The sequence below is a fragment of the Schistocerca gregaria genome, chromosome 3, assembly GCF_023897955.1.
Source record: "Schistocerca gregaria isolate iqSchGreg1 chromosome 3, iqSchGreg1.2, whole genome shotgun sequence".
NCBI classification, from domain to species: domain Eukaryota; kingdom Metazoa; phylum Arthropoda; class Insecta; order Orthoptera; family Acrididae; genus Schistocerca; species Schistocerca gregaria.
The window spans coordinates 78,530,787-78,819,144 of record NC_064922.1 but is presented as its reverse complement, the minus strand read 5'-3'; the positions used below and the strand labels follow the sequence as shown (position 1 = coordinate 78,819,144).

Below are 288,358 nucleotides of genomic sequence, written 5' to 3'. Positions count from 1 at the left end.
GGACGACGTAACACTGAGACGCTGTTCTCTTAAGGAGGGAGCAATGTTGCAGAAAAATCTGAGTACCACAGTCGCTGTAGTGTAGTGGTTATGATACTAGACTGTTGCATGGAGGGTTGTGAGTTCGAAACTCACCAGAACTGTAGAATTTTAATTTGTATGCTTTGTTAGGCACATTTTAGAAGTATCCACAAATGGCAACAACCATTGTATTGGAATGTTCTGTATCTGTATATAGGGTGTCCCAGCTATCTTGTCCACCCAAAATATCTCTGGAACAATAACAACTATTGGAAAACGACTTTCAGCGGTATCAATGTAGGGCTGGGCCCCATGAATGTACATATTTGGAAACATTCTAAAACGAAAGCATATGTGTTTTTTAAAACAAACTTTTTTATGTGGACCTCCTATATTTTTTCTTCAGCAATCCATAGCTAACAAAGCACATACACAATGGTGTTGATTGCATCGCAGTATTCCCATTACATCCCGAGATATTAAGACGCGGAGTTGACGCTTGAAACACCCGACATGCGCTGCTAGCGCACGTCCTGGGACTCAGGCATCAACCCCATGCTGTCCGTAATCGCGATGTGATTGACATGCGTAATCACACCTCCATACTTATCAAGAGGTCCGAAACGAATAATACGGTCTGCTGCCATCCCGCATTAACGTCGTATATTCCAGCAGGTATGTATCCCATAGGCTAGGGCTGATGCTGTTCTGTAACATATCTGTGTACCGCAACATTAGTCACAAAGTTAACTTCGCTTATCGTTAATCCAATACTAAAAAGGTAATGCCGTTCAACGTTAAAACTTTACTGTAGATATAGCGAATTGACTCGTAATAGTAAAATTCATGTTGATGGTTTTAGTGAAACGAGCAAGTGGCCTTAAAGTTTTACCGTTGTTTAGGTAAAAATGTTTTGATTTGGGAAGTTCAAGTAGGACATAGAAGATGAATGTAAACATGTTTAACCAATCAGTTTTATTATCACATATTTATCAATGTTATGTTTATCTAATGCGTTGAATGACAAATTGTTCCAAACAAATGTTTCTTAACATCACTGGGTAAAATGACCCTTTGTACAAACTTCCACTGTGATACCAGCACTACATACTAAACATAGCGTTCACATCTCATACTCAAAGTGATGCCCATTGGCTTGCATACATAGGGTCACTCTGCTGATGAAGGATGCCCTACTTCGTGCTGTTGTTTTGTCTTTGATGGCTGTACAAGAATCAATAATGTGTTGCTTCATGTACTCTGGTGGTGTTGGTTCATGTTGGTAAACAGCATCCTTCATTGCTCCCCAAAGAAAATAATCCAGCGATGTAAGGTCCAGGGATCAGGCACGCCACCTAACTGGGCCACCTCGTCCAATCCACCTTCCAGGGAACTTACGGTTCAGAAGTCATCGTGCTAGTAAGGCGTTATGTGCAGGGCATCTGTCATGCTGATACCACATGACCATTCTCCGATTCAGAGGTACAGTGTCCAAGAGAACAGGGAGATTGTGTCGTATAATTCTGGATTATTGTCCGCCATTTCGGATGCCATTTATAAAGAAAGGTCCGATAATGGTATCTCCAATTATCCCACACCAAACATTAACTTTCCACGGACGTTGATTTCCTCATATTGATAATTCCTTTGTTGGAGAATGATGCCTCGTCAGTACAGAGAACATCTGAAAAAAAAAACTTGGATTAGTCAGAAGTTTTTGCTGAGCCCACCGATAAAATGTTACCTATTTAGAAGTCATTTCCATGATGATCCTGGTGTAAATGAACATAGTGTGGATGAAATTTATGACGTTTAGGAATACGCTGTGTACTTGATTTCGACACACCAACTTCACGTTCAATTTGAAGTGTGCTGATTTGAGGATTCACAGCTATGGTAGCGAGCACGTTCATCTGTGCGTGTTCTAGATCGATGTTGAGGTCTTGGATTTAAGCTTCCCGTTTCACATAGACGAGATGTGAGACGACCAAACATCCGGCGCGAAGGCGATGGCTTGTTAGGGAATCGTCTTCTGTACAGTCGTTCAGCCTGAAGAGCATTCCGTCCACCTACAACAGGGTACAGTACAGGTATGTGGAGTAGGATAGAAAACAGACATACTAACTTAATAATCATAATGTTCACTAACAGTACTATCAACAAACAAGCAATCTCTTAACGTATTTCCCATCAACATACATTCTCCATAGATTAGCAGCATTTCTACCATATTTTCATGTGTGTACATTATACTGTACAGTATAAGTTCCACAACACAACGTTTATTCACAACGTGTACTACCTCCGTGCCATCACTAGATTACTCTGATGCATGACTACACTGGCAACCGGTGTGCTGCACGCCAAAGCAACACAAATGGGATGCTCGGAGGGTGGTGGAGTACAGGAGTTTGCATGGATCGCAAATCATAAGCAAGGCGAAGTGCTAATGTGACAATAGTGGGAACAACGTTGGACACTTGACTAGGTAGAGCCAGGCCCTGCATGAGAGGCACAATGGGTCATATAACGCATTAGATAAACCTTATTTTGGGTGTGCAGGATAAACAAGACAACCTATTGGGTATACACCGATCGGTACTGGTTCATTTGTGTACGTAGATACGTAAAACGTGCAAGAGGGAAACCATTATGTGCTTATGAGAGTTGATGGCAGCAGACCGTATTATTCGATTTGGACCTCTTGATAAGTATGGAGGTGTGATTACACATGTCAATCACATCGCGATTACGGGCTGCATGGGGTTGATGCCTGAGCCTCAGGACGTGCGCTAGCGGTGCATGTCGGGTGTTTCAAGCGTCAACTTTGCGTCTTAATATGTTGGGATGTAATGGGAATATTGCGATGCAGTCAACACCATTGTGTATGTGCTTTGCCGTGCTATGGATTGCTGAAGAAAAAATATAGGAGGTCCATATAAAAAAAAGTTTGTGTTAAAAAACACATATGCTTTCGTTTTAGAATGTTTCCAAATATGTACATTCATGGGGCCCAGCCCTACATTGATACCAGTGAAAGTCATTTTCCAATAGTTGTTATTGTTCCAGAGATATTTTGGGTGGACAAGAAAGCTGGGACACCCTGTATATACGATAAGTGTTTTGGCCAGAGCAGTTTGCTCTGCACTCTTGTATGTGCAAATGCTGAATAAACGATCGTTATGTAAAATTAGTGTTCAACATTCATCTAATTACACCTTCCTCTACATGACAATAATTAATAATTTTTTATTTTTAAATTTCAATTTTTTTCTTATAAATGGAAAGTGAAAACAAAATGATTTGTCCACTGCACAGTGAAGAAAGTGGACTTACAAAGAAATTAAAAGAACAAGATGTAATTGGCCTTCACAATCAGGTTTCAAAAATTGTTAAAGGAAGAGACAAGAAAAATTTCTTCCTAATTTATTTCTGAAAAATTTGGAAAGAAACTGGAAATTCTACTGAATATATTCATAGCTGTCATCATTCGAAAGGTGCGAAAATAGCTTTAAACATCAAAAATATAATGAAAGTGATTATTGAATAAAATTTCAATGTTTTGTGTAAAGTTTGTTTCTAAATTTTATTTAGCAAGTCATCAAAAAATACCATGTCATGAGGAAACATTAAAAACTGATTAATTTTTCTATTTTTTGTATTTTATTTAATATTCTACACAAATGTAAAATTCTTTTAATAAATCATTTTTATCATCTGTATAACTGTGTAATTCTCGTAAGAAAACATTATTATCTTCTGTCCATTTGTTTAATACTCTTAAGATATCATTTTCATCGTCTTTTATTTTATTTGAATTTAATTTATGATGTAAAAATTCCATCTTGTAATATAACATGATTATTGTCATCAGCACTTAAAACAATTTTATTACATTCAACTGTATATAATTCATGTTTAAATGATCTGCTCAAATTAATTGTTCTGTAATATTTTATTTTGCCATCTAAACAATTTTTATAATCATTGATAGTAATTTCATTTTTTACAACTGATTTTATAACTCCTTTACATTTTCTGTATTCTTTAACTTCTACTTTATAAGCAGGCATTTTCGCTCTTAAACTAACGTGTTCTAACATAATTGTTCCACAATTTTCATCTTTAATTTTTCGTAAAACTTTCTTTTTACTTGCAGAAGTCTATAAACATTATCTTTAGGATAGTCACTTGTTGCAAATTCATTAATTTTGCATCTTTATAGAAATCTGTCGTTCTTATGTCGTGAATTAAAGGATCAGTATCCATATAACATGAATCAACATTTTCACCATACTTTGGCTTCATGATATTATAATGAAAATCGTGCATTTTTTACATATTTACATACTCGTCCCAATGTAAATTCGTTTATTGAGTAATATTTTAATTTTCTTCATATGAACTGCTGGTTGATTTTCTGAAAACACAGTAGTATGTTCATAATTGTGTTTCGAAAGGTAATGTGTATATTGTCTTTGATCTGTAATAATTTTAATATTTTGTCTGTTTCAAATATTTTCGATTGTTTTTCAAAGTACTGAAAAATTCATTAACTTATACACATCTTCTTCAAATTCATTAGTTGCTTTTTTCTCATTTCTGTATTAAATTCAATACATGGCTGCAACCAATCTGATTGTTCAAATGATAAGACTCTATGAATTTTCTTTAATTTTAATCCAAGACTTAAAGACTGTTTAAGATTTCTATAATGTAAAACATATTTTACTTTATTATTTAATGTTTTACCTCCTCCTTCAGGTGATATAGATAAATCATTATGTAAATCAAGTAATTTTGTTGGATATTCCAAATTAATTTCGAAAATATAACCATATTTATAATCATCTGAAATATTAAATATTTTTTTCTGTATTAAAATATTTTGCATCCATCCACTCGAAATTTCTATATGGTAAATGCTGAGTCAGGACATTCATATAAATTATTTACATAAAAATATTCTACACTCATGAACATAAGAATAACTGCAGAATGTGGCACTACACAAAACTGGTGCTAATAGCATAGGCACATAGGGACCACATATGACACAGATCTGTAAGTCCACAGTATTGGTGATAAGTTGAGAAAACCGTCCCTAAACCCATGTGCTACAAAATTCCACTCTTTCCTGTGCATGTACCCCAATATCAATGTGGGATATGATCACCTTGCACATGTACAGAGGCCGCACCAAAGGTTGGCATACTTTGGATCAGGTGGTCGAGCAGCAGCTCCCATTCTTGCACGAGTGCCTGTCGGAGCTCCTGAAGTTTCCTAGGTGTTTGAAGATGTGCAGTGATAGGTCGACCGAGAGCATCCCAGATGTGCTCGATGGGGTTTAGGTCTGGAGAACAGGCAGGCCACTTCATTCGCCTGATATCTTCTGTTTCAAGGTACTCCTCCACGATGTCAGTTCGGTGGAGCCCTTTGTTATCATCCATCAGTAGGAAGGTGGGTTCCCACTGCACCCCTGAAAAAGCGGACATACTGGTGCAAAATGACATCCCGATACACCTGACCTGTTTTTCTCTGTCAAAGACATGCAGGGGTGTACGTGCTCCAATCATAATCCCACCCCACACCATTAAACCATGGCCTCCATACAGTTCCGTTTCAAGGACATTAAGGGGTTGGTATCTGATTCCTGGTCACACCAGATGAAAACCCAGAGAGAATCACTGCTCAGACTATATCTGTACTCGTCTGTGAATATAACCTGGGACCACTCTTCCAGTGACCATATACTGCGTTCTTGATACCAAGCTTTAGGGGCTTTCCTGTGACCAGACGTCAGTGGAATGCACCTTGCAGGTCTCTGAGAGAATAAACCATGTCTGTTCAGTCATCTGTCAACTGTCTGGAGACAACTGTTCCAGTGGCTGTGGTAAGATCCCGAGCAACCAACCTGCAGTACTCTGTAGCCATCTGGGGGCACTGATGGTGAGATATCGGTCTTCTTGTCATGTTGTACACTGTGGACGTCCTGTACTGTAGCGCTTAGACACCTTTCCTGTCTGCTGGAATTGTTGCCATAATCTTGATGTCACACTTTGTGGCACACAGAGGGCCCATGCTACGACGTGCTGTGTTTGGCCAACCTCCAGTCGTCCTAATATTCTACCCATCATAACGTCATCAATATGTGTCCTTTGAGCCATTATCAACACACACATCTGAAAACGTAAGCACACTTACTCACTGCACCGTATTCTGACATGCACCAACACACCTCTGTGTATGTGGACTGCAGCCAGCGCCACCGTGCGACGACCACAGGTCAAATGCACTGCAAGGTCATACCCTGAGGTGATTTAAACCCACAAACCGCCCACCAGAGCATTGTTTCACCATGTCTCAGCATTATCTTAAATTTATGAGCATGGGTGTAGATAATTTGATTGTTTCTTTTATCAAAATTTTTCATGTATTTGTTATTTGTTTTTAATACTTTGATGACTTCCAAATCGCATTCCTTTTTCAAGAAATAACATTATATCATAATCATGTAATAACTCTAATTAAACTTTTGTCATTTTTAACATAGAATTCCAAGCTGATGCTGGAAGATTTAATACATGTATTTCTAAAATTTTCTAAAATATCTTCTAAAATTAAAACATCAGGTTTATTATATAATTTAAAATAATAGGTTTGTTGCCGCCAAACTGGTCATTTAGTGTGTGACGTACAGGAATTATTCTCTATTCACTATTATTATTTTCAGTCACTACAGAATTTCACCAGCAATTCTGTTCTCATCCTATAGATTAACACATGGTATCTCTCGCACTGGTCACCACACCTCACACATATACAGTTCATGCTGGGCTCGTGAAATCCATGCACGGAGAGTCTTGTTACTATGTGGTGGAGTTTGTATCCTCCGTGCGTCCATTCACAGTTTTTCATGGCGTCTGTAACATAGAAATGCTTCCATATCTTGCCTTTCTTCTCATGTAGTTCCGTCAATAAGTCCTATTAGGCTGTCATCACTGTAAGTGCTCTTCTATGAAGAAGGGCTCTCTGGCCAATTCATACACAACCCGCAATAGTGTGTATTTAGAGAGACATAGCACCCTTTTTAAGTAAGTAGCCTTCGGCTTCTGTATTTTTTCAAGATGTCTCCTTCAGATGAATCCATATGTTTGACAATCAGTAAATTGCAACAGGTTCAACTTAAACTTCAAACAGTCATAGAGCTCTTTCCAGGGAGAGTTTGCCTATCGAATTTACTTCATTTATGGCTCTCGTTGCGGCGCTGGCTCTATTGTTTATACGACGTGTGAATACTGTTCCCTGTGACTGAAGGGTAACTCCTAGGTACATAAAACTAGTGACTGACTTTAGTGGTGTCTGTGCAACGTAGAAAGTGCTGGGTCGTCCTCCTAATCTGAAGATCATGGAGACTGTCTTCTCTTCATTCAAGAATAGGTCGTTTTTTCGTGCGCAGTACACTAACTGTTTGAAGGTTTTCTGCAGATCATCCTCAGGAACTGAGGTTCATGCCATGTCGTCTGCATACATGAGTGGATTTACATTGCCAGATTTTATTGTCTCAATGATATCTGCCGCAGCTAAGATGAAGAGGGGCTCAATGGGTCAGCTTGCAACACTCCAACTGTTTGCTCTGTCAGGCTGGACTTATCTATACCATCATGTCTTTCACCCAGTTGTTAGTGAGGAGATCTCCAATGACTGGCAACAGGTAATGTCTTGAATGTAAGGTTGTTTCCTGTTTCTTCATTAGAATGGATCTATTGAATGTGTTGAACGCCGTGTAGTCTTCGAAAATTGCATGAAGCTTTCCCCTTTGGTTCGCTAAGGCCATTTCTATATCGGTTTGGAGACAGTCTACAGCTTCTGTCGTTGATCTCCAGCATCTGAAACCGATCTGTGAATTGGGGAGTTTCCTATCGATGGTATCTCTTAGACGCTTGCACAGTAGTATAGTTAAGATCTTGAATATGGTGTTCTCTAGTGCAAAGCTCCTGTACGCACTTGGGTCAGCCGTGATTCCTTTTCCCTTGTACAACATTATCGCCTTTGAATGTTTCCACTGATCCAGCACAATTCCTCGTTTCAGGCACTCATTGAGGAGCACTGTGATTGGAATCACTAGTACATGGAGTGTAGTTTTCAGGTGCTCATTATAGATGTTGTCTGGGCCACATGCTTTATTGCTCTTAGTGCTCATAATTGTGTGGATTATTTCTTTTTCAGTGAAGGATTGAGCTTAAATGTCTTTCCACACTTCCATTGGAATATTCCCTGGGAATTTTGGTTGCTTCAGCTCAAGAGCCTTGCACAGTCTCTGTCTCGCTGATTCTAATAGACGTTTTTTCCTCTTCCTCCCAGAATACACAATCTGCTTCCTTAATCTTGGTTCTATAGTCTCTCCTCATCTTACCATAGCAGTTCAAGTAATCCCATGTTTGAGTTCTTCTGGCTATATGCATGGCTTTGATGGCTTTTTGTCTGACTTCATAACATTCCTTGTTGAACCATGGTTTAGCTTTCCTTTTAGCAATGTCTACTGCTTGAGTTGTCTTTAGGATGACTCCTTCTATCCATGATGCTGCTCCATTAAGATTCTCTCCTTGTAGCAATGTTGTTATTGTACTGGTGTTGACACTGCCTAGTGCTGATATGTCTGCCTTCCTGTTTAGCTTAACTGGATTTTTCAGTCTCTTTTATACTGCGTTTCCTAGTTGTAGCGATGTTTCCACTGGTAGGTGTTTCCTTTCCACTTCCAGGATGATGCATTGTTCTAGTGGTTTAAGTTTGGAGTTCACAAATATGAAGTCAATTGTGCTTCCACCGTTATGACAGAAGTAAGAGTGGGTTGCTTTGTTATTGAAAAGTGCAAAGCCTTCCTCTTCCAAATAGTTCATTACATCTGTCGTTTTCCGTTAAGGGGTGTCCACACGGAAATTCAGGACTCATGCAAATATGACTGGGTCGTCCTGAGTGGTAGTATCTAAGTACAAACTGATTTACTCTATAATATTTACTGCTGTGAGCTCAAGCTGAAATTACACATACATAAGAACACAGATGGCGGTCCTTACTTTCCACTATAACACTGATCGCGTAATGTGTGTTTACAGTCTTTTGCAAGGAACGTTTCTGTCAAGAACACTATATCATAAGGTCTAAAGAAATTATCTTTGACGCTCGCTATTGCTGTGCTAAGGCCTACAATATTCCAGTTCAATGTTTTTAATCTGAGTTTGTTGTGAATGGCGTTACAACCTGGCGGCTTCAGGTCTCTTACTCCGAAAAAGGTACTGTCTCACCAGCACTCCTGTTGGCCACAGTTATGGCTGTATGGATAGTTCGCGGCAGCCAAAAGGCACCCCACTTTCGAAGGCTATTAGACAGCCCTTTGTTTCCAGCTCATCGCATTCGATTTCTCCTGCTACTCCCAGACCATTGAGGTATGTGATGATTTCCTCCTTTGTGGTGTCTTGTTGGAGCCAAGCAGTTCACTCTCCTGCCTGAAGCACCGATCCTGCTGTGTGCATCGTCCCTAACACGAAGGGACATTCATCGTTTCCTCTCCCCTCTTGATCACGTTCGCTGCATCTTCTCCTTTCGATAAAGGGTAGCTTTCATTTTCTTCTTCTTTCTCTCCCTCGCCCTCAGCCAGTGGCAGAGTGGCAACCTACTTGAACATCCCTCTCTACGACGTGCGGCTTTGGCTGGTAAGGCGTGGCAGTCCTCATTGTATTCCTCTCTCTACAACTGGCAGGTGACAGTTATGGTGTTGCCAGCCTCTGGTGGCATTTCGATCCCTCAGACGCTAAATTTTTGACATCCTCTACAATCGTTTCTTTTATAATGGCAGTGAGGGAAGGCATCAGAGTTTGTATGTGACTGGAGATTCCGCCCGCTATTCTTCCTTCACCAATAGATGGCGTTAGCAGCTGAGGGGTGCTGTGTAGCGTTGGCATCAGATGGTTCTCCGTTTCTCCGCTATGTGCTCTCAGTCTGCGGCTTTTTGACTGTGGTTTGTGGTGACAGATGGCGTTGTGCTGTTGTCTTCCGTCGACATAGGCTGTGTTACTTCATAGTTTACGACTGTAGATGGCACCACTTGTCTTCCTGTATTGCCATCGTTTGCCTCCTGATTGACCTCTTTCAAAACATCCTTAACCTCTCCAGTAATTTTCATGTTTGCATAGATTATCTCTTCACAGTTAAGTTGCAATATTGCAAGAAACACTTTCTGATGGTACTCACCACATCCTGAATCTCCTCCTTTACTTCCTTTTTGAGGTAGCCTCCTATTTGTGCGATGTTTGATAAGGTTTTCTGAGTATTCTCCTCTTGCGTTTCCACATCATCCACCATCTTTTTAGCCCCCTGCATTATATACTTTCTATTTTCATCTAAATTTTTAATTTTACATTTTTTCCAAACTAGTTTTGCATGTAGATAATCTTCATTAGAAACGTTACCTTTATTAAGTCTAAAATAAAACCATTCTCTTTCATGAAATTTTCTCTCGTTATTTTTCTTCAAAATTCATATATTTGTGTGGGTAAACTATTTTAATTATTAAATCTCATTGTTCACTTTCAAAATGTTTTGCTGTTTCTCTAAATTGTTTTTTTGGAAGATTGGAAGAAAATTTATCAATACTTGAAGCCATAAATTTAAATGTCTAAAAATTTTCAACATGTTTAATAAAACAAAAATATTTTTGTTCTTTAGTTAGAATTACATCAATTGCTAATCCTTTAATAAAGAGAAGAGTATCGAAATTTGTTAAATTTAGATATAAACTCGTATAAATTTAAGATTTTTTAATTAAGATTGCAATCTTCATGTGTAGCTCCTCAATATTTCGTATCAAATGACAATGATCTCTTACTTTCTTTTCTCCAAATTCAAATTCTTTTTCATAAATATGATAAATTTCTGAATTTTCATAATTAATTGCATCTTCTGTAGTTGGTTTCATTGGAACATAGCAATTTCTCTTGATTCTTTTTTCAATATTTTAACAATTTTTTGTACTGCGTCTTTACCTGTATAAGTAACTGGACTTTTGTAATCGCCATTACAATATTTAACATAATGACTGAATGAAATCGGTAAATGATTTTTTATATTCGTTCATATAAGTTTTTTTGGGATTTGGTTGGTAATTTTGAATTTTTTTAATAAACTTTCGAAATCTGCATTAATTACAAAAGGTAACCCTAAAGAATCATTAACTTATTCAAATTCAATTTTTGACCTTTAAAACGCATATCTATTTTTACTTCTTTGTGTTCTTTGTAATCGATTTCTTGAATGTTTAATTTTTCTTTTGAATAAAAAGTCTTAAACATCGATCACAATGATAAAATTACTGTCCCTTGCGGGTTCTTTGTTTACTAATTAATCTAGATAAATATGTTATTCAAAAATATGTGAATTATTTTCATTTCGAATTAAAGAAGATTAACATGTCTTCCTGTTTATTTTGTGTACAGTAAAGAGGATAAATAATTTCATCCTCTTCACTGCCTTCATCTCTGTGAACATTAATTGAAATATTTGATTTCTTTTCAAATTTTGATATATCTGTTGACTCAACTGGAAAATTAATTTTCTCTTTTTCAAAAATGTCATTCTTATTCTAATCCAATATTTTTATAATTATTAACTCTTTCTGAATTTTTATCTACAGGATGTAATGCAGATTTTATTACCCAAAGAAAACATTTTTGATCTTTGTTTTTTACATTTATTATAGCTTTTTTATATTTAAATACTTTTGGTAAATCTACATAAGCAGAACCAAAAATTAGATTGTGTCTATTAACATTTAATTCTAAATTAGTTATATAAAATAAAGAACAACCATATGTTTCCTCTGCATTTCTTCCATTTCACTTAGTCGTTTATTTGTTGATTTTCATAATAATCCTCTATATCTGTTGTTCTTAATAAAACTTGATTAGATGTTTTAAAATTAAATTCTTGTATTTAATTTTGTCTTTTAAGGATACAATAACATTTCATATTAACTTTATTTGCTGTTCTTTGAATTAAAATATTGTCTAATTTATTGATAATTTCCTGTTTAATATTATTAATTCCATAAGTTATTATTCTTGATGTGAAAGCAGAAGCTTTTCTATTAATACATTTAGCTCATTTTAAAAAATCTACATCTAGAAACCTGAAACCTGATCAGTTTGTCTGATAACTTTTTCGTTTAATTTCTTGTTCCCCAAAGCACTGTATGCAGCAGAGACCACATTAATCATTGGGCACACACGTATCAGACAACTACAAAAAGTAGAACAGAAAATACTTAGGAGAATTTTTGGAAGAACTACCAACAGTGGAATATGGATCAAGAAACCTACAGAGAAACTATACGAACATATGGAGACAATCATAGAAAAGATTAGAAAACGCAGACTACAATTCTATGGACACCTATACAGCATGCAATCACACAGACAGACCAAACAGATCTTCGCCTGGGTAACCACAAGAAACAACAAACGGGTAGCAGAAGTAAAAAATGAGCTGAACCAATTCAACATCAAACCAGACACAATAAATAAAAAAACAAAATTCAGAAACATCATTAATAAATGTAAAGTACATCAGATACACAGTGACAAACGAACAGGCATAAAATGGACCAAAGAATGCAACCAAGATGAAGCCAAAGACACGAAGCCAACAAGAAGCATGGACAGAGGATAGGAAACAGAAACACAGCGAGTGAATGAGGGAAGTTTGGGCAGCAAGGAAGGCACCAAAAGGAATTGGCCATGTAGTTTAGTCTAACTGCGCTCTATAAGGGCAAAACAGCAATAATACGTGTGTGTGTGTGTGTGTGTGTGTGTGTGTGTGTGTGTGTGTGTGTGTGTGTGTGTGTGTGTGTGTGTGTGTGTGTGTGTGTGTTTCTCTTCTTTATTTCTTTAATATTAAAGTAATTAATAAATTGAAACACATCTTTTCTAGTCATATTTGAGTAACTAGTTTCTTTACAATAATCTTCTAAAGCTTTTAAAGTCAATTCATATTTTCCTTTACAATGATCATCTAAACACATAAAGAGCTGAGCTTTCTTTGTCTTTTTTGTCTGTCTATTTATAGGGAAATACACTTGATTTATTTTTATTTTACTGTTTTCAGTTACACGTATCTTTTGAGATTTTAAGTTTGGAGGTTCTTATTTATAAAGAATAAAACTTATTATGTTCTAAATTGCTACTGAGAATGCACAGAAAGGTTAACGTGATAAAACAGAATTGATGAAGGTAGAGGAAAAGATAGTGACGTCGCTGAGTTAGGAAAAGAGGAAGAGGTGGTAATGAAAGAGGATAGGAGCATTTGCTGCACTGTTCGACAGATGAAAAGCAGACCAAATGCATTACGTTTCGGAGACCTTATGAGGATGACAGAAAGATGTGCTTTGGCTTCGTCTTAAAAGCAGCACGGCACACACTGCAGGGCAGCTTGTTCCACATGCAGAAGGCAGTAACAAAGTAGCTTCCCGTAGTCTTTGCCGCGTTCGAACGTCGTATTCGCCTTGAAACGTTTCTGAACAGCACCTCTGTTGTTAACCACTTGACGTCGTCGGCCAAAGAACATGAATCTTGCTAACACAGTCTGTACATTGAGAAGCATTTTCATCGTCGGGAGCTGAGCTATGACGTGAGTCGAAGGAGGTCTGGTTAGATAATTACCATCTTTAAGTCAAGAACAGTTGTCAGTAAAGCCTACACTGACGATCCAAATCAATGGCGTCACTTTCCTCGTAACATTTCGATCCACTGCTGGAACTCAATACAGCCGTGGTTCTACGTTGGTAGAGTCCGTAGAGATGTGGCACTAGCTGTTGCAGCATATTTCTAAAATGGGTGTGAGAGAGCATCTGCCGCCTCCTCTTTCAAAAGTTATTGGTTAAATGTCGAAATGAATAGGCCAATTAAAGACATTAATTGTGAATAGCCAGTGTAGTTAAGTACCTCACCAAAGTCTCCCCTATTTCTGGTACTGACACATATAGTGAGACATCGACAGTATATGTACTGGTACAAACTGTAATGTGTCAATAAGGGCGAAACAGCAGCGCTGGAAGCCTGCGGCCGGTAGAACGGACACCAATTGCTGCCGTTATGCAGAGAGATACACTACAATCCTGACATCCACTGCCAGAGTCCTGAACGTTTCTCCTCCACTCCTCGGCACCATGACCATGTTCTGCCAACTGTAGATGACACCTAGTAGGGAAGAGTACAGGACTGTTCTTGCAAGTCATATCCACTAGTGTTGGCACTGGAGCCAAGTAGTGGGAGCCTCCCTCAACAGAAAACCGCCAGCATAACACTGCTCTCTCCCAGTTTGTCTAAGTTCTTCACAGAGCGTACTGCAGTTATGAGACAGTCCACAGTGCATCCCCTCCAGTGGTGGGCAAATATGCAACCTGTTTCTGGGAGGCGAGCCTTTGTGTCCTTATTCTATATTGCGTTACAAACAGTGGTTTAGGATCTTTACGAAGTGATGAGTAGGGTTAGTATGCAGGTAAAAACAGTAAACACGGTTCTGGTGGTCAGAAGCTGCACTGTTATCTGAACTGTGTAATAAACTTCAGGCAATTGTTTCTGAATGAGAACTTCATCTCAACTTCGTCTTAGCATTGTGTTCAGTAATGGCGTCAGCATTACTTTTCAGCATGTCCCCATAATTACAAGTTACGAATCCATTCTGCAAATAGGCTAACAAATGCGCATTGCCAGTGCATAGGATCAAAGATTTAATCGTATTAGTTGCTTCTGGATTAATTTCGGTTGCAGAACATCTTTTCCAACCAAATTCGTTCCTCCTTCCATGTCCGACATACTGGAATACCTATGCGCAGATTGTACAATTCCTGTAAATTATGGGTTAATGGCTTGTGGGCTGCCAATAACATCATAGATGTGTTCCATCAGATTCAGATGAGGCGAACTTGGAGGCCAAGACATGAACGGGTGTTCACTCTCGTAGTCTTTAAAACACTGCAACACGATTCTGCCTTGTAACATGGACAGTTATGTGGCAGGGAAATGGTATCGCCGTCATAGAAGACATCAACCGTGAAGAGATGCAGGTTGGCTGCACTAGTGTCCTTATAGTCCAAAGCCGTCATGGTACCTACGACTACTACCACTGGTACCACAGGAAGCTAGGTGAATGTTCGTTATACTGTCCAGCACCTCCTCATCCACGCACGCTTTCACAGACCTTCAATCACTTTCCATAGATGCCCACGACTGTGCCTTACACACGAAACGCCATCTGAAGCCACAAGTGAACTGCTCGCTACTGTTAACAAGCCCTAAGCAGTATTTCACTCCACAGAAATGTGAAATTCTGGTATACGACCATATGATATAATGCATTTTGCTGGCAACTGATTTTCATGCATCCTTTGCTTGAATGGCGTGATGAAATGTCTTGCAACTCTGCCTTTCAATGTCTTGATAGAAAGAAGTACTATGACTCCTAAACAGGCAACTATTACAGTAAGTTTTCCAATTTCACCATGTGTTGTCAGTTTTACATAACATTTAACTATTCTTATCATTTTCAATTGCATTTGAAGATGATGTTTGTGGAGAAATAGTTCATTAAATTCACTGCCGTCTACTGACAGAGTGAAGATAATGCCGGGAAAAAAACTTGGCAAAAATTAAAATAACTGGACAGGTGAGAGTATTATTTGCTCATTACGTGTGATAGAGGACGTTTCGCAGAAAATTTATCTGGGGCTGTTTGTATTATCCAGAGCATACCAGACGGTTTTCTCTCTGAGGACAAAAACAGGAGCTCTGGGGAAAAGCTTCGTAGCAGAGCCTTCTCGCAATGTATCGTAGTAGATAAAAAAAAAATTGTGAACAGAGAAATAAAGGAAAGTGCTGGCCAAGTCTTTAGTCTTGCTACTAGTGTTGTTATACAGTGAGCACAGGAAGGAATTCTGCCAGGTCAGCATAAGACAGTGAATACATCGAAGTAAATTCATTTAGCTAATAAGATGACAGACACAAATCCAGTCACTTGTTAAAGAAAACTTCTGAAAGGTGTAAGTATAACCAAGATATTGACGATTCAGTTGCGATATTCTCCGAAACGTGTAACATAATGTGTTATATGCAGGTATATCTATGAAATCTATGAAACATGCTCTGAATGCTATAGGACCAAGATGTAGGCGAATCGCCTATCGAAGTAGCACAAATGTGGTTCCTATGGACAGTTAAGAGATGCCCCAGATGACAACTAGACATCTGTTCTGTAGCAGCGAAAATAAATGAATACAGAAATGTGTAGCGCCTCTGGTGCAGAGCGCCCTATCTTTGGTACTTTCCTTCTTTGAATTTGTTGCTCTTATGAGAATTTTCGGCGCACAGATGTGTAACAGCCATTCTCTGTTATATGTAAGAGCGACTGATAAATGTTTATTCAATATTAAGTGTGTTATCTCTGAACTAATCTTCTGTGATAATCACAGTGGTGACATCTGCACGAAAGGGAGATCGTTCAGGATCTGTTGGCTTTGGGCATCCTCCACCCCTCCAACAGCAACTATTCACCTTGTTTCCAGAAAGAACGGTAGCTTACGCATGAATGGGGACTATAGATCCCTTAATGCCCGCACCATTATCGATAATAACCCCATTCCACATATCCAAGGTTTCACGCAGTTGCTTCAAGGTTCTATCCTTTTCTCCGTATTAGATTGTTCCAAAGCATATCACCAGATTCCTTGCATCCACCAGATATTACGAAAACAGCCATCATCACACCCTTTGGCCTATCTCAATACTGTTACATGCTTTATGGATTGAAAAATGCTGCACAGACATGGCAGTGGTTCATTGATTCCATTTCATATCCCTCTGCCTTTTGCCTATGCTTACTTATACCATATCCTTATCTTCTCTTCCTTCAGTGAGGAGTGTCAAGCTCACCTTGATGCAGTCCGTTCGGCATGTGCTGCCAACGGCGTGGTGATCAACCATGATAAATCTCAACTGTGTTCCACATCCGTTACCTTACTCGGACATTGCGTCTCTGCTGATGGCTTCTGACCGACGAGTTCCCGTGCCGAAATCATAATTAAACGTCCTCTCCCCGAGGATTACGCTTAGCTCCGTCGGTTTCTGGGTATGGAAAATTTTACTGCGGCCAATTTCCTCAAGCCACCTCAGTCCAAATGGCCCTCACCGACGATCTCTGGCAAAAGCACCACTGGAAAACGGAAGTTCGAGTGGACCCAACCAATGGTTCACACTTTTGGTAACCTGAAAACTGCTCTCGCCAAAGCCGTCACCCTTGACCACCCTGACTCTGAGGTCTGCGTCTCGATCACGACTCTTGCCAGTGACTCAGCTGTGGGCGCCGTTTTACAGCAGCTCACTGCCAACTCCACCCAACCTCTCCACTACTTTTCCAAGAAACTGACTAAGAGCCAGTGCAAAGTGGTCGGCATTTGACCGTGAGCTACTCGATGTGTATGAGGCAAATAAACATTTTCGTAGTGACCCCGAGGGGCGACCCTTCACAATCTATACTGATCACAAGCCACTCATGGATGCTATACGTAATTTGCTTAAGGACCTTCAGCACAGGTGTTTGCGCCATAAGGAGTACATCTATCAGCACTCTTCCAATGCATGCAGTATTCACAGTGCAGAGAACATAGTGACAGACTACCTTTCCTGCATCTGCATGCTAACCACATCGCTGGATCTGGAGGAACTCGCATGACTACAAGCCAATGAAGATGATATACAGTGAATAAAATCGGACAACAGACCATCGCTCTCAGTCCTGCCCCCATATACTACCTGGTTCAGCGATCCCTGTCCTTTGTGACACATCTACATGCACACTTCTTCCCCTGGTACCCGCTGCCATTCACCATAGGGTCTTTACCGCCTTGTATGGCTAAGCGCACCCTGGGACATGTGCCACAACACAGCTGGTTACAGAGTGCTTTGTCTGGTCTGGTGTGAAGCACAACTGTGGCACTTGGAGCCACACATGCATTCCGTGCCAGCACAGCAAGGTCGGAAGGCATGCTCAACCTCCCAAAGGGGCGTTTCCAGCACATCCATATCGAAGTCGTTGGTCCCCTTCCCCCGTCCAAGGGCTACAGATATATCTTATCAATAATCAGTCGTGTGACCCACTGGATCGAGGCGGTCCCACTAATTAACATCACAGCCGAGACTGTCACCCATTCCTTTGCCTCAGCGTGAGTTGCTCGCTTAGGCTGTCCTCTGCCTCTGACGACCGACCAGGGACGTCAATTTGAGTCTGCACTCTTCCCACCACTCTGCAAGCTCCGCGACGTTGCCAGGTTTCATACCACAGCATACCACCTTCAGTCGAATGGCCTCGTCGAGCGGTGGCACCACACACTCAAGACCACCCCAATTTGCCACAGAGGACTCTGGTTGGACGCCCTCCCATGGGTCCTGCTGGAAATTTACTCACCTCATAAAGAAGATCTTAATGCCTCGCTCACTGAGGTTCTGTATGGCGAGCCTCTCCTTCTCCTTGCCAAATTCGTTGAGGACTCACCTTCTGCCACATCTGAGGTTCTCCCCGCCCTGGTCGAGCATGTCCGCATGCACGTTGTGCACCCCCTGCACCGCCACCAAACACGCCCCCCCCCCCCCCCCGCCGTATTTGTCCACAAGGATATGTGACATTGTTATGCTGCAGGACGACACTGTGTGGGCAGCCCTTCAGCCACCCTATTCAGACTCTTGCTGTGTGCTACATCGCGGTACTAACATTTTCGTCATCCACCTCCACATATGGCCACAGACAGTCTCAGTTGATAGACTTAAGTTGGTGTGGTCCCTCAACGACGACTTTCTTCCTGATGCAGCCGTCCTGCCTTCAGTCCTTCAGTCGATTCGTCTCTGCCTATCATCACCTCTCACGTGCAGCCATTGGAACCACCATGCTGCAACACGCCGACACTGCCGCCCCACTTCCCGCACCAGACGCCGCCTACAGACGCCATGTTGGCACCAAGATTACGAATTCATCTCCTGAAGCTTCACTCCACCATGCCCCGCACTACTGGGGGAAAGGGGGGGGGGGGTCTCTGGCGTCTATGCCGCAGAGTGACCTATCTTTGGCACCTTCCTTCTTTGAACTAGTTGATCTTGTGAGAACTTTCCACGAGCACATGTCTAACAGACATTCTTTTTTATATGTACGAGAGATCAATAAATGTGTATTCAATATTAAGTGTGTTATGTCTCAACTACTTTTCTGTGATAACCTGAATAAATCGTACACATGTGCTAAGAATAGGTCGAAAGTGCATACTAAAATTGATGGCCTTGGCTGCAAACAGGAGTACTGGATTACAGGTGAGAAACAGAGTTATTGCTTATAAAACATGTTTCATGAAGTGGTTTATTAATATAATTATTAGTTGATAGTTCCATAATGAAACGAAAAATGCCAGCTCTGTCTCAGATTTTCACTAATTGGCACAGGATGTGTGCATTTAAACAATGGTAAGCCAACACTTATACCACAAAAGTAGGGGGACAAACTATGTTCTGGGAAGATTCGTTACTGCAGGTTACCTATATCGGGGGAGGCATGCATTCAGGGGCAAATCTGATTGATTTATGAGCTCAATCTATACTTCTGTGAAGTGGCTTATGACACCCTGGGGGTTGATTTATGACCTCATGGGCATAATCTGTCCTCCCCAGAAACCCCTCATCCTTCCCCTTCCCTTCCCCTTCCTCATCCCCTCCACTCTAGGAAATCCCCCTTGCCAATACAAGGACACTTTTGATAGCAAATTAATTTATCGCTCCCCTCCACCATCAGTAAATTGGCGGAAGAAAGACAGTCTGTGCTGGAGAGTAAGGATCTCATGAGACGAAATTGGAATCAATGTTAATTACATGGCACAGAATATATTGTTTATTTCTAAAATTCGATTCACAAGGGTTGGATGTCTCTTTTATTGGATGGAAAAAGCAAATCATTCACTGTTGTTTCAGAAGATGCAGGTCATGTAAATTAGATTGAACAGAAGTGATTAAATAGACCTAATCAAAAAAGGAATACCATCATGAAACACTCACCAATGTGATAACACTGTCACAGATGGCGCTAAACATATCTGGCGAAAAAAACTGCTGATCACGTCGCTGACTACCAAATCAATTGCACAGCACTGCAGATCCCACCAGTCAGGGGCCGCCACAGCTGCAGGACCACGCCAGTCCTCCGCAAACAAAGCATGAAGTAGCGGAATTCCTTTGAAACTTGATACCAGACTCACTTCCTGCTTAAAACACAAAGACCAAGATATCCCCCCGCCCCATGCTTCCAACCCCCTTCTCTGCCCCCTCACCATTCATACAGACCTGGCGCTAGTAGTCGGTACATCCCTTTGTTCTCACACTTCCAATGCTATGGAAACCTGTAGCGGATGGAACAAAGACATTTAAGAAGAAGTAGGAAGCGTCTGTCATGTGCCACACTAACCTCCTTGCATAATTTGCGGGAGGGGCTGGACAGATGCGTGCTCTCAATATCACTATCAGAAACAATAAATTGATCAATCGGGAATCTGACAGTGAGACTGGGTTTTTAAAGCACTATATAATTCCTAAGCTGGGGATCTCCGCTAGATTTGGAAGGAGTAGGAAGGGTCTACTGCACGATACGATAGAGCAACAACAAATACGCTAAGACAGAGTCCACTGTGATGTATTGAGAAGCACTAAACACGACACACTTAAAACACGGTCCATTCCATATAGTGGTTGTCATGGCTAGATGTTGGAGAGCGTTGAAACTCTCGCACATCCCGTCCACTCATGTCCTTTACATCCCAACACATACTTTATAAGTCTGCTGACCGCAACGATTCTGTCACACATCCCCTACTAAGTATACTACTCTGCCAGTAACTGACACCAAACAATATGGAGCGAAAATCCACAATCAATGGACAGACTCTATCTTTTTTTCTTGTTAGTTGTACCAGTGTATCTTAGGAAGAGAGACGCAATCGTCTTAAGAAATGTGCAAAATCGTATTACCAATATACTTGCTTTTCACATCTATACTGTTACGCTTTCTAGTAAAAATTCTGTCTCTCAATTCAACCACGCGCTAGCTTTGCGTCCTATGGAGATTTCTTTTAATGACTGTCGCCACTGGTGAAGCATATTCGTGGTACTATCACATCTCGAAATGAGTCATCGTTTTGGAGCCTATCTGCTAAGGAGCCCATACAGCAAAAGTCCAGCGTGGTATTATGTAGTCTCTCTGCATTTTGTAACTATTCTGCAGTCTCTGTCCTACCCTTCCTGCAGCATTGTCCATTTGATCATTTAAATTTAAGTTGGAACTGAGAGGAAGTCAGAGAGTACTATATGTACCAAATTCTACGCTCCATAATGATATACGGTGAGCTGAGTTAATGCAATAGGACCCTGTTTTGACCACTTGGTGGAAATGTGAAAATTGTGTCATAGCTGCGCCAACCGTGTACAGCGTGTAAGGCTAGCGCCAAACGAAACTTTCTCCTGCAATATGATAGACAGTACGAGCAGTTACACTTGTGTTCTTATCAAGGAAATTTGGAAGACTACACATCATAAAGAATCTGGTAGGAGGACGAGGAATTTGCTACAGCGAGGAGTGATGTCATGATTGCATGGGCAGAGGTGACATAAAATCGATAAATTGCCGAAAATCGAAAGAAAATACGTTAAATTGAGGGGAAATACGGCAAAATATGGAGACACTGAGGGGGAATGAAGGGGCACTTGCATGTGCCCTGCTTGGTGCAAGAAAATTCTTGTACTTGGGAATGAATAGGTGACAGAACGAGGAATACGAGAAAAAGTTGACACGGAAGCACTGGGAACCAGAAAAACAGTCATTTTTCGTGGTCAGCGATAAAATGGCTGAAATATATTATTTAACGTAGATGACCACCAAATGTAGAGCAATACGGTTATATACATCCGACCACAAGCCCAGGTGTGACCCCAAACTTATAGCCAATCATCTTATATTTGATGTAAAGTGTCCATACCTAAGAGACAAGGTCTGCAATATACATCCACAGAATGGATCGCTTGTTTGATCTTGTGGAAGACTGTTTAGGTGTTTTAAACCCTAGCGAACAGTCTTCTCTGTACTTTATACGAATCACTACCATGCAGTATCAGCTAACATGTACGTTACAAAACAGTAGTTGCATGGTTTTTATCAACTTTCTGCTGTATCCATACTGAGGTAATAGGGATACATGCAAGTTGTCTGCTGTCTTTGATGCCTTCCTGGAAAAAGAGAATCAACTGCCTCTAAATTTATATGGATATGCGTTAAAGGATTCCAGAAAGTAGACGGAGTGATCAGTTGAGAGGGGTTGTAGCAATGGTGTAGCTTGCCTTAGATGAGCCCTATGTCAAAATTTGTTGTGTGGACCTTTTACCCGACTGTGGCAAAATTCAAATGGAGGGTAAAGATTTTTCACAAAAGAGAGAAAAACTTTTACAATTAATTCTCCTAGGATCCAAGTCAGTCAAACACTTTAAACATATACTTTATTAAATCATCGACAGCTGAAACCAATTTTAGTTTTTCCAGTGTTCTGCCGCTACAGACAGCACTGATAACTCTGAAAGTTGTTCTTGGCTCATAGAAGTCCTAAGATAGTTTTTAACCAGTTTCAATTCCGAAAACTGTAATCAGATGTTGCAGTTGTTACAAGAAGGGTCAAAAATAGGAAACATTCTGTTATTAACTCCAGAAAACTGGATGCAAGGCTATTGAAATTAATCAGTAATAACTCTGCAAGTTCCTAAATGAAAGATTTTCTGAATTTCAGTTTTGAAGCACATTTTCAAATAAATTAGTTGCTCACAAAAATCAAATGACATGTCTTTGCTGTATGTAATTGCCAGTTCTCCCACGTCTTTTTTATTATTTCACTTGAAAATGATTTCTAAAGTGGTAATACTTCAAATGTATTATTAAGCTTTGAAATATTTGTTTAGAGTGAGAAATTAATATATCAAGACAGCAGTAGTACACACTTAAGTTGAAGCACGATTCTTGTTCTGGAATTCTTTCATCTTCTTACAATTCATTCAAATATCACATTGTCATCTTCCGTCGTTTATTTCTGGGAACAGTTGTTACCTTCCACTCTTTTTCTAGGTCTCTGGACTAGTTTAGCAAACCATGGAATGAATTTTGACTTCTTATTTCAGTCAGTCCATTCAAAACATTACTTAAAATACTATCTTTCTGTAAGTTATTATTTTCATGCTGTAGAGCCTTAGAAACTGGATTGATGATTTCAAATAGTGAATTTAAAAAGGTGACAAGCACTATAAAATCGAAGTCATCTAAGATATTAAATACACTTTTACATTCGCCATGCTCATCTTTTTTTAGTGGAAATTAAATTTACTTGGTGCAGAGTTTACATTATTATTATTATTTCTTTCCTTTGTCAGACATTATGTCAGGTCAAAAATGTAAAGTGACGTGGACCTTGATCAAGCGTGACTTCCTTTTAACTATACAGTATATATTAGCATTTAGGAACTTTTGGGTAATTGAACATGTATCAATAATTACAGATTTCTGTAGTTGTATATATAAGTTTGGATGTAGCAGTATTGCGTTGATGTACTGGTGGATATTGTATGGTATGACTCCTGTAGTTGATAGTATAATGTCAAGTTTAACCTGATGCCACATGTCCTTGACTTTCACAGCCAGTTGCATTTTTCAATTTTTTCTCCTGTTTTCTTCTGTATATTTGTTGTATTGGGTATGGATATTTCGGTTAGTTGTGTTAATTTCTTCTTTTTATTGGTGAGTATGATGTCAGGTTTGTTATGTGGTGGTGTTTTATCAGTTATAATGGTTCTCTTCCAGTATAATTTGTATTCATTCTCCAGTACATTCTGTGGTGCATACTTGTATGTGGGAACGTGTCGTTTTATTAGTTTATGTTGTATGGCAAGTTGTTGATGTATTATTTTTGCTACATTGTCATGTCTTCTGGGGTATTCTGTATTTGCTAGTATTGTACATCCGTTTGTGATGTGATCTACTGTTTCTATTTGTTGTTTTGCAAAGTCACCATTTTTCGGTTGTGGTATTGGGATCTTTAACAATATGCTTGCTGTAATATCTGGTGTTTATTGTTTCATCCTGTATTGCAATCATAAATCCTTCCGTCTCACTGTATATATTGCCTTTTCTTAGCCATGTGTTGGATGCGTCTTGATTAATGTGTGGCTGTGTTATATGATACGGGTGCTTGCCACGTAGTGTTTTCTTTTTCCAATTTACTTTCTTCGTATCTCTTGACGTTATGTGATTGAAAGGGTGGTAGAAGTGGTTAGAAATTGCAGTATTTCTTTGTGTATTTTGCTAGTTTCTGCTATTTCTAGAAAGAATATTCTTAAATTGTCTACCTGTCCATAACGTAGGTTTTTTATGTCGATAAATCCCCTTCCACCTTCCTTTCTGCTTAATGTGAATCTTTTGGTTGTTCAATGTATGTAATGTATTCTAAATTTGTGGCATTGTGATCGTGAAAGTGTATTGAGTGCTTCTAGGTCTGTGTTACTCCATTTCACTACTCCAAATGAGTAGGTCAATACTGGTATAGCATAAGTATTTATAGCTTTTGTCTTGTTTCTTTCTGTCAATTCTGTTTTCAGTATTTTTTTGTCTTTGTCTATATTTTTCTTTTAGTTCTTCTTTAATATTTGTATTATCTATTCCTATTTTTTATCTATATCCTAGATATTTATAGGCATCTGTTTTTTCCATCGCTGCTATGCAGTCGCTCTGGTTATCTAATATGTAATCTTCTTGTTTAGTGTGTTTTCCCTTGACTATGCTATTTTTCTGTTCCAAAAGCCATATTTATATCATTGCTGAATACTTCTGTTATCTTTAGTAATTGGTTGAGTTGTTGATTTGTTGCTGCCAGTAGTTTTAGATCATCCATGTATAGCAAATGTGTGATTTTGTGTGGGTATGTTCCAGTAATACTGTATCCATAATTTGTATTATTTAGCATGTTGGATAGTGGGTTCAGTGTAAGGCAGAACCAGAAAGGACTTAATGGGTCTCCTTGGTATATTCCACACTTAATCTGTATTGGCTATCATGTGATACTATTTGAATTTGTTTGGATATTAAGTTTGGTTTTCCAATTTTTCCATTACCATGTTTAGAAACTGTATCAATTTAGGATCTACTTTGTATATTTCCATTGTTTGTAGTAACCATGAGTGGGGTACACTATCAAAAGCTTTTTGTTAATCAATGTATGAGTAGTGCAGCGACATTTGTTTAGTTTTAGCTTGACATGTCACCTCTGCATCGATTATCAGTTGCTCTTTACATCCTCATACTCATGCTCTTTTGCAACAGACTTTTTGTTCTTCATTTATAATTTTGTTCTGTGTTGTATGTGTCATTAATTTCTGTGTAATGACTGAAGTTAATATTTTGTATATTGTTGGTAGGCATGTTATGGGGCGATATGTAGCTGGGTTTGTTGTGTCTGCTTGATCTTTAGGTTTCAGATAGTTATTCCATGTGTAAGTGTATCAGGGACTGTGTATGGGTCTGCAATGTAACTGTTAAATTATTTAGTTAGATGTGAATGTGTTGAGGTGAACTTCTTTAGCCAGAAATTTGATATTTTATCTTTTCGAGGGGCTTTCCAATTGTGAGTAGAATTAATTGCTTGGGTGTCTTCATGTTGCAAAATTATCACTTCAGGCATTTGTGGTATCATCTTGTATGTGTCTGTTTCTGCCTGTATCCACCGTGCATGCCTGCTATGTTGTACCGGGTTTGACCATATGTTGCTCCAGAAGTGTTCCATGTCTGTTATGTCTGGTGGATTGTCTATTTTAATGTGTGTGTTATCTATTGTCTGGTAAAATTTCTTTTGGTTTGTGTTGAATGTTTGGTTTTGTTTCCTTCTATTTCCAATTTTTTTTGTATCTTCTAAGTCGTTTGGCCAATGCTTGTAATTTCTGCTTCTTTTCATCTAATTGCTCTATCGCTTCTTGTTGTGAGATTTTACCTAACCTTTTTCGTTTTGTCTGATACTTCATTTCTTATAATTGTGTTAGCTGTCCAATGTCTTTTCTCAGTTTTTCTATTCTGATCTGTGGCCTGTGCTGCCATGCTAGGTTTGTGCATTTCTTCTGTGTGTTGGTTGGTTCTGATCTCTGCCTAGTGTGTATATTTAGTGTAGTGAGTGCTCCTATATAGACCAGTAGTTGTAACTCTTCCATAGTTGTGTTTTCATTTATTTTGTTGTGTATGATTGTGTTGAGTTTTTATTGTTGTTTCGACTTGTGGGTTATTTGGCGGTCTATGCAAGAATGGTCTGCCTGTATTTGTGTCTTTGTATTCTATATATGTTAGCTGAAATTTTTCTTCTATATGTAACATGTGTGTCACTTCGTGTTCTATTCGTGCTTGTTCTGGTGGCTGCCTTAAGATTTCGTTTTCCTCTGATTGTTTAATTGATGAGTGTTGTTCTTTGTTTGTTTGCTTTATTTGGGCTGTTTGATTCCATTACTGTATTTTCTTCTTCTTCTGATTCCACATTATTTTGTTCCAGTATTTGTTGTACTTGTTTGATGTTTTCTAATTCTGACTGGGGTATCCTGTTATTTTTTATTATTACACGGATCTGATCAGCTAGTCGTTGTTCTGCTAAAAAATTTTAATTCTGGGTATCTGGTAATAAATGTTGTGTATACTTGTGATCTGTATACAGTTTTGTTGGTTCCTAGGTTTGTTGCTTGGTAATAACAGAACATGAGGTATCGATTAACTTTATCTGACCATCTCATCCTCTGTCTTTGTTTTCCTTCTAGGGTGGTTGCAGGAAGCATATCCTGCAAAACACGTCTATTTGGATGTAAATTATTTTCCAGTTGGCAAGCAGTGTCGTTACCACTGTGGGCGGGCATAGGGTTCAAGCGTCGTCCCTGACCATGACGGCGCTTGTCTGAGGATTCTTTAGTTCTGTCCTGAACCAACTAATCACACTAAAAGGGGGGGGGGGGTTAGCCCTATTAGTGGTTTGTTCTTTTCATCACCTTTTACGACTGGCAGAACATACCGGAGGCCTATTCTTTTCCCGGGCCTCCATGTGGTATTATTATTATTATTATTATTATTATTATTATTATTATTATTATTATTATTATTATTATTATTATTAAAGAATATCTCCATTGGACAACAACAAGCAAGTGATTTTCGATCCTTCTTAGGGTGGTTCTTATTTTCCCAATGTTTCTTCACTTTTTCCCCGAAGGGCTTCTTTGTTTCTTCAGTCCACTTTGGTCAGTATGGTTTTGGTTCTATCACTGGAATAAACTTCCACTTATCAATTTTGTTTCTGATGTGTTTGTTACATCAATTTTTGCTTTTGTCAAATCTTTCTTGACTTCAGTTACCCAAGGTATTGATGGTCTAAGGGAAGCCACATAGTCCAATAGGTGTTTAGTTTATCTGTTTCCAGGTAATCTGTCTAGACGTCCATAGAACTTCATTCATATAATGTCAGTTTCGAAGTTTGATACTTTTTCTTGTTGTCCTGGTGGTTTCATTTTCTGCACTCCGTTTTTTGTGTTATTTTTTCAAGTTCAATTTGTTCAATAACATCACTGAGATACTTAAAGTTTTTGACTCTGTTGCGCTCACCACAATTTGTTTTAAGTTTCGGAATATCTAACTCAAAACACGTGAATTCAGTCATCTCAAAGGAGATTTGCAAGTGAACCTTTTCTGCACACTCTTCACTGTCGGTTAGAATCGCCAAGTCATCTGTAACGCTAAGTATGGAGTGTCCAATTTTCCTTGACCTCTTCCTAATTCGATTTGCTTCCAAAAGTTCTGTTTTCTTAGTTCCATTTCCCATTCTTTCATTACTTTGTCTAAAACTATGTTGAATAGTAGTGCCAAGCTCCCATCTCCTTGTCTACTCCTGTTTTAACTAAGACTGGTTCTGAAATTTCATCTATGAATTTAATTTTTGATTTGGTTTCTGACAGTGCTGTTCGATCACTTTTCGAGTTTTGGTGTCTTCTAGAATGTTGCATACATATTGTCTTATCTACAGAATCGCATGCTTTTTTTTTAATCGACAAAAGTCCAGACTATTGGTTTCACCCTGATTGCTTTCATTTTTAAAATATTTGTAATATTAAAGATCTGTCCCGATCTACTAGGGCAAAAGCTTGCTTGGTAATCTAAAGTTGTATGTTCTAGCTGCTGTTGTGCTCTCTTTAACAGCCACCTGGATAAAATTTTTTTCCTTATTAATTAATAATTTTTCTTTATAGCTGATAAAGCATTATGTTTTGAAGAGTATCTAGTTGAGCATACCTTCTTAAGGGTAATTTTTTATTTTAAATATTTATTGTTACTCAGCATTGAGCAGTGCTTTATACTATTGCCAAAGAGAGGTATGTATTTTTCCAAATTATCAGAAAAAGTTGACACTTCAGGAACACATTTCACAGTATCATTTTAACTTAATGTGTGTGCCGCAGAATGAATAAAATCGGTATTTGGTGCATGTTCTTCTATAAGGGCTTGTAATCTTCCACACACAGCCGACATAACATTCGCTCCCTCTAAACCTGCCCTCTACATTTGGACAGATCAATACCATATTTTTTATAGTACGGAAAAATTCATTTATGCCTTTCTACACTACAATCAGGTATAGATTTAAATCTAAAAAAAAGACTCAGATTTTTATTTCTGGGGCACACGACCATTATTTTTTGCTATCGAGACATATCGAAAAACAGAGAAAGTAGGTCAATTTTTGACTGGTCTTGAGTTGCACCCAAAACAATCTCCAGAAATAGAGCTTCCTTTAATTCCTAAATAATATTTTCTTTAGCTGCAGTATCAAGTAAATTAACAATTTTATTTTGAATCGTGGGGCTTAAGTAATTTATTTCACCTTTTGACTTTAAAGGAAGTTTTTTTTAAGATAGGATCGTAATATGATAGTAAATGTAAAATTACCATGAAATTTCCCGATACCGAATTGTGGCTTCTTGAAGGTAAATTGCATGAAGATAAAGTAATTATGGCATTAATAACACAATTCAGTACATCTCGCTAGAAAGTAATTTTATTATTGATTGCACTTTGCAGTAAAGTTTCGATGGTAACCAATTACTAAAAGATAGAGCCGCATTAATATGCCACTGCGAGTTTCCATTGTCAAATATACATTGTGTAAAATTTCTTCTAACTGATACAATGTTAGCCGATACAGAGGAGTATGATTTGCTTTGACCGTTTGCAGACATCCAATAGAAGTGACAATATTGTTTGCTTAAAATATTAGAATAACACAGCTATGGCTTTGAAATTTTTATACCTAGTCTTACTGAAATATGAGTACTGATAGGTTGAAAAACATCACTTTGTTTCTGGATCCTTTGGAAACGGTTCTTGTGGTTTAAATGGGCCCAATTTAAAAATTATTTTTCGTTCTCTGACAAAGATATGAAATCCCTCAGACTTATTAAGATCTTTGTATGGGGTCATTCCATGTCAAGTGTACCAGTTTAGATGATGTCCTCAGCTCCACCATCTTCAATTTTGATGAAATTTGTGCAGGATGTACCTGAGGGCCCTATATGAACTTATGCGAAGTTTCAGGCTCACCTGGAACTTGGTTGAGGTGCTAGAGCCATTTTCGTGAAGACCACTTTTACAGAGATCGAAAAGTCGGGAAGAAATCGTCAAGTTTGGCATTCCACTGTCCTAATGTAAAAGAGCTAGACTCTTGCTTCTGTGTATAGTGGTGCAACTTTGTGTACTCTACGTATAAATGTTGCAAGTAGAGTTCAGAAAGCAATGTATTTGGCACAATCTCAGTTCAAAGTGGGCAACAAATCGTATCGCGAGAAATTTGCCCCATAGTTTAATGAAGCATAAGTACTGAAGAAAGTGCGCTATGGGCCTGGTCTTTTGCCAAACTACTGTCTGTCTGGGCGTTTAGTGTATTACAAATTTTGGACTGGCTTGTGTGTATAATTACTGTGCTACCATCCTGTAAATTCGCTAAAAAAACACAAATGTATCAAAATATACCCATGATCAAAGTGATGTATCTCACAATGGACACCTACCACATTACATTCATTAACACGATTCAACAGAGCACATTTCATTCTATCAGAAAAACGTATTTTCATTTTAGTGTCTCTTTGGGTAAGGTGCACAAAATACGCCTAAACTATTGACATTTTTAGTAATTCGGAAAATCCTTGCGTTGGTCTATGGTCCAATCTCAAGACTGGTAAACACATCACCAAGGGCCAACACCCAATAGCCATTCAAGATCAGCCATGGGTGAGTTTCTTTTATGGAGGTTCCCAAGCCTGAAACTGGGTGTCTAGCATGTTCCCAAGGCGGAATGCGAATATCTAGCAGGTTCCCAAGTCGTAATACAAAATCCTTCAATTGTTAAATGTTTTAAATTTTTCGATGATGTCCAAAACTATTGCTTCCGGCAAACTGTATTGCCGCCTCATCATTGAAGTAGCTGGGACTGGTAGGACAGCAATTATCTGTTGTTCTGAGATCCAGCGTATGTCTCTTCCAGTAGGTCAATGAAATGATTGAGCAGCTCCATGAGGATGCATGAAATTAATCAAGGCATCTTTTTCTTCGCATGAAACTTCACAGATATTTCCTATCCACCATTTTCCATCATAAATGCAAACAACATACTGGCGAGGCTCTAGTTCATTAATGACAACATGTTTAGTAGCAACTTTAGCATGTTAGTTAACATTTGCTATAAAGGACAATGTATCATTTGATACTCTGTGAATCTTAACTCGCTTTTCATCAGTTGGCACAAAATGGTGAGGGTCTCTTGTACCAGACACTGTACATCCATCCTCAAAACGATCAATTATTGCGACTTCAATAATTTATTTTTTAATATAAATAAATTCAATGCCATGAACATTTTTTTGCAATATTCAAACAGATCAGTTGGTGTAAAGATCTGGTTGTAAATTGGGCGTTTAAGGCTAGCTCTTGCTGCTAAAAGCTTAACTGTGCCCCCAATTCCATCACATGGCGATTTCCCATGGCTTGTTCTGAAAAAAATCCCTTCTGCAGTAATGCCAACATCTTTTTAATGATGGCAAAGCTTTAGGAAGCTCAAAATTTTTGTACTGTCCTGCAGAACCGTCGCTAAAATAATGAATATGCTTAATTTCTTTAAAAATGCACTTAAGGGATTTGATCAAGTACGTTAAAAACACACGCACTGCAACTGTGTCATGTTGGAGGCAATCACTGATTATGCAGCAGCTGACACTCTTTAGGTCTTCATTACCTTTGTAGTAAATGACAAATGGATGTATTGTAGCTTAACTATTTTCCCAATGGAATCCCTGCACCGCATCTTGGACAATAAAGGAGTAATTTCCTGCAAAATCCATTACTATAATCAATTCTCCTGGTTTGAGACCTTCTTTAGTGAAGTGTAAATGCTTACTGATGCTTTGCAATGTAGTGGTGAGTAGATAGGGCCAATAGTTTTGTAACTAATCGTTCAATGAATTCTTCAACTGTCATTCCTCTGGTTGCAAGTGTGTGTCTATCAGTGTGAGTGCATTGTTTGAACTGAATTGTATCCTCAGGATCAATATCTGCAAAAGCGCTTCCCAATAATTCATTTACAGCTCTGTCCCTGGATGTACTTCGCAGTTATGAAGCATGCAATCGTTTGTTTACAAATTACGGAAAATTTTGTTCAGTAAAATTCTGTAATCTTCTTTTATTGGGTTATGTGCCAACGTTAGTTTTACATTTTGATGTATTGTGCAGAGACAAACTGAATGTGAACCAGCTGGGCCTACAGTCACACACCACTTTGGGCTTAATTCACAAAATTTGGAAAATCCAATTTACAGTCCATTTTTATTGTGGTACGCAAAAAACATTTCTTTTAAGTTGCCCAGTAATAAGTATTTCTGGTTTTTAACCTTTTCTCCATCCATCCGAACAGTGATAGTCTTTTTTTCCTGGACAGATCCGACTACACTCTTCATCATAAAAATATTCTATGACTCTTGCCTTCAAATCCTCAGACAGGTTTTCCCACATTTTTCTTTGGGCTGTACCAATATTCCCTGTTCAGTTTTTAACTTTCTAGCATTCCTTACCATTCTTTCTGAAACACAACATTCTTCCCTGTGATGATAAAATGTATGAAAGGATACCGCAGGATATTCTTTTACCTGTTTGATGTTCTTCATTTAACACATACATTTTGTATTACAAAATCATTGCGGCAAACGACAGAGCTACGCAGAATATTGGATTCACATTGCAGAATCTTTGTTGAAAACTACACCTTTACCGGAATATAATCGGAAAGGACAATTAGCAACCGGCGATATACCACGAAGACTGCATGCGCAACATTGGGAATATTTTCCCAAACATATTGATCCAACACCATCAAAAGTAAATCCTGTAAGAGCTTGTGCAGTGAGCAGAAAGCATGAACGACACAGTGAAACAACGTGGGAATGCAAAAAGTGCAGGGTTGCATTACATAAGCCAGATTCTTTTGAACAATATCATACACTCTAAGATAATTAAATTCGTGTACACGTCACTGAAGACGTTGCGTTTGAAAATATATTTGCCAACGTACTAACGTAAACGGTCCCAGAATGCTTTGAACGAAATATTATACAGTCTAAGATCATTACACTGTTGTGGTTGTGAATATTATTATTAAGATGTATTTCATCGATGTATGTTTGCTTATAAACGGAAATGAAACGTATGTGAATATATCGTTGCGTTTGAGGCAGTGAATGTTTCGTTTCCAATGGGCAGCTAATCGTCATTATTTATGATACCTGTAGAAATGTCACGTCACTGGTATATCACACACGTACTCACAAATCCCGAGGGCGCCTGCACGACTTGGGACGCCAGCAGGCGTAGTGCACCGCAGCCTTAGCGTGTGTAAGCTCCGGGAATCGTAAGGCGCATCCGTACCTTGCAGCCACTTACGGCTCACGCCAACGGAACTTAAATCGTATGGAAAAGGGTTAAACAGCGTAGAACGCTACATAACATGACCTAAATTATAAAAAAGAATTTTTTTCCATGAAGATAGATAAGATTTTAGTACTTACGATTGCAAAGTAAACCAGTCACAGAATCTGATTGCTGAAAAAATGAGATTTTGGGCAGTTTCTTTGTAACCTCCTCCTTTTTTTGTTTAGTTTTCCTTTTCAAAGCCCCTTCGGGGTTGTCTGTCTTTCTTTCAAAATCAAACTTATTAACGAACAAATAATCACTAGATTTACAATTTTTTAAGGTCATGAACCGCGTGTGCACACACTGAAATAAACGCGTATAGATTGTTCTCACTGACCTGAAAACTGTAATCATTGTCTGCTGAGACGCGCTGCAAGAAATCTTAAGACATTAAGTGTTGCCAATATTTAGCCGCCCGATTGATTACGCGTTTTGGGTACGGCCTAAGACTTAATCGTTCACCTTGAGTGAGATTGTGAACAACATTTTACGAATTTTGCTAACATATGTATCATCAATACGGCGGTAGCTACGCCCCTGGATTGTAGCGAGGTACGATTTACTGTTAGACTGATTATGCATTCTAAATAGAGGTAGATGTTGCGGCATTTGATGTATCACGCCCTTTTTTTTCCATGTGGTATAACTTGCGTTCGACTCTTATACAATTGTGTGTAATGCATGTGACTTATAGCGCTATCTACCTGCAATCGTTAAAAGCAAACCTGTACCGTCAACAGAGGACTTCCAGCGCGTGCGTGATGAACCACGTCCACAAAGCTACTGGAAAACCTATTTCAACACCCTCCTCGAGATGAATGAAGATGTATGGAAAGTGTTCCTTTCTCTGTCTCATCTTTGACATAAATCGAGTCTTTAGTTTCATAGCTGAAGTGATTCAAAGTTAGTGACATGGGTTTGTGAGGTACTGCAATCCATGTGTTTATATTTGCTAGAGTGCATGGAAGAGAGAGTGTTCTCTGCTCATGGAGTTAGTGCATCATGGCGTGTAATTTCACATATCGAACACCGCTGCTATGCATTGCAGCCCATCCACTCCAAATATGCTGTTCTTACAGTGTTGAAAAAGATATAGAATTATCTGGAATTCAACTTACTAAACTCAATTTACCCTTAATAACTGTTTACATATCATCCTGAGGTAACATAGGCTCAAGTCTTTATAAACTAAACATCCCTTCTTGAAATTCTAAGAAAGAGAAGTATTCCAAATGTCTTAATCCGTAGCGACTTTAATATTGACTTTTTGAATGACGGCAGTACTCAACTCACACAGCCTTCATAAATTTCAACCTTCATACACTACTGGCCATTAGAATTGCCACATCACGAAGATGGCGTGCTACAGACGCGAAATTTAACCGACAGGAAGAAGATGCTGTGATATGCAATGATCAGCTCTTCAGAGCACTCACATAAGGTTGGCGCCGGTGGCGACACCTACAACGTACTGACATTAGGAAAGTTTCCAACCGATTTCTCATACACAAAGAGCAGTTGGCCCGCGTTGCCTGGTGAAACGAGGTATCACGCTTACGACCCCCCCCCCCCCACCCCCATGAACCATAGACCTTGTCATTGGTAGGGAGGCTTGCGTGCCTCAGCGATACAGATAGCCATACCATAGGTACAACCACAACGGAGGGGTATCTGCTGAGAGGCCAGACAAACGTGTGGTTCCTGAAGAGGGGCAGCAGCCTTTTCAGTAGTTGCAAGGGCAACAGTCTGGATGATTGACTGATCTGGCCTTGTAACAATAACCAAAACGGCCTTGCTGTGCTGGTACTGCGAACGGCTGAAAGCAAGGGGAAACTACAGCCGTAATTTTTTCCGAGGGCATGCAGCTTTACTGTATGATTAAATGATGATGGCGTCCTCTTGGGTAAAATATTCCGGACGTAAAATAGTCCCCCATTCGGATCTCCGGGCGGGGACTACTCAAGAGGATGCCGTTATCAGGAGAAAGAAAATTGGCGTTCTACGGATCGGAGCGTGGAATGTCAGATCCCTTAATCGAGAAGGTAGATTAGAAAATTTAAAAAGAGAAATGGATAGGTTAAAGTTAGATATAGTGGGAATAAGTGAAGTTCGGTGGCAGGAGAAACAAAGACTTCTGGTCAGGTGACTACAGGGTTATAAACACAAAATCAAATAGGGGTAATGCAGGAATAGGTTTAATAATGAATGGGAAAATAGGAATGCGGGTAAGCTACTACAAATAGCAGAGTGAACGCATTATTGTGGCCAAGATAGATACGAAGCCCACACCTACTACAGTAGTACAAGTTTATATGCCAACTAGCTCTGCAGATGACGAAGAAATTGAAGAAATGTATGATGAAATAAAAGAAATTATTCAGATAGTGAAGGGAGACAAAAATTTAATAGTCATGGGTGACCGGAATTCGAGTGTAGGAAAAGGGAGAGAAGGAAACGTAGTAGGTGAATATGGATTGGGGCTGAGAAATGAAAGAGGAAGCCGCCTGCTAGAATTTTGCACAGAGCACAACTTAATCATAGCTAACACTTGGTTTCAGAATCATGAAAGGAGGTTGTATACATGGAAGAAGCATGGAGATACTTACAGATTTCAGATAGATTACGTAATGGCAAGACAGAGATTTAGGAACAAGGCTTTAAATTTTAAGACATTTCCAGGGGCAGATGTGGACTCTGACCACAATCTATTGGTTATGAACTGTAGATTCAAACTGAAGAAACTGCAAAAATGTGGGAATTTAAGGAGATGGGACCTGGATAAACTGAAAGAACCAGAGGTTGTACAGAGTTTCAGGGAGAGCATAAGGGAACAATTGACAGGAATGGGGGAAAGAAATACAGTAGAAGAAGAATGGGTAGCTTTGAGGGATGAAGTAGTGAAGGCAGCAGAGGATCAAGTAGGTAAAAAGACGAGGGCTAGTAGAAATCCTTGGGTAACACAAGAGATATTGAATTTAATTGATGAAAGGAGAAAATATAAAAATGCAGTAAATGAAGCAGGCAAAAAGGAATACAAACGCCTCAAAAATCAGATCGACAGGAAGTGCAAAATGGCTAAGCAGGGATGGCTAGAGGACAAATGTAAGGATGTAGAGGCTTATCTCACTAGGGGTAAGATAGATACTGCCTACAGGAAAATTAAAGAGACCTTTGGAGAAAAGAGAACCACTTGTATGCATATCAAGAGCTCAGATGGAAAAACAGTTCTAAGCAAAGAAGAGAAAGCATAAAGGTGGAAGGAGTATATAGAGGGTCTATACAAGGGCGATGCACTTGAGGACAATATTATGGAAATGGAAGAGGATGTAGATGATGATGATGAAATGGGAGATACAATACTGCGTGAAGAGTTTGACAGAGCACTGAAAGACCTGAGTCAAAACAAGTACCCCGAAGTAGACAACATTTCATTGGAACTACTGACGGCCTTGGGAGAGCCAGTCCTGACAAAACTCTACCATCTGGTGAGCTAGATGTATGAAACATGCGAAATACCCTCAGACTTCATGAAGAATATAATAATTCCAATCCCAAAGAAAGCAGGTGCTGACAGATGTGAAAATTACCGAACAATCAGTTTAATAATCCACAGCTGCAAAATACTAACTCGAATTCTTTACAGACGAATGGAAAAACTAGTAGAAACCGACCTCGGGGAAGATCAGTTTGGATTCCGTAAAAATACTGGAACATGTGAGGCAATACTGACCTTACGACTTATCTTAGAAGAAAGATTAAGGAAAGGCAAATCTACATTTCTAGCATTTGTAGACTTGGAGAAAGCTTTTGACAATGTTGACTGGAATACTCTCTTTCAAATTCTAAAGGTGGCAGGGGTAAAATACAGAGAGCGAAAGGCTATTTACAATTTTTACAGAAACCAGATGGCATTATAAGAGTCGAGGGACATGAAAGGGAAGCAGTGGTTGAGAAGGGAGTGAGACAGGGTTGCAGCCTCTCCCTGATGTTATTCAATCTGTATATTGAGCAAGCAATAAAGGAAACAAAAGAAAATTTCGGAGTAGGTATTAAAGTCCATAAAGAAGAAATAAAAACTTTGAGGTTCGCCGATGACATCGTAATTCTGTCAGAGACAGCAAAGGACTTGGAAGAGCAGTTGAACGGAATGGACAGTGTCTTGAAAGGAGGGTATAAGATGAACATCAACAAAAGCAAAACGAGAATAATGTAATGTAGCCGAATGAAGTCGGGCGATGCTGAGGGAATTAGATTAGGAAATGAGACACTTAAAGTAGTAAAGGAGTTTTGCTATTTGGGGAACAAAATAACTGATGATGGTCGAAGTAGAGAGGATATAAAATTTAGACTGGCAATGGCAAGGAAAGCGTTTCTGAAGAAGAGAAATTTGTTAACATCGAGTATAGATTTTAAGCGTCAAGAAGTCATTTCTGAAAGTATTTATATGGAGTGCAGCCATGTATGGAAGTGAAACATGGACGATAAATAGTTTGGACAAGGAGAGAATAGAAGCTTACGAAATGTGGTGCTACAGAAGAATGCTGAAGATTAGATGGGTAGATCACATAACTAATGAGGAAGTATTGAATAGGATTGGGGAGAAGAGAATTTTGTGGCACAACCTGGCCAGAAGAAGGGATCGGTTGGTAGGACATGTTTTGAGGCATCAAGGGATCACCAATTAATACTGGAGGGCAGCGTGGAGGGTAAAAATCGTAGTGAGACACCAAGAGATTAATACACTAAGCAGATTCAGAAGGATGTAGGTTGCAGTAGTTACTGGGAGATGAAGAAGCTTGCACAGGATAGAGTAGCATGGAGAGCTTCATCAAACCAGTCTCACGACTGAAGACAACAACAACAACACGTTTCCGACTTTGATAAAGGTCGGATTGCAGCCTATCGCGATTGCAGTTCATCGTATCGCGACATTGCTGCTCGCGCTGGTCGAGATCCAATGACTGTTAGCAGAATATGGAATTAGTGGGTTCGACTAGCAGTCGAGATGACAGGCATCTTATCCGCATGGCTGTAACGGATCGTGCAGACACGTCTCGATCCCTGTGTCAATAGATGGGGAGGTTTGCAAGAGAACAACCATCTGCTCGTACAGTTCGACGACGTTTGCAGCAACATGGACTATCAGCTCGGAGACCATGGCTGCAGTTACCCTTGACGCTGCATCACAGACAGGAGCACCTGCGATAGTGTACTCAACGACGCCCCCTGGGTGCACGAATGGCAAAACGTCATTTTTCGGATGAATTCAGGTTCTGTTTAAAGCATCATGATGGTCGCACCTGTGTTTGGCGACATTGCGGTGAACGTACATTGGAAGCGTGTATTCGGTATCGCCATACTGACGTATCACCTGGCGTGATGGTATGGGGTGCCATTGCTTACGTGTCTCTGTCACCTCTTGTTAGCATTGACGGCACTATGAACAGTAGACATTACATTTCAGATGTGTTACGACCTGTGGCTCTACCCTTCATTTGATCCCCGCGAAACCATACATTTCAGCAGGATAATGCACGACCGCAAGTTGCAGGTCCTGTACGGGCCTTTCTGGATACAGAAAATGTTCGACTGCTGCCCTGGCCAGCACATTCTCCAGATCTCTCACCAACTGAATACATCTGGTCAATGGTGGTCGAGCAACTGACTCGTAACAATACGCCAATCACTACTCTCGATGAACTGTGGTATCGTCTTGAAGCTGCATGGGCAGCTGTACGTGAACACGCCATCAAAGCTCTGTTTGAATAAATGCCCAGGCGTATCAAGGTCGTTATTACAGCAAGAGGTGGTTGTTCTGTGTACTGATTTCTCAGGATCTATGCATCCAAATTGCGTAAAAATGTAATCACATGTTAGTTCTAGTATAATATATTTGTCCCATGAGTACCCGTTTATCATCTGCATTTCTTCTTGGTGAAGCAATTTTAATGGCCACTAGTGTATCTGCAATTAGAATTACATCCGATAGTAGTAGCTGTATTGACCAAGTTGCCACTAACATAGAATGTGTTGCAAATTCTGTACACCTAGGATTCTCAGGCCACAATGCCGTAATTATAAATGTAGAGTTACCACATAGGGATGCCTTCGTAAAAAGAAAGCATAAACTTTCCATAAAACAATATTCTTAAGTATCTATCCCACATGAGAAAAGAAAACTGGCAGACCGTCTTCCAATCACAAACACTACTTCCTAAACATTTTCTCCTATTACTTCAATTACTATTTTCCTTTAAAACTAAGAACAGTTGTTCCTGGTTATTCCAGAACTTGGTTCAGTTTAGCCATTATAACTTCCTCCTGAAGAAAGAGGGAGCTTTGGCAGTTTAAAAATACTTCACTGCTTGTTGTTGTTGTTGTTGTTGTTGTTGTTGTCTTCAGTCCTGAGACTGGTTTGATGCAGCTCTCCATGCTACTCTATCCTGTGCAAGCTTCTTCATCTCCCAGTACTTACTGCAACCTACATCCTTCTGAATCTGCTTGGTGTATTCATCTCTTGGTCTCCCTCTACAATTTTTACCCTCCAATGCTAAATTTGTGATCCCTTGATGCCTCAAAACATGTCCTACCAACCGGTCCCTTCTTTTTGTCAAGTTGTGCCACAAACTCCTCTTATCACCAATTCTATTCAATACCTCCTTATTAGTTATGTGATCTACCCATCTAATCTTCAGCATCTTCACTGCTTATAAAAAGATATTCAGAAATGTTGTCAAGACAGCCAAAAAACATCATTATGACATACTTCTCAAAAATTCAACTGATGAAAGTAAATGTATGTGGCAGATGTTTAACACAAATACAGGTGGGACTAAAAACGTACAAATAGAAGTAACCTAAAAATAAATGGAAGACTGATCACTAACAAAAAGAAATGTCCCCTCCGCAAATTCTTTTGAAACCCGTACTAGTCACTTGAAGGATACCCTATGTCGGACCCTCTTATGAGCAACCCTACTGCTTCAACAACCTCAGAAGCAGAAATCGAAAATACAATCGACCAAAAATTAAAAAAGGTTTCTTCTGCTGGACAAGATGAAATCCCTTGGTTCGTTGTTCACAGATGTTCAAGTAAAATAAGTAAGATCGCATATCATTAATTCTTCATTTTTGGAAGGCATATTCCCTAAATTACTTACCATAGCAAAAATTATACCGATACACCAAAAAAACTAAACAAGATCCCAATAATTATCGGCCAATAGCAGTCCTCTCTGAATTTTATAAAGTATTTTAATATGTTGTGGCTGACAGGCTAAAATCATTTCTGAGTAAGTATAGTATCCTTTCTCCAGCTCTGTATGGATTCAGGAGGGCAAAATAACAGTAGACGCTGTTTATAAATTTCTAGATACAAATCTCAGTCTCGTAGATAGGAAACAGCCATCTGTTGATCTTACAAAGGCCTTCGATACTGCAAGTCACAGAATACTATTACAACTATGGTATATGGGGTACTGTCATGTTTGGCTTGCAAGCTACCTACTTAACAGAAAACAGTATGTACAGTTATGTGAGGTCACCCATTCAGGAAAATCCACAATTTGGTATTATGATATGCGAACTGTAAAACATGGTATCCCTGAAGGATCACTTTTAGGCCCAATCCTATTTCCCCTGTTCATTAATGATCTTCCTATTCATCTAGCGACTTGCTATATCTTCCTTTTTGCCGATCACACCAATATTCTGATATCTGACTCAGATGATTGCATTGAAGCTGCAGTCAATCAATGTACAGCTCTACTGGATGCATGGCTTACAGTTAATAGGCTACTTCTCAATGCACAAAAGACTGTAGGCCTAACATTTCATACAGTCCACGACAGAAATCCCACTGTCCCAACTATACAAATAGGTGGAAATAGTATTAAACTAGAACATGTAGCTAAATTCCTTGGAATATCTATCTCTGACGCTCTACACTGGAAAAGGCATACTGACATCTTAGCTAACAATCTAACTAAAGTATGTTTTATGCTTCTGTCAGTCAGGGATGTGACGAGAATAAAAATCCTAACATCAGTGTAACATCCTTTTTCACTCCATCCAAACACATGGCCTCATTTCTAGGGCCACAGTTCGGAGTCCAATAAAATATTTAAGCTCCAAAGAAAGCTGTCAGGATAATGTTATTTAAAAAGCAGGGAGACTCGTGTGAACAACTATTCTGAAAACTAAATATTCTTCCACTTCCATGCCAGGACATTTTAACATGGCTAAAGATTGGCAGCCTGAAGCAGAATATGTATTATCACCAGCACAACACTAGAGGGAAATACACTAGAGGGAAACACTAGAGGGAAATACTTGCTGACACTGTTTCCCCCTTTGAGCAAATTAAAATTATATACTGATAGTGTAAAATGCACAAGGATTATACTTTATAATCATTACCACCAAATATATAAAACATCAACAATCCAGCACATTTTAAAATCAGGCTTGATTCGACATTATTAAAGTACTCTTTTTATAACTTACATGAATATTTGGAATGTGATTTTTCTATGAAATGTATTTTCACAAATATCTTTCTGTACTATAATTTATCTTCAAAATATAAATTTCATGAAGGCCTAACAGACTGTAAAAAACTGATATACTTGTATGTACTCATATTTATCTAATACATCTTTAACTATTGTATTAATTATGTAATGCTTGTCTGTACTTAATTTGATTTGCAATGTTTCCCCAAATTTTAATTTTAATTAGGTCTAGTTAACCTTAATTTTGAACAACTATACTAATATTATATTTTGTAATCTATAACTATCATACAATTATGTACATCTATGTGTATTTAATTTGGTGTTATGTATTTTTAAATGTTTAACCACTATAATGGCTTGTCCCATATCATGCAGTATTCTCTGTACACAAAATGATTCAGTGGATCAATAAAGAATGAAGGAATGAATGTGTTTATGTTCTATGGATCATTTCTTTCTTCCTAGCTCCTTCCTGGTATGGAATCCAGACACCACAACGATTCTACATAATTATAGCACAAGTGATTTATGTAAAATGTTTTAAACTACTTTTGTATGGAGCTTCATCATGCTGAACTCAAACATTTTTGGTCTTCCTCTTCTTCTTATTAACCACCTGTTATATCACCACAACACACTTAAATTTATCAGGCACCTAAGTACTATACACCAGTAAGGAATGCTAAACTCCTCAGCATGCAAGCATGTAGAGAGATCACATGTAATTGGATGCGTGACATAACATTGGTATGGAACAGTCTTGACAGAATGGCAGTTAGAGCACAGGAACGAGAAGCTAGTCTATATCATTAGCGCCAGTCATTGCAAGTTTGGAACAGGTGTTACACGATTTGCAAAAGCAAGATAGTACTTCTCCCACGTGATGAAGGCTATGTAACAGGGTTCCCTGTATGTCAACATGAATATGAACCTCGCGAAGTAATGGAGAGGGTGATTTAGCAGTGGTACAGAAATTGAGAATCATGCTGCAGCGTTAAATGCAGCTTCACAAAACATCGAATGCAGTGGGTACAGTACACTCATACTTCTGGTTAATTTCAAATTAAATCACAGACAGTGTTGCAGGGAGAGTTGGTTGAAGACAAAGGAAGAGTTATGACACACACACACACACACACACACACACACACACACACACACACACACACACACACAGACAGACAGACAGACAGACAGAGAGAGAGAGAGAGAGAGAGAGAGAGAGAGAGAGAGAGAGAGCATTTACAGTTATCCTCGGCGCCCTTGGCCTGTAGACTCAACAAAGGGATAGCTTGTTTCGAAATAAAGGGCCGAGTGCTAGAGCTCTGAATCTCCGAATTATCCCAAGAATGCAAGAATACTTCGGATTTCATCAACATAAGGGAAGATTGCAAATCGTAATAAAATCTTATCGAATTAGTAAAGTGCTTCAGACAAGGAACGTAGTTTTTCTACCTCTTCTCTGCTGATGTCTATTTCCCACAAAAAAACCAGTACTTCTCCCACGTGATGAAGGCTATGTAACAGGGTTCCCTGTATGTCAACATGAATATGAACCTCGCGAAGTAATGGAGAGGGTGATTTAGCAGTGGTACAGAAATTGAGAATCATGCAGCAGGGTCATTGGCTGACAGCATCACGAGATCTACGTGATGAGAGGTTTTGTTGACATGACAACTCGTCATGAGTAGTGGTTTGGACATCGAGTAATTGAGTGAAACGCATTGAAATTACGTATAACCCAGTAAAATTACAAAAATTGATGGAAAATGCATAAAATTTATGAAAATACAACGTATAAATGTGAAGGGATGAGGGTATTTACGTGCTGGCCTGGATGTATGACAATTACTCCATTCCTCACCCGTGGGATTGACAACTGATGCTGCATACTATCCGTGCTCTAAGGGTTTTAGTCCCGCAAAATACTCCCTTGTTCAACATGTTGTTATGCGCTGTAAGCCACAAAAATGAAAGAGACAATGTCGAAAGATGCGAAGATAAGGATGACTACCAAATAGAATATCGAAACTGCGATCATATACATGGGTGCAATATGCACCACCAATATGATGAATCAATGCTCAGGGTCTCTTCGAAAAATGGAGAAATCTGCCACCCTGTCTCTGTGGAAGATGAGACCAAATGCAGACATCAACACGTCTATGCAAGCGAGTTTGATCACTGGCCACCTGATCCAATGGACCAATGCCTGTGTATTTGATAGAATCGGCATGTGTGCTCAAATGTTAGCACACAGGTGGTATGTGTTTTCAATATATTGGAAAAGAGCGACGCAGTAATATCTTACCGACTTCTCTACTGAGTGACGTTAGCGAAGTTTTTATAGTTTCAGGTTTTTCTGTGTTGGATGGTACAAAATAACGAGAAGGGAGAGAATGTTTGTGTGACAGACACGAATGCACCCTGAGAGACGCACATCTCCTTCAGACTGCAGTTCTTGTATGTTGTTACGAAAATGCAGAAGAAAATCCTCGTCCACCTTCCAGTTCCCTTATGATGTGAGGTCTCCTTAATTTTTCCTATAAGAAACACCACCATAACTGCTCGTATTGTCTTTTACACTACTTCGTGTTGCAGGAAAAAGCTTCATTTGGCAATGGCCTTACACATTGTACATGGTTTGCGGAGCTACAACACCAAGTTCCCATTTACACTGAGTGGTCAAAACATGGTCCTGTCACAATAACTCAGCTCACCCCGTTTGTCTGCGGTATGCAGAAGCTGGTAGATGTAGCGCTCTCCGGATTCCACTCAGTAACGACTTAAATTGAAAGGTCACATGGAACAAACTGGAGAGAGGATGGGGCAGAGAGTACAGTTACAAGATGCGGAGAGACTGTCTAAAACCACAATGGAGTTTTGCTGTGTGAGGTCTCTAACAGACAGGCTCGACAGAGGCAACACGTTTCAAGATATGAGAAAGCCATGAATATTATTAGAAGACACCTCCATAGGATCCAACGCAAATGTGTGGTTGAATGGAACGACGTAATTCCAAATTGCAGACGCAATTTCTACCAGAAAGCGGAACAGTGTAGATCGGAAAAGCCATTGATGCGATTTTGCACATTTCTTATGATTTCAATCTAGCATTGCATTTCCTAAGTTATTCCTCATAAAGCGTACCATCTACTGTATGTGATGATTCTCAGTCAACCACCATCTTCCCTTACCTATAACCTTATGGATATATCGCAGAATTCCTGTTACTCTCTCCACACGGCATCTACATAGAATGCGATACAAAGTTTGTCAGCACGAGAAATATCTTGCAGCGGCATAAAGGAGTTGCAAACATCATCTTAATCCCGCTTCCTAAATTTGATGAGAAGAATGATTTAATTACCACCTTACACCTCTGACGGTGTACAACTGCACTTTCGTACTGTTAATAGGTATCCCAGTGATCACTGACTATATTCAGTGTCACAGTGTTGTGTGCAACCACTTCATTCAGAAGGAATGCCACGCCTCAATTTATAAAGCATGTATAGCTTTTTAACATTGATATCGTTTCCGACTTTTGTGTGTCTGTACAACCAAGGTCCCTTTTTATGCAGAGTGACGGTAATGTATTTGTTGCGATCGTGTTTTAATAAATGGTCGCTAGTAAAACGATTACGCCTCTCTTCCTAAGACACACTGGTACAACTCACAAGAAAAACAAATGGAGCCCGCCCATCGATTGCGGATTTTTCGCTCAGTATTGTTTGGTGTCAGCAGCATGCAGTTACTGGCGAAGTATTACTAAGGGATGCGTGATAGATTCGCTGTAATCAGCAAGCTTATACAGTATGTGTTGGGATGTAAAGCTACTGTGGTCAGTGTCCCAACATGTGCAAAGAACATGACGACTAGCGGTTGTAAGGGAGCTATAGATTTGATGTGGAAAATTGCGATTTCTATGCATCAGTAGTCATAAGAGGAATGAATGAATTTACTTGGAAATTTATGTCCAGTCATTAGAATGGTATGGATACTGATATTTCCAGAACCACAGTTTTCAGGAGGAGGCATTTCCGATGCTTCGCTCATTGTCGGATGTCACCAGGTTGGCGCTAGAATCGTAATATTTAATTGTAATTACACTGATAAATATGTGGTGGTTTCCTAGGACGATTCTGCCTGGCGTGTGGGTGTGTGACGGAAGTAGCCAGTAACTGGAACGAATTGACATTCCAGCTTAAGGCGGGAGCCATCACCGAGCCTCCAAACAAGTTAGGCGGGAAATGGGGATGCAGTTTACTAACCCATGTCGTCCTCTGTCGAGTGAATAGCGCACTAGGGCACCGGTTGTGAGTAATGTTTGTAAACTATCGTTATAGTAAGGAATTTCTAAGACATTGTTATGAATCAGAAAAATTGTCTGTATTTTCTGTTTGCATGAATCACGACAGGGAGCAAGTAGTGCAGAAAGGCAAAATTGAGGAAAAATTTTGGAAAGGAATAAGAATTGGACTTAGGTTTCGTAAAAATTTTCAGTAGTAAGCTGTTTCGTTCGGTACAGCAAAGGTAGAACTGGTATGCAAGTTGCTTGCATGGTCACACTTGGTAGCGCCTCTTTTGAAGTAAATAGAAATCTTCTCCTCATTATTCCCTTCCCTGAATTTTATTTGCGAAAAATTTAGAAATTGTTTAGTGTGATACGCACTGTCAGTAAAACATAAAGAATTGTGCCACAATAGTTTGCACATCATAATTGACGTAAAACAGGCTTTGACATCACATAAATTATAATTGTCAAGTATAATAACTACCATATGAAATTTTATCATTTTTGTTAAATTTCTGTTTTGCATATTCATATAAATAACATGGCCGAAAATTATATGCCCATTGTTGATAGCGACAGCGAAAACGCAATCAACCAAGATCGCGTAGAACAATTGAAGTTCAGGCGGCATGCATGACTACTGCACAAAGTTCAAGTACATCAGAGATGAGTGTCGCAGAAGTGACAAATGATATCAGCGCAGCAGAACAACCCTGACTACACAATGTTTACAACTGACGAGACAATGTCACATCTCCCACAGCGACATACCCCTCATGAACGAAACATCGGAGAATGAATTTTGACAAGACATTACAATCACTACTTGGTCACGACACAAACTAACCTGGAAAGTATAGCTGACAACAACCACAGTAGTACATCCGAAGAACAGTTATGGCAGTTACTATCTAACATAAATGCGAAATTTGATGACATGAAACAATATGAAACCAATGTCAATAATTTGACACAAGATTTGAACATGATAAAACAGCAACAAAACACTGTTACACAAGTTATTAACACAGTAAAACAGCAACAAAACACCGTTACGCAAGATCTAAATGCAATGAAGCAAGAATAAAATCAAGTATTCAAGGATTTGCAAGACACGGTCCCACAGAAATTCGATGACTCGGCCAAAAATTTCGTACTGAAATCGACGAAAAATTGAATTATGTGACAACACAGGTAAACCATGAAGTACTTTCTGAAGTTAACAAAAACATTACGGAATTAAAACAAAAGGTAGATTCTTTTAATGACAATCACTACCGAGCAGAGCAACAGATAAAGAAAATCACAGACGCAAACACAAACATTGAAGCAACACAAAACCAAGTGTCGACAGTAAAACTGGTAACCACTGTCGTTAACAAACTAAATAAAGGCTATGAAAGTGTACCTCCAGGTGTAGAAGAGATTACTTTAAGAATCTACATCTACATCCATACTCCGCAAGCCACCTGACGATGTGTGGCGGAGGGTACCCTGAGTACCTCTATCGGTTCTCCCTTCTATTCCAGTCTCGTATTGTACGTGGAAAGAAGGATTGTCGGTATGCTTCTGTGTGATCTCTAATTTTATCCTCATGGTCTCTTAGCGCGATATACGTAGGAGGGAGCAATATACTGCTTGACTCTTCGGTGCAGGTATGTTCTCGGAGCTTTAACAAAAGCCCGTACCGAGCTACTGAGCGTCTCTCCTGCAGAGTCTTCCACTGGAGTTTATCTATCATCTCCGTAACGCTTTCGCGATTACTAAATGATCCTGTAACGAAGCGCGCTGCTCTCCGTTGGATTCTCTCTCTCTCTTCTATCAACCCTATCTGGTGCGGATCCCACACTGCTGAGCAGTATTCAAGCAGTGGGCGAACAAGCGTACTGTAACCTACTTCCTTTGTTGTCGGATTGCATTTACTTAGGATTCTTCCAATGAATCTCAGTCTGGCATCTGCTTTACCGACGATCAACTTTATATGATCATTCCATTTTAAATCACTCCTAATGCTTACTCCCAGGTAATTTATGGAATTAACTGCTTCCAGTTGCTGACCTGCTATTTTGTAGCTAAATGATAAGGGACCTATCTCTCTATGTATTCGCATCACATTACACTTGTCTACATTGAGATTCAATTGCCATTCCGTGCACCATGCGTCAATTCGCTGCAGATCCTTCTGCATTTCAGTACAATTTTCCATTGTTGCAACCTCTCGATACACCACAGCATCATCTGCAAAAAGCCTCAGTGAACTTCCGATGTCATCCACCAGGTCATTTATGTATATTGTGAATAGCAACGGTCCTATGACACTCCCCTGCGGCACACCTGAAATCACTCTTACTTCAGAAGACTTCTCTCCATTGAGAATAACATGCTGCGTTCTGTTATCTAGGAACTCCTCAATCCAATCACACAATTGATCTGATAGTCCGTATGCTCTTACTTTGTTCATTAAACGACTGTGGGGAACTGTGTGAAACGCCTTGCGGAAGTCAAGAAACACGGCATCTACCTGTGAACCCGTGTCTAAGGCCCTCTGAGTCTCGTGTACGAATAGCGCGAGCTGGGTTTCACACGACCGTCTTTTTCGAAACCCATGCTGATTCCTACAGAGTAGATTTCTAGTCTCCAGAAAAGACATTATACTCAAACATAATACGTGTTCCAAAATTCTACAACTGATCGACGTTAGAGGTATATGTCTATAGTTCTGCACATCTGTTCGACGTCCTTCTTGAAAACGGGGATGACGTGTGCCCTTTTCCAATCCTTTGGAACGCTTCGCTCTTCTAGAGACCTACGGTACACCGCTGCAAGAAGGGGGGCAAGTTCCTTCGCGTACTCTGCGAACTGGTATCCCATCAGGACCAGCTGCCTTTCCTCTTTTGAGCGATTTTAATTGTTTCTCTATCCCTCTGTCGTCTATTTCGATATCTACCATTTTGTCAACTGTGCGACAATCTAGAGAAGGAAGCACAGTGCAGTCTTCCTCTGTGAAACAGCTTTGGAAGAAGACATTTGGTATTTCGGCCTTTAGTCTGTCATCCTCTGTTTCAGTACCATTTTGGTCACAGTGTCTGGACATTTTGTTTTGATCCACCTACCGCTTTCACATAGGACCAAAATTTCTTAGGATTTTCTGCCAAGTCAGTACATAGAACTTTACTTTCGAATTCATTGAAAGCCTCTCGCATAGCCCTCCTCACACTACATTTCGCTTCGCGTAATTTTTGTTTGTGTGCAAGGCTTTGGCTATGTTTATGTTTGGTGTAAAGTTCCCATTGCTTTCGCAGCAGTTTTCTAACTCGGTTGTTGTACCACGGTGGCTCTCTTCCATCTCTTACTATCTTGCTTGGCACATACTCATCTAACGCATATTGTACGACGGTTTTGAACTTTGTCCACTGATCCTCAACACTATCTGTACTTGAGACAAAACTTTTGTGTTGAGCCATCAAGTACTCTGAAATCTGCTTTTTGTCACTTTTGCTAAACAGAAAAATCTTCCTACCTTTTTTAATATTTCTATTTACGGCTGAAATCATCGATGCAGTAACCGCTTTATGATCACTGATTCCCTGTTCTGCATTAACTGATTCAAATAGTTCGGGTCTGTTTGTCACTAGAAGGTCTAATATGTTATCGCCACGAGTCGGTTCTCTGTTTAACTGCTCAAGGTAGTTTTCAGATAAAACACTTAAAAATATTTCACTGGATTCTTTGTCCCTGCCACCCGTTATGAACGTTTGAGTCTCCCAGTCTATATCCGGCAAATTAAAATCTCCACCCAGAACTATAACATGGTGGGGAAATCTACTCGAAATATTTTCCAAATTATTCCTCAGGTGCTGAGCCACAGCAACTGCTGAGCCCGTGGGCCTATAGAAACATCCAATTACCATGTCTGAACCTGCTTTAACCGTGACCTTCACCCAAATCATTTCACAATTCGAATCTCCGTCAATTTCCTTCGATACTATTGCACTTCTTATCGCTATAAACACGCCTCCCCCTTCACTGTCCAGCCTGTCCAGCGGTATACATAGCAACATTACAAGTTGACTCAGCATGTGCTAAGAAGGAGAGAGACAGGATAAATGAAAACTTGAGTGATATCATCAGTCAAGCTGAAGCAGGTACGTTATATAGGGGTAATACCACTGCAGAGAAGTTAGTAACCGATTTTAAGTTACACACAGATGTAGTAGAAAAGGCTGATCGGAAAAAAGAAAAGAAAATCGAGAACAAGGTAAACATTAACCTACAAGCTGAGGAAGATAGGATCCGCAATGTTTTAGAAGAAAATATTACCGCATCTCGAAATAGGCATGTAAATGATACACAGGCCACAGTGAACAAACCACAACCTGTCGGTGTTTATCCACAAATTGTCACCAGTCCCACAGCAGGTACCAGTGACAGTTGTAGAGTGCAAAATGTAAACATACCCACAACTGCAATACCTGAACAATTACCAGCCAGAATTACAGGTAACTACAGTAACATAGATACGATCGAAAATGCCACATGTCAATCAACTATTTTTGCAGACGGAGGTTTTCTAGTACATCGACGGTTTCTACATTTATTACCGAAGGTAAAAGAATGAATCCCGTAGCACTTATCAGTGCTTTTCGTCATGAATTTCCAAGCAACCGGACAGAAGCACAGAATATCGGATTTGTCGTAGGATATATGCAAGGTGATGTGCTTTTATGAGTAACTGAAGTGGCCAAACGTTGCAGCACTTATATCCAATTTGAACGAGCTTTCCTCGACAAATACTTGTCTGAGGCAGTGCAAAAAAGACTCAGACGCCAGGTTTTCAACCCTGTACCATTCAATGGCAAATACGGTAGTCTACGTGGCTACTTTGAAAAACACCTGAACAAGACACGTTACTGGACGAACCCAATATCACAGGTAGACGTGTTAAAATTTTTAAAAGTCGTTTACCATCGCACATTAGAGAAAAATTAGTCACAACGCCAGAGCACGACACTGAATATTTTCTGACAGTGTTCGATTCTATCGACTTAATTTATGAGGAGAGAGATGTACCCCATAGAGCAACAGAAAATCAGGCACAACAACAATAGTGTTACATAAATCAGTCAGTAAAACGTGATCTAAACACATAGCAAGGATGGTACACACAACAGCTAAGTTACATACCCAGAAGTAACGAGTACGGTAACTGGAACCGAAAAACACTATTTAAAAGAAATTTTCAAAACAACTGGAGTAATTTCAACGCACGAGCGAATTACAGTTCACCTCACATGGCCATATGCCGAACATGGATAGAAACAGCCGCAGCAGTGGCCGACGCGCGGCCTTACTTGTACCGCAGCCGACCTTTCTACAGCAGAATAACTGCACAGCAAGTAACAACACAAATTGACGAAGTACACCCACAGTGCAACGCGCTGAAATTACTCCAAGTAATGATCTAAGTCACACTACGCCGTCGGAAAACACCAACCGGTCGTAGTTAAGCCCCAGGGTATTGACCTCTCAGAGAGTGGGGGTAACGCAAAACTACAAACTTGTTTCATAAGGTTTGACAAACAAGGTGACATCAGGTATGATTTGTATCAGCATGAGTCAGATGCAATAGGTAATATCCCGGAAGAACAGGTACAAGCATTCATTAAGATGGACGTATTTAACATTGACACACAGTTAATTTTAGACACAGGTTCAACTACCAAAATAATGTCAAATGCATTTTTTGTGAATTGAAGACAAATTCCCACATTTCCTGTTCAAAATTGCAAGGTGCAAACTGGTACGGGCAGTAAGACGAAATTGGTTACGCATCAGGCACTTATTCCATTACAAATTGAACATTTTATAGTGAGGTGCAACTTTCTTATAACTGACAAACATATAGTTGTCATATTGGCATGAATACGTTTAGAACACACAAAACAAAGATTGACATAGGTAACGGTAAATGCCACTTTTTTGTAATGGATAAAATATTTCTGACTGATTTTGTCAAAACACCTGATGAAAGTAATATAAACAAACCAGAGTCAAATGTAGTAGTACAACATTCCTTTCCAGCTGTATATTTCACAAATTTAATACTGAACAAGAAGTAAACACTGAAGTTAGTTACGAAATGATATAGCAGAAACTAGGAGATTCAAAGGTACTAAATGAGATGCAACGACAAGAACTTTCTAGCTTGTTATTTAAGTTTGCCAATGTTTTCACTAAGGAGCCAGGAGTAATCAAAGACTATGAATAGAAATTTGAAGTCTACCCACATTTAACACTTTGTGTAACGTCATATCCTATTCCAAGGGCAAAACGAGAGGCAGTAAGGGAAGAGATCAAATTCAAATGTGCGTGAAATCTTATGGGACTTAACTGCTAAGGTCATCAGTCCCTGAGCGTACTTCTACAGTTATACTCCGCAAGCCACCCAGCCGTGTGTGGCTGAGGACACTTTAGGTGCCACTGTCATTACCTCCTTCAGTCTGGAACCGCGCGACCGCTACTATCGCAGGTTCGATTCCTGCCTCGGGCATGGATGTGTGTGATATCCTTAGGTTAGTTAGGTTTAAGTAGTTCTAAGTTCTAGGGGACTGATGACCTCAGATGTTAAGTTCCATAATGCTCAGAGCCATTTGAACCATTTGTCATGACCTCCCTTTCCTGTTCCAGTTGCGTATGGTTCGCGGGAAGAATGACTGCCGGAAAGCCTCTGTGAGCGCTCGAATCTCTCTAATTTTACATTCGTGATCTCCTCAGGAGGTATAAGTAGGGGGAAGCAATATATTCTATACCTCATCCAGAAACGCACCCTCTCGAAACCTGGACAGCAAGCTACACCGCGATGCAGAGAGCCTCTCTTGCATAGTATGCCACTTGAGTTTGCTAAAAATCTCCGTAACGCTTTCACACTTACCAAATAACCCTGTGACGAAACGCGCCGTTCTTCTTTCGATCTTCTCTATCTCCTCTGTCAATCCGATCTGATACGGATCCCACACTGATGAGCAATACTCAGGTATAGGTCGAACGAGTGTTTTGTAAGCCACCTCCTTTGTTGATGGACTACATTTTCTAAGGACTCTCCCAATGAATCTCAACCTGAACCCGCCTTACCAACAATTAATTTTATATGATCATTCCACTTCAAATCGTTCCGCATGCATATTCCCAGATATTTTACACGAGTAACTGCTACCAGTGTTTGTTCCGCTATCATATAATCATACAATAAAGGACCCTTCTTTCTATGTAATCGCAATACATTTCATTTGTCTATGTTAAGGGTCAGTTACCACTCCCTGCACCAAGTGCCTATCCGCTACAGATCTTCCTGCATTTCGCTACAATTCTCTAATGCTGCAACTTCTCTGTATACATGTTCATCCACGAAAAGCCGCATGGAACCTCCGACACTATCTACTAGGTCGTATATATATATATATATTGTGAAAAGCAATGGTCCCATAACACTCCCCTGTGGCACGCCAGAGGTTACTGTAACGTCTGCAGACGTCTCTCCATTGATAACAACATGCTGTGTTCTGTTTGCTAAAAACTCTTCAATCCAGCCACACAGCTGGTCTGATATTCCGTAGGTTCTTACTTTGTTTATCAGGCGAGAGTGCGAAACTGTATCGAACGCCTTCCGGAAGTCAAGGAAAATAGCTTCTACCTGGGAGCCTGTATCTAAAATTTACCTAATATCATGAACAAATAAAGCGAGTTGGGTCTCACACGATCGCTGTTTCCGGAATCCGTGTTGATTCCTACAGAGTAGATTCTGGGTTCCCAGAAACGACATGATACGCGAACAAAAAACATGTTCTATAATTCTACAGCCAATCGACGTCAGAGATAAAGGTCTATAGTTTTGCGCATCTGCTCGACGACCCTTCTTGAAGACTGGGACTACGTGTGCTCCTTTACAATCATTTGGAACCTTCGGTTCCTCTAGGGACTTGCGGTACATGGCTGTTAGAATGGCGGCAAGTTCTTTCGCGTACTCTGTGTAGAATCGAATTGGTATCCCGTCAAATCCAGTGGACTTTCCTCTGTTGAGTGATTCCAGTTGCTCTTCTATTCCTTGGACACTTATTTCGATATCAGCAATTTTTTCGTTTGTGCGTGGATTTAGAGAAGGAACTGTAGTGCGGTCTTTCTCAGTGAAACGGCTTTGGAAAAAGGTGTTTAGTATTTCAGCTTCACGGGTGTCATCCTCTGTTTCAATGCCATCATCATCCCGGAGTGTCTGGATATGCTGTTTCGAGCCACTTACTGATTTAACGTAAGCCCAGAACTTCCTAGGATTTTCTGTCAAGTCGGTACATAGAATTTTACTTTCGAATTCACTGAACGCTTCACGCGTAGCCCTCCTTATGCTAACTTTGACATCGTCTAGCTTCTGTTCGTCTGAGAGGTTTTGGCTGCGTTTAAACTTGTAGTGAAGCTCTCTATGCTTTCGCAGTAGTTTCCTAACTTTGTTGTTGAACCACGGTGGGTTTTTCCCGTCCCCCACAGTTTTACTCGAGACGTACCTGTCTAAAACGCATTTTACGATTGTCTCGAACTTTTTCCATAAACTCACAAAAAAATGGTTCAAATGGCTCTGAGCACTATGGGACTTAACATCTATGGTCATCAGTCCCCTAGAACTTAGAACTACTTAAACCTGATTAACCTAAGGACATCACACAACGCCCAGCCAACACGAGGCAGAGAAAATCCCTGACCCCGCCGGAAATCGAACCCGGGATTGGGAAGCGAGAACGCTACCGCACGACCACGAGATGCGGGCATATAAACTCTCAACATTGTCAGTGTCGGAACAGAAATGTTCTGTTTTGATCTGTTAGGCAGTCTGAAATCTGTCTTCTATTACTCTTGCTAAACAGATAAACCTTCCTCCCTCTTTTTATATTCCTATTTACTTCCATATTCAGGGATGCTGTTCTGCGCTTACAGAGTCGAAAAGCTCGGGTCTGTTTGTTATCAGTAGGTCCAAGATGTTATCTCCACGAGTCGGTTCTCTGTTTAATTGCTCGAGGTAATTTTCGGATAGTGCACTCAGTATAATGTCACTCGATGCTCTGTCCCTACCACCCATCCTAAACACCTGAGTGTCCCAGTCTGTATCTGGTAAATTGAAATCTCCACCTACGACTATAACATGCTGAGAAAATTCATGTGAAATGTATTCCAGATTTTCTCTCAGTTGTTCTGCCACTAATGCTGCTGAGTCGGGAGGTCGGTAAAAGGAGCCAATTATTAACCTAGCTCGGTTGTTGAGTATAACCTCCACCCATAATAATTCACAGGAACTATCCACTTCTACTTCACTACAGGATAAACTACTACTAACAGCGACAAACGCGCCACCACCGGTTGCATGCAATCTATCCTTTCTAAACACAGTCTGTGCCTTTGTAAAAATTTCGGCAGAATTTATATCTGGCTTCAGCCAGCTTTCCGCATCTATAACGATTTCAGCTTCGGTGCTTTCTATCAGCGCTTGAAGTTCCGGTACTTTACCATGGTACACACTACTTAACCTAAATTATCCTAAGGACAAACACACACACCCGTGCCCTAGGAAGGACTCGAACCTCCGCCGGGGCCAGCCGCACTGTCCGTGACTGCAGCGCCCGAGACGACTCGGCTAATCCGCGCGGCGGAAGAGATCAATCATATGATTAAATGGGGAATTATAACCTTTATTTTCACCCTATTGGAGTCCAATGTTACTAGTAAGCAAACCAGAAATTTTCTGAAACATTAGTTCTCGACGTTAGAGGTATCAATAAGATACGCATAAGACCAGACAACTTGGACGAAGAGCTTCTAAATGTTTACAGTACAAAATATTTCGGTATACTCGATCTGAAGATATCCTACTGACAAATAATGCTCCAAAAATATATAGCATATATTTGTGGTGGCAGAAGGTACGAATTCCGTGTTCTACCTTTTGGACTGAACTAGCGCAGGAATGTTTATTTCTGCATTGGACAAGGTTTTAGGACCAGAATTGCTTAGAACAGTCGCTGTTTACGTAGACGACATGCTAATAGCTACACCCACTTGGTTACAACAAATCAGACTCGTTGAAAGGTGCTTCAACGATTTGCAGATCACAGAGTAACAGCAAATTTTTTTTAAAAAAAGAATCCAGTTTTGGTATGGACTTCCTGTGTCGAAAAAACTTGATGCCATACGCAGTTGTCCAGCTCTAAGGAATAAAAAACAACTAAAAGCCTTTTTAGGACTAGCTTCGTTTTTTCGTAAGTTCGTACCACAACTGATGAACAGTGATGCACTGCTCAACTAGTTACGAAAAAATAGGCTTTGGTTATGGGATGACAAGTGTCAGGAGGACTTTAATAACATTAAGAAGCATTAGTCAATGCAAACATTCTTAGCCACCCTGATATGTCCAATGATTTTTGTCTATGCACAGATGCCTCCTCAAGGGCTGGTGGCATGTTCGTTTCAGACGCGAGAGGAAGAAGGTAAACAAGTACCCAAGGTCATCAGTTTTGCTAGTTGCACATTATCAGAAGCAGAAAGATCTTACTCTTTGTCAGAATTGGAAAGTTTAGCTGTTATATGGGCATTTATAAAGTTTGAATATTTTCTGTGGAGTAATAACACCAAAGTTTATTGTGACCATCAGTCATTTCTTTTAACATGCAAACCATTGCACCGTAGATTAGCTACATGGTGTCTATATTTACATGAATTCAGTTTCGGGATCACTTATATTAAAAGAAATCAGAATGTTATTGCAGATGCTTTGTCTACGTTACCTCAAGGTTTAGAGGAATTTGGTGAATTAACAGAGCAGGATGCAGAACTCAGAAAGCTATTAACGCAAGGTACAGCACAACTGTCTGATCATCATAAATCTGGAATGCAAATAAAAATTATACAACAGCAAGATCGCAGATGGAGTAAAGTAATGCAAATACCTTAAACAAGATGAAGGTGGAAAGGTAATTGAATGGTATCAGTAGTACAACAGCGTTTTGTTTCATAGGAAACATGAAAAATCTGATCCATGGTGTGTGTGGATTTCAGAATACTACATCAACGAATTTGTAAGACACACATGAAGTATGGGGACATTTTGGAGTAGGCAAATGTATTGAACAAATTGCAACACTTCGTTATTTTGCAAATTTGAGAAGGCGTGTCCCACAAGTATTAAAAAGGTGAGCAACGTCAAAAATCAAAACAGTCCCATATGTCAAAATATACTGAGCTACCCCCAATACTCACAAAAAACCCTCTAGATATAGAATACCTGTACATAATTGGTCCATATCCAAGAAGGAGGAGTAAGATACATAGTAACACTATACGATATTTTTTCGAAACTTATCAAAATGTATGCCATTAAAAATGCAATACCCACAAATATCAGAAAAAGAATTGAGGGAGACTATTTGAGAAGAGAAGGTAAACCAAAGGTACTTCTAACTGATAGAGCTTCAAATTTCTTTGGGCAAAAGTGGAAACAATTTATGACCTCACAGGGCATAAAGCACATTTAGTAAGCCTTTATCACCCAGAAACAAGCCCAGTAGAAAGAGTCTCTAAAGAATTTAACCGGTTTATTAGGACATACATCCCTAGAAAACACACCCGATGGGTAAAGTATGTAACTCTCTTCACGCAGGTTGTCAATAACCTTCCACATTCTTCTACAGGTTTCACACCTAATGAACTGATGTTCCGGACAAAAGAAACGAATGAATGGGAGTCGCCCATATGAAAGGTAACCATTACAGAAACAGCGCTACAAGAGAAAATCAAACAAGCCATGGTTACACTAGAAAACAGGACCAAGTATAGAAAGAAAATTTATAACGAGAAACTGAAACATGTTACACAGTTCTACGAAGGGCAACGAGGCCTCTGGCGGAGGCACCCTAAATCGACAAAATTTGGCAAACTGAATAAGAAGTGGCAATTACTCTATTCAGACCGTAGGCCTATATGATTTCCAAAATACCATACCCTGGGATGTACAGATTAGCCTGTGAGAAAACAGGGAGCGACAAGGGTCTGCACTCTCAGAAAGATATAAAAGCCTTTATAGAATGACGACGCATGGTAACTTTTTTTGTATCACAAGATAATTTTACTTAGTGTACATAATTCTAAGTGTCATTTTTCTTCTGGAGTGTATTTTATGATGAAGTACACATAGGCATAAAACTAACAGTAATGAGAAGCAATACACTGCTTCATGCGAAGCGAAAGTATGAACAAAATTAGCTTATGCCTAGCTGTCGCGCGCTCAACGATACGCGCTGACGTCAGCAGCAGGAGAAGAAGCATTGATCTGAACACAAGCGCGACAGAATGACAGAAGGTGCAACCAAAATAGGAATGTAATATGTACTTAACCTAATTACAAAGTAAACGGAAATACTACGCAAATATATCTACTGCCTAAGAACCAAGGAACGAACTGATGTATGTACACAGAGATTTAATTAAATACTAAGCTATATACAGCAAATTTACAACCAAAAGGAAGCATTATGAAAAACTATACGAGACGTGTAAGCCAAGGACTAGCAACAAAATACCGGAAAGACGTCAAATAATTTTCTTTGCAGAGTAAATGATCATAATGGGTAACAGAATAAACAAATGTCTATGAATTTAAACAAAGTATGAAAATATCGGCGGACGTATGCAATGACCAAATTTATTCTTAGTTTTAAGTTTTCTCTTTGAGCGACCATGCAAAGTCATGGCGCAGAAGAGAATTACGTCGAGAGTAGCAGGTACCAAATAATGAAACGGGCCGCACCTCCAGTAAACAATTTAGTTATAAGGATATTTATACAAAGGTCGTAAGGCAAATGAAAAATGAAATATGCATCGTCGCAGTGTGTCTCCGTGACAATTATCAGTACCTATTCACTCCACAGTGCGCATAAACATTAACCATGAGATTATACAAACACCAGTTAATTTTTACCATGTCGTGTGAAAGCCTGAATAATGACATTTTCAGGTATTTGAGAAATATAAGTCTACGATGGTTAAAACATATTTCACACGAAGCTGCACGTGAATTGAAGTAAAAATCGCGCATTGCTGGCCTAACTACGTTTGGCTCCGACTCATTGTTTGGGAGGGAAGAAAGGAAATATTCATCTACTGGTTCAAGGATTTATGAGGAAATGTTACTCTTACAATGATGAACTAGTTGCCAAGGAGCTTTTGCTTCATTGAAATAACGTGTACCGACTAATCACCCATGTAGTATCATGTTTCACACAGAGAAACAACATGATACTACATGGGTGATTAGTTGGTACACATTATTTCAATGAAGCAAAATAATAGGTACCAACTAATCACCCACGTAGTATCATGTTTCACACGAAAGAAGAAAATGACACTACATGGGTGATTACTCAGTACACATTATTTCAATGAAGTAAAAGTTCTTTGACAACTAGTCCATCTTTGTACGAGTAACATTTCCTCATAAATCCTTGAACCACTAGATGAGTATTTCCTTTCTTCCTTCCCAAACAAGGAGGCAGAGCCAAGCGTAGTTATGCCAACAATGCGCAATTTTATAGTCATATTTCCAATGTTTTTTCATCCTCTACCCAAGGAAGAAATTAGCTCTCATAAGTGATAAACCTACCCCCCCCCCCCCCCTCCCCAATGAACCACAGACGTTCTTGCTGTTGGTGGGGAGACTTGCGTGCCTCAGCAATACAGATAGCCATACCGTAGGTGCAACCACAACGGAGGGGTATCTGTTGAGAAGCCAGACAAACATGTGGTTCCTGAAGAGGGGGCAGCAGCCTTTTCAGTACTTTCAGAGGCAACAGTCTGGATGATTGGCTGATCTGGCCTTGTAACACTAACCAAAATGACCTTGCTATGCTGGTACTGCGAACAGCTGAAAGCAAGGGGGAAACCACAGCCGTAATTTTTCCCGAGGGCATGCAGCTTTACTGTATGATTAAATGATGATGGCATCCTGTTGGGTAAAATATTCCAGAGGTAAAATAATCCCCCATTCGGATCTCCGGGCAGGGACTACTTATGAGGATGTTGTTATCAGGAGAAAGAAAGCTGATGTTCTACAGATACGAGCGTGGAACGTCAGATCCCTTAATTGGGCATGTAGGTTAGAAAATTTAAAAGGGGAAATGGATAGGTAAAGTTAGATATAGTGGGAATTAGTGAAGTCCGGTGGCAGGAGGAACAAGACTTTTGGTCAGGTGAATACAGGGTTATAAATACAAAAAAAATAGGGGTAATGCAGGATAGGTTTAATAATGAATAAAAAAAATATATGAGTGCGGGTAAGCTACTACAAACAGCACAATGAACGCATTATTGTGGCCAAGACAGACACAAAGCCCATGCCTACAACAGTTAATATGCCAACTAGTTCTGCAGATGACAAAGAAATGTTTGATGAGATAAAAGAAATTATTCAGATAGTGAAGAGAGACGAAAACTTAATAGTCATGGGTGACTGGAATTCGATAGTAGGAAAAGGAAGAGAAGGAAACGTAGCAGGTGAATATGGATTGGGGGTAAGAAATGAAGAAGGAAGCCGCCTGGTAGAATTTTGCACAGAGCTTAACTTAATCATAGCTAACACTTGGTTCAAGAATCATGAAAGAAGGTTGTATACATGGAAGATCCCTGGAGATACTAAAAGGTATCAGATAGTTTATATAATGGTAAGACAGAGATTTAGGAACAAGGTTTTAAATTTTAAGACATTTCCAGGGGCAGATGTGAACTCTGACCACAATCTATTGGTTATGAACTGTAGATTAAAACTGAAGAAACTGCAAAAAGGTGGGAATTTAAGGAGATGGGACCTGGATAAACTAAAAGAACAACATGATGTACTGAGTTTCAGGGAGAGTAAAGGGAATAATTGATAAGAATGGGGGAAAGAAATGCAGTAGAAGAAGAATGGGTAGCCTCGAGGGATGAAGTAGCGAAGGCAGCAGAGGATCAAGTAGGTAAAACAACGAGGGCTAGTAGAAATCCTTGAGTGACAGAAGAAATATTGAATGTAATTGAAGAAAGGAGAAAATATTAAAATGCAGTAAATGAAGCAGGCAAAAAGGAGTACAAACATCTCAAAAATGAAATGGACAGGAAGTGCAAAATGGCTAAGCAGGGATGGCTAGAGGACAAATGTAAGGATGTAGAGGCTTATCTCATGAGGGGTAAGATAGATACTGCCTACAGGAAAATTAAAGAGACCTTTGGCGAAAAGAGAACCACTTGTATCAAGAGCTCGGATGGAAAAACAGTTCTAAGCAAAGAAAGGGAAAGCGAAAAGGTGGAATGAGTATATAGAGGGTCTAAACAAGGGCAATATTCTTTAGGACAATATTATAGAAATGGAAGAGAATGTAGATGAAGATGAAATGGGAGATATGATACTGCATGAAGAGTTTGACAGAGCACTGAAAGACCTAAGTTGAAACAAGGCCCCAGGAATAGACGACGTTCTATTAGAAATACTGACAGCGTTGGGAAAGCCAATCCTGACAAAACTCTACCATCTAGTGAGCAAGGTGTATGAGACAGGCGAAATACCCTCAGACTTCAAGAAGAATATAATAATTCAAATCCCAAAGAAAGTTAGTGTTGACAGATGTGAAAATTACCGAAGCATCAGTTTAATAAGCCACAGCTGCAAAACACTAACAAGAATTCTTTACAGACAAATGGAAAAACTGGCAGAATCTGACCTCGGGAAAGGTCAGTTTGGATTCTGTAGAAATGTTGGAACACGTGCGGCAATACTGACCCTACGACTTATATTAGAAAATAGATTACGAAAAGGCAAACCTACATTTCCAGCATTTCTAGAGTTAGAGAAAACTCTTTCAAATTCTGAAGGTGGCAGGGGTAAAATACATGGAACGAAAAACTATTTACAATTTGTACAGAAACCAGGTGGCAGTTATAAGAGTAGAGGGGCATGAAAGGGAAGCAGTGGCTGGGAAGGGAGTGAAACAGGGTTGCAGCCTTTCCCCGATGTTATTCAATCTGTATATTGAGCAATCAATAAAGGAAACAGAAGAAAAATTCTGAGTAGGTATTAAAATTCATGGAGAAGAAACAAAAACTTTTAAGGTTTGCAGATGACATTGTAATTCTGTCAGAGACAGCAAAGGACTTGGAAGAGCATTTGAACGGAATGGACAGTGTCTTGAAGGAAGACATAAGATGAACATCAACAAAAGGAATGTAGTTGAGTCAACTCGGGTGATGCTGAGGGAATTAGCTTGGGAAATGAGACACTTAAAGTAGTAAAAGAGTTTTGCTATTTGGGGAGCAAAATAACTAGTGATGGTCGATGTAGAGAGGATAGAAAATGTAGACTGGCAATGCCGAGGAAAGCATTTCTGAAGAAGAGAAATTTTTTAGTAGCAAGGATAGATTAAGTGTCAGGAAGTTGTTTCAGAAAGTATTTGTATGGAGTGTAGTAGCCATGCATGGAAGTGAAACGTAGACGATAAATAGTTTAGACAAGAAGAGAATATAAGATTTCGAAATGTAGTGCTACAGAAGAATGCTGAAGATTAGATGGCTAGATCACATAACTAATGAGGAGGTATTGAATAGGATTGGGGAGGAGTTTGTGGCACAACTTGACTAGAAGAAGGGATCACTTGGTAGGACATGTTCTGAGGCATCAAGGGATCACCAATTTAGTGGTGGAGGGTAAAAATCATAGAGGGAGACCAAGAGATGAATACACTATGCAGATTCAGAAGGATGTAGGCTGCATAACATACTGGGAGATGAAGCAGCATGCACAGGATAGAGTAGCATGGAGAGCTGCATCAAACCAGTCCGAGGACTGAAGACGACAACGACGATGTGATAAAAGCCTATCTACAAAATGAAACATGAATGTATCATATGCTTGTATTGTATCATGATATTGTGCATGTAATTATCTTGTACATGTGATGTGAAAGAAGAGGAGTTGAAACTAACGAAGAAACTGTAGTAACAGACTCCAGTTGATGAAAAATTTTTAAAACTTAAGAAGTTTATATTTGTAGTATAAGCAATGGATGGAACATCAGCCTTAGGTGTAAGCTAGAATGTTGTGTGTATTGTTGTAACTCAATACTTTTATGAATTTGCGTTGGAAAACAAACTCTTTATGAAGAAATGAACTTAAGGACAAGCAATTTATGCAATGTTTTGGACGGCTATATGTGTCTTTCAACAAGTGGACGGTCAAGTGTGGTGACATGAAGATGCGTGTGCAACGAAATAATTTCTGAGTATCACGGCTCACAACGCTTGACACTTTAACATGTGAACTATAGCTGTTCGAGCAGGTACTTACTTCATCGATGGATGCTGTTGGTCAGGGTTCTCTCCACTGAAAAACGTGAGTACGACAAGTAGATTTTCTGCCACAGTGTGGGATTTTGAACAATAAGCGCATACCCACTGCACTCAGAATGAAGACTAACGCCACAGCAATTCTTCGATATATGACACTCGGGTGAAAGTGTCACTCAATGTGAAATCAACACTAAGAAAGCGAGTGCACGCATGTGCAACGGTAGCATTTAGCATTTCTTGTAGAACATGGGATAAGCTGACATATTATCATCATCTTGAAGAGTTTCCAGCCTCTGACCGGTTCTGTATGGGACACACATCGTCTGCTGTCTTGCCTCCGCCTCTCTGTCTTCACTTTGGTCCAGTCTTTTCCTTTCTTCTGGACACACTCCTCTGCTCCTTTCACCCATCTGTCCGTTGGTTTCTTTCTTGCCAGTTTCATCTCGTGTATCATCCTCTTCTTCTTCCCCTCCATTCTCTAAATGTATCCATACCATCTCTGCCTTGATTTCTCTATCTCCTCTAATGGTTCTATCTTTATTAAATCTCGTCCTCTCATTGCTTAACCTGTCTGTCTTTGTAACTCCAATACTGTTTCTCAAGAATTTAACCTCAATAGCTTGTACTTTGCTTTTCTCTCTTCCTTTCATAATCCAGGTTTCTGATGCATATGTGAGGATTGGGCAAGAGTACAACCGGTATATAACCTTTTTACTGATTTGGGTTACATCCTTGCTCCATATCAGGCTTCGAAAATGCTTCTCCTTTTCTCCCCCTCTTGTTTATTTCTCTCTCTTTTTCCATCTTCCTGTATCAGGCTTCATCTGCAAACACCACAGCTTTCATCTTCCTCACACCAATTACTTGTGTTACTGTACTCATTATATCATCCATCACTACAATGAAGAGTAATGGTGAAAGTGCACTTCCCTGCCTCGAACCACTCTTCTGTTCAATCCAAGCTGATTTCTCTCCTCCCACTTTCACACAGCTCACACTTAAATGGTACACATCCCTTATCCTCAAAATAATCTGCTTTGCTACTCCTCTGTTCTCCAGGGCTTTCCACTCTTTGCTTCCACACACAGTATCGTACTCTTTTTCAATGTCCAGGAAAGTCATTAGTAGGTGTATTCCATATTCATAGTGCTGTTCCTGCAGTTGTCTAACAGCAAAAATTAGATCCACTGTGGACCTTCCTGTTCTGGAGCCATTCATCCTTCTAATTTTGCCCAAATTCTTGCTTCCAAAATTTTCTCAAAAATCTTTGCACAATGACTCATCAATGTTAACCCCTGATAGTTCTTGCACTCTTTTCTATTTCCCTTCTTAATGATTGGGACAATTACTCCCTTCTTCCAGTCTTCTGGGATCATCTTTTGTCTCCACACAATTTTCATTACTTGATATAGTCATTGTCTACCCACCTCTCCTGCTGCTCTCGACATCTCTACACTTAGCTCATCCAGACCTTGTGACTTCACTCCCATCACCTTGCCCAGGGCCTCTTCCACTTCTCCCCATGTAAGTTCTTTTCGTATTTGCTGTTCCTCATCAGCTTGTTCCTTCTCACCCAGGTCTCCATTTGGGTTCAGGAGTTCTTCAAAACACTCCTTCCACATATTCTTCAGTTCCTTCTTATTCTCTACATCTTGTCCACTTTTGTTCACCATTCGAGCATAATCTGTCACACTGTTCTTCCTCTTACTTTTAATCATCCCATATAACACTTGACTTTAACCTTCACTATCCTTCTCCATCATTCTGGTCCACTGTTCCATCCACTTTCTCCTCTCCTCTGCCACCACTGTTTTTGCTTCTTTCTTTCTTGCCTGATACTCCTCTCTTGTCTCTACTGTTCTTTTCTGGAACCATACCCTAAAGGCTGTATTCTTCTTCTGTACTATATCTTTTGTTTCTGTCCATCTCTTTTTGTTGCTTGTCCTCCCACATATTGCTTCTGCCGCACTTACTAATGTTCCCTTGAATCTATTCCATTCCTCTTCTACCGTTTTTGGTTCATCCTTTGGGATGCTTTCCTTTACTACTTGTAGGTACAGTAGCCTGCTTTCTGCCTCCTCCAACTTCCATACCCTTATACGTCTTTCCTTGTTTTCTGTCCCTTTATTATCCTTAGTCCCTCTCAGATTCATTACCAGCAAACAGTGGCCGCTATCCAAGGCCTCTGATGGTATTATCTTATTCAGTGATGTTCCTATTCATCTCACAGGAAGTAAACTATCGACTTTCTCTTCGTGACTCCATTTGTTGAGAGAATTTTCCTATTATAGGTGGAAATTTGAGAAGATTCAATACGGCAAGAAGCATTAGCACTGGATATATTGATAACATCCGAATTCCGACAATTCCAGGCATCATGGATACCCTCCACATCCTGGTGGTCGTCTCTGGTAGGCCGAGTCCAGCTGCAGACCGGGCGTGAACATTGATACGCTTGTCCAAGATGTCAAGTAGCAGTGCTTGATATCTGATCTGGACCACTGTGTGTGGACATCGGGACATGAGCGCATGAGATGTACGAGTGTTTCAGCGATCCCTGATGTCTAGTTATTACAACCACTACTACACACTGGACCATGTTTTAAGTGTGTCACGTTTAGTGCTTCTCAAGACATCACAGTAGACTCTGTCTTGCAGTGGTACTTGTTGCTGCCTCTGTCCTACCACACAGTAGGCCCTTCCTCCTCCTCCTGAATGTAGTGAAGAGAACCAACTTAGGCATTCTATAGTGCTTTAAAAATCCATTCACAATGTCAACTTCCCGACTGAAATTTATTGTTTCTGATAGTGGTATTGTGAGCATGCATCTGTCCATCCTCCCCTGCAAATTGTGTCAGGACATAAGCAGGTAACTGAGCTGATATTTTAAATTTTGAGCTACCTCCAACTTCATGGACTTCCTACCAAATGACCTAACTGTGCCTATGTAGGAAAGAAAATCTAGAATTGGGAAGAGTAGGTTTTGCAAATTGGGCAGTTGTGGGATTGAATCCTGCCAAATGTACGAGTCCTAGTATCCACCAATAAGATGCAAGGAAAAGGTATCCATTTAATTAGTTAGTTAATCAATCTGATGGAATGAGGGAATATTTTCAAGACATCCATAGCTGGGTGTTTACCAAGTATCCACTACATTGTTCAGAACAAAGGAGGGTTTAGTGTGACACATGACAGACACTACCAACTTCTTCTTGAATGTCTTTGTTCCAATTATTACAGATTTCCATAGCAGTGGAAGTCTGGGCACAAAGGGATGTACAGACTATCAATTAGAGTTGAGGGTTGCTGCAGAGGGAGCTGGAAGGATGACAGGGATATCTTCATCTTTCTGTGTTTGCGTACATTGGTTTAGACAAATAGGAAGCAACCAATTGGGACAGAGAGAAGGAGAGGCAGGAGGTGAGTCTGGCATCAAATTTCAACAGGCGAGCTACTAGCTGATGCTTTGTTTGCCTAAGACTAGCACAGTCCCACTGCTGTGGTGATCCCTGACCAGTGGCATGCATGGTGCAGTGTGATTGAGCCAGCAGTCAGTAATGTGATCGAGGGGGTTATTTTTTACCATCAAATATGTTTAGCACAGTCTGTGGCAGTGTAATTTCGTGTGGCAATCATAAAAATACCATCTACTTAGTGTATTTTCAATGTATTTTACAAGGTCTACACCTTCCAAAGCAGCAAAAAATGGTGAGCTTTTACCACCAAATAAAAGAGATCCAACCTCCGTGCATTTAATTATATTCATAAACAATATATTCTCTGCCATGTAATTGACATGATTTCAATTTCATATCATGAGATCCTTCCTCTCGCACCCAGATTGAACCTTTCTTCTGCCAATTTCAAGAGAGGGGAGAGGAGAGGAGGGATGAAGTATTTCCCAGGATGGGGAGGGAGTAACTAATTAATCAATTAAAATAATTAGTCAATTAATTTTATATTAAAAGCATGCTTGTATTGGCAAGGTGTAGGGGGATTGTTCTCAGGTTGGATTACCCTCATGGGGTCATAAATCAACCCTAGCAAAACAATATGTTAAGCTCATAAATCAATAAAGTTTGCCCTGAATCTATGCTTATTGCTCCTGATGTAGGAAACCTTCACTAATAAAATGCCCCAAAGCAAAATTCGGCCTCCTACTCACGGATATACCCAAATCATGCAGTATTAGTTGGTGGCAACTTTAATCTACCGAGTACAGACTGGGCTGTTTATCGATTCACTGCAGGTGGTGTGTTCAGACACTCTTATGCACTATTTCTGAACACACTTTCAGAAAACTGCCTTGAACAACTAGTCAGACAACCCACATATGCAATGGAAATATTTTAGACCATGCATCTATAAACAGGCCTAACATTATTGACAGTGTCATCATACAGACAAGGTTACTGATCATGATGTCATTATAGAGATGATGGTTACTAAAGAAGGCTAGAAGAAAATACACATCCCCCCCCCCCCCCCAATTACAGTTAAGATTGTTCTGAATCATACATTAATTTTTTTGCTGTACTTCATTATTTCATAAACTGGTAACGCAAATCTGAAAATTATAAACTAAAACAATATTGAGCTTTTAAATTTGTATGTCTGAGTTGTTCCACAATAATGTTCGTTGAAGTCGCCCAGTGAGCTAACAGTGGAACCAAATGGTAACTGATGATAAGTGCATTCAGTTTGCAAGTAAACAATGTTAAGTAACCACTGACATATTTTGAAGAATATAATTTTGAATAGAATTTACAACTTTAATATATGTCTTTACTCTAGAAAGATTTTAAAACAATGATTTACCTAAATTAAAAGATTATAGCGGATGTAGCTGAAGTATCTCATTTATGAGAATTTACTGGAATTTTGCTATGAAAGTTCTCGAAAAAACCAACATGTACCTTGCCATTCTTTACAGTCAATGTCTTCAAATGTGTAATGCAAAGTGCAGCCTTATGTAACTTAGCCATGCCCACCATGCCGTTACTGCTACACAACTGCATGTAGAGCCTACAACGTGGTCAAGTGTAAATAAATTCAGTAAATACAACAGGCAGAATAACCACCTAATCAGAAGATCAAATGATCCACTATTCAGAATAGAGTTCAAGACACTGCTCTCACTTAAAGAAAGCAAATTGCCCCAATTGTTCAATACATTGTTATTTGTAGCTGCAGAACACACTGTACGTACCACATTCCTCAAGACAATAGCCACAATACCCTGAGGTAAGTAAACTCATGGAATACGTCCTAATATTAAGTAAGTTACTGCTCTCCTTTCATGTTCTTCAGCTCACAATTGCAGTCTGGTTACCAGATAAGCTGGATACAACCTTCTGATTCCTGTGTTTTATCCCTCCTGCCTTCACCATTTCAAAAAGTGTGTTCCAGACAACACCGTCAACAGCTTCCTCAAAGTTTACAAATCTATATATCTATGTTTGCTTTCCTTTTACTTATGTTAGAAAATAAAGGTCAGTATTTCACATGTTCCTACATTTCTCCAGAACTAAAACTCATCTTACACAAAAATACAGTCCTCTGCAAATTATTTGTGGCAGTATTTAGCAACCATGACACTGTAAAGTGATAATTTGGTAATATTACATCTTATACAATTATTACATTCTTCTTCAAGTCTGAAGGAATTTCCCCAGTCTCATATGTCTTGTACATCAGGTGCAATAGTTGTGTCATGACTGGCTCTATCAAGGATATCCATAATTCTGAGGGAATGACAGAATCTTCCGGGGCCTTGTTTCCACTTTTCACTGCTCTGTCAAATTTTTCTCACAGTATTGTGTCTCCTATTTCATCTTCATTTACTTCCTCTTCCCTTCTTATCCTCTGCAGAGTCCATCTATATACACCTCACATTTTCATCTTACTCTTTTTTGCTTAGCACTGTCTTGCTATCTGAAATCTTGATATTCATACTTTTACTTCTCTTTTCTCCAATGGTCTCTCTAAACCTCCACAAACACACGCACAAAAATTCAAGCTTTCGCAACCAACAGTTGCTTCATCAGGAAAGAGGGAAGGAGAGGGAAAGACGAAAGGATGTGGGTTTTAAGGGACAGGGTAAGGAGTCATTCCAATCCCAGCAGCGGAAATACTTACCTTGGGGGAAAAACGGACAGGTATACAATCGCGCACCCCCCCCCCCCCTCCCCACACACACACACACACACACACACACACACACACACACACACACACACACACACACACACGCAGACCTTTGTAAAGGCAAAGAGTTTGGGCAGAGATGTCAGTCGAGCCAGAAGTACAGAGGCAAAGATATTGTTGAATGACAGGTGAGGTATGAGTGGTGACAACTTGAAATTAGCGGAGGTTGAGGACTGGTGGGTAACGAGAAGAGAGGATATACTGAAGGGCAAGTTCCCATCTCCGCAGTTCTCACAGGCTGGTGTTAGTGGAAAGTATCCAGATAACCCGGACGGTGTAACACTGTGCCAAGATCTGCTGGCCATGCACCAAGGCGTGTTTAGCCACAGGGTGATCCTCATTACCAACAAACACTGTCTGCCTGTGTCCATTCATGCGAATGGACAGTTTGTTGCTGATCATTCCCACATAGAAAGCTTCACAGTGTAGGCAGGTCAGTTGGTAAATCACGTGGCTGCTTTCACACGTGGCTCTGCCTTTGATCGTGTACACCTTCAGAGTTACAGGACTGGAGTAGGTGGTGGTGGGAGGGTGCATGGGACAGGTTTTACACCAGGGCGGTTACAAGGGTAGGAGCCAGACGGTAGGGAAGGTGGTTTGGGGATTTCATAGGGATGAACCAAGAGGTTACGAAGGTTAGGTGGACGGCGGAAAGACACTCTTGGTGGAGTGGGTTGGATTTCATGAAGGACGGATCTCATTTCAGGGCAGGATTTGAGGAAGTCGTATCCCTGCTGGAGAGCCACATTGAGAGTCTGATCCAGTCCCGGGAAGTATCCTGTCACAAGTGGGGCACTTTTGGGGTTGTTCTGTGGGAGGTTCTGGGTTTGAGGGGATGAGGAAGTGGCTCTGGTAATTTGATTCTGTACCAGGTCGGGAGGGTAGTTGCAGAATGCGAAAGCTGTTTTCAGGTTGTTGGTGTAATGGTTCAGGGATTCAGGAGAGGAGCAGATTCGTTTGCCATGGAGACCTAGGCTGTAGGGAAGGGACTGTTTGATGTGGAATGGGTGGCAGCTGTCATAATGGAGGTACTGTTGCTTGTTGGTGGGTTTGATGTGGACGGACGTGTGAAGCTGGCCATTGGACAGATGGAGGTCAACGTCAAGGAAAGTGCCATGGGATTTGGAGTAGGACCAGGTGAATCTGATGGAACCAAAGGAGTTGAGGTTGGAGAGGAAATTCTGGAATTGTTGTTCACTGTGAGTTCAGATCATGAAGATGTCATCAATAAATCTGTACCAAACTTTGGGTTGGCAGGCCTGGGTAACCAAGAAGGCTTCCTCTAAGCGACCCACAGGATCAACATAACTCAGCTTTAACCAACACTTTTTTTAATTTTTTCACACCTGATCTCCAGTTGTTTTCTAGTTCACCTTTATCTCTCCCCATATATTTTTATTTTCATTTTCATTTCAACCTCATGTTACTCTTTCCACCTTCTACTACTATGTCACCCTCACAACATCGCCATGACCACCCCATGAAGTTTTATTTACATTCCCTCCACAAACATGCCTTCACCCTAGCCAGATTACGCTTCCATATTTTATTTACTCAGGCTGGTCTGACATTTGGCATTACCCCCAAAGGCCTCACACACTTAAAGTTCCTATCTCTGGCTGTAACCCTTCTTTCCATCAGTCCCTATACTAGTTCCAAACTGCACAATCCATTGCCCTCACCCACCTAATCCTTCACCTACACATCAACTCAGCCAATGAACACACCCGTCAACTCCTATCCTTAACGAAAGTCCACAATCTTTCCTCTCCCACATTCACATGGGCTGTTCAGAGCATCCTCCTACAGGCCAACCGCAAATTAGAACAGCATGCCACGCTCCACCTCAAAAAACTATCCAACCTCCTGGTTTTCCAGCTCCGGAAATACAACTCACTCACCCTCTGCAACCTTTCCAGCAAACCTCAACCTCCTCTCATTGCACACAGACCCAGTCTCTCCCATCTACTCAATCTCCCACTTCCAGCTCCACTCCCCCCAAAACCTCAAAATTCTAATAAACACAATCTGGAACCACAACACCCTAATTCAGTAGTTAACCTTTCCTCCAAACCTCTCTCCAATCCAAAACCTCTGTCCTATCCAAAGGCCACCTTCAGCTCTACTCCCTGATTCAACCAAACTGCCCTCATCAAAGATTTACTGTCCTACACTCGTACTCTCTGCTGGAAATATCACTTTGCCATGAAGAAAAACTATACTAATCCTACTCCTAATAATTAAACACCCCAAGACACTATCCAAATTGAACCCTGCCTGGAACAGTTCCGTCGTCTGTCACAGCGGGACCCACCTCCTCTTCCTCAAAATCACCCTCTCCAAACCTTCCAGCATTGCCTCTCAATCCTTCTTAAAAAACCTTAATCCTACTCCCAACATCACCACTGCTGAAGCCCAGGCTATCCGTGATCTGAAGGCTGACCGATCCATCGTCATTCTTTTGGCGACCAAGGGTTCCACGACCGTGGTACTTGATCATCGGGAGTATGTGGCTGAGGGACTGCGTCAGCTTTCAGACAACACTATATACCAAGTTTGCCAAGGTAATCCCATTCCTGAAGTCCAAGTGGAGCTTCAAGGAATTCTCAGAACCTTAGGCCCCCTACCAAACCTTTCACCTGACTATCAACCTCCTGACCCCACCGATACCCCGCACCCCTAACTTCTACCTTCTACCTAAAATTCACAAACGCAAACATCCCGGCCGCCCCATTGTAGCTGGTTACCAAGCCTCCACAGAACGTACCTCTGCCTACATATATCAATACCTTCAATCCATTACATACATTCTCCCATCCTTTATCAAAGACACCAACCATTTTCTCGACCTCGAATCCTTATCCAATCTGTTACCCCCGGAAACCATCCTTCTAACCATTGATGCCATTTCCTTATACACAAATATTCCGCACATCCAGGGCCTCGCTGCGATGGAGCACTGCTGATCACCTGCCACCTTAACTAAAACCTCTTCCGTCATTACCTTAGCCAGCTTCATCCTGACTCACAACTACTTCACTTTCGAAGGCCAGACATACCAACAATTAAAGGGAAAAGCCATGAGTACCAGGATGGCCCCCTCATACACCAACCTATTTATGGGTCGCTTAGAGGAAGCCTTCTTGGTTACACAGGCATGCCAACCCAAAGTTTGGTACAGATTTATTGATGACATCTTCATGATCTGAACTCACAGTGAAGAAGAACTCCAGAATTTCCTCTCCAACCTCAACTCCTTTGGTTCCATCAGATTCACCTGGTTCTACTTCAAATCCCATGCCACTTTCCTTGACATTGACCTCCATCTGTCCAATGGCCAGCTTCACACATCTGTCCACATCAATCCCACCAACCAGCAACAGTACCTCAATTATCACAGCTGCCATCCATTCCACATCAAACGGTCCTTTCCCTATGGCGTAGGTCTATGTGGCAAATGAATCTGCTCCTGTCCGGAATCCCTGAACCATTACACCAATGCCGGCCGCTGGTGGCCGAGCGGTTCTGGCGCTACAGTCTGGAACCGCGCGACCGCTACGGTCACAGGTTCGAATGGATGTGTGTGTTGTCCTTAGGTTAGTTAGGTTTAAGTAGTTCTAAGTTCTAAGGGACTTATTACCTCAGCAGTTGAGTCCCATAGTGCTCAGAGCCATTTGAACCATTACACCAACAACCTGAAAACAGCTTTCACATCCCGTAACTACCCTCCTGACCTGGTACAGAATCAAATTACCAGAGCCACTTCCTCATCCCCTCAAACCCAGAGCCTCCCACAGAAGAAACCAAAAAGTCCCCCACTTGTGACAGGATACTTCCCGGGACTGGATCAGACTCTCATTGTGGCTCTCCAGCAGGGATACGACTTCCTCAAATCCTGCCCTGAAACGAGATCCATCCTTCATGAAATCCAACCCACTCCACCAAGAGTGTCTTTCCGCCGTCCACCTAACCTTCGTAACCTCTTGGTTCATCCCTATGAAATCCCCAAACCACCTTCCCTACCATCTGGCTCCTACCCTTGTAACTGCCCTGGTGTAAAACCTGTCCCATGCACCCTCCCACCACCACCTACTCCAGTCCTGTAACCCTGAAGGTGTACACGATCAAAGGCAGAGCCACGTGTGAAAGCAGCCACGTGATTTACCAACTGATCTGCCTACACTGTGATGCTTTCTATGTGGGAATGACCAGCAACAAACTGTCCATTCACATGAATGGACACAGGCAGACAGTGTTTGTTGGTAATGAGGATCACCCTGTGGCTAAACATGCCTTTGTGCACGGCCAGCACATCTTGACACAGTGTTACACCGTCCGGGTTATCTGGATACTTCCCACTAACACCAACCTGTCAGAACTGCGGAGATGGGTACTTGCTCTTCAGTATATCCTCTCTTCTCGTTACCCACCAGGCCTCAACCTCCGCTAATTTCAAGTTGCCACCGCTCATACCTCACCTGTCATTCAACAACATCTTTGCCTCTGTACTTCCGCCTCGACTGACACCTCTGCCCAAACTCTTTGCCTTTACAAATGTCTGCTTGTGTGTGTGTGTGTGTGTGTGTGTGTGTGTGTGTGTGTGTGTGTGTGTGTGTGTGTGTGTGTGTGTGTGGGCGCGCGCGTGCGTACAAGTGTACACCTGTCCTTTTTTTCCCCCTAAGGTAAGTCTTTCAGCTCCCGGGATTGGAATGACTCCTTACCCTGTCCCTTAAATCCCACATCCTTTCATATTTCCCTTTCCTTCCCTCTTTCCTGATGAAGCAACCGTTGGTTGCGAAAGCTTTGGTCATATTTTGCATTTTCTGCCAGTCTTATTTTTTGAATATCTGTATTCCATTTCACCTTCAGCTGCTACATTTTTATAGTTTCTCCTTTCATCAGTTAAATCAATAACTACAGTATTACACAATATTTCTACTAAGTGTTGTCTTTTGACCTATTTGATCCACTGCTGTCTTCACTATTTCACCTGTCAAAGCTAGTTATTCAGTTTCTATTGTAGTCCCTTCCCCAGGTTCAGTTAAATATCGCCTAATATTCCCTCTGAAACTCTCCATGAGCTCCATTTCTTTCAATCCAGGTTTGATCTCCAAATTACTGCCATTTTGAATTTTCTTCAGCTTTAACTTACATCTCGTAAGCAATAAATTATGGATTTCCGGCATGCTGGGTTAATAAAAGGATGGCAACATGTATTAACCAGTTTGATTAGAAACAGGCACAGCTGCAAAATGCAGTTCTGTTTACTTAATTGATGACCAGTTTCAGGTATCGGAATCCATTCTCAAATCATCCAAATGAAAAATGGCATATCCATGATAGCACATAAGCCATGTTAATATTGTACAAACTTAACTCGAGCATAAGTTCTACAGTTTGGCCTGCCAGTTGTCACTGGAAAACTTGCACAATACTGTCGTTGAAAAACTTGCACAATACTGTCGTTGAAAAACTTGCACAATACTGTCGTTGAAAAACTTGCACAATACTGTCGTCGAAAAACTTGCACAATACTGTCGTCGAAAAACTTGCACAATACTGTCGTCGAAAAACTTGCACAATACTGTCGTCGAAAAACTTGCACAATACTGTCGTCGAAAAACTTGCACAATACTGTCGTCGAAAAACTTGCACAATACTGTCGTCGAAAAACTTGCACAATACTGTCGTCGAAAAACTTGCACAATACTGTCGCTGAAAAACTTGCACAATACTGTCGCTGAAAAACTTGCACAATACTGTCGCTGAAAAACTTGCACAATACTGTCGCTGAAAAACTTGCACAATACTGTCGCTGAAAAACTTGCACAATACTGTCGCTGAAAAACTTGCACAATACTGTCGCTGAAAAACTTGCACAATACTGTCGCTGAAAAACTTGCACAATACTGTCGCTGAAAAACTTGCACAATACTGTCGCTGAAAAACTTGCACAATACTGTCGCTGAAAAACTTGCACAATACTGTCGCTGAAAAACTTGCACAATACTGTCGCTGAAAAACTTGCACAATACTGTCACTGAAAAACTTGCACAATACTGTCGCTGAAAAACTTGCACAATACTGTCGCTGAAAAACTTGCACAATACTGTCACTGAAAAACTTGCACAATACTGTCACTGAAAAACTTGCACAATACTGTCACTGAAAAACTTGCACAATACTGTCACAATATTGTTATGGTTTTTATGCTATTGTGGAGTACACCATTTTTTTCTGTTTGGATGATTTGGGAATGGGTTCTTCCAGTTTAAAATCTCTGTCTCGTCATCACATAATCGCCTTCCAGTGTTGCCCGGTCTGATCCACATATATAACTTTCTTACACAATTCTTACATGAGGTGTTAGTGATGATTAAATTAAGCCCTGGGCAATGTACTGATTGAATAACATCAAGGATAGGCTACAACCCTCTCACACTCCTCAACTACTACTTTCTTTTCATGTCCTTCAACTCTTTATAATCACAGAAATAATGCTTATGATGCTCCAAGTGCCAGACAGAGCAAAGGTGTCTTCACACGATCCCCGTGTAAAAGACACACTTATCTTTTAGCCCGTAATGTGTAGACATGATATTTGCTGTAAATATTACTCAAGTACAAAACACCGATGTCAACATTCTGGTAGAATATGATTTTGACTGTTAACTGAAGAATGATTACAAGTTTAATGAATAAAGGAGATTCCAGAACATAATAAGAACAATACGGAAAGGGTAGATTACGACTCACCACGTAGAGGAGGCACACCGATAGGTACAATGAAAAAGACTGCTAAAATATTTAAACTTTAGGACTCAGTCCTCCTTCAGAAACAGAACTCACACGCAATGGAAAATCCTGGATGGAATGTAATGATATTATGCAAAGGATAGTTGCTACTCACCATATAGCGGAGATGCTGAGACACACACACACACACACACACACACACACACACACACACACACACACACACACACACAAAACCCCAACCCCCTAGTCTCTGTCTCTGAAACCATACTGCAAAGCAAACAGCAGCGCACGATGGGAGAGGCAGCCAGATGGTGAGGGGTAATGAGTGGGCTGAGGCGGGGAGGGTGAGGGGATAGGAGGGTAAGGGTGAGAACGGAAAGTGCTGATTGTGGGAGCACACAGGTGGAGAGAGGGTGGGGCAACTAGGTGCAGTCAGGAAATTAGATGGAGGAGGGAAGGGATTTGGAGGGGAGGGGAGGGGGGTGCAGAAAAGGGGAGAAGTGAAAAGACACGGTGCATTGGTCGAATGGCGTGCTGTGTAGTGCTGCTGGAATGGGAACAGTGAAGGAGCAAGATGGATAAGAACAATGGCTACTGAAGGTTGAGGCCAGGAGGGACTCAGGAAAATAGGATGTATATTGCAAGGAGAGTTTCCAGCTGAGCAGTTCAGAAAAGCTGGGAAGGATCCAGATAGGCACAGGCTGTGAAGCAATCATTGAAATGAAGAATGTCATGTTGGGCAGCATGCTCAGCAATGGGGTGGTCCAGTTGTTTCTTGGCCACAGTTCACTGGGGCCATTCATTCATCCAAACATACAGCTTGTTGGTTGTAACGCCCATGTAAAATGCAGCACACCATCCAGGATGCCCCACTGTGGCCAGTTAGTGTGCCCTCACTAAGAGAATCTCTGCTCTAGTAGACCAACACCTTCAGCCTACTACCCACAACCAATCCTCCTAAGTGAAAGGTACAAACCATTTTCTCCACCAACTCTCCACAATTCCTTTACTACATGGTGCCCTGCTCATGATTATTGATGCCACCTCCCTTTACACTAACATCCCTAACCCCAATGGCCTTACTGTTACTAAATTCTACCTTTCCCAATGGTCAATGGAATCCCAAACCAACAACCTCCTTCCTAGTCACCATAATCAACTGTATCCTCACCCACAATTACTTCTCCTTTGAAAGCATTACCTACAAATATGGGATACAGCTATGGGCACACACATAACACCATCCTACGCCAACCTATTCATCAGCCTTGTAAGGGAATCTTTTGTAAACACCCAGAATCTCAAACCCCTCATCTGGTTCAGATTCACTGATGACATCTTTGTGATCTGGAATGAGGGTGAGAGCACCCTATTCACACTTCTCCAGAACCTCAACACTCCCCCCCCCCCCCATTTGCTTCACCTGGTCCCATCCAACCTAACAACCCTTCCTCAATGTTGACCTCCACCTCAAAGATGGCTACATCAATACCTCTGTCCATATCAAGCCTACCAACCACCAGCAATACCTCCACTTCAACAGCTACCACCATTATATACCAAGAACTCCCTTTCACACAATCTAGCCACCTGAGGCCATCACATCTGTAGTGATGAGCAGTCCCTCTCAAAATGTACCCATGGTCTCATTGAGACCTTCACAGAACGTAATTACCTTCTGAATCTTCTACAAAAACAGCTCTCCCATGTGTTATCTTCCCAGTCACCCACCATCTCCCAAAATCTACTGCCTGGTCACAGAGGAGCACTCCCCTCAGTTGCACCCAGGACTGGTGCAACTGAATCACATTCTCCGCCAGGGTTCCAACTACCTCTCATCATGCCCTGAAATGAGAAGTGTCCTACCCACATCTTCCACAGTGACATTTCGCTGCCCAACCAACCTATACAATATCCTTGTCCATTCCCACACAACCGCTGCTCCCAACCTCTTGTCTCATGACTCACATCCCTGTAGGAGACCTACTTGCAAGACCTGTCTCATACATCCTGACAATACCACCTATTCCAGTCTGCTCACAAGCATAATCTATCTCATCAGAGGCACGACTACCTGTGGAACCAGTCATGTGATCTACAAGCTAAGCTGCAACCACTGTGCTGCATTCGACATGGGCATTACAACCAACAAGCTGTAAGTCTGCATGAATGGCCACCGACAAAACTGTAGCCAAGAAACAGCTGGACTACCCATTGCTGAGCATGCAGTCCAACAAAACATCCTTCATTTCAATGACTGCTTCGCAGCCTGTGCCATCTGGATCATTCCCATTGACCCCAGCTTTTCTGAAGTGAGCAGGTGGGAACTCTCCCTGACCTCACCCCACTACCAGGTGTCTCTCCCATGACATGCTGCTGCTTGCAGTCTGTTTTCAGCTGCCAGGGACTAGTGTGTGTGTGTGTGTGTGTGTGTGTGTGTGTGTGTGTGTGTGTGTGTGTGTGTGTGTGTGTGGTTTTCTGCTTCATAAAAAGGACTTTATCCAAAAGCTTATATCTTTTAGCAGTATTTTTTATTGTGTCCGTCTCCAACTCAATACCACCTCTATTGGTGAGTAGTAATCTATACTTTTCCATACTGCTGTTATGATTAAAAATTTCTGTTTCATGGTTTAGTGGATCATATACATGTCATTAGAAAATGTTTTAAATGAGATGACATCCTGTGAATTAGTTTAGGAAACAAGACACTAACAGTAGTAGGCATTATATTACTAAGCGACTATCCCAGAACACCACATCAGTTGCAGGTCGTCTATCAAACAGCTTCCAGGGCAGCAAAAATTTGATTAATACTTCATGAAATTATTGACCAAATTAAAATTTTTTAAGTACTTTCATACTATGCTCATTGAGAAGTATAGTCCCAAGTTAAAGTTCAACACAATAAGAGAAGTATTACACACAAGAAATGTGTGTTTGACCTGAGAAAGCATAGCTGACGGCATATAAATAGCCACAACTTATTCACCCAATATTTTTGAATGGGAGCAGTTAACGACTGACTCCCAACAAACCTTTAAAATAAAATTTCAAACCTTTAAAAAAACTTTTTCTCAATGATGCCGCCGCCGCCCCCCCCCCCCTTCCACCCACACCCCCACACACACAATGATGAGATGAAAGAAGTTTATTGCTTACTACAATACATTTTCGCTGTTTGTGCACTTAAACTTCGGTGCAAATCTGAAATTTTAATTTATTACTTCTTTAATACTACAGAATCTATTTGGTACATAGTTTGCAGACAGTAGCCACATGCACCACTGAATTTAGCTACAAAATTATATAATTTTACACTCATATCTCAGGAGGTCATCCAGTGTTTCTTAATAAGGACACTTAGCAACTTCCAAGAAACTTTAAGCATAAATTGAAACCTTTTCTAAACCTTTTCTCACATACATATTTAATGTCAAATACTGAACACACTAACTCAATTGTAATCAGATGTTGGAAGGTGTTTTATACATGGGAGTTATATTCTTTAAAGACTGGGGGTCTACTGGTATTTAGCTGTTTATGCAGAAACATCTGACAGAGAGAGAAGTAACAAATACTAGCTTTTTTTGAAAAAGAGAAATTGTTTACATCTAAAATAAATAAGAATGTTAAGAATCTTCTATGGAGTGAAGCCTTATAGGGAAGGGTAATGTGGACAGTAAACAAAACATACAGGGTGGTCCACTGATTGTGACCGGGACAAATATCTCACGAAATAAGCGTCAAACAAAAAACTACATATAACGAAACTTGTCTAGCTTGAAGGGGGAAACCAGATGGCACTATAGTTGGCGTGCTGGATGGCGCTGCCATAGGTCAAACGGATAGCAACTGAGGTTTTTTTTTTAATAGGAACCCCCATTTCTTATTAAATATTTGTATAGTATGTAAAGAAAAACGAATGTTTTAGTTTGACCACTTTTTCCGCTTTGTGATACGAAGGGAATAGCTTATAAAATGTGTTGCTACAGAAAATTGAAAATAAGGGGGTAGATCAGGTAACCAAGGAAGAGTCACTAAATCAAATATGAGAGAAAGGAAATCTGTGGCACAACTTGACAGGACTCATTCTGAGACACTAAAGAATAGTCAGTCTGATAATCAAGGCTAGTATGGAGCTAAAACTTGTAGAGGTAGATTAGGGCTTTGCAGCAGTATCTTCAAGTGGGTGTAAGATGCAGTAGGTACGCAGAGGTGTAGACACTTGTATACAATAGACTTAGTGTGGAGAGCTGCATCGAACCAGCTTTTGCACTGAAGATCCCAACACAACAAATCATTACTCATGGACCATAGCACATATGAAAAAAGTTTTCGTATCACAGATTGGCCAACATCTACAGTTCAATGCCATTTATATTAGCTACACTTATACAATGAATAGGTATCTTGTTCCATGGACAAAATATGTATTTACATCTGTCAATACCACCTATCTTTTTTGAATGTATCACTAACTGGGATTTGTAATAGTGACTTAATTAATATACAACAAAAACTGTAATACGCTTACAAACTAACAGTGTTTTGAATTAATTCTAGTGAATAACACTTATCTAATAGTTCCACCTCACAATCTGACACTTCACACCTGTATGCCAAGCCTGCAGTCTGGCCCTTTCAAATAAAGCAAGCCTTGTCACGAACAAGGCAGCATAAGTATCTTCCTGGTGTACAGAATTCCAGCTGCTGCAAGAATGTGAAACATGATGCTTTTGTGATCACTGAGATGCAAACTCAAGACTGTACCATTGAAAATGATAAGACTGAGTAACTATTGCTCCACATTTCATTGAAAAATGTGATTTCTGTCTCAGCTGGAGGCTGTTCTTTATTTCTGTTTGATTCTGAATACTTTCATTGTTTATTTTTTTTGGACATGAAGATTTTGTTCAGAATTATAGCCACCCCTGTTTGCTACAAGAATACTCTTAGCACCCATTCCATTAAAGACATGACTGTTTCTACATCAGCCAGTCCTCAGTATGCACTATTATTTACATTGACTGTAATGTATCTTCTCGCCTCTACTAAGGTACTGTAGCTATCTCTTTTGTTTCTGTTACTGGCCTACAGTGTTGGATATAGACAATGAAGACTACCAACTATTACGGAGTCATTTCAAGTTCTTACCAGGAAGGTGCTACTCTTAATCAGTACATCCACTAAGATTGTACAGCACTAGTGCTTCAATTTCAAGTCTTATATCTTGTTCCTCATATAATCAAATCGTAGGAGAAAGAGCTAAGATATGGAGTCTGCTATTAGTTGAAACACAATAAACATTTCAAATTATAAACTGAAAGACTGACATTCTTTGCTAAGTAACAACACAAGTGATTCAAGCAAAAGATGTATACAACAGGAAGAAATGTATATTTAAAAACAATAACAGTGTCAACAATGGGGCTACATGGGGCTGAGTGACCACTGTGCAGTAAATCAAATTCCTCAAATTTCGGTAGGCATACTGCTACACTACGTGCCATGCAGCCAAGAATATTAAGCCCTGCCAGAAAAAAGTTCCGTTCTTTTCTATGAACATTTTTTATTTGAATACTATTCCCTTTCTGTTAGTCAACAGTGTGTTAGTCCACTGTATCTACGCTGACATTCATGCCATCCAGATTTCCTTTGTCTTTAAACTGTCTATGTAATCTTCAGTCATAAGGTCCTTCCCATTAACTTTTGATTCATATCAACTAACACCATAGACCTGTCTACTAAACATTGCAAAACAGCACGCACATTAATCGCGGGTATCTTCAAAAAGCAATCAGATACCACATCATATTCAGTTACAAAGTTTGAATGAAATAATAAGCAAGATTTCTGACTCACTCTCTCAAACCCACTCTCTGCACTACAGCAATTTATTTGAAAATTAAAAGGTTACTATGAATACTGAGACACACACATATATATATAAAAAGATTTCAATGCTTTAATCACCATAAAGAAGCTTTGGTATTCGCATAACTGACATCGAGAGTAAGTAACAATACTGAACAATTAAAATATTTTCTGAAAATGTTACGGCAAGTAAAACACAGTAATACAGCAACCTTTATAAGAATCACAAATGTTACTGAGAATCATTTCTATTCAGATTTTAAAATGTACATGTGTCACTGTCAGAAATGATTTTAACTTCTGAGATGTGTGAACATTTTAGAAATGATTATGTCTAAGCTATCAGAAATGTTAGGGCATCCCAAGTCATCTTTTAGTTATTCCTTCAATATATTTGAATCTACACCTGTATAGAGAGAGGTCAATTAAGTATGCTACATTTAATTTATTTCTGCTTCAAATGCACATATTTCAGAAATGCCCTGTTAACATCATCTAGTCACTTTTTGCACATCATCTTTTCATCTGCTATCCAGAACATTTCCAGACCAACAGGAACTTGCAGTAAGTCTTTTAAATCACAAACATATCTTATTTAGATCTTCCAGGCACATATTTTTAAATAAAGTTGGAAATGTGATGACCTGCATAACACATTTCAGTCCCTCAAACTCTCCAACAAAATATGTATGGCTATAATTTTATCAGTCATATATTTAGCTTTTAAATTCTTGCTGTCTAATGGAGATAACAAGCTGAAAAGCTGCTGAGACTCAGTCTGACTGAACTTCGTATCGCAATACTACTATGTTCACAGAGTATATATCACCATACAATCGAATAATATAGAATGGAAATTGTTTTGACTACAGTGAATTGTCATTTCACATCTTTGTGAGATGTCAGCTTTTCTCAAACACTGTATGCCTATGGGTCAAAAATTTCACCTTTCTAGTTTCAATCTTTCAGTCATGACAAGACCACTAGGAGTTTCACTAAATTACCTCTGTGTAAGATCAAGTTCAACAAAAATAACAGTAAGTTATCTGCAACATGAGTCAAACAATGGATGTGATTTTACAGCACACCACCACTGGATCTCCTTGGATGAATAGTAAATACTGCTGAAAGTCACAGTATGTATAAGAAACTTGTGTGTTCTGTTAAAAGCAGCTCAATGTGTCTACATTTACATTCCCTCTTCCATACAAAAAATAAATACTTCTAAGCATCTCAATGGTCTCCTGTAACTTAGCTATTCAATCTGCAAATGTAACCATCCACCATTGTCACACATCTTTGCAGCCAAACAGTATGGATGACGTACACATCCTCAGAAGCTCATAGAACTTCCAGGTCACAGTGCCGTATTTCCGGGTGTTTTTCCTGTAACAACACATCTTTGTTTAAATCAAGTCTTTATTTAACAAAGAAACTAATACTTTGAGGGCAATGCAAAAAGTTGTGGCCTGGCAGAGAAATATAGAGCTTATTAAGGCAAGAATGAATTTCAATAGTGCCCTCCCCGGTTATGTCAGTGCATACAGTCCAACATTTTTCTACCAAGTAGATTAACCCACAAAGTGCAATTCTGCAAGGTGTGCAGATCACTGCAGTATGCTCTTCCTTGGATTTGAAGCATTTTCCAGCCACATATTCTTCACATGTAACATGCCAAATCAGGTGAATGTTCCAACAATTTGTATCTTAAACCCCTCAGAGTTCCCACTGTAAAACAACCAGCTCAGACTCAGAGTTATTATCTTTCTTCCTTTTCTTTTGCAATTCAAGGCTCTTCATACCTATTTTCTATCCAGTTGGTCCTAATGAATTCCATGGTACTCACCAGCTGTTCTTGGAAGGCAACAAAAGCCATGACCTTCTTAGCAAATGATACCTGACTTCACCTTTATCCCAGTACACCATTTGGTTCCATCAGTAACCAGTGTGTTAAGTTGACAGAGACATAATTTGCTGCAAACAGATGCACATTAATCACAGTGAGAAAGCAGGTGACAGTGACATGTTTTCAACAGATAATAGATTAGCCTACTTGATATTGTGGTTTTATTTATTGTGTGAACTCCCAGATTGTCCACAGTTTCAAGTTGGTAACAAAATCACTGCATTCTTTCCAATACCACCTGAATGTTCCAAAAAAAAAAATCTGTTCTGTAATACAGCTCCCATCTTTCACTAGGCTTTCCCACAGTTAACTTCTCAAAGAGAGGGGACGACACTATTGTAGTTCCTTCTTGCCTGATACACCAATGTTGTCAGCTTCTTCAGTCATGTTCAGTCACTGATTTTCCAATACTGTGTGCCGTAAGTTACATATAAACAGTCTTCAAGAGGAGTACAAAAGTTTGTACTCAGTTGCCATTAACTGATCATTTTACATGAACTTTGGCATTAAGCTGTCCAAACTTAAAGAGAGTTTTATGAAGGCACAATATTCCATTACACCAATTTGGAGGAATTTGAACATATGGCATGAGTACTTTATGAATCTATATCTATTTAGCAAGTGAAATTGCCACTTGACTTGCTTTACTGAACAACATGCACCAACAAAGTTTTAAATAACACCATCTCTGTCATCCCAACAACTTCTCACCATGCCATCATACATTTAAAATGCTGCATAAAGGAAACAAAATTTTACTTACACGAAGTTTCATTTCAATCCTATCTATCTCTCCACCCATCATATCTACGATGTTTTCACCATGTTTGAGCAGAAAGTTCTCTAACTCATCAATATTTTTCATTTCTTTCACTTCCTGCAATAAAGAAGAATCACCATTAAAAAAGACACAATGAAGATGCATTAAGCACCAGAATTTTTACTGCTAGAGTACTGAAAGTGCAACTTAAATAAAGTACTGAAAAACAAACAGAAATATTCAGATGTAGTTGACTCACTGCATAGTTATTTTTCCTTAGTGAACACATGTCAAACAAAGCTTCACAATATAAAACAACAGTTCTAGTTTAATGTGGAGCACTTCTTCACTCACATATTACACAAGGTATCAGAAGTATGATCATATGGGATGTTGTTGTTGTTGTTGTTGTTGTTGTTGTTGTTGTCTTCAGTCCTGAGACTGGTTTGATGCAGCTCTCCATGCTACTCTATCCTGTGCAAGCTTCTTCATCTCCCAGTACCTACTGCAACCTACATACTTCTGAATCTGCTTAGTGTAGTCATCTCTTGGTCTCCCTCTACGATTTTTACCCTCCACGCTGCCCTCCAGTACTAAACTGGTGATCCCTTGATGCCTCAGAACATGTCCCACCAACCGATCCCTTCTTCTGGCCAAGTTGTGCCACAAACTCTTCTTCTCCCCAGTCCTATTCAATACGTCCTCATTAGTTACGTGGTCTACCCATCTAATCTTCAGCATTCTTCTGTAGCACCACATTTCGAAAGCTTCTATTTTCTTCTTATCTAAACTATTTATCGTCCACATTTCACTTCCATACATGGCTACAAACCCATACAAATACTTTCAGAAACGACTTCCTGACACTTAAATCTATACTCGATGTTAACAAATTTCTCTTCTTCAGAAACGCTTTCCTTGCCATTGCCAGTCTACATTTTATATCCTCTCTACTTCGACCATCATCAGTTATTTTGCTCCCCTAATAGCAAAACTCCTTTACTACTTTAAGTGTCTCATTTCCTAATCTAATTCCCTCAGCATCACCCGAATTCATTTGAGTACATTCCATTATCTTCGTTTTGCTTTTGTTGATGTTCATCTTATATACTCCTCTCAAGACACTGTCCATTCCATTCAACTGCTCTTGCAAGTCCTTTGCTGTCACTGACAGAATTATGATGTCATCAGCGAACCTCAAAGTTTTTATTTCTTCTCCATGGATTTTAATACCTACTCCAAATTTTTCTTTTGTTTCCTTTACAGCTTGCTCAATATACAGATTGAATAATATCGGAGAGAGGCTACAACCCTGTCTTACTCCCTTCCCAACCACTGCTTCCCTTTCATACCCCTCGACTCTTAAAATTGCCATCTGGTTTCTGTACAAATTGTAAATAGCCTTTCGCTCCCTGTATTTTACCCCTGCCACCTTCAGAATTTGTAAGAGAGTATTCCAGTCAACATTGCCAAAAGCTTTCTCTAAGTCTACAAATGCTAGAAACATAGGTTTGCTCTTCCTTAACCTAGCTTCTAAGATAAGACGTAGGGTCAGTATTGCCTCACTTGTTCCAACATTTCTACGGAATCCAAACTGATCTTCCCCCAGGTTGGCTTCTACCAGTTTTTCCATTCGCCTGTAAAGAATTCGCGTTAGTATTTTGCAGCTGTGAATTATTAAACTGATAGTTTGGTAATTTTCACATCTATCAGCACCTGCTTTCTTTGGGATTGGAATTATTACATTCTTCTTGAAGTCTGAGGGAATTTCGCCTGTATCATACATCTTGCTCACCAGATGGTAGAGTTTTGTCAAGACTGGCTCTTCCAAGGCTGTCAGTAGTTTACTGGAATGTTGTCTACTCCCGGGTCCTAGTTTCGACTTTGGTCTTTCAGTGCAATGTCAAACTCTTCACGCAGTATCATATCTCCCATTTCATCTTCATTTACATCCTCTTCCATTCCAATAATATTGTCCTCAAAAACAATGTCCCTGTACAGTCTCTCTAATTTTCCTGTAGGCAGTATCTATCTTACCCCTCATGCGATAAGCCTCTACATCCTTACATTTGTCCTCTAGCCATCCCTGCTTAGCCATTTTGCACTTCCTGTCGATCTCATTTTTGAGAAGTTTGTACTCCTTTTTGCCTGCTTCACTTACTGCATTTTTGTATTTTCTCCTTTCATCAATTAAATCCAGTATCTCTTCTGTTACCCAAGGATTTCCACTAGCCCTCGTCTTTTTACCTACTTGATCCTCTGCTGCCTTCACTGTTTCATTCCTCAAAGCTACCCATTCTTCTTCTACTGTATTTCTTTCCCCCATTCCAGTCAATTGTTCCCTTATTGTCTCCCTGAAACTCTGTACAACCTCTGGTTTAGTCAGTTTATCCAGGTCCCATCTCCTTAAATTCCCACATTTTTGCAGTTTCTTTAGTTTTAATCTACAGTTCATAACCAATAGATTGTGATCAGAGTGCACATCTGCCCCTGGAAATGTCTTACAACTTAAATTTTATACATGACATGCCAGTTTTAAATGTTTTACTTCTTATAAAGACGCTCTTAGAAGTGGCAGAAACCTAGGTAAAAAAGACTTGATTTTCGTGACCGAAGGCTACAATATTGTCAATTTTACCTTGTAACAATCGCTGACACGCAGCCATTTTTAAAGCTTTAAGATTTCAGCCTGCCCAAGCATCCAAGACCGTCTCTAAATAGAGAGAGCTAAAGATGAAACTGCTTAGTACAGGTATGGCCATTCAGTTTAATAAGAAATGTGATAAAAAGTGGCTAGTCCTTGATTATGCAAAAGCCTATATTAATTTCGCAAATTGTAAAAAGATCAAAGTTTTTTTTAGACATGTAGTTAAAAATCTCATTTCTGATCATGTTAAAAAGCTATACGCTAAAAAAGATGTTCTCAATGAAGAGGCATATTATCTGTATTTAGACCTCATAAATATCTTCCCTATTAACTTTAATGTTGACGATTTCTGGATACAGATTATCAAACATTTAGAAATTTGTAAAAAAGGTAGCTTGCATAAACTTTTTTGGTCTGTTTCCTGCTGAAAAATGTCCTCGCAGTACTTTTAAGAAATAAAGTCATGTACTTTATAAAACAATTTTAAATAAGACTAACATTACTTTTACACAGAATGAAACTGTCTTACTCGAAAAAGGCCTAAAGTACAATGTCATACCCAAATTGGCAGACAAAAATGTAATCGAAAATATGTTTGTCAAGCAAAAACTGGTCTTGAGTGTATAAAAATGGATAATTCAAGTCAAACTAGAATTGCCTTGACATAGCTGACATTAACAGTCCCAAATAAAAGATGCGAAATGCATATGGGAACAAACAAACTGTCTTCATTCACATGCATAGATGGTACATACCTACACAAACTTGGTTAAATCTATTAATAATAAACTTAAAGAAGCTGATGCTTTAATAGCTAAGTCTGACAAATGTTGCTCTTTCGTTATTGCCTACAATTCTGAATATATTTCTAAAATATTAGATATTTTTAACAAAATTAATATTTCAGAACTGCATGAGGATCCAACTCTGGAATTACAAAAAAGAAGTCAAGTCAGCTATTAGTGAGGCAAAATTTTTAATCAAACCTTTCCATAAGAAAATGCTTATCAACATGTAACCTCAGCCCCCAAAACTTTGATCTTAATTCAAAATTCACAGCCTAATCATCTAATATGCCCGACTTCTAATAGTATGAACAGCGCATGCCACAATTTAGCCAAGTTTCTTCATGAAACTCTGAAAAATGTCAGTTTTGAGAACAATTACTCCATTCCCAATAGTCATGCCTTAGTCCATAAAACTTAAGATTTAAAATGCAGCCCAGATACCAAGTTATTTTCACTAGACATCAAAAATCTTTTGACAAATGTTCCCGTACAAGGAATGCTACCAGTCACGGAAAAAAAATTATGTAATTTTAAAAAAGAACTTTCAGACGAACAAATCACTGGCTTTATGAATCTAATTAAAGTTGTAGTCAAATACAACTATTTTGAATTTAATGAACAATTGTATGAGTGACGGTCTCGCTATGGGAAATTTGTTAAATGGTATCCTTGTTGACATTTTCTCTAGAAGAAAAGTTCTTCAACTGTTTCTCAGCTACAGCGCTAGGCATTCTCTCCTATTTCAGATATGTCACTGACATTCTAATCATCTAAAAGGACCTGTTGATGGCATTGACCGTACTTTCAATCTTTTCAATGAGCTTCACGAGAAAATAATATTCACCAGCGAACTCGAAAATGAGGCCAATCAATTGAATTTTCTTGATTTGACACATACAGCAGAAGAAAATAAAATCTCATTTCATGTTTTTCGTAAAGAAACATATACCGATCAGACCATACCTGTGTCTTCTATGCATCCACAACCTCATAAGAATGCTTTCTTTCACTCTGCTATTCACAGAGCTACTTCTATTTCACTCTTGAAAGAAAAATTCAAGGAAGGAATTAATATAATCAAAACGATAGCAGTTAATAATGACTACGAACCTGCCAAAGTGGATAACATCCTTAAAAAGAAAACTGTAAAAGGAGTTACTACACTCGGCACCTCTATCATTGAGTCCAGCCAAAAGTAGTAGTTTTTTTTCTATTCCTTTCCTGGGGCCCATCTCCTATCAGATCCAATGCCTTCTTCGTAATAAATACAACTGTAATGTCGCCTTTTCAACCCATAATAGTTTGAAAAACATTTTATTAATAATTTAAAATCAACTCATTCCCCTTAAAGAACTCTGGTGTCCGTAAGATTCTTGGCAACACCTGCTCTTCTTCCTACATAGGACAAACAGGACGTGCCTGTACAGTCAGATACAAACAACATATTTGAAGAAAAAGTGGTAACAACACACTAAATTTGTCCTTTGCTGAACACCTTCTGGTTACAGGTCACACACCCTAAAGCTGTTCATGATCTCAACATTTTTCACACTGAAAAGAAAGGGCGTAGATGAGATGTTCTCCAAGAATTAGAAATTTCTGAACACCTCTCTCGAAATGATGGCCTCATTCTTCACGAGCAGCTACAATTATTTGTTCATAACATGGTTTATATTAACTACATTTTACGTTATAACATTTTTCTACTCACTGAGGTAATTCTGTAATGGCGTTTCTCAGCCTTTAAACTGTACTTCTAAGCTCTTATGTAGACAAATTTTTTTACCATGTCTGTTGATGTCAGATAAAATATTGCCTCTTACTTCACGTATTACACATTCCACCTGTCTATATTTGGAATGTAAAGTAGCCGGTTTATATTTGCAGCAACTTGACGGCACTTTTGGTATAACGTTCACCTGCCCACAATTGTTAAAACGGGTGCCTCAGTTTGATGCTACCGCAGCTCAACATGTGGTGCAGCTCTTAGTGGCCTGCATCTATGTTTTGTATTTTAATATTTTGTGACTAAAGCGTTATTGCCTCATATTTATTTATATGTGAGATGCCAGTTTTAATTGTTTTATTTCTGAAGATGGCACTCTTAGAAGTAGCCGAAACCTAGGTCAAAAAGACTTCATTTTCGCAACCAAGGACTGAAATTGTTTTAATTTTACTCTCAAAGAAATGTATGAAATAATGGAAGCAGGAGCAGCAAAAATTGGATTTACAGTTAACAGAAACAATACCAAATGCATGGTAATGTCCAATTTTAAGGCAAGAAGGATGTCACAAGACCTGAAGGCCTCCAATAAATGTTTAAAAGCTGTCATCTGCGTCTATTATTTAGGTGTTCTCTTAATTAGCTATAATAGGAGACAATGTATTAGAGAAAGAATACAAGCAGGAAACAGAACTTATTATGTAACCTTACAGGTATCCTCAACCAAGTTAAGAGTATACCATTAAACTTGTGTGGCCATTTGTTACATGTGGGTCAGTAATATGCGCAATGATAGCAGACATGAACAATAAGGATTTGAAAGGAAAATCATACAAAAATTTATGTGGTCTTGAGAGAGGCAGAGGGTTGGAGAATAAGGTACAACCATGAAATACAAGAGCTTACACAAGGGAAAGATATAGTGAAAATCGTTAAATCTCAAAGAATATGCTGGTGAGCACATAACGACAAAACAAATAATGAAAGGCAGACTGCATTCCACCAGAATGAAGGGCCGTGGCTGGAAACTGTGTTGGTTGACCTTCTCAAAATGGAAATCTGAGGATGGAAAAGAAAAGCAGAGAACATAGATGTACAGAGGAAGATTGTTGAGGAGGCTAAGACCAAACAAGGGCTGTAGTTCCAAAGAAGAATAAGAGGAGGAGTAGGCAAATTGTGGACCTTCACAAAAGTGGCATGTCTTATCATCAAAATGTGGTCTACATGGTTCAAATTGCTCCTTAATGTACAGAATATATGCAGTAATAAGCTTTGGTATAACAGAAAAGCCTGTTTACTATTTTACTTCAGCTTTCCCCACAAAATATCATTGTTAAACCATAAAATTTTTGAAACCATAGTCAGCGATCTTAAAATTTGTTACAATTAAAATTTAAAACAGTCTTATCAAGACTGTTGTAAATTTTAATTTTAACATTGTTAAACCAAGTAAACACCATGTGGTAACACCACCATTGTGACCAAAGTTCAAGCAGCACATGACGTGAGGAACAGTCATGTATGTAATTTACCTCTACCGTCAAAATTTACATAAATGGTTGAAACAATGGAGGTTATGGCTAAGTTAAGTGTGTGTGTGACTTGAATATTAGCAAATTGTTTCTATAAATTAATTTATCAATCATCATTTTTCATTTGAAGTCCTTCTGTTGTTTTTGCAGTTACATTTTGAATGTTATTTGGATTGTTATTTAAACACTAGAAACTGTAGTGTTGAATGAGATGCTTAACACTTATGACTTGGCTTTGTTACAACAAACTGTTCCTCGGGTCAGCATTGATCACAACTTGCATTTGTTACCAACAACTGAGGTGCCCTTTAGTTGCAATGTAAGGAAAATGACCAAAAGATGACCAACTGTGACTACTGCTAAAAAAATATCCACCAGCACTCTGCTGCTTTAATAAAACAAATTCTCCAAGAGCCAGTGTAGGAAGTCGTCCTTCATGGGACTTTTTCTTCTCATCTTATGCCCTCAAGTAATTACCTTTCTCACTCTATGGCATACAGTCATCAAAGAAGTTTCCTTCGTGGAAAAGAGTTGCTTCAAATAAGGGTTGATGACATTTTCAAACCAGTAGGTTTCCGCAGGCATGAAACTGGGGAACTAGCCTTGTCAGACTGTTTTAGATAATGTGAGAGCATAAACTGTAAATAGTTATTTCTCTCTCACGATAATCTGTTGTGTTCAATAAACTAATGTAAAACACTATAAAAATATATAAAAATGAATTACAACTTACTGTGATAAAGTCTATTTTAATAAAACAGAGTACCCACAAATTCTTGTAAATTAGTACAATATTACTCATTTTTGAGTTTGGCACTGGCCTGTACAGACACACAGACCGTCTCATATTCAATAGCATTAAAGGACTACCGTGCAAGTATAAAAATGTGGCAGTGGGAATAAATGCATAAAGAAATCTAACTAATTACTTAATGCCACAAATTCATCAGTAAAATTGTGTATTCACAAACATTAAAAATATCTTGTCAGTAGCAGAAAAATCCAGGCACCATCAAGTGCGCAATTCTTCAACATATAGTTTTTTGCCATTAGGTCCATGGGGGTACTGAAAACATCCTTATTGATTTTCCATCTGGCTACTTGTATCTCTATCACAAATATGGTAAAAAGCTGCCAAAGTGTCTAAGGCTCTAGTGAGATGGGATCTAGCAGCTAAGGTAGTTTCCACTTCACAAAGATGCCTCATTACCACAAAGCTAGCAGACCAGTGCTGCATGCTCTCCTCTTTCGCTGTCATAATTGTCAATAATACAGAAAATTTGTAACATAAAATGAGGGATTAGTTGTATACTCTGTGTGTGCAACAGCCTTTCTGCAGTCAAAAACAATTTTATTACCTCAAAATCACACTTTCATTGAAAGTCACTGTGAATATTTAATGGAAATGACAAGAAAATGTTAAGTGACTTTAATAGGATAATTCTGTGGCACTCCAGAAAGTAACTCAATGACACAAGTGTTTGCCAACATGTTCTGTGATGTTGCAAAGTCTTAATTATACTAGCAGCAGGAACAATATGTTTCTCCAAGCGACATGCTTCTTGAGGGGGTTTTGCACATGAGGTGGTACAAGAGTGTGGTTATGAGTAATACTCTGAAGCATTGACTGCAACTGTAACACCATATATTAAGACCAAGGGGAATTATTTGGGTGGCCCTCCTCTTCAAAACATGTTATAATAATTTTTGTATTTCTGTCTTAAGCAGAGTGCAAACTAAAGAACTCATTCACTAGAAGTGATTCGCTTTACTGAAGTGTTCAAAACAGTTATTGTTTTAACTCCGACAATACCCCATAACAAAGGAACACAAATGCAATGTCAGCAACACAGTACTGACAACAAAATGCAATCATTCAGAGGGAAATTTCGGAAGCACCCTTCAGCACAATGAGAGACACATTATTTTCCTAATACCACTTCATGTAGCAGTGCACTGTGCAGAGAAATAATGCACACTATCCAACAAGCCATGCTGAAAATGCATAAAGAAATAAAAACAAGAATGTAAAGGGGAACACAATATAGTGACAGAAAAATCTTTACCACATCATCCTTAAGCCAAACTGTCATTCAGTCTATAATAATCGAAAGAAAGAATAGTAACTTCTATCCATAATGATTACACAATAAATGCTGCTGATACTTTGTCCATAAAATCAAATAGCATCTGATGAATGAGCTACTCAGTTTGCAGTATGATTATGATGGGGATGGGGGACCAAAATAGCAATTAGATATTCACCTACCTAAGCGTGAAGCAGATTTTCAGTACAACACATTGCAATTCATGCTTAATTTATTGCCTGATGGTTTCATATTAATTATGCCTGTAGGCTATCTGAATATTCATAATGGAATTATGAAGGACTAATTGTTAGAACAGACTGCTATATTAAGTGACATTAGTAAAATAATATGACTCTCAGTCTGCTGAAGGGCTCAATGATTGCAAGATTTCAGATAAAAATTTAAACAATTGTAGACTGGAACTCCACTAATAAATGCAAAAGAGAGAGCTGATAGCTGGAAAGAGTACACAAGAGATACTATGAGGGGAAGACTTGTGAGATGACATGCTAGAGAAAGAAACAGGAGTTGATACAGAAGAGACAGGAAATTAAGTATCGGAGTCATAGAGCTGTAGAACACTTATGACTGAGTAAGCCAGAAGTGATATATAACATTCCACCAGAATTTCTAAAATCACTGGTGGAAGTGTCAACAAAACAACTATTCATCTCAGTCTGTAAGATACACAAGTTTGGAAATGTACCATCTGACTTTTGGAAGAATATCATTCACAGAAACCTGAAGATTGCAAGAGCTAACGAGTGTGAGAATTATCACACAATAAGCTTAACAGCTCATGCATCCAAGTTGCTGGCAAGAATAATACACAGAAGAATGGAAGAGAAAATTGAGGATGTGTTAGACGATGATCAGTTTGGATTTAGAAAAGATAAAGGTACCAGAGAGTCAATTCTGACTTTTGGTTGGTAATGGAAGCAAACCTGAACAAAAATCAAAACACACTCATAGGAATGGTTTACCTGTAAAAGTTTCTGACAGTGTTGAATGATGCAAGATGTTCGAAATTTACAGAAAAACAGAGGTAAGCTATAGGTAAAGATGGGTAATACATGATGTGAAAAGGAGCCACGAGGGAACAAAATGAGTGGAAGGTCAAGAACAAAGAAGAGTATAAGACAGGAATGTAGTCTTTAATCCCTACTACTCAAACTATACATTGAAGAAGCAATGATGGAAATAAAAGAAAGGCTCAGGAGAGAAATTAAAAGTCAAGGTGGAATGATACCAATAATAAGATTTACTTTGACATTGCTAGCCTCACTGAAAGTGAAGACGAATTACAAGATCTGCACAATGGAACGAAGAGTCGACTGTGTACAGAATATGGACTGAGAGTAAATCAAAGAAACATGAAAGTAATGAGAAGTAACAAAAATGAGCACAGTTAGAAACTTAACATCAGTATTGGTGGGCTTTGGTGTGATGTTATGTGTGCTGGACTATTGCTGAAACTGCTTGCCAATATTTTATAAAGTTAACAATTTTAAAGTTTATTTTTGTTAATATTTGCTGTAAAAGTAACTTATTAGTGGGTTTTCATTAATCTCAGTCTTTCTTCCTGTGTTATTGACTTGTGTGGTCTGTTATTAGTGAGTGTGCTTACATCGTTCATCCAAGGCTCAAGTCTCAGTAGTGTGTTTACATTTTGCGGTGTGCAGTTGCAGCTGTAGCGATTGTAAAGCTAAGTCTTGACAAAGTTATTTGTGCACTGTTATACGGTTATTAAATTTAACAGTTTTCAGCAGTGTTTTGTGCTGTTTGTAGAAAAATAACGATTTAATAAACTTCTGAAAACATTCACTCACTGTGTTTTCTAGAGTTTTGTGTGTGTTGAAGTCGTTTAGTAAATTTCGTGCTTTTGTTTTCAGCTGAGGTTTCTTATTGTTTCTCGTGAAATATTTCAGTAAAAATTTCATTCAGTGTTGTAACTTTGTTGAGTGGTCCAGTGGTCGCTTCAATTTTTGGTTTTAGCTAATAATTTTGTGAAGTTTTATTGGTATTGGAATTAGCTATACTGTAGTAGTATTAATACAATTAGTTGCTTTCTTAGTAGACAGGGAATTTTAACGTGAATGTAAGTGTGGGCTCTGTCATAGATTTGTGAGTAGTGGGTTATGGCGTGGGATTAGTTCAAAGCATTTTTACTGGGGGGTAACGCAGTGGGGAAGCCAGTGGGCATTCTAGCATGATCCTCTCCTGGGAATGCAGAATCTGTAGTAGTAATAAGCTGATAGAGGGGCAGAAGTGTAAGATCTGTGCCCTTCAGGTGCCGTCACAACACACAAAGGAGGAACTACATAGGTTCAGGAGGGTGAAGGGTGGTGGGGAATGGGAATTTGCTGTTGGCAAGAAGGCAGCTAGGAGCAGGAGGTATTCAGACAGTTATACTTAGCATATATGCGATAGATTTGACCAACTGTTAGAGTTGAGTGGAGAGGAGCCTCTTGTAGCTGTAGATGTAGGGAACATGCAGCAGTCCTCAGGTTGGTTGATTGTTTTGTTTAAAAGAGGGGGGGGGGGGGGGGGGGGGGGTGGTAAGGGACCAAACTACAAGGTTATAAAACAATGCCACAAGTGAGAGAATAAAACAAACGAAACATATAAAACGAAACAGAAAGAAAGGAAAAATCGCAATAACAAAGGAAAGGCAATGAACACTAAAAGGAACAAAAGAGGACAAGAAAACAACAGAGAGAAACTAGAAACAGAAGAGATTAAAACAAGAAAGCAGATTACAGTGGCTGGCCGACCACAAGAAGAAAAAGGAAAAGCCAGCCACTCTGCAACACATTAAAACCGCCACCCTAAAAGCACTAGGGTGGAGGACACAGAGTGAGACGGATATGCGCTAAAACTTAGATAAAATGATAAAACGCACACTAACAAATAAAACTAAATCAGCCAATGAGGTGTTGTCAGATAAAATGAGCAGCAACGAGTCCGGTAACCCAAGATTTCGTCACCAAGCGTGGCCAATGCGGAGCAGGCAAAGTGGGTTTTTACCGGGTTTGAGCACCGGAATGATGGTGTTCTCCCGCCATTGTGATGGAAAGACGCCATCGCACCAGATCCTGTTGAAGATGATGAGGATATGTCGCTTGTACTCAGATGAGAGATGTTTACTCATCTGGCTATGTCGAGGCAATGTGCAAGGGCACTGAGGAGCTCCCACACAGCAAATGCGGCGTTATAGGATTCACTGTGGCGTGTAGTGAACAAGAGGACTTTCCCCTCCAGCCATCGTTTGAGAGTGCAAAGGCCGGGGGGGTAGTTCTCCAACACAGAGGATCGAGCAAAGTGCTCAGCAATCGCGTTTGCATCAATAGATAACATGCCATTTATGGTAACACCGGAACACCTGTTGGGGTCTGATACTCGAAAATACATTTAATCTCTGCCCAAACTTGGGAAGGCGACGAAGGGCACCCAATGGTCGAGACGAATCTCTCCAAACACTCCTGCTTCCGTCATTTAATAAGTTGACAAACTCAGGCACGGAGCCATTTAACGACTATGAGGTGCTTCAGGGAAGGGTGCCACTGTAGAACTTGCCAACGCTCCTTAATTGCTTCAGTGACTTCCTGCGACAACCAAGGGACTTCCTTATTCCAGGGGCATCCTAAAGAGGGAGGGATCGCGTTTTCTGCTGCAGAAACAATTGCTGTAGTCACCTGCTCAACCATCACATTGATGTTACCATGTGGGGTAGATTCACCAGTGATTGCAGACGTGAAAGTTTTCCAGTCTGCCTTGTTTAAAGCCCATCTGGGCAGGAGTCCATGGGCCTGGCACTGGGGCAGTTACAGGAACATGGGGAAGTGGCCACTGCGACACAGGCTGTCATGTGCTCACCAGTGGATAGATGGGAGAAGTCCAGGGCTGCAAAATGATAAATCAATGGCCGAGTAACTACCATGAGCCACAATGAAATGTGTGGCAGCCCCAGTATTTAAGAGGCAGAGGTCGAATTGCGACAGTAAAGTTTCGACATCTCTGCCTTGGCCAGTAAGCACGATGTCACCCCACAAGGAGTTATGGACCTTAAAATCTCCCAAAAGCAGAAAAGGTTTGGGAAGTTGATCAATCAATGCAGCTAATACATTCAGGGGTACTGCACCATCTGGAGGAAGATATACACTGCACACAGTTATTTCCTGTGTCGTCGTCGTCGTGACAGCCCCAGCTTCAAGAGGGGTTTGAAGGGGGCACAGAGTCACTACAGACTGAGTATGGGACATAAATGGAAACTCCACTTGACACTTGATTATAGTCGCTATGGTTCCTGTAATATCCCTGACAGCCAGGGAGGGCCTGGATCCGCATTGCCAGAAACCAGGTTTCCTGGAGGGCAATGCAGATAGCAGGTGTAAAGCTTAACAGTTACCGTAGCTCAGCCAGGCGGTGGAAAAACCACCACAATTCCACTGGAGGCTGACGTCATTGTGAGACTGGGAAGGCATGGAATATTCAATGAGGCAGTTTACGCCTTAGGGTCACCCTCCTCCCACCAACGTATTGCCTGAACAGTCTATATCCATTGTGTCTGAGGATCTGCTGAGATCTAGGTCCTCAGGAGATGCCAGAATCTCCATCCAGTCCTCAGACGCAGAACTTGTAGGTAGCGGTGGTGTGGGTGCCATGGCAATTTCCTTGGTCTTAGGGGTCTTATTTTTGGATTTCTCACACTGCTCCTTCGGTTTCCCTGACTGTAAGGACTTCACTGGCTCAGTCTCCCAGACTGAGGATAAGCGTGAAGCCCTACAACCAGTTGCTTTTGAGCTCTTCAGCCACTGGTGTGTATCATCTTTCCCACTAGCTGAAACCGGGAAGGGCGTGACCCAAGGGACCTCTTCCTAGTGAGAGAAGCTGAAGAAGACTTAAGCTTCTCCAGTTTAGAAGTGGAGATGGACATCCCCACTGGTTGGGAGGATGTTGCTCCTGAAGTAGACGGTGCAGGAGCAACAAGTAGTGAAGTGACCCCACCGTCAAGGGGGCAGGTGTAGTCTTCTGACTCGGACAGGTGACTGGGGTAAGCGGAGCTGATTGGGCTAGAACTGTTGTAGCGGCAGCATAAGACGATATCATGCATGTAGGATGTAGGCATTCAAATTTCCTCTTAGCCTCAGCGTAGTTCAGTCGGTCCAGGGTCTTGTACTCCATGATTTTCCTTTCTATCTGGAGAATCCTGCAGTCTGGTGCACAAGACGAATGGTGCCCTCTGCAGTTGACACAGATGGAAGGTGGGGAACATGGAGTATTAAAATGTGATGGGCATCCACAATCTCAACATGTGACACTGGAAGTACAACGGAAGATATATGGCCAAACTTCCAGAACATAAAGCACAGCATCGGGGGAGGGATATAGGGTTTTACATCACACTGGTAGACAATCACCTTGACCTCCTCAGGTAATGTGTCAGACTTGAAGGCCAAGATGAATGCACCGGTGACAACCTGATTATACCTCTGACCCCACTGGACACACCGGACCCTGTACAACTCGCCACTGTAAATTGGCACGCAGCTCATTATCAGACTGCAAAACAAGGCTCCTGTGAAATATGATACCCTGGACCATATTTAAGCTCTTATGGGGTGTGCTGGTTATAGAAACATCCCCCAGCTTGCCACAAACGAGTAACATCCGTGCCTGGATTGATCAAGACTGACCCAGATCTCAATTTGGACAATCCCTCCATTCCCCAAACTTGCCCTCTAAATGCTCAACAAAAAACTGAGGCTTCATCATCATGAAAGATTCCCCTTGAGCTCTCGAACATACAAGGTACAGGGCAAATAAGATCCACTGCCATCCTTAGACTGACATTCCTCCCATGGTATCGCCGGGGAGAACGATTTGGGGTCGTACTTCTGTGCATTGAATTGAGCTCGTGAACGCTTAGAGACTGCTGGTCTTACACCACCAGCAAGATGATGGATTAAGCTAAATCGCGTGTCATCTGCCCTGATGCCATCCCCTCCAACCAGGGGCCCTCCCCACGGGCACCACCCAGCCACAGCAAACGCCACCTGGCAGGATGGCCATTGCTGGGAGTCCCAATGCCCCAGGGGTGTGGGCATCTACCCCTTGTCATACGTGGGGAGTCATTGGCACAAGCATCAGCAGATCGATCCCCATGTGGTCAGGGGGCTACAACCAACAGGGTACATGGCAGCCCCACTACAACGGACTGGCTGCCGTGCTGGATATCAGGTGCAAAGAAGTCCACGGTCATCGTCGACGAACAAAGCGACACTGCATAGTTCATGGTGGAAAACAGACCAAGAAAAGTGTCCTCGCCCAAGAGACGGAAAATGAGTGGGACTGAATTGCAATGACGAGAAAGTGGACTAAAGATCTCAATGCACAGTGGACACAATGCACCATTTCAGGCACCCTTCCTCAATGGGCTCACTCTTTGGGATAATGGAGGTGAAACCCTACAGGGGGACCATCACATAAAGGCCCAAATGTGTGAAACTTCTTTTAGTCGCCTCTTACGACAGGCAGGAATACCTCGGGCCTATTCTTACCCCCGGACCTGCAGGGGGTCAGCAGTTAGGAGGCAAAGTCTAACAAGAAGAAGAAGGTTCCGCTGCTAGGTAGTTCGCACGGTAGAGGTGTGTGATAGCAGTTGCAGGAATTGGGGAGTGAGTACCAGGTCACTAGGATTGTGAAGCCTAGTGCAAGGTTGGGTCAGGTGACTGCCAGGACAGGGGAGTTATGTAGGAATTTTGTGAAGGAGGATCAGGTAATGACAGTGAATGGAGCAGGGGTGGGGAATATGATGTCATGATCAGCCTCATCTTAATGTGGCTGTTAGGCACCTTAACATAGGGCTGGAGAGGTTGCTGATGGAAGAGGGTGTGGGTCACATTTAAGTGGTGACAGTTGGGTCTATCAGAAGATCAGGTTACACTAGGCATAACCTGCACCTCAATAGCTATGGGAAAGGGAGGCTGGTAAAGCTTGTAAGTGACAGTGTAGTGGGTGGTGGTGGGATCACTCATGGAAAAATTACTGTAGTAGTTGGGTGTTAAGAGTTGCATCTTTTTTAGATTGAAGTCAGCTGATAGGTATACCTGCTCAAAGGAAGTCCCTCTAAATTAGGGCTCACGTTCAGAGAACGTAATGTTTCCAAGTAGAGAAGGAATTAGCATATTTCATCAAAATATAAGAGGCATAAAGTTAGTGAACTGCTTATAGACGTTGACTCTGAAATTACTGGTATGTCGGAGTACCACTTAAATAATTGACAATTTAGAGGCTTCCTTTACCAGTACACAGATAAGCTGGCTGTTCTTCAACACGTTCCTTATGGGGAGTGGGAGTGGCTATGTATGTTTTAAAAAAAAGTATTCCATTTGAATCCAAGGAATATCACAGAACCACACTGAACAGATATTTGAATGAAACTAAACTAATTGTTGTTGTTTATGGGTTCCCCAACTCTGACTTCAGAGAATTTCTGCTGAAGTTGGAGAGGGTTCTTGATTCACTTTATAGGAAGTACCAGAAATAAGTTAAATGTGGTGACTTCAATATAAATTTTGTATATGATGGTGCAAGAAAAACGATGCTGGGAGATCTCCTAAATCCATATGATCTGATGCAAATTGTGTTTTTTTCAACTAGGGTGTAGGAAAACAGTAGCACAGCCATAGACAATATTTTTATTCATTCTTTAGTGCTTGATGGACATTCTGGTCAGGAGGTTGATGGAGTCAGGTGAAAGGTTTTGTAGGGGGCCTAAGGTTCTGAGGATTCCTTGCAGCTCCGCCTGGACATCAGGAATGGTATCACCGTGGCAAACTTTGTATGTAGAGTTGTCTGAAAGCTGGCGCAGTCCCTCAGCCACATACTCCCATCGATCAAGTACCATGGTCGTGGAACCCTTGTCAGCCAGAAGAATGATGATGGATCGTTCAGCTTTCAGATCACAGATAGCCTGGGCTTCACCTGTGGTGATGTTGGGAGGAGGATTAAGGTTTTTCAAGAAAGATTGAGCGGCAAGGCTGGAAGTGAGAAATTCCTGGAAGGTTTGGAGAGGATGATTTTGAGGAAGAGGAGGTGGGAGGACGAAACTGTTTCAGGCAGGGTTCAATTTGGATAGTGTCTTGGGGAGTTGGATCATTAGGAGTGGGATGAGGATTATTTTTCTTCGTGGCAACGTGATATTTCCAGCAGAGACTACGAGTGTAGAACAGTAAATCTTTGACAAGGGCAGTTTGGTTGAATCTGGGAGTGGGGCTGAAGATGAGGCCTTTGGATAGGACAGAGGTTTCAGATTGGGAGAGAGGTTTGGAGGAAAGGTTAACTACTGAATTGGGGTGTTGTGGTTCCAGATTGTGTTGACTAGAATTTTGAGGTGTTGGGGGGAGTGGAGCTGGAAGTGGGAGATTGAGTAGATGGGAGAGACTGGGTCTGTGTGCAAAGAGAGGGGGTTGAGGTTTGTTGGAAAGGTTGCAGAGGGCGAGTGAGTTGCCTTTCCGGAAGTGGAAAACCAGGAGATTGGATAGTTTTTTGAGGTGGAGGGTGGCATGCTGTTCTAATTTGTGGTTGGCCTGTAGAAGGATGCTATGAACAGCCGGAGTGGATGTGGGAGAGGAAAGATTGAGGACTTTGATTAGGGATAGGAGTTGACGGGTGTGTTCATTGGCTGAGTTGATGTGTAGGTGAAGGATTAGGTGGGTGAGGGCAATGGATTGTGCAGTTTGGAACTGGTATAGGGACTGATGGAAAGAAGGGTTACAGCCAGAGATGGGAACTTTAAGTGTGAGGCCTTTGGGGGTAATGCCAAATGTCAGACAAGCCTGAGTAAATAAGATATGGGAGCGTAATCTGGCTAGGGTGAAGGCATGTTTGCGGAGGGAATGTAAATAAAATTTAATGGGGTCATTGTAGGGATGTTGAGAGGCTGACATGGTATTAGAAGGTGGGAAGGGTAACACGAGGTTAAAGTGATAATTTTATATATAGTGTTCCTCCATATAATGTTTTCCTCTCATCTGTCCAATGGCCAGCTTCACACATCCGTCCACATCAAACCCACCAACAAGCAACAGTACCTCCATTATGACAGATGCCACCCATTCCATATCAAACGGTCCCTTCCCTACAGCCTAGGCTTATGTGGCAAACGAATCTGCTCCGGTCCTGAATACCTCAACTATTACACCAACAACCTGAAAACGACTTTCGCATCCCGGAACTACCCTCCCGACCTGGTACAGAAGCAAATAACCAGAGCCATTTACTCATCACCTCAAACGCAGAACCTCTCACAGAAAAACCCCAAAAGTACCCCACTTGTGACAGGATACTTCCAGGGACTGGATTAGACTCTGGATGTGGTTCTCCAGTAGGGATACGACTTCCTCAAATCCTACCCCAAAATGAGATCCATTCTTCATGAAATCCTCCCCACTCCACCGAGAGTGTCTTTCCACCATCCACCTAACCTTCGTAACCTCTTGGTTCATCCTTATGAAATCCCCAAACCACCTTCCCTGCCCTCTGGCTCCTACCCTTGTAACCGCAACCAGTGTAAAACCTGTCCCATGCACCCTCCCACCACCACCACCACCACCACCACCTACTCCAGTCCTGTAACCCGGAAGGTGTACACGATCAAAGGCAGAGCCACGTGTGAAAGCACCCACATGATTTACCAACTGACCTGCTTACACTGTGAAGCTTTCTATGTGGGAATGATCAGCGACAAACTGTCCATTCGCATGAATGGACACAGTGTTTGTTGGTAATGATCACCCCGCGGCTAAACATGCCTTGGTGCATGGCCAGGACATCTTGGCACAATGTTACACCGTTCAGGTTATCTGGATACTTCCCACTAACACCATCCTACCCTAACTTCAGAGATGGGAACTTGCCCTTCAATATATCCTCTCTTCCTGTTATCCACCAGGCCTCAATCTCCGCTAATTTCAAGTTGCCGCCACTCATACCTCACCTGTCATTCAACATCATCTTTGCCTCTGCACTTCTGCCTTGACTGACATCTCTGCCCAAACTCTTTGCCTTTAAATATGTCTGCTTGTGTCTGTATATGTGTGGATGGATATGTGTGTGTGTGTAAGTCTTTCCGCTCCTGGGATTGTAATGACTCCTTACCCTCTCCCTTAAAACCCACATCCTTTCATCGTTCCCTCTCCTTCCCTCTTTCCTGACGAAGCAACCGTGGATTGTGATCAATTTGCAATAAACTACCACTCGAATTAAAAAATCTTAGCAGTAATACACACGCTTTCAAATCGAAACTGTAGAGTTTCCTCATGGGTCACTCTTTCTGTTCTGTCGAGGAGTTCCTTGACCTTGAAGATTTGCTACTCAATTTTGTCCTACATAACTTGACTTGTAAATAAATAAATAAATAAATAAAATCACGAAGTAGATGAGTTAAGGAATTTTGCTACCTAGGCAGCAAAATAACTGATGATGGACAGAACAAGGAGGACATCAAAAGCAGACCAGCAAAAAGGGCATACCTGGCCATGAATAGTTTACTATTATCAAAAATAGGGCTTATGGGAGATGTAATGGATTTTGGTCCAAAAAAATCGATTTTTCAAAAATTATGTTTCCTTGATCTACAAAGTTCAGTCTATGTTGTGTGAGAATTTTATCTTGATAGCAGCATTAGAAGTGCCTTTAAACTGTTGAACTGATTAACTCTTCACTGTTGGCTATTCCCACCTTTTTCCCACATCTCAGAAACTGCTTGCTTCAATGGAATTTTTGAAAATTGAAGGCTATTTTCTTTCGATATCTTTGGCTGGCACCTACATCTTTGCCTGAAAACTTTCTTGTATATGGTTTATTTGCTAACACACATTAATAGGTGGAAGATTGAATTCACAAACCGTTATGTAGCAGTCAATATTTATGCATAATGGGTGGTGGAAAAACTGTGTTTAGGAAATGGAGGTTTCATGGAAATCGGTTTACAAAAAAAAAAGGGGGGGGGGGTGCAGGTCCAAATGAAGAACATAAGCTCTCTGCTTAGGCATCAAATTGTACAGGAGCGTGAATGGTGTTGATATAGATTCCACAGGATTCAGACATATTGCAGGCTATAAAGATTTCATGTACATGTGTTGGCTATGAAAATATGGATTGCATGATTGTTGTTGAAGAAAGAAGAGAGGGAATAGCTTGTGATTTTAATTTAATTTGTAATTCAGGTGGCTGTGAATTTTGGTTTTCCTCCTCCAAAAAAATCTGACACTAGTACCTATGAAAGCAATTTTAGGTTAGCATTTGTTCTGAGATGCCTTGGACAGGGCAGGGAAGGAAGTAACTTATTGTATGGTTTTCTGAACATGCCTCCACCTCATGCAAGGTTTGAAAAAATAAATAAAGAAATGTCTGATGCTGTGTGATACTGCCAAAGTCTCTATGAGGAAAGCAGTGGAGGAATTGGTGAAAATAAACCAAAAGAAATAAATCCTGGGGTAGATATCCAACACAGTGAATCTCCTACAAATGTTACTGACCTGTGTGTGTCTGTGGATAGGACCTGGATGAAAAGGGGTCACACATCTCTATATACAGTTGCATCTGTTATTGGTATTGACTCAGGTAATGTTTTCGATGTAGAAATAGTGTCAAAATACTGCCATCAGTGAGCAACAGGCAAAATGTTCAGCAATGAAGACAGTGAGAAACTGTAGCAAGGAAAAAAATTATAGTGGCTCAAGTGGGGGCATGGAGGCTGCTGCAGTTGCGAGGATGTTCTCCAGTTCCGAGGACCTCTATGGTGTTAGATACACTAAATACCTTGGTGATGGGACTCCTCTTCGTTCAAAGATGTAACAAATAAAAATCCACACAATACAACAATAGAAAAGTTGGAATGTGCTGGCCACATCAAAAAGAGGCTTGGTGGTAGGCTTCGTTGCTTGCTGAAAGAGAAGAAACATGAAGTACCTGAGGACAGAAAACACTAGGAGGAAAAGGCAGGCCTACTCTTAAAGTTGTCATCAGTTATTTTATGGGAGAGCTAACAGGAGAAACACACACAATTTGGAGGTAACGAGGCATGCTGTATGGGCAATTTTTTTCCCACAAACTATCCACTGACCAAACACCAATGCACAATCTGTGTCCAAAAAGCGATTGGTGTTAAGTTCAAGAACATAATGAGACATATTCACACAAACACTCATTACTAGAACCTGTTATGAATGCAATTAAGCCCACATTATGGTTTCTTGCAAACCTTGATTTATTGAGGAAGTGTCTTCACAGACAATCACAAAACGCAAATGAAAGCCTCAATAATTTAATTTGGATTAGATACTCAAAAGGGCATTCTGTGGACTTGAAGTACTCAAAATAGATGTCTAGGATGCAGTATTATGTTACAATAATGGAAATAATGGCAGAATGGAAGTGCTGAAGTGAGTTGGTATAGATCCTGGTGTGTTTACAACAAAAGCATTTTACACCTTCGATGAGAGCTGGGTCAATAAAGCTAACAGATCAGTGTCTCACCTCGCATATACAGGCCAGACAGGTTCGAAGAGGAGAGGAGAGAAACCTGGAGGATGAGGAGTATCAGTATTGAGGATTTTAAAATTGGGGTAAGCTTATTACATGTAGAAGTATGAGAAGGAAATCTCTAAACCTCATTTTCTGTTTTACATTTTTTATGTTTTTAGAAGCCTTTTCTCAAAAAGGGTATGTGCTACTGCTATGAAATTCTGTTCGCAAGATGCTGCTGTCTCCCTGGAACTAAAAAATACGAGATTCTGCAATTGCATTCTGATTTTTAGATAGTGTTTGTGGGGGGAGAAAAGTTAAGTTTGTATGTAAAAATTAAGAACTCTGTTAATGATACAATGTGTACCATAAATTAATAACTGTATTTCAGTGGTCTTATACCTTCTCTGGACACTAAAATAAAATTTTCAGATTAATTGCACGATTAGAATTTGATTTATAGCTTTTTATAAAGAAGACAATAAAAAAATTAAAAATTCAAATTTCTGGCAAAATTTTACCACTTCTTATTTTATTACATTGGAATAATCGGGTCTATTGCCATATGTTTGTGTCGCTCTGGCACAATATTTTGGCCACGTAACAGGTAGCACCTGAAGAAGGCAACGAGTTACATGGCCAAAATATTGTGCCAGAGCAAAACAAACATCCAGCAGCAGACCCGATTATTCCACATGTCAAGATCTCGCCAGGGGGGACTACTCAAGAGGATGTCATTATCAGAAGGAAAAAAAACTGGCATTCTATGGATTGGAGCGTGGAATGACAGATCCCTTAATCGGGCAGGTAGGTTAGAAAATTTAAAAAGGGAAATGTATAGGTTAAAGTTAGATATAGTGGGAATCAGTGAAGTTCGGTGGCAGGAAGAACAAGACTTCTGGTCAGGTGACTACAGGGTTATAAACATAAAATCAAATAGGGGCAATGCAGGAGTAGGTTTAATAATGAATAGGAAAATAGGAATGCGGGTAAGCTACTACAAACAGCATAGTGAACGCATTATTGTGGCCAAGATAGATGCGAAGCCCACACCTACTACAGTAGTACAAGTTTATATGCCAACTAGCTCTGCAGATGATGAAGAAATTGAAAAATGTATGATGAGATAAAAGAAATTATTCAGATAGTGAAGGGAGATGAAAATTTAATAGTCATGGGTGACTGGAATTTGAGTGCAGGAAAAGGGTGAGAAGGAAACGTAGTAGGTGGGTATGGATTGGGGCTAAGAAATGAAAGAGGAAGCCGCCTAGTAGAATTTTGCACAGAGTACAACTTAATCATAGCTAACACTTGGTTTAAAAATCATGAAAGAAGGTTGTATACATGGAAGAACCCTGGAGATACTAAAAGGTATCAGATAGACTATATAATGGTAAGACAGAGGTTTAGGAATCAGGTTTTAAATTGTAGGACATTTCCAAGGGCAGATGTGGACTCTGACCACAATCTATTGGTTATGAACTGTAGATTAAAACTGAAGAAACTGCAAAAAGGTGGGAATTTAAGGAGATGGAACCTGGATAAACTGAAAGAACCAGAGGTTGTACAGAGTTTCAGGGAGAGCATAGGGGAACAATTGACAGGAATGGGGAAAAGAAATGCAGTAGAAGAAGAATGGGTAGCTTTGAGGGATGAAGTAGTGAATGCAGCAGAGGATCAAGTAGGTAAAAAGACGAGGGCTAGTAGAAATCCTTGGGTGACAGAAGAAATATTGAGTTTAATTGATGAAAGGTGAAAATATAAAAATGCAGTAAATGAAGCATGCAAAAAGGAATACAAACGTGTCAAAAATGAGATCGGCACGAAGTGCAAAATGGCTAAGCAGGGATGGCTAGAGGACAAATGTAAGGATGTAGAGGCTTATCTCACTAGGGTTAAGATAGATACTGCCTACAGGAAAATTAAGGAGACCTTTGGAGATAAGATAACCACTTGATGAACATCAAGAGCTCAGATAGAAACCCAGTTCTAAGCAAATAAGGGAAAGCAGAAAGGTGGAAGGAGTATATAGAGGGTCTATACAAGAGCGATGTACTTGAGGACAATATTATGGAAATGGAAGAGGATGTAGATGAAGATGAAATTGGAGATAAGATACTGCGTGAAGAGTTTGACAGAGCACTGAAAGACCTGAGTCGAAACAAGGCCCCCGGAGTAGACAACATTCCATTGGAACTACTGACGGCCTTGGGAGAGCCAGTCCTGACAAAACTCTACCATCTGGTTACCAAGATGTATAAAACATGCGAAATACCCTCAGACTTCAAGAAGAATATAATAATTCCAATCCCAAAGAAAGCAGGTGTTGACAGATGTGAAAATTACCGAACTATCAGTTTAATAAGTTACAGCTGCAAAATACTAACACGAATTCTTTACAGACGAATGGAAAAACTAGTAGAAGCCGACCTCAGGGAAGACCAGTTTGGATTTCGTAGAAATACTGGAACACGTGAGGCAATACTGACCTTACGACTTATCTTAGAAGAAAGATTAAGAAAAGGCAAACCTACGTTTCTATCATTTGTAGACTTAGAGAAAGCTTTTGACAATGTTGACTGGAATACTCTCTTTCAAATTCTAGAGGTGGCACGGGTAAAATACAGGGAGCGAAAGGCTATTTACAATTTGTATAGAAACCAGATGGCAGTTATAAGAGTAGAGGGGCATGAAAGGGAAGCAGTGGTTGGGAAGGGAGTAAGACAGGGTTGTAGCCTCTCTCCGATGTTATTCAATCTGTATATTGAGCAAGCTGTAAAGGAAACAAAAGAAAAATTCAGAGTAGGTATTAAAATTAATGGAGAAGAAATAAAAACTTTGAGATTTGCCGATGACATTGTAATTCTGTCAGAGACAGCAAAGGACTTGCAAGAGCAGTTGAATGGAATGGACAGTGTCTTGGGAGGAGTATATAAGATGAACATCAACAAAAGCAAAACGAGGATAATAGAATGTAGTCGAATTAAGTCGGGTGATGCTGAGGGAATTAGATTAGGAAATGAGACACTTAAAGTAATAAAGGAATTTTGCTATTTGGGGAGCAAAATAACTGATGAGGGTCGAAGTAGAGAGGATATAAAATGTAGACTGGCAACGGCAATTGTTAACATCGAGTATAGATTTAAGGGTCCCGAAGTCTTTTCTGAAAGTATTTGTATGGGTTTGTAGCCATGTATGGAAATGAAACATGGACGATAAATAGTTTGGACAAGAAGAGAATAGAAGCTTTCTAAATGTGGTGCTACAGAAAAATGCTGAAGATTAGATGGGTAGATCACATAACTAATGAGGAAGTATTGAACAGGATTGGGGAGAGGAGAAGTCTGTGGCACAACTTGACCAGAAGAAGGGATCGGTTGGTAGGACATGTTCTGAGGCATCAAGGGATCACCAATTTAGTATTGGAGGGCAGCATGGAGGGTAAAAAATCGTAGAGGGAGACCAAGAGATGAATACACCAAGCATATTCAGAAGGATGTAGGTTGCAGTAGGTACTGGGAGCTGAAGAACCTTGCACAGGATAGAGTAGCATGGAGAGCTGCATCAAACCAGTCTCTGGACTGAAGACCACAACAACAACATGTCACCATAAGAACAATGGTAGAATGTTACATTAAAATGATGATTGATAAACACATTTATAGCAACTACATGGGAAAAACCACCGTAACTTGGGCACCCCCTCCCCCTCCCCTCCCCTCCCTGCCCCCCTTACACTTTCAAGCAAACTTTGTCTGCAACAGTAAATTACATACTTCAATATTCCTCATAGGCTGTATGAGCAATGGTCACACCACTATTGTTACTCCACAATTTTCATTACTTTATCCAAGACATTTAATGCAGAAAAATAAACTACACTAGTAAGTAATCTTCTGGATATGTAAAAACTTACACTGCAGCTCAGTGGCAGAAGGTGCATAATTCATAGCCACATGAGCAGACACCAGCTGGTACAAGATAGCTGGTGGTCAGTAGATGGTGTACCATGCATTAATAGGGAACTCATGAGTGGACACTTATTTTTTTGGAAAGAATATGATTTCCACAATGGTGAGAGTGAGCCACAACATCTGTTTTATGACCTGCTGTTAGCTGGCAATGGCCAAAATTAATCACTTCATTCTGCAATTGGTGCAGTTGTGATGCACAATAAATTATTTGTTCTAATGTCAAGAGTCATTTGGGACAAATTCAAATGGAAGATATTGTTATTATTGGCAGGTCAGAAAGTGAAGTAAATTATCTTTGATTTTCAATCATAATGATTCTTTCAGTAGATAGACTAAATGCCATTTGAAAAATGGGGGAAGGAATGAGCTCAAACCCTTGACTTTATCTTTACATTGCGTGATGCCAACCAAGAGACCCTGACTAACTCACGTGAAACACAACACTTCCTCAAGAAATTTCTGCACTCTACTGTGTTACAAGTTAGTGCAGATAGCTGGACTTAGGATTCCGAGGGGAGCGACCAAGTTTAGTGTCACCTTAAGTAAATGAATCGGACTCTGTCCCTGATCTGAATGGCTGGCTTTAAGTTATACAGTGAAGACTTTACATAACACATAATTATCAGTTTTAAATTTGTGTTGTGATTGTTCTGCATTTTGAAGTCTGGCAGGGAACACATTTTTTTTTACAGTACCACTTACTGCTAAAGAAATTTTACTTTTTATTTAGGTGAAAAAATGTTCTGTACACAGCAAGGATGGAGACATGGTTGTCAGAGGGAAGCATCCTTGCTACCCTTCCTGTTTTCCTTTCCCTGTTGCTTCATAACCTGGGTTGTGAGTAACCAAATCCACTTTCCCTTCTTCCCTTTCTTTCCCCTCTCTCCTCCCTGATGAAGGAACATTTAGTCCGAAAGCTAGGAACGTAAATTTTCAGTTGTTTTTTGAGTATCTATCGGCTGTACTGAGCTGAGGTAAGTACTGGCCAGCCCCTCTATCTCTTTGTTAGTATTTGTTTTACACCTTTATGTGAGATTTTCCATTAATTATTTAGATCAATATATTGATATCTGTAGGGTTACATTGGTAAGCTGCACCCTAGCTGTTTGTAGTGTGACCTATATTTGAGTTGCTACAGTAAATCACCTACACTAATTCTTAATTTAATGTGACAACTAATTTTCAGTGGTGTACCTCTAGCAGTGCATTCAAGTCTTGCTTGTCCAGATAGCTTCTTGTCAATTCTCTTCCATCAAAATCTAGTTCAGCTTTGTACCTCACTAGGAAATTTCCTATGTCAATTCCTTTTACATCATGAATAGCTCTAACCATAACATCTGATTCCAGCTCTGCATTGATTACGTCCAGTCTCTCCTGGGGTATGGATCTGTAAAAGAAAGTACATAAAATGAGGCTATGTTCTACAAAAAGTAGTTTCAAGCAAAGTAATAAACGTTAATATCAGTAGTTTGTAATATGGTTCACGAAAATATGGCCAAGTATCAATTCAGAGTTCTGCACCTTGCACAAAATACAAAATTTACCCAGGCACAGCTTACTCTACTGTTTTTCACTTACACATTACCTGGTCTCCCTTCCAACATTATCAGGAACATTTCCTCTAGTGTTCCAATAAATTTTAGAGTTTTTTTAATGCAGTGCGTAAATGGAATCAGCTAAAACCAATGCCACTTACCATGTGTTTCAAAGGACATGCTGAGCTGACAGGAAATATCTGGCTGTACTCATTACAGACAAAATATTTTTTTAAAGTGGAATTTTGTGTGCCTATTCGCTAAAGCAATTCCAAATTAGTCTAGAGTTCTATTCAGTTTAACGCTTTTTGTGAACAGGGACAACAACACATGACGAATAGAGATAATTCCAGTAGCAGCTGAGCAGTGCTGCTGCACGGTGGTAGCAGACAGAGTAGAACAGGCCAGCATTTGAGGCGGCTGGGTGAGCAAGTCATTACCAACACATGATTACGGGTATTTTAGTGTGTGTTGTTGTCAACTAACAGAGTGCCTCACACCCCATACTAATTCAGCCCACTGTGTTGTTGTTGTTGCGGTCTTCAGTCCTGAGACTGGTTTGATGCAGCTCTCCATGCTAGTCTATCCTGTGCAAGTTTCTTCATCTCCCAGTACTAACTGCAACCTACATCCTTCTGAATCTGCTTAGTGTATTCATCTCTTGGTGGCTCCAATACCAAATTGGTAGTCCCTTGATGCCTCAGAACATGTCCTACCAACCGATCCCTTCTTCTGGTCAAGTTGTGCCACAAACTTCTCTTCTCCCCAATCCTATTCAATACTTCCTCATTAATTATGTGATCTACCCATCTAATCTTCGTTACAGCCCACTGTAATGATCACTTTTTGACTACCCAGTGAATACGTCTCAGATGTACCAAATTTGCCTTATTTCGTGCACCAGACTGTACCACACTATTAATCTGCTAGCTCTGATACGACATAGCACACTAAATTTGGAAATGAGTTTTCGAAGAGGAGCACTTCCACCTTGAAAAGAATTGTTTGCAACTTGAGGCAAACCCACATTTTCCAAAAATGATCTGAGTTTCACCTAATAGTATTTGTCTGAAGTGACTTCATCTACACATGGTATACATGAAATTAATGAAAAGGCCAGTCTAGTTGCTCTGCACAACATTACTGAGTCCACAACCAGTTTCGGCTTTTTTGTTAATCCTTTCTCGTGTGGATCTGAAAAATGACAAAACATTATCCAAAAAAATATAAGAAAAAGTCTGGTGGATTTAAAAGCCTGCTTGTCGAATGATTTCAGGATCATGATCCACTTGAGAATGATCATGACATCATTAGAGAAGCAAGATTTTAAATCTAACAGACTTGTTCTTAGATACTGTGGATAGTAGTTCATCACTTTTCAGATCAACTTGAAAAAGGCTTAAAAAAAAGAAGGCTGAAACCCGTAGTGGACTCAATAAAGTTATACAGAGCAGCAGCCTTTTCATTAATTAAACAACTGGTTGCTGAGAAAATGGAGATGCTAATAAATGAAACTCCACATAAAATGCATCTGACAAGTCTTGCCAGCGGGTGTGGCAAGTGTGTGGGCAAGGGTGCACCTGCCACAGGAAGTCATTAAACAGTAAATATCTTTACAAATCAACAATACTGTGTAAGATTAAGGGAGTTTCATTCTAAAGAAATAACCAGTAAACCCCCAATTTTGTAAAGAATCTAACTTAGTATTATTAATTTACAAAAAGGTTAATGTGTTAAATATTGGACATTAAGCATGCGAGTGAGAAGAAGTTTAACCATGTTTGAAGATATGTTAAATGCTATCATTATCAAACACTATATGGGCGTAGTCTGAGCAATTTGTGCTCCGTTTTTAACAAAAGTGTGTTTTTCAAACATCTCAATGTTTATGCTGTCATATTTGCTGAGCTAATTGTCATACAATGATATAATTTTCCAGGTACACTCCATGACATTTGTGGATACTGTCTGCAGACTTTGATGTGAAAGTAATAAATCAGAATATCATAATTGATGATACTGTACAAACAGCGGAAATGTAGTAAGCAATAAACTTCTTTCCTTACACCATCTTTTGGGGACTGGCAGCAGGAAAAAGTTTCAAAAAGCTTTGAAATTAAGTGTACACTTTATCTCTAAATTCTTTCATTCTTAAATATTGGATGGATATACACTCCTGGAAACTGAAATAAGAACACCCTGAATTCATTGTCCCAGGAAGGGGAAACTTTATTGACACATTCCTGGGGTCAGATACATCACATGATCACACTGACAGAACCACAAGCACATAGACACAGGCAACAGAGCATGCACAATGTCGGCACTAGTACAGTGTATATCCACCTTTCGCAGCAATGCAGGCTGCTATTCTCCCATGGAGACGATCGTAGAGATGCTGGATGGAGTCCTGTGGAACGGCTTGCCATGCCATTTCCACCTGGCGCCTCAGTTGGACCAGCGTTCGTGCTGGACGTGCAGACCGCATGAGACGACGCTTCATCCAGTCTCAAACATGCTCAATGGGGGACAGATCCGGAGATCTTGCTGGCCAGGGTAGTTGACTTACACCTTCTAGAGCACGTTGGGCGGCACGGGATACATGCGGACGTGCACTGTCCTGTTGGAACAGCAAGTTCCCTTGCCGGTCTAGGAATGGTAGAACGATGGGTTCGATGACGGTTTGGATGTACCGTGCACTATTCAGTGCCCCCTCGACGATCACCAGAGGTGTACGGCCAGTGTAGGAGATCGCTCCCCACACCATGATGCCGGGTGTTGGCCCTGTGTGCCTCGGTCGTATGCAGTCCTGATTGTGGCGCTCACCTGCACGGCGCCAAACACGCATTCGACCATCATTGGCACCAAGGCAGAAGCGACTCTCATCGCTGAAGACGACACGTCTCCATTCGTCCCTCCATTCATGCCTGTCGCGACACCACTGGAGGCGGGCTGCACGATGTTGGGGCATGAGCGGGAGACAGCCTAACGGTGTGCGGGACCGTAACCCAGCTTCATGGAGACGGTTGCGAATGGTCCTTGCCGATACCCCAGGAGCAACAGTGTCCCTAATTTGCTGGGAAGTGGCGGTGTGGTCCCCTACGGCACTGCGTAGGATCCTACGGTCTTGGCGTGCATCCGTGCGTCGCTGCGGTCCGGTCCCAGGTCGACGGGCACGTGCACCTTCCGCCGACCACTGGCGACAACATCGATGTACTGTGGAGACCTCACGCCCCACGTGTTGAGCAATTCGGCGGTACGTCCACCCGGCCTCCCGCATGCCCACTATACGCCCTCGCTCAAAGTCCGTCAACTGCACATACGGTTCACGTCCACACTGTCGCGGCATGCTACCAGTGTTAAAGACTGCGATGGAGCTCCGTATGCCATGGCAAACTGGCTGACACTGACGGCCGCGGTGCACAAATGCTGCGCAGCTAGCGCCATTCGACGGCCAACACCGCGGTTCCTGGTGTGTCCGCTGTGCCGTGCGTGTGATCATTGCTTGTACAGCCCTCTCGCAGTGTCCAGAGCAAGTATGGTGGGTCTGACACACCGGTGTCAATGTGTTCTTTTTTCCATTTCCAGGAGTGTAATTTGGCTAATATGAAAGTCATGAGCTATGATGCCAGAGGATAAACAGTTTCTAACTGTAATACTTATGTCAAACTTAATGTAAGATTATTCTATCAATAGTATATTACGGGACCATTTTAAATTTGAGGAATAATTAGTCACACGAAAAAGCAAAAATAAAATTTTTGTTGCTCTCAAAGCAGTCAGATATGCAATCTGCAACTGGGGCCATGGACCACAAACCTGGTTGGCAATTTAGCAACATAAATGTCATACACACAGAATTCTCTACTTCTCACTTTCAGTTCTGGCTATGCACCACATTACAAAAGCTCTAATGAACCTGAAGGTTGGTTTTACCACCACAGTGCATCGATAGTTACAGTGGTAATGGATACAGTATACCCTTTTCTCCTAGCCTCTAAACTGATGCCCAACCAGTAATTGAGAGACCTACAGTGTAACATCGGCAATAAAATAGAATTTTTTGACATTTATACACCACTACCATGCACAGGTGACTGAACAAGTCCGGCAGCACCTGGGGACTGAAGCCCAGATACTTGAATTGGTGGCCTAGCACATGCTCCACATAGTACACACTTCCAAGATGCTAACTTTTCATGAGTGAAATGTGTTTGACATTACATATTAAAAGTACATTAGAAATGTAAATAAATATGGCAACAACCCATGCCTAGATTTATTCTGCTTCTTATAGTGTTTATACAAAAAGCTAATTAAATCCTTGTTGCTGTTGTGGTCTTCAGTCCAAAGCCTGGTTTGATACAGCTCTCATGTTACTCTATCATGTGCAAGCTCTTCATGTCCGAGTAACTGCTGTAACCTACAGCCTTCTGAATCTCTCATGTATTCATCTCTTGGTCTCCCTGTACGATTTCTACCCTCCACACTGCCCTCCAATGCTTCACAACATGGCCTACCAACCAATCCCTTCTTCTAGTAAAGTTGTGCCACAAATTCCTCTTCTCCCCAATTCCATTCAGTATCTCCTCATTAGTTACGTGATCTACCCATCTAATCTTCAGCATTGTTCTGTAACACCACATTTTGAAAGCTTCTTGTCTAAACTAGTTATCGTCCATGTTTCACTTCCATACACGGCTACACTCCATACAAATACTTTCAGAAAGGACTTCCTGACACTTAAATCAATACTTGATATTAACAAATCTCTCTTCTTCATAAGCTCTTTCCTTGCCATGTCTACATTTTATATCCTCTCTACTTTGACTATCAACAGTTATTCTGCTCCCCAAACAGCAAAACTCATCTTCTACTTTAAATGTCTAATTTCCTCAGCATCACCTGATTTAATTCGACTACATTCCATTATCCTTGTTTTGCTTTTCTTGATATTCAGCTTATATCTTCCGTTCAAGACAATGTCCATTCTGTTAGACTGCTCTTACATGTCGTTCCCCGTCTCGGACAGAATTACAGTCATCGGTAAACCTCAAAATTTTTATTTCTTCTCCCTGAACTTTAATTCCTACTCCAAATTTTTCTTTTGTTCCCTTTATTGCTTGCTGAACATACAGACTTTATAACAACAGGGATAGGTTACTACCCTGTCTTACTCCCCTTTCAACCAATCCCCCCCCCCCCCCCCCCCCTCCTTTCGTGCCCCCTCTACTCTTATAACTGCCATCTGGTTTCTGCACAAATTGTAAAAAGTCTTTTTCTCTCTGTATTTTACCCCTGCCACCTTTAGAATTTCCAAGAGAGTATTCCAGTCAACATTGTAAAAAATCATTCTCTTAGTCTACACATGCTACAAACATTGGTTTGTCTTTCCGTAAGATGTTTTCAATGAGAAGCCATAGGGTTAGTATTGCCATCAATTTGTAAAACAGGGAAAAGTCTGCTGGGACTAGGTCCAGAGAATATGGTGGATGGGGGCATAATGGGAATGTTTTGTGTTTTGCTAGATAGCTGCACACTAGGAGTGAGACATGAGCTGGTGCATTGACATGATGCAACATCCAATTCTGGTCTTCCCACAGTTCAGGCTTGCTTCTGTACACTGCGTACCTAATTCCTAGGATTCCCTGCTAGAATTCCTTGCTTACCGTCTGACCATGTGGCACAAATTCATGATGGATAATGCCTTTGTAGTCAAAAAGGACAACCAACATTATCTTGATCTTTGACCCACTCATGCATGCTTTTCTTGGACGAGGTGACTCTTTGCCTACTGACATGATGCATCTCAAGTTTTTCATTCAAAATTTGATGGTATGATCCTATGCTGATGCCCGTCTCCTCAGCAACTTCCTAAACAGTTACAAGACGATTGCCATGAATCACAGCACGAACGCTATCCATATGGCCATCATCTGTTGATGTGGAAGGAAATCCAGACTTGGAATCATCACAGACCCACATTATGCCCTGTTGAAAACATTTAAACCACTCGTAGCACTGCAGCGACTCATACAGTCCTCCCCATATTCTTGGCTGAGCATTTGGAATCTGTCTGACAAAAGTTTTGCCAAGCCTGGAGCAGTATTTCTTTCTCTCTCTCTCTCTCTCTCTCTCTCTCTCTCTCTCTCTCTCGCACGCACACACACACACACACACACACACACACACACACACACACACACACACACACACACACACACACACACACACAGTTCTTCAAGCTCCTTCAATGCACTAATCTGATGAGAAGCCTGTACATGTGCTTACTTCAGCAGCTGTGGTTTGCTTGCTAATTGTTCAAGCGACTCGAGGCAAATGGCGTTTGTTGCCTAAACTTGCCACTAGGTGTGCTCTGTAGCAGCACCGCGCTCTCTCTGCTGGTTGGTTCGTTATTTCAGAAGTCCACTTTCTTTTTGAACATACCTCGTATGCCCTGCCACACTAACACAATCTGATATACCCTGGTCTTTTGCAAACCAAAGTCATTTTTGACACTTGTCAATTTCTGTATTTTACTGGGTGGGCACAGCACATTCTTACAAAGTGCTTTTTCAGTATACGCCTAGCTTTTCATAATAGCATGGCAGTGTACGGTTTCAAGTCTGTGGCTACCTCTTTCTCCACGATTTCCTCCATCTCCATGTCTTATGGTAGTGGCAGAATGAAGAATATGCTTACTCTACCATCCTAAGTATTGGCCTTTTGTGGAAACACTGCTGAGATATTGCACTTCCTCAGGCAGACCCTCTGCATCTGATATGATGTGCACCCAGTGTACTAGTGTTTCTAGTACTAGATTCCTCTGCACAGAAGGTGGCAGCTATCTGCGTTCAAATACAGATCAGTAAGCATTTTCTTGCGATGCACATCATGGCTCAGGCTGCCATCAGCTCTTCTCATGACCATAACGTGGTAGTACTCCTTCAGCATAGCGGTGTTGGGATGTATGGAGTTCAGATCTACAAGGACGTACTCAGGTATTGTTCCAATCAGCAACTAAAGACAGGTCAAAATACAAGCAATCCCATGATATGGACAATTCGTAACAAATTGTAACACGATTTCCAAAGGATTTTGTTAAATGAACCAACAACTTCCTTTGTGAATGACACAGTTCATCGTCAAATATGCCCCTCATTGAGCTAAAAATTCACACTATTTCCGTTTTATCCAACCCAACCCAACCGAACCGAACCAAGTATGTAAATAAACTTCTGTATTTGAAGAATAATTTACACCTGAAGATCAAATTATTCTTTCCATCATTCAATAAATACTTGTTTGTCACAGACCCTTCAAGAAATCACTGTAATGATGAACGACTTCTCGCCTTCATACCTGCAGAGGTTGACAGCAGAGGTGTAATGTTACGTATGCAACTGGTGTCGAGCTCGTTCAGCCAGTCAGAACCTATACTGGATGACCCTGGAGGAGTGCCAGTAATACTAACAAGTCTACCACTTAAGCAAAGTGACCACCCTAGTAAGGGGGTCAGATTTCCTGAGTTCGGAAACAGCACATCCCATAAAAGTCCCCACTGCTTTTGTCACATGTGACCCACCCACCCCCCCCCCCCCCCCCCTTTCAAAGGAGTCTTCACACCTTTCATTTGTGTCAGATCTTCACAATCACCATACAGCATCTGAATTTTTGTACTCTGTTAGTCCTAAATCCATGCTGCTTTTTACATTCAGATTCAAGCATATCTCTCACCCTCTTTTTTCTGCAAAATCTATTCCACTCTGTGATATGTCTACAGTCGATCCACTTTTTCCTATTTCTTTTTTAAATACCTGTATTGTAATTTCCTTTCTTCCTATCACTGGGTTCTTCACTCTCCCTCTCCCTCTCCCTCTCCCTCTCCCTCTCCCTCTCCCTCTCCCTCCATCTCACTCCCACAGTTCAGTGCAATCACCGTATTCCACTGATCCCCTATGCTTTCATCACATCTGCAATTGACCAATCATCTCCAGGAGACTTCGCTAATTTGTTTTTGAGCGTTCTCTGTTTCCATCACAGTTCTTGATCTTTCGTGGTGTCCCATACTTGCTTTTCTCCAATTCATACTTTTCAACAAGCATTAAAGAACTGTTTTTTGAATTTGTGTGTTGTGTATTTGAAGTTTCTCATTAAAGGTATCCGAATCAAATCATTTCTCAAAACCCTTTTTACCTGAATTTCTTGTCTCCCTGTTCCTACTTGAACGTAGCTAATTATAATTCCCTCTATAGCACAAGACCATTTACCTGATTTTTGCAATAAATGTGAAATTGCCTAATAAATGCTACTTCATAGAAAATTGTATCCACACAAATTATTTTATAAGAGATAGTTAGAAATAGTTTTATTTTCAGTTATTGGTATTGTCTAATTTGAGCTTCTAAGCAAAATTTCTGCAGCATAGTCTAAACAACCTTGGCAACATATGGGCAGAATCCTTTACACATTCTCCATACACTCCTCCTCCTCCTCCTCCTCCTCCTCCTCCCCTGGAAAAATTTAAGGAGTTTGTTGTTTACATTCATTATGCGTGATGACTGCAGAAACTGCAGATGTGGTTTCAGTTGACAGTTTCTGAAAGAGGGGAAATGCTACCAGTTGCTTTTTAATTTGGCACAATTTATTGTACCACTAACCACTTTTTGAGCCACTGCATGATCGTCAGATGGAGATGTTGCAGGACCATTACCTGGACAATGTGCAGCTAGATGCTTACAGTTCATACCTACAACACCATCACCAATAAGAAACTTCACCTATAATACTCCTTGTTCCTCGGCCAAAAGGTCCCATGATATCTTGGTAACCAAATAACCAAATCTATCTGTTCCAAATTGTACACTAAAAACTTCTATTATCATGCTGTTTACTCAGTTTTCTTTTGGTACCTGCTGTTCTACCCCTCCAAGGACCAAGGATATTGCCAAGATGAGGAGGCTAGCTTGCCTCAGTGATGCAAGCAGCTATACTGTAGGCGTAACTGCAAACAACTAAAAACTAATATTTTACAAGAACATGCAGCTATATTGTATAACTTTAATGACTGCATGATTCCATCATCAGTAAAATATTCCATAGGCAATATAGTCCCCAATTTAGATTTCCAGGCATGGACTATTCAGGAGGATACTGTCCTCAAGAAAAATAAAACTGGTGTTCTATAGGATAGAGTGAGATATTTTAGATCCTTTTATCACAAAGGCAGGCTAGAGAATTTAAAAAGAAGAATGGGTAGGCTGATGTCAAATACAGTGAGAATGAGTTAAGTGCAGTGGTAGGAAGAATCCACTTCTTGTCTTGTGAGTACAGGATGATTAAATAAAACCAATTATGGATAATGTAGGAGTAGGATAACAATGGACAAAAATGAGTGTAATTAGACTACTATGTACGGATTAGTAGTAACAGAGTACATATTCCTATTATTTCAATGACAAAGATGTCGCAAGAACGTTATGGCAAAATTAATTAATTAATTAATTAATTAATCAATCTTGGAAAAATCGGACAAGTTAAAAATTTCAGGTATCTCGGTGACATCATCCAGGAGACTGGATTATAAGAAGAAGCAATTAATGTCAGGATGACGAAGTTAGACCAAGCATACCAACTGACAAAGAATACCTACACCAAAAAGTTTATGAGTACAGGGGCAAAGTTCCGACATTATAAGAAAGATGCAAAACCTGAGGGCTTATATGCATCCAAAACTTTGACCATGAACAAGGTGAAGATGAGCAGCTGGAAAAGTGAGAGCATATGATATTAAGGAAAATCCTACATAATAGATGGGTTGATGGACAATGGCAAATGAAAGCAAATGAGGATTTGTACAGCAAGAAAGAACCTATCACAGCATCCATTAAGAAGAGACAATTGTTATTTTACGGTCATCTCATGAGGCTTGACAGTGACCAACCAACAAAAAGAATATGGAGTTTCATCCAATCTAAGAAAACAAGGCCAAGATGGTTCAAAGAATGTGAAAAAGATCTTAGGCAGATTGGTATCTCAGAGAGAGAAATTCCTGACAACAACAAATTTAGAAGACTGGTGAACAACAACCCAGGTTTTAAAATGGCATCAACATCCAAAAGACAGAGAGGACCATTATCTGAAGAGCATAAACAGGCACTTCACAGTGGGGTCAGAAGATACCGGCAGGAAGTCAAAGCTGGAACAAGAACAAGAACAAGACCTGAACACTAGAGTGAAGTTGGTTGTTATCACACAGTCCATAGAGTCTCAACTCAATAATAAATAAATAAATAAATTGTGCAGTTTGTTAACAAAGACAACATTTAATGTTGACAGAGAGTTGGAACTGAATATAAGAAAAGGGAGAGCAGGAAGAAAAAGGTAGGAGAACACGGTGCAGGAAAGGAATTTTGTACACAGAACAATTTAAACATTTTTAACACTTGGTTTAAGAATCATGAAGTCAGATTTCATGTTTTGAAGAGACCTTAAACATTGCAATATTTCAGATAGATTATGTAATGGTAAGACAAATATTACCAAACCATATTTTAAACTGCAACATATTTCCATGGTCCAACGTGGACTCTGCGCATAGCTTATTGGCTGCAAACCACAGATTCAAATTGAGAAATTGGGGATAGGACCTGGGTGAATTGAAAGTTCCTGGAGAAATTGAAATTTTGAAAGGGGGTGTTAAGCGACTTTCTGAAACAGGGGAAAGGAGGGCAATGCAAGACAAATGGATAGCTTTGAAAGTTGAAGTAGTGAAGGTGTAACAGGCACAAACAGTCAAAAAGACTGCCTCCAGTAGACATCCTTGAGTAACACAGAAGATACTGAATCTAAATGACGAAAAGGAAAAATATTAAAAAGCAACAAATGAGGAAGGTAAAATGGAATATCAGCATCTAAAAATGAGACTGACAAATAAAACTACATTAAAAATGCAGGAATGGCTGGGAGGAGAGATCCAAATCTGTAGAAGCATGCAAAGACCATGGGAAAATTATGGAGGTACCTTCACGAATATTGAGAGCTCACATGAGAAACCAGCAGCACCATACTAAGCAAAAACAGAATGGCTGAAAGGTGAAAGGAATATAAACAAGAGATCTATGAGGGAAATGAAGCTGAAGGCAATGTTATAAAAAGAAAAGAAGAAGTAGATGAAGAGATATGAGATAATATAGTGGGAGAATAATTAGACAGAACACTGAAAGTACCGGGTGATCAAAAGTCAGTATTTGAAAACTTAATAAACCACAGAATAATGTAGATAGAGAGATAAAAATTTACACACATGCTTGGAAAGACATGGGGTTTTATTAGAACAAAAAATGTCCGACAGATGGCGCTGGGCATCGAAACATCAGTGACTGCGCATGACAATCGTGTATAAAAGGAGCTGTAATGAGAGAGAGAATCAGATGCGCCAGCAATCGCAGCATGTTGACGTTACCTGAAAAGGCACTTTTCGTGAAGCTGTATTATCAGAATGGGCAATGTGCTAATTCAGCATTACGATCCTATCGCCAAAGGAAGGGGATTCGAACGGGTAAAGGTCCGTTGACAAATGTGACGAGAATGATTTCGAAGTTCGAAGCCACGGGTTGTTTAGACTATAGACCCCGTAGTGGCCAACCGAGCACAAAGTGTAATGCTGCTGAGACAGTTAAGGGAGAAATGGAGACTGTTGCGGGTTCGTCTATGCACGGGGAAGTCAGCAGTCGCATGTCGCACTGACATTCAATACACTACTGTTTGGTTGGCACTTAGGCGTACCCTCCAATGCTATCCGTACAAAATCCATCAGCATCATGAACTGGTATCTGGCGATTTAGTGAAGCAGAGGGCATTTGCGGTGTGGGCGTTCAAAAGATGGCGAAAGATGACGATTGTATGAGTAGTGTTGTGGACCGACAAAGTTAATTTAACGCTCTGAGGGTCTGTCAACGCCCACAACTGCAGAATTTGGGCTACCGAAAATCCTAGAACTGTCATGGAAACTCCCTTGCATGACAAGAAAGTCACGGTATGGGTTGGATTTACCACATCTACCATTATCAGGCCTTTTTTCTTCGAGGAAATGCGTGATTCTGGTTTTGTAACTGCTACCATGACAGGTGAGAGGTATGCCGAAATGTTACAGAATCGCATCATCCTCATCCTGGCTGATAAACACCAGCTGGAACGTACGATGTTTATGCAGGATGGCGCTCCACCCCATACTGCTAGATGCATGAAATATCTCTTGTGCGCGTCGTTTGGTGATGATGGTGTGCTCAGCCGCCACTTTCGTCATGCTTGGCCTCCCAGGTGCCCCAACCACAGTCCGTGCGATTATTGGCTTTGGGGTTACCAGAAGTCGCAAGTGATCATGATCGACCGACATCTCTAGGGATGCTGAAAGACAACACCCGACACCGATGCCTCACCATAACTCCGGACATGCTTTACAGTGCTGTTCACAACACTATTCCTCGACTACAGCTATTGTTGAGGAATGATGGTGGACATATTGAGCATTTCCTGTAGAGAACATCATCTTTGCTTTGTCTTAATTTGTTACGCTAATTATTGCTACTCAGATCACATGAAGCACCATCTGTCATACATTTTTGAACTTTTGTATTTTTTGGGGGGGGGGTTCTAATAAAACCCCATGTCATTCCAAGCATGTTTGTCAATTTGTACCTCTCTATCTACAATATTCTGTTATTTATTCAGTTTTCAAATTTATACAGACTTTTTGATTACCCGGTAGGTCAAAATAAGGCACCTGGAGTATACAAAAGTATTTGAGAATTACTGAGATTATTGGGACAGTTAGTCATGACAAAACTATTCCACAAGTTATGCACGATATGTGAGACCGCTAAAACACCACCAGACATCAAAAATAATGTTGTAATTCTAATTCTGAGAATGGCGGGTGATGAGAGCTGTGAGTATTACTGAACCATTGGTGGAATAAATTATGCTTCCAAATTTCTGACAAGAATTATTTACAAAAGGAGGGAAAAAATTGGTGGAAGCTAGCCTAACAGAAAATTAGTCTCAGTTTCAAGGAAATATAAGAACACTGGTGGCAATACTGACATATGGCTTCCAGGATGAGGTACTGGCGGAAGTAAAGCTGTGAAGACAGAGTGTGAGTCATGCTTGGATAGCTCAGTTGGTAGAGCACTTGCCTGCGAAAGGCAAAGGTCCCAAGTTCGAGTCTTGGTCTGGCACACAGTTTTAATCTGCCAGGAAGTTTGACATACAGCTTATTAGGCAAAATTTAGAGAAAGCTTTCAACAATGAAGATCGAAATATTCTTTATGAAATTCTGACAGTAGCATGGCCACAACAAAGGGAGTAAAACATTTTCCAGAATATGTACAGAAGCCAGACTTCAGTTATAATTGTCGAAGGACATGAAAGGAAATCCCTAGTTCAAAATGGATTCAGAAACCCACATTACCCCGATTAAAATTCTGGGACACAAAAATTTAAAGTTTCAGGACTTAAATTGCAGAGAGGTTGCAGTTCTATCAGAAAAGTCACAGGATGTGGAAGACTAGCTGAATGGAATGGACAGAGTCTCAAAACATGGCTGAATACCAACAAAAATAAAATGAGGGCAATTAAATATAATCAAACTAAATCAGAAATGAAGCTTCCTTGCAGATAAAACTGTGTGCCGGACCGAGACTCAAACTCGGGACCTTCGCCTTTCGTGGGCAAGTGCTATACCAACTGAGCTACCCACATGACTCACGCCCCGCCCTCACAGCTTTACTTCTGCCAGTACCTCATCTCCTACCTTCCACACTTTACAGAAGCTCCCCTGCTCACAAAGCCAGTCCCAGATGATGTGAACTACGTGAACAGGGGCCTCTCCTGCCTTGGGACATAGCATCACAATATATGAACAAGCACTGTATGTACCATGATATGGACCTGCTCAGTCAAAACTGTTACATAACCCTCAGCAGGAGTGCAACCTAGCAGAGTAGTGTGGGGCCCTTAGAATACTACGATAAGGCTGCCCAAATTGTCACCGAACCACTCTCTGGACAAACTCGGCCAGAAGTTGGAAACAGTGTGAGGCAAGATTGATCTGACCAAATGCAATTCTTCCATTACTCCACGTTTTACAGCTTCAGCACAACGTTTTCCTGCTATAGGCATTTCCAGCAGTGATGAGTGGTTTTGGAATTCCAGCTCATCCTGCAATTCCCAGCTTATGAACTTCTCCTCATGTAGTTTCGATGCTGACAGGATTCACTAGTGCAACAATTAGTTCTGCATTGATGTTTGCAGCTATTGTCCACTGTATTTTTCGTCACAATCCTCTTCAAAAACCATCTGTAACACTCACTCAACACAGACCGTTGTCCTCATTGTGACTTAACAGATGACGTTTTTTGGCTTTCCTTGTATGCAGTATCTTCAATACAGTGCCTCTCGGCACATCAAACATTTCGGTAATCTCGTTTCTGGAAGCACCGACCGTATAAGCACCGACAATTCGCCCACTTTCAAACTGAATTAGCTCCAACATAGTGCACTCCTAATTAAACAGAACACTATTCTGACAATGATGGACACCTGTAAATGTTGAGGTAATTGCACAGGTGCCATTCGTGAGGAAATAAAACAGCACAACCCGTAGGCATGGCTAGCACCTGCATTTATGTTCAAGCAGGTATTTCTCATGGTAACAATAATATATTAAATGGCCCAAACACAAGAATCAGAAGTTAAATGAGATGCTGATAAAATACATACCTTCCAACCAAAGCAGCCACATTGCTGTAAATAAGAAATGATGCAACGCCACCCAGAATTCCACCGACTAAGAGGGAGCCCACGGCATCAGGGATGGGACTGTTGTAGAGCACAGACAGTCCCATGCAGGCTCCAGCCACACCGACGCCGAGGACTGCAGCTAAGTCTTCCATCAGCACTACGTTAACACTGGGGTCTTGCCCACGAAACACTGCCGAAAGGAGCATCACAATCGTTCAGTTTTACTTATACACTACTTCCATGTTGAACTTTGTACTTCTGATACATTCTTCATCCATAACATAATTCATAAAAAAAAAACAATTATTAACACCATCTTTACAAACACTAAAGAATGGTAAAAAATAAAAAACGTTGCAGTTCAATTACATGTGACAACTCCACAGCCAAAACTCCCCCATCAACATGTATTAGAAAGTTGACGCTGTTGCTGCACCACAGTGAAAGACATCAGGCGAGTAACAGTCTCCAGAATCCGAGGATCAGTGCAAGGCACACACCAAAAGCAGGTCATTATGCAAGGTGTCTATGAGAATGACATTTTCTAACTACCTTGCCTAACTGCAATGTACAACACCAATCTTGCTATAGCTCCCAAGTGAAATTGTTGACAATTAGTGCGACATACACCAAAACTAGACAATATCATGACTAATCGGACAAACCATCTTTGAGCACAACTCACCCTTTCTTCCTCTCTCTCTCTCTCTCTCTCTCTCTCTCTCTCTCTCTCTCCCCATCAATCAGTCCAGCAACAATTTTGTAAATGATTGTAATGGATAAGTTACTCTTCTTGTTCTTAAAATGAGAGTTAGTCTGTCATTATCTTTCTTCGTAACTATTTTTGTGGAGTCATTCCACATTAAATCATTGTGAATAGCAACCACTATCTTTCATCTCTTGTTTACAACCGACACTGCTGCTTCTTTGATGATAAAATTTTAGACAAAAAATAAGCTTGTTCAAAATAATTCACATAAGAGAGGAAGAAACTAAGTTGTATCAATACACTAGAAGTTTTATAGTGAAAATAATGCTGGAGCACATAATATGCAAGTTTACTTATTTGCATATGCCAGCCTACGACTTGTAAACTGACAGTTCAATTCCTCTATAACGAAGAACACAGCAGACTGTAAATGATTCTTGGTTTCTAATTTCCTGTTGCATTTCTGTGGCACACAGGCACACTGAAAAAAGACTTCTGCATATTATCAGCTATCAAACAACTCCCTTCTGTCTATGTCTGACGAGGAACTTAGTACAAAAACTGCTAAAATCTGACAGTTTTTTTTTTTTTCAATTTGCCATTCAATGAATCATCTACTGTACGTGGTGAGCAGCAATGCATCCATTTCATATTGTTGTTTAATACATGTACTGCAAGAACTACTAAGTCAGTGTATGCATTGATAGAAAAAGCTCTAGAATCTGCATCTTGCTTTACATGTAAAGTGTGGAGACCACCGTAGTTGAAGAGTTCTACATGGTGTGACAGGTGGTCTAACAAATGTGAATGCTATAAAATCCACCGTTTCTAGTTCACAAACAGTTCCTTTCACCTATTAAACAACCATTTCGGCTAGTTGTAATAACTCTCGCTTTATTTCCATTTCCATTTTTCCCACATCACTGATCATTTTTAGCCGCTTCCCACAGGTTTTAACATAATTATTTCTTCGTCAGACAATTGTTAACCTCATTTTCATAATCTGCCACCACAAAACCACTCCTTTTAAAACATTTACACGTAGTCTTTTCGACATTTTCCCGAATTTATCCACCCTTTAACGTGTTTTGCGGCAACACAACCACCTAACCTTTATCCACATCGTTGTCTACCAACCCAATTTCACCACAGGATCAACATAGCCCAGCTTTAGCCAACACTTTTTCACCTTTTTTCACACCAGATCTCCAGTTTCAAGGCCTTCACAAGTGTGTGTGTGTGTGTGTGTGTGTGTGTGTGTGTGTGTGTGTGTGTGTGTTATTTATTGTGCCTATCTACCGGCACTTTCCCACTTGGTTATATATACTTACCAAGCGAGAAAGTGCCGGTAGACAGGCACAATAAGCAAAACACACAAACACACACACAAAATTTCGAGCTTTCGCAACCGGCGGTTGCTTCATCAGGAAAGAGGGAAGGAGAAAGAAACATGAAAGGATGTGGGTTTTAAGGGAGAGGGTAAGGAGTCATTCCAATCCCAGGAGCAGAAAGACTTACCCTAGGGGGAAAAAAGGATAGGTATATACGCACGCGCGCACGCCCACACACACACACACACACACACACACACACACATACGTATACAGACACAAGCAGACATATTTAAACGCAAAGAGTTTCGGCAGAGATGTCAGTCAAGGCGGAAGTGCAGATGATGATGAATGACAGGTGAGGTGTGAGTGGTGGCAACTTGAAATTAGCGGAGATTGAGGCTTGGTGGATAACGAGAAGAGAGGATATATTGCAGGGCAAGTTCCCATCTCCGGAGGTCAGATAGGTTGGTGTTGGTGGGAAGTATCCAGATAACCCGGACGGTTTAACACTGTGCCAAGATGTGCTGGCCATGCACCAAGGCATGTTTAGCCACAGGGTGATCCTCATTACCAACAAACACTGTCTGCTTGTGTCCATTCATGCGAATGGACAGTTTGTTGCTGGTCATTCCCATATAGAAAGCGTCACAGTGTAGGCAGGTCAGTTGGTAAATCACGTGGGTGCTTTCACACATGGCTCTGCCTTTGATCGTGTACACCATCCGGGTTGCAGGACTGGAGTAGGTGGTGGTGGGAGGGTGCATAGGACAGGTTTTACACTGGGTGCGGTTACAAGGGTAGGAGCCAGAGGGTAGGGAATGCGATTTGGGGACTTCATAGGGATAAACCAAGAGGTTACGAAGGTTAGGTGGAAGGTGGAAAGACACTCTTGGTGGAGTGGGGAGGATTTCATGAAGGATGGATCTCATTTCGGGGCAGGAGTTTAGGAAGTCGTATCCCTGCTGGAAAGCCACAATCAGAGTCTGATCCAGTCCCGGAAAGTATCCTGTCACAAGTGGGGCACTTTTGGGGTTCTTCTGTGAGAGGTTCTGGGTTTGAGGAGATGAGAAAGTGGCTCTAGTTATTTGCTTCTGTACCAGGTCGGGAGGGTAGTTGCGGGATGCGAAGGCTGTTTTCAGATTGTTGGTGTAATGGTTGAGGTATTCAGGACCTGAGCAGATTCGTTTGCCACAAAGGCCTAGGCTGTAGGGGACCGTTTGATATGGAATGGGTGGCAGCTGTCATAATGGAGGTACTGTTGCTTTTTGGTGGGTTTGATGTGGACAGATGTGTGAAGCTGGTCATTGGACAGATGGAGGTCAATGTCAAGGAAAGTGCCATGGGATTTGGAGTAGGACCAGGTGAATCTGATGGAACCAAAGGAGTTGAGGTTGGAGAGGAAATTCTGGAGTTGTTCTTCAATGTGAGTCCAGATCATGAAGATGTCATCGATAATTGTTTTTGTTATTGTGCCTGTCTACCGGCGCTTTCCCGCTTGTTAAGTCTTGGAATCTTTGTTTTTAATATATTTTTCCTCTGTGGAAGTTTAGGGAAACATTCTAGGTGGGAAAAATATATCTAAAAACAAAGATGATGTGACTTAGCAAACAAAAGCGCTGGCAGGTCAATACACACACATCAAACACCAACATACAGACAAAATTCAAGCTTTCGCAACCAGCGGTTGCTTCTTCAGGAAAGAGGGAAGGAGAGGGAAAGACGAAAGGATGTGGGTTTTGTGATTTGCCTTCACAAATGTCTGTCTGTGTATGTGCAGATGGATATGCGTGCGTGGGCGGGCGGGCGGGCGGGCGGGCTAGCGGGCGTACGTGGGCGGGCGGGCTAGCGGGCGTACGTGGGCGGGCGGGCGCACGCGTGCGAGTGTATACCTGTCCTTTTTTCCCCCTAAGGTAAGTCTTTCTGCTCCCGGGATTGGAATGGCTCCTTACCCTCTCCCTTAAAACCCTCCTCCTTTCGTCTTTCCCTCTCTTTCCCTCTTTCCTGAAGAAGCAACCACTGGTTGCTAAAGCTTGAATTTTGTGTGTATGTTTGTGTGTCTATCGACCTGCGAACACTTTTGTTTGGCAAGTCACATCACTAGCCCTACACAAATAACCAAGGCCAATGAAATTTTTTTTTAAACTTTTTACTCTGATAGCTGATCTTTATGGATTTTTATGAGCTGTATCCAACTCTAGCCTTTTTTTATCACCCATAGTTTTCAAGCAGTATGCTTTTTATTGTATAGTATAGAACTCCTATGCTATACGGTAAATGGGGAAATTAAGGAAGTGCTTTGTTACAAAATAAGCATGGTCCCTACTTACAGTAAGCTACTTAAAACTGATGTGTTAATAGAGGTTTGACTTGTCAGCTGGAATTGGTTTGTATTCTCTCTCTTTTTTCTTTGGAGCTTCTTGTGTAGCTTTTTCTACGGTGAGTCGCTTGCTGAACTTCTCGGTGAAGTGACCAACAGTAATGCCCCATAATGTTGGTGTTCCAGTGGCCTTGGTAGCATTTTTCCATCACTTTAATGTCCTAGTGAAAACGCTTTCCTTGCTTCTCACTAACAACTCCCGTATTGTTCAGGAAGTAATCAAAGTGACTGTTCAAAAAGTGAAATTTCAGGCTCATTAAACATCCTGAAGTTTTAAACTTCTTTTAAACATTGTATTTATAACAGAAACATACTCTGGGTCTTTTTCATGTCTTAAGAACTTTTTAACAACTTGCCTCAATGATACCCATGCTTCTTTCTCATTTAAGGTCATTGTGAATTCAAAGTTAACATCAATCATCAATTTTCTAATGTCAGGTCCGACAAAGACATCTTCTTTTATTTCAGCTGAAGGGTGTGGAAACTTTTGGCAGAGATACTTAAAACATGGTCCATCTTTAGGCAATGTCTTTACAAACTGTTTCATTAGGCCGAACTTTATATGTAGAGGTGGTAGGAGTATGTTTTCTGGATCTACGAGGTTTTTGCGTAGAATGTTCTTCTCACCAGGTTTTAAAGACTCCCTCCCAGGCCAGTTCTTTCTGCACTAGTGTTGATCCCTAGCCCTACTGTCCCAGTCACACAAGAAACATGGAAATTTGGTAAAGCCACCTTGCTGACCAAGAAGCATCCATGTTACTTTTGCGAGCAGCCGAGGTGGACACCTTCTCTTTGACCCAAATTTCCTGTATACATCGTTCTTCCTTGTAGATGGGACAGTCGCAGCAGGATGCTGCATGGTCTCCCTGACAGTTCACACGAGGAAACGGAGGTGGACAGTCACACTCATGGGCATCCCTGCCACAAGTGACACATTTAGCCACATTGCAACAAGACTGGTGAGTGTAATTAAAATGCTGACACTGGTAGCAGCGCGTACGTGTCGGGACATAGGGGCGAACAGAAATAACCTCGTAGGCCGCTTTGATGCGCGACGGCAGCTGAACACTATCAAAGGTCAAGAAAAGTGTCCGGGTCGGTACAAAGTCATTGTTGACCTTTTTCATGACCCTATGGACAGCCGTCACGCCCTGCTCAGCGAGGAAAGACTGAATCTCCTCGTCAGTCAATCCATCGAGTGATCTAGTATATACCACACCACGAGACAAATTCAAAGTGCAGTGAGCCTCCACCCGGACAGGGAACGTGTACAGGAGTGTGGTCCGAAGCAGTTTTTGTGCCTGAAGGGCACTCTCAGTTTCTAGTAACAAGGTGCCGTTACGCAACCTGGTACAAGACTTGACCGATCAGGCTATGGCATTTACGCCCTTCTGGATAACGAAAGGGTTGACAGAGGAAAAATCCTTTCCGTCCTCAGATCGAGAAACTACGAGGAACTGTGGGGCAGGCGGTAGTACTTTTGTCACTTGTGGCTGGTCAAGTTTCCGTTTGTGGGCAGAAGTCGAGAGAGAAGAAGAAGAGATATCCATTGCGGAGGAATCCCCCATGTTTGCCAGAGTCTCCGATGGCGCGCTCCGTCCTTGTGGGGACCCTCTCAGAGGGCACTCCTGCCTTAGGTGATTGTTCACACCTCAGGTCACACCTCCCGAGGAACGGACGGTGGGACCAATCGGCATGGTCGGAAGGTGTCAGCTCAGGCAATCACCTCTCCCTGGGCCTGGCCTTAACCCAGGGGGTACGTGCGTGCCTTACTTGTCTATTCCAGGGCGGGGAATTACGTGTTACCCCGTCACCGGCTACGCGTGCGAAAATGTGGGTCGGCCTTCAGGCACGCACACGGAGGAAGGAAGAAAAGGAAAAAGAAAGGAGAAAGGGAAAGAAAGGACAGACTGTCTCAAATGCCAAGGCGGAGACCAGAGAAGGCTAGCAGGAGAAGGCTAGCAGGAGAAGGCTAGCAGGAGAAGGCTAGCAGGAGAAGGCTAGCAGGAGAAGGCTAGCAGGAGAAGGCTAGCAGGAGAAGGCTAGCAGGAGAAGGCTAGCAGGAGAAGGCTAGCAGGAGAAGGCTAGCAGGAGAAGGCTAGCAGGAGAAGGCTAGCAGGAGAAGGCTAGCAGGAGAAGGCTAGCAGGAGAAGGCTAGCAGGAGAAGGCTAGCAGGAGAAGGCTAGCAGGAGAAGGCTAGCAGGAGAAGGCTAGCAGGAGAAGGCTAGCAGGAGAAGGCTAGCAGGAGAAGGCTAGGAGGAGAAGGCTAGGAGGAGAAGGCTAGGAGGAGAAGGCTAGGAGGAGAAGGCTAGGAGGAGAAGGCTAGGAGGAGAAGGCTAGGAGGAGAAGGCTAGGAGGAGAAGGCTAGGAGGAGAAGGCAAGGAGGAGAAGGCAAGGAGGAGAAGGCAAGGAGGAGAAGGCAAGGAGGAGAAGGCAAGGAGGAGAAGGCAAGGAAAAGAGTAAGTAAGACAGTGAGATGGAGAAGAACAAAGAAAGGAACCAACCCAAGGAACGAAGAAACCAGAAGAAGTGAAAAACCAAAATGACCGCAAAGATAGGTTGTGGAACTGTCCGTCTCTGGACGCAGGCGCTAACTACCCCCTTGAGGGGGAGGGATTCCTTTTAGTCGCCTCTTACGACAGGCAGGAATACCTCGGGCCTATTCTAACCCCCAGACCCGCAAGGGGGGAATAACAGGTGAGAAAGATTACCTACTATCTTCTCGGTGTACCCAAGAAAATAAAATATTGACAGAAAATTATTGGCCAGGTCGCTACACTAGTAAGGACCAGTTGTACAGCCCCCAGCTAGCAGCCGCTTAAGTTCTATTCTGGAGGTAATGGGGAAAACGTGTTGTACGAACACGTAATAACGCCTAACTGGAAAACATTTGCGGGATAACTAAACCTGTGATTCTGGCATGATTAGTGAAATTAATCAGCAAACAAATTTTGGCAATGGTAGGAATAGCTGCAGAATTGGTGATGACAAGATTGTTTCTTAGAATGAGGAAGGAGAAGAAACGGGGACATCACACAAATTATGGAGAATAAGACGATTCCCAATTTATATAAAAATTTGGCAATACTGGTTTTCGATCTCATGCTTGAGAAGCTGGTGTGTATGAATGAAATGTGAAACTGTTTCCTAACATAAAAAGTTTTGCTTGTAATAGGCCTAGTAGGCATCGACGTACTTCCTATATGGGGGTCAATTTTCAATTTTATGAACAAACAGAAGGGGTGGCGATGGGTAGCCCTCTATCACCAGTGGTGGCCAACCTATTTATGGAAAGGTTTGAAGAGGAAGCACTCTCTTCAGCCAGATATCGACCCAAGTGCTTTTTTAGGTATGTGGATGATACCTTTGTCATCTGGCCCCATGGTAGAAGGAAGTTAGATGAGTTCCTGCTACATCTGAACTCTTGCCATCCGAACATTAAGTTCACAATGGAAATGGAGAAGGAGAAGGATGGAATACTTCCATTCTTGGATGTTCTGGTGAAGAGAAAGGGAGATGGCACATTTGGACACAGTGTGTACCGCAAACCTACGCACACTGACTTATACCTTCAAGCCAGCAGTTGCCACCATCCGGCACAGAAGAATGGAGTGCTCAAAACACTGGTCCACAGAGCACAAACTCTGTCAGATCCTGATAGTCTGGCCACAGAAATAGAACACTTACAATCAGTGTTCAGCAGGAATGGGTACTCCTCTAGAGATATCCAGAAGGCACTTCAACCTGCCAACCGGCCAAAGGATCCAGAAGAAGAACCAGAAGAGGCAAAGAAGATGGCATACTTGCCATATGCCGGACCTATCTCTACCAAGATCAGCAGGATTCTCCAGAAATATGACATCAGGAGCATATTTTGCCCACCCACAAAAATTGGGGCTATGCTGGGGACTGTAAAAGATGACCTGGGGCTACGTAAGCCAGGTATTTACAACATACCATGCCAGTGTGGGATGTCATACATTGGCCAGACCACCAGAACTGTGGACATCAGGTGTAAAGAACACCAGAGACATACCAGACTCAGGCAGGCAACTAAATCAGCCATAGCAGAGCATTGTCTGGAACTTGGTCATTCAATGGATTACAATGACACCAAGATTGTGACACAGACCTCAAGATATTGGGACAGTGTCATTAAAGAAGCAATTGAGATTAAGGTCACAGACAATCTAATCAACCGTGACTCGGGATACCAAATCAGCACTGCCTGGAATCCAGCGCTTGAGCTTGTGAAAACTCAACGCAGGACACTCCAGGATTCAGCAAGAAATATAAGTGGAGACCGAGGGAACAGCCGTGAGACAAGGTGTTGGACATTAGAGACCAGATCTGACACACCCCAGGTCATGAACTCGACTTCAGAAGACGGCCAGGCCGGGAGCGGACGGCGGAGGGAACACCGGCCACCAGAGAGGGACAATGTAGCCGCGTCTGGCGGGCGCAGACCTCAGATGGAACACACGACGCGGCTCGGACCGATTATGGAGCGCCCAGCACGCAACAGAAGTGGAAACCGTAGTAACAGTCATGAGATAGAGTACCTAACATCTCATATCGGATCTGACACACCTCAAATGACAACCACAACTGTTGAGGACGGCCAAAACCGGCGCCGACGGCAGTCGGAACATCCGCGACTGGAGGGGTCCGTTGAAGTCGAGTCTGGCGGGCGCGGACCACAGATGGAACACTCGACTCGGCGCGGACCAATTAGGGAACGCCCAGCTCCTCCCAGGCATAAATACTGGACTCGATCGACCCAAGGACCAGTCTCAGGTAGCACCTGAAGAAGACAGCGAGGCACGCTGTTGAAATATCGTGCGAGAACGACGCGAACATCCGGCTGGATTCCCGAATATCCAAGATGTCAAGTTATTTTTGTCCGTTTGCTTAAGAAATTTGTCTTTTATTAACCTTTTCTGCAGAGGCAGTCAATGTATTTGAAATGAAATGTTTAATTCGACAGTACTGGCTAGTTTCACCTGTTCGCTGCATTTCATGTGCACGTTTTCACCTTCTAGCACATATGACGTTATGCCATAATAAAGAACCAAACATGATATAATGCAGTAGTGGTGCTCCAAGAAAATTTACATCCCGAAAACACACTGAAAAGCTTAATATCAGATTGAGGTGTACTTGATTGGGAATCCGGACATATAAATGTGCACTTTAAGTATGCACTTTAAATGTGCACATTTTAGTTATGGTTCACGAAATTCCGATGCTCTTGGAGTATTCTCTGATGTCTTGTTTCTTTTATGACATAATGTATGACCTTTCAATGTTTTACACGTGCGTACATATGGTTTTCCTGCATCATGGTACCTGCACAAGTGCGGTGACACCAGTTATCTGCGCTCTCTGGCAACTGCTGAAACGAACCTATTTCTAACAGGTCGCGGAAAAATATTGCGAATAGTGGTTCGAAAAGCATAAGTTGAACTATGTGCGAGAACGTACCATGAATTTCTTAAATCACAGAGCGTTTGACTCATTTAAAAATCAGCTCTTTGATGACGAGCCATTTAGAAGAATTTCGAACCCTGAAGATCAGAAATTTGTCATTATTAAAAATTTTACTGGCACGTTTGTGTGATTCTTAAAGTGTAACACGCACAAAAAAGACCAACATTATATGCGAAATCATAGCTTCTCTTGCAGCTTATTAACTTTGGAGACCAATATTATATGTGACAGCTTTGCTTTTCTTGTAGCAACACTATGTATATTAATTTAAACTATTAACTTTCCCTGTTTGTGTGTTCGTTCTACGTAACAGTGATGATGCTGTTGGCTGACTACCTCAAGTGTCCTATGCTCTGAATATCGGCTGTCATCGACTTCCGAGATCACATGACATGAGCTTTGACCGGCTTAGAGCAAAGCATCGCAATCTCTATTTCAATGATTCGGAAAGTAACATGCGGTGTTTGGTGGAATTCCAACGTATCCTTCGCAATATGAAAATACACAACGTATATGTCGCTGCACATAAAAGATAGTTCCAAAACGCGTCTTTTTCTCTGAGTTTCATTTTCGAAAGGGCCGGGAAATTCTACGCCCATGTATAAAACCTTAACCATTCAAAGGATTGATAAGGGAAAATATACTGTCACTTAACACGGAAAAAGCGTGTTTTTACCTGGGAGAAAGTGTATTTTTAACTGGGAAATCCGGGAAAAATCCGAGAATTTTTCTTCCTTGTCCACGTATACACCCTGCAAATTATTTCAACAAACAGATGAGTCAGAAATTAATTGTTGACATTTTTGATAATCCCCTACCAAAAAGACCAGTTACGACCACAATAAATTTTTCTATTATGATTTTAGATAGGTTAGGCCATTCTTTTCCTTCATACAAACTTATTAACACATGCAGATACATTGGTAATTCCGGTCTGGTATTCTTAATACAAGAAATCTGCATCACATTTTTACAACTCATCACATTCTACACACCAATACTGGAAAAAGATCAACAAAATACACTGGTGTCCAAAATTAAAGCAACGAACTGGAGTTCTGCAAAGTAACATTTATTTTGCCAAAAAAGGTATAATCAGGTGATAGTAAAGTAGAAACAATATACCTGCAACTTGCTAACGGCAGAGAAAAATGTTCCTGGTTTTTTTCCAACTTAAGGATTTACACACACATTCCATCAACTGGTTAACATGCTCAGTATGGAGTGTGAGCAGCTCTGGCATCAATGCAGGCCTGAGAAATGACAGCACATGTTGTCAATGTTGTCATCAATCCCATGTTTAGGCAATAATGCCCATTCTTCCTGCAGCTGCTCACAAGTCTTGGAGAATGGTTGGCGGATGTTGACACGATGCAACCTTTGTCCTTACTGCAGCCCAGACTAGCTGTTAGGGATTCAAATCAGGAGGGCAAAATAGATGCAACGGCTGTGGTCCTGTCCAGTTTGTTGCCTCGGATTTTAGAGAGGATTTTGATGTGCTGCTGGGTGACTGGCTCACCCAGGTTTTAGGTAAGAGGTCCGCCAGTCACGATTACCTACTTGTTGCCCTTCGATTTTGTTCCCTTTGCCTTGTGTTTCCTTTCCTTTTTTAGTGTGTTTCTTCTCCTCTTGTATTGCCTCTGTATGTGAGAATTTGGAACTGCATCAGGTCTGTGTCTTTTAGCCGTTCTCCTTGTTCGCTGTCCATCTTCGTCCCTTCACCGCATGTGTTCCCTTTTCTATGCACCCGAAAACCTCAATCCCCCCTCACTCACTCACACACACACACACACACACACACACACACACACACACACACACACACACAAATCAGGCAGGCCATACCATGTGTGCAATATCTTCTGTTTCCAGGAAAACGTCAACCACCTTTTCTCTATGAGGTCGAGCATTCTTGTCCAGCAATATGAAGTCTGGCCCACAGCACCTCGCAACAAATACAAGATGTCCCAAGATCTCGTCACGATATCTTATAACAGCTAAACCTTGCATATTTAACCATACAATTTCACGAAGAGGTGTTCGATCAGTCAACATAATACCTGCCCAAACAATTATGGACATCCTCGATATCAGTCCATTGCCACAATAGTTGGGTCCTAAAATCGTGTTTCATGTTCCCACCAGATGCAAATCTGTTGAGAATCACTGTCCAGACCAAATCGGCACTCATCTATGAAAAGAACATTAGCCCACTGGTCAACTGTCCAGTTGGCATGTTGACAGCTCCACTCTAGATGTTCCCTTCTGCGACGACGCATTAAAAGTACACATACAGCAGATCTCTGACAAAGGCCACTCTGCCACGCCTTCTTCACACCATTTCTCTCATTATAATATGTCCAGCGCATACTGTTAGGTCAGGTGCCAGTTGCCCTGCAGTACTAAGGTGGTACCATCATGCCCTTACAGCCAAGAAACAGTCCTCTCTTTCTGATGCTGCGTGTGGTTGGCCCTGTCCTGGTCTTTGGGATACACTTTTGATCTCTCATAACCTGCCGCTACATCGAAAAAACAACAGAACAATTCACATTAAGCCATTGGCCCACATCAGTTTGTGACTGTCCTGCCTCCATTCTTCTCATGGCCCTCCATACTGTGTTCACAGCAACTGTGTATGTGGGACTACCGTTTGATACGTGCCCTGATGTCACTGTTGGCACAGTTGTCCGTTGACCAAAATGCTATCTTACATACAGGACACAATCATACGGTCATCTCTTGACAATTTGTATGATATTATCATGAATTAGACACAGGATGGAGAAATAGTGGTTTTTTACTTTAATTTTGGACATCAGTGTATTTTTCGATTACTGTTTCTTAGGAATCTCAGCAAAAAATAATCATACAAGAGTACCTTTTCTCAAGATTCTTCTTCACAATTTCCCTCTCTTTCTTACACTCTTTCTTCTAATTTCATGATCTGAACATTCTGAATTATACCCTGTGCCCATTTTGCTGCCTTTGAAATCATTTCTTTGAGTGCTTTCTTCAGTGTACATCTACGTCTACTCTGTGACAGATAGTACTTTCTGTACCACTAACTGATCCCTCCAACCCTGTTCATTTCACAAATGGTACGTTGGAGGAACGATTCTCTGTAAGTCTCTGTATTGGCTCTAATTTCTCGAATTTTCTCCTCGCAGTCATTAAGTGAGACATACGTGGCGGGAGGTAATCTGTTGCCCGAGTCTTCGCGGAAAGCGCTCTATCGAAATTTAAACAGTAAATCTCTGTGACGCACAACACCTCTCTTGTAACATCTGCCAATGGAGTTTGCTGAGAACTTCCATAATGCTCTCATACCGAGTAAACGATCCCATGACGAAACGTGTCACTCTTGGTTAAATCTTCTCTCTCTCTTTTATCAGTCCTATCTGGTAGGGATCCCTGATATATGAACAATACTCAAGAATAGGTTGAACAAGCACCTTATAAGCCACTTCCTTCAGAGACAAGATACATTTTCTCAACATTCTTGCTACGACGGAGTCTGGCATCCGCTTTTCCCACTGTTTGTTTTACACGGTCATTCCACTGCAGATCACTCCAGATATTTTACGGCAGATACTGTTTCCAATAGTTTGCCATCAATGGTGTAGCTATATAGAAGTCAATTTCTTTTCCTATGAATGCGCAATATGTTACAGTTATTTACCTTTGGAGTCAACTGCCAGAGCCTCTACCATTCATAAATTCTCTGGAAGCGTTTTGGAAATGGTTACTATCTTCTGGCATTGCTGGTTTGTTATAGACAACTGCATCATCTGCGAACAGCCTTAGAGAATATTTGACTCTTTCTACAATATCATTTATATGTACTGTAAACAGTAACAGTCCTATTACACTTCCTTTGGGTACTTAGGATATTACCTTTACATATGTCAATTTTATTCCATTAAGAACGACATGCTGAATTTGTCTGCAAGGAAGTCTTGAATCCAGTTGCAAATCTGCTCCAATACTCGATGCAATCTCTTTTTTTTTTTCGCTAAACGGCAGTGTGAGACGGTATCAAATGCCATCCTAAAGTCAAGGAACATGGCATCAACCTGAGCACCATTGTCTATGGCACTATGGATCTCATAGAGGAACAGAGCAAACTGAGTTTTGCAGGATCTTTGTTTGCGGAGCCCATGTTGATTTTTATAAAGGAGATTTTCCTTCTCCAAGTACTTCATCATTCTTGAACATAAAACATGTTTCATAATTCTACAACAGATTGAAGTCAACAATTTAGATCTAAAATTGTGTACATCGCTCCTACAGCCCTTCTTAAAAATAGGAATGACTTGTTTTGTTCCAGTCAATAGGGACCCTTTGCTACTCACTCAATTTACAATTAATTACTATGAAAGGGAAGCAAGTTCTTTTGTGTTACCTTTGTAGAATCTTGTAAGTTCATTATAGACTCATAAGTTCCTCATCTGGTCCCGACACCTTTCCACTACAAAGCAACTGTAGTTGTTTCTTTATTCCGCAATCAGTTATCTCAATATCTATCATTTTGATGTTCATACGGCGACTGGAAGGAGGAACTGTGTAATGATTTTCCATGGTGAAACAATTCCAGAAGACCAAATTCAATATTTCGGCCTTCTTTCTGTCATCTTCTGCTTCAGTGCAGTACGGTCACTGAGTGAATGAACAGATGATTTTGACCCACTAACTGATTTTACATATGGACAAAACCTCTTAAGGTTTTTACTCATATTGGCTCATTAAGTTTTACTTTCAAAGTCACTGAATGCTTCTCTCATTACTCTCCATACACTCGTTTTCACTTTGTTCAGATTTTGTTTGTCATTTAGGTTTTTACTTCTCTTGAATCTGTGGTGAAGTTCTCTTTGTACATGCAGCAGTTTTCTGATGCGGTTATTATATCATGGTGGGTCTTTCCAATCCCTTATGACCCTACTCGAAAGGTACTTGTCTAGGGCACATTGCACGACTCCTTTGAATTTTTTCCAGTTCTTTTCAATTGTCAACTTTATCACCAACGATCTGATGCTGGCTGCTGAGATACTCTGAACTTTATATCCTGTCATTCTCCCTAAGCAAAAATATCTTCCTAGCTTTTTTAACATTCTTTGTCAGAACTATTGTCATATATGCTATCACCGCCTTATGATCACTAATACCTTCCTAATGACAGGCTTAACCACCCTTTTGCACTTGTCCGGACTGGGCTGGGTTCGAAAATCGGCCACTGGGCCAACGGGAGACGCATCCTGCTCTGGCTCAGAGTTATCGTCAACACTGGGTAGCACTTCGTACCTGTTGCTAAGGCGTAGGGAGCCAGGTTTTGTTCATCTTTTAGCATTTCTTCTAATTCAACTTATTTTCTGTTCCTAAACTATCTGTGCTTTATAACTTTCAGTAAGAGATATTAAATTCATGAACCTTTCCTCGGATGCTCCTGCAATTTAATAAAACCATATTAACCTTTTCTATTCCTGATGAGTGATGACGAACATTCTCTGAGGACAATATGGCCAATTTCTCATGCACATTCTTCCTTGTAAGCAGTATAATTTGCAAGTGCTTGCTGTGAGTCAATGGGGCAGCAAGTAAATGAGGGTATTGTATCAAAGCATCCCTCACAGTCAAAACACTATTTAAAACTCTTTTCGTCAACGTTGTCTTGTCTTCTCCTAATGTGCACTCTGAAATGGAACATATTTTCTCTATGTCCGGATTTAGACTGGACACTGTTTACCAAGATTTTGAAAAATTTGGACACTTTTAACTCTCTTTTTAGATGTGCTGCTGCCAGTAACTGCCAATACCTTTGTTATTGGAAGCTGGGTCATCTTTTTCAACTTTACAACCTTCCATTCATTTAATAAGTAATCTTGCTAGATATCGAACGGCATCATTTTTGTCACCTTTAATATGCTACTGCAGCTTCTGCTCTTTATTCTTTCTTACATGTCTAAATATCTAAAACTTTTCAGTGGTGCACTTTATAAGCAAGACTTTTCCATCACGTCTGCAAGCTGTGACAATGCTGTTGGGCATTCTTTAGAAACCACAATTTGTCACCTCCTACCAGTTCAATAAACTCTTCGGCTACTTGCCGTCTAACATATAGTTTTTCAAAAGGAAGCAGATTATACAATGTAATGAGTTCATTATGTAGACCTTCAGGCATACTCTCAATCTGAATCAAAGTTGGAACTTACAGAACATGAGATAAAAAGACCTGACATACTTAGTATCTCCACCACCAGGTGTCCTGGTGGAGGCAGATGAATTGTCATGAATTGAACAGTGGAATAGTTCAGGAACTTGCCATGGAAGGCACAAGCGTAGTCTCATAGGGGCAGACCCTCTGATGTCAGTGTTTACCAGTGAGTGGCAGTAGCAGGAGTGGGCCGATGGTCCTGCGGAGTTGGACCACCTTGGACCTCTCTCATAGTGAGAGCTGTCGCGTGCTCAGTTGTTAGCCTCCCATACCAGCCGTATGCTGTACTATAGTCATGTGCATATATCTGTGGGTACAGGTGCTCAATTTCCCATAGTTCAATTCAAATGGGAAGCTAGTCCTATTCACGAGGTCCTGCTCCTCAGTGGTTGCCAAGTCACTGTTGGCCAGAAGTACTGCTCACTGAAGTAGTGTCGTTGCCACGTCTTCTGCAGATACTAACAACTATGTTTTCTATTTCTGTATGCAACTTGTGAATCAAAGATGTTAGGCTCTGAAAATGTTGTGAGAACTTACTGAATAGTTCTGTAGATGACAATGTGCAATGACATTCTGCTTTCATTAAAGTATACAGTGTTGTAGGACTGAAATGGATGGCAGCAGAATTTGTTTTTAGATGTGTACAGCTAAGAAAGTAATATTGAATACCATCCCACTGTTCCAAAATACTGCAGACTGAAGGTGCTAAAACAAGTCAGGTTCTGACTGTATATCTTAAAATGTATTATGTGGTTCCTTAAACGTGGACTAAATTACTTCAAATTCTTCCCAGTGAGCAGACCAACCATCAAAATAGTGGTAAATATTGGCCAGAAATTTGGATGCTTCTTCACCTAAACACTCAAAAGTCTACGCACAGACATTATGCACTGCATGAATGTTTCAAGACTGATGCTTGTAAGTTGCCTGCCTCAGGTCACCTTGACATCACTAGGTCTATCTACAAGCCTAAATCCTCTTTTTTCGATATTAGGTCTGTCTGGTCCCAGCATTAGGCATTTATTTAGGGACAATTTGGATTCAGAAAGCGCTTCACATAATTTCTGACACAGCATTTCACCACTGACACATTATTACACAATACTCTCTGACCAATATGTAATGATTGTTTCCATTCTCTTTCATCTTTAGCATCAGTAGTTTCATCAAAATTCAATGTATAACACGATGAACAAGCTACTTCTAACGTGTGTTCCCAGGAATATGGTGGCAGTCCATCAGTTATTAGGTGCCTCATTTTCTTAGACAAAAGTGAAAAATGTTCAGTAACACTATCAAGGATCATCGTCTTAAATATGTTACAATATCACTTGACAAATTCACAGAGAAACTGTAGATTACTGATTTCATTGTATAAATCAGTTCAGGGGTAGTGTAACTACCCTTGGTGCTTAACATCTCTATTGTTGGCAAACATACTGAACTTTAAGATAGTGTCTGATCTGAAAGTTCTAAACGTAATTTCAAAATTACAATTATCTTTTGTTGAAAATGAGTGGTTAAAAATTGCCTAAAAACTTTTTGTCTCAAAATTAACAGAGCGAGAACACATGCTGCAAAACAGTTCAATTTCACTAACATTTTCTCCACATAGATACTATTTCTCAAACTGTCAAACTTTTTAAGCCCATTGTGAGATTGTTACAGGAAGACCTTCTATCACAAATATCCGTGTCAAGGCTTGGATCACACATGTTGAAGACGTAGAGGACATCAGGGATATGCAGGGAAAACTAGGTCTAGCATTGACCGCAATGAAACCCACGAAATCCAAACCGAGCCACGAGCCCAGTGTCGATGCCTCCAGCTATGGGACACAGCAACTTACCATAGCCACTTGCTGGCTTTGGAAAGATGTGCAGGGTGCAAACACGGTGGCAATCGCTCTCCAACACACACATGTTGACAAGCCATGCATTTCATTAGTACGACATCCCAATGACCGCAGTGAAGCAGGTGTAGGATGCAGTGCTGAGGCAAAGAGACACTGATGGCCTGAGTCCACCTATTTTCCCTCTGGAGCAGTAGAACACCATTCAAAGGCAGAGAATTCATGCCTGCAACGCCAATAATTCTGAACTTCTGGGTTGAGCACCTCTCGGCAATTTTTATGACCATCCCACTGGACAAGGAGCAGGAGGAGATTGCCAAGAATCAGGTCTGCAGAACACTGAGCCACAAGTTTGGCATCGATAGGGGGTAAAGCGACGGCTTCATCATCACTGGAGTCCGAGTAGCAGCATACTTCCGGATTTGAGTCAAAACAGGAGTCCATACCCAATGACAATTTTTTAAGTGAACACTATGGCCAGAGCCTCTTTTTCGATACGTCCATAGTTGTACTGGACCAATGACAACATTTTAGAGATTAAAGTATCAGGCTGTTTCATGAAGTTGATGATGTGGTGGAGGATACCTTGTAGTCCATAATGAGATATGTCTGCTGCGACAATCACAGGGAGCGAAAAATCATACGCCATTAGACAAGTGGGTCAAAACAATGCCTGTTTAAGGTCCTGTAAGGCATGGTGCCATGCCGCATCTAAATTCCATGCCACGTTTTTACGTAAGACATGGTAAAGTGGTTCTGCAATTGTGGCAGCAAGGGGGATGAACTTGCAATGGTAATTCAGATGGCCTAAGACAGAGTGCTTCCCCCCATGAACCGTGGACCTTGCAGTTCGTGGGGAGTCTTGCGTGCCTCAACGATAAAGATAGCCGTACCATAGGTGCCACCACAACGAAGGGGTATCTGTTGAGAGGCCAGACAAACGTGTGGTTCCTGAAGATGGGCAGCAGCCTTTTCAGTAGTTGCAGGGGCAACAGTCTGGATGATTGACTGATCTGGCCTTGTAACATTAACCAAAACGGCCTTGCTGTTGTGGTACTGTGAACGACTGAAAGCAAGGGGAACCTACAGCCATAATTTTTCCTGAGGGCATGCAGCTTAACTGTATGGTTAAATGATGATGGCTTCCTCTTTGGTAAAATATTCCAGAGGTAAAATAGTACCCCATTTGGATCTCCGGGCAGGGACTACTCAAGAGGACGTCATTATCAGGAGAAAGAAAACTGGCATTCTATGGATCGGAGCATGGAATGTCAGATCCCTTAATTGGGCAGGTAGGTTAGAAAATTTAAAAAGGGAAATGGATAGGTTAAAGTTAGATATAGTGGGAATTGGTGAAGTTCGGTGGCAGGAGGAACAAGACTTTTGGTCAGGTGAATACAGGGTTATAAATACAAAATCAAATAGGGGTAATGCGGGAGTAGGTTTAATAACAAATAGGAAAATAGGAGTGCAGGTAAGCTACTACAAACAGCATAGTGAATGTATTATAGTGGCCAAGATAGACACGAAGCCCATGCCTACTACAGTAGTACAAGTTTATATGCCAACTAGCTCTGCAGATGACGAAGAAATTGAAGAAATGTTTGATGACATAAAAGAAATTATTCAGGTAGTGAAGGGAGACAAAAATTTAATAGTCATGGGTGACTGGAATTCGACAGTAGGAAAAGGGAGAGGAGGAAACACAGTAGGTGAATATGGATTGGGGCTAGGAAATGAAAGAGGGAGCCGTCTGTTACAATTATGCACAGAGCATAACTTAATCATAGCTAACACTTGCTTAAAGAATCACAAAATAAGGCTGTATACATGGAAGAACCCTGGAGATACTAAAAGGTTTCAGATAGATTATATAATGTTAAGACAGAGATTTAGGAACCAGGTTTTAAATTTTAAGACATTTCCAAGGGCAGATGTGGACTCTGACCACAATGTATTGGTTATGAACTGTAGACTAAAACTGAAGAAATTGCAAAAAGGTGGGAATTTAAGGAGATGGGACCTGGATAAACTGACTAAACCAGAGGCTGTACAGAGTTTCAGGGACAGCATAGGGGAACAACTGACAGGAATGGGGGAAAGGAATACAGTAGAAGATGAATGGGTAGCTCTGAGGGATGAAGTAGTGAAGGCAGCAGAGGATCAAGTAGGTAAAAAGACAAGGGCTAGTAGAAACCCTTGGGTAAAAGAAGAAATATTGAATTTAATTGATGAAAGGAGAAAATATAAAAATGCAGTAAATGATGCAGGCAAAAAGGAATACAAACGTCTCAAAAATGAGATCGATAGGAAGTGAAAAATGGCTAAGCAGGCAAGGCTAGAGGACAAACGTAAGGATTTAGAGGCTCATCTCACTAGGGGTAAGATAGATACAGCCTACAGGAAAATTAAAGAGACGCTTTGCAGAAAAGAGAGCCACTTGTATGAATATCAAGGGCTCAGGTGGAAACCCAGTTCTAAGCAAAGAAGGGGAAAGCAGAAAGGTGGAAGGAGTACATAGAGAGTCTATACAAAGGTGATGTACTTGACGACAATATTATGGAAATGGAAGAGGATGTAGATGAGGATGAAATTGGAGATATGATACTGCGTGAAGAGTTTGACAGAGCACTGAAAGACCTGAGTCGAAACAAGGCCCTGGGAGAAGACGACATTCCATTGGAACTACTGAAGGCCTTGGGAGAGCCAGTCCTGACAAAACTCTACCATCTGGTGAGCAAGATGTACGAGACAGGAGAAATTCCCTCAGACTTCAAGAAGAATATAATAATTCCAATCCCAAAGAAAGCAGGTGTTGACAGATGTTAAAATTACCGAACTATCAGTTTAATAAGTCACAGCTGCAAAATACTAATGCGAATTATTTACAGACGAATGGAAAAACTGGTAGAAGCCGACCTCGGCAAAGACCAGTTTGGATTCCTTAGAAATAGTGGAACACGTGAGGCAATACTGACCCTACGACTAATCTTAGAAAATAAATTAAGGAAAGGCAAACCTACATTTATAGCATTTGTAGACTTAGATAAAGCTTTTGACAAAGTTGACTGGAATACTCTCTTTCAAATTCTAAAGGTGGCAGGGGTAAAATACAGGGAGCGAAAGGCTATTTACAATTTGTACAGAAACCAGATGGCAGTTATAAGAGTCAAGGGGTATGAAAGGGAAGCAGCGGTTGGGAAGGGAGTGAGACAGGGTTGTAGCCTCTCCCTGATGTTATTCAATCTGTATATTGAGTAAGCAGCAAAAGAAACAAAAGAAAAATTCAGAGTAGGTATTAAAATCCATGGAGAAGAAATAAAAACTTTGCTGTTTCTGACAGAATTACAATGTCATCGGCAAACCTCAAAGGACATGGAAGAGCAGTTGAACGGAATGGATAGTGTCTTGAAAGGAGGATATAAGATGATGATCAACAAAAGCAAAACGAGGATAATGGAATGTAGTCGAATGAAGTCGGGTGATGCTGAGGGAATTAGATTAGGAAATGAGACACTTAAAGTAGTAAAGGAGTTTTGCTATTTGGGGAGCAAAATAACTGATGATGGTCGAAGTAGAGAGGATATAAAATGCAGACTGGCAATGGCAAGGAAAGTGTTTCTGAAGAAGAGAAATTTGTTAACATTGAGTGTAGATTTAAGTGTCAGGAAGTCGTTTCTGAAAGTATTTGTATGGAGTGTAGCCATGTATGGAAGTGAAACATGGACAATAAATAGTTTGGACAAGAAGAGAATATAAGCTTTTGAAATGTGGTGCTACAGAAGAATGCTGAAGATTAGATGGGTAGATCACATAACTAATGAGGAAGTATTGAATAGGATTGGGGAGAAGAGAAGTTTGTGGCACAACTTGACCAAAAGATGAGATTGTTTGGTAGGACATGTTCTGAGGCATCAAGGGATCACCAATTTAATATTGGAGGGCAGCGTGGAGGGTAAAAATCGTAGAGGGAGACCAAGAGATGACTACACTAAGCAGATTCAGAAGGATGTAGGTTGCAGTAGGTACTGGGAGATGAAGGAGGTTGCACATGATAGATTAGCATGGAGAACTGCATCAAACCAGTTTCATGACTGAAGACAACAACAACAACATAAACAACAACAAGACAGAGTGAAGTTGCTTCAGATTCATCTGAGGTTGCAAGTTCTGCACAGCCTGGACATACTGTGGCACTGGCCAGATACATGTGGCACTAAGGATATGTCCCAAATATTCAACTTGAGGAATGAAAAACTGACTTTTCTCCACGTTTCAATGACGGTTAGCTAGCTATAGCGCGAGAAAAATGGTATCTTAGACAGCTGCCAAGTGGACAGAGTGACCGGCAACGATGTTGTCGTCCAGGTAATTGGCCACACCCAGCACTTAAAACGTAAAGTGTTTCAAATACCTCTGAAATATCTCTGCGGTGTTCACAAATCCCAAAGGGCAGGTGATTGTAATGAAAGAGACCGAAGGGTGTGTTGATCACAAGCAAGTCTTGCAATACCGCATCCAACAGACGCTGTAAATGTATGACATTGAGATCAATTTTCGCAAAGATTTTGCCTCCAGCCAGGCAAATAAGACTCTCTTCCACCTTTGGGGTAGGGTAAGAATCAACAACAGACTGCACATTAATGGTGTTCTTGATGTCACTACATTTGCAGAGGTAGCTGTCTGGTTTGTCGACAAGCACGATGGGTGTTGCCCACTGACTATTGGAACAGCTGTCAAGATGCCAGCTCCTTGCAAATATTGCAGCTCCCACTCAGCTCGAATGGGATATTTCAAGCCTTGAGAAAGTGGGGCATGGCCATTGGTAGGACAGTGATGTGGGCTTCAAATCCCACAATGCCTGATGTAGAAGGCTCAAAAACTGAATGACACTGTGAGTGAAGAGCATGTAAGAAAGAATTTTTCATAGTCTACTAGATGCTATTGGTTGCACCGTGCACTTCTAGTCCCAAAGCACTTAAAAGATCAAGTGCCAATAAGTCCATCGTCCCAAGAGTATTGACGATGAGAAGGCACATCCTCAGGGTGTATATGTGGACAAAAAGAAAAATCCAGGATTTTTCCCGTATTTCTCAGGTAAAAGTACACTTTTCCTGGGTGAAGATACGTTATAACCCTCATGAAAGTACATTTTTTCCCATGTTAAGTGACTATATACTTTCGCTCATAGCTGTAAAACTAATCAAATGTTCTCGAATAGTGAAGGTTTTATATACCTGCATAGAACTTCATGGCACTTTAGAAAATGAAACCCAGCAAGAAACATGTTTTGAAAACATCTTTGATGCATGGCAATATTTACAATGCTTATTTTTGCATTATGAATGTATAAACAGGAATTCCACCAAATACAGCACAGCAACTTCCAAAGCACTGAAATCACGGCTGCAATGCACTTTGGTCAGCCAATAATAGCTCATGACCAGTGGTATTGCCAGCCACTGACAGCAGCTATTCAGAGCATAGGAGATACGATGTAGTCAGCCAATAGCAACATCACTGTTAAGTAGTGCAAACACATATATCAAATCAGAAAAGTTAATGGTTTAAATTAATATGCATGCATACATATAGCCACAAGAAAAGCTCAGGTTTCACATATAATACTGATCATCAAAAAGTTTTTGCTCTTTTTTTCCGAGGGTGTAGTCAGGTGGAACCCTAAGAGCACAACTGAAATTGCAGCAGCTGAATATTTCCGACAAGCATGATTATAAATTTCACTGCTATGCACCGAACATTTAGTGGATTACCTGGCTGAACGCATGTTCCATCAAGTACTTACTTTTCATAGAAAATTGCACAAGGGCTCACTTCACACTTTTTTTTTATAATTATACTTTTTGTCAATGACATATGCATAATTTGTAATCTATGAAAGAACTAAAACAAATATGAAAAATTAACCTCAAAACTTGGTCTTTTAAAGTGTGTTACCCTTTGAGAGGTATCAAACACAAATGTGTCAATAAAATATTAAATAACAGTATAAATGGCTTGTCTTCTGGGTCATAATTTTTTCTAAGTGGTTGGTCCTCAATGCTACATTTTGAATGAGAGTCTAATGCTCCATGGCTTAATAAATTCATCACACATTCTCACAAGTAACATAATTCATCTTGCATAAAAGGAAATTTACTTTGGAAGTAACGCTTCTCAAACCACCACTTGCAATATTTTCCCACGACCTATTACAAATGTAAACAGTTGTGATGTCACACTCATTGAAACGAGGCCCACAAGAATACTGGATTGAAAGCAGTTAGGTGTTACGAAGTTGACACATTTTGCTGTTGGCAGACACATTTCTGGGCACTGTGTTTTGTTGTTGTAAATGGGACGTTTTCTTTGCAATTAACGTTTAATTTCAGTGTTATTCCTTCATTTATGTTTTCTTGCTGCAGTATTATTCTGCAATAGTGGGCTTAAGTGGAATTCTATGTTAGAGTCATCTGGTCATACCAGTCATTTAACTGAAAACTAAAATAATGAAAAATTACCAGAAGTCTAAAATCTTCCTGTGTTTTTCCAGGATTTCTCCTGGATGAAAAACTTCCTGGGTTTTCCCAGATTTCTCCAGATGAAAAAATGTGAACTGTCCACTGACCACTACTATGTCTTCGCTGTAACTGCGAAGGTGCTGACTGAGCATTTGGTGGGGAGAAGAGTCCAACTGCTGGTAGGTATTCCACACTATGATTGATGAGGTAGAACTAGTGTCCACATGGAAGTTGACTGGGTGACCACTGACTAACACCTGCAGGGACAGTTGTTGATCCTGAACATTCTGAGTAGCACACGGACACGGATGATCTCTGGGTTTGCCACGTCAGGTTGCTCTACCCGAATGTAATCCACATGCATTTCAGAGAAGGCTCAGCAGATCTCTGCTTTGTGACCTATTTAGCCACACGCTGCACATTTGGCAGGGTGAAACTGACACTGGCGCCTAGGATGCATGATGAAACAGTGAATGCAAGAGACCAACTGCCGAGGGCAACAGGCTATTTCAGTTTCTCATATGGCAGGGATTCCAGTTCAAGTCTGGGATTTAATTGCTGAGGAAGGCAGTAGATACCTGGTCAATGTAGAAAATGAGGAATGCCCGACAATAGGCGTAGCTCAAGGCATGCTCGAGGCAGACCAGAAAATTTGGACGAGGATCCTTCTTTCCTGTCACAGGTGGGACACTGCAGAGGAGCCCCGCAGAGTCCTTCACCCACGGTGTCCATTCAAGACCAGAGTCGCGGTCTGTCACGGATGTCACAGTAATGTCCACCTACATATTTACCAGCCCCTGTATAATGTTCTCCATGTACCACAGGAAGAGGAACATCATCTGTGTCGTATCAAGTGGGTCAGGAACCTGGTGTTTGGCCAAAGGGAAGCTAGAAGATCTGGCCCATCTGTGGATCTGGAAGGAGAGTAAAGAATAGAAGGGTCCACAGACAATCTCATCACCAAGCTGCTATATCTCTTGTAGTGAGATGCCTGAGAAAGAACACATTTCAAATTATCAAGAGAGTGGGTCGTTACCACACAATAGGATATTAGCTAAACAAAAAACTATTTCTTACAGACTTCATGCAAAACTCATAGAAACTGATAAGGTACCTGCCTAGAAAACACGAACTTCATTAAGACGAAGGGAGGTAAAGACTACTTCAATGAAGTTTCCCACGAAGGAAGGAGAGTGCACTCAGCAGCAGCTGGCCAAAGATACTTCTCACAGGTGATATTGGACTGGTCTGAAGTCTTGATGTGGCGGCTTCAACCAGGCTTTAATTGGAGATCTAGTATTACCCACAATACATTAACTGGCCCAGAGCATCAGTGGAAACATGCCAATGAATGGAGCTGCACTGTTGTAAATAGCCAGTGTGTATTGGTATATGTCTGGGTCTACTTCTGCCCACGTGACTACTCAACAGAGGCAGGTAGATCCTAAGTGAGAAGGACTTCTGGTTGTGCTGCCCCACCATCTATCATTTGCACTATGACACACACCAGCAGCTGGAGTGCTCAGAAGCAACACCTTGGAGTTATGCATGTACACAATGCTTCACCGTCTGCAGGGTTGCAGGTCCGTCAAGCTTACTGCCAGTATATGTCAAATTCGACAATGATCCAGAACTTTTAAAGAAAAGTTATAACTGGTGACAAAACACAGACATACAGGTTGACTTCGAAACTGAGGCCCAATCGTCCCAATGAAAACTGCCTGAAGAGGCAAGATGAAAAAAATTCCACAAATTCGATCATGTGTGAAGGTTCTTCAGTTACGATGCAACAGTGCATCATCAGTTCTTGTCTCATGGTCGTGCAGTCAATAAGAAATACTACCTGGAAGTTTTGTGCCACTTGTTTGTAGCAATCTGAAGAAAATGTCAAAAACTGGAGGAAAACCACTCTCGGAAATTGCATCACGGTAATGCTCCCGCTAACCAGCTCAAATGTTTATCCCCAACTTTCTGGCAAAACAACAAAATTTTTATGTTACCTCAGCGACCATTTCTGCCAGACGTGACTCCCTACAACTTCTCCCTATTACCGAGGATGAAGAGAACCGTGAAAGGATTTTGCCCCCGCTGATGAGATAAAAACAGATCACTGTAGAACACCATAACAAGAAATGGCTCCAGAAGTGCTTCCAAGACCTGAAAAAGCACTGGCCCAAGTGTATTATATCTGAGGGGGTTACTTTGAAGGGGACAAGGGGATAAAGCTGTAATTGATGAATAAATAAGGACTATAACATAAATAAAAAAGAACCATTACTTTCTGATCACGTCTCATATTATTTCCTTTCACACACCTATTGATGCAACTGAATGATGTACAAAACTTTACAACTGTAATCAGGATATTGTTCCTAAAAACAATACTTTAAGATAAAGATAAACTGAACAGTATTTCAGAAGTCACCACTTGTCAGCTGAGCAAGATGTCGGTTTCAATATAATGAGGTCACTGCAAGGTCTGTGGTCTAAGAATGGTACTATCTGAATACTTCCAGTTGAATTAATTAACCAGCATTTTTTTTCAAAGGCTATTGATATTCTACTGTCAGGAATCACTGTGCTGACAGACACAACCCTTTAGTCTTAGGTCAGTTTTCCTGACCCTAATGTAACTGAACCCAACATTACAAATTATCCTAATGTAACTGAACCCAACATTACAAATTATAAGAGCCAAAAAACTACCTTACTCAATTGGACTGCCATGTTCATTATTATTTATAGACAAATATTTCTGTGGCAATTGTGACACCTCAAGTAACATGTTAAACACTTCAATAAGAAGACAGTGTTTTACAGAAGTGTTAAAGATTTGAAATGTAATTTCAGTCATTAATAAAGGAGACAGTCATAAGGTAAACAATCATTGCCCTTTTTCCATTCTGCCCACTAGTTGGCGAGTTGCAGGAATGCGGATATATGCAGATTGCAGATATTGGACATAGTCCATCAGCAGACACACACACACACACACACACACACACACAGACACACACACACACAGACACACACACACACACACACACACACACACACACACACACACACACACACACACACAAAGTGACCACTGCCACCTCTGAGCACGGTGGCTGTGGAGGGGAGGGGTGGGGGTGGGGGGTGGGGGGGGGCCTCTCCCTTGGGTAGTACTTGCTCTACTGCAGAATATATCTAGCATATTATTGCTATTACATCCTGGATTTACCACTGTAATATAACTGAAGTAGTCATATGCAGCCAAATAACAGCATTTCCCAATAAGATGGAACCATTCACTAACACCAGTTCGGGTTTCGTAAGAACAGAGACCTATTACAGATGAACTTTCCAGTTTCAATTACGAAACCCTCACATGGTTTAATCAAAAGTAATTTTCCTCTGGACTCTGCTCTGATGAGTATAAGGCTTTTGATACTATTATGCACACACCTTTACTTAAAAGCTAGAATTATACAACAATACAAGAAAACGGGGGTTTCAATCTAATCTCACTAAGCCAATACCAGTGGTAGAAATCGTAAGCATCTACATCTCTCAAGTATACCCTGTGCAAGCTTTTTTAACTATCCATTAACTGTTGCAACCTACATCCATTCAAAACTGATAACTGTATTCAAGCCTCTGTCTATCTACACGAGTGTTTATCTCCCCCCCTCCCCTCTCCCCTCCCCCCCACCCAATTCTTCTATTTAAAAACTTATACTCTCATCAAGTATCAACTGTTTCATTATTCCCATTTCATTCTGGCATAAGACTACATTCCAGATAAATGTCTCCACATACTTTACATTTGATATTAAATTGTTCTTTCACAGATAAGTTATTGCCAGTCTGCATTTTGTATCCCCTTTAGTTTGACCATCATCAGTTGACATCTTTTCAAGACACTATGCATTCTGTTGAACTGCTCTTCTAAGTTCTTTGCCATCACTCATAGGATTGCATGCTGTCTCTGAACTTTAATTCAATTCCTATTTCTTTTACTGCTTACTCGACGTACAGATTTAATAACCTAAGGCCCACGCAACATCTCAGTCTCACTTTCATCTCAACAACTGTTTTTCTTTCATGTCCTTCAATTCTTATAACATCTGTCTGACTTCTGTGCAAGGTATACATAACCTTTTGTTCCTTGTTTTATCTCAGCAACCTTCAAAAGTTTAAAGAGTTTATGCCACTCAACTTTAAGAAAAGCACGCTCTAAATCTACAAATGCAATAAATGATGATCTGCTTGTCTTTAATATATGTTTGAAGATAAGCCATAGGGTCAGTATTGCCACATGTGTCCTTACAGCTCTCTGGAACTCAAACTGATCTCCTCCAGGGTAGGTTAGCTTCCACCAGTTTCTCCAGTCTATTGTAACTAATTAATGGCAGTATTTTTCGATCACAATTTATTAAACTATACTTCAGTAATTTTCACACCTGTCAGCACCTGCCTCCTTGGATTGGAATCATTACAGCTTTCTCAAAGTCTGATGGTAGTTTGCCAGCCTCTTGTAGCTAGTACACTAGATGGAACAGATTCGTCAAAGTCAGCTTTCCGAAGGGTCTCAATAATTCTGAGGCAATGTCAGCTACTCCAGGTCCTTCACTGCTCTGTCAAATTCTTCTAATAATACCTACAAGTTCATTTCCCTTGTACAGCCATTCTGTATATTCCTTCCACTTTCTAGCTTTCCCACCATCACTTAGTACCAGGTTGTCACCCCTGAACGCCTGCTATTCGTACAGCTGCTTCTCTTTTCTCCAAAGATTTATTTTTAATTTTCCTACAGGCTGTATTTCTTCTTCTCTCTACTCATGGATGCTGATACAGCTTTGTATTTGTCCTCAACCCATTCTTGCTTAAGCACATTGTTGCACTTCCTACCAATATCATTTTTTAGAGACCTGTAGTCATATCCACAGCTTCATTTTCTCCATTTTTACGTTTTCTCCATTTATATATTATATAAAAGCAATCCTGGGTGGTATGTATTCTACAACTCCACGGCCTGTTTTGAGAGGTAAGTCACAGGCTGGTCATTGGTGAGTGTGTAACTGGCAACCAATGGTGTCCTAGGTGCGCTGCACGAGTTTGAATCCAGATTCAGCAAATCTGGTGGTGTGACGTCAACGTGTGTTCACTATAGTTGTCCTCAAACCATAAGAATACTATTCAGGTCTCATGAGACATGCAGTTATCCTGCCAGTAGACATCACCACGAGCAAGAAGACATCAAGCACAAAGGTGTCCCAAATGCAATCTTAACTGATGATGTCGTGCAGCTGACACGGGAGAATTGAGGGGCCATCGTCCGTGAAGCCCACGTTCAACAATGTCCGCCGTCAAATGTTCTCTGAAATACTTGTGCCTGCCCCACCCCTGTACTCTGTCATCAGATCTGTCACACATCATGGCCTATCTTACTTTACAGAGGACATTCTGTGATGAAGTGCAGTTATATGACACCTTGCCATCTACTGGTAGTTTCACCTTCCTTTGATAACTTTCCATACAAACTCACTACAGTAGCAAAAGGACAGCTTCACCATTTCTCACACTCTTTCTCACGTGAAGGACGATAGGAATTGATCTTAATCGAAATCACGTATTTGCCCACTTGTGGCCTCTATTGCCACTAAAAGTATTCCCACTATTTTCCTTACTGTGTCACATACCAGCATCACCACCAAGCAGCATTCAATCTCACTGTGGTCAGTAGTCATAATATTTTAGCTCGTCAAGAGTATTTCAGACCAAAAGTTTCATCACCACCATCACTGTGCAGTTTCTAAGAAACACTTCCTGTTGCCCAGAACAAAAAATGGGGTGCAAGGCTATACAAATGAAATGTTTCCTAATCTACAAAGTATACACTATATCAAACAATGGAAAATCCAGGATAGAATGTAACAATTATGAGAAGTAAAGTTGCTACTCACCATATAGCGGAGATGCCGAGTCAAAGAGAGACACAACAAAAAGACTCACAATTAAAGCTTTTGGCCATTACGGCATTCGTCAACAACGCACGCGCACACGCAGTCTCAGGCAACTGAAACCACACTGCGAGCAACAGCACCAGCGCGTGACGGGAGTAGTGATTCGGTGGTGGTAAGGAGGAGGCTGTGATGGGGGTGACCCCATTGCAGTAATCCAGCAGGATCTCTAGTCACTACTCAAATCCTTAGGCCCCATCCCAGAACCTCTCCCCAGAGTCGATGTCTCTACTCACTCCTACCACTCCCCACACTCCTACCTTCTACATACTACTTAAAGTTCATAAACCTTACCACCTAGAATGCCCCATTGTGGCCAGTTACGGTGCCCCCATCGAGAGAATCTCTATTTTCATAGACCAACACCTCCAACCTATTACCCGGAACCTACCCTCCTATACAAAAGATACCAACCATTTTCTCTACCGACTCTCCACAGTTCCTGTCCCCTTACCACACTGAACCTCCTTCCTAGTCGCCATGACCAACTATATCCTCATCCACAATTAGTTCTCCTTTGACGGTATTACCTACAAACAAATCCAGGGTACGGGAATGGGCACCCGCATGGCACCATCCTGCGCCAACCTATTCACGGGCCATCTAGAGGAATCATTCTAAAAACCCAGTGTCCTAAACCCCTCACCTGGTTCAGATTCAATGATAACATCTTTGCGATCTGGATCGAAGGTGACACCCTATCCACATTTCTCCAGAACCTCAACTGTTTCTTCCCCATTTGCTTCATCTGGTCCTACTCAACCCAACAAGCCACCTTCCTAGATACTAACCTCCACCTCAAAGATGGCAACATCAGTACCTCCATCCTTATCAAACCAACTAACCACCAGGAATATCGACATTTGCCACACATTCCATTACAAGAAATCCCTTCAGCACAGTCTAGCCACCCGTGGTCATCGCATCTGCAGTGATGAGCACTCCCTCTCGAAATATACTGAGAGTCTTACTGAAGCCTTCCCTGACCGTAATTATCCTCCCAACCTTGTACGAGGGTATTTCAGAAAGTAAAGATACACCTTACGCCAAAGAAAAAGAAGAGTTTTGGCGAGCTAGTTGGCAACACTGGCGTTAACCCTGAACCATTAGCTTTCTCCTCGCGGTCGTTCGGCAGTTGAACATAGCTTCTGGTTGGAGTAGGTCGTGTTTAAAATGGCTGCGCTGATTCAGAATCCCGCCAAATCCAAAGTGCGCTCCGTCATAAGTTTTCTTCATGCAAAAGGTCAGCGACCAGCGGATACTCATGAAGAAATAGTTTCTGTTTATAGGAACATTATGAATCGACAGAATGTAACTAATTGGTGTCGCCATTTCACTGAAGGTAGGACCTATGTTCACGACAAACAAAGAACAGGTCGGACATCTGTAATCTCTGATGCCCTTCTTCGGAGAACAGAGGAAGCAATTCATGCAAATAGACGTCTCACATTGAAAGAATTCCTTCAGATCATACCGGACGTGTCAATGACAACTCTTTGTCATGTTGTGACTGTCAAGTTAGGGTACAGGAAATTGTGTGTGCACTGGGTTCCAAAACTGTTAATGGAAGAACACAAAAAAAAGGGGGGGGGGGGGGGGGGGGGCTTTGCACTCGACTTCCTCACACGCTATGCTGAAGCAGGTGATGAGTTCCTTGATCACATTGTGACAAGTGACAAGACGTGTGTTTATCACCATACACCTGAATAGAAACAATAATCAAAGCAAAGGCGCCATTCGAATTCCCCAAAAGCCAATAAATGCAAAATGTCGATTTCAGCAAAGAAAATCATGGCTTCTGTTTTTGGGACAGACAAGGCATTCTTCTGTTGGAATTTATGCCTCCTGGAACGACAATTAATGCTGCTGCATATTGTAAGACTTTGAAACGTCTTCGAAGGACATTCAAAACAAACGCAGAGGAATGCTGACAAGTGGAGTCCGCTTGCTTCATAACAATGCTAGGCCTCACACAGCACTCGTAACCAAAGCACTACTGAAACAATTCAATTGGGACTTATTGGACCATCCACCATACAGCCCGGACCTAGCATCCACCGGCTTCCATGTCTTTCATTACCTGAAGTCACATCTTGGTGGAAAATCATACCACGACAATGAAGAGCTCAAAGATGAAGTTGAAATGTGGTTCTGACAACAGGCGGCAACCTTCTAAGAGTGTGGGATACAAAAGCTCGTGCACCGACGTAACAAATGTTTGGATAACGGGTGTTATTATGTCAAAAAATAACAAATAATCCATCTAATAAGATGTAACTGACGATTTCTAAATAAATGTTCTATTTAAGGACTGAGAGCCATTGTATCTTCACCTTTCAAAATGCCCTCGTATGAAAACAGATCTCCCATGCCTTATCTTTCCACCCTCAAACCACCTCCGAAAGTCTGTGCTCTGGCCACAGAGGAGCATTCCCCTCATAAATCGGTACCACCCAGTAATGGAGTAACTGAATTACTTTTTTCTGCCAGAGTTTCGATTATTTCTTGTCATGCTCCGAAATGAGAAACATCCTGCCCACAATCCTTCCAACCCCTCCCATAGTGGTATTCCGCTGTCCACCGAACCTACAAAATATACTCATTCATCCTTATACAACCCCCACTCCCAATCCCTTATCTCGTGGCTCATACCCCTGTAATAGATCTAGACGCAAGACCTGTTCATCCTCCAACCATCATCTACTCCAGTACGATCACTAACATCACCTATTCCATCACAGGCAGAGCTACCTGTGAAACCAGTCATGTCGTCAACAAACTAAGTTGCAACCACTGTGCTGCATTCTATGTAGGCATGACAACCAACAAGCTGTCTGTCCACATGAATGGCTATCAACAAACTGTGGCCAAGAAACAAGTGGACCACACTGTTGCTGAATATGCTGCTAATCACTACATCCTTCATTTCAATGACTGCTTCACAATCTGTGCCATATGCATCTGAATTGCGCACGAGGGGACTTTCCCTGCAATGCATCCTACGCTCCCTTAACCCTCCTGGCCTTATCCTTTGTTAGCCACTGTTATCACCCACCCAGCCTCTTCCCTGTTCCCATTCCAGCACTACACAGCTGTGACTCCACCACCACACTCAGTCTTTTTATTTCTCTTCATTTCCCCTACGTCTCCTCCTCCCTCCCCCCCCCCCCCCCCCCCACCCATTTCTCTCCAGCCCTCCATCTGACTCGCAGCACTTCACACTCTGCCACTGCCAACATACTATCCCTCCCCCTCCCCACCCCAGCTTCTTTCTTACCCTCGCCCAGTCATCCGCTCCGATCATGCACTGGTGCTGCTGCTTACGATGTGGTTTCAGTCGCCTGAGACTACAATCGTGTGTGTGTGTGTGTGTGTGTGTGTGTGTGTGTGTGTGTGTGTGTGTGTGTGTGTGTATTTTGACGAAAGCCTTAATGGCCAAAAGCTTTAATTGTGAGTGTGTTTTTGTTGTGCCTATCTGTGTATCAGCATCTTCTCTATATGGTAAGTACACAGTATAGAAACACATATAATCTGGAAGCACATACAATATCCTGCAGTACTGCCATATCAGATGTTGCAAAGGGTGAACAATAAAACAAAAGCAACACACATTGCCATGTGGAACAGAAGACAGTGCAAATTTTGGGTGCCTTCACTAGGAAATGCACACATTAAAACTATATAGCAAACATTTTTGTCCAATGTTAACAAAATTTTAATACATTATATGCGAATGTATTGGTAGTGCAAATCTCAAGTCGCAGAGTTTTCCTATCACAAATAAAAGATTTCCTTATCATTTGTCTAAAATACTTCCTCAATGCAGGATAGTGGATTAGGTTTGAAGCTCTCTTTTGTGGTTACTAGAAACTACAGCCACTGCGATCATACAGTGTGATATTGAGTTTATAGGAAGCATTACTGAATAGTGGTTCTATGCAAGCTGGAACATGGCACTATATTCCAGTGGCCACAGCCTGCAACCTTCTCTGGGCTGTGTCAACGGCCCACAGACCAGGCCACAATATGCTCGCATCCTGATAGCCTGCTGAGCAGGCAGGATGCTCCGACATAGCCACTGCAAAGAATTAATGTTGATACAGACAAAACTTCTCTTAAGGCATTTTGTGCTTCTGGTTTTCTGGTTGAAAATGGGTGCCTATACATTTGCATAAGGATTCAGTATTTTTTATTATATCGTATCTGCAAACTTCACATGAAAAAAACAGATGTAATAAAATGGGTAAAAGCTTACCATACTCCCAAAACTGCAAATTATTTTTCTTGGCTCCTCTTCTGAGGGACTGCACAGCTACCAGTAAAGTTGCACCTTCAGATATTAATGAACCACCAAGTATAAAGAAGGCCTGGAAATGTAAAAATAAGTCATGAACTACAGTAAGAGAACACACACACACACACACACACACACACACACACACACACAATTGACTACTAGGTGCAGCACTGGAAGACTGCACCGCTGGGGGCAGGAACGGGTCAGGATAGAAACAGAAAAGGGCAAAGGACTATGGAGGTGCAAAGGTTGAGGCCATCAGGATTAGGGGAATGAAGGATATGCTGCTAGGAGACTTCCCACCTGTGCAGTTCAGAAAAGCTCATGTCCGTGGGATTAAGCCCGGTGGCACAGTGTGAAGCAATCACTGAGTTCAAATACATCATGTTGCACTGCATGCTCAGCAAAACTTAGTCCAATCACAGTTCAGCAGTGGCCCTTCATGAGGACATACGGCTAGTTAGTAGTCACGCCCAAGTAAACTTGTAGCTTACTACACATTAGTTGCAGCTAAGTCAGTAAACCACATGGCAGCTCCGCATTTGCTGGGGCAGGGAACACCTGTGACCAAACTGGATTGCACCTACATATATAAACCACAAGCTACCATATGACGCTTGGCAGAGGGTCCCTCGTATAGCTGCTAGTAATTTCCTCCCCTGTTCCACTCACAAATGGAACACAGGAAAAAGAACTGTCACTATGCCTCCATACAAGCTCTAGTTTCTATTATCTTGTCTTCATCCTTACACAGGCCACAGTAGGATCATCTGCAGTCACTCCAAATACCGGTTCTCTAAATTTTCTCAATATCATTTCATGAAAAGAAAGTTTTCTTCCATCCAGGCATTCCAATTTGAGTTCATAAAACATCTCCACAATACTCGCAACTCGATCAAAGCTACCAGTAACAAATCTAGCAGCACACCTCTAAATTGCTCGAGGTCTTCTTTAATTTGACTTGATGGGAATCCCAAATACATTGTCTTCTTCACTATCCTAAAATTCTCTCAATAAACAGAAGTCTACCATAAATGTCTTGCCCATTACTGTCCTTGTGTGCCTGTACCATTTCACATCGGTTTACATTTTTATGCCTCGACATTTAATTTATGTGACTGTGCAAACAGCACACCACAGAACTATATTTTAACATTACGGGATTGTTCTTCCAACTCATCTGCTTTCACTTCAGTTTTCTGCATGTGGAGCAATCAGTCATTCAACGCACCCAACAGAAATTCTGTCAAGTCATCCTGCATCCTTCTACAGTCACATAATGGTGATGTTTTGCTGTAGATGAAAATATCATCAGCAAACAACCACAGATTGCTGCTCACCCTTTCAGACCATTTACGTATGTAGATAACAAAATCAATCCTATTACATTTCCTTGGGGCACTCTGAAGTAGGTTGTGTGAGGAGGTACGGCACAAGTCTCGAATCTATGTCTACTGCAGGCCACGATGCAAGGGGTCAAGAGAGGGTTGTATGAGGATACTGTGCAGGTCAGCCGGGCAGCGGAATAGCACTGTGGGAGGTGTGTGGCAGATGATATTTTTCATTCAGGATGTATACATGGACGAGGAAAAAAAATTCCCAGCTTTTTCCCGGATTTATTGGTTAAAAATACATTTTCTCTCGGATAAAAATACACTTTTTCCGTGTTAAGTATCAGTATACTTTTCCTAGGAACTATAGAACTTATCAATCCTTTCAATGGTTGTGATTTTATACACCGGCGTAGAATTTTCCGGCACTTTAGAAAAGGAAACTCAGGGGAAAAAACACGTTTTGGAAAGATGTCTGATGTGCAGAAACACGTACACTGTGTATTTTCGTATTATGAAAGTATAAATTCGAATTCCACCAAAAACTGCATGTTTCTTTCTGAAGAATTGAAACCGAGTTTAAGATACTCTTTTGTAAGTCAGCTGCAGCTCATGTCAAGCGATCTTGCCAGCCAATGACAGCGGATATTCAGAGTATAGGACACATGTCTAATATTGGTCTCCTAAGATTAATAAGCTGCAAGAGAAGCTAAGCTTTCACACATAATGTTGACCTTCTTTGCGCATGTTACACTTTAAGATACATCACACAAATGTGCCAGTAAAATTTTTAACAACGACATAAATGTCTGATCTTCTGGGCTTGAAAATATTCTAAATGGTCGTCCTCAAAGATTTGAATTTTGAATGAGAGTCAAACACACTGTTCTGAAATTCATCGGATATTCGCACACAGAGTTCATCTTGTGTAAAAGAAAATTTACTTTACTTGAAAGTAACACTTTTCAAACAACCTCGGAATATTTTCCCACGACCTGTTAGAAACAGATTCATTTTAGCAGTAGCGCCAGATGACAGCTGCCGCTGCACTTGGGCAGCTACGATGATGCAGGAGCCCATACGTTCGTACATTGTAAAACATTAAAAGATCTTACATTATGTCATGAAATAAACAAGACGTTAGAGGATACTAAAATGTGTAATTTGGCTTAAAGTGCACATTCATATGTCCAGATTCAGATGTAAATTTTCTTGGAGTATCAGTACTGCATTATCTCATGTTTGGTTCTTTCTTAACGCTTGACTGTCAGAAAGGTGGAAACAAAATAAAATCTGAAATTAATAACAAATTTATTTTAATTCACTTGACAGCTCCCGACCACAAAAATCCGTTTTGTTTTCATTTGACATGAGAGCAATAAACGAATAGGAAACAGCAAAATCACTTAATGAAAACACGAGTCACGTGGAGACTACTACCTCCCCATTACAACTCAGACTGCCTGTGCATCAGGTCCGGATCTACAACATTTCCGAACCGGTGCAATATTAGATAGTAGCGTTACCCGTCCCTCGAGCGTTTGAGGTAGGGCGCCAAAAATTTAAAAAAAAAATCAACTTTTCAAAAATATCTTCATTTTGTAGCATACATCTTTCTGTAGAGTCTGGGGAACGTAAGACATAGTATTTGGTCTGTGTGCCGAAGTGCAGTGCCACGCCTCCTCACACAGCATTCTTCCATCGCACCTTTCTTGTATTTCGCTCTGTGGAATATTTTGTAATGCGTGCCATCAAAATATATTCAGGCCAGTGGAAATTAAAATGTTCTGTGGTGCCTCTCCTGCTCCCAGTCGGCCGGTTTGATACCCTGCCCCTCTTTAAGAAAATCTCACAATTAACAGTGGATTGGATTATTTGTAACAGGCAGAACAAGCACTCTTCAGAAAAATTGCAGTCCTTACTCCCTATTAGCTAATAACTTGCTGCTTTGTGTGACATAAAATTAAATATAGGATACATAAAACGAGTAAAGACAAGAGACAAGGGAGCCAGTACACATATCTTCAATCCTGAAGTCCTAGGTTTTTTCTCTCTGATCTTGCCACAGCTTTATATGGTGCACTTTCCTTTCTGGAAAAGAATCTATGACCTCATCAAATTCGTCGACGTTTTGCTACAAGAAAAATTAAATGTCGTTGTCTAATACTAGAAAAGCTGTTAATACAAATAGTACCCAAGACTGGTGTGGTTTCTCGATCTCATTACGTGTATTTCGTCAATGTGTGCTAGATAAAACGAAATAGTCCTGCCTAATATTGCAGGAGTTGTTACACACACCAAATAAACGAGACTGTTTTGGACAAATGGTCATTTTTATAACACAACAGAACATAATTCACGAAGTACCAATATCTAATGCCTATTAGTCCTACTACAAACAAAAAGTCTTATGTTAGGAAATAGTTTCACATTTCATTCATACTCTCTAGCTTCTGAAGCCTGAGATCAAAAAGTAGTATTACGAAATTTTTATATAAATTTGGAATCGTCATATTCTTCCGTAATTTGTGAGTCCCCGTTTCTTCTCTTTCCTCCAACCCTGCCACAGGCACCGGTTTAGTTATCCCGCATTTATTCTCCGGCCAGGCGTTATTACATTTCCGTACAAGGCATTTTCCACGCTACTTCCAGAATAGAATTTTATCGGCTGCTAGCCTGTATAACTAGCCCTTAGTAGTGTAGCAGTCTGGCTAAAAATTTTGTCACAATTTCATTTTCTTGGATACACAGAGAAGACAATACATAATCTTTGTTGCCTGTTATTGCCGTTTAGTCATTAGTTCCACTCTAGCAGTCTGAATCTATAGAATTCGCTAGTAATTAAAATAACACTGATCATTTGCAAACCCAATCAACCACATAAAAAGGGATTGTCACTCACTCTTTTGGTTTTATTCGCTCAACTCTTATGTCCCATCCCCTTTTGTCTGCAGGAAAGTTTATTTCTAGATACGACGGTGATTCCCCTGGCAGAGACCTCACGTACACTATGCACGCATTCAAAAATCAACTTACGGTTCATTCAGAAATCAACTTACGGTTCATTCAGAAATCAACTGACAGTTCATTCAGAAATCAACTGACAGTTCATTCAGAAATCAACTGACAGTTCATTCAGAAATCAACTTACAGTTCATTCAGAAATCAACTTACAGTTCATTCAGAAATCAACTTACAGTTCATTCAGAAATCAACTTAGAATTTGATCAAAAATGTTCAAAAACCAGCAGGGGTGCGTTAAAATCATATGAGTAATTGATAGACAAATGTGCACTGCACGCTTTGCGCTATGTGAAACAAAGTCTTTTTCCTCAGTAATATGAATTTGCCCCCCCCCCCCCCCCACCCCAAAACTGCCACATGGTGCAGATACTTCGGTCTGTCCCTGCCCCCTAGTTCCGGGTCTATTGCGCATACGTGTATCTGGCAGGTAAGGCGCACCAGTTAAATTTTTCCAGAAAAGCATATGGCTATTTGTTGCTATTGCTTATACAGCTAACTGCCACACTTCTGTAGCCAGAAGCGGGAGAACATACTACTCATACGCGACTCAACTGCACATGCGCATAAGCTCGCTTGCAACCGCTCAAATGAATCAAATGCAAACAGTTGTGACGTCACGCTCATCAGAGGCAATTTGTTGTTATGAAACACTGCATTGTCTTCCTAAGCCTTTGACACATTTTGCTGTTGGCAGAATGCTTGTATGTAGTTCATTTCCTTTGCAACTTATGTTTTATTTATTTTTTTTTCTCTCGTTCGTGTTTTAGTGCTGCAGTAACGAGGTACAGTAATATTCTTTCGCAGAGTATTGGTTCTTACCAGTGAAAGTTACAAAAATTTAACTCAAAATTAAAACAATGAAAAATTCCCGGAATTTTAAAAGATTCCCGGGTTTTCCAGTTTTCTCCCGGATGGAAAAATTCCCGGGTTTTTCCCGGATCTCGCGGTTGTCCCGGGTCGTGGACACCCTGTTCATTTCAGGGAACGACAAGAGTTAACGGAAGCCTCAGCAGAGAATGTGATTTGGGTGGTCCATTCCTCACCGGTACTGAGTTTCGTGGCCAACCAGTGAACACGTGGGGGATGGCAGGTGACTGAGGAGATGAGGCACAGCAGATCAATTTCTGGACATGGTGGAGGGGTAATTTTGGTCTGCAAAGGCCTTAATCAGTGAAACCCTCTGCATATGTGGAGGGAGGCTACTCGACAATATAGATACAACGACAATGTGCCGAGCGAGCGCTGCGACATCGTGTGCTCTACTTCGGTAACTCCTCACGGCACGTAGCATCTGGTTTCTTCCTGCCAACAGCAACTTTTTCCGTACCACGTGGGTGGAAACTTTCCCTGCAGCATAACCTTTGACACCGACCTTTGCCAGTCCCTGTCTCATCATCCACCTGCCTCTATGCCCTTCCCTGCTCCTAATCCAGCCTCACACACACCTTTTATCCTCCTCTTTACATCTAGTGTATCCTTTCCCCTTCTCTACTTGTAACGTTCCCTGGCAGCACACACACTATTAATAAAATGAAATGACATTTAATTGTACTATGTACGCCACTATGAAGCAATTCGTATGTACTGTAATTGTTTACCAAAAAATGTTATTTAATTTTGTGTAAAGGACGTTGGTTATTGTTGTAATATTTTCTGTAATAATATTCTCGATGTATTTACAAATGTAATATTTCTATACTCATAATGTAATTACAAAATACGTTGACACTTAGAAGATGCAACAAGTCCACTAAAGAGACAGCTTACACTACACTCGTTCGTCCTCTGTTAGAATATTGCTGCGCGGTGTGGGATCCTTACCAGGTGGGATTGACGGAGGACATCGAAAGGGTGTAAAAAAGGGCAGCTCGTTTTGTATTATCACGTTATAGGAGAGAGAGTGTGGCAGATATGATACACGAGTTGGGATGGAAGTCATTACAGCATAGATGTTTTTCATCGCGGCGAGACCTTTTTACGAAATTTCAGTCACCAACTTTCTCTTCCGAATACGAAAATATTTTGTTGAGCCCAACCTACATAGGTAGGAATGATCATCAAAATAAAATAAGAGAAATCAGAGCTCGAACAGAAAGGTTTAGGTGTTCGTTTTTTCCGCTCGCTGTTCGGGAGTGGAATAGTAGAGAGATAGTATGATTGTGGTTCGATGAACCCTCTGCCAAGCACTTAAATGTGAATTGCAGAGTAGTCATGTAGATGTAGATGTAATATCTGCAATGAAAGAATGTGAAAATAATGTTGTAAGATTACAAACAGACATTCACAATCAGCAATAATATAAATAGTGCTACATAATGTGTATTCTTTGTCGTCTTCCTCAAGAGCTGAGAGAGAGAGAGAGAGAGAGAGAGAGAGAGAGAGAGAGAGAAAGGAACCTGAGACGTAGCATTATATGAATGAGTAAACTTCGTTTGTCTGTATCTATCTTTAGCCGCCATTAGAGGAGAAATTACAAAGGTGTGTAATTTCAATTATTGTTATGGTCTAAATATCAATTTATCAAAATTGTGTACTACTAATGTAAATTAGCTTGCTCATGTCATCTATAATATTTCTTTAAAGAATTTTCAGCATTTTTAGCGATTATCGTAGATGTTGCTGGGCTGTGCCGCTACCGAACGATTTGCAGCGGCGGCACATTTAAAAAATTGTTCCACTATAAAATTAACCAAACCCGTAAATCGGGAGCAGGTAAAATTAGCAGTGAATTATGAAATATTTTTATTTTACAGCGATCCTGAGGCTGACTGAATTTATTACTGGTTTTACATTTGTGCATTCATAGGCGGATAATTAACATTGAAGTTGTTAATCTGTTGGTTCTTTCCATTTCTAAAGCAAATAACTTAAACGTATAGTGAGGTGTGTTTTGTCAATGATAATAAAACGTTCAGGTCGGCTTGGCAATATTTAACCATTTTATGCTAACAGAGACAGTCTTGTGTTCCATAACTAACGCCGGGAAAGAATTCAGTAAATATTTAAAAAACCACTGCATCTAGAAAATGTGTGCCAAGGCCGAAATATGTAAAAAAAAATTAATTTAAATAAGTTTCAAATAAATGTTATTAATCAGTTAGTTTGAATTTATCAGCATAAAAGGGTTGCTAAGGTTCACATAATTTTAAATGTGCTTAATTCTGTCTAAATGAATTTTTATTACCACACGTAAATAAGGGGTTCTACAACAAAGTTCATACTGAAAGAGTAAATAACGTAAATATTGAAAGCCATTTCTTCCCCATTTTCATCCATTCATTGTTACATAATAAATATTTCTTTTTTTTTCTCATCAAATACTTCCCTCATCTCCCTTTTCCCCACGCAAAACAGCCTCCAAATGCTGCATCTAGCTGCCTACCATCCTGTCATCACCACGTCTTTGTACACTCCCACTGGCAGCACTACGGCATCTTCCCCCACCCCTACCCTGCTATTCTTCTCACTCCCATGCCCGACCTCTTCTGTAGAACCTACCCACTACATCTGAGATCATTACTCCCTCAGCACTCAGAGACAACAGTGGCCGTGTCTGAGTTTGCTTGTATGAATGTATATGTAGTTTCCTTAATCTGATTGACTTTGTCAAAGAGCTTAGACTACTTTTAAATCCGCCCATCTGCCACTTCACTCAACGACCCCTCCATTCGGTGAGCAAAAATCTGTCCTAAAAATTTGTATTGTTATTCTATCCCAGATTTCTCACTGTTTCACTTACCAATGAAATTAAGCACCTCAACTTTGCAATTCAATATTGTCAACTGAATCAGTACAATTTGGTGTACAAAATCGTACATGGCAAAGGAATCCATGTAGACATTTAAACTGTTGGTGCACTTCAGAGTGGTAGATTGCTAGAACTCAAAGCACTATGAACTGAAGGAAATCTTCAACATAAAGGAACTGGCCTGCTTATCAAACACACACTTGCCTTTAAAGGCGAAAATTGCCTCCGAGAGAAACACAGTATAGTTCACCTTGCACTAATGCTAACACCCCCCACCCCCAAAAAAACTGTTTATTTATGTCAAAAAATGTGTAGATGACACCGGAACTATTTGAGAAGCAATTGCATAGCCTCAGTGCAAGAATGGGAATGTATAACACAAAATTGCCTAGTACATTCAGACAGGCAAAATGCCCTCAGACTTCAAGAAGATTATAATAATTCCAATCCCAAAGAAAGCAGGTGTTGACATATGTGAAAATTACCAAACAATCACTTTAATAAGCCACAGCTGCAAAATACTAACACGAATTCTTTACAGACGAATGGAAAACTAGTAGAAGCCGACCTCGGGGAAGATCAGTTTAGATTCCGTAGAAATGTTGGAACACTTGAGGCAATACTGACCCTATGACTTACCTTAGAAACTAGATTAAGGAAGGGCAAACCTACATTTCTAGCATTTGTAGACTTAGAAAAAGCTTTTGACAATGTTGAGTGGAATACTCTCTTTCAAATTCTAAAGGTGGCAGGGGTAAAATACAGGGAGCGAAAGGCTATTTACAATTTGCACAGAAACCAGATGGCAATTACAAGAGTCGAGGGGTATGAAAGGGAAGCAGCAGTTGGGAAGGGAGTGAGACAGGGTTGTAGCCTGTCCCCGATGTTATTCAATCTGTATATTGAGTAAGCAGCAAAAGAAACAAAAGAAAAATTCAGAGTAGGTATTAAAATCCATGGAGAAGAAATAAAAACTTTGAGGTTTGCCGATGACATTGTAATTCTGTCAGAAACAGCAAAGAACATGGAAGAGCAGTTGAACGGAATGGATAGTGTCTTGAAAGGAGGATATAAGATGATGATCAACAAAAGCAAAACGAGGATAATGGAATGTAGTCGAATGAAGTCGGGTGATGCTGAGGGAATTAGATTAGGAAATGAGACACTTAAAGTAGTAAAGGAGTTTTGCTATTTGGGGAGCAAAATAACTGATGATGGTCGAAGTAGAGAGGATATAAAATGCAGACTGGCAATGGCAAGGAAAGTGTTTCTGAAGAAGAGAAATTTGTTAACACTGAGTGTAGATTTAAGTGTCAGGAAGTCGTTTCTGAAAGTATTTGTATGGAGTGTAGCCATGTATGGAAGTGAAACATGGACAATAAATAGTTTGGACAAGAAGAGAATAGAAGCTTTTGAAATGTGGTGCTACAGAAGAATGCTGAAGATTAGATGGGTAGATCACATAACTAATGAGGAAGTATTGAATAGGATTGGGGAGAAGAGAAGTTTATGGCACAACTTGACCAAAAGATGAGATTGATTGGTATGACATGTTCTGAGGCATCAAGGGATCACCAATTTAATATTGGAGGGCAGCGTGGAGGTTAAAAATCGTAGAGAGAGACCAAGAGATGACTACACTAAGCAGATTCAGAAGGATGTAGGTTGCAGTAGGTACTGGGGGATGATGAAGCTTGCACAGGATAGAGTAGCATGGAGAGCTGCATCAAACCAGTCTCAGGACTGACTGAAGACCACAGCAACAACAACATTTAAAAAAATTTAATTTACAGAACTTGCAGTTAAGAGTACCTTCCACCAAACTGCATAAGCAAATTGTGGCCCTTAGAGTTGGACATTATTCACACCTTCAAATCTTATTACAGGAAATCCACTGTACAGAAAGATTAAGTTTGACGGAACCTGGAAAGGATTCAGCCTCCTTTGAAGTGTCTATTTTAGATGTTTCGTGCTATAATGCTGAGGCACGGACAGAGGTTAAGTAAGTCAACCATCTCTGCTTTCAAACAACAACATTCATTCTAGAAGACAATTGAAATAGATTTGATATATCAATTGTGAGTAGCACTGGTGACACTGGAACTACTCACTTAATTGCAAGAAAAGCTGCAGCAAAAACATCCACTGAATAATTTCCTACACACTGACAACAATCTTGTCACTTTAGAAAGTGTATCTCTGTTGAACTTATGAACGGCTTTCATATACACGAAGTAGTATAGTATAGAGTAGCCAGAGGTCAAGGCTGGGTTTGAATGTGAGAATTTGGCTGAAAGTAAGCCAGGCCAATGAATGTGAATTTGTGACAGACTACCCAGTGGTATAGCCTTGTCAACTATGTTCACAAGCCATGATAATGCACTTTTTGTTATAAGATCTGAAATGGGCAGATAAGCTCAAGGCATTTTCAGCTGCCGACTTCTTTTTCCCAACACTTAAGAATGAATACTTACATTAAAAATGATATGTTTTGTAAATATCGTTAACGCATTGTAACATTTAAACAGCATGTTGTCATACTACTCGAGCATATATCTGAAAAACTGCCAAATACAGCTCCTTAGCTTTGCAAGTACTTAAATCAACATGGCAGCTGCCTAGTTTGCTAAGAGGTGACTTCAAAATGTGAATTACACATTATTATGACAGACAATGTGACTTTTATTGAATTCTACGCTTCAAAGTGACGCAGATTCAACACACAGTTTTTCAACATAGTCTCTCTAAACAACATCAGAATGTTCTACCAATCATTCCATTCCTTTGCAATAGAAATCTGCTTCACCAGACACAGTGGCATTCGAGAAATGCTACGTGAACAAAGTCATCATAGAAAAATCCATTTCCCCACAGATTTTTCTTTAGCTTGCCAAAAGGTGGAAACTGCACAGTGCAAGATATGTAATTCCCAACTGGTCTCAGTCAAATTGTTGGCACCATTTCAGTATGCAACACTACACTTGGTCCACATACTGCCAGAAGTTCACAGTGAATATGTCAGCAGTTAAAACATTTTGCCCACAAGAAATGTACTGTTTGACCTACTTCAACTCTCTCTCTCTCTCTCTCTCTCTCTCTCTCTCTCTCTCTGCCCTTTTTCTTTGTTTTCCTAGGGTGCAAAAAAAACTAGGGCCATACACGCCCACGTCAGAACCACAGAGCATGAAGACGAAGAGAGTGCTAAAAGCACAGACTTGGAGAAAGGGTCATAAAATACTCCATACAAACAACAGAGGTCTTGATCTAAGGATTGAATGTCCTTTGCAATGACAGATAAAATGTAAAACACAGTCAACAGCCTATGTTTGGTTTGCTAAAATGGTTGATAACTTAGATGGTAAACCTAAGTGAGAACATTAAGTGGTTAAAAATTATGCATTCCATCTGAAAATGGCGAACCTTCAATGATTGACGGCAATGAACACAAAGTGGTGAGGGATCACCGCTTCACAAACGATGATGGCTACAATGACAGTGCCCAATACGCAACCTAGCTAAAATGATCTCCTTGCAGCGAGAGGCCAGAGAGGTCGGCCAAGCCACTGGGAGAGGTTTAATTCTCCGGAGCTTGTTCCAATGAGGGAAAGACCAGTGGTGATGTCATAGTGACATGACCTGCTGACAGACGGCAACACAGACAACATCTGAGCGAATGGGAGAACTAGTGGGCCACGGTTCAAGGACTGCAGCCTTGGCAGCAGCATCAGCAGCCTGGTTGCCCATCAGACCAGCATCACCAGAGACACACATAAACATGACAGTGGCTCCATCAACAGCGAGGAAGTGAAAGCTTTCCTGGACCTGTTGCACTCAGGGATGGACAGTACACAGCAAACAGCAGCTCTGAAGAGCACTGATAAGAGTTGGAGTATATGATAAAATTGGGAAACCTGTGTCACTGGATGTACTGTGTGGCCTGATACAGGGCGAAGAGCTCCGCTGTAAATACTGAGCAGAGTTCCGGAAGCTGACTCCAAAAAGCGCAGAGGACAATGATGACGGCACCGCAGTCAGTCCAAAGTTGTACACAAAGGCACTGTCGCAAAGTTCTGTACGAAGGCTGAGGAACTGTCGATGATAGTGCAGGTCTGGAATAGTGTCCTCAGGAGGTCAGTGAAGTCCAAGGGGTTAACACGGGGTGGGGCACGAAGCCAAGGCTGTGAAAAGTTCACACCCATTAGGAAAGTGGCAGGTAGTGTGAAGTTATGCCTCTCGAGTAATAGCCAAATGCAAACTCCAGGAGATAACAGAAAAGAGGAACGCACCCCATACTGGTGATCAAAGAAGTCATCAAACAAGGAGGCATAGGATGGGTGGCCAGGCATGGCACGTGAACAGCAGGCATTGCTCCTGAGGATAAAATCACAAAGGTATGACAGTGGTAGTATAGTAGCTTCTGCATACAGACTCTCAACCGAGCTAATGTAAAAGGCACTAGTAGCCAAACGGAGGCCGCAATGGTGGATTTTACTGAGGCGGCGTAAGATGGACGGATGTGCAGATGCATAAATGAAAGACGCATGGTCTAGTTTAGAATAGACAAGGGACCGGTACAAATGAAGGAGGGTGGTGTGATACATTCCCCAATAAGTATAGCTGCGGTCACAAAGGACACTGAGGGCCGGGTACAGTGTGCAGCCAGGCAAGACATGTGGGAGGACCAAGAAAGTTTCGTATCGAGCATGAGCCCCAGGAATTTCACAGTTTCAGCTAATGGAAGAGCCCAGATTCAAAGAAAGTGGAAGAAACCAATTGTACCGCCAGAAATTCAAACAAACAGTTTTGTCGCCAGAAAAGTGAAAGCCATTGTTGATGCTCCACGAGTAAAGACGATTGAGACAACACTGAAGAAGCTGCTCATGAAGACAAGTCCGTGGAGAACTGCAATAGATAGCAAAATCATCAATGAAAAGGGAGCTGGGGATGCCCGGTGGGAGACAGGCCATAACAGTATTAACAGTAACAGCAAAGAGGACGACACTCAGGATGGAACCCTGAGGCACACACTTTTCATGGATAACAGTGTCCAATAAGGCAGAACTCCCACACACCTTTGAAACTCAGTCTTTTAAAAATTCCTGAAGGAAAGGGAGCATGCAAACTCTGAAGCCCCATGTGTAGAGACCATGGAGGATATCAGATAGACTTTCTCCAAATCTAAAAACACAATCACACACTGGTATTTCCATAGAAAACCATTCATGACATGGGTGGACAAAGTGACAAGATGGTGAACTGCAGGATGACATGCTCCCAATCTGCAGTGTGCAGTGGTTAGTAAATTGCAAGACTCGAGCCACCATACCATCCGGTCATGGGTCATACATTCCATCTCTCTACACACACATCTGGTGAGAGAAATTGGATGGTAGCTGCAAAAAAGAATGTACTTACCGGGCTTAGGTATGAATATGACAGTGGCTTAACACCAGCATCTGGGAAACGTGTCCTCTACCCAGATGCAATTGTACGTATGAAGGAGAAAGTGCCTGCCTGCAAGAAAGAGGTTCTACATCTGAAAGTGAACGTCGCCGGCTCCAGATGGAGGATTGGGATGAAGGGAGAGCACAATCCAGCTTCTTCATAGCAACGGCGGCATTGTAGCACTTGCGATTCTGAGAAGATAAGGGTATCACCCAAGCCTCCTCAACTCGTTTCAGATGCAGGAAGGCAGGGAGATAGAGGGTGAAACTCAAAATCTCCACAAAATAGCGGCACAGGTGTTGGAGATAGCAATAGTGTCCACTATGACATCCTCTGCTATGGTCAGACCGAAAATTGGGGAATGGACCTTGGCCCCAGAGACCCGTTAAGAGGATAGTCCTTATGATGGAAGAGGGAATGAAACTGTTAAAAGAACTCTTCTCTGCCCAAGCTCTTTCCCTTTACAAATGTCTGCTTGCGTCTGTATATGTGCGAATGGATATGTGTGTGCGTGTGCGTGTGCGTGTGCGTGTGCGTGTGCGCGTGCGTGTATACTTGTCCGTTTTCCCCCCCAAGGTAAGTCTTTCCGCTCCCGGGACTGGAATGACTCCTTACCCTCTCCCTTAAAACCCACATCCTTTCATCTTTCCCTCTCCTTCCCTCTTTCCTGACAAAGCAACCATTGGTTGCAAAAGCTTGAATTTTGTGTGTGTGTTTGTGTGTCTATCAACATGCCAATGCTTTCGCTTGGTAAGTTACATCATCTTTGTTTTAGATATGTTAAAAGAACTAGTAAACGAAATCCAGAAAGTGACGATATTGCACACACAACATCGTAACCTCATCTGCTTTAGCATGGGAGCACCCATGGTCCTTTCAGACTCCACGCACAACTATTCCCATTTGGCCATCACAGAATGATGGTTAAAAACGCAGACAGCACATCTCTGAGTGCTAACTGTATTGTAGCATGCCTCAGTCCACCAAAGGACTGGGACACGGTGACATGAAGATGAAGTGCAAGGAATAGAATTCAGCAGTGGTATGGACAACGTTGGTAAGTTAGTCTAGATGGTCATCACAAGTCGGGAAATGTTGTTCATCCAAGACTGCCAGTGAGGAGTAAAGTCATTTATGTGTGCACATAGGTGGGGTAGAAATCAGTAAATGGATAGTGCAAGGGATATGGTCACTTGAGTACGTGCCGGAGAGAACGGACCACTCAAAACAACAAGCAAGCTGGGCAGTGCAGAAGGAGAGGTCCAAATGGGAATAGTTGTGCATGGAGTCTGAAAGGAACATGGGTGCTCCCATGCTAAAGCAGATGAGGTTACATTGATTGAAAATATTAACCAAGAGGGCTCCTCTCAGACAGGTTTTGGGAGAACACCGAAGGGGATTGTGCACATTAAAGTCACCGAGCAGCAGAAAGGCGTAAGAGAGTTGCCCAAAATTCTGGAGGAATCTGCACTGGTCACACTGAATGGCAGAGGAATGTAAATGGTACAAAGGGAAAAGGTGAAGTGAGGAAGGAAAATGTGGACTGCAACAGCCTAAAGCTGCATAGTCAGGGAGATGTTCTGACTACGAATGTCACCACAGATGAGCAGCACGACTCCTTCATGAGATGGAATGCCGTCCTCAGGGGGAAGGTCATAGTGGACCGGAAAGAAATCTGAGAGGTCAAGAAAGTCGTGAGGAAGCAATTTTGTTTCCTGGAGGTGGACAATAAGTGGATGCTGTGATTCCAAGAGCAGCTGTAATTTCTCTTTCTTTGGATCGAAAGCCAAGAACGTTCCATTGGATAATCATAATGAGGAAAGATGAGGAGGGGAAAAAATAAAGGGGCATCACCAAGGAGGCTGTCGAGTGCCAGTCTTCAAAGGCTCACGGTCTTCTGAGGCCAGAAGATGGAGGATCCTGCTCCATGAAATCTACAGAGGTGATGGCAGAGATTCTGAAGGCATGTGTCTAGGGTGTCTAGGGTGTCTAGGGTGTCTAGGGTGTCTAGGGTGTCTAGGGTGTCTAGGGTGTCTAGGGTGTCTAGGGTGTCTAGGGTGTCTAGGGTGTCTAGGGTGTCTAGGGTGTCTAGGGTGTCTAGGGTGTCTAGGGTGTCTAGGGTGTCTAGGGTGTCCCCCCCCCCTCAGTCCAGATCACAAAGAGGCTCATCAATGAATGTGAACTGGGTGAGGGGTTTGGGATTCTAGGTGATTAGAAAGGTTTCCTCTAGATGGACCATGAATAGCTTGGCATAGGATGGTGCCAAACAGTTGCCCATTGCTGTAACATGGATCTGTCTGTAGATTATGCCTTCAAAGGAAAAGCAACAGTGGGTGAAGATATAGATGGCTGTGATGAGTAGGAAGAAGGTTGCAGATCTGGAGTCAGTAGGGTGTTGGGAAGGTCATGGACACTGGGGTGTTAGTGCAAAGAGATGCGACACTGACAATGATGAGCAGGGCACCGGGTGATAAGGGAACAGGAACTGCGGAGTACCAGTAGAGGACACAGTTGGTGTATATAGCAAGGTAGGTTACGGATAATAGGTTGAAAGTGTTGATCGACAAGAGCACAGTTTCTGTCTGTGGGGCACAGTAACCAGCCACAATGGCATATTCAGGGTGGACTTTTATGGGCTTTGGAAGTATGTAGAAGATAGAAGTGCACAAAGCAGAGGGGGTAGGAAATAAGAGATTGGTTGGCTAGTTTGTGGGATTGAAGAGAACAGACTACTAGGGCCATCGGTCCCTTTTTCCACATACTTTAAGCACCAACAAAGAACAAAAACAAACAATGGAAATGACAAGAGAGAACACAGAGCAAGGAAGACACAGACAGATACCATATTCACACAGTGACAGTGACAGTGGTTGGTCGAACATAGAAACAAAAAAGGAAAAGCCAACCACCAAGAAACACACTAAAAAACCCAGTCTAAAATCGTAGCCCAAAGGCCAGACTCAACACAAAAAAAGGACAAATACTTAGATCAAGCGATAAAAACCCTACACATGAATAAAACTCAAAACTAAAACTGCTATTGCAACATCATCTGATAAAAGTGCAGGAAACGTATAATGCAGCACAGACATCTGCCTGAGCGATGTTAAAGGCGGGCAGTCAGACAGTATGTGGACCACTGTCAAAGCTGACCCGCAGCAACATAAATGTGGGTCCTCACGGCGCAATAAATAACTGTGCGTCATCCATGTGTGGCCAATGCGCAGCCGGCAGAGGGCAACAGAGTCCCCGCAGAAAGCTCGCAAGGAGGAACACCACACACCAGTAGTCTCCTTGACAGCCCAAAGTTTGTTGCGTGAAGGCAGGGTGCGCCATTTTTCACCTCAGGTGCCAAGTGCCTTCTGTCACAAAACTGACCTGGGTCACCCTCCAAAAGGCCAATCTCCAAGGCTGGTGCCCCGACAGCCTGTTTGGCCAGCATGTCAACACGTTCATTTCCGGGTATGATGACAAGACCCGAAGTCCACACAAAGACCACGAAGTGGCCGCAACGGGTAAGAGTATGGATGGACTCCTGGATAGCCACCACCAGACTAAAGCTCGTAAACTGCTCAGGGAGTCACTACAGATAATGAAGGACTCACCTGAGCAGGAGCGGATATGCTCTGGGGCGTGAGAGATGGCAACAATCTTGGCGGTGAAAACACTGCAGCCAGCCGGCAAGGAGCGTTGTTCATAATAGTCCCTCAGACTAAGAGCATAACTGACGTGACCAGCAACCATCACATCGTCAGTATAGACCACGCCAGATCCTCGAAGTATTGAAAGAAAGTGGCAGCGGACAGCCTTAGGAGGGACTGAGTCTTTTGGGCCCTGTGCCAGATCGAACCAAAGGCATGGGCGGGGCACACACCATGGGGGCAGACATAGAGGGGCCCAGAAAAGAGGTGGAAGAGGGAAAACCTCAAGCCCAGAAAGAAGAGCTCTGATGCAAACCACAATCGTACACACTGATGGGGGACGCCGTTCTGGAAGATGGATGACAGGTTGGGAACAGCAGACGGTAATTGGCATGCCCGGGAGAGCTACAAACGTGGGCAGCATAAGCAGCCAGTAATCATTGGTGCCGGATCCGCAATGCATGGACACTCCACAAGTATTCTGTTGACAGAGCTTGTGCGGAAGGCTCCAGTGGCAAATCGAATTCAGCTGTGAAGGATGGTGTCAAGCAACCGCAACGCAAAAGGGGATGCCGAATCGTCAGCCGGACTCCCACAATTGATTCAGGAATGAATTAATGCCTGTTACAGCCGTAAAAGGGTAGACCGATCGGCGGCCCAGTTGGTGTGACTCAAGCAACTAAGAGTGTTAAGATGCCACCAACACGTTTGTTTAAGCTGCCGAATATGAGGGAGCCAAGTTAACCAGGTATCAAAAACCAATCCCAAAAAGAGATGCATCTCCACCACTGCAAGTGGTTCACCGTCAAGATAAAAAGCTGTGGCTCAGGGTGGACAGTACAATGCTGGCAGAAATGCGTAACGCAGGTCTTGGCAGCCGAAAACTGAAAGCTATGCGCGACAGCCCAAAACTGCAGTTTGTGGATAGTGCCCTGCAACTGCCGTTCAGCAGCCGCAATGCCAGTGGAGTAACAGTATAGACAGAAGTCGTCAGCATACAAGGAAGCTGAGAAGATACGTTCCCACCACTGCAGCAAGGCCATTAATCACAATTAAAATGAGGCTGCGGTACCCCATTCTTGTGAACTCAGGAGGAACTATTAGAGGCCTCAACTTGGATGCAGAAGGAACGAAGCGACTGAAAATTTTGTATGGAAATCTGAAGCAGACCCCGAATACCCCAACCATGAAGTGTGGAGAGGATGTGATGTCATCATGTCATATCGTACGCCTTCCGCATGTCAAAAATGATAGCGACCAGATGCTGACGGCGGGCAAAGGCTGTATGGATGGCAGACTCCAAGCACACCAGATTATCGGCGCCAAAACAGCCCTTACGAAACCCACCCTGAGACAGAGCCAGAAGGCTCCGAGACTCAAGTAGCCAACGCAACCTGCGGCTCACCGTGCGTTTAAGCAACTTGCGAAGAACGTTGGTGACACTAATGGGGCGGTAGCTGTCCACCTCCAGTGGGTTCTTGCCACATTTCAACATGAGTATTATGATGCTTCCCCACCACTACGACAGGATCTCACCCTAGATACAGATACAGTTGAAAAGATCTAGGAGGTGTTGCTGGCACTCCACTGAGACGTGTTGGAGCACCTGACAGTGGATGCGATCTGGCCTGGGAGCCGTATCAGAGCAAACGGCTAGGGCACTTTGGAATTCACACTTAGCGAATGGAGCATTTTACCATTCAGGGTGGCGCGTGTGAAATGAAAGTCTCCGACGTTCCAACCACTTCTTCAGAAAGCGGAAGGCAAGCGGGTAATTCGCAGAACCGGAACTCTGAACAAACTGCTCCGCGAAGTGGTTTGCTATTGTGTCCGAGTCAGTACAGACTGCTCCATTCAGCAAAAGCGCAGGTAAGCTGACGGGTGTCTGATAGCCACAGAATCGCCTAATCTTGGCCCAAACCTGAGATGGAGAGGTACAGAGGCCAATGGTGGAGACATACCTCTCCCAGCACTCCTGCTTGTGTCAGCAAATGAAGCGGCGGGCTCGCGAATGGAGCTGAGTAAAGGCGATGAGGTGTTCCAATGAGGGATGCCGCCTATGACGCTGGAGTGCCCGCCTGCAATCTTTAATTGCCTCAGCAATCTTGGGCGACTACCAAAGCAGAGTCCTCCGCCGAGTGGACCCAGAAGAACAGAGAATGGCAGATTCTTCTGCAGTAACAATGCCGGTGGTGACCGAGTGAACCACTGTGTCAATGGCGACATTGGAAAGAGGCAATGGACATGAACAACTCCCAGTTAGCCTTAATCACAGTCCATCGACAGGGGTGCTCTGAAGAGTAAAGCTGTGGCAGTGACAGAAAGATCGGAAAGTAGTCACTACCGCACAAGTCATTATGCACACTCCATTGGAGAGATGGTAATAGGCTAGGGCTGCAGATCGAAAGGTCGATGGCTGAGTACGTGCCATACACAACACTGAAATGTAAGAAGCCACCATTATTTAAAAGAGAAAGGTCGAGCTGTGCCAATATTTGCTCAACGATACTGCCTCGGCCTGTTTCCACTGATCCACCCCACGAAGGGTTATGGGTGTTGAAGTCACCCAGTAACAGAACAGGTGGTGGCAACTGGGCTGTCAGTGCAGCCAGAACATGCTGCGGGACATCACCATCCGGTGGAAGATAGAGACTGCAGACAGTAACAGCATCTAAAGGTGTTTGTAGAGGGACACACTTGCTGTAAAAAGAGTGAAGGACGCAGACGCAGATGCCACCAGATACCCTCTCATAAGCTGCCCGGTTCTTATAATAACCCCGATAGCCATGGAGGGTGGGGGTTAGCATCGTCGGAAACCAAGTTTCCTGAAGAGCAATGGAGAGCAAAGGGTGAAGACTGAGAAGTTGTCAGAGCTCAGCAAGATGGTGGGAAAAACCGCTGCAGTTCCACTGGAGGACGACATTGTCTATGGTAGAGAAAAGCTTGAAGGGACTGAGGAGGCAGACTACACTGCTGAGTCAGCTGCTGCCACCGATTCGGAACCTGTGCAAGTGACATCCATTCTGTCTGAGAGATGGCGAGATCTAGGTCCTCAGCGGATGCCAGAATCTCTACCTCGCCCTCAGATGCAGAGATTGTAGGTTGCGATGGTGTGGGTGTCACTGCAAGTTCCTTCATCTTAGAAGTCTTCTTCTTGGACTTTTCTCGCTGCTCCTTGTGGGTATCACTGGCTGGGAATGCTTCACCGATTCAGTCTCCGGGACAGACGAGGAGCGCGAAGCCCTACAACCAGCGAACTGTGGCTTCTTCACCCACTTGCAGGGGGGGGGGGGGGGGGGGGTAGATGTCCTCTACAGTTGGGGGTGCTGCTCACGAGGTAGGTGGAGCGGGAGGGAAGTGCCACCCAGAATGAAGGGCGCAGGTGTACACTTCCAGCTCTGAGAGGAGACTGTTGGAGGTGGAGCGGATATGGGCTAGAACAGTGGTAGCGGCAGTGTAAGTAATAGCCATGCGAACAGGATGGAGGTGTTCGAACTTTCTCTTAGCCTCAGAATAGGTCAGTTGATCCAGGCTCTTATATTCCATAATTTCCCGCTCTTTCTGGAGGATCCTGCAGCCTGACAAGCAAGGTGAATGATGCTCTCTGCAGTTGACACAGATAGGAGGCGGGGCACATGGAGTATTGGGATGTGATGGGCGTCCACAATCACGACATGTGAGGCTGGAAGTACAGCAGGGAGACATATGGCCAAACTCCCAGCACTTAAAGCATCGCATCGGGCAAAGGATATAGGGCTTGACGTCACAGCGGTAGACCATCACCTTGACCTTCTCAGGTAATGTATCACCCTCAAAGGCCAAGATGAAGGCACCGGTGGCAACCTGATCATCCCTTTGACCCCAATGAATGCGCCAGACTAAATGAACACCTCATCACTCTAAATTGGCGTGCAGCTCGTCATCAGACTGCGAAAAAAGATCGCTACGGAAAATAATACCCTGGACAATATTTAACCTCTTTTGGGGCGTGATGGTAACTGAAATATCCCCAAACTTGTCACACGCTAGTAACCTTCGGGACTGGTCAGAGGGTGCCGTTTTTATCATTACTGACCCTGAGCGCATTTTGGACAAGCCCTCCACCTCCCCAAACTTGTCCTCTAAATGCTCTATGAAGAAATGAGGCTTCGTTGCCATGAAAGGCTCCCCATCAGCTCTCGTACAAACTAGGAACCGGGCAAATAACTGTCACTGCCATCCTGAGCTTTAAGGTCCTCCCACCATGTGGCCAGGGAGGGGGAACAATTTGAGATTTTAGTTCTGAGCATTAAATTGAGCCCGAGAATGCTTAGAGACTGTTGGCAGCTGGCCACTAACAAGAGATGATGTACCACACTTCACAGCAGGTCATTGGCCCTGATGCCACCCACTCCAACCAAGGGCCCTTCCCACGGGCACCACCAAGTCTCAGCAATGGCCACTTGGCAGGATGGCCATTGCCGCGAGTCACGATGCCCCAGAGAGATGGGCATGTACTCCTTGGCATACGAGGGGAGTTAACGGTGCACGCTTCAACAGAGCGATCCCTGTGTTGTCAGCGGGCTACAACCAACAGCGTACATGGTGGCCCCACCACAATGAACTGGCTATCATGCTGGATATTAGGTGCAAGAAAGTCCATGGTCGTCGTCGTCTCCGCAGAAAGCAACACTGCTTAGTGCGTGGTGTAAATAGCACCCAGGCATGTATCCTCGCCCAAGAGATGGATAACGAGTGGGACTGCAATGCAACAACAAGAAAGCTGGCTAAAGGTCCCAATGCACAAAGGACACAATACACCATGTAAGGCACCCTTTCCCAATTGGCTCGCTCTTCGGAAGAATTTCGAAAGGTGAAGTCAAACCCTAGAGGGGACCATCACATAAAAGCCAAAACGTGTGACACTCCTTTTAGTCACCTCTTACGACAATCAGGAATACCGCGGGCCTATTCTTACCCCCAAACCTGAAGGGGGATAGGGAATAGAGGGGGGCAGACTTGGGGGAGAAGTCCTGGTATGGGACTAAGGATTTCAGGAAGGGATGGAGATCATGCTGGATTTATGGAATGGGTCACACCAGCACTGTTTGTACGTAGACTCTTTAGGTAACCTCTGTGTTTCGAAACGACAGTAGTGGAGCCATTTTTGGCTCGGGATCAGTGGTGGAGTGTGGCTTTTTTTGTGTGTATGTCAGGTTGGTTTGACATACAGGAATTTGGGGAATTATGCTCAGGCAAGGTTCAACATCACAAAATCCTGAAATGTTGAGGGATTGATTAGCGAGAGTGGGAATCACGGTTGGTTGGAGGAGAGGATTGAGTCACACGGGGTTCAATATTGTTTCTGGATTGAGCATGATTAGCAAGGTCAGTAGAGAAAAAGTGTTTCCACTGTACGGACTGGGAAAAAGAGAGAAACTCTTTGCACTTATTAGCTTTATACTGACCCTACGATGTCCATGTACTTTCCCACAGGCAGCACAGCAGCTTTCCCGACTCCTACCCTGTTACCCCACTCCACACCACCTCTGTACCCCCACCACTCACCCAAGCAGATTGCCGCTAATGTCGGACACAGTTGCAGTCTGCCAACAAGCCCCAGCACCCGGAAACAGTGGGCATATGTGTGTGTATACTTTCTATCTCAGAAGGAGGACATTGTTGTCCAAAAAGTTAAAATTTAGCAGCCTATTGCACCTGTTGGTGACTCAATGCCTCTTTTGTGATGAGTAGCAATCTGCCCTTTTCATATCATTGTTCTGTAAGTGTTGGATTATTCTTGTTAGCATGAAAATTATTGTAATTGTAATGTAGATTTCTGACCAAAAATCAAAAGGTTTATAACTGAGTGTTATGAGACAAATACACCACTATTCATTTATTAAAGCTATCATATGGTATCTTCCATTACTGCCAACAATTATGTCTAAAAATATAATACTGTACAGAAGTAATGAAAGACCCAACGCACCAAGTTAACTATCAAGCTATGCAAATGCAACATTTACATATGGAAAGTTATATCTACTTCCATAATCCATAAATCACTGTGACATGTCTAGCAGAAGTAATTTTCCACTGTATCACATATTAGAGTTTCTGCTCATACCATTTGCAGATAGAGTGGGGGAAGAATGGCTGCTGAAGTGCCATTAAACACATCCAAATTGGTTTGACTGTCTTCGCAGTGCCTATGGTGAGCTACATAGGGAGCTGTAGCACATTTCTTCAATTCCTGATTAAAAACCGGTTCTTGAAATGTTTTAAGTAATCCTTCCCAGCACAGTTGGTGCCTATCTTAAGTGTGCATTAGTTCAGTTTTTCAACATTCTGTGATGCTCTCCCACAAGCCAAACAAATCTGTGACCATATGGGCTCCCCTCTTCTTTGTCTATGTTCAATGTTCCTTGTTAGACTTACCTGATATGCATTCCATACATTTTAGCAGTATTATAGAAAGGAGCTAAACAAGTGTTTTGTACGCAACTTTCTTAGCTGGTATGTTGTTGTTGAAAGACTGTAAGAAGAGCAAACTGATGTAAAATCATCCAGGAATAGGAAAGCTTGAATTGGTCATCTATTTACAGACACTGATCTGTTAATGGTGATAGCAAAGGCACCACATTTAGAAAGCTTCTATTCTCTTCTTGTCCAAACTATTTATCGTCCATGTTCCACTTCCATAAATGGCTACACTCCATAGAAATACTTTCAGAAATGACTTCCTGACACTTAAAATCTATACTCGATGTTAACACATTTCTCTTCTTCAGAAACGCTTTCCTTGCCATTGCCAGTGTACATTTTATTTCCTCTCTACTTCGACCATCACTAGTTATTTTGCTACCCAAATATCAAAACACCTTTACTACTTTAAACGTCTCATTTCCTAACCTAATTCCCTCAGCATCACCCGCTTTAATACGACGACATTCCATTATCCTTGTTTTGCTTTTGTTTATGTTCATCTTATATCCTCCTTTCAGGACACTGTCCATTCTGTTCGCTCTTCCAGGCCGTTTGCTGTCTCTGACAGAATTACGTCATTATTTCTTCTCCATGGATTTTAATACCTACTCTGAATTTTTCTTTTGTTTCTTTTACTGCTTGCTCAATATACAGATTGAATAACATCAGGGAGAGGCTACAACCCTGTCTCACTCCCTTCCCAACCGCTGCTTCCCTTTCATACCCCTTGACTCTTATAACTGTCATCTGGTTTCTCTACCAATTGTAAATAGCCTTTCGCTCCCTGTATTTTACCCCTGCCACCTTTAGAATTTGAAAGAGAGTATTCCAGTCAACATTGTCAAAAGCTTTCTCCAAGTCTACAAATGCTAGAAATGTAGGTTTGCCTTTCCTTAATCTATTTTCTAAGATTAGTCGTATTAGTCAGTATTGCCTCACGTGTTCCACTATTTCTAAGGAATCCAAACTGGTCTTCGCCGAGGTCGGCTTCTACCAGATTTTCCATTCGTCTGTAAAGAATTCGCGTTAGTATTTTGCAGCTGTGACTTATTAAACTGATAGTTCGGTAATTTTAACATCTGTCAACACCTGCTTTCTTTGGGATTGGAATTATTATATTCTTCTTGAAGTCTGAGGGTATTTCGCCTGTTTTATACATCTTGGTAACCAGATGGTAGAGTTTTGTCAGGACTGGCTCTCCCAACGCCGTCAGTAGTTCCAATGGAATGTTGTCTACTCCGGGGGCCTTGTTTCGACTCGGGTCTTTCAGTGCTCTGTCAAACTCTTCACGCAGTATCTTATCTCCAATTTCATCTTCATCTACATCCTCTTCCATTTCCATAATATTGTCCTCAAGTACATCGCCTTTGTATAGACCCTCTATGTACCCCTTCCACCTTTCTGCTTTCCCCTTTTTGCTTAGAACTGGGTTTTCACCTGAGCTCTTGATATTCATACAAGTGGCTCTCTTTTCTGCAAAGCGTCTCTCTAATTTTCCTGTAGGCTGTATCTATCTTACCCCTAGTGAGATGAGCCTCTACATCCTTACATTTGTCCTCTAGCCTTGCCTGCTTAGCCATTATGCACTTCCTGTCGATCTCATTTTTGAGACGTTTGTATTCCTTTTTGCCTGCTTCATTTACTGCATTTTTTATATTTTCTCCTTTCATCAATTAAATTCAATATTTCTTCTGTTACCCAAGGATTTCTACTAGCCCTCGTCTTTTTACCTACTTTATCCTCTGCTGCCTTCACTACTTCATCCCTCAAAGCTACCCATTCTTCTTCTATTGTATTTCTTTCCCCCCTTTGTCAATTGCTCTCAAATTCTCTCTCTGAAACACTCTACAACCTCTGGTTCTGTCAGTTTATCCAGGTTCACTCTCCTTAAATTCCCACTTTTTTGCAGTTTCTTCAGAGTCCACACCTGCCCCTGGAAATGTCTTTCAATGTAAAACCTGGTTCCTGAATCTCTGTCTTACCATTATATAATCTCTTCGAGACCTTCCAGTAACTCCAGGCTTCTTCCATGTATACAACTTTCTTTTATGATTCTTGAACCAAGTGTTAGATATGATCAAGTCATGCTCAGCGCAAAATTCTACCTGGTGGCTTCATCTTTCATTCCTTACCCCCATTCCATATCCACCTACTACGTTTCCTTCTCTTCCTTTTCTACTATCGAATTCCAGTCACCCATGACTATTAAATTTTCGTCTCCCTTCACTATCTGATTAATTTCTTTTATCTCATGATACATTTCTTCAATCTCTTCATCATCTGCAGAGATAGTTGGCATATAAACTTGTCCTACTGTAGTAGGCATGGGCTTCATGTTTATCTTCGCGAAAATAATTCGTTCACTATGCTGTTTGTAGTAGCTTACTCGCACATCTAATTTTTTATTCATTATTAGAGCTACTCCTGCATTACCCCTATTTGATTTTGTATTTATAAACCTGTATTCACCTGACCAGAAGTGTTGTTCCTTCTGCCACCGTACTTCACTAATACCCAGTATATCTAACTTTAACCTATCCATTTCCCTTTTTAAATTTTCTAACCTACCTTCCCAATTAAGGGATCTGACATTCTACACTCTGATCCACAGAACGCCAGTTTTCTTTCTCTTGATAATGGTGTTTCCTGCGTAGTCCCAGCCTGGACATCTGAACAGGGGACTTTTTTACCTCAGGAGTATTTTATCCAAGAGGACGCCATCATCATTTAAACATACAGTAAAGCTGCATGCCCTCGGGAAAAATTACGGCTGTAGTTTCCCCTTGCTTTCAGCCGTTCGCAGTACCAGCACAATAAGGCCGTTTTGGTTAGTGTTACAAGATCAGATCAGTCCGTCCCCTCCAACTACTGAAAAGGCTGCTGTCCCTCTTCAGGAAACACACATTTGTCTGGCCTCTCAACAGATACCCCTCCATTGTGGTTGTATCTATGGAACGGCGATCTGTATCACTGAGGCAGGCATGTTATGATATGAAATGACAGGAAAATCTGGCATTATGGTGGTCATTTACATTTACATGATATCTTAAGGTTTTCTTTCACTGCATACTTACTGCTTTAAACTTAATTATGTTCTATATTTGTCTAACTAACGCTTGTGCAACTTAGCGAATTGTAACCTTCACTCCTAGTTTGTCTACATAATGTGTTGTATTAGTAATTTTCATTGTATGTAATGGGCATGCCTATTTATTTTCAAGTGCTGAAATGTGGTGCTCCAACTACGCACAGAGAGTGCACTCGGGATCCAAGCATCGGTAATCAATGTAGCCAACATTACACCATTTCTCACTACGGAGGTGTGCAGAGTGTTTGCCGGCTGGTGAGGAACTGAAGGAAATTTGCTCTTCCTTTAAGTGCAAGGCACTGAATATAATAAAAAATTTCAGTCTCAAAGCTTTTCTTAGTTAAAACTGGTGAAGGTTAATTCTACTGTTTTGGCATCAAACCTTATTCTTTATATTATAAATGATACTGCACGTTTGAAGCAAACATAGCGCAACAAAATAGAGAATTCACAGTGAAAAATATTCATGCTGCAGGTAATTATATTTTTTAAAAGGGAACAGAGACATAAAAATTTATTATATGTCTGATATACTGTGTGGTAATCTGCCATTCCTACTCCATTGTCAAAAATTTTGTTGGTGCATTTGAAACGGGTATTTTAGCACGTAGGATGAAGTGCATCATGAAAGGCTATAAGAGAACTTGTGGGCCATATTACGTATTATTCATAAGATTTTAGACATGAGAAAGCTCTCAACCATGTGAGTTCCTAAATGTCTCAATGCAGACCAAAAGCGTGATGAGTGGCTGCTTCACAATCCATTCTGGGTCAATTTCATCAGGATTTCCTGGTATTTTTAGATCGCCATGTTACCACTCATGAAACATGGATAGACACTTATGATCCAGCAAGCAGAGAGGAGAGATATACTGGTTCCCCACGTCCATGGAAGTTAAAAATACAAATATTGCAGACAGGTTGTTCACATTCATCTTTTTGGATAAAGATAAAATACTACATACTGATTACTTACAACATGGTAAAACCATCAAGGCAAAGTACTATGTTCAACTTTTCAACAAAATAAAACAACAAACTCTACTCGGGTAAAAAGGTGTACCATTTTTAAACATTTTGAACAAAATGTTAAGAAATATTCTGGAATAAACCTTGTTAACATTTCTCCAAAAGTTGTTTTTGAAAATTAATAACAACTGAAGCTGACGAAAATTAAACGAAAGAGATAAACACAATGTATGCCATCTGCTTTTTGGGAGAGAAGGGCTTTGGGGCAATTACTGCAGCCTCCACAAAAGTATACAGTTTTATATAATGAATCTGACATTCATGACTCACAATGGCAATATCTGATGGAAGATTGTTTTGTGTGTAGTAAATGTGTACGACCCACATGGCAGAATGCAGTTTAATGTAAGCAATATCTTCTGTTTACCATTTGCTCCAGAAACAAATGGAAATTTTCGCCACCTCAGTGCTTACCGAGGTAAGCTTGGGGAGGTATGTGCTTAGAATTATTTCGATTGATTTGGATCTCTCTGCTTTGGAGCCAGACGAACTGCTTGATGATGCCACCATGCTTTGAGTTAATTTCTTGTTCCTTTTATATGGGAGCCCTTATTTAGCTATTGCTACAACTCTTCTCCTGATTAAAGTACTTGATATCCCCAAGTAATATGTGCAATGGTAACAGCTTAACATGCGCATATTTTGCAATTATCGAAAAGCAGATAGGTGTTGCAGAGCTAAAATATATGAGTCTGCATAGCAATGTTCAGTACTAAGGTGAGTGCATTGTGGAGCAGCTTTCTTTCGCATGCTATCTGGTATTAGCAGAAGTGTGCACACTAGTCTTTCTCACTTTGTCCTATCACAGAAACAGTGAGGTACCATGCTGCAATGCAAATGGAGGAGGGAGGAATACTGCAATGTATTTAGTCAAGAAGAGAAATCAATCCTAAAATAGGCTCATCTCCACATGCTAGATTATTCTCGCAGCCGACAGTTCTCTTCAAAGAGTTGAAACCATTAAACAATGATCAATATAGAATGCGATGAATGTGCAAACATGGAAACAAACCATGGAGATCAACTGTATCAAGGGAAACAATCAGACAATTAAAAATTACTGTTGAATCCCAAGAAACAGATAACATTTCTCTTAATGAAGATAAAGACACACCAACAGCCACATAAAAAAAAAAGTAAAAATTAAAAAAGAAAAATAGCAATTCTACTGAAACTGAAATGTAGGTACAGGTATAGCATTTTACATCTCAGACTAGTGTACCCATTTGGTAACGTATTTACTCGAATCTAAGCCGCACCTGAAAAATGTGACTCGAAATAAAGGAAAAAAAATTTCCCGGATCTAAGCCGCACGTAAAATTTGAGACTCGAAATTCAAGGGGAGAGAAAAGTTTTAGGCCACACCTCCAAATCGAAACAAAGTTGGTCCATTGTAATATGAGACACAATTTAGGTCGAATGAAAGACAATACAGCTACAGTAGTTTGGTTCGAGTCGTAAGCTTAGCAGTTAAGCTTTACCAGGTAGCCATTGCTATGCACCAGGCACTCCGTCCGTATTTATACGGGTACCCTTCCTTTTTCACGTGCTTCATCTGGTTTGAAACGATTGCTTATTTTGCTTTGATCTGATAAGTGCTGTTTTCTTTGTTATATGTGTTCATGTCACTAAGCTAAAAATGCATTACTGTACTGCGTCATGCATTGTTTGTCGCATTCTGATAGTGCGTGTTTACGACCTGTAGCCGCTCGGGGCACTGCTGGCTTCTGTGCATGCTACCGCTGCTTACAATATATATATAAAAAAGAAAGGAATCGTCTAATTAGCGAAACAATGGCAAGAGACTGCTATTTGTTCTTACTTACACTGCTGCTTTCTTTGCTAATGATTAACAAGAACCAAATAATACACATTTTTCTCCGTTTAAAAATCTTTGCGGCCGCTTCCTTAGTACATCAAATTGTACACAGAAATTAGAGTCATCTTAGATTTAAAAATCTAGTCAGTTGCTGTGCTTCATTTCTGACTGTATCACTATTAGGTATAAAAATAATACGAATATAAACATGACACCATATGTATATTCTTCCGCGTTTGCTGTTGTCTCACTCTATAGTTTCGTAGTTCATTAGGCAAACGGGATTTAAATGAGATAGTAGCAAACACGAAAGAATACATGGCAAAATGTTTATATTCGTATTCTTTCTTATACTGCATGCGATTCACATTTCGTCAGGTTCCTATTAGCAACCATCTCTTCTCACAGGTAGGAAAAAATTCAGAATGTAGACTTGGCCATATTTACAAACATCCCAAACAGTTTTGCCTGTCGGATTTTCGTAGTAAATTGAAATTCTGCTACATTCGAAGATGAACAATACGGAATTTGTATTTACTTCGTTGGATAATGTATGAAAATGCAGTGGTCAAAACTCAGGGCGGAGAATAAAAGCTCGTCTACCACTTTTTTTTTTTTAATTTATTTAGTGACGTAGAGGTTTTGGCGCCAGTATCTTTGTGCCTACAAAGCATGCCTGTGTAGCGCTACATATATTCGATGGCAGAAGTTTGTTGTGGCGTCACCTACCAACATTTTTCAGAACTTCCGCTTCCTTTGCACTCGATTCTAAGCCGCAGGCGGTTTTTTGGATTACAAAAACCAGAAAAAAAGTGCGGCTTAGATTCGAGTAAATACGGTACTTTTCTGAAGTAAGAGAAGCTCCAGAGAAACTATTAAAATTAGTAACTATTCAATTCTTTTAAGGAAATTACAAACAGCTATAAATTCTGTTGAAATAAACTCCAGTAAATTAAGAATGCACATGGATTTCAGTATCTGTTGGAGTGTCCTAAAACCAACACAAACCTTTTCTTCCCAAGGCCAGCACACAATTGGAAAAAAAAGGGGGGGGGGGGGCAGTATGGGGCAGATTGCACATCTTTAGGTCTAAATTTAAACCTTTTATGGAAATGTTGCATGCCAAGACATAACTGTGGCACATAAATTGTACTTTTCTTTCTTTAATGGGAATTCTGTTACATGCTGATGTATGTACAGATTTTGTCTTACTGTTATTATTAGACTTCCTGGCAGATTAAAACTGTATGCCTGACCAAGACTCTAAACTCGGGACCTTTCCCTTTCGTGGGCAAGTGCCCTACCAACTGAGCTACCCAAGCACGACTCATGCCCCGTCCTCACAGCTTTACTTCTGCCAGTACCTCGTCTCCTACCTTCCAAACTTTACAGAAGCTCTCCTGAAAACCCTGCAGAACTAGCACTCCTGAAAGAAAGGATATTGCGGAGACATGGCTTAGCCACAGCCTGGGGGATGTTTCCAGAATGAGCTGTGAGGACAGTGCGTGAGTCGTGCTTGGGTAGCTCAGTTGGTAGAGCACTTGCCCGTGAAAGGCAAAGGTCTCGAGGTCGAGTCTTGGTCCGGCACACAGTTTTAATCTGACAGGAAGTTTCATATCAGGGCACACTCCACTGCAGATTGAAAATCTCATTCTATTATTATTATTATTATTATTATTATTATTATTATTATTATTATTTCTTTCTTATCTCAGACGTTATGTCTGGTCAGAAGTGGAAGTGACGTGGACCTTGATCAAGCATGACTTCCTTTTAACTGTGCGGTATATGTTATATTGCATTTAGGAACTTTCGGGTAATTTAACATGTATCACTAATTTCGGATTTCTGTAGTTCTGTATATAAGTTTGGATGTAGATGTATTGCATTGATGTACTGGTGGATATTGTGTGGTATGACTCCTGTAGTTGATAGTAAAGGTATAATGTCAACTTTATCCTTATGCCACATATCCTTGACTTCCTCAGACAGTTGGATGTATTTTTCAATTTTTTCTCCTGTTTTCTTTTGTATATTTGTTGTATTGGGTATGGATATTTCGATTAGTTGTGTTAATTTCTTCTTTTTATTGGTGAGTATGATGTCAGGTTTGTTATGTGGTGTTGTTTTATCTGTTATAATGGTTCTGTTCCAGTATAATTTGTATTCATCATTCTCCAGTACATTTTGTGGTGCATACTTGTATGTGGGAACGTGTTGTTTTGTAAGTTTATGTTGCGTGGCAAGTTGCTGATGTATTATTTTTGCTACACTGTCATGTCTTCTGGGGTATTCTGTATTTGCTAGTATTGTACATCCGCTTGTTATATGATCTACTGTTTCTATTTGTTGTTTGCAAAGTCTGCATTTATCTGTTGTGGTGTTGGGACCTTTAATAATATGCTTGCTGTAATATCTGGTGTTTATTGTTTGATCCTGTATTGCAATCATGAATCCTTCCGTCTCACTGTATATATTGCCTTTTCTTAGCCATGTGTTGGATGCGTCTTGATCGATGTGTGGCTGTGTTAGATGATACGGGTGCTTGCCATGTAGTGTTTTCTTTTTCCAATTTACTTTCTTCGTATCTGTTGATGTTATGTGACCTAAAGGGTTGTAGAAGTGGTTATGAAATTGCAGTGGTGTAGCCGATGTATTTATATGAGTGATTGCTTTGTGTATTTTGCTAGTTTCTGCTCGTTCTAGAAAGAATTTTCTTAAATTGTCTACCTGTCCATAATGTAGGTTTTTTATGTCGATAAATCCCCTTCCTCCTTCCTTTCTGATTAATGTGAATCTTTCTGTTGCTGAATGTACGTGATGTATTCTATATTTGTGGCATTGTGACCGTGTAAGTGTATTGAGTGCTTCTAGGTCTGTGTTACTCCATTTATTATTATTATAGACACAACTACAAACTGATCTATTCATGCCACTGTGTGGATTACTTTCTGATAATAGCAGCATATAACCCAGATTTTGTGACATGAAAACAACTGAGTGAGGAAAATTTTGATTTTTGGTTTGTTTGGTACTGCTACTGTTTTTATCACAAAGCTGCTTGATAATGCTCAAGAGGGTAAAATCAGCTTATTGACAATTTGTTCATTACAATTTTTGTAATGCCTCACAGACAAAATGGACTTCATTCATGAAATTTATTGTGGCTGTTGATATAAGCATATTTTGTTTTCCACAACCGATAATGGAACTAAACAACATGATGCATGTTATACGACAGTTATCAAGGTAATTATGTACACTGAGGAGACAGGTCATTTCACCTGCAAAGCACAAACAATCCTTTTAATCCTGCTATGTTAAATATACTATTATAAGCACCACCATTTCATAACTGTTAAATAATAGTGTGTTAGCTGGGCTTCAGAATTTGTGGTGATGTGAACTCAAATAACCTAGGCCCATTCATAGGTAAAGCAGGTGGTAGATTTTGATTGATTGGTAGCATACTGGAAAAACACAGTCTGTCCACAATTTAAATTCATTACAAAACACTTATGTGACCATTCTTGTAGTACCACTCAAGTGTGTGTGAGATCCATGTCAAATGGGACTAATTTGAGATATTCAGCATATAAAAAAATGACAGCATGAATGGTCCAAGGTTTGCTCGACTGTAGGAGATCTTCATGGACATTATGAAAAACCTAAACCGACAAAGCTAAAAGACCACCAACTGAGTCGTGAAAGATTATTTACAAAGTTTTCATAATTCAAGGTGAGGAATATATTACAACCCCCTACCACGTAATGTTCTGGTGGGATCTGTGAAAACAAGATTAGTCTAATTATGGTGTGCACACAGGCATTTAAGAAATAATTCTCCCCACAGACCAGGGGGGTTGATAACGGGAGACAGGGGTACTCTAATATGTGGTACAATGGCACATACCCTCTGAAATGTACTTCCGTTGTTTTTCAAAGTATATATAATAAAACCCACTTTTATGTTACTGCATTTTACATTTTTCCACTTTTCACATACATTTTGGTCGTTTCCAACACAAGCCCTATTCTCTCAATATAATGCTAACAATTGTGTGGTGAAGCATTTCCCACTATTTAAGATTTCTTTGTCATTATTATGACCTTTATTATCAATTTTCTTACAGATTTCGGCAAAAAGTGCATCATATTCCTGCTCAAAGTCAGCCTCAGAGCAAAGCAGGAAAAGTAGACTATCCACAAAGTTATTGATTGTGTAACATAGCATAAGCACGGTAAGCAAGACTTCTATTGTCAGCATGTTTGGTCATGTCTGCCCACATTATAGGTTTGCAGTGTTTAGAATGGTGGGAAAATACACTAAATCACTCTAGTAGCAACCTTCCTTAATTTAATTTCAAGATCATATACGCAAATAAACACCACTTTTGAAGATGGTCATCTTTATAACTGGCTTTCACAAATAGTCATTAAATCCACATGAAATTTGATAACTCGTACTAGGCATGCAGTTTTAGGTTGGTACGACCTGATGTCAGACGTAAACATTCCTCCCAAACATGCTCTATAACACAACAATAATTTCCACCCTCTCTCTCACCCATGATGTCCCTGAACAAAGTAACATCCTTGTCAGCAACAAGCTGGAGATTTCATGCCTATTGTTCTCTGTTTACTATGACTGCCACTTTCAATGTTTGAACCAATATTGTACACAAGTTTTATTTACCATAACTTCGTAATGATTATCCATAATTCTCAGATTAGACCACGAATATCTTATTAATGTGCTTTCACAAAGGAGTGGAGTTAATTGCCGTTAGAAAGAGACGACAGCAATTAATTATTTCAGATTTTTTTAAACAGGAGAAATTTAAATTGTTTTACTTTCATATTCTTAACAATATAAAGACAATGACATTAAGAGTAATTTATTCATTTTTGCTTGTTGTGTTTCCTATGCTTTCCGGTATTTTACATTTTCCTGCATTTCACACTTTTTTGGGTCAGTCTACTGAAAACTGTATAAAGGGGGTTTTACTGTATGTAGATATAAATTATTAATGCAATGGTAAACAGTTGCATCACTGCAGTTATTTCCACCCCATAAGTAACTTTTGTTTTCCTTGGTCTTCTTTGAGAGGGATTTGCAAATTCAGTCACAATCAGCATGTATTTTACTGCACTAAACTCACACATGAAAAATTACAGTAGGAAATCAATGTTTTATCCTTTAGGCTATACAGGTGTGGGCACTAATGCTCAACCACCTCTTTTTTTCCTTTTCAGCACCACACTACCGTACAGTGCTGAGAAAAATGGCATCAGTGCCATCTAGTAGTGAGCAGCAGAGCACTTTGGAATAACAGGTACAATGTGAAGCAACATATGAAGTGGAGTGTACGAATCCAAACAGAGATGTAACTGTGTTTGCAGATAATTCTCTGATTTCGCATCTAGTAAAGTCATCAAAATATCAATACAAGTTACAAAATAATTTAGGCAAGGTATCTGTAAAGTGGGAAATGTGGCAACTGACCCTGAACAATCTCTAGCCATCCCTGCTTAGCCATTTTGCACTTCTCATCAATCTCATTTTTGAGGCATTTGCATTCCTTTTTGCCTGCTTCATTTACTGCGTTTTTATATGTTCTCGTTTCATCAATTAAATTCAATATTTGTTCTGTTACCCAAGGATTTCTACTAGCCCTCGTCTTTTTACCTACTTGATCTTCTGCTGCCTTCACTACTTCATCCCTTCTTCTACTGTATTTCTTTCCCCCCCATTCCCGTCAATTGTTCACTTATACTCTCCCAGAAACTCCGCACAGCCTCTGGTTCTTTCAATTTAGCCAGGTCCCATCTCCTTAAATTCCCACCTTTTTGCAGTTTCTTCAGTTTTAATCTACGGTTCATAACCAATAGATTGTGGTCAGAGTCCACATCTGCCCCTAGAAATGTCTTACAATTTAAAACCTGGTCCCTAAATCTCTGTCTTACCATTATATAATCTCCAAGTGTTAGCTGTGATTAAGTTGTGCTCTGTACAAAATTCTACCAGACGGTTTCCTCTTTCATTTCTTACCCCCAATCCATATTCACCTACTATGTTTCCTTCTCTCCCTTTTCCTACTCTCAAATTCCAGTCACCCATGACTTAAATTATCTTCTCCCTTCACTACCTGAATAATTTCTTTTATCTCATCATACAGTTCATCAATTTCTTTGTCATCTGCAGAGCCAGTTGGCATATAAACTTGTACTACTGTAGTAGGCATGGGCTTCGTGTCTATCTTGGCCACAATAATGCGTTCACTATGCTGTTTGTAGTAGCTTACCCGCACTCCTATTTTACTATTCATTATTAAACCTACTACTGCATTACCCCTATTTGATATTGTATTTATAACCCTGTATTCACCTGACCAGAAGTCTTGTTCTTCCTTCCACCGAACTTCACCAATTCCCACTATATCTAACTTTAACCTATCCATTTCCCTTTTTAAATTTTCTAACCTACCTGCCCGATTAAGGGATCTGACATTCCACACTCCGATCCGTAGAACGCCAGTTTTCTTTTTCCCGATAATGAAGTCCTCTTGAGTAGTCCCCACCCGGAGATCCGAATGGGGGACTATTTTATCTCCGGAATATTTATCCAAGAGGACGCCATCATTATTCAGCCATACAGTAAAGCTATATGCCCTCGGTAAAAATTACGGCTGTAGTTTCCCCTTGCTGATAGCCATAGAGTCGCCTAATCTTGGTCCAAACTTGCGATAGAGAGGTATGGAGGCCAATGGTGGACTCATACCTTTCCCAGCACGCCTGCTTGCATTGGAGAATGATGCAGCGGGCCTGCGCATGGGGCCATATAAAGACTATGAGGTGTTCAATGAGGGATTTCACTTGTGACGCTGGAGTGCTCGCCTGTGATCTTCAATCGCCTCAGCGATCTTGGGCGACCACCAAGGCACAGTCCTACACCTAGGAGAACCAGAAGAACAGGGTATGGCAGATTCTGCGACAGTAACAATGCCGGTGGTGACCGAGTGACCCACCGTGTCAATGGCGTCATTGGAAAGAGGCTAAGTAGTGGCAATGGAGGTGAACAAGTCCCAGTCAGCCTTATTCATAGCCCGTCTGCACAAGGTCGCCGAAGAGTGACCCTGTGGCAGTGACAGAAAGATAGGAAAGCGATCACTACCACATAAGTCGCCATGCACACTCCATTGCACAGATGGTAATAGGGTAGGGCTGCAAATCGAAAGGTAGATGGCTGAGTTCGTGCCATGCGCCACACAGAAATGTGTGAAGGCACCGTTATTTAAAACTGAAAGATCGAGCTGTGCCAATACTTCCTCAACAATGCTGCCTCGGCCTGTTGTCACTTATCCACCTCAGGGTTTATGGGCGTTAAAGTTGCCCAGTAACAGAAGAGGTGGTGGCAGTTGGGCTATCAGTGCAGCGAAGACATGCTGCGAGACATCACCATCCAGTGGAAGATAGAGACTGCAGACACCCTTTGGCGTCCACACCTGAACAGCGACAGCCTCTAAAGGTGTTTGTAGACGGACAGACTTCCTGTAAAGAGAATGAAGGACATAGCTGCAGATGCCTCCAGAAACCCTCTCATAAACTGCCTGGTTCTTATAATAACCCCGATAGCCACAGAGGGAAATCAAGTTTCCTGTAAGGGTCGAAGGCTGAGAAGTTGTTTGAGCTCAGCTAGATGGTGGAAAAAACCACTGCATTTCCACTGGAGGATGACATTGTCCATGGCCAAGAAAAGTGTGAAAGGACCGAGGAGGCAGAATATGCCACTGGGTGACCAGCTGTACCAATGGGAGCGACATCCATCATGTCCGAGGGACCGCCAAGATCTAGGTCCTCAGCCAGAATCTCCACCCTATCCTCAGACACAGTGCTTGTAGGTAGTGATGGAGTGGGTGCCATTGCAATTTCCTTGGACTTAGGGGTCCTTGGGTTGTCCTTGCTGGGGGAGGGGGGGGGGGGGGGAGTGGGGGGGGGGGCTCTTTGATTCAGTCTCCAGGGCTGAAGAGGACCACAAAGCACTATGACCATCTGCCTGGGGATTCTTCATTCCCTGGCAAGTGTCTGGTTTGCCACTGGTAGGAACCTGGGAAGGGAGTGGCGCAACGAATCCCTTCCTAGCGAGAGAAGCTGTAGAAGACTTAATGCTTCTCCGACTTAGATAGAAGTGGGGACGGTGTCCCCAATGGTGGGAAAGGGAGGGGAGTGGGGGGGGGGGGTGCTGCTGCTCCCGAGGTAGGTGGTGCATGAGCAACAGGGAGGGAAGTGCCCCCCCCCCTCCCCACCTTCAAGGGGGTAGGTGTGGTCCTTCGGCTCAAAGAGCTGACTGTATGTGGTGCAACGGATGGAGCTTTAGAGCTGTAACAGGAGCTGTCACAGTGGTGGCGTAAGGTGAGGTCATGCAAACAAAATGAAACCATTCAAATTCCTGTTTAGCCTCAGTGCAGGTCAGTACATCCATGGTCTTGTATTCCATTATTTTCCTTTCCTTCTATAGAATCTTACAGTTCGCCGAGCAAGGGGGATGGTGCTCTCTGCAGCTGACACAGATGGGAGGTGAGGCACATGGAGTATCGGGATGGGAAGGACGACCACAATCGCGATATATGAGGGTGGAAGCACAGCGGGAAGACATATGGCCGAACGTCCAGCATTTAAAGTACTGCACTGGGGGAGGCATATATGGCTTTAAATTACAGCGGTAGACCATCACCTTCACCTTCTTGTGTAATATGTCACCCTCGAAGGCCAAGATGAAGGCACCAGTGACAACCTGATTATCCCTCGGACACCGGTGGACGCGCCGGACGAAATGGACACCTGGTCACTTTAAGTTGGTGCACAGCTAGTCATCAGACTGTAAAAGATCCCTGTGAAAGATAATGCCCTGGACCACATTTAAGCGTCTATGGGGTGTGATGGCAACAGAAACATCTCCCAGCTTCTTACAATACAGTAATGCCCATGACTGGGCAGAGGATGCTGTTTTTATCAAGACTGACCAGGACCGCATTTTTGAAAAGCCCTCCACCTCCCCAAACTTGTCCTCTTAATGCTCTACAAAGAACTGAGGCTGCATGGACACAAAGGATTCCTCATCAGCTCCCGTACAGACTAGATACCAGGGCGAATATGTCTAACTGTCATTCATAGCCTTTCGTTCCTCCCATGGTGTGGCCAGGGAGGGGAACAATTTGGGGTCATACATGTTTGCATTAAAGTGAGCCTTCGAACGCTTAGAGACTGCTGGTGGCTGGCCAACAGCAAGAGATGATGTGCCACGCTTCATTGCATGTCATCCACCCTCATGCCACCTACTCCGACCAAGGGCCCTCCGCACGGACGCCACCCAGCCTCTGCAAAGGTCACCTGGCAGGATGGCCATTGCTGGGAGTCCCGATGCCCCAGGGAGACGAGCACCTACTCCTTGGCATATATGGGGAGTTAACGACACACACATCAGTAGAGCGATCCCTGTGTGGTCAGTGGGCTACAACCAACAGGGAACATGGTGGCCCCACCACAACGGACTGGCTACCGTGCTGGATATGAGGTGGCAAGTGGTCCATGGTCGTCATTAGCGTAGAAAGCGACACTGCAGAGTGCAAATCGCACCCAGGAATGTATCTCCGCCCAAGAGATGGAGAGCGAGCGGGCCTGCAATGCGACGATGAATAAACTCGCTAAAGGTCTCGATGCGCGATGGACACAATTTACCAAGTAAGGCACCCTTCCCCAATTGGCTCGCTCTTCAGAATAATTTTGAAATATGGTGGTCAAACCCAAGAGGGGACCATCACGTAAGGGCCGAAATGTTTGAGACTCCTTTTAGTCGCCTCTTACGACAGGCAGGAATACCACGGGCCTATTCTTAACCCCGAACCCCAGTTTTTGAACTGAAGACCACAAAACACTGTTGACACTGCAATATTATGGACTCAATTCTTATTGTTAATAAAACTCTTATGCATGTAGTATTTGAGCAAAATCATAAAGAAAACACTAAGATATTTTATGAGAAATTAAAGTTCAAAAGCTTTGAAATAATTATATTCAAAAGAAGGTCAATGTCCACTTAATTCAGACCAACAGGATATGTAGTAATAATGTGAAGCTCTCTAACTCTCTGGACAGATAATATACCTAGTAGGTCCTAAATCATATTCAAGCAATTTTATTCAGAAAGGCGCATCAAATGCTGTGGGAAGAAGATTGGGGTTTAACATCTGTCGCCGACAAGGTCATCGGAGATGAAGCCTATGTTCAGATTGGGGGAAGGATAAGGAAGAAAAGGGACTATGTTCTTTTCAAAGGTCCCATACAGGCACCTGTCTTAAGTAATTTGGGGAAACAAAAAATTTGGATATTCGGACAGGGATTTGACTACCATCTTCCTGTGTCTCGCCACTGCAACCTCTCGCTTGGTCAACCATTTTGGACAACTGTTGCTAATTGTCACTGGTGACAAGCACTGTACACAAACATGGTTGTACCTTCAACACAGAAAGCCCGCATGACAAATTAATAAAACATCAAGGCACTGAAATTTAAGACTTATTCTAACAACTGAAATAAGTAACATGTAGTATGCATACCCAATACAGAGACTGCACAGGTTCTGGATGCAGTAGGCCAACAATGCCGTGATACAGGGAAAGGCCCGTGCCTACACAGAAGATACCCACTCCAGATATCAATGAAGCCACATATTTCATGTTGCTATAGCCATATGGATGTTCAAGATTTGCACTCTGGAAAGAAGTAGGGTTGTCGAAGTTCATTTCAGCAGTCAAAGCTGTAAGACTTAAATTTTAATGTTACGAACTGACATAGTATTAAACATATGAAATGACACAAGCAAAATTTAACTTTCAAAATTACACAAATGTGAGACAGACAGGAGATGAAAAGAAAATTATTATACAGAATAGCATTCTATAAGAGTTAAAATTGCATACCACTAATGTTAGTGAAATCTGGTAATCAGTTATTGTCTTCAATGTCTCATTCATAAAAGTATTATTTACATGTAAAATAAGGAAAGGCAACCAGTCACCTACAGAGTACTGTTGCGTGGAGCATAGAAACACATAACAGGAGACAGCATTCACACTAGCTTTCGAGCTCTTTATCTTTTTCTAGGAAAAGTACACACTTCCACATACACAACCACAAAGACGTGCAGGTCCTGTTCGTGGTCGATGCACTTGATCCATAAAGATGTACATATGGAGCAACCTAAGAGCTTGATATCAAGAAAGGTGGCTCAATGAGTTGAGAAGGACCAGGTGAAGTGGATTTGGGAGTAGGTGATGAGGTTATGGAGGAAAGATCAATGAATGTCCTCGCCAATAAGTCCACATCATGAAAATCTCATCAATTAACCTGAACCAGACAAGAGGTTTTAGATCTTCGCTGGATAGAAATGGTTTCCTGTATGTGGCCACAAATAAGTTGGCACAGGATGGTGCTATGCAAGTACTCATGGTAATATGACAGATTTGTTTATAGATTTACCCTTCAAAAGTGAAATAATTTTGGGTCACGCTGTGGCTGACAAGGAGGATTAGAAAACTAGTCTAAACCTTTGCAACTCCCTGACCAGGCCTTGATGACTTTCTCCGTCTTCCACAATCCAAAAAACTTCTTCCACCCCCACGAAACACACTGCCCCTGGACACCCGTAAGCATAAACCGAAAGGCTATGGATAGGATGTGGTTCAATAGACAAGAAACTCAAATCCATTGCGATAAAAATTTAAGCTGCATGAGAGATTGATCAAGTAAGACTCAGTAACAAGGATAGGCACAAAATTATAATAGGCTCCTTCTGTCTACCACCAGATTCCCTCCTGATGTAACCAAAAACTTCACAGAAGACATCAGTTCATGTGCACTTAACTTCGTTAAGCTACATCTACACGGTTACTTTGCAAATCATACTAAAGTGTCTCGCAGAGCAATCACCAAACCACCTTCCTAATAGCACACTATTATTCCACTCTTGTACAGCGGGAGGAAATAACGAACAACTATATGTTTCCGAGTGAAGTCAGATTTCTCTTATTTTATTATGATCATTGTTTCTCCCTATGTAGGTCGGCATCAACAAAATATTTTTGCATTTGCAGGGGAAGTTGGTGACAGCTGCAATGAAAAATGCCTTTTGTTTAAATGATTTCCACCTCAAATCCTATATCTTGTATGTGACACTCTCCACACTCTCCCGTTTCTTGACGGACAAAAAGTACTGCCCTTCTCTGAACTTTCTCGGTGTACTCCATTAATCTTCTCTGGTAAGGATCCCACATCATGCAGCAATACTCCAAAAGAAGACAGACAAGCACAGATATGTTGCATCATGTTCTGCCAATAAAATGCAGTCTTTGGTTCACATTACCCACAACATTATCTGTGTGCTCTTTCCAATTGTTTGTAACTGTAATTCCTAGGTATTTAGTTGAATTTATGGCCTTCAGATTTGACTGATTTATCATGTAACGAAAGTTTAATAGATTCCTTTAAGCACTCATGTGCATGATCCCACACTTTTCATCATTTAGGACCAATTGTCAAGTTATTGCACCATACAGATATTTTATTTAAATCATTTTGCAATTGGTTTCAATCTTAAGGTGACTTTACTAGACTATAAATGACAGCATCATCTGCAAACAACCTGAAGACAGATACTCAGATTGTCTTCTACATCACTTATATAGATAATGAACAGAACAGGGCCTGTGAAACTACCTTGGGGAATGTCAGAAATCACTTCTGGTTTACTCGATGACTCTCCATCAGTTACTATGAACAGTGACCTCTCTGACAGGGAATCACAAATCCAATCACATAACTGAGACAATATTCCATAAGCAATCAATTTGATTACAAGCTGCTTGTCAGGTACATTGTCATAAGCTTTCTAGAAATCTAGAAATATGGAATCAATTTGAAATTCCTTGTTGATAGCACTCATCACTTTGTGTGAGTAATGAGCTAGTAATCACTGAAAGACACTTTAATCATTCATTGCCTGATTGGGGTACTTATAATTTCGTTAGTGGTGGGCACGACAAGAATCCTGTGCATTGTTAAATGCCTTCTCTGAAACTACCTAGAATGGATAGTTCAGAAGCCCAACCATAATAGAAATATGAGGTGCTATCCAAAATTTTCAGGACTGGTGCTGTCACTGTTGAAAACCTTGCCTTTGGACTAATGGTCACCATCACCTTCAAAGAAGTTCCCATCACATGTGCAAATTGGTCCCAGCACTTCTGCCACTGGTCAAACATTTTCTGGAAGTCCTCTTCTTTGAGGGTGTTTATCATCACCAGCAATGCTTCTCGAATCCTCTCGAGAGTGTCGAACCAACGACCTTTCAAATTGAGTTTCAGTTTTGGGAATAGCGCGAAGTCGCAAGGTGCCAAATCTGGCGAATACGGTGGGTGGGGTACAACCTCCAAGTTGTTTTTTGCCAAAATGGTCCTGGTGAGCAAGGAGGTTAGGTGGGACTAATTCTTTGTGCGCAGTTCCCTTGGTATCAAAGAAACAATGATCATGCTCTTCTGTGTGAGCATCATCTTCTATGATCGTACAGCCTGCCCTAAACCGAGGATGCCACTCAAACACACGCATACGGCTCAGGCTCTGTCCCCCAAACACTTGTTGAGTCATTGCAAGGATCTCTGTAACGCTTTTCCTGAGATTCACACAAAATTTTATACACACGCTCTGTTCTGTTTGCAGATCCATCGTAAAATCGCCACACACCAAATGCAGAGTATTACGGAAATCACTGTGGACACACAACACGTCCTCTCAGCTGAATGCCACTCTGCACACTGACTCATCAGATATGCACTTAGCAGTGCAAATATCTACTACTCCTACTTTCCAGATGGCAGCACAAGTCCCAAAAAATTTTGGATTCCACCTTGTACATTAGATCTAATGGAGACACACAGACATACATGATACTCTTTGTGGACACCTATATCAAACCTGTTATCAGTGACTATGAGGCAGTTATCGCAACAATGAACAAAGTACAGAGGGCAATTAAAACAAGTAGAATGATTTATATGTTCAGCAAACTAAATAAATAATCGTAGTGTCACATTTCAACGAGGAACTTGAAACTTTTAGCTTACGACAGGAGCATGGAAAAGGACTATGGCTTGAATTTAAAAGAACAGTTAACCATGCACTGGACAGATATGTGCCCAGTGGAACAGTTATTGATGGGAGAGATCCTCCATTATATAGCCAATGTAAAAAAAACCTTCTACGGTAAACAGAGACAACTGTATAACAGGTATAAAAAAAGTATAGGGCTGCAAACAGAGAGATGCTGGATGAAACACATTTGGCAGTAATGAGAGCAATGTGTGAAGCTTTCAGTGACTACCGCAGGAATATATTGTCAAAAGATCTTTAACAAAACCCAAAGAAATTCTGGTCTATGTAAAGGCTGTTAGAGGTGTTGAAGACGAGTCATTCAAGAACAAGACACGAACTGAAAATGAGAGCAGGAAATCAATAGGAGAAATTTGTAGCTCTGTTTTCAAATATTCCTTCACAAAGTAAAACCCATTTCAATCTTCATACCACATAAAAGGTGATTGAAATAGGTGCTGGTGTCAATAGCGCTGATGAACAGCTGAAATTATTAAAATCAAACGAAGCTCCAGGTCAGATGGAATCCCTATCAGATTCTACACCCAATCCATGGCTGAGTTAGTTCCTATATTAGCTATAATCTATCATTGAGCCACACAACTCAAAAGCATGCCCAGTATCTGGAAGAAAGGCAGGTCACACTCATTTACAAGAAGGGTAGCAGAAACAATTGACAAAACTACTATTGAATAACCTTGACATCAATTTCAAAATATGGAAAATCCAGAATGGAATGTGACAATATTAGGGAAGGACAGTTGCTATTCACAATACAGCAGAGATGCAGAGTCGTGATAGGCACAACAAAAAGATAGCTTTCTGCCATTAAGGCCTTTGTCAGCAATAGACACACATACATATACCCACTCAACGCAAATGTAACTTGCACACACATCTGCAGTTTCAGATAACTGAAACCACATTGCGAGCAGCAGCATCAGTGCATGATGGGAGTGGCGACTGGGTGGGGTTAAGGAGGAGGCTGGGGCGGGGAGGGATAGTATGGCGGGGGTGGCAGACAGTGAAGTGCTGAAGTTTAGACGGAGGGCAGGAGATAAGGTGGGGGGTAAGTAGCAGAAAGGAGAGAAATAAAATTAAATTAAAAGACTGGGAGTGGCAGTGAAATGACGGCTGTGTAGTACTGGAATGGGAACAGGGATGGGGCTGGATGGGTGAGAGCAGTGACTAACCTTCGTTTTCCAGCCGCCAGTGCAGGTGTGCATGTGTGTCTATTGCCGACAAAAGCCTTAATCGCTGAAAGCTATAACTGTGAATCTTTTTGTTGTGCCTGTTGTGTATCAGCATCTCCACTATATGGTGAGTAGGAACTTTCCTTGACATCAGTTTGTTACATAATCTTAGAACATATTCTGAGCTCAAACATAATGAGGTATATCTTACAGAATGACCTTCTCCATCCCAACTAGCATGATTTTTGAAAACATTTTTCACATGAAACATAACTCGCACTTTCTTCACATTAATTCCTGAAAGCCACGGTTCAAGGTGGCCAGGTAGATACAACATCTTTCTATTTCCAAAAAGCATTTGTCTCAGAGTTACACTTATTATCAAAAGTAAGATCATATGGAGTATCAGGCAAAATTTAGGACTGGATTAAGGATTTCTTGGTAGGGAAGATGCAGAATATTATCTCTGATGGAGAGTCATCAATAGATGAAGTAACATCGGGTGTCCTCCAGGGTTCCTTGCAGTCAATGTTGTGTATTATTGACCTTGCATACAATATTAAGAGTAACCTCACTTTTCACAGATGATGCAGCTATCTACAATGAAGTACATACAGTCTGCACGAAGTTGGACAAGTAAGATATCAAATTGGTGCAAAGTCTGGCAACTTGCTTTAAATGTTCAGAAATGTTAAATTGTGAACTTTCACAAAATGAAAAAATGTAGTATCCTATGACTATATCAGTGAGTCACAATTAAACACAGTAACTTCATACAAATATCTCACAGTAACACTTGACAGGGACATGAAATGGAACAAGCCCATAGGATCCAACATGGGTGAAGCAAGTAGTAGATTAAGAGGTTAATGCAATGAGTCTGTGACGGGTGATTGTTTACAATTTACTCACACAAAGTGCTTGGGACCCATACCGCATAGGAACAACAGGTATATTGAACATATACACAGAAGGGTCACAGGTCCGTTTGACATGTGGAGGAAGTATCACAGAGATGCTGAAAGAACCTATGTAGCCTATTCTTCAAGATAGATGAATACTCTCCCAAGAAAGTCTACTACCAAAGTTTCAAGAACCGATTTTAAATGACAACTCCGGATATGTACTACAACCGTCTATGTATCACTCATATGGGGATCTTGAGGACAAGATTAGATCAATTACTGCAAGCATGGAGGAACATCATTCATCCCACACTCCATATTCAAATTGAATGGGGAGAAAGTCCTAATGAGTGGTGCAATGGGTCATACACTTTGCCATGCCCTTCACAGTGGTTTGCAGAGTATAGATGTGGATTTAACGCTACTACCAGTCTTCCTTGCTAAACTCTGACCACTGCAGTAGTCTCAATACTTTCTAAAGGATTCACTTCCAGCCAAAAGCCCAAGTCAAACATGAGCTGTAGCAGCTCTCCGAGGCCTTAGGTCACAAAACCTGAAACCTGAAAGCATCCCCCTTTCTCATACCCGCAACTCCCACAATCCTACCTTTCACCTGTTCCCCAAATTCCAAAAACCCAACCCTGCGAAACTCCCTACTGGTCATCCCACTGTGGCCGGGTACATTGCTCCCATTGAACAAACCTCTGCCTTTGTTGACTAACACCTCCAAACTATTGTCTGTAACCCCCCATCCCACATTCAAGACACTGCTCACTTCCTTCACTTCCTCTCTACAGTTCCTGTCCCATTACCACCAGACTCCCTTGTTGCTGTGAAAAAATGATTCAAATGGCTCTGAGCACTATACGACTTAACTTCTGAGGTCATCAGTCGCCTAGAACTTAGAACTCATTAAACCTAACTAACCTAAGGTCATCCCACACATCCATTCCCGAGGCAGGATTCGAACCTGCGACCGTAGCAGCCGCTCAGCTCCGGACTGTAGTGCCCTGAACCGCACAGCCACTCCGGCCGGCTGTTGCTGTGGACACAATGTTCTTGTCTGCCAACATCCTCTCATCCCCACGGCCCAAACTGTCTTTCCCAATATCCTTCTGATCTCACACCAACCACCTCTTTCCTAATCTCCCAGACAACCACATCCTGAACCACATCCTGAACCACACTACTTTCATTTTTGAAGGGCGAGTTTATAAACAAATGCACTGTACTCCCAAGCATACTCGCACGATGGCATCTTATACCAACCATTTTTTAGGCTGTCAGGAGGAATCATTTATATCCAGTCAATACCAAAATCCTCTTGTCCAGTTCAGATTCACTGATAACATTTTCATGATATGAATTCAACATTTGCTCTTTCCTGAACAACTACTCCCAAATCCCTTCACATGGTCCTTCTCAACTCATTGAGCCACCTTCCTAGATGTCTGTATCCATGTATCCACCTCTCATATGGCTGCATAAATACATATGTGCATATCAACTGTGTCAACCACCAACAGTACTTCCACTGTGACAACTGTTACCCGTTCCTGCTTACAGCCTTGCCAGCAGTGCAAGCTGCATATGAGTGGCTGGAGCTGTCAAAATATACTGACATCATCACTATAGCCTTTACTGGCATACAACATCCCATCCAGGTCATCCAATTATCTATCTCCTGAGCCGTGCTCCTATGCCATTATTAAACCTGTCAATTAGCAGCCAACAAGCTCTCCTCTTACCACACAGTAGCACCCTGGCCTTGGAAAGTTTGACCACATCCTCCACCAGGACTTCAACAACCTCAACTACTATTATGGCCTGAAATGAGGAATACCCTTCCATACTTCTACCCTTGTAGACTTGGGCCATTCTTGTTTTTTTGTATATATCAATGACATAAAACAGCCACAAAATTCTAAATAGTAAACTATGCTGGCACCATACAAAGTAGCTAGCATAAGCAATAAAGAGAACTTTGAAATGATCATAGAACATTAAACAATGTACAAACTTACACAGATCAGGGACAAGATAAATGTAATAAAGTTCTTGTTAAATTATTATAATACTAATATTGAATGACTTTCTACAGTTGAAAAATATGATAAACGTAAGTTTTTAGGCACCCTGATAAACGTCTCACATAAAAAGGGTGTATCAGCTATATCTGTAAAAATATTACCAGTAATATTCACTTACCAAAAATTGTTAACTGAAAGATGTTGGTATTCACTTAAGGAATTCTGAATCGTTTATAAAAGCATACAATGTACTACTTGATGTATGTATCAATTATATGTATTACAAGAGATCACTGTTAAAAATGCACAAAAAATTATGATGTCCAAGACTGCAAAGTTAATATGACAAGTAAAGATGATGATTATCGCCACCACCACCACCACCACTTTTTCAATCTTACTGCCAATCCTGTACCATATTGGTCATTCTCCTATGGTTGGCCCATGTGCAGGACCCACCCATGATCTCCAATGCAGTCCTGTTATAGGCACTTCCAACCCCAACAAAAGGCACGGTCACATATGAAAGCAGCCATTTTAAATATAAGCTTTGGTGCAATTGCTGTACAGCATTCTATGTGGGAATGACATACAACCAACAGTTTACTCACATGGATAGCCACTGCCAATCTGTGGCAAACCACAGACCTGACCATTCAGTTGTGAACGTGCTGCACAGAAACACAAAGTGACTTCAATGGCTGTTTCATGACAAGGGCTATTTGGATACTCCCTTCCAGTACAAGTTTCTCTGAACTATGCAGATGGGAATTGTCTGGTTGGTTGGTTGGTATGAGTGAAGGTACCAGACTACTAGGGCCATCAGTCCCTTATTCCATGAACTTGAAACACCCACAAGGAATAAAAACAAATGACGGAGATGACAAGAGATGACACAGGACAAGAAAGACACAGACAGAGACCAGAAGAAAGGAATTAAATTCACACCGAGTGTGACCGTGGTTCGCCGATCATAGAAACAAAAAAATTATGAAAAAGCCAACTACCAAGAAACACACTAAAAATCCAAGTCTAAAATCATAGGCCAAAGGCTAGACTCAACATAAAAAAGGACAACCATTTAGATCAGGCAATAAAAACCCCCTGCATGAATAAAACTCAAAACTAAATCAGTCATCACAATGTCATCTGATAAAAGATATCAGGCAGCGCAAACATCTGCCTGAGCGGAGTTAAAAGCGGGCAGTCCAACAAGATGTGGAACACAGCGACACAATGGTGGGTCCCCATGGCACAATAAATAGCTGTGCGTTATCCAGGTGTGGCCAATGCGCAGCCGGCAGAGGGGAACAGAGTCCGTGTGAGAGATCCACAAGGAGGAGTGCCATGCGCCGGTAGCCTCCTTGATGGCCTGAAGTTCGTTGGGTCAAGCAAGGGCGCGCCATTCTTCACGCCAGGTGCGAAGTACCTTCTGCCCCAAAACTGACCTCAGGTCACTCTCCAAAAGGCCAATCCCCAATGCTGGTGCACCGACAGCCTGTTTGGTCAGCGTGTCAACACATTCATTTCCCTGGATGCCGACATGACCCGGGGTCCACACAAATACCACAGAGCGGCCGCAACGGGCGAGAGTATGGAGGTACTCCTGGACAGCCATCACCAGACAAGAGCGAGCGAAACACTGGTCGATAGCTCGTAAACTGCTCAGGGAGTCACTACAGATAAAGGACTCACCTGAGCAGGAGTGGATATACTATAGGGCGCGAGAGATGGCACCAGCTCAGCAGTGAAAACACTGCAGTCAGCCGGTAATGAGTTTTCCATAATGATCCCCTACGGTACGAGCATAACCGACACGACCAGCAACCATCGAAACGTCAGTATGGACACGAACCGTCAGTACAGACAACGTCAGAGCCTTGAAACATGGCAAGGATTGAAAGAAAGCAGCGGCAGAGGGCATCAGGAGGGACTGAGTTCTTCAGGCCCTGTCCCAAATGCAGCCGAAGGCATCGGCGAGGCACACACCACGGGGATATACACAGAGGGACCCAAAAAAGAGGTGGAAGAGGGAAAACCTCAAGCCCAGAGAGAAGAGCTATGACGCAAGCCACGAGCGTACACCCTCACCGGCACCGCCGTTCCGGAAGATGGACGACCAACTGAGGGAACACCAGACGATAATTGGGATGCCCTGGGAAGCTACAAACATGTATAGTATAATCGGCCAGTAATCGTTGGAAACGGAACTGCAATGGAGGGACAGTTGCCTCCACAAGTACGCTGTTGACAGGGCTTGTCCGGAAGGCTCCAGTGGCGAGTCTGATCCCACTGTGCAGGATGGGGTCCAGCAACTGCAATGTGGAAGGGAATGCTGAACTATATGCCAGGGTCCCATAACCTAGATGGGACTGAATTAATGCATGGTACAGCCGTAGAAGGGTAAACCGAGCAGCACACCAGCTGGTGTGACTCGAGCAAGGAAGAGCATTAAGATGAGGCCAGCACATTTGTTTAAGCTGCCGAATATGAGGATGCCAAGTCAACTGGGTATCAAAAACCAATCCCAAAAACCAATGCCTCTCCACCACAGCAACCAGACACGGACAGCGGGCAAAGGCCATAAGGATGGCAGACTCCAGGCACACCAGATTATCAGTTCCAGACCAGCCCTTACAGAACCCACCCTGAGACAGACCCAGAAGGCTCCAAGACTCAAGTAGCCAACTCAACCTCCAGGTCACCATGTGTTCGAGCAATTTGCAAGGAACGTTTGTGAGGCTAATGGGGCAGTAGCTGTCCACCTCCAGTGGGTTCTTGCCAGGTTTCAACACGGGAATTACGACGCTTTCCCGCCATTGTGACGGGAACTCACCCTCAACCCAGATACAGATGAAAAGGTCTATGAGGCGTCACTGGCAGTCCACTGTGAGGTATTTGATCATCTGACAGTGGATGAGAACTGGCCCAGGAGCTGTATTAGGGCAAGCAGCTAGGGCACTTTTGAATTACCACTCACTGAACAAATCATTGTACGATTCAGGGTGGCGCATGTGAAATGAAAAGTTCCGACGTTCCAGCCACTCTTTCAGGGAGGGAAGGCCAGTAGGTAATTCACTGAAGCGAAACTCTGAGCAAGATGTTCCGCTAAGCAGTATGCAATTGTGTTGGAGGCAGTACAGACTGTTCCATTCAGTGGAAGTGCAGGTACACTGGCGGTGGTCTGATAGCGACAGAGTCGCATAATCTTGGCCCAAACTTGCGATGGAGTGGTACGGAGGTCGATGGTGGAGACATACCTTCCTCAGCACCTCTGCTTGCGTCGGCAAATGAGGTTTACGCACGGAGCTGTTTAAAGGTGATGAGGTGGTCCAATGAGGGATGCCACTTGTGATGCTGGAGTGCCTGCCTGCGATCTTCAATCACCTCAGCGATCTCAGGCGACCACCAAGGCAGAGTCCTCTGCCAATAAGACCCAGAAAAACCAGGAATGGCAGACTTTGCGGCGGTAACAATGCCGGTGGTGACTGAGTGAACCACCTCATCAATGGCATCACTGGAAAGATGCTCAATAGTGGCAATGGAGGTGAACAAGTCCCTGTCAGTCTTATTCATGGCCCATCTGCAGGGACGCGCGGAAAAGTGACGCTGTGCCCGGTTCTTGTAATAACCCCGATAGCCACGGAGGGCAGGGGTGGGGGGTGGGAGGGGAGAGGGAGGTGAAAAGGGGGCAGGGGTGTTGCTCCCAAGGTAAGTGGCGCAGGAGCAACGGTGTGGGTACTGGCTCCCCATGGGCAAGGGAGCATGTGGAGTTGTACGGCTCATAGAGCCGATTGGAATTCGCTGAACTGATGGGGCTATCACCGTTGTCGTAGTGGCGGCATATGAGGAAGTCATTCACACAGGATGAAGTCGTTCATATTTCCTCTTAGCCTCAGTATAGGTCAGTCGGTCCAGGCTCTTATATTCCACGATTTTCCGCTCTTTCTGTAAGATCCTGCAGTCTGACGAGGTGTTCGCTGTTCACACAGATGGGAGGCGGGGCACATGGAGTATTGGGATGTGATTGGTGTCTGCAATCTAGACATGTGAGGCTGAAAGTACAGCTGGAAGACATATCGCTGAACTTCCAGCACTTAGAGCACTGCATTGGGGGAGGGATACAGGACTTGACGTTACAGCGGTAGACCATCATCCTGTATCACCCTCAAAGGCCAAGATAAAGGCACCAGTAGCAATCTGATTATCCTTCGGACCTCAATGAGCGCACTGGACAAAATGAACACCTCGCTGCTCTAAAATGGCGCGCAGCTCATCATCAGACAGCAAAAGAAGGTCCTATGGAAAATAATGCCCTGGACCATATTTTAAGTATTATGGGGTGTGATGGTAACTGAAACATCCCCCAACTTGTCTCAAGCAAGTAACCTTCGTGACTGGGCAGAGGATGCTGTTTTTATCATTACTGACCCTGAGCACAATTTGGACAAGCCCTCAACCTCCCCAAACTTGTCCTCTAAATGCTCTATGAAGAATTGTGGCTTCGTTGCCATGAAAGACTACTCCTCAGCTCGCGTACAAACTAGGAACCGGGGCGAATAAGTGTCACTGCCATCCTGAGCCTTACACTCCTCCCACAGTGTGGCCAGGGAAGGGGAACGATTTGTGATTTTATTTCTGAGCGTTGAATTGAGCCCGAAAACACTTAGAGAGTGTCGGCAGCTGGCCAGTAACAAGAGATAATGTACCACGCTTCATTGGGGGTCATCCGCCCTGATGCCACCCACTCTGACCAAGGGACCTCTCCGCGGGAAAGGTGCAAGGAAGTCCCTGGTCATTGTCTCCGCATATAGAGCCCCCGTTTATATGGTGAGAAACCCAAGTTCGAGCCATATTCAACAGATCGCCATTTATCAGAGACAGAAGAAGAAGAGGACGCTACAAAGACAGCAATTGTGTGCCACCGCATGAGACATCCTACAGGGATCTCTGGTGATGATGGCCAACATCCAAACAAGTGACTGAAGGTATAGAACCGCACGGCCACAGCGGCCGGCATGAAGGGTGTTGCTGAGGGTATGTATCAAGCCCTACTCCTGAAGGTGGTTTCGACAGCAGACAATTTCATGAAATGGTGCCAATATACTGAGACAATGCATCAAAAAAGAATTACATACAACAAGTCTGAACGGCTTCCAAACATCATATTGATGTTTGTGATGAAGGAAGCAACTGATTTCATAAGTGTTCATCAGATAGTGAGAGAGGAAGTTGAGAACGCACTTAGATTGCACAGTGAGCAAAAAAACAAGACACTTGAAGAGGTCATAAAGGAGGAAGTGGAACCAACATTGAACCCAATCTCTCATCCTTCACTTCCCTTTAAAACGATAAAAAAGTCGAGACCCAGATGGAGTCACGTTCCTACAATGCCACATGAGGAACCTGTTTGGGCACCAAGGAACACTGATGTCTGGAGGACCCACGACAACCAACCAGTATGTTTCCACAGCAGATGACCGGAACTGGCGGATATTTGATGGCGCCCGCGCCAGAAGACAGCAGACTGATCTTAGCTGACACCAACTCCAGGACAAAGAAGATCTGGGTGCAGGATGATGTAGGTCACCATCGCCGCAAGCTAGCCACTGGAGAGGACATTCCCCAACGTGCCATTTAGCAGCTCCAGCTGATCACCTAGCCGCCGCAACCTGGAAAACTAAACGGTGCAACCTTCCTTGGAGGTGAAGCAGAAGAGAAAAATCACCTGCAGTCGATCACTACAAAAATGATATATTCATAAATGGTTGACCAGACCAAGCTCTTGTGGACTCTGGAGCATCATACTGAGTCATTTCGGAGAAGTACCATCGCCAGTTGCAGAAAACGGTATTCGTAGACAACAAAACATCTCTGGCTAAGGTGGCCAATGGGAAATATGTAAAACCGACAAGAAGATGTGTCATTCGTGTGGGTATAAGTGGCCATACACAGCCCTTAGAATTCATCATCTTACAAGAATGTAGTCACGACGTCATTCTTGGATGGGAATTTTTGAAAGCTTCTCAGGCAATTATAGACTGAGGTCGCTCGGAGATTATTATAGACGACACAAGATACTGTGGACAGGAAGATGCACATCTGAGTGTGTGGAGACTATGTGTGCAGGATGAAGTGATCATCCCTCCAGTCAGCACTAGAAAGGTAACTGTCATGTGTTGTGAAATGCATCAACCCATGGATCTTGTTTTTTTTATTTACTCGGCAAGTTCCATAGGACCAAATTGAGGAGCAAATCTCAAAGGTCATGGAACGTGTCAGTACATGAAATTACAACATAAATGTAACAGGCAAAAATAAATTTTCATGAACCTTGATAAAGTCAGTCCATAATTTTAAGTAAACGCTATCAGCAATACAATAAAAAAATCAGCTTAATTTTTCAAGGAACTCCTCAACAGAATAGAAGGAGTGATCCATGAGGAAACTCTTCAGTTTTGATTTGAAAGTGCATGGATTACTGCTAAGATTTTCGAATTTGAGTGGCAGCTTATTGAAAATGGATGCAGCAGTATATTGCACATCTGTTTGCACAAGAGTTAAGGAAGTCCAATCCAAATGCAGGTTTGATTTCTGCCAAGTATTAACCGAGTGAAAGCTGCTTATTCTTGGGAATAAACTAATATTGGTAACAAGAAAAGACAACAAGGAATATAAGTATTCAGAAGCCAGTGTCAAAATATCCACACTTGTGAAAAAGAGGTCAACAAGAGGTTCATGAACCAACACCAGTTATTGCCCGAACCGCCTGTTTCTGAGCCAAAAATATCCTTTTAGAATGAGAAGAGTTACCCCAAAATATAAAACCATATGACAATAGCGAATGAAAATAAGCAAAGTAGACTAATTTTCATGTCGAACGACCACTCACTTCTGATACCATTTGAATAGTAAAAATGGCAGTGTTAAGTCTTTGAACAAGATTCTGAATGTGGGCTTTCCACAACAGCTTACTATCTATCTGAACACCTAGAAATTTGAACCGTTCACTAGTCACATGCCCATTCTGTGAAATTAAAATGTCAGGTTTTGTTGAAATGTGTGTTAGAAACCGTAAAAACTGAGTCTTACTGTAATTTAGCGTTAGTTTATTTTCTACAATCCATGAACTGAGGTCATGTACTGTACTATTTGAAACCGAGCCATTGTTGCACACAACATCCTTTACCACCAGTGTCATCAGCGAACAGAAATATTTTAGAGTTGCCTGTAATACTAGAGGGCATATCATTTATATAAATAAGGAACTGGAGTGGTCCCAACACTGATCCCTGAGGCACCCCCCACTTGACTGTGCCCCACTTAGACCCCACAATCACAGCCATTCTCAAGACTGTGAATAATGACTGTTATAACTTCAAGTTTAACAAATATATTTCAAGGAAGACGCAATACATGAAAGTCACAGATCAAGTAAACAGAGTAAGACGTGTGTACACTTTAACAGTCAAATCATAACTGAGTCCGAGTCTAGTGGCTGCCGGCCGGCCGCTTAGGTGGCGCGGCTGCTCCTGGCAGACAGCTCCGCATGTAGAGGACGCGCATAACTGCACGGCGGTACTTTGAAAGATCGGCGAGTCACAACACGTTTCCCCCTTTGAAGTTTTTGCACTCTTTTGATGGAGGTGGCCTGTAGCTTGTTACTGTCCATAGGTGTTGTTTGACTGGCAGTAAAGTCTCGAGGAGGAGGCTTCCCTTATGGACAGAAGTGTCCCCGATGATAACTGGTCGAGATGACAGGAGACGTGCAGATCAAATCTGCTGATGCCCCGTGCACCAATCTGCCTGTTGCGGCAAGTCCGGCTGTTATAACAGGAGACATGGGCGATGCGTTTGCGTCCGTAGGAGGAGGAGGGGAGTAGAGTTGCTCCGACAGATGATTATCATCTGGTTCCTGCATGGGCACGTCTCCTGGTGGCATCAGTTCCTGTGCTGGCACCAATATGATAGTGAGAGGACTGTGTTGTCAGTAATGACAGATTCCAGTATCCCAAGCGTCAGGTAGAGCCGAAGATAGTGTAGCAGCATCCAGAACAAGCATTGCCAGCAGACGAGGTCAAAGCTGGTCTGAATGACACACCCGTGTCGGTCTGGATTTCATACAGGTGTCGCCCACGGTTTCATAAGATGCGGCCAGGACTCCATTTTATCCCCGTACCCATACAAGGTCGTCGGCTGTGAACCGGCCAAGCGAAGGTACCCACGACCGTGCGGTGGAAAGCTGCAGAAGGTGAAGTAGCGTGCGAGGCTGTCGGCCATGTAAGAGCTCAGCCGGGCTGTGGTCGCCCACGGGGGTGAAATGGTAAGAAGCCAAAAACTGGAGAAGCGCATCAGCAGCAGCAAAGGAAGTCAGTAGTTTCCTCATCTGAGCCTTAAATGTGCGGACCAGTCGTTCATCCTCACTGTTTGACTGTGGATGGAACGGAGAGGCTGTGACATGCACGACGCCGTGACGGGCACAAAAATCCGCAAAATCTGAAGAGGCAAATTGCAGACCATTATCAGTAACAATAGTAGAGGGAAGGCCTTCCACAGAAAATGCGAGGTAGAGCACTGGTGGTTGCCGCGGTGGCAAGCAACGTGCAACAGACAATGAAAGGTAAGTTAGAGTAGGCGTCAATAACGAGAAGCTAATAAGTACCTAAATAAGGTCCCGCAAAGTCAGCATGAATACGCTCCCAGGGCTTCTCAGGCGAAGGCCACGGTGACAAAGATGGCTTCGGGGCGGCGGCCTGTGACGCACAAGGGCTACAGGCAGCGAACATGTGTGCGATTTCAAAGTCGATGCTGGGCCACTACACATGACGGCGCGCCAGAGATTTTGTGCGGGATACACCCCAGTGCCCTTGGTGAAGGAGGCGCAAGACCGAACCATGCAAAGGCACAGGTACCACAACATGCGGTGAAGCATTTTCAGTGGAAAGGAGGATACCATACCTAGCCGTGAGGTGGTAACGCAAAGCGTAGTAGTTCCACAATGGATCAGAACTCTTAGTGGACGGACGATCTGGCCAACCCTTCTGAATACGGCGTAAAAACCGGGAGAGTGTAGGGTCAGGACCCATAGCAGCCACCAGCCGGTCCGGTGATGGGGAATCCGTCCACAACCCACTGCTCAGCAACATCCAGGTGGAAACAAAATGTTCGTCCCTATCGAATGCCAGATCAGGACCCATGGGAAGGCGAGACAGTGCATCAGCATTTGCATGTTGAGCTGTCGGCCGAAAATGAATTTCACAATTGAAACAATACAAGTAAAGAGCCCAATGCTGTAGGCGGTGTGCAGCCTTGTCGGGAAGTGATGATGTATGAAACAAGAAAACAAGTGATTTGTGATCCATAACAAGATGAAATTTGGATCCACAGAGAAAAACACCAAACTTATAAACACCATAAATAATGGCCAAAGCTTCTTTTTCAATTTGAGAATACTTTTGTTGGGCATCCGTGTGCGTTTTGGAGGCATAAGCAATGGGTTGTTCCGAACAGTCAGAAAAACGGTGCACAAGGACTGCACCGACCCTGTGAGAGGCGTCCGTGGCAAGAACAAGATGTTGGCCAGGTCGGTAAGTAGCCAGGCATGGGGCCTGTTTCAGCATAGTCTTAAATTTCTGAAAAGCTGCATCGCATGATGCAGACCAGTGAAAAGGCCCGTTTTTATGCAACAGGCGATGTAACGGCTGAGCCATCGAAGCTGTAGACAGTAAGAGCTTGTGATAGTATGCTATTTTCCCCAAGAAGGCCTGCAGTTCCTTAACAGATGTAGGGCGAGGGAAGGCATCAATCGCAGCAACAGTTTGCTGAAGCAGACGAATAACATTCCAACAGAGTTGAAACCTCAAGTACGTGATAGATACCTGAAAAACATTTTGATTTCTGAAGATTACACTTAAGACCGGCAGTCTGTAAGACATGAAAAAGTGTGCGGAGATTTTGAAGATGTTCGTCAGTGGTGGAGCCAGTGACAATAATGTCGTCCTGGTAATTTATACACCCAGGGACAGTGAGCAATAATTGTTCCAAGAATCGCTGAAAGAGAGCAGGGGCGCTGGCAACCCCGAATGGCAATCGTTCGTATTGATAGAGGCCGAAAGGTGTGTTAAGGACCAGAAACTGCCAAGAAGCAGCGTCGAGATGAAGTAGATGATAAGTTTCTGACAGGTGTAGTTGAGAAAAATACTGGCCTCCAGCAAGTTTAGTGAACAATTATTCAGGTTGAGGCATAGGGTTAAGTGTTGATAAGGCATTGAGCATTTACAGTGGCTTTGAAATCGCCACAGAGACGAATATCACCATTTGGCTTAGCATCAACCACGACAGGAGAGGACCACTCACTGGAAGTGACAGGAAGCAAGAAGACCCCTGAAACAGTGAGATGATCCAGCTCCCATTTGACCTGATCACCAAGGGCCACAGGAATGGGCCAAGCCTGAAAAAACTTAAGCCGAGCAGTGGGTTTGAGCGTGATATGAACTTCAATGTCATTTGCACGGCCTAACCCAGGAGAAAAAAGGGATGAAAATGTCATTGACAAGGAATCCAATTGAGCATAAGGAATAGCATCAGAGACGAGATGGACAAAGTCATCTATGGAGAACCCAAAAACGCGAAAGGCATCAAAACCAAAAAAATTCTCCGCGTTACTATGGTCGACCACAAATATGCGAACAGTGTGAACGACAGATTTGTAAGATACCTCAACATCAAATTGTCCCAAGAGAGAAATCTTCTGTTTATTATAAGTCCGTAATTGCCTAGTGACAGGTGACAGGATTGGAGAACCCAACTGAAGATAAGTCTGAGAATTGATGACAGTGGCAGTAGAACCAGCATCAACCTGCATGCGAACATCTCGACCAAGTATTTGGACAGTGAGGAATAACTTACCTGAAAGGGAAGAAGTACAATTGACAGAAAACACAGAATCAGAATCACCGTCATGTTCATGATCATGTATGCGGTCAGATTTGCAAACAGATGACAAATGACCCAACGTTGTGGATAATCTTCTCATGAATGTTTCGTGAAACACCGCAGGCATGAATGAAGTTGCCGTGGGTTTTGCTGCAGCTTCTTAGAGGTTTGTTTACGGTTAGGCCGAGGCTGCACTTGGGAGCGTACTGTGGCCACGTCGGCCGGTGGGGACATGCCACACGCTTCATCAACATCACACAGGAGTTGTATTTCCCCGACGTCGCCCCATGCCTCTATTTGCACTCCAGCAGCGCAAGAAATTTCAAAAGACTGAGCAATGGATAGGACTTCATCTAGAGTCGGATCTGCCAATTGAAGGACACGTTGCCTAACTTCTTTGTCGCGTGCCGATCGGATAATAGTATCCCGTACCATGGAGTCAGCGTAGGATTCTTTGTGAACTTCAGTAACAAATTAACACTTTCTACTGAGGCCGTGAAGTTCAGCAGCCCTAGCGTGACAGGATTGATTCAGTTGTTTTTGACAACGATAAAAGGCAACACGAGAGGCTACCACATGTGTTTGCTTTTGAAATTAGACGGACAGCAGTGAGCACATTTCAGCAAAGGACAAAGATGCAGGATCTTTCAAAGGAGCAAATTGCGACAACCGATACATTTGAGGTGAAATCCATGAAAGGAACAGAGACTTACATGTTTGTTCGTCCGCGACATGAAATACCAAGAAGAGCTGTCGAAGACGTTTTTCGTAATCAGACCAGTCTTCCGCCGTCTTGTTGTGAGGAGGAAAAGGAGGTAGAGATGTCGACGAGAGACGCCCCGCATTTGATGCCGCGACAAAATCACGAATCGCATTTGTGAAAAGTGTTTGCTGTTCTATGAGACCTTTGCAATAGTTGCTCTAAAGTAGCCATGGAAACGTGGGTCAACGATGGAAAAGAAAAATCACTACCTCGTCGCCTATTGTTATAACTTCAAGTTGAACAAATATATTTCACGGAAGATGCAATACACGAAAGTCACAGATCAAGTAAACAGAGTAAGATGTGTGTACACTTTAACAGTCAAATCATAACTGAGTCCGAGTCTAGCGGCCGCTGGCTAGCTGGCTGCTTACGTGGCAGTGCTGATGCATGGCTGGCAGACAGCGCCGCACGTAGAGGACACGCATAACAGCACGGCGGGACTTTGAAAGAACGGCAAGTCACGACAATGACCTTTTGCTATTTAAAGTAAGAGGTGAACCAATTGTGAGCTACTCCCCGTATTCCGTAATGACCCCAACTTCTGTAGCAATATTTTGTGATCAACACAATCAAAGGCCTTAGTTAAATCAAAAAATACGCCAAGCGTTCGAAACCTTTTGTTTAACCCATCCAGTACCTCACAGAGAAAAGAGAATATAGCATTTTCAGTTCTAAAGCCGAACTGTACATTTGATAGCAAATCGTGTGATATAAAATGATCAATTATCCTTACATACATAGCCTTTTTAATAACTTTTGCAAACACTGATGGCATAGAAATAGGTCTAAAGTTATCTACATTACCCCTAAAGTTATCTACATTACCCCTTTCTCCCTTTTTAGAAAACGGCTTTACTACTGAGTACTTTGATCGTTCAGGAAACTAACCATTCATAAAAGAAAAATTACGAATATGGCTAAATACAGGGCTAACATGTGCAGCACAGTACTTTAATATTCTGCTAGACACTCCATCATAGCCATGAGAGTCCTTAGTCTTCAGTGATTTAATTACTGACTCAATCTCCCTCTTGTCTGTAACACAGAGGAGTATTTCAGACATCGATCTCAGAAAGGCATTTGCCAAGAAAGTCATATGATTTCCTGTAGAAACTAAATTTTTATTTAATTCACCAGCAATGCTCAGAAAATGATTGTTAAATGCTGTAATGTATCTGATTTATCAGTAACCGAAATATTTTTACTGTAAATTTACTTTATTCCGTCAACCTCGTGCTGCTGACCAGACACTTCCTTCACAACTGACCATATGGTTTTAATTTTATCCCTTGAATTAGCTATTCTATTTGCATACCACATACTCTTTGCCTTCCTGATCACATTTTTAAGCACCTTACAATACTGTTTGTAATGGGCTACTGTAGCTTGATTGTGACTACTTCTAACATTTTGATATAATTTCCGCTTTGTTCCACATGGTATCCTGATGCCAATAGTCAGCCACCCACGCTGTCCATTACTGCTAGTACCCCGTTTAGAATGTTCTAATGGAAAGCAACTCTCAAAGAGCATGAGAAATGTGTTAAGGAAAGCATTGTATTTATCATCTATGTTATCGGCACTATAAACATCCTGCCACTCTTGTTCCTTGACAAGGTTTAAAAAACTCTATTGCTGTTGGATTAACTTTCCTACATAGTTTGTAATTAAATATGACATTGGTATGAGTACAAAAGCCTCTTGGTGTTAAAATTTGTGCATCATCGTCTGAAGGCCATTCACGCTTTTACTAACAGAATGCCCATCTTGTAATGAAGAATGAATAAAAATATTGTCTATGGCTGTGCTACTGTTCCCCTGCACCCTATTTGGAAAAAATACAGTTTGCATCAGATCATATGAATTTAGGAGGTCTACCAACATCCTTTTTCTTGTATCATCATATAAAAAATTTATATTCAAGTCACCACATGTAACTAATTTCTGGTACTTCCTACAAAGTGAATCAAAAACCCTCTCTAGCTTGAGCAGAAATGCTCTGAAGTCAAAGGTAGGGGACCTATAAACAACAACAATTAGAAGTTTAATAGAATGTAAGAGAACCTTACCACTAAAGAATAACTTGGTCATCCCAGCCTCTGTCATCTTGTTTAAGAACACATTTGGTGAATTGTGGATAGTTAATTGTCGCCAAGAACCGCAGATCCTTCCAAGACGCATGTTGCTGACCCAATAATTGAAGAACAGCCTAGCGTCATAGAAACCTCCCATGCACAGTCTGTGGGTGAAATTAGCCCTACCACTACAGGACAAGATCTTGTAGCTCGACTATCACCAGATCTCACTAAGGAACAACAAAAGAAGCTACTTGCCATTCTTCAAGAGTTCTCTGAATGCTTAAATCCACAGGTGAATAGCAAATTAGACAAATCGACGGTGAAGTACTGGATTAGCCCTGACTGGAGACTATCAACCAATAAGCCAGAGAGAATACCGTGTGTCAGAAACAGAACATAGAATAATTCATGACGAGGTAGAGAAAATGTGAAGACTGACATCATTCAGCCTTCGCAGAGCCCAAAGCCATCACCAGTGGTCCTAGTCAGGAAGAAGGATGGCAGTTGGCGCTTTCGTGTTTATTACAGGAAGCTTAATAAGATAACTAAAAAGGATGTTTCCCCTCTTCCATGAATTGACGATACACTAAATTATCTGAAGCGGGCTAACTTTTTCTCAATCATGGACACTTACTCGGGAAACTGGCAAATCAAAGTAGATGAGGCTCATCGTGAGAAAACTGCATTCATCACCCTCAAGAGCCTGTATGAGTTTAAGGTAATGCCGTTTAGTTTGTGTAGTGCCTCAGCAGCTTTTGAATGGATAACGGATAATCTTCTAAGGCACCTGAAGTGGACGATGTGTCTTTGTTATTTAGATGACATTATATTGAGAGACATTTGATGAACACATAAAAAGACTGAGGGCCATTCTTAACTGTCTCCAACAAGGCAGACTTAAACTTAAACCAAGAAGTGTCTCTTGGGGGTAAAAGAAATCAAAGTACTTGGACACCTTGCGTCAAATGAAGGTGTGCAGCCAGACCCAGAAATTGTGCGACCTATAACAGAATTTCCTATTCTTAGAAGTATTAGAGATGTGAGAAGCTTCCTTGGATTATGTTCTTATTACAGTTGTTTTATCAAAGACTTTTGTATCAAAGCCAGGCCGCTACAAGAGTTGTTAAAAGCTGACACTAAATTTATCTGGAGTGGTGCTCAACAAGATTCTTTCGATTTGCTGCGACAAGCTCTGAAGACTGACCCTGTACTTGGTCTGTATGATGAGAGAGCACCCACAGAACTACACACAGATGCGAGTGGGTATGGAATCGGTGCTGTTATGGTGCAGATTTCTTATGGAAAAGAGAAGGTTAAGAAGGTTATAGCCTATGTTTCTAGGACACTTACAAAAGCCGAGAGAAATACTCAACTACAGAAAGAGAATGTCTTGCTGTGATCTGGGCCATGTACAAATTTCGACAGTATCTCTATGGAATTCCATTTACAGTTGTTAAGACCATCATTCACTTTGTTGGTTGACAGGTCTTAAGAATCCAACAGGACGACTCGCCAGGTAGGCAATACATCTTCAAGAGTATGATGTTATCATAGTGTACAAAAGTGGAAGAAAACACCAATATGCCGACTTTCTCTCAAGAAACCCTGTGCAAGGCCATCAAGATTTTAATGAAGATAGTAACTGTCTCGCTGCACTCCAGGATCCCTCTGCTCAGCAGAAGGGCGCCAAGATATCTCTAATTATGCTTGCCTTAAATTGGTCAAAAGATGTGACACAACAATTTAAGGTAGTTAATGGATTACTCTGCAATACAAACTTTGATCCGTTTCGAAAGAGTGATAGCTAAACCCATTTTCTTAGATGTTCTACAGAAATTCCATGACACATCTGAGGCCGGACATTTAGGATTTATTAAGACATACAATACAATCCACAGGAGATTTTTCTGGCCAGGTTTATTTAGGAGTGTCCGTCACTATGTGTCACACTGTCGAGAGTGCCAGAGGAGAAAAGCAGTTCCTCAGAAACCACCTGGCCAACTCATGCCAATTTCGCAAGCCGAAATGCCTTTCCAGCGTGTTAGGATTGACCACCTCGGAATATTTCCAACGTCTGCTAGTGGCAATAGATGGATTATTGTTGCACTGATTATCTGACATGTTATGCCATTACAAAAGCTGTTAAAACAGCTGAAGCATTTGAGGTAGCCAAATTCATCGTAAAAGACACTGTATTAAAACATGGTGCCCCAAGGTAATTGATTACGGATTGAGGGAAAGTTTTTCAATTGAATTTTGTGACAGAGATAAACCATCAGTGCAACATTTCTCATCACATGACAACAGCCTACCATCCTCAAACTAACAGGCTTACTGAATGCCTTAATGAGACCTTGGCCGGCATGCTATCAATGTTCGTCAATGTTGAGCAGATCAACTGGGATGAAGATGCTACCTTTCATGATGGTTGCCAACAAAACTGCCAAAAAGACACCACAGGATTTACACCATTTTCCCTGGTGCATGAGTGTGAGGCGATGACGACGATGGACACTGTGTTTCTCTTACATCCTGATGATGTGGACAACGATTACCTCAGCCAGGTGTTAACCAGAGCTGAGGAAGCTCGGCAGTTAGCTCAACTCCACACACTGCAGGCTCAAGAAACGGTCACTGAAGGTATGATGCGAGCCGCCACTCTGTCGTCTACCAGCCTGGTGACCTCGTCTGGATTTTCACTCCTGGTCGGAAGGTTGGTCTCTCTGAGAAGCTCCTCAGGCACTACTTTTGACCTTACAAGGTTAAAAGACAGTTGTCCGATGTTACTTAAGAAATTGAAGATTTCGACCCCGACAAGACAACAGAAGATCAGAGATACGGTCCATGTCCTTCGAATGAAGCTCCATAAGGATCCTGCAACCCAGGGTAAATTCGAAGCTCCAGTGACAGGCAACAAGCAGAAAGGTGACGAAGACCGTAGCAGCAAAAGAACTTCTAAGAAGATCACTGCCAGGGCAAGAATCAATCATCAGGAGTTGGTGTATGCAGGACCGATGACTCGTTGCCGGACTAGGAGGATCTAACACAAATAAGCTGTTATCTTAAGGAGGGAGCAATGTCACAGAAGAAGCTGAGTAGCACCGCTGCATGAAGGGTCGCGAGTTCAAAACTCACCTGGATTGTACATTTTTAAGTTTTATATTCGGTTCTAGTACATTCTAGAAGTATCCACAAATGGCAAGAATCATTGTACTGGAATGTTCTGTAGCTGTATATATACTGTATGTGTTCTGGCTGAAGGCAATTTGCTCCGCACTCTTATATGTGCTTGCTGAATAAACCTTCAACATGAAGTTAGTGTTCGACATTCATCTAATTACACCCTCTTCTATGTGACAATATATAAACTGCACGTGTCTCAGAGCTAACTGAATGTTTAGTCCCATGTATTTCAGACTAGTCTGAATCTCTTAATACACTAGATGATTTGACATTAGTCCTGTCCATTCCAGATTTCACATACAACTTCAGTTTAAGACAAAAGGAAACGTCCAGGTCATATCTTCATGGCTTCAAATTTACCAGGTGCTATTGATGTCACTTTGAAGCACAAATGTCTTAGGTTCAACGAAGTGGATTGCTTTCCAACAATTTCTTCAATTAAGCAGAAGTTATTTGCTAACAATCTGCTCTGTATTTGCTCCTTCAGTCATCAGTTCCTTTCAGACTACTTCCTGTTCTTTCACGGAATGTTAAGACCTTCCTCGCCTAGCTGTCTCATACCCCCTTCCTCTCCACCTTTCTTAGTAACTCCCAAGGCCTCTTTCATGCTGCACTCAGCTTTTACTCAGGATACAAACCTTAAGACTCCCTAGTTTGTCCCTCATCGCTTATCACCTCTGGCCAAAATGGAAAATGCTAATCCGTACTTACATTTGGCGTCCTCGACAAACAATAGTTCCCTTTTTCCTGGCTGAGTAAAGATTGAAGTAAGACGAGGGCATAGCCCTTCCTACAGGACCACGCCTGATTAGGCACTGCAGTATTCAAACCATCTTTCAAATTGCACAGAGCTTTACTTTTAGTCGTTAATGAAAGTTGTCAATTAATTATTATTTTATACTCATTTAGTATTATCTTCTACTTTCCCTCCCTACTGATCTCGGAACTAATTTTCATATTGCAACAGTGCTTACTATTTTTATTTCATATATAGGTGAGTGTATTTATTGATATGATAATGGGCAGCTCCTAGTCCCCCTGCCCTTTATTTTTATGGTCATTTCATTATTCCCGGAAAGGATCCTTCTGGATCAAAAAAATCATGCCTTAATAATAACCTCGACTATTGCTAATTATTATTTTGACATTAAATTTACAGTACACCTCCCAGAACCAATGGGAGCAACAGCAACAAAAATATGAGGGAACACCAAACATCTTGCAAATGAATTAATGGCTGGATTGCTTTGTTAATTACATTACATGTAAAGTAGACAGAATAGAAAATGACATTTAACAAGAGCAAATATCTGTACTATTTTAAGCTCAGACATAATAAAGGATTTCACCTGCACAGATTTGTGTATTCCATATGCTAATATCAACTGATTAATAGTGTCAGCTAGGGAGTGAATGCTTTCTGAAAACATGCTGTGGGACCCTGTGTACATCCAAGCACAGAGTTTGAGAATAAAGTTGGTTCCATTTCTGTAAAAAAGAAAAAAGTAATGAATATAGTATCATAATACAAAAATTCCTGTGTGGGGTACCATAATCTAGAATGTGTAGAAGTTTCACTCTAAAACAGGGTTACACAAGGTGCATACTGTGTCGTAATATTTGCTACCCATAGACAACGGATTTACAGAGTATTCAAAAATATCTACTGTTTGCAGATGTTAGGGCATTCACTACCCAACTCTTCCTTCTTTACACACCATGACTCATTTTGTGCACCAATCACCTTAGTACCTAACAAGATTGTTTACAACAAATGGCCAGCACCCAATATGCATCACACGCAATTGTACTGCATGAGCACTTAAGTCCCTCTTGTCAAAGGCAGCCATTGAATTTTTGGAAACAATGATTTTCAATCATCAGAAGCGTATGACCGGCTTAGTCCATATGAATTCAGGCAGACTAGGAAAAAATCTTACCTTCATAGTCACTGATTTTATTGAATTTAGCATATGTTAAAATGAAGGACTAAGTAAAGAAGTCCAAACGGAAGAAACCATTGTAATCATAAAGCAATTATCTTTCAAATAAGACATACTCTAACAAAATATCTAGAACTGTCACAGAGATACAGCACTTTAAATTTTTTTTAATGAAATTCGCATCTTCAAAATGGTGTTCCCAGTGTCATTTTTGAGTCCTGTATGTCAGTGGAGTAATTTTTTTGGAAAAAACAAAAAAATACATGTCTTACTTACTCCTGAATTTTAACAAATGCTAAATTAAATCCGAGACTATGAAGGTCACACTGGTAACAGCTGATTCTGTAGATTTGCCCTTTCTGAAACCAAGCTGTGATGCTACAAGAATATTATTTTTGTCCAAATAATTGACTAATCTACCACACACATTGTTATGTCCGGGATTTAAAAAAAAAAAAAAGGTGATGGGAAGTAATTTTTTGTTTTTTATATTTTGTTGAAAGGAAAGAAAGAAAAAAGGGTGAATAAAGGTGAAGGGAAGTGGTTCTATTTTTACTGGAATGAACTTATTGATGGACATCACAAAAATTTATTTTACCTATATATATTTTTTTTTTTTTTTACTCATCGAAGAAGACAACACGACACATATAAAAGAATATAGAACAAGAATAATAAAGAACACATATTATCCACAGAATGATCGTTTCACAAGACACTTTCTAGCTCGACTGACTCTTAAGACTGAACAAGACTCGACTGACTCTACTCTCTCTCTGGACCACAGCCTCTTCACGTCCCTCTGGACCAGAGATTTCAACTGTGATAGGCACGCCGATTATTTAATTAATCATACAGCCGCTGGGCGCGCGCTTGGCGCATCATTTATATGGGGTTAAACGCACACCGCGAGAGGCGTGGGCTAGCGGTGTCTTACAGGTATCGCCACAACATGAATTTCCAGGATTTTTGAGAATACTGCTATTAGCAAAATTGACCTGCAGTTGTTGGTGTCTCTTTGTTGTACCTTGGTACAATGAAATTTACCTTCAGTTTTGCTGAACCTGTTGATGAATCTAGCAATTGTGCTATTATTCATTCACCTACTAGCTTTATTCTTTGATTCAATATTCCACCACCACCACCAAACTTCTTCAACTTAAGTTTATGTATGGTTTTCCTCAGTCCATCTTCAGTGATCGGTTAGAAGAGCATTGTATTGTACGAGGTTTTTCATAGTTCAGCAACCTTCTTTTTTAGTCTATTTATTACCAACTTTAGGTTCTCTACCACATTTATATTACTATCACTGGGTATGTTTCCTATTTCTCTACCATCTGTAACCATAGAGTTGTCTATTTTCATTAAACTGATCTCTCTCTCTCTCCGTTTGACAAATATTTTACATTCTTTCAATATTAATTACATTCTAAACAGCCTTTATCTGGGTTTTTTTTTTAGTTCATTGTGATGGTGTAATGGGCTCTTGCTTTCATCTCTCTTATTATTTTCCTGTATCACTTCTGTTATGTTTTATAGTTATCAGTTCTGTCCATCCATCTCATTTTCTTCAGCTTCTTACACTGTTCCAATATTTCATTGGCACCCACTGTACCTGATCCTGAAGCTTCGCTTGTCCCTTTACTTTGTAGAATAGTACATTAAAATGATTTTTAACAGCTGTAATAAATGAATTATACTTTTCATTTACGTTCTGTTCATGTACGGTTTCCTTACTTACTACTGTTTTAAGGATGTTAAGATTTTGCTCACTGATTATCACAATTTTTTTGACTGTTCATTTTTATTCTAATACCATGTCATTGCCTGGGAAAAAAAATCCAGAATCAGCTATTTATGTTGATCAGATATTTCTCTTTGAACTTCATGTGACTCATAGCTATATCTACAAACATTACTAATGACATTGTCTGTAACTGTATAATTCAGAGACTTAACTCTTCTTGGTGCTGACACTGTTGCCTCCATATTACACTGTATTTACAAGTATTGTAAATCTTTTATTGATTCTGATCCTTTTCATTCAGTATTAAAATCTGCTACTACAACAATGTTTCTCTTGAAAATATCACACAACATAATGTAATACAGTATAACACAGTTGGGTGGCTAAAAATGTGAAAGTGAAGAAGAATTACATGATCTGTTGAATGGAAAAAACAGTCCAACGACAACAGAATATCAACAGAGTACACCGAAGAAAAACGAAAGTAATGAGAAGTAGCAGAAATGAGAACAGTGTGAAACTTGACATGAGGGTTGATGGTCATGAAGTAGATAAAGTTAAGGAATTCTATCTAGGCAGCAAAACAAGCAATGATGGATGGAAAAAGGAGAACATCAAAAGTGGACTAGCACTGGCAAAAAGTGCATTCCTTCCCATGATAAGTCTACTAATATCAAATACAAACCTTAACTTGAGGAAGAAATTCCTGAGAATGTACATTTGGAGCACAGCACTGTGTGGTAGTGAAACATGGATTGTGGGAAAACCAGAACAGAGAAAAACTGAAGCATTTTAGATGTGGTGCTACAGACGAATGTTGAAAATTAGGTGGGCTGATAAGGTGAGGAACGAGGAGTTTCTGTACAGAATCAGAGTGGAAAGGAGTCAAACACAGACAAGGAGAAGGGACAGGGTAGAGAGGCAGGAAGAGGGATATAGGGAAAGGATTGGCAAGGTTCAGGAAATGGGAGAGTTACAGAAAAGTAGCCCATAACCCTGGGTCAGGGGAAACTTACTAGACGAAAGCAGAAGGAAAAATCAAAACCTCACCAGTCCTTTTCCTTCACCCCTCTTCCTTCCCCTTCAGTCCTTCTGCCACAAGAAGGAGCTACTGGTTCTGGAGGCTTGAACATTTCCTGATATTTTATATTTCTTTTTTCCTGCAGCTCTCTGGCGAGTACATTTTTATTCGTCCAACTACATTATTATTTTCAAAAAGTTTTACATTCATATTCATTCACTGAATGATGGAAATCCCCCACCCCTCCCCTTTCCCCTCCAAAAAGATAGTAATCTTGCCATCTGGTGACCTTTACACACAAAACACTCATATGCCATGTCACTAATTTAGTAATTTCAAAGTCTTTTGTTTAGTAATAAGTAATCTCTTGTCTTCAGCATTTACAGTCTTTTGGAGTTTTTCTGTTTTAATAAATACACATTTTACCACCTTTACATTTAGATCTACACAAGTATCTGTATGAGATATAGTTCTTTGTCAGATTCTGTGGTAGAGAGGATACCTATAAACAAAATAAAAATAGCTGGTGATATGTGATCCATAATCAATGTGTAGCGACTTCCAGTAGGCATACTGTGCTCAAACTTTCTTAGCATACAATCAGCTGGCATATCTGAGATTTCTGGATATGGATAATGTTAGAAAATGAAGCAGCAAGTCCCTCTGGACAAAGAACATTACCTCTGCATTTCTTGGATTTATGATTGTCTCCAAAAATGCAAGCAACATGCCACCAACTTTGAGAACTAACACTATTGTCTAACACAGTTTTAGTAAACCCAGCTTCAATGATGCAAGAATCTTGTGAGGATAAGAAATGATCTGCATACTTGGTTTACCATTCAAAGGGTATGGCTTCATTGCAGCCTGAAAATTAGAAACTAAAATGACACAGTGTAGTGTATAAGAGTCTTGAATGGTTTATGAATTACTCTATCAGGGGGAAAACATGATTTCATTCTGCATATATTTCTCTGCTGTGCACAATTCAAAATGGATTCCAGGAATGGTTACTTGATGACATTCATACAGCTGCTTAGATGTCATAATTGAATTGTCAAGCGAGATATTTTTTATATATATTATATGGTAGTGCACAGCAATAACAACAGAAGGACGTCTTTACTACGTTATAATAATTCTGTGCTGCTCAATAGCCTGTTAAGCAATCAGCTTTTACTAGAAATGATACAAGGACATTATCTTGTATTCTGAGCAGTCGAAAGTGAAGATGCAACTCAAATACTTGAATTTAATGTTATCCTATTGGATTGGTGCATCAGTTCAATACTGTTTTTCCAAAAGTTTCTAAATATTTTGAGGAAAGGACAATAGAAAAAAGAAAGGAAGAAACACTTGCTAGGTCAAAAGCTATTTGAACTTGCAGTATCTCTTAGTTTTATGGGTACCATAAATTATTAAAAATTCCTTAATCTGGGACATCAAGGTGAAAAATGCACCTAATTTTGTTGACAGTATTATGAAAAGGATAGTTGCTACTCACCATATAGTGGAGAATCTGGGTCGCAGATAGGCACAACAAAAAGATTATCAGCAAGTAAGCTTTTGGCCAAACAGGCCCTCATAGGAAAGAGATCAAAGAAATAAATAAATAAATCTAATTATGTTGATTTCATATGGACTAACCCATGTTCCAGCTCATCCAGTATCTATAGAAATGGGCAAGTGTTTGTATCTGCTGTGACTGCCTATATCCTTAGAAGCATAGAAGCACAGTACATTTCCAGTTACACATGAGACTGTAGTGATATACATTCAAATAATTTCATAAGACCCATTCTCCAAGAATTTATATTTATCCATGTTGTTTGGAATTGTATGAGACCTGCAACTGCATTACAAATTTATAAAATAATGTTTACAGTGGTCACATTTTGGCTGCATGCTGACATCATCAGGTACATTACACTGATGTGAAGTATGAGGAGAATTGTATGCTGGGTGTGCCTGAGAGGTTGTGTGCAAAAATGTGAACGTGTATGGAAAGACACATTACTTTAGTGTGCATTTTCAGTAAGCTGTGTGTTTAAGTACCTTCATTAACGTATTTTATTTTATTTTTGCTGATATTGAGGTACAAATACCACCTGGAGCAAAAAATCCTTACGATAAAATCAACGTCTATGGCCAAAATTATTCATTATAAATGTTATGTTGACTACATTGCTCTTGGAAAATCATGACACAAGTGATATTAACAACACATTCAATACACTCAATAAACTGGACAGATATATAAAATTCATTGTAGAATATGAACACAATGGGAGCATTATCTGCCTAAGCTTTAACTTCAGTATGGATAACAATTTACAGAATTTCAAAGTTCACAGAAAAACAACAAACATCACCATACATAGCTGATCTTGGCACCCTACAACACAGAAACACGCCAAATACAGAGCACTAGTTAACATAGTCAGCAATATCACAGATGGTTATCATTAATATGCAGTTATCCACAGAGGCCCAGTGTGGGCTGTAATTATTGCATGGCAGCAAAACTTGGTAGATACATGTTAATGCGGAATTGATTTACACTAGAAAAAAATTAGTTCCAATTTTGGTACCCATGTACAAATCGGAAGCTGTACATAACCTCGTCACCCTCTCCAGTGCTGATATTGAACAAATTGTGGAAGCAGTCGTTGAAAATAACATCGAGAGTATGCCTCTCTCAATTGTTTGACCTTTTCTGCTCACACCCCATTCCTAATCCATTGAATATGGAAACATTTTTGTATCTTTCTTATATTTACAGCACCAGATTTTCACCTGGTGGCCAAAATTGAAATTAATTTTTCTAGCATAAATCAGTTTTGCAATAGAGTATCTATAGAGTTTTGCTCCCATACAATAATTACAGCTCACAATGGGCCTCTGTGAGTAGCTGCCCTTATTATAACTATCCAGTACCAACATATGAATATGCAAAGCATAATCAGCTCAACATAACTGAAGAGTTTTTAGCAAACAGAACACAGCATGTTGTTATCAATGGAGAGACATCTACAGACAAAGTAACCTCTGGTGTGCCACAGGGGAGTGTTATGGGACCATTGCTTTTCACAATATATATAAATGACCTAGTAGATAGTGTCGGAAGTTCCATGCAGCTTTTCGCGGATGATGCTGTAGTATACAGAGAAGTTGCAGCATTAGAAAATTGTAGCGAAATGCAGGAAGATCTGCAGCGGATAGGCACTTGGCATAGGGAGTGGCAACTGACCCTTAACATAGACAAATGTAATGTATTGCAAATACATAGAAAGAAGGATCCTTTATTGTATGATTATATGATAGCGGAACAAACACTGGTAGCAGTTACTTCTGTAAAATATCGGAGTATGCGTGCAGAACGATTTGAAGTGGAATGATCATATAAAATTAATTGTTGGTAAGGCGGATACCAGGTTGAGATTCATTGGGAGATTCCTTAGAAAATGTAGTCCATCTACAAAGGAGGTGGCTTACAAGACACTGGTTCGACCTATACCTGAGTATTGCTCATCAGTGTGGGGTCCGTATCAGATCGGGTTGACAGAGCAGATAGAGAAGATCGAAAAAAGAGTGGCGTGTTTCGTCACAGGGTTATTTGGTAAGTGTGAAAGCGTTACGGAGATTTTTAGCAAACTCAAGTTGCATACTGTGCAAGAGAGGCGCTCTGCATCGCGGTGTAGCTTGCTGTCCAGGTTTCAAGGGGGTGCGTTTCTGGATGAGGTATCGAATATACTGCTTCCCCCTGCTTATACCTCCCGTGGAGATCACGAATGTAAAATTAGAGAGATTAGAGCGCGCATGGAGGCTTTCAGACAGTCGTTCTTCCCGCGAACCATACACAACTGGAACAGAAAAGGGAGGTAATGACAGTGGCACGTAAAGTGCCCTCCGCCACACACCATTGGGTGGTTTGCGGAGTATGAAGTTGATGTAGATGTAGATGTAGATAATCAGGCAAATAGCTCTAGCAAATGGCTCTGACGGAAACACTTATCGATTTCGTATAGAAAAGCAAAAACAATAATAAACCAATTGCTACACACAAAATAAAAGAGGAACCCACTGCTTGCAAACCATTTGCAGGCAAACTCACCTATAGAATACCAAATATTTTCTGATGCACAACATCAACAATGCTTTCGCAACAGGCAAACAGCAGCACACACAATGTAAGCACACACAACTAGGCCTTCACAAAACAGTAAGTAATACATGTAAAGTCCTAGGCTTAAAAATAATATAAAAATACAAAAAAGAAAGATTATACGAAATCAGCAATAGGCACCCAGAAAAAGTACTCTGCTCACTCACTCCACGATACTGTGAATGATCTTCATTTATTACATAAAATAGTCAGGGGGCGGCAAATGATAGAAAATTGCAACGTAAATTTGTTCTTAAATTTCTCTAATGTGGAGTGATTATTTATTAATATAAAGAAAAATTATCTGAACATTAGTGTTTAAACAAATACCAAAATGTCATACTATCCTATATGCTTGTATAAAAAATATTTTATCTTCAGTGTTTATATACCTTTAGTGACTGAAGTAAGTTTATCATAGTAGTTAACAGTCTTTTGAAGGCAAACATCTGAATGTGATATATTAACTAATAATAATCCTGACAATGATGACCGTGATGACTACCATGTTTATTACTGTGCTCTGTATGCCAGGCAAATATCCAGCAAAAAATCAAAGTTAACACACTAACAAAATTACACTGTAGAGCCAAAGAAATTGGCACATCTGCCTAATGCCATGTGGTACCCCTGCGATCACGCAGAAGTGCCACAACACAATGTGGCATGGACTTATGTCTGAAGTAGTGCTAGAGGGAATTGACACCATGAATCCTGGAGGGCTGTCCATAAATCTAAGTGTATGATGGGATGGAGATCTCTTCCGAACAGCACATTACAAGGCAGCCCACATATGACAATAACGTTCATGTCTGGAGAGTTTGGTGGCCAGCGGAAGTGTTTAAACACAGAAGAATGCTCCTGGAGCCACTATGTAGCAATTCTGGACATGTCACATTGTCCTGCTCGAATAGCTCAAGTTCTTCGGAATTCACAACGGACAAGATTGGAAGCAGGTCATATGGGAAAATCCCCACTTTATCAATTCCTCGGAGATGCTGTGTCCCATCACTCGTGCACCAACTACAACACCATGTTCAGACTTGCTTAAATTTTGATAACCTGCCACTTTAGCAGCATGCCAGACACTTCTTGTATTATATAGGCACTGCCAACCGCAGTGGCATATTCTGCCTGTTTACATATCTCTGTATTTGAATACGCACGCCAATACCAACTTCTTTAGTCCTTCAGTGTATTTTAATATGCAATTCCCTCAACATACACACTAAAATAATGTATATTTCTGTACAAGGTTAAATTTTGCTACATAACCCCATAGGAACATCTGGCATTAAGCATCACAATTCAGATTAATGTAATGTATGTGTAACTGCAATGCACTTGACAACTGCAGCACGCTATCAAAATGTGTTGTGCTAATAAATGTTAGTAAAAAGTAACTTAAGTGGTGAAAATTGTTCATAAATTCGACAAGAAGATATTGCCACTCATCTGTTTGGTCCACACTGGGAAGGGCACACCAACAGCATGAGGGATAACTATCTTACTGAACACACACCACTTTCCTCACATAAAACTTAATTTATATGACTTGTAGGAGCTTAAAAATGCTCTGAAAATAACAGATTTTAATGCTAGCCAAACTAGATCGCACAATTTATAAAAGTACCATTGACACTTGATTGTACCGTGTCCTGTCAACATTTATGGAATCTTACACCCAAACTAATGCTTTATGCAGAAAATATCATTTTATTCTGTTGTTTTCACAATTACACAGTTTACTCATAATTTTAATTCAATCTTTTGTAAATGTCACGCCAATTACTACAGTGGACAAGAATTTGACTTACATAATGATAGCAGTAATGACGACACGTCCCGATGATCCAAACAGCCCCGCTTCCTGAGCTTCTTGCCTAGTCTGTGCTCCTTGTTCACGTCTGTAGTCACGGAGGCGTCTCTTCACATTGAAGATATCTGAATAAGGGTGTACATTGAAAATCTCAGAAGCACAATAACTAACTTCTTTTAACAACAAATACAACTGTATATTTTTTTGTAACCAAAGGACCAAATGTTACACTTAACACAAACAGTAAGAGCACTTACTGGTGATTTGGGCAGCCTGGATGTGAAATTCTAGTACTGCTAATGACCTCCTTTAAAAATGAAAAAACTATTTCTAACTTGCAGAACTGTTAAGACTTTTGTCAGGAGAAAAAGAGGGATAGATTTTGGTTGGCCAACAACTCAGATTCACAGCTGAAGTAGACTCACCTGTTATGAGGCCAAGGGGAGGCACAGATGGAGAGAGAGGCATCAGTGAAAGTAAGAGGGACATTGCGTACTATTGTATCAGCTGCATCTCTGAAATGAAAGGACAGATTGAGAAATGAAGACAGATGCACCACCCCACACCGTTTGACCTATGTCTGTAGTACTGGCCGAAACTCTGAGCAAACTAATGCAATACCTGTCAACTGACAGCACCTCCATGGAGGTCCGATTTGACACGGAGCCTGCTGTCCCTCACTAATGTGGAAACTTACTGGTGCATTGGCATCCCATAACTATAGCAACAAAAGCAGCAAGGCATTACTTACAGCAAATGTATTATTTCAACGAAGGGCCAAACTGTGCCAAAGATAGATACAAAAACATACTTTGTAATCTAACCTATGTTGCAGCTGCAAACATATATAACTGTGATGCTTGTACAACACGTAGATGAAATCCCGAGATCAAATCCACAAATCACAACCACATATTCTTTATACAGGTTCAAAAATTGTTTAACAATTGCAGGCAGTTAGTTGAATCAATGCTACATAATGTAATTTTCAATCATAAATGTAGCTTATGGCACCTGCACATTGCTTTGTCGTAGAGTGTGACCAGTACGTTCACACTGGAGGAAAAAAAGTAGAGTTTAAATCATTATGAGGGTTAGGAGCAGTTAGCTCAGTATTATTGAGTAACTGGGCTATTACCACCACAAGCATTCAGAAACTGTGTGAAATTATGAGGTGTTTCCAGCAAACAAGTGTCGCTAAAACGGCCAATAACTCAGATGGCAAACACAAATGAGAATGTAGTGATTAAAAACAAGGTATTCTGTCAGGAAAAGGTGGACCATCAAAGGTTAAATGCAATGAGTACAAAGTGGTGGGGGAGTACCAATTAACTAACAGCAATGGATAAAAAGACAGTGCCGTGCTCGACATGTAACCTAGCTAAAATGATTTCCTCACAGCAAGAGGGCCGAGAGGGTGTTGTGCAAGCTGCTGGGAGAGACTTAATAACCTGAAGCTTCTTCCCATGAAGGGAGGACCACTGATGATGCCAAAGTGACTCCACCTCCTGACAGGCTGCAACACAGAGATCACCAGAGGGAATATAAGAACTTGTGGGCTGAGGTACGAGGACTGCAGCCTCGGCAGCAGCATCAACAGCCTTGTTTCCTGGCACACTGACATGACCAGGAATCCACATGAACATCACAGCGGTTCTATCAAGAGTAAGAAAGTGACAATATTCCTGGACCCATTGCACTAAGGGATGGGCTGTGTACAGTGCACAGAGACTTTGAAAGGTGTGTTGAGAGTGTCTGAGCAGAGCAAGCAATTGAAAAGCCTGTATCACCGGATGAACTCCATGGCCTGATACAGGGCACCAATGACAAAGGCACACACAACATCACAGTCAACCGAGAACCAAAGGTACAGTCGCAAAGTTCCATGCGAAGGTCGTGAAACTGAAGGGGACAGAGCAAGGGTGGAGTAGTGTCCTTAGGAAGAAAATGAAGACCAAGGTGGACACGGACCACCACACAAAGCCAAGACAGTGAAGGGTTCACAAACACTGTGAAGCTTGCAGGGAGCGAGAAGTTAAGCTGCCGGAGCAAGATGGTTGGTTGGGTGTGGGATTGAAGGGACCAGACTGCTAAGGTCATCGGTCCCTTGTTCCACGATAAAATCACACGAAATAAAAACTGTCAGTCGTTAAAAACGGAGAACTGAGAGAAGGGACGACACAATACAAGAAAGGCAGACAAAGACCAGACAAACGGAACTAAAATCGCACCGAGTGTGAAGGTGGTTGGCCGACCATGAAAATAAGGAAAAGCCAACCACCAAATGACATTAAAACCCACAGTTTAAAACCACAGGCCAAAGGCCCAAGTCAATACAGGAAATAAAAGGACAAACACTCAAATCATACAATAAAAACCCCCTGCCCGAATAAAACTCAACACGAGGTCCGCCATAGCATCGTCATCACATAAAAGGGCAGGGAGGGTATCAGGCAGCGCAAACGTCTGCCTGAGTCCTGTTAAAAGCGGGCAGTCCACCAAAATGTGGACCACCGTCAGAGCTGCCCCGCAGCGACATAGCGGTGGGTCCTCCCGGCGCAACAAATGGCCGTGCGTCAGCCACGTGTGGCCAACGCGCAGCCGGCAGAGGACGACAGAGTCCTTCCGAGAGGCCCGCATGGAGGAGCGCCACACACGGGTCGTCTCCTTCACCGCCCGAAGTTTGTTGGGCGTGGGCAGGGTGCGCCACTCGTCACCCCAGGCACCAAGCACTTTCTGGCGCAAAAGCGACAGGAGATCACACTCCATAAGGCCGAGTTCCAGAGCCGGTGAACTCACTGCCTGTTTAGCCAGCGTGTCAACCCGCTCATTGCCCGGGATGCCGACATGACCTGGAGTCCAAACAAAGACCACAGAGCGGCCGCAACGGGCAAGAGCATGGAGCGACTCGTGGATGGCCATCACCAGACGGGAACGAGGAAAGCACTGGTCAAGAGCTCGTAAACCACTCAGGGAGTCACTACAGATGACAAAGGACTCACCTGAGCGGGAGCGGATATACTCTAGGGCGCGATAGATGGCAACCAACTCGGCAGTGTATACACTGTTCCCGGGTGCCAGCGACCGTTGCTCACAATGATCCTCTAGAGTAAGAGCGTAACCAGTGCGACCAGAGACCATCGAACCGTCGGTATAGGTCACGGCAGATCCGGGAAACTCGGCAAGGAGAGCAACAAAGCGGCGGCGGAGGGCCGGAGGAGGGACCGAGTCTTTCGGACCCTGTGCCAAATCCAGCCGAATACATGGTCGGCGCACACACCAAGGGGGCAGACGGAGATTGGCACGGAAAACAGGCGGGAGAGGAAAAAACTCAATCCCACACAGTAGAGCCCGGATGCGAACCGCGATCGTACACCCTGACCGGGGCCGCCTGTCTGGAAGATGGACGATCGAGTGCGGGAACAGGAGACGGTAGTTGGGATGCCCTGGCAAGCTACAAACGTGGGCAGCATAAGCGGCCAGAAGTCGGTCGCGCCGGATCCGCAATGGAGGAACACCAGCCTCCACAAGTAAGCTGTCAATAGGGCTTGTCCGAAATGCTCCTGTGGCGAGTCGGATCCCGCAGTGATGGATGGGATCCAGCAATTGCAACGCTGATGGCGACGCCGAACCATAAGCCACACACCCATAATCAAGGCGGGACTGGATCAGCGCTTGATACAGCCGGAGAAGGGTGGACCGATCGGCACCCCATCCGGTGTGGCTAAGGCAACGGAGAGCGTTTAAATGCCGCCAGCATGTTTGTTTAAGCTGCCTAATATGAGGCAGCCAAGTCAACCGGGCATCAAATACCAGTCCCAAGAACCGATGCGTCTCTACCACAGCAAGAGGTTCACCGTCAAGGTAAAGGCGTGGCTCAGGGTGAACCGTGCGACGCCGGCAGAAATGCACAACGCAGGTCTTAGCGGCCGAAAACTGGAAGCCGTGCGCTACAGCCCACGACTGCGCCTTGCGGATAGCGCCCTGCAGCTGGCGCTCAGCAACTGCAATGCCAGCGGAGCTGTAGTAGAGGCAGAAATCGTCTGCATACAACGAAGCTGCGACGGACGATCCCACCGCCTCAGCGAGCCCATTGATCGCAATTAAAAACAGGGAGACACTGAGGACAGACCCCTGTGGGACCCCGTTCTCCTGGACCCGGGAGGAACTATGGGACGCAGCAACTTGCACGCGGGAGGAACGAGACGACAGAAAATTCTGAATAAAAATCGGGAGCGGGCCCCTAAGACCCCACCCATGAAGTGTGGCCAGGATGTGATATCGCCAAGTCGTATCGTACGCCTTCCGCATGTCGAAGAAGACGGCAACCAGATGTTGGCGGCGTGCGAAGGCTGTACGGACGGCAGACTCTAGGGAGACCAGATTATCGACGGCAGAGCGGCCTTTGCGGAACCCACCCTGAGACGGAGCCAGAAGGCCTCGAGACTCGAGGAGCCAACTCAACCTCCGGCTCACCATACGTTCTAGCAACTTGCAAAGAACGTTGGTGAGGCTTATGGGGCGGTAGCTGTCCACCTCCAGCGGGTTCTTGCCAGGTTTCAACATGGGGAGGACGATGCTTTCTCGCCATTGAGACGGGAACACACCCTCAACCCAGATGCGGTTGAAAACATCTAGGAGGCGTCGCTTGCAATTCACAGAGAGGTGTTTCAGCATCTGGCTGTGGATGCGGTCTGGCCCAGGAGCCGTATCAGGGCAAGCAGATAGGGCACTCTGGAATTCCCAGTCGCTGAAAGGAGCATTGTACGACTCCGCGTGGCGCGTGTGAAAGGAAAGCCTCCAACTTTCCAACCGCTCTTTCCGGGAGCGGAAGGCCAGTGGGTAATTCGTAGATGCGGAACACTGAGCAAAATGCGCTGCTAACAGGTCCGCAATCGTGTCGGAGTCAGTACACACCACTCCATTCAGCGAAAGCCCAGGGACAGAGACAGGCGGCCGATAGCCATGGAGTCGCCTAATCTTAGCCCAAACCTGCGATGCAGAGGTACGGACGCCAATGGTGGAAACATACCGTTCCCAGCACTCCTGCTTCCGTTGGCGAATAAGGCGTCGGGCACGGGCACGGAGCTGTTTAAAAACGATGAGGTTCTCCAAGGACGGGTGCCGCTTATGGCGTTGAAGAGCCCGCCGGCGATCTCTAATCGCCTCTGCGATCTCGGGCGCCCACCAAGGCACAGTCCTCCTCCGAGGGGACCCGGATGAACAGGGAATCGCAGATGCCGCCGCAGAAACGATGCCGGTGGTGACCGACTGAACCACCACATCAATGGTGTCAGGGGAAGGAGGTGCGATAGTGGCGAGAGAGGAGAACAAGCCCCAATCAGCCTTATTCAGAGCCCATCTGGAGGGGCGTTCAGAAGAGTGACGCTGTGGTAGTGACAGAAAGATGGGGAAATGGTCACTACCACATAAGTCGTCATGGACACTCCAGTGGATGGATGGTGAAAGTCCGGGGCTGCAGATAGAAAGGTCGATGGCCGAAAATGTGCCATGGACGACGCTGAAATGTGTCGGCTCTCCCGTGTTTAAGAGGCAGAGGTCAAGCTGCGAGAGAAGAGTCTCGATATCTCTACCCCGGCCAGTAATCGCGGCGCTACCCCACAGGGGGTTATGGGCGTTAAAGTCGCCCAGTAACACAAAAGGAGGAGGCAGTTGTGCTATCAATGCAGCCAACACATGACGCGAGACATCACCATCTGGCGGAAGATACAAACTGCAGACAGTAATAGGCTGAGGCGTCCACATCCTTACAGCGACAGCCTCTAAAGGTGTGTGAAGAGGTACACATTCGCTGTAGACAGAGTTAAGGATGTAGACGCAGACTCCACCAGATACCCTCTCATAAGCTGCCCGGTTCTTGTAATAACCCCGATACCCACGTAGGGCAGGGGTCCGCATTGCCAGAAACCAAGTTTCCTGTAGGGCAATGCAGAGGAAAGGGTGACTGCTGATGAGTTGGCGAAGCTCAGCAAGGTGGTGGAAAAAAGCGCTGCAGTTCCACTGGAGTATTGCTTTGTCCATGTCCGAAAAAGGCGTGAAGGGGCCGAGGAGGCAGATCACGCCACTGGGTCACCTGCTGCCACCGATGGAGGACCAGTACAATCTGCTTCCATGGCGTCTGAGGGTCCGGCGAGATCCAGGTCCTCAGCGGACGCCCGGATCTCCACCTTATCCCCGGACGCAGAGCCTGTAGGGAGCAGTGGGGTGGATGCCACCGCGTGGTCCTTGGCCTTAGAGGTCTTCTTCTTCGTCTTGTCTCTCTGGTCCTTGGGTTTTATTGGCTGGGAGGGCTCCAGCGAGTCAGTCTCCGGGACGGAGGAGGAGCGGGAAGCCCTGCGATCAGCCGCTGGTCTGCTTTTCTTCCATTGGCTGACGTCACCCTTCCCAGAGGCGGAAACCTGGGAAGGAAGGGACCCAAGGGACCCTTTCCGTGCTATTCGAGCAGGGGAAGTTTGAGGCTTCCCCAGCTTAGAAGTGGGGACTGATGTCCCCGATGGTTGGGGGGTTGCTGCTCCTGAGGCAGGTAGTGCAGGAGCAGCAGGGAGTGAAGTGCCCCCCACCATCAAGGGGGCAGGTGTAGCATTCCGGCTCTGAGAGGTGGCAGTCTGAGGGAGAGCTAATGGGGCCATAACAGTAGTAGCCGCGGCGTAAGAGGCAGGCATTCGAACTTCTGCCTGGCCTCAGTGTATGTCAGGCGGTCCAGGGTCTTATACTCCATGATTTTGCGCTCTTGCTGGTAGATCCTGCAGTCCGGCGAGCAAGGTGAGTGGTGCTCTCCGCAGTTTACACAGATGGGAGGCGGAGCACATGGAGTATCGGGATGTGATGGGCGTCCACAATCTCGACATGTGAGGCCGGAAGTACAGCGGGAAGACATATGCCCGAACTTCCAGCACTTAAAGCACCGCATCGGGGGAGGGATATATGGCTTGACGTCACAACGATAGACCATCACCTTGACCTTCTCAGGTAAAGTATCACCCTCGAAGGCCAAGATGAAGGCACCGGTGGCAACCTGCTTATCCCTTGGACCACGATGTACGCGCCGGACGAAGTGAACACCTCGCCGCTCTAACTTGGCGCGAAGCTCGTCATCGGACTGCAATAGAAGGTCCCGATGGAATATTATGCCCTGGACCATATTAAGACTCTTATGGGGCGTGATTGTAACCGGAACATCCCCCAGCTTGTTACAATCGAGTAACCGGCGGGACTGGGCGGAGGACGCCGATTTGATCAAAACCGAGCCCGAGCGCATTTTGGACAAGCCCTCCACCTCCCCGAACTTGTCCTCTAAGTGCTCGACGAAGAACTGAGGCTTCATGGATGTAAAGGATTCACCATCACCTCTCGTACACACCAGGTAGCGGGGCGAGTATGGTTCGCTGGCATCCTTAGTCTTTTGTTCCTCCCATGGTGTAGCCAGGGAGGGGAACGATTTGGGGTCATATGTAGTTGCATTGTATTGAGCCCTGGAACGCTTAGAGACTGCTGGCGGCTGGCCACCAGCAAGAGATGATGTACCACGCTTCATTGCGAGTCATCCGCCCTGATGCCACCTACTCCGACCAAGGGCCCTCCCCACGGGCGCCACCCAGCCTCAGCAACGACCACCTGGCAGGATGGCCATTGCCGGGAGTCCCAATGCCCCAAGGAGATAGGCATCTACTCCTTGGCATACGTGGGGAGTTAACGGCGCTGGCATCAGCAGAGCGATCCCTGTGTAGTCAGGGGGCTACAACCAACAGGGTACATGGCGGCCCCACCACAACGGACTGGCTACCGTGCTGGATTTCAGGTGATGTAGTCCAATATCGTCATTGGCGCATAAAGCGGCACAGCATAGCAGACTGCAAGAGACCGCACCCAAGAACAAATCCACGCCCAAGAGAGGGTAGGTGAGCGGGACTGCTAAGCGATGACGACAAACCTGGCTAGAGATGGTAATGCTTGATGGACACATCGCTCCTTGTAAGGCGCCCTTCCCCAATCGGCTCGCTCTTCGGAAAATTTAGAAGGATGGAGGTCAAACCCGTTAGGGGACCATCTCACAAGGCCAAAACGTTTGAGACTCCTTTTAGTCGCCTCTTACGACAGGCAGGAATACCGTGGGCCTATTCTTACCCCCGAACCCACAGGGGGGGCCGGAGCAAGAGCCGAAAGCAAGCCCCAAGATGTAATAGAGAAGAGTAATGTGCCCCATATTGGCGATCAAAGGTGTCATCAAAGGAGGGAGCATAGGATGGGTGGCCACACATGGCAGACAAACAGCATGGAGACAGTCACAGCAGTAGTTCAGCAGCTTCTACATAGAGACACTCAACCGGGCTAGCGTAAAAGGTGCCAGTGGCCAAACAGACGCCACAGCGGTGGACAGTATTGAGACGACATAAGAGGGACAGACATGCAGATGCATAAACAAAAGCAACAAAAGCAACCTTAGTATAATTCTGAATGGACAAGTGACTGGTAAAAATGGAGGAGAGTAGTTTGAAATGCACCCCAGGAAGAACCGTTGCCGACACGTACAATATTGAGGTACTGCGTACAGCGGGCTGCCAGATAAGACACGTGGAAAGATCAAGGAAGTTTCGCATGAAGCACGAGTCCCAAGAATTTCGTAGTTTCAATGAATGGAAAAGCAACAGGCTCAAGATGTGAAAATGGTGGGAGAAACCAAATGCACCACAAGAAATTCATACAATTAGTTTTGTCAGTGGAAAAATGACAGCCACTGTCAAATGCTCCATGAGTAAAAACAATCAACACAACACTGAAGATGCTTCTCCTGAGGACAAGTCTGTGAAGAACTGCAATAGATGGCAAAATTCATGACACGGGTGGACAAAATGACAAGATGGTCAACTGCAGAACGCTGAACTAGAAATCCACACTCTGCAGTGGTTATTAAATTGTAAGATTTAAGCCACCATACCAAGCGGGCATGAATCACACATTCCATCACCTTGCAAACACAGCTGGTTAGACAGATGGGGTGGTAGCTAGAACAGGGCGTATACGTGGACAAGGAAAAAAAAATTCCCAGATTTCTGCCAGATTTCCCGGTTAAAAATACACTTTCTCTCGGGTGAAAACACACTTTTTCCCTGTTAACCTTTGGATGATTATGGTTTTATACATGGGAGTAGAATTTCCTGGCGCTTTATAAAACTAAACACAGGGGGAAAAAACACGTTTTGGAAAGATCTCTGATGTGTAGCAACATGTACACTGCATTTTATCGTATTACAACAGTATAAATTTGAATTCCACCAAACACCGCATGTTACTTTCCGAAGCATTGAAATAGAGACTGCGATAGGCTTTTGTAAGCCACGTGATTTCGCCAGCAGATAACAGCGGGTATTCAGAGCTTAGGACACGTGATGTAGTCAGCCAATAGCAACATCACTGTTAAGTAGCGCAAACACACAAACAGAAAAACTTAATGGTTTAAATTAATATACATAGTGTTGCTACACGAAACACAAAGCTTTCACATATAATATTGATCTGTAAGATTAATACGCTGCAAGACAAGCTAAGCTTTCACAGACAATGTTGGTCTTTTATGCGCGTATTACAATTTAAGATACATCACACAAATGTGATCATAAAAATTTTTATAACAGCTTAAATGTCTGATCTTCTGGGCTCGAAGTTCTCCTAAATGGCTCGTCATCAAAGAGTTGATTTTTAAATGGAAGTCAAACGTGCTGTGATTTAGGAAATTCATCGTACATTATCGCAAGTAGCTCCGTTGTAACTGCCAGAATGGTACTTTGATGGTAACGCTTTTCAAACCACCATTCGGAATATTTTCCCGCAACCCGTTAGAAATAGGTTCGTTTCTGCAGTTGTCAGAGAGCGCTAGATGACAGGCGTCACTGCACTTGTGCAGCTACGATGTCGCAGGGAGCCCGTATGTTCGGACGTGTAATACATTAAAAGATCGTACATTATGTCATAGAAGAAACAAGACATCAGAGGATACTCCAAGAGCATAGGAATTTCGAGACCCATACTAAAATGTGCATATTTAAAGTGCACATTTGTATGTCCATATAACCAGTTAAGTAGGCCACGACCTGATATAAGCTTTTCAATGTGGTTTTCGGGATGTAAATTTTCTTGGAGTACCAGTACTGTGTTATCTCATGTTTGGTTCTTTATTATGGCATAATGCCATATGTGCTAGAAGTTAAAAACGTGCACATGAAATGCAGCGAACAGTGTGTGAAATTAAAAAGAAAGTTTCTTTAACTAACCGACAAAAATAACTTCATTGATCTGCAAGGCAATTAATGCTTGACTGTCAGAAAGGTAGAAATCAGAAATCTGTTTTGTTTCCATTTGACGTTAGAGCAGTAAAGGAAGAGGAAACAGCAAAACCAGTAAATGTTAAAACGGGTGACGTGGAGACTACCCACTGTAACTCAGACCGCTCTGTGCATCAGCCCCGGATCTACGATATTTCCGAACCGATGTAATACCCCGCCACTCCCTCGAGCGTTTGACATAGGACGTCAAAAATTTTAAAAAATTGAATTTTCAAAAATACGTTCATTTTGTAGCGCACATCTTTTTGAAGAGTCTGATGCATAATACGTGTGTTCGAGGAAATGTAAGACATGTTATTTGGTCGTAAGTATGCCAAAGGGCAGTGCCTCGCCTCCTCACACAGCATTCTTCTATCACACGGAACTGTATTTCGCTCTGTGGAATTTAAATGTGTATATTTTGTAATGGATGCCATCAAACCATATTCAGGACAGTGGAAATTAAAATTTCCGGTGGTGCCACTCTTGCTTACAACTGGCCGGTTTAACATCCTGTCCCCTTCAGAAAATTTGCACTCTCTATTCCCTATCAGCTAACAACTTGCTGCTTTGTGTGACATAAAATTAAATATAGGATACATAAACCCAGTAAAGACATGAGACAAGCAAGACAATACACATTTCTTCAATCCTTAGCTCCTACAATTTTTTTTCTCTCTAATATTGCTACAGCTTTACATGGCGTGCTTTCCTTTCTACGAAAGGATCTATTACTCATCAAAGTTTGTCAAATGTTTTGCTACATGAAAAGTCGAAATGTTGTTGACTACTACTGAAAAAGCTGTTAATGCAAATAGTAACCCAAGACTGGTGTGGTTTCCCGATCTGATTACGTCTATTTTGTCACACTCTGCTAGATAAAACAAAATAGGCCTTTCTAATACTGCAAAAATTGTAATACACACCAAATAAACGAGACTGTTTCGGCACAAATGGTCTTTTTTGTAACGACAGAATATAATTCACAAAGTACCAATATCAAATTCCTTTTAGGCCTATTACAAGCAAAAAGCCTTACGTTAGGAAATAGTTTCACACTTCATTCACACGCTCAAGTTTCTTAAGTATGAGATCGAAAAGTAGTAGTACGAAATTTTTATACAAACTTGGAATCGTCATATTGTTCCATAATTTATGTGATGTCCCCATTTCTTCTCCTTCCTCGTTCTAACAAACAGTCTTGTTATCACTAATTCTGTAACTATTCCTGCCAGTGTCAAAGCTTATTCGCAGGTTAACTCCACAAACTCCGCCAGAATCACCGGTTTAGTTATCCAGCGATTATTCTCCAGTTAGGCATTGCTACATGTTTGTGCAACGTGTTTTCCGCACTTCTTCCAGAATATAATTTAAAGCGGCTGCTAGCCGAGGACTGTACAACTGGCCCTTACTAGTATAGCAATCTGGCCAAAAAATTTCTGTCAAAATTTCATTTTCTTAGGAACACAAAGAAGGTAATACGTAATCGTTCTTACCTGTTATTCGTTTATTTCCACTCCTGTAGTCTGAATCCATGGATTTAGCTAGTAATTATAACAACGCTCATCATTTGCAAACGCAATCAACCACACAATCAGACAGCAGTTGCCATTCATCCGTTCGGCCTTACTCCGCTCAGCTCTTATAGCCCCTTTTGTCTGTAGGAAAGTTTGTTTCTACAGGCGACAAGGATTCCCCTGACAGAGGCATCATGTACACTATGCACGCATTCAAAAATCAACTTACGATTCATTCAGAAATCAACTTAGAATGTGTTCAAAAACCGACAGGGATGCGTTTCAAAGTCATATGAATAATCGATAAACTAATGTGCGCTGGATGCTAGTCGCTTTGTGAAACAAGGTTTTTCCCCTCAATAGTATGAATTTGCCCCCCACGTCCCTCCTAGTTCTGGGCCTGCTGCGCATGCAAGAATATGGCAGCTTGGGCGCTCCAGTAGAATTTTCCCCGGTAGCATCTTGCTGCTTACTGAGACTGCTTACACAGCCAAACAGCCACATTTCTGTAGCCAGAAGCCAGAGAAGGTACTACTCAACTGCGCATGCACATGACCTCGCTTGTAACTGCTAAAACGAATCTAATGTAAACAGTTGTGACGTCACGCCCATCGAAGGCAATTTGTTGTTACGGAACATTGCATAGTCTTCCAAAGCCTTTGACACATTTTGCTATTGGCAGATGCACTGTGTTTTGTTGCTGTATATGACGCATTTCCTTCGCAATTTCAGTTTTATTTTCATTTTTTTCTCATTCATATTTTATTGTTGCAGTATTATTCTGAAATTGCAGTATTATTCTGAAATAGCAGTATAGAGTAATATCCTTTGTTAGAGTATCAGTTCTTGCCAATCAAAATCACAAAAATTTAACTGAAAGCAAAAAACAATGAAAATTTCCCGGAATTCTAAAAAAATTCCCAGGTTTCTCCCAGATGAAAAAATTCCCGGGTTTTTCCCGGATCCACCGGTTGTCCCGGGTCGTATACACCCTGTAGAAGGAAAATGTTTGTACTGGAAAACACGCCCTCCGCCCAGATGCGGTTGAACATATTAAACAGAAAGTGCTTTCCCACAAGAGAACAGTCCTGCAGCAACATCTGAATGTTAACAGCGTCTGGCCCTGGGGCAGAGGATTGGGATTCAATGAGAGAATTAACTAGCTCCCTCACAGTAAAAGCAGTATTGTCACACTCACAATTCTGAGAAGAAAAGTATATGGCTCAAGCCTTCTCCAATCATTTCCGATGGAGGAAGGCGGGGTGATAGTCGGAAGAGCTCGAAATTTCCGCAAAATGGCGGGCCAAGGTGTTGGAGATACCAATAGGGTCCACGATGACATCTGCAACTGTCAGGCCACAAATTGGGGAATGGATCTTGGTCCCAGAGGGCAGTCAGAGGATGGCCAATACGACAGAGGAGGGACTGGAACTGTTAAAAGAACTGGTGAATGAAATCCAGCTAGCTCTTGCTATCCCAAAGAACACGAAGGCACTGTTTATTACGAATGCAGTTTACCATCATAGGATGACAACTAAAAACGCAGAGAGCACGTCTCTGTGCGCGAATTGCGCCACAGCATTCCTCACTCTACCAAGGGACTAGGACAAAGTGTGGTAAAGAGGAAGTGCAGGGAATGGAGTGTTATGCAGCAGTAAAAATAATGTTTGTAAGGTCCATCTGGTCATCACAACTGGGGAAACTGTGTTCGTCGAAGGTTGCCAGGGAGGAGTAAACTCACCAGTTGGCCTTAGTAATCTGCCATCTGGATGTGCATGCAGGTAGGGTAGGAGTCGGCAAATGATAGCACACGAGAAATGGTCGCTCAACTACGTGTCAGAAAGAACAGACCAGTAATGGGCAAGCTGGGCAGTGCAGAAGGATAAGTAGAAACGGAAAAAGGTATGCAAAGAGTCGGAAAGGGATGTGGGTTCTCCTGTGTTCAGGCAGATGAAGTTAAGTTGATTCAGTAGGTCAACCAAGATGGCACATCTCTGACAGATGCTGGGAGAACACCGAAGTAGATGGTGCACATTAAAGTCACCGAGCAGCAGAAACAGGTGAGGGGTAGCTGCCCAAGAAGCTGGAGGAAGTCTGCCCTGTTGACATCGAATGGCTGAGGGATGTAAATGGTACACTGGGGAAAGGTCAAGTGAGGAGGGAAAAGGCAAACTGCAACAGCTTGAAGATGGTTGGTCAGGGACTATGAATGTTACCCCATATGAGCAGCATGATCCTCCCTCCCCCCCCCCCCCCCCCCACACACACACACACACACAAGATAGAACGCCAACCTCAGGGGGAAGATCAAAATGAACCAGGAAGAAATGTGAAAGCTCAAAGCAGATGTAAGGACGCAATTTCGTTTCCTGAAGGCCGTGTGCAAGGGGACACAGCAATTCTAAAAGCAGCCGTAAACCCTCTTTGTTGCATTGAAGGACATGAACATTCCATTGGAGGAGAGCCATGATGAGGAAAAAATGAAGGGGTGTCACATCGACAGCTGCCGAGTGCCAGCCTGTGAAAATTCGCTGCTACAGGGCACAGAGGCAGGAAGATCCAGCTCCATGAGGTCCACGGAAGCATCAGCTTTCTTGCACTGTCGATCTGTGGAGTCTGACACAGAAAAACAGATGGTGGTGCACACCAGCGACACTGAGGCCGGCTGGGCGAAAGTATCAAGTGGCGACACCATCAAAGAGGATCTTCAAGTCAGCGAAGAAGAAGACCATATGCCTTTGTTGACCTCTTCGAGCCTTTCCAGTTAGCAGAAGAAGACTCGTGTGTTGGTTGGCTGGAGGGACATAAAAAGTCTTCACGGGAGTGCACCTTCTGTCCTTTCATGCCTGCTAGCTGTGTAGCTGGTAACTTCGACCTTTGAGGTGAGAGTTTGATGGCTTGTTGCATAGCTGGACAAGGAGACGGCGATGCTACCTTGACGCTGGATGATTTCACAACTTCAGAGGTGAACTTGAGGTTGCATGTATGTGTGGCATGTGCTTCATGGTGCGAGATGCAGCATGGACAGAACTATAAGTGCCAGACGGTAGAACGCAGGGTTTGCAAAGAGCCAACAACTTGCAAGCAACCGAGTAAGGCAGTTTTTCCTTTACCTGGATCTCCCGGACAGCCCACTTGTCAAGATACATGGGACAATCTTGAAAGGTGGCGGCATGGTCACCATTCCAGTTGATACACTGGGGAAAAGGAGGCGGACAATCGTCGTCCTGAGCATCCGCAACGCAGCTTACACATTTGACTGGCTGTCAACGAGACGTTCTAGTGTGGTTGAAACGATGACACTGGTAGCAGCTCATTGGGTTCACAATGTACGGTCCCACTGTGATAATTTCATAGCCTGCTTTGATATTGGACAGAAGCACCATTCTATCAAAGAAAATGAGTGTGTGTGGGCACTACAAAGAAATCTACCTTTTTCATCAACCAGTGGATGGCAATGACATCCTGATCAGAGAGCTACGATTGGATTTCGTCAAGCAGCCTAGTGTAAAAAAACATCATGGGAAGAATTCGAAGTTCTACGGGCCTGAACACGGACAGGATAGCTGTGGAGAAGAACCAGAAGTAGTCTCCAAATGCAATGTGCCATTCCATAAATGAGAGCAGAATTTCACAGAGCTGGCAGTTGCATCAACACCTTTCTGAATAATAAACGGATTATTGTTGCGAAGGACTGTCTGTCTTCAGTGTGTGAAATCATGAGCAACCATGGTGCAGCTGGAAGGGTCTTTGAATCGTGAGTAACATTCCATTTATGTCTCATACATGTTGATTGTTGAGGACGATTGGATCAATGCAAGAAAATCCCGCAAGAAAATTCCCCGTGATTGCCAATGTGTGCTCCTTCCGATTAGGGGCCCCTTTACAAGGGGCGCACCCACCTTAGGTGACGGTTTGCACCTCAGGTCACACCTCCCGAACACCTGACAGAGGGGCCAATCAGCAATTTGGGAAGGTAGCAGATCAGGCAATCACCTCTCTCTGGGCCTGGCTTCTACTAGGGGTTACATGCCAATCCTACCTGTTGACCCAGGGCTGGGAATTATGCATTACCCAGCCACCTGTCACATGTCAGTGACGTGGGCCAGCCTTCAGGAGCGCACAGGAAGGAAGAAGGGAAAGAGGAACCTCAAACACCAAAGCAGAGGAAGGATAGGAGAAGGTGATCATAGAAAGGAAAATGAACGCAAAACAGTGGTGACACTGTTCTTGTGTCAGCAATGGACAATGCGGAACATTGCCAATAACACCCCAGGAGATAAGGAGTAGCAAGAAGACAGACATGCAGCACGGAAGGAAAAAGATGCTGCAAAGGCTGGGGCCCCACAGTAGCCAAGCATGAACTCACCAAAGAGTGGCAAGCCCCCTGCAGGGATGCAGCCAAGGTGGTGAAGGGTTTACAACCACCAGGAAAGTTGCATGTAGCATGAAGTTAAGCTGCCAGAACACGAGCCAAAAGTGAACTCCAAGAGGTAACAGAGAAAAGGGATGCATCCCATTCTGGCAATCATAGGAGTCATTGGAGAAGGAGGCATACGATGGACGGTCATGCATGGCAGATAAATGGCATGCATATCTGCTGAGGAGAAAGTCACAGCAGTATGACAGCGGTAGTTTCGCAGCTTCTGCATGCAGACTCTCAAGCAGGCTAGTGTAAAGGTACCAGTTGCCAAACAGATGCCACAATGGTTGATAGTATTGAGATGATGGCATAAACAAAGCATCCATAGTCTACTTTCAAATGGACAAGGGACTAGTGGTTCAACATGCTCCCCAGGAAATACCACTGAGGACACAGGACACTGTGGGACTGCGCACAGCAGACTGCCAGGTAAGACATGTGGGAGGACCAAGAAACTTTTGTATCGAGCAAGTGCCCCAGGAAGATTGTAGTTTCATAAAATGGAAGAGTCACAGACCCAAAATGTAAAGACGTTGGAAGAAACCAATTTTGGCAGCAGAGATTCATATGAGCAGTTTTGTCAGGCGAAAATTAAAGACAATGTCGATGCTCCAAGGGTAAAGATGATCGAGAAATGGCTGAAGATGCTGCTCAATAAGACAGGTCCATGGGGAACTAAAATAGATGGCAAAATCAACAACAAGAAAGGAGGCGGAGAAGTTCAGCAGAAGACAGGCCATTAGACAGTTAATGGTGATAGTAAAGAAGACAATGCTCAGGACGGAGTCCTGAGAAGCACTGTTTATCTGTACGAATCTGTCCAACAATGCACAACCCATATGGACCTTGAAAACTCAGTCTTTTAAAAATTCCTGAAGCAAACTTGGCACGACCATGGAAGCCCCACACCTTTTTCAATAATAAACGGATTTACCGTAGTGAAGTACAGTACACGAACCATGACGAACCGTGGTGCAGCTGGGAGGGTCTTCGATCATTAGCCTATTCTGTTTAAGTTTCATAGCTGTTGACTGTGAAGATGATTGAGTCATTGTGAGAAAATCCCATGTGATTGCCAGTGTCTCTGATGGCATACTCTTTCCAACTGGGGGCACCCTTCAGAAGGGGGCACACCTGCCTTAGGTGATTGTTCACACTTCAGGTAACATCTGCCAAACACCTGACAGAGGGACCAATTGGCAATTTGGGAAGGTAGCAGCTCAGGCAATCGCACCTCTCTAGGCCTGACCTGTGCCAGGGGGTACATACAAACCCAATCTGTCAACCCAGGGCAGGAATTATGCGTTGAGAGAAGTGGAGCAGTAGCTAGAAGGAAGGTGTTTGTCCTTACTGGCTTAGGTACACATATGACAGTGGCTTCATGCCAGCATCTGGGAAACATGCCCTCTGCTGAGATGCAATTCCATGTATTAAGCAGAAAGTGCTTGCCTGCAAGGGGAAGGTGCTGCAACATCTGAATGTTAACAGCGTCTGGCCCTGGGACAGAGGATCAGGATGAACTGAGAGCATGAACTAGCTCCTCATAGCAAAGGCTGCACTGTACCACTCACTCATAATACTAAGAAGAGAAGGGTATCACCCGGGCCACTTCTGACAATTTCTGATGGAGGAAGGCAGGGCAATAGTGGGAGGAGCTTGGAATTTCCACAAAGTGGCTGCCCAAGATGGTGGAGATACAAGTAGGGTCTACACTGACACTGTCTGCTACAGTCAGGTCAGAAGCTGAGGAATAGATCTTGGTCCCAGAGAGTGATCAGAGGTTGGCCCGCATGACGGAAGAAGTAGCACAACTATTAAAAGAACAAGTGAATGAAATCCAGCTCTCTCTTTTGCTATCCCAAAGAATGCACCAACACTGTGCATGCAACTGTTCATAATGAAGGCAGTTTGCCACCATAGGATGTCAGTTAAAAATGCAGAGAGCACGTCTCTGTGCGTGTATTGCAATTGGTATATTCTAAATGCTCTAAAGGAATCTTGTATTTTCTGCTTTGCTTCGAGCAACTACAGTTACTACAGAACTTTTTTTTAATTTTTATTTACTAAAAAACAATGTTCTTAAATGATGCTTTCCCATGTAACAAGATTAAACTCAGTTTGCTAGTATTGCCAACAAGAAATATGAACGAAAGTCTTCAACTTGCATTTTCCAAACAAGTTTTAAAATTCAGTCCAAAAGTAGTATGTGCTTCACTGTAAAGACTAAAATATTAAGCACTGGCTTTTTCTGCAACAATGTCATAGATTCTATTAGCAGTGTAAAGTGACTGCAACAATGTTAATCCTCAGCCTTCCTCGCTGATGCACAATATAATTTTTTAAGTCCAGACATGTGATAGTGACAGACATGAACTGACTGCAAAAGGTGATGACATACTGAAAGCAAGACAAATTTAAAAACAAAAGGAAACAGTTGAATAGGAAAGGAAGGTGATTTCCAGAAAATGAAGCTGTTAAAAATTTACTTCTATATTCCAACCATCATTCTGATGTATGTACACAGAAAATGTGCAGCCTAACAAATATAACACACAATAATGAAGTTAATGAAAGCAGCAGGATTTATTTGTACTTGTCTGTATTGGGACGATGTTAAGGGGGAACAAAAAATATGAGGAACACCATATTTCTTGTCAATCGTGCAACTGTGCAGAAAATAGATACTATTTGCAAATCCTGAACAGCAACTATCCACCTATATTTTTCTCCCCAACAACTCCAGAGAACTAACAAGCAGTTTAATAACAGAAAACTGTATCAGGTGGCTAGAGCAAGAAACTGGCCAAGTATTTCTGAAGGAACCATACGACTACTCATTTTAAGCGATCTATGGTAACCATGTGTTGCCTACATTTGGATCACTTGATAGAAACAAGCTGTGCTTGCTGCTCCTGAGTCCAAGTCCAGTGTTTTATCCACTCAGCCATCTTGCTCAAGTCCAAATTAGTAATTTCTCGTATACACAATTAGATTCCTACCTAGCTTACAACTATCACATTTTTCATTCAGTTTATATTTTTGGTTAATGAACTGAGAAATTAGCCAAGGTACTATTCTCTTAACTTATCTGTAATGCTACAGACAAGAGAAAGTTTATAATATATAATATTTTATCAAAATATACATAAACCAAATATTTCTGCACCATTTCCACTGTTCTGAATAGGCCATAATTCAAGTGTGTTCTGTTCTGTGTGTAAGATGTTTGGAAAACTATCAATGAACTGTGGGATTTAAAGACAAACTTACAGCAATCAACTTCACTTTTTATCTTTTGCTGAATTACTACATTCCCAATCAATGTTCATCATGTATATAATCTATGTAGATAGAATTTGGAAGTAACATAACATATATTGTACTTCAGACATTGTCCATAACTTTACACTAGAAATTCCACTACTATTGATTTCATAAGCATGCACTTTCAGTTATCCATTCAGAAATGCTCACACACAATGTGTACTCTCACAAAACAGGAAATTCCTCATAAAATCCTTATTTTACAAATCATGTTTCACGAGCCTATCCTACAGACAAATAATTCATATACTTACTTTGCTGATATCTTTTCCTTTCATTTTCTCGGATCATAAGTTCATGTAGAAGTTGTTCCTTTGATCCCCAAACTTCCAGTGCTCTGTCAATAGAGTATTGAAATATAACTGGTAATGATTTACAGATGACTAGTAAAATTTGCACATCATACTTTTATTTCTAATAAGACAAAAACTGAGAAAGAAAGAATTACAATAAAGCATGAAATACCTTACTTTGCCTCTACATCTTTCCTCCAATAAACAGTAATTGGAGGTTCATTCTCATATGGTGATCTCCGTTTTGTCTTTCGCAGACCCTCAAGATCGGATGGTTTCAAAAGGAAATCTGCCATTGCTCTGACAGGTGTTATGAAGTTTCGTTCTACTGATGTTGCAGTAACATCTACACGCTGTCGTTTCTTCACTGTAAATTAAATAGGTGCAACATTGTTTTAAAATCATAGCCCTAAACCATATTCAACCTTTTAATCAACTATGTATTTATTTACACACAAAATAACACCCTGGCTACAATAATTTTACATAGGTCATTCCATGTCAATTAAGACATTAACTATCTTACTCAGCATCTCAGATATTGATGAAACCTGGCTTATTTCTTCACCTTACCCAAATCAAATTTCAGCAATTTACCTGACTTCACTTTCATTTTATGGCACTTCAAAGTTTTGAAGTTTTGGTTTTTAACATAGCAAGAGCACAAAGTTTTTCTAATATTCTGAAAATAAATTATAGTTTTTCGTTTATCATCCAGAATATAAAAAATATTTGGTTGTGCTATACCCAACAGTATAAGGATTGTAAATAAAATGACCTAATACTTTTTCAGTAGCACACAAAGGCAGAAAAACATTAGGATAAACCAGAGCATCCGTTACCATCTGGCAAGCTTTCACCAATGGTATCATAAAAATCCCCCAGATGCAACAAAAACATGATTTCAAGGTGGCACCAATAACCTTAGACCTTTGAATGGCACAAGAATTATAACCACCAGGTACAAAATCGTACAAATTCTTTGAAATAAATATTGTGGGAAAGTAGGAGTTTTGGGTAGGGACAAGCTAAAGTCTAACAGAACTCCAAAATCAAATGAACCGGTAGATCAGAGATGTTGTACTTTAACACATACAAGAAACACAAGTTTAAAAAGTCTAATTATTTAACATACAGAATGTTACATGGTTAGCCTTACAAAATTATTTTATTTATATTGTGTTTTAACTTTGTTTGTTATATTAAAAATACAGTTAAATAACATTTAACTTCCATAAAAAACTAACTTGATGTGAATCATAATGACTGTAAAGTACAACTTTTTCTGTTTTCGAAGCATGCAGAAATTTAGAGATTTTCATAATTTCTCAGTTCTTTTCTCTCCTAAATTATTTCTTAATTTTGACCAAAGAAGCCTGTAGATGAAGAAGATTCTCTCTTTAAGTAAAGTGCTAACAGGCAAGAAATGACATTCTTCACAAAAGTAACAAATCCTGTTGTTTTCTTTTTTTCCCCTGTTTTCAGCTCCGTTGCTGTTCACCAACAGTTTGGAAGGAACTGTATTACAACTGCAATGGAAAACACTGCGGCAGAAAAATAACCAGAATCAGCTATCCTAAAAGGCATAATATACGCAATCTAGTATGGATGCATCTCTATGAGCCAATTTTCCACAAATTCTTTTTGTTCTGTAATGAATCTTCTCCATCCGAATCTCAGGTTTAACACATTAGCAAGATAGTGAAAGGAATTTACTGCTTGTTCCCTACAGTTCTTTTTTCATTACATTCTGATACTGTCTAGAAGATCTATCCATAGTTCGACAGCTTCTGCAATATTTGTGCTGTTTGCTCAAAGGAGGCTCAGGACCTGAGAAACCTACGACAGCTGTCAGAGAAGATGAGTTCCATCTTCATAAATTACAATGTTATCCAAGATTTTGCTTATGTTACCAGGGACTTCTTCAGGGTGCGCTGTTACAAATTTTACTTGCTCGCCAAAACTCTTCTGTTCCTCTGGCATATGGCGTATCTTTACTTTCCGAAATACCCTCTTATAACTTTTCGCACTTCTTATTCCTGTTAGCCGTTTATTTCCACTTTAATAACCTGAACCTACAGTTTTCGCTAATAATTATAACAACACTGGTCATTCGCACACCCAACCACATAAACAGCGATTGGCATTCACCCAGTTTGGTTTATTCAGCTCAGCTTGTATAGCTCCGTTCTCTTTTGTCTGTGGAAAGATTATTCATTTCTTGATATTATGGGAATTCCCCTGGCAGAGACATCAGGTACACCATGCATGTATTCAAAAATCAACTTATTCGTTCAGAAATCAACTTAGTATGTGTTCAAAAATGTTAAAAAACAAGCAGGGATGTGTTTCACAATCATATGAATAATCAATGGACCAATGTGTGCTCAATGCTAGGCACTTTATGAAACAAGGTTTTTTCTTCAGGAATACGAACTTTGTGCCACCTGATATTGCCACCCAGGGCACATACCTTGGTTTGGCCCTCTCTAGATCTGGGCCTGGGAGAAGAACATGTCATAAGAAGCTCCTGTGAAATTAACAGTGTGGGTGGCTTTTAACTGCAGTTCTTAAACATCAGTAATTTATAAGGACTAATATTAAAGGAATTAATACACTCTGAAATATTAAATATTTTAAAATTTATGGTTTATACAGCTGAATAACACAATTCCAATGTTAGTTTAAAAACAGTTCCTGACATTTTACAAAATTCCTGAAATTCTCCAAGATTTCCTTGATCTTTCCAGGTAAAATGTAATTTCCTCAAAATTCCAGGTTTTTCAGACAAATCATCAACCTGCATTTCTGGATTCCAACCCTCCTTTCACATCAACCTTAATGTTTTCAGATTCCACCAATCCCTCACAAACATGGTACTGTAGAACACATCTTCATGGCCAAAGCATCTGAGAACCACCCTCGCTTCCCTCCACAAGATACTTTTTAGTGTGAAACCCTAACTACATACATCACATCTCCAAAATAGAAATTCTTGTCCTCCAACATCTGGAAGATCATTCCAGACATGACTCCTGTAAACTGTCCAATCTGTTGACATCTTACTCCCACCTACAAGCACCACTACCCATCAATACCCGTTTACCCATAAGGAAGCCACTCACTCATAGCTCCCAGATCTTGACCAGTTCGCCTTTTCAATTTGCAACATCTTCCAAATCTAGAACCCAGACAAACGCAAAAAACTTTTTCAACAGAAATGGAAATCTCACAGTGGTTTCAGTCCTATCGTAAGGTCTCACCTTTGGCCCCACGCCCAAGTTTAATCACGGACTCATCAAAGACCTACTCTCCTCTCAATTCCTAAAGTGGATACATTATTTTATTACCAGTCCTTCCAACTAACGCTAGTCTAATACCAACGTTAAACCTTGTCCCTCCCAGTTCATACCACCATTCACAACTATTACCATCTCACCCCCACCACCACACCACTCCTGGTCACCTTCTAGGAATTCGTTACCTCCAACGTGGCTTCACTATCCTTTCTTAGGTCTCCTCCAAGAACACTAACCTCTTATCAGAAAAAACATAACCCAACCTAATCATCCTCCCTGCAGACAAAGAAAGGCTTCCACCAACTGTCCGACTCCTCCACCTACAAGGCTCTACCACAGTGAGCTCATCCCAGAAGTCCAACATAACCTATAATCCCTACTGAAATCCTTGTGGCCCTTCCCAGAACCTCTCCCCAAATCCACTTCCCTCCTCACCCATATACAACCCACACACCCACTTCCTACATGTTCCCAACAATCCACAAACCCTACAGTCCAGGGCAACCCACTGTAGCTGGTTATTGTGCTCCTACTGAAAGAATTTCTGCTCTTGTTGACCAACGTTTGTATCCATCTGCCTAACACACAACCTCTCAGACTGAAGATACTAACCACTTCCTTTTCTATGATCCCCACCCCTCTATCTTCTCGATTCCTCTCACTGTTGGTGCTACCTCCTTATATACCAATGTCTCTCATGCACTTGGCCTTGCCACCACTGAACACTACCTCTTCCAATGTTCTACTGACTCTAAACCCATTACCTCATTCTTGACATTCCCTACCAACTATATGCTGACACACAGCTACATCTCCTTCGAGGGGAAGGTTTATAAACATGGCACTGCATGACACATTCCACTGCAAATCTCTTTATGAACCATACAGGGGGAATTTCCTAGGCTCTCAAAGCCCCAAAACCACTGTCTGGTTCAGATTCAGCAACGAAATCTTCATGTTCTGGGCTGCGGGCCAAGCCAACCTATCTCCACTCCACACAACCTTAACACCTTCTTCCCATCTGCCTTACCTAGTCATCCTCACCCCAATGTGTAACCTTCCTGGAAGTTGACCTCAACCTCCGATAACTCCCTCCACACCTCCGTTCATGTTAAGTGCACTAGGCACCAACAGTACCTCCATTTCAATTGCTGTAATCCCTTCCACACCAAAAGATCAGTCCCCCATCTGTGTGTGGACAGCGTATCTGCAGTGGTGAGAAATCCTTTGCCCAGTACGCTGAAGCTCTCACAAGTGCCTTCCGGTCATGCAGTACCCCCCTTATATTCAAGATCCTTCACACCTCTCCTAAAGTTGTATTCATTCACCCACCTCCACACAGTAAACATACTCATCCTTCCCTATGCCACTTCTGACCCCCGACCACAAGATCATAACCCTACCACAACCCTCCTGGCCTCAATGTCCATTAACCCACTGTCCCCACACCCTCCACCCAACAGTTACCTCTTCCTCCCAATTCACATCACCTTCAATGTGCACCTAATCTATTGGTATTAGTACCCACATGTCATATACCTAGCATACGCACCTGCCATCCCTCCCTCCCACATTCCTTGTCAGCAAACCGCGTGTGTGTGTGCGTGTGTGTGTACTCTAACTCAAAGGATTTATTCTGAGAGCTAGCAAGTTTTCTATCTCTTTTGTTTGTGCCAGTCGACAGCTCAATGCTTCAGCTATTTCACGAGTAGTCTCCGTAACTCCTAAATTATTTACATAAAACCACGGAAATATACTTACCAACCAATGTCAGCCAACGTATAAATCTAGCATTCTAATGACAGCACAAACAATACGTCTTCAACACAATCTCTCCTGACAACAAGCCTAGAGCTCTATGAATCTACTGCACATAATCACCATCATTAAAATATCTCACTAATAAATTCTTCCAATATTAATATCCCGGACAGCACTCGCAGATCCCAGTACCACTAACACCACTCACAGACAAATCACAAATATCCCACACTAGAGCCCTCTCCAAACATAATACACTGCAACTATGCCACATACCACGTAACACAGTTATGCCACAGGTCAAAGCAGATGAGTGGTATCACATGTCCAGGTTGATCCGAAAACTCTATATTTACATTTGTGGGTTTTATTTTGAAAACAATACAGTCCTGCATCACACTTAATATAATAAAGGGAATGTGATAATCCCTACAATATTTGCGCCAAAATCATCTTCAGAACAAGGAGTATAATCTAGGAAGATAAAATTAGTGAGGTGTTTGTTCTTTTCTGATTTTTTGTCACTTTTTTTACAGTGTGTCTTACAAAATCTGTTGTTGGTAGAATATTTGCTCAAACAATTATATGGAAATTTTTGATTTCCTCCATTACCATTGTTTTAGCACAATTTGTTTTTTTTTTTCAAAACCTTGGTATGTTGGATATGCTCAATTCAAAAACAAAAGTTTCTGCTTAAAATGACTTGAACTATATACAAAGCAGTTAAGAAATTAGTGCCAGTTGAACAAGTTTGTTACAAGTTTTATCTGCTTAAAATTTGTTTTGTCGCATAACCCAGTATCTACGACATTACCTGCTGCCACTTCATCGTTCATTAACCATGCCAACTGCCATTTGTTCCTCAGTTTTTAAATAATGTATAATTTATGAAGAATGATAATATTGGGAGCTTCAATTAAGTCTCACCGTTCACAAAGTTGGGTAGTAGTAGTGCTAATGCAGCATAGCACACCGCACACAAGAGTTATTTAACAATAGAAACAGAAGGCTTTCAGATCCGTGTGTGACTTTTTGAGTGGGGCAAAAAGAATATACATATTCTGTGCCTGAAACACATTGGGCTTCATCACTTGCAAGAAGTGGCACCCTTCTGCTTTCCTCTCAAGAAATTTGCTGCAAAAAGCCATCATTTAAGCATATGCTCTGCTGGAAATGATGTGAGGAGACTAGTTTCAATGATCCAAAGACAACAATTTTGACATGAATAACTAATTGCATCCCGGTCAGCGTGGTATACAATGAGCTGCTGCAACCAGGTCAAGCAGTGAATGCTGGATGCTACGAAGCACAATTACTCAATTTGAATTGTTCACATAAAGACAAATGCCCACAATACGCTCAGAGATATGTCAGAGTCATTCTCCTTCATGACAATGCCAAACCATATGCCGTAAGCCAAGTGAAGGGAATTCGAGGAGGAGGAGGATGAGATTAGTATTTAACATTCCGTCAACAACTAAGTCATTAGAGATGTAGCACAATCTCGGAGCAGAGAAGAAAGTAAGCCATGCCATTTCAAAGGAACCACTCTGACATTTGCCTGAAGTGAATTACGAAAATCATGGAAAACCTAAATCAGGATAGCCAGGCACAGGTTTGAACCATTGTCCTTCCGAAATCAAGTACAGTGCGCCAATAGCAGAGCTATCTCGTTTGGTAAGGGATTTCTATCTCGATTACCTCTGTGTACCAGGGATCATTTCACACGATAAATGGTAATGATGTGTAATCATTTACATCACAAATTATGTTTACATGCTAACATTTCTGATGGGGTGGTATAAAAAAAAAAAAAAAAATTACAATGCAAGTTTGTAATTCCTACCACCACCTCTTACACATTACGAAGATAGAAATCTATGTACTGTCAAGGAGAAACTTTCAGTTTGTTTTAAAATTTTATATCACTGTCTGTCAGACATTTTGTATCACTGGACAAGTGACCAAATATTTTGTTGCAGAATTGAGCACCTCTTTTTGTGGTAAGACAGTATTAATGTGGGGTAATGAATGTCACCTTTGGTACGTTACTGTTCCTTTTGAACTGTAGTAGATTACTTGCAACAAACTTCACGAGGGAGTAAATATACTGTGAAGCAGCAGTCAGACTGTCCAGCTCCATAAACAGAACTCTACAAGATGATCGTGGGTGAGCACCACATATTATTCTTACACTAATTTTTGAGCAATGAAGACTCATCCTTAAGAGGCAAAGAACATTATTCCATATGACATTACTGAATTAAAATATAAAAAGTTCGTCAATTTATTTATATGTTTCTCACCAAGATTTGCAATAATTCTAAATACAAATGTGACCGAAGTAAGTTGTTTTTGGAGTTTCAAAAAGTGATTTCTCTGGGCTAAATTCTCATCAATAGAGACACCTAGAATTTTGAATTTCCAACCCTATTTATTATTTCCTCACATTGCCTGAAACTCATCACTGGTGTAGTACCCCTAGATGTGCAAATCTGAATATACTGTGTCTTTTTAAAATTCAGGATGACACCATTCAGAGAAAACCAGTCAATGATGCTTTTAAGGACATTGTTTACCATTTCTGTATGTATGCTGGAAGTAATTACAATACTTTTGTCATCCCCAAAAAGAATTAATTCTGCTTGTATATTAGATGGAAAATCATTTAAATATATGAGGAACAATAGTGGATCTAAGACCGAGCCTTAGCGAATGCCATACGTGATTTCTTCCTAATCAGGATTATGTCCCCCGACTACATTGCCTGAACCTCTAGGCACAATTTTCAGTACTCTTTTGGTTAGATACGACATTACCTATTAGTTGGCTGTACAATCAAAATCATAAAACATCAATTTATCTATGAAATACTGTGATCCACACAGCCAAATGCCTTAGACAGGTCATAGAAAATACCAATTGGCACTGTTTTATTATTTAATACTTATAAAAGTTTGTCAGTGAACATGTAAATGGCATTCTGAGTAGAACAACTCTCCTGAAACCCAAGCTGTGATTTGAAGAGGATGTTGTTGCTAAGGTGAGAGATAACTCTAGAATACATCACCTTCTCAACAAATTTGGAAAATGATGTCAGCAGTGAAACAGATCTGTAGTTATTGATCTCTCTCGTATCACCTTTCTTGAAGTGTTGAGCGATAGGGTATTTCAGTCTCTCTGGAAAATTGCCTTGAGTGAGTGATGCATTATATATATATATATATATTTCTTTTTTTTGAGAGAGAGAGAGAGAGAGAGAGAGAGAGAGAGAGAGAGAGAGAGAGAGAGAGAGAGAGACTGCATGATTGTCTTAACTTCAAGAGAAGGTGGTGATACATTAGTATGACTGAATTTTTTGGGGGTTATTTATTGGATCTATTGCTGTGATTTCTCTCTTTAACTGTTTATTCATCACTTTCTACTATATTTAAGAAATGGTTATTAAATATATTTGCTACCTGTGGCTCATCATTTACAGCCCCTCCATTTAGTTCAATATTGATGTTATCCTGTTCTGTCATTAATTGTCCCATCTTTTGTTTCACCACATTCCATATTGTCTGCTGTCAGAATTACTGATTTCTAACATTATGTGCATATTCTCTGATATTTTTTTAATAATCTTTCCTTGTAATTTTGACTACTGCAGAAATTCTCTACTTGTTTGTGCCAACAAAAACATTTTCCTTTCACAAGATACTTTAATCCCTCTTGTGATCCATGGTTTTCTTACCTGGCTGTTGCTGCCCTATCTTATATTATATGGAAACATATTTTCAAATAATGATATTAATTTATCACTGAATAGAGTTTATATCAGCATTAGGTTCATTATAAATTTCATCCCTAGTGACCCAATGTAAACTATTCTTAAAAACATTTTTCTTGGATTTGTCAACTGTTCTAACTGATTTTCACTGTGGAGTATCCACACTGTTTGGCACTGTGTTATTTATCCTGACAAATTGCGCATCATGATTAGAGAGAGCATTTGTTACCCAGCAAACAGTTTTTTCTTGCATCGAGTTTCACAAAAGAAACTATTTTCAAAAAGGGTCCTACTGTCATTATCCACCTGTGCTGTAATGTTAGTTACTGAGATCAAATTGTAGTATACAAGCAAGGTTTCCTGATCATTTTTCCTATCACAGTCCATTAGGAAATGTACACTGAAGTTAGCACAGACATAACTTGTTGCTGTCTGACATAGCACAGTAAGGTATCCACACCCAGTTTAAAATTTCCCGGCGGCGATCTATATACATTTACAATTAAAAATGGTTCAAATGGCTCTGAGCACAATGGAACTTAACATCTGAGGTCATCAGTCCCCTAGACTTAGAACTAATTAAACCTAACTAACCTAAGGACATCACACACATCCATGCCCGAAGCAGGATTCAAACCTGCGACTGTAGCAGTTGCACGGTTCCAGACTGAAGCACCTAGAACAGCTCGGCCACTATGGTCGGCTACAATTAAAAGAACTATCTTTCAGTGTTATTTCACATTACCCCTTTTCATTACATCTGTTTAGTCCATGCAATACTGACTTTCTGAAAAACACTTCACAACTTTCAACAAGCTCAAAAACTGGCTACTTGAGAGGATCAGCACAAAAGATCATGATTTATTGCATTGCAGATGGCATTTGTTACCTAAATAATGGGGAAGGATGGTAGCTGCCAAAGAAACTGCTTTCAACAAATTATCTTACAACATTCTAATAAAACAAACATGCTGCCTGTACCATCACACAATAAGAATTAATTCAAGTACCTGAGAACACATAATAAAAAACACAAAAAAATCTAAAAACATAATTTTTTAAAAATGTTTTAAGAATAACATATTTAGTACGACGACTGCAAGGAAACCGACTTTCCAATGTAGCAAGATAAATGGTGAATGAATTTTGTTTTTCCATGTGACAGTCCAAGCTTCAAGGCTTGTTTTGGAAAACAAACAGATTTCAACCATTATCCATTTCTCTTTACGTAATATTCAAAGTAACAAATTATGTTTTTACAATTTACAATACCAAAATGTAAGTAGGCTATACATTTTTGTGAAAATGATAAATAAAAAATCTGAAACTTATGTAGACAGTATTAGTAAATGTCACTTTGCACTATCATGGTGTGAAGAATATCAAAGCTAAAAAATTTGAAATGCTATAATATGGAAATAGACAGATAAGCTATCATGTGGTATGGGTACACATCCCTGTATGGAGAACAGACAAGCTGCACCCAGATCTCAGAGATGGTTTGGTTGACTTGACATAGAATAACCCAAGAATAGGCTAGCATTATACCTTTATTTGCAATTGCGTCCTTAATGGCTTCTGAGGTGTTCTTTTTTCCTTCATCTTTCCCTTTACTATGGGTGTCCAATTCTGTCTGTGCATTAGAGACAGATTCACCTCTAGTTGTAGAATCAGTTGACAAGAACTGCCAACACAGGGCGTTAAATTTCCATTTGAAACACCCATCTTGTTTAGGAATGATATGGTTCTCTATACATTTAATGCCGCAACAATTATTTGCAGATGGTGAATTCCTACTAAAAAAGCTCCTACCATGACATCCTGTAACAATCCACTTCAGTTACCACAAATCTGGAGTATGCCTTATACACACGTTACAAATTATGCCTTGAACACAACATAACCACTAATTATCAAGCACAAATAAATACACAATAAACGGAAACACAAACAGACCTGTTTACTTGCAAGTAATGATTGATGAATAATTTCAGGTCAGACAAGACTGAGTTTCACTAAAAAAATATTCTTACCATGCTTATTCAACAGTAACTGCTCAAAAGTTCTGTATGTATGTTTCGCAACAGGCCTGTGGCGAAGGAAAGTGCACGAAGCTGACTTCAATAACATTGCTCTAGGGCACACCCCGACTTTAAACTACAATCTGAAAAGGAAACAGTGCCCACCAACCGTGTAATTTTAACCAACCAACAATCGGCAACATCAAGATGTATGTCACAATTTTTCAGCTTATACAAATAAGTTACGGAAAAAAAAAACTTACTCTCAATTTCTGAACAATTTGTTTACTTACCATCTAGGTACCCGTGTTTACTTCGTTACGTAGGTAGCAAATATACAACAACGCTGTACTAAAAGCAATTTTTTCTGTTCACCCTTAAACCGAACATGTTTTCATTACTGCCGAAGTCTGAAAGATGCATTTAATATTTGCAATACGGGACGCCGACCGTCTGTAATTTCTTGATATGGTGGCAATTCTTGTAAGGTTGTGGTGAAAATGTCTGACTACACCAATGCGTTAACTTAATTTATCGACAGAAATTTGCAAGAATTGTCTGCTATACGTCATACTATGTTGCAGCAGAATCCCTCTATCTTCAGCTATAATACTGTCACTTCAGACCAAAGATGTTCGAAATAGATTTTGAAGATGCAATCGCTGTAAAGCACTGTTGAGCCTTGCACACACCGGCGCAGCGTCATATCTGATATGCCACACGATTGAAAGGTTTGATGCATTTTGGCACCAGTAATCGTTTCTACACTCGCGATCAGAATTCCTACCAGAACAGCTTTCGTGATTTGATTTTTTTATTAATCCCAGAAATCTTGCTGGTGAGGCAGATTCACACTGGCCAATATGGTTTGTTCGGTTTGAGATATAACGGGACCAAACTACAGGAAAATGATAATTCTCGCTACATAGTCATCATTCTAGTACATCTTATTACATATCATTATACAAATAAATACATTATCAGTTCCATTATATATTAAATGCAGCTTAAGTACAGAAGTACACACATATTCTTCCAGTTTCAGGTTGCGCATATGGTGTACCTAGATTTTTCATCACTGCAAAAGTATATTATGATTATGGAGTTATGGTACTCTTATTTTCCAATAATTAGGGATTCCTCTGTCATCATTCATGTCCTTCAGTATGCTTTGAAGATATTCGTTTACAGGCAGTTTTTTCTGGTACTATATATGTGGAACTCATTCTCACAGTAAATTTTGTTAAAGTCTCGCGTTGTGAACAGTTTTATTTAATAACTTCAATCACATTTAAATATCTCTGTCTTACCACACATGGATTGTTTTGTGTCCTTTGCCGCAATGGAAATTTATTATCGTTGTTAAGCATTATTCTGTAGAGTTCTAATAAACAAATGTGTTTCTTTACCTACGAAAAACTTGTGGTCATTCCTAAATAACAAAACGGGTTACAGGCCCAGGTGTGCTATTGTGCAATTATATAAAGGAAATGAAAAATCACAACTTGTAAGTTTCGTATGTAAATGAAGTGTAAATTCTGAAAATAGCTTATTGTGACTTTCGTATGTTGGTGTAACTTTTGGAGTGAAATACGACTACAGATTTGACAAGAGTAATAAGCATTAGTTTAGTGAGAGGGCAATAAATCTGGAACACATGGAAATACAAAGCAGAGGTCTGTCTATGTGGTATTCCTGGAGCGCTTGATGTTATCGAAGGTAAGTTAGTTAAACCCACAGAACATGTGGAAGATGCTCAAGTCAAATAGACATATAAGAAAGCTCTAAATAATTATCTTAAGGCTGACAGCAACGCTTTATTTTTATTGATTACGAATGTGACAAAGGAAACATTGCATAAAATAATGTATCTTAATACATCTCAAGAAGTATGGACAGAATAAATTGCATAATTATATGATGGTGTTTCCGAAGATAAGGTGTATGACCTTTTTTTTACAATTTTTTTTGATATGTGAAACATTATAGTGATGCTGAAGCAACTCATATATCGAAGCTGAAAAACGTGTGGAATGATTTAAAGCAAGAAATGACCAAAGATACAGAAAATAATCCAGAACTAAACGACTTATTTTCAAACTGTAAAATTTTAGGCACACTACCAGACGAGTATTTTTCTTTTAACTCAAGTTGGATACTTATATTCGAAAACAATAGGACTGTTGATAACTTGACAACCCAACTTTGGGCATATGAGAAAGCTTTGTTGAATAAAGGAGACTCACATAAGAGACTCTTATATGTAACTTACTGAAACAGTCTTCTAAACAACCTCAGAGGAAAAAGGAAGTTGTCTGTCACTATTGTAAGTAATCATGTGATCAAGAAATGCCGAAAGAGGATTGTGGATGGTCGACCATAAAAGTCTCAGAAAAGCAATGTGCCAGAAACTGCTGAAACTTCAAATACAAACCTGGTTCTCTTCTCTGAGTCGTCTGTTGTTATGTCAGCTGAGTGTGATACTGGCAGCTGGTTTGTATCACCAATGCTGTCAATTTTTTCAAGACATTTGAAACATTTTCTACGATACACACAGTTACATTAGCAGATGGTGATACTGTTGATGCTGTTGGAAACGGCATAATAGAAATGGAAACGGAAGTGAAAGCAAAGTGGCACCAAATCACTCTGAGTGATGTATGGTACGTATCAAAAATTAAAAAGAACCTGTTTTCAGTCTTAGCAGCACAAGATAAAAATCAAAAAGTACATTTTTATCTACAAAATAAAGGTGTTATTTTAAAATTGGTGAAGTTGCAAAACTAATTGGTTACCGTTATCGTTATGGAGGACTGATAAAATTATGAAACATTTCTACTGAAGTAAATGAAATCAGTCGAGAAAATTTCCTACAATTGTACCATAACGATTTGGACATCAAAATAAGCAACTTTTGAAGATGTTAATTACCAAATCTTAGGCATAAAAGTGTGACTGGGTTATGAGTTCTGTGAAGATTGTATTTATGGCAAAACACATTGGCTTCCATTTAGAACACATAAGAGAGTTTTGAACTCAGAGAGCTGATTCACACAGATCTCTGTGGTTCTTTTAAAAAGTACAAGTCTGTGTATGGCAACTTTGTTTTATTCAAAGATGATTACAGTAAATTTCGAGCTGTTTACTTCGTCAAGGAAAAAAAGCTAAAGCAGTTTATAACTGAAACAAAGACTGCTGGATATACAATTAAAAACCTCTTAAGCGATAATGGAGGAGAATTCAACGATAAACAGACAAGGGAGATTTTGCAGAAGATGGCATAATCCAACATTTTACTATGCCATATACTCCACAGCAAAACTGATGCAGTGAAATTGAAAATCGCACACTTGTTGAAACAGTCAGGGCTATGATATATGTTTATGGAAACATTTCTCAGTCGTTTTGGACTGAAATGATACATTCTGTAGCATGCATTATGAATTGAATGAGGCCTACTAGTATTTTAGGAACGTCTCCATATGGAATATGGTATCCAAAGAACCCTGCCATGAAGCACCTACATGTAACTGGGTCAAAATGATATGTTCACATTTCAAAACAATTAAGGGCGAAAATGGATCGAAAAGCAGTAAAAGGGACTATGATTGGCTATGACAATGACGATGGTTATCGGATCTACTGTGAAGAAAGTTGACATTTAATGCAATCACAGGATGTTATTTTTGAAGAGAAAATCATGCAAAAGGAAAGTAAGTAGTTCCTGTGGTTCTTGATTTCCCCCATCAGAAGTCTCAAGACTTATCAGAAAGGCAAAGGTCCCGAGTTCGCGTCTCGGTCGGGCACACAGTTTTAATCTGCCAGGAAGTTTCATATCAGCGCATACTCCGCTGCAGAGTGAAAATCTCATTATGGAAACATCCCCCAAGCTGTGGCTAAGCCATGTCTCCGCAATATCCTTTCTTTCAGGAGTGCTAGTTCTGCAAGGTTCGCAGGAGAGCTTCTGTAAAGTTTGGAAGGTAGGAGACGAGATACTGGGAGAAGTAAAGCTGTGAGTACCGGGCGTGAGTCGTGCTTCGCTAGCTCAGATGGTAGAGCACTTGCCCGTGAAAGGCAAAGGTCTCGAGTTCAAGTCTCGGTCGGGCACACAGTTTTAATCTGGCAGGAAGTTTCGTATCAGCGCACACTCCGCTTCAGAGTGAAAATCTCACTCTGCAAACATCCCCCAGGCTGTGGCTAAGCCATGTCTCCGCAATATCCTTTCTTTCAGGAGTGCTAGTTCTGCAAGGTTCGCAGGAGAGCTTCTGTAAAGTTTGGAAGGTAGGAGACGAGATACTGGGAGAAGTAAAGCTGTGAGTACCGGGCGTGAGTCGTGCTTCGCTAGCTCAGATGGTAGAGCACTTGCCCGTGAAAGGCTAAGGTCTCGAGTTCAAGTCTCGGTCGGGCACACAGTTTTAATCTGGCAGGAAGTTTCGTATCAGCGCACACTCCGCTTCAGAGTGAAAATCTCACTCTGCAAACATCCCCCAGGCTGTGGCTAAGCCATGTTTCCGCAATATTCTTTCTTTCAGGAGTGCTAGTTCTGCAGGTTCGCAGGAGAGCTTCTGTAGAGTTTGGAAGGTAGGAGACGAGATACTGGCAAAAGTAAAGCTGTGAATCTCGGTCGGGCACACAGTATTAATCTGCCAGGAAGTTTCAACAAAGTCTTGGTTGCACTCTGTTGTGTCTGAGACATAAAATGCAGCCAAGACTAAAAAACAATATGTGATTGTGCATCACTGGCCACTGGCCTATATAAAGACATTCTGTCTGCTACTTTATTTTATTACCATGTTATGTTTTCATGGCAAATTACAAATGTTCCATGACATTTTGAATTTTTTTTCTGTTGTGTGTTCTTCAGCATGTGAGATCAGGTATTAGAAAGCAAAAATTTATTTACATTATTCAGTAATGGAACAGAGTTATTGTAACCTTCGAACAGTTTATTTATTTCCGTAACCTCCAGATAAATGGGACCGCTAACCTCTCAATAAAAATGTGATTTATATATAACCTTTCATAATTAACTGACTGTGATTCTAATTGGTAAATCTGGACGGCAGCAGTGCTGTGTCATGGCTCTGAAAAGTCATTCCAGATAAACTGAAAGTTCTTACCTCAATGATGTCGCCAGATAATGCATATATATCTGCTCCTGTAAGAAATTTTTCTGGCACAGCCCAGTGCAATGCTGGCCACTAGATTTGTCATGTATAAAAAGAAACAACTGATTTTTCTTTATGATAATCAGGATGACCATGGATAGGAGAAATTAATAAAATCTTTAAATTCAGATGAATGATTGTCAAAATTTATCTTTATAAGAAAAATTAAAAGATTTTTAAAAACATTTAGATGGGTTTTGATATAACGATAATACAAAATCAGTTGTTACAAATTATATATGTGCACAGCTAAAAATAATAATATTTTTCCTTTTACCTTATACTACGTCCCTCAGGCATTGCCATCATCAATCTCCACAACTGGCCCTAGTAATTCCATACCGGACATAAGTTCTCTCTGTGAGCTATACAACTAAACAACTGCTCTCTATGAGCGACCTGATCCCACCGCCTGACTGCAAGTTACAGCTGAAACTTCCTGGCAGATTAAAACTGTGTGCCAAACCGAGACTCGAACTCAGGACCTTTGCCTTTCGTGGACAAGTAGTAGCCAGAATTTTGTCTGTTATTAAAGTTCTAGTGGTTGTCATTCCTGGAGCGTCTATCGTCTTTGCTGTTAAAATAACGTGGTTGATCGTAATTACTGTATGCTTGTTGGCCTTGGTTATGTTGTGAAAAAGTTTTGTTTATGAAGGAATAATCTGATTGCTGAACTTCCAGAAGCTGTACCAGATCTCTAAATAACGAGATATTTTCTTTCCGCTGTCCTATTAAAAGTGACACTCTTAATGATCGTAGTAATTTTAAAATACATAATTGCATAAGTGCTGATTCACTGTATGGCTCACATAAACATTGGTTTTGCTGTACCACGTGTTCAAAAAATTGCGTGACTGGAAAGCTTTGAGTTCTCATAATTTGGTAAGCTAATTAACTGATCCTTGATTCTGCACTGTGTCGTCTTTGGCCAATACGCTGACAGAAAAGCATTCTGAAATTCTTCTACCGAGTAACATTGTCTCGCGATTGGTCTCAAACGAGTTCCTGGTTCGCATTCCAAACAACTGCAACTAAATTCAAGTTTATGTGTTACTGGCGAAGTCGGTGGAAAAGCAAAACTAAATTGTTGTATCCAGACCAAAGGGTGAATTTGTATTCTGTCATTTTTAAATGCTTTAAATTTCCTAACGAATAGAAAGTGCTCGTAATCAAAATTATCGTCTCTGAATGTCTGAGTAGGTTCAGAATTGTACGAGAATCTATTTGTCTGTGTCTGTTCGGAATCGAAGTCACTTACTCTTTGTAAATAACCTAAGTTATACTGGCTGTGTGAGTGTGACAAATTTTCAGAATGTGGAGTATGCTGTGACGTGTTGTCTGCTGTATGTTTTGGAATTCGGGTGTTTGATTGAATGAAACTGTTGACGTATCTTCTGATTTGGTGTCATTGTTATTTACGATAACGTCAGTACGACTGGCCAATTCATCAAATTTTTCAGTCAGTGTTTTTACCTGATCGTCGTTGTTAGTGTCACAAACATTAATTTGTGTTTTCATTTTATGTGTGGTTTTGCTTAAATTCTTAACATCTGCTTTAATGCCATAGGGATCCTGTATTAATTCCAATTGTTCAGGTCTGCTGGTCACTGTCTGAAAGTCTATTGTGTATTTATTTTCCGAAGTCTGAATATTAGTGTCTGTTTTTGATTTTAGGTTGGAGATTTCACCATGCAATTCAGTGTTCAACTGTTTGATAGTATTGATTTCGTCTGATACTGCTGTTGTCTACGTAAGTTTTTGCTTTCGTAAACAACTTACGCTTATCTTCCAGTCTCTGTGTAACAATTGTTTCCACTGCGGCGGCGCGGTTCTTTCCGTCCCTTTACGACGGACCGGCACCTACCTGTGAACACTGTGTCAGCAGATCATAAGTAGGAAAGCTGAGTGAACCCTACTGTACTTCGACGTGAACCAGGCTGCAATTAAAGTCACTAATCTACGTTTCGGGAGAAACACGAAATGAAAGGTTGGAAATTTTGTCCTCAATTAATATATTCTGAAACTTAGGAGAACAAGTACCACTGCCAAGCCTGTGCTAGTCTTAACACAGTCACTCACAAGCCCTTTCACTCACGTTAGCAAGTTTACGGTGTTGCATTTCCCGAAAACGTAATAGCTACAAAAATACTGATTTTTTTTTAAATTGAGAATGCTCGCTAAATATTTAGTCTGTCGGTACCAAATGCTGTAACAGTTTTTAGCCACCGACCTGCTCAATACGCCAAGCGGAATTTATGTCTTTTCTCGTCACGAAATTCACTTAAAAATTCCGAAATTTCTACACACACATCGCAATAGTTATGCCGTCACTTTCCAACACATTTGATGTATGAAACACCGCTAGATCCGGCAACTTATAATTTCCATCGGAACTACTACTACACACGTCCGATCTCTTTCATGGTTAGGCTTCGACTCTTCTCTAGAATACTCTAAGTCTTCTCTATCAGCAGAGAAAGGCGCGCGAAGAATATTGCTTTACCATTGGTCAGTTTACTCAGCAGCCAATAGCAAAAGAACATTCTCCCGCGTCAGACCGCGCTTTTCATCAATAACCAATGGCAAAATAGTAAACCTAACGACTGCACGTTTTACCGAAGTAATTATCTAATGTGCTGAAGTTTTGCTTATGCATAAAGTTGTTTACTGTTGTTATTTATACTTGAATTAACTTTCCATTTACCATAAACTAACTTTAAAAATCTATTCTACAAAAATCCCCTTTGTCCATATCCATACTTCTTTGAAATGTTCCCTCATTATATCCTACTATATAACTCGTTAAGCAATTATCTTCATATTAACCTTAAACCACACTCACGCATCATTCATACTGCTGAAACATGTTTATAACATTTTACATACACAAAAAGATGTAATAAAACCTTATCAAAATTCTAGAACAGTTTATGAAAAACATTCTAATACTTCAGTGCACTCTAGTGGGCACAATCGAAACTAAAATCGTAGTCCCCCTATCCAATACTGTCCTCTATCAGCTGATGCATAAACTACGTGCGCGTCCTGTCTTGCGTCACCATCTGTCACTATCCCACTTAACCGCCTCGTTATAAGGCGCTACGCCTCACCATGACTTGTCTCTTAACTGTTCCTGTATGAATTTACAATAATGCGTTTCACTGTTTTGTAGGTGGTGAATAAAAACGTTCGTCAATTTGCCTGGTCTGTTTTTCAAATTTCTTGTCGACTTTCGCATCCAGAGTGCGCAATAGTTCTGCTGACATCAGTTTAAACTCGTCCCGTAACTGCGTTGCGTTTTCTGAACATTGTTGAGCAACTGCACTGATTTCATCTCTAAGTAATTTTGTTGTGGCTGCATGTGTATGCGTATCTCTTCACTACTATTCCTAGCAAAAGCCTTAATTTCCTCACATAATTGTTCTTCAGTTTCATTACATTGCACAGCAATGGCTGTAATCAGTTCATTAATCTGTTTGCAGATTTCATTCAGTTGCTTGTTCGACTCATTAAATTGTTTGTTCCATTTATTAAGTTGCCTATAGCTGTTGTCTTGTTTTTCATTCGACTGTTTGAGATTTTCCTTAAGTTGTAGCAATACTGCCATAACTTTATCCATGCCAAAATTAGCGACTCTATTCTCTGTGCTATGTGATGATGTATCTGCATTTGTCACATTTTGTGTAACCATTTGGTCATTGTCTGATTCTTGAAAAGGTTTGCCAATTGGATGTGCACTGTTGGTCACTATATCGGAATCGAATAAACCTGACATATTTAGTGTACATTGTTCATTGTCGTTAGAAACATTTATCTGTTCACTGTATAAATTTTGCAAATCAGGTGTGTCAAACTGGGCAGCGTTCATTATAGCGGAACATGCCGTGTCATCAATTGCCGTTAAATTTCTGTGGACATAATTGAATTTTTTTGTTCATCATTTGCTGGTGGTCGGCACGCACTGATTATCTGTAGCCAGCTGGAGTGGCCGAGGGGTTCTAGGCGCTACAGTCTGGAACTGCGCGACCGCTATGGTTGCAGGTTCGAATCCTACCTCGGGGATGGATGTGTGTGATGTCCTTAGGTTAGTTAGGTTTAAGTAGTTCTAAGTTCTAGGGGACTGATGACCTCAGAAGTTAACTCCCATAGTGCTCAGAGCCATTCGATTATCTGTAATTGGAAGATTATCATTACGACACTGAGTGCCGCTAGTATTGGCAGTCAAATTATTCAAGTCGGCTTTTTCACTCATTACACATCGCGATGTATTGTTGGCAGTTTTTCCTGGCATTGTCACAAGTCAAAAGTGGGGACAAAAACAAACAAAGACAAAGCGAAATGGAACAAATACAATAAATTGCCGATGATCTGTGAAAGAAGGAGTGACAAATTACTAAATGCGTTGCGCCAGGTGCAAACTACATTTAACACTAGCAGATATACAACTGACTACTTCTCAGAAATTAAAAAAAAAAAAGAAAATACGATCCTGGACGGCTGTCGACAAGTGTAACCTCCCAACAGTTTATTTATTTCGTAACCTCCCGATAAATGGGATGACTAACCTTCCAATAAAAATATGACTTATATATAACCTTTTATAATTGACTGTGAATCTAACTGGTAAATCTGGATGTCTGCAGTGCTGCATGATGGCCCTGAAAAGTCATTCCAGATAAACTGAAAGTTCTTACCTCAATGATGTCATCGGGTAACGCCTATATATATATAGTTGATACAGAAATTTTAATTAAATAAAATTTTCAGTGGAAAGTCGTTTCTAATGAAGAAGAGAAATACAGTTGTTTAAGACATTATTAATTAGGTAAGGAAAAAAAGATATAATGCATAATGTAAAAAAGCGCTTTTATCGCCATGTAAAGACTTTTTGATGTGACTTCCATGGTTCTTGGGTGTACTGCCAGATCTGATCATCGAAGGTTATTTTGCGTCTTTGATTATTTTTGAATTGATAAATATACTCCGACAAGCAGTCACTGTAAATTGAAATGAAATGTATGTCAGTTAATGCTATAAATGAAAACAGAATCTATTATTGTATGAATGTTATATGAAGCATGTATAAGCGAGAGGAAAATGTGTACTCATATAACTGGATTCGAATAATGTAACAAAAATGAAATCTGACAATTTTGTCAGATTTAATACATTTGTATTAAATCCAAATGACAAGTAATGACCCGATATAGAAAAAGGGGAAATACTGTGTTACAGACTATAATGTGTATGAGCGACGATAATGGCATGCCATCAAATGAATAGAATAAGGGTATTTTGTAATTGTATCTGTATTTTATTACGTTATGTGTACAGTATGTGGAAAAGACACTACAGAAACTTCATGTAATGCAAGTGTATGAAAGACATTCAAAAACAAAGTGCACAAACATACGAAACTTTGCTGCAAAGTGTTAAGTGTATGTGGGTTAAAACAGTAAGTGGGTGTGTGGGTGGTAAACTAAAAATGGCAATAGTTCATGTAAAATGAATTTTCTGTGCTCGACAACATCGTAAAAGCAGCAAGGAACTTACCTTGTTGATGGATGTGAGATGTCCAGCTGGTCTCCCCACTGAATAAGTGGGAGCGACGAGGTGAAATGAATTCCTCGGGCCACTGATATGAAAATCACTTGTCACTTCATCAAAGACTTCAAAAAAGATAATGCAGCTGGAAAGGAGCTTCACGAATTTGTGTAGTGAAAGCCACTGTAAATGTACAACACAGACACACTGGCCTCGTACTGGACATGTGAAAGCGAACTGTGATTATAATGGATGTTGGACTGTGTGCACTTACTTTACAAGCTAAACACTGTGCAGACGCTGACTCACAATAATGGGACTATGTGGGTACTTTTGTGATGGCTCCCAAACTCAAGGTCCTCGGCGGTACTTTTGGGACAGCCACCGCAAATTATATAAAGTGTAGGTAGTGAGCAGGATGTAGCTATGTCTGTTGGCCGAAAAATAATTAATGACAAGAATTCCACCAGCTAGAATGAAGAGATAAATTATCTTTATTTCTGACGAAACGTGCACCAGCAATACAAATCCAAGTAATATCCAAGAGTAATCCGTGTACTGAGCCTAGTCGAATACAATAGCAAATATCACACTGCAATGGCTCCGCTATGAACTCCACGAAAGGCTAGCAATAGAAATCGACAATAGACTGTCTGTCTCGGGACCAGCGCTCCTTCTTATACGCAAAAGGCAGAGGGCGCTGTGGACCCGAGCTCAGCCATGGCACGACATGCCGTCGGCGGAAACGCCCAGAGACGCCGACGGCCGCGACAGGAACTGTGGCCAGCGATGTCAAGCTCAGGGTGCGCGTGCGCGAGATGGTTAGTTGGTTGGGTTCGTGGATACAACAGGTACAGCATGCACTTTGTTAGGAGAGAAAACGTATATATGTATGTGTTAAAAGAAGCTGACATGCCCATATAAATTGATAACGATTCGGGATAACTTCAATGGCCCTAAAATAAAGGCTGAGTAGATAGGGGCCAGTATTATCAAACCTGAAAAGGGGAAATAAGCTCACCACTATCCATCTCTGTATGACATCAGTGCACAGTGGGTGGCAATTGTGTTGAATCATATTATTTTTCTTTCTTTTCTTTTCTTATATATGAGCTATATGTAAACTGAATGAGCTATGAACCAAAGAAACCGCAAAAAAAATATTAACGAGTTACTTTGTGGAAAGGATAATGTTTTGATACATCGCTAATATCTGTATGACACAAAGTAAGAAATATGTTCTTCAGTTTATTAATTCATGTATCTTCATCCTTTTGTTTCGGGAAGTGGAAGCATACAAACATATGCTTGGGTCTGTCATACCACCACTGTTAGAAACGTGTATTTTATCCATTCACTAAAAGTATTATAAAAGATTATTATAAAAAGGAATATTTATTCACAGTCCTATCTGTTCATCATTTCTCTCGCCTCTGAGATCCTGCATCAAGAGGTTCACTGCAGACAAGAATAATTAACCCCATACCTGGAAGAGCATTCCTGCAACAATGCCACATGCACCTGCTGAAGTTGGTTTACTTATACTAAAAATATTGTTTCTTGTGTTTAAGAACTTGTAGATGAATTGACAATTTCAATGGCTGCAGTGATTATTTGGTACTGCATGCTATTGACAGAGCACTGCAAGATCTGAGTCGAAACAAGGCCCCAGGAGTAGACAACATTCCATTAGAACTACTGACAGCCTTGGGACAGCCAGTCCTGATGAAACTCTACCATCTGGTGAGCAAGATGTATGAGACAGGCGAAATACCCTCAGACTTCAAGAAGAATATAATAATTCCAATCCCAAAGAAAGCAGGTGTTGGCAGATGTGAAAATTACCGAACTATCAGTTTAATAAGTCACAGCTGCAAAATATAATGCGAATGCTTTACAGACGATTGGAAAAACTAGTAGAAGCCGACCTAGGGGAAGATCAGGTTGGATTTCGTAGAAATGTTGGAAAAAGTGAGGCAATACTGCCCTACGACTTATCTTAGAAGCTAGATTAAGGAAATGCAAACCTAACGTTCCTAGCATTTGTAGCTTAGAGAAAGCTTTTGACAATGTTGACTGGAATACTCTCTTTCTAATTCTGAAGGTGGCAGGGGTAAAATATAAGGAGCGAAAGGCTATTTACAATTTGTACAGAAACCAAAGTTGAGGGGCATGAAAGGGAAAAAGTGGCTGGGAAGGGAGTGAGGCAGGATTGTAGCCTCTCCCCAATGTTATTCAATCTGTATGTTGAGCAAGCTGTAAAGAAAATAAAAGAAAATTTCGGAGTATGAATTAAAATCCATGGAGAAGAAATAAAAACTTTGAGGTTCGCCGATGACATTGTAATTCTGTCAGAGACAGCAAAGGACTTGGAAGAAAAGTTGAATGGAATGGATAGTGTCTCGAAAGGAGGATATAACATGAACATCATCAAAAGCGAAACGAGGATAATGGAATGTAGTCGAATTAAGTCGGGTGATACTGAGGGTATTAGATTAGGAAATGAGACACTCAAATTAGTAAAGGAGTTTTGCTATTTGGGGAGCGAAATAACTGATGATGGAAGAAGTAGAGAGGATACAAAATGAAGACTGGCAATGGGAAGGAAAGCGTTTCTGAAGAAGAGAAATTTCTTAACATCGAGTATAGATTTAAGTGTCAGGAAGTCGTTTCTGAAAGTATTTGTATGGAGTGTAGCCATGTATGGAAGTGAAACATGGACGGTAAATAGTTTAGGCAAGATGAGAATAGAAGCTTTCGCAATGTGGTGCTACAGAAGAATGCTGAAGATTAGATGGGTAGATCACATAACTAATGAGGAGGTCTTGTAGAGGATTGGGGAGAAGAGAAGTTTGTGGCACAACTTGACTAGAAGAAGGGATCGGTTGGTAGGACATATTCTGAGGCATCAAGGGATCACCAATTTAGTATTGGAGGGCAGCTTGGAGGGTAAAAATCGTAGAGGGAGACCAAGAGATGAATACACCAAGCAGATTCAGAAGGATGTAGGTTTCAGTAGGTACTGGAAGATTAAGAAGCTTACACAGGATAGAGTAGCATGGAGAGCTGCATCAAACCAGTCTCAGGACTGAAGACCACAATAACAACAACTACTGGAAGCAGCAGTCTGTAATGCAAATTATGTTTGTTGACCTTGAATGATATTCAAAGTCTGTGATACTGGTATCAGTTAAAGTTCACCAAATATTGTGCACAGATTTATAAATTACCTTTAAAATATTCTCAACTATTACTTCCAATCAATTTTTCCAGTTGTTGTTGTTGTTGTTGTGGCCTTCAGTCCAGACACTGGTTTGATGCAGCTCTCCAGGCTATTCTATCCTGTGCAAGCTTATTCACCTCCAAGTACCTACTGCAACCTACATCCTTCTGAATCTGCTTAGTGTATTCATCTCTTGGTCTCCCTCTACGATTTTTACCCTCCACACTGGCCTCCAATACTAAATTGGTGATCCCTTGATGCTTCAAAACATGTTCCACCAACCGATCCCTTCTTCTAGTCAAGTTGTGCCACAAATTCGTCTTCTCCCCAATTCTATCCAGTGTGGCCTGAGCTCCCAGTTGGTGCACATCTACAGCGCAGACAGATACATATATAGCTTCTTTTCTGAGTTTACTTCGTAGATTCTTACTTAAATTGCATGTGAGTTTCGTATAGGAGGTGTAATTTCGAGTTTTAGTTACTGTAATCGTAAATTCAGGCAGATTGTAGCGCAGTCGTTAGGCATTTGTACAGGTTAGCTCATACATTCTTTGCATGTTTCCCTTGCGTTATCTAGGCACGGACTCGTGTTTCAGTAACTGTTGTGCAACATCGATTAGAATGGACAGGGACTGTGATTGCTGTGGTCAGATGAGGGCTGAGTTAGCATCCCTTCGCTCACAGCTGCAGGCGGCGCTGACTTCGGTCGCGCAGCTTGAGGCTGTTGCCATTGGGCACCACTGTGGGGAGCCGGATTTGGGTATCACGGGGATGTCAACCTTGTCCCGTCTGTCCCCAGATCGGTCCGCCACTGTGGTTGCCCCAGTTGCTGTCCACAGTGCGGCTGAGCCCTCGCCTGTGGTTGATTGGGAGGTCGTTCCAAGGCGTGACAGGCACCGAGAGACGTCCCCAGAGGCTGATCAAAAGCCTCCCTGGTGTGTCTGACAAACAGGTTTCAGTTACTGTCTCTGGCTGAGCCAGATGCAGCTGCCTGTCCTGTTTCAGAGGATGATTCTCAGTCTTCAAGGTCTAGGCAATCGCAGAGGGTGGGCTTATTGGTAGTCGGGAGCTCCAATGCTAGGCGTGTAATGGGGCCCCTTAGGGATATGGCGGCTAAGGAGGGGAAGAAATCCAGTGTGCACTCCGTGGTCATTCCAGGTGGAGTCATTCCTGATGTGGAAAGGGTCCTTCCAGATGCCATGAAGAGCACAGGGTGCAGCCAGCTGCAGGTGGTGGCACATGTCGGCACTAATGTCGTGTGCTGCTTTGGGTCTGAGGAAATTCTCTCTGGATTATATGATTTGGTGAAGGCTGCCGGTCTTGCTTACGAGATGAAGGCAGAGCTCACCATCTGCAGCATCATTGACAGAACCGACTGCGGACCTTTGGTGCAGAGCCAGGTGGAGGGTCTGAATCAGAGACTCAGACGGTTTTGTGACTGTGGTCTCGGGTTCCACTGAATAGGTCAGGAGTTCACTACACTCAGTTGGCGGCTAAACAGGTAGCGGAGGCTGTGCGGCGTGGACTGGGCGGCTTTTAGGTTAGAAGGCCTCGAGAAAGTACAAGGTGGGGTGCAATCTCAAAGGGTGCATGGCAAATACAGGCCGTGCTTGGATCAAGGAACAGTCGGAATTGTAGTTGTAAATTGTTGTTGTTGTGCTGGGAAAGTCCCTGAGCTTCAAGCGCTAATAGAAAGCACAGAAGCTGAAATCGTTATAGGTACAGAAAGCTGGCTAAAGCCTGAAATAAGTTCTGCAGAATTTTTTACGAAGTCTCAGATGGTGTTCAGGAAAGATAGATTAGGCAGAATTGGAGGTGGAGTGTTTGTGTCTGCCAGTAGTGGGTTATCTTGTAGTGAAGTCAAAGTAGATACTCTGTGCGAATTGGTATTGGTGGAGGAAATACTTAACAGCCGAACTAAATTAATAATTGGCTCCTTCTACCAACCCCCAGACTCCGATGACATAGTTGGTGAACATTTCAGAGAAAATTTGAGTCTCGTGATAAATAAAAACAACACTCATATCGTTATAGTTAGTGGGGACTTCAAACTTCCCTCGATATGTTGGCAAAAATATTTGTTCAAACCGGTGGTAGGCAGAAAACATCTTTTAAAATTGTCCTAAATGCTATCTCCGAAAATTATTTCAAACAGTTAATCCATGAACCCACGCGAATTGTAAATGGTTGCGAAAACACACTTGACCTCTTAGCCACAAACAATCCAGAGCTAATAGAGAGCATCATGACTGATACAAGGATTAGTGATGACAAGCTCGTTGTAGCTAGGCTCAATACCGTTTCTTCCAAACCCACCAGAAACAAACGCAAAATAATTTTATTTAAAAAAGCGGATAAAGTGTCACTAGAAGCCTTCCTAAGAGAGAATCTCCATTCCTTCTGAACTGACTATGCAAATGTAGACAAGATGTGACTCAAACTCAAAGATATAGTAGCAACAGCAGTTGAGAGATTCATAGCTCATAAATTGGTAAGAGATGGAACCTATCCCCCATGGTACACAAAACAGGTCCGAACACTGTTGCAGAGGCAACGGAAAAAGCATGCGAAGTTCAGAATAACACGAAATCCCAAAGATTGTGTAAGTAGGCTGTTTAGGTTTTCTTATTGGTAACGCCACGTAGCGCTCGGTATGAAAATCGCTGGCTGTGCTGTGTGCAGTCTGTGGCTGGTTGGCATACTCGCCATTGTAGCGTTGGGCAGTTGGAGGTGAGCCGCCAGCAGTGGTGGATGTGGGGAGAGAGATGGCGGAGTTTTGAAATTTGTAAGAATGGATGTCATGAACTGATATATATATTTTGACTATTAAGCTAAATACATTGTTTGTTCTCTATTAAAATCTTTCATTCGCTAACTGTGCCTATCAGTAGTTAGTGCCTTCCGTAGTTTGAATCTTTTATTTAGCTGGCAGTAGTGGCGCTCACTGTATTGCAGTAGTTTGAGTAACGAAGATTTTTGTGAGGTAAGTGATTCGTGAAACGTATAGGTTAATTTAGTCAGGGCCATTCTCTTGTAGGGATTACTGAAAGTCAGATTGCGTTGCGCTAAAATATATTGTGTGTCAGTTTAAGCACTTTCGTGAATAATTGTTCAAAGGGGACGTTTCATATATCGACCCTTAGCCGAGGATACCTCACTGGAATCTTCTAATTTTTTCTTGTAGGTTGTGTAATTAGTGTAGCTATTGTTTATTGCTAGCGCGTAATTGTAGAGAGAATCTCCTTTGTAGTTGTAGTCTTTCATTGTTGTACAGTAAAACAGTTGTGGCATGCATGTAGATTTGCAGCAAGTATTTCGCATCTGCGCTTGCAATTAACGAGATATTATTTTCAGTGCTACGTTAATGTGTTTTCTTATTTTTGCTCTTTAAATTGTGTTTTTCTGTGTTGTTGTGTGAAATATTGTGACAATAATGGCGTGTGAAAAACGTAATACTAGGCTCCAAAGTAAACTGAGAAATGACTGTGAAGACAAAAGCAGTGTGTTAGCGACACCGAGTAATGAATTAACAGACATTCAAAGTAGTAATTTGGTAACTATGCAGAGGGAAATGGAGCGGGCGTCAAATAATGGTGTAGACAGTGAAACAGGTAGCGAACAGGGAAGCATTATCGATCGATCGGTCGGCAACAGCTCTCCTCAGGAATCGGGAATGACAGGACACAATCTTGCAAATACTGCAGATTCAGGTTTTGTGTCCTCACCGTTTTCTAAAATAAGTCAAGACACATTTTCTTCTTGTCAAAATGTGAATGTTGCCGGTGCAACTTCACTGCCGAAAAGCACTGAGGAACATGTCTCAGACACCAGTGCACTGTTATTACAGTTAATGCAACAAATGGGACAAAGGCTACAAAAGTTAGACACAACGCTTGAACAAAATCAGAAACAAGTGGGACAACATCTTCAAAAGTTAGACACAGTGGAACAAAATCTCAAAAGTTAGACACAATGGAACAAAATTAGAGACAAACACAGCAAAAGCTTCAAAAGCTAGACACAATGGAACAAAATCAGAGACAAACACACCAAAAGTTAGATGCAATGGAACAAAAGCTTCAAAAGTTAGACTCAGTGGAATATACGCTTGAACAAACACGTGAAGATTTAACTACTGAATTACATAAAATCGAATCGAAATGTCAAAAAGTCTGTAATGACGTAAAAACACAAATTTGTGAGCATTTCCAACCTATTTTTTGGCGGCATGAAAATGCATTACAGAATCACGAAGCAGCCATAAAAGAACTGCAAACAATTGTTCATGAAAATCATGAGACCTTGCAAGCTAAAATTGACTCAGTTGCATCTACCGATTCGGTTACGCAACTTGCAAAAACTCAAGAAAACTTAAAGGACACAGTAGATACTCTGAAAATTGGTTCAGAAAGACACATGGAGGACATTAGTTCATTATCAGAGAAAGTAGTTGAACTTTCGGATCAGCTAAATAATTTATCTATGAAGGTAGATGATAATCTGAATGACAGAAAACCGGTAGTCTTTAATGACACAGAAGAGTGCGAACAAATTAGGAAATTCAAACAAAATCTGAATCAAATTAATACGCAACACCAAAGAGAAATCCGGGAAGTTTAAGATCAGCTGACACAGGTAATACAAGGAGTACGTATTTCAGAGGACACTCGCACTCCAATGCGGGAAGAGGGACATAGAAATACGGAACTGCCACAAAATAATAACACAGGGCACTTCGGAGATTATGAAAGAAATTGGCAAGGTGAGATGGAACCGCCGAAATGACGTAACAATGACCGACATGCGACTCGCCGACATGATGATTTTGACTATAAGCTGTTCATTACTACACGTAAATTCAAAACATTTAAGAATTCTGGCAACGACATTCATCCACAAGCGTGGCTTCATCAATTCTCTCATTGTTTCCCCCCCCCCCCCCCCCCAACTGGTCATTAGACCACAGATTAGAATTTATGTGTGGCTATTTAGAGAATGAACCAGCTGTAAGAATGCGATCGGTCATTCACGATTGCCACAGTGAAGGAGAATTTTACCATGCCTTCCTCTCAGCATATTGGTCTCAAGCCACCCAAGACCGAGTAAAACATGGCATCATAATGATGAAACATTTCGAACAATCTGAATTTTCCAGTCTTGTGAAATATTTTGAAGACATGTTGCACAAGGATCCGCATTTGTTGAATCAAATTGCCTGAACATTTACGGCATATTATTTTGGCAGGACGTTTCAAAGACGACATTGAAGCTTTTCAGCGACTCTTACAAGAATTAGAAATTGACACTGACAATCGCGGAACGCGAAGACAGGAACACAACAATTACAGGTCACATCCGTCGCAATTCCGCGATGAAAGAAATAATAACTGGACACGACAAGGCTATTCTCACAACACAAATCGTGACCAAAACAGACACCACCCGTATGACAACTGTTGGCAGAGTAGTAATAATTACAGGGAAACATCACCTCTCCGCGGTAATGACTATCACAGAGACAATCAGAGAAACAAACAATATGGAAACCAAAATAATTATTATCAAGGGAGACAGAATAACTTAAGACGCAACGGTCCAGCGCGCAGTTACGATTCAGGGAGAAATTCTCCAGCACGTGACCGACAAGACAGAAACTATGGAATCTACCGACATGACGACAGACGATATGATCGTAACGAAAGACCTGAATTGTAGCAGAACTGGTGGAATTCAAACAGAGCAGGGCCCTCTCGACAAGGTGAAATTGTAGAAGTTAGGTCTTCAAATCCCAATAACGACGCGCGCCAACAAACACACAATAGCCAATGACTCATACCGCTGGCAGCCACAAAACGTACTTATGAAACTGACGACGCAGCTGCCGTAGCTAGTAATTACGTAAAAATGGAAGACATTAGGGACATCTTACTCCAGGAACACGACGTAAAACGTAACAACATTGCGTATCCTGTGATTCACATTACAGTAAATGACGTAAAATTTACGGCAGTACTTGACTCTGGCAGTCCCATTTCGGTAATTAGTGAAACAGCTTTTAGCAAATGCAACAAAACGAACGATTGCCCGCCACTTCCGTTACGTAAGATTAAATTACAAGGTGCAATCGTTGGAAAAAGTGTAGATGTACGCCAACAAACCAACTTAGAATTCTTTTGTCAAAGCCACAGCTTCTCTATGAACTTTCTCATTGTTCCATTATTGTCGACGGAAATTATACTGGGAGTAGACTTTTTGAATGAATACAAAGCAATCTTAAACTTTCACGATGCTGAAATAAGTTTACAGAAAGAAGGTAAGTCAATAGCTTTGAAATTTGAAGATTGGCTCTCAAACCATGACGAGGAAATTAATCGGCTTTACCTTCTGTTAGACAACAGTTCGGAATTTTCTACGGAACTAGACACCAACAATCACTCTGCAAGTACTGACAGGAATGATATCGACGACATATTTGATACTAATGAGTTAATTCACAAAAACAATTCGAACAATTGAGAATTGTAATGACACTAATAGGCAAGACCTTTTTGAGATTCTACAAGAACATTCCACAGTTTTTACTCACAAAACAGGAACAATCAAGGGATTTCAATACCAATTTCGTGTTCGTGATCATACTAAATTTTGTGTTATAGACCATATGTAATTCCAGCACATTATAGGGACCGTGTTAGAACAGAAATACAATCTATGCTTGACGAGGGCATTATTGAGCCTGCAAT

General features: G+C 41.4%; 1 protein-coding gene across 1 annotated transcript; it reads right to left on the bottom strand.

Moving 5' to 3' along the window:
- Positions 1 to 82,335: 82,335 nt before the first annotated feature.
- Positions 82,336 to 268,398, bottom strand: LOC126354125 (zinc transporter 9). The gene is made up of 13 exons (XM_050003521.1): positions 267,974 to 268,398; positions 267,693 to 267,823; positions 267,208 to 267,480; positions 257,005 to 257,194; positions 256,789 to 256,871; positions 236,929 to 237,055; positions 227,585 to 227,723; positions 201,560 to 201,715; positions 161,309 to 161,420; positions 126,534 to 126,744; positions 111,412 to 111,604; positions 84,936 to 85,049; positions 82,336 to 83,652 (listed from the first exon to the last, which is right to left on the bottom strand). Exons 2-13 carry the CDS (start codon positions 267,787 to 267,789, stop codon positions 83,608 to 83,610), a joined length of 1,740 nt encoding a protein of 579 aa, XP_049859478.1. The 5' UTR covers positions 267,790 to 267,823; positions 267,974 to 268,398; the 3' UTR covers positions 82,336 to 83,607.
- Positions 268,399 to 288,358: the final 19,960 nt, after the last annotated feature.

Coding starts and splice junctions, on each gene's coding strand:
- LOC126354125 (XM_050003521.1), bottom strand. CDS start 267,789: ATGTTATTGAAGTCAGCTTCGTGCACTTTCCTTCGCCACAGGCCTGTT. Junction 257,195..267,207: donor GGACGCAATTGCAAATAAAG/GTATAATGCTAG, acceptor TTTAATTTACAG/TGAAGAAACGACAGCGTGTA. Junction 237,056..256,788: donor AAGGAAAAGATATCAGCAAA/GTAAGTATATGA, acceptor ACCCTTATTCAG/ATATCTTCAATGTGAAGAGA.